Raw genomic sequence first — 288,358 nt, forward strand, 5'->3', positions numbered from 1 at the left:
GTGCCCCCCCCCCTCTTTGCCCCGGGAACGCAGAGTTGGGCATCAGCCGTCACCCCTGCCCACCCCAGGGGGACAAATCCCGGGTGCACAGTGGTTTCAGCAACATCTTGACCCTCAGCCCCCATGTCCGGGTGGTGGTTCTCGTTGGTCCCAAGGAAGGGCAACACACACACAGGGTGCCTGGTGCCATGGTGACACCAGCAGCAGAGGATTTTGGCTCTTCCACAACAGAAGCCTCTTATGGTTCGCTCCAGGTGAATGAACTGCAAAACTTAACCAGTGCGGAAGTCCTTTTGCCATGAGACCAAACCGCGGACGAGAACGAGGAGGTCATCATTAAAATCATTGGGCATTTCTTTGCCAGTCAGGTACGGTTTGGCCATGGCTTTACCCCATATTCCCCAGCCGCTTTCGTCCACTGAGGAAAGGCGCGGGGTGGCTGAGCCCAGCACCACCCGAGTGTCCTGCTGCTCTTCTTGGGGGCACAGGGACCACCCAAAAGAGGCACTGAAGGTGTTTCATCAGCTCCCCCTGGCTGTGCGAGCGCTGAAATTGAAGATTGACTTGACTGATCTAAAAATGGGTGTTTTGGATGCTGTGCAGAGCAGCACCCAGGGTGTGAATGGCCTCCTTGGTGCGGGCAAAGCCACGCGCATCCCACCTGGGTGCATCTTCCATAACCTTGTCTCTTGTCAACTCGAGAGGGAGGGCGGCCCCCCAAAAAAATTCAGGTGCTCTTGAGGAGCGATGGAGGAAGCACAAGTTAAAAAAAAAAAAAGGCAAAAACAAAACAAACCAAAAAAACAAACTTGAAATTAGTTACAGCTTGTCTGGAGTGAGAAGTTGGGAGCATTGAGATGCTCGGTGGCAGCTCGGGTGTGGGTGGTGGGGGGAGAAGCGGTGTCCTGACCCCCACCTCTTGCTTTTCCCTTCTCCTCCCCAAGACTGCACAGCGCAAGATGAGGGAAATGCTCCAGCAGGTGAAGCAGCAGGAGCAGAAACACGCTCCGGGAGCCCCGGCCTCGCAGCACAGCAAGGGAGGCTCCCGCCGTGCCGCCCAGCACCGCCCGATGAATGTAACCCCACTGCCGGACATCCCCCCCCTCCCAAACCCTCCTCCCCCACCCCCAGCAGGTCAGGGGAGCAAACCAAAGACCCCCCCAAACACACAGCCCCCCATTCCCCGCGGCGCTGCGAGGATGCACAGCCGAGGGGTACGGGGAGGGCTCTCTCCATCCCACAGCCTCCCCCTTCCTCCTCCCTCGCCTCCCGACGCTATCCCTTTTGCTGGACTAACGTGGGCAGGTTTGGGTACCTCAGCACCTCGCGCTTGTGTCTCCCTTTTAGAGATTTTGTGTGCCTTGGAAACCTGAGAGTTGGAGGGTTTTTTTATTAATTTTCTAATAAAAAAAGAAACGAGTTGGACAAAACGATGGGGATAGGCAGCACTCTGGTCATTCTCTCCGGGGCGTTGTGGAGGAAGGCTGCCAGTCTTCCTCCCAGTGTACTTTTCCCCGTTGGCTCCAGACTGCTGCTGGGGCTGAGCTCTGAGCCGCCAGAGCGGTTCTCAGCAGACGGTCACTCGGCGCAGACAATGAGGCCCTGAATAGCCCTTCCGGTGCTCTGGATGGCTCCGGACGGCTCTGCTCCTCTGCTGCTTCTAAGGTGGGGCTGCCCCAGTGCCCTCACTCAGGAGCCCTTTGTCTGTGCAGGTCTCACTTGTGACAGGGGGTGGGGGTGTTGCCAAACTAACTGCTGTGCTGCGATGTGTGAGTGGGTGTTCCTGCCCGTGTCAGTGCCAGAGCTCTTCCGTAGGCTCCTTCTGCCAGCGGAGAGCCAGGGGCCGCTCCTTCGGGAGAGAGCTTGTTTAAAAAGAGGAAAACAAAAGGGGGGTGGGGGGCGGGAAAGGAAAAAAAAAGTTGAAAAAAAAAGGGGGGGAAAAGAAAAAAAAAGAGAAAAGTGAAAACGGGGGAAAAGTGGGAAACAGAAAAAAGGGGGAAAAGGAAAAAAAAAGGGAAAAAGAACAGAGGGAAAAAGAGGAAAAAAGTAAAAAAAGAGAAAAAGTAACACGGGGGGAACGGGAAACAGAAAAAAGGGGGAAAAAGAAAAAAAAAAAAAAAACAAAAAGGGAAAAAGAAAAATGGGGAAAAAGAGAAAAAGGGGAAAGAAGTGAAAAAAGAAAAAGAAAAATGGGGGGAAAGGGGAAACAGAAAAAAGGGGGAAAAAGCAAAAAAAAGGGAAAAAGAAAAAAGGGGAAAAAGAGAAAAAAGGAGGGGGAAGAGAAAATATTAAAAAAGAAAGGTAGAAAAGAAAAAAAAAAAAAACAAACAAACCAACCAAGGAAGGAAAGTGGGAACAGCCGCCGGGCAGGAGGAGGGACAGGAGCCGGGGGAGGATGGGGGGCCGTGGGGGGAGGTGGCGGTGCCAGCGCCGGCCCCGGGGGCTGCGACACCACGTTTTTGTCCTCTACTGCAAAGTGTTCTGTGAAAAACAAACAACCAAATCCCACCCACCGACAACATCAAAACCCAAAGAGAAATCTCTGCAGCTCACACGAGCCTGAGCTCGCTCTCCGTTGCTCTCTTTCCAGTGTCTCGGGGGGGTCACGGCCGAGCTGAGATTGGGGGGTGGTGGTGGTGGGAGTTTGCCCCATGGCTGTGATGGGGGGAAAAGGGGTGGGCGGGGAGTGGGGGATGTGGTGTGGGTTTTTTTTGGGGTGGTGGTGGTTTTTTGCCAGGCGTCACTTTACCCAGTGGCTCGGGGAGGCGTTGGCATCACAAAGCCTGTGCTAAAGCGGGGTGGGGGCCTCGCCGCAGTTGGTTAGCAGAGCCAAAGTGGTTACTAATGGTTATTAACAGCACAGTAATTAGGCCCGTGTAATGGGGAAGCTCAGATGCCCCCTAAGCACCCCCCCGGTGCTTCGCTAGCCAGGCGAGCGCTGGGCGTCCCCCCCGCAGGAGAGGAGCGCACCTCCGGGGTGGGTGGAAGGGCATCACCCAACGGGGAGAGGACCAAGATGGGGCTTGGGTGTCCCTTGGGGTGGCCGGGTGGCGGAGTAGGGCTGCCACGATGAGGGACACCCCCACGCCTTTCTCCATGGCTCCCAGAGCTCTGCTCCCTCCCTCCCTCCCTCCCTCCCACCCATCCAGTGCCACCGGAGAGGTGGTGTCCCCCCTCCCGGGGCGGGCAGGGGCTGTGCCACCCCATCTAACACCTCAACGCACCAAAGCACCTCACTGGGGGAGGGACTCTGCACCTGGTAGCCCCGTGCTCCCCAGCACTGTAAGGATGGGGCTGAGCCCCCACCACGGCCACCCTGTGCAAACCAAAGAGAGGTTTTATTATTCTTCTTTTTTTTTTAATTTTTTATTTCCTAAAAGCCACTGGTTTTCATCCCAGGCATGGCCAGAGGAGCTCGCCCAGCGTTGAGGGGGGGAGGTTGGGCTGCGGCGCACAGCGCAGCGGCTCATCAGCTTTTAGAATTAATGTAACAATAAGGAAACTAACGGCTATTTTTAAGTTTTGTAAGGATTTTATTTTATTTTTTTATTTATTTCATTTCAGAGGGGGTGGGGGCGGGAGGGGGATGTTTGTTTTTTAGCACAAGCCGGCTTTTCTAGAGGTTAAAGGAAAGGCCGTGCTCGGCCGTAAACGCTTTGCGGAAAGATCCCGGTTGCAAGGAGAGAAGGGGGGAAAGAGGGGCGGGGGGGGAAAAACAGATTTCCAAGAGGTTGTCAGCCCAGGGCCGGGGGGAAAAAAAAACCAACACTAGCAAAAATATTAATTTTTTCTTTAGTTTCAAAAGTAACACACACACAACCCACAACCCCAAATGACACACACACATCCACACACAAAAACTACCTCAGGCTTTCATACCTCAGCACATTGCGCTTCTGTTTCCCTTTTAGAGATTTTGTGTGCCTTACAAAACTGATAGCTGGAGCATTATTTTTGTTTATTTTCTTAATAAAAAAAAAGAGTTGGAAAACACGCTCTCTACTGAGTGCGAGGCGGGAGAAGGAAAGCAATCCCACGGGTGCCAGAGCTCTTCCATAGTCTCCTTCTGCTGGCTGAGAGCCAGGGGCCGTTCCTTCGGAGAAAGCTTGAGAGATGTTTAAAAAGAGAAAAAGAAAAAAAAAAAAAAAAGAAAAAAATGGGGGGAGAAAAGAAAAGAGGGGAAAGAAGAACAAAGAGAAAAAGAGATAAAGGGGGGGAAGAAAAAAGGGGGAAGCGGAAAAAAAGGGAAAAGGAAAAAAAGGGGGGGGGAAGAGAAAAAAAAAGGAAAAGGAAACAAAACCCCCAAATATAAAAAAAGAAAGGTAGAAAGGAAAAAACAAACAACCAAACCAAGCAAGGAACGGGGTGAAAGCCATCGGGAAGAGGAGGGACAAGAGCCGGGGGTGAGGTGGCGCTGCCAGCGCCGGCCACGGGGGCTGTGACACCACACGGCAAAGTGTTCTGTGAAAAAAAACAACCAAAACCCACCCAACGACAACAACGTCAAAAACCAAAGAGAAATCTCTCCAGCTCACACGAGCCTGAGCTCGCTCTCCGTTGCTCTCTTTCCAGTGTCTCGGGGGGGTCACGGCCGAGCTGGAATTGGGGGTGGTGGTGGTGGGAGTTTGCCCCATGGCTGTGATGGGGGGAGAAGGGGTGGGTGGGCAGTGGAGGATGTGGTGTGGGTTTTTTTTGGGGTGGTGGTGTTTTTTTTGCCAGGTGTTCCTTAACCCAGTGGCTCGGGGAGTGTGACGAAACGGGAAAAAGGGCTTCACTGAGAGGTTCAAATTAACAATTTCTTTGGACTTCGCTCACGGGCCCAATACATCACTATTGCAAGTTCTGTGTGTGCGATGGCAATTACACTATTGCAATTTAGAAGAAATTAGTGGGATCCACTATTGCGAGCTACAAATGCCCCCGACAAGTAGCAACGCAAACCACAAGGGCGCTCGATATTAATACCATTAAGAGTGCACCAGTCACAAACTCAATCGCATGCCCTATACCGTACGGATGTTTCTTAGTCACTTACCCTCTCTCTCTCAGGTGAGGTCGCTCCATCCCGGGGAAGTTACCCTGTACAGCGTCCTGGATGGGGGGGACGGATCTCCTAGGGGCCAGCTGTATCCTTGGAGGATTCCCCATTTGTCTCCCCAGACCCTGCGGTTTATATTTCCTGACTCGGTGAGGGTGCAGGATTATGCCCGAGTGGATTACACTGTCTGGGATATTTCCCTCTGGTGGTGCCATAGCGAAGTCTCTGTTGCCAGTTTGTGATGTCCGGCGCTCAACGTCACGGGAAGAGTGGTGGGATGGGACTCGGGGCATTTTGTTTGTTAAGGGCCATTTGGTTTTGGTTGTTCTGTGCCATCTGGAGATAAGCCCGGGCTGAGCTGTTTTGCAGCTCCCCCAAGTTCTCTCTGCACAGCCAAGGCACGGCGGGGATGGAGCTGAGTGGGATGGCAGCTCCCTGCCTCTCACCTCTTGTGCTCTGAAACCGGCTTGGCTGGCTGCTCCCACACAGTGTATTACTGGCTTGCCCCGCAGGTAAAGAACCCAGATTTGGGATGCCACTGGGGTGTCCGTAAGGGGTCCTGGGCAGCCCTTATGGGGTCCTGGGGGGGACTCTTGCAGGCCAGAGGGAGTCTGGGGCAGCCCTTCAAGGATCTGGGGGTCCCCTCTGGTGCCTCTGGGGAGGGTTTTGTGGCTGGAGAGGGCCCAGCTGGTTTCAAGAGGTGCTTCCTCCCTTTCTCCAGCCCACCCAGCTCCCCCAACACCACCCCCCCCCAGGTTGGTGGGTGCCCGCAGTGCCAGCCTGTCCCACTGGGTCGGGCACTGAGGGGGGCACAGCCCCAGCCGCGGGATGGGAGGAGGAACCACAGCACCAGGGATAGAGACCAACATTTTATTTCTTTAACATTTCCCATGGGGGGGACCCCAGGGTTGCGTGGCTGCACCGCAGCTGGTGCCAGGAGGGACTCCAACGTCCCCCCCACAGCTCACCCGGCTCCGCTCGTGATGCTTTTGATGGGGCTCAGCGCGGTCTCTTCTGTGCTACGGACCAAGCGGCTCCCAGGTAGGCGACTGCTGCACCGCACTGTGCCACAGCGTGGGGTGGGGTGGGGGGCTGCGGCGCAGGGCTGGGAGCTGCTCCCGTCTCGCCCAGCTCCCGGGGTCCTGCAGAGGGACTGGAAGAAGCCAAAGCAAGGGACGACGGACGCGAGAGCCCGCCCAGAGGAGCAGAGCAGTGAGTGGCCCTGGCACCGAGCACCATGCAAACAGCCCACACCCCACGGCAGCCCTGAGCCGGGGCTGTGCCGGGGGCTGCCGGCTGCTCACTCTGTCCCCTCCCTCAGCAGCTTCTCGGCTAGCGGATGAAGGATGGGAGCTCAAGTCGACACAGGAGAAGCAGGGAGTGTGTGGGAGACCCCCAGATCCTGCCCCAGACCCTCAGCCCGTGCCCTGCCCTGCCTGCGCTGGGCAGCCCTGCCCGCCTGCTGAGGAGGGGGTGCTGCCCGCGGGCCCCGACGGAGGAGACAGGGTGCAGCGGGTCTCTTCTCTCTCCTCCTCTGCAGGGCAACCGAGGAGGGAGCACCGGGCCCCGCAGGACCCACTGGGCTCCCTGCCAACCATATTCATCTGAGCAGTGATGCCTCTCTCTACCCCCTGCCCCCCCCCTCCCCAAGCCCCCAGGTCCCCCTGCCCTCCTCTGCCGCCTATAGGTCCTATCAGTGGGGACAGCTCCTTCTGGTCCAGGTAACCCCCCCGGGCTCCTGGGCCCCCCAAGGGCCACCACAAGAGCCCCTGCAGCCTGTGCTCGCTGGCCAACTCGGAGGACTGCAGCAGCCTGTTGAGGAGCAGCTCCTCTTCCCAGAGCTCCCTCTACCACTTCCTGGAGCCCTGGCCCAGTGCAGCAACAGAGCCAGTGGTGCTCACACACTCAGGACACACCCGCTCTCCCATGGCTGCTGGTGGGGCAGTGGGGAAACTGGGGCCGGTCCTCGGCCAGGAGCCTCCACAGGAGCTGCCAGCAGGGACCGAGAAAGAGTGGGTTCCCAGGCAGGGGACGCAACTGAGTGTGGAAGCATACGCTGTGGGGCTCTGAGCTGCTGTGTGATGCCAGGTCTATCCAATGTCAGGCAGTACGTTCCCAGGAGACGTCACTGCTAACCACTCTTCCGAAGAAGTGGGGCCGTTTCTGCAGTCGTAGCCTGCCTGGAGAAAGAGCCCCACGGAGCCAATAGTCTGCTGAGCAGCAAGGGAGCAGAGTTGCTGACTCTCAACCAAGGACTGAAACACAGCAACCCACTCTATTGCTTTCCCTCTTCGCCCGCTGCCTCCCACAGTTTGGAAGAAACCAACCAGGGAGCTCCAAAGGAGGGGACCCCTCCCCCACTCCCCCAAATCTGCCCAACACCCCCAAAGCTCCCCAAAGACACGGGACTCCTCCCACACAGCTCCACTCCCCACACCGACAACCCTCCCCCTCCCCCAACGCTCCAAAAAGCAGCAGTCCTTAGGGCAGACTCCTTAAGCTGACTCCACAGCTACGGCTCCCCGTCGGCTCTGGGGGAGACAAGGGGGCCCCGGGGGGTCTCCGTGGGCTTTGAGGGGGTCCCAGGGCTGCCCACGGGCTCCCAGCAATGCCCGTGCCCACCACCCACCCCCGCTTCAGGGGGCCCAGCGCTGACACCCCCCGACCCATCTCGGGGGTACCTGGGGGGACTCGGCCGTGGGCTGGAGGCGGACGAAGGGGGCACGGCCGGGCTGACCTGCCGGGGGGGGCTGAGAGCGGAGCCCAGAGCGGAGCCAAGCGCCCGGCCAGGCCGGCCCCGGGCACCCTGCGCTGCGGCCGGGGCTGCCGCCACCTGCGGGGAGCGAGCGGGGGCTGAGGGGGCGGCAGCGGGGGACGGGGGGCCTGAATCGGCCCTGTTCCCTCCGGGGACCCCCCACTCGGCTCTGCCCCCCCCAAACAGGCCCAGACCGCGCCCCGCGCCCCCCAGCCCGGTCCCGCCACCCCACAAACACCCCGAACTGGCCCCGGAGACCTCCGCACCGCTCCTGCCGCCGCCGCCGCCCCACCCCCACCCCGCTCCCGCCCCCCTCGGCCCCGGTCCCCCCGTCTCTCCCGGTACCAAACGCCGCAGCTCCCGACCACCGCCGCACACCGGAAACGTTCTCCTTCGCGTCCGCCCAACCGCGCATGCGCTGAGGGGCAGATCCGGGCCACGCCCCCCAACGTCGCCGCGGCGAAAGCGGGCGAGAGGGGCGGGGCCGTGCCGAGGACGACGAGGCCCCCTCAGCCCCGCACCACCGCTTCTTTCCGCCCCGGGCACTGCGAGGCCGAAACCAGCGCAGCCCTCCCCAAAATGCGCCGGGACCCCCCTAAACCAGCCCAATCCTCCGCAAAATGAGCCAGGACTCCCTGAAATCAGCTCAGCCCTCACCAAAATGAGCCACACATCCGCCTGCAGAGCTCCGCCAGCCCCCCCGGCGGACATCACGGGGATGGGGGGAAAGAAAACAACCAGAAAGGTACTGAAAACAACGTGGAGACTGTGCTTAGAGATCCTTCTGAGAGGCAAAACACGGCCTTTGTTCTCATTTTTGAACACGGGGTTTCGCAGTGCTTCGCGGGCAGTGGTTATCCAGGGGCATCAGCTATCCCGGGAAGCGAACGTTCCCATCCCGTGTGGCAAAAGTCCACTCGCATGAATAACTTAGACAGAACCCGCCCACAAAAGGACAAGAGGCACCTTTGGTCACCCTTTGCTTGAAGCTTCGCTAAAACCGTATACTCAGATTGGCCCTGTCCTGCAGTTTCTTTCCCCGAGTTTTGCCCCAAACCCACGCTTCTAGCCCCGCTCCCCAAGCCCTCCCTCGGGGCCCACCGCCTTTCCCCAGCCCAGCCTGTCCTTAAAGCTTTTCTTTCCACACACAGCCCTTTCCACTCACCTCCCTCCGGGGCCTCCTCTCTCACAGACACCTCACAGCCCTGCAAACCTCCTCTCCTTCGCCTCTCCCACTCACGAAAACCCATTCCCCCCTCACAAACACCCATTCCCCTCACTCCCCCCTCACACGCTCACTCCCACACCCCCAACCCTTCCCCCCACCATTCTCCCCTCCCCCCTCGACCCACCTCTTCTCTTCTCTTCTCTTCTCTTCTCTTCTCTTCTCTTCTCTTCTCTTCTCTTCTCTTCTCTTCTCTTCTCTTCTCTTCTCTTCTCTTCTCTTCTCTTCTCTTCTCTTCTCTTCTCTTCTCTTCTCTTCTCTTCTCTTCTCCTACCCCTCTCTCTGCCCGTGGGCAGCCCTGGGACCCCTTTAAAGCCCACGGAGAGCCCCGGGGCCCCCTTGTCTCCCCCAGAGCCCACCGGGAGCCGTAGCTGTGGAGTCAGCTTAAGGAGTCTGCCCTAAGGACTGCTGCTTTTTGGAGCGTTGGGGGAGGGGGAGGGTTGTCGGTGTGGGGAGTGGCGGTGTGTGGGTCCCTTCTGCCAAAGTTCAGTGAGAACCACGTTCACTGAACCCCCATTCTACATGGACAGGGTCAGTTGGATGTATAGGACCAAGTTGTTGGAATAACCTCAGCTCTTTTATTAGCAATTCCAAGGCATTGGTATGTTGGTCAGTCCATTCCCAGGTTTTTCCCTTCCTGAGCAAATCATCAAGGGGCGAGCAATGATGGAAAAGCCAGGGGTGTGTTTACGCCAACAGCTTAAAGTTCCTAGAACTTGCTGTAACTCCTTCACACTGGGTGGATTCTGCCCCTGTTCTGTTTTTTTTAGGGTATCTTGAGGGACCGAAGCAGCTCCTTCAATCCACCAGAGCCCCAGGAATTGCACTTCCTGCGCCGGTCTTTGACACTTGGTGGGGAACGGCCCCAGTTTCAGATCTGACCTTGGGGGATGAAACCAGGCTTGGGTCTAGTGGGAGGTGTCCCTGCCCATGGTGGGGGGGTGGAACTCCATGATCTTCAAGGTCCCTTCCAGCCCAAACGGTTCCGTGAGTCTGTGATGGTGTCTGTCCAGCTGATGAGCTCCCACCCGAGTTTCACTCGGCGAAAAGCAGCAGCCGGTGCTTGGGTACCCAAAGGCTTCTTTTACATTTTTCCTCTTCTTTGTTTCTTAACTTTTTCAACTCAAACCAAAGGTGTTGGAAAGGGTGGCCCCGTGGGCAGAGAAATCATTCCTCCCTGCGAGATGGGCTGTGGCTCCACGGGGCCATCTCACCTGAAAGGAGGAAACCCACAGGTCACTCCTTTGGTCCAAAGAGTGGAAAAAAATACAAAAGAGAAACAGCAACAACACCACACACACAAAAAAACCCCGAACCCAACCACCAAACCAGCCCCTCGCTGAAGGCCTAAGGTGGGAAATACTGCAACAACTGTATTTTTTGCAACAGCCCCACTTAAAAAACGCTGTAATGATTCATAACGACCCATCCGACTAAAACCAGGAGTAGCGGTGACCTACCCGTCAGCTTTTAGCATCCTGCTAACCAGCTTAAAGGCACGGGTGAGGAGAAGAGTTCAGCCACAACCAGCTCGAAGGAGGAAAAGAGGATCTTGCTTTTAGGGGAACGGCTGTCTTTGCAGAAGGTAAGTGCCCCCGCGGCTCGACCGCCCCGTCAAACTTCGATTTCTCTGGCTCAGTTTTCTCTGTAACTGCTCCCACAGCACCGCGGATCCTGCAGCTTTCCCTAAATCATAATAAAACCTTCCCTAAATCCGGCTGCCGGTTTCTGACGTCTCCAACGCCTCCGAGCATCGCATGGGGATCCCGCACGCCACCGGTCCCCCGGGATTTCCAGGCTCTGACCCCTGGCTTGGCTCAGGTGCCCTCTTTTTTCACTCAGTTCCTCAAGTTTTAGGTAAAAGGGCACTGGGGATGCACCTGCCTGACCCCACAGACCTGTGCCAGAGGGGGGTTTGAAAGAAATGAATAAAAAAAATACTATATGAAAGATAACTAGAATCTCTTTGGATTTAATGTAATGCTAATTAACTATTGCAAATGGGCAAAAATATACCCCCAAGAATGTAGGGAGGAAGAAATGCTCAATTTCTGTTGTGCGCCGGCCCCTCCCTCCCCCCAGTCCCCTTTCTGAGCTCCCTGAGCACCCCACGGTCTGGCAGAGGGGACACGTGTGACACTGCTGTCCCCTCCCTCCTGCAACACAGAGCTCATTGCAATTACTTGCACAGAGAAACAACAAAAATTATATAAAAAAAAAAAATATAAAAACCCAAATTAAAGAAAACAACAAAATTTAAACCGCCCAAATTTAATAACCCAAATTAAAAAAAAAAACAACAAAATTTAAAAACCAAAACATAGTTAAGTCATTAAATTTTTCAAACCCCCAAACCCACTAATTTCAGCCCTTTCCCCAGTCAGCTGGTTCCCGACCCCCACCCCAGGCAAATGGGCTTTCCCCCAAAAAACAGTGCTGCCCACTCCCCCGCGCCCCCAAAAAAAGCTCCACAGCCCCCTCCGCCTCCTCCCCACCCTCCCAAAGACACGGCAGCGGCGCAGTGAGACAAACGAGAGGTTTATTCCATTCTTTTTCCCATTACGTTCAATGGGCAACAAGAGAAAAAGGGCCGACAGTCCCAGCTCCGGCGGGGGGAACCCCTCAGTCCACAGTGACGCTCCACCGACGGGACCCACGCGACAGCGACAGGGATTTGTGTCATTTGTGTTCCACAGAATGAACCCAAAATAAATTAAAAAACCCCAATGAAACAAAAAAACTAAAACCAAACACAAAACCACACAAAGATTCAAAGTGATAAATAACACAGATTCGCTTGGGGGATTCCCCCACCCCCAGTTTTATTTACAACATGGAGTGTTTCCAAACTAGATCATCTCTTACAATAAAATAAATATATTTCAGCATCTCAACAACAAAAATAATTGCTGTATTTCGACATGTAGTGCACTGGGGGTGGAGGGAATTAAAATAATTTTAAAAAACCCACCCTTTTTTATTACCTTTTTACATTACCCCCCCCTCCCCCCAGCTTAAGGATCTCTATTATGCGCATCATTTTAGGAAACTTCTTTCGAGGGGCCCCCGGGGGACGTGAGGAGCTGTTTGAAGGCACCAAAGCGCACAGCAGCCCCCGTCCCGCCTCGCTGGGAAGGGGCTTTGCTGCCAACTAAAGCATTGCGGGTCACTGCAGGGATATCTCTTTTGATTCCTAAAGCGACTCCAGCAGCAGCTTTGAGAGGGATTCCTCCTCCCGCCTCCTCCCCGTAAAATTCTCCTCTGCACAGGGAAATATTAAATCCTCCCAAAATACGGAGCCGGCTGTGGGATCACGGGGCACGAAGGGGGGGACAGGCGCAGCACTGTGTCCCACAGTCAGCCCGGGGGGTTACAGCTGCCTTTTAGGTGGCTCAGTCACGTTGTTAACCAAGACCTCAGCTTTCATTTAATTAAAAATAAATACATAAATAAATAAAAAATCTCACCCTGTAAGCAGCAAAAACCCCCGAGCTTCGAATGCAGAATAGGGCCATGCCGGGGAAATTTGCTTTACTTTTTAAGTAAGGAATTTTGGAGGCAGCGGCCAAGGTTTTGTGGCCCCTGGGGAGGGGGGAGATGCAGAGCCGGACTCAGCCCGTTCTGCCCCAAAACCGTCCGCGTTTTCCCTCCAGGGTGATTTTCTTCCTTTCTGTCTCTGCTGGAGTGATGCCCGGCACGTGCCGAAAACAATCCCAGGCTCTGGCCCCGGTCCCGGCCAGGAGGGAGTGAAGCTCAGCCCCACTCCCTCCTTTTACAGGGAGCAAAACAAAATGAAAAAAAAAAAAACCAAATTGTCCTATATTAGAAGTGTATAATTCCATTTTAAGGGCAGGGCAGCAATAGGGCTGGTACCACAGCCCCCCAGACCCACAGCCACTGTGAGTCACCAGCGTAACGATTAAATTAAAGTTTCTTTTGGGAAGGGGGGAGAGACGGGGACTCTCCTGCTCTGGGACCTTTCCCCTCCAGGGAGGCAGAGCCGGAGCAGCGAGCACGGTCCTGCCCGGAGGGCAGCGTGGAGGGGACGCGCACGGGCATCCCGGAGGAACAGCAGCAAGGAAACCCCGGTGCTGCACCTTTCCCTTCCTCCGAGCCTTTTTCTTTTCCTCTTTTTAAGGGCTCAACCAGTTTCTTCCTCCTCCGACCGTCACCATGGGGCACTGGCACCAGCAGCTTTGCAAAACCCCATCCCGTAAAAGCCGCCTGATTTTGGCCCTGTTTGGGGATGCGCCGCTTCCATCCTTACAGAGCAAACTGATAGATTTGTTTTTCTCCCCCCTCCCCATTTAGCAAGAAGCACCAACGTGCCGTTGTCGCTTTGGGTCAGTTTGCTGCAGAAAAAGGCTCCCACAGGGGACGGGATAAGCCGATGGCAGGAGGGTCCCTGCACCCATCCCACCGCTGCTGGTGGAGGGCGGCAAGGGGACCTTTTCTTCGGGGTTGTCCTCTCCTCCCGGGCTCCGCGGCCCCACGCCGCAGCCCAACGACCCCCCCGAGACGGGAAGAGAGCCCGAGAACCATCTCTGCTCAACAGCTTCTTCCTGCAAAGGGGCAGGAAAAAGGAGGAGGAAAAGGCACCTTCCCACTTGCCTCCGGGCTCATCCCACCCTGCGAGAGAGACGCGGTTTTGCGAGGAGAGGGGAGGAGAAAAAAACACCACAGAGAGAGAGCCAGGGAGGGAAAAGGAAGGAAAGCGGAGGGACAGCGGAGGGGCAGCCCGGGGACACAGAGCCCCAGGTCTCGCCTGGCCGCTCCCGCCACCACCCGGCGGATTGGAGGGGTTTGATCTGAAGCGCTGACTTATATTAATTTAACAGCCAGGGGAGGAGAAGGCGCCATTTCTGCCTTTTGCAGCTTCCAGGCTGACGGCAGAGCCGAAACAAGAAAAATAATTATCATAAAAACAAACAAACAAACCAACAAACAAAAATTCCAAAAACACTCCAGTGTAAAACTGGAGCGCAGGGAGCAAATGCTTTTCCTTCGCCTCGGCCCAACCGCTCGGGCACTCCGCGCTGCCCCCCCACAGAGGGCATATCCCTCTCCTGCCAGGGAGAGACAGAAGGGCGAACTGAAGGCAGGACCCCAAACCAGACCCGAGAACCTGGTCGTGATGAAGAAGAAAGTGGAGAAAGCGTCACATACAACAGAAACATTCAGAGTTTATTTTTGGGGAATAAAAAAAAAAGAGAAACAGAAGAGGAGTGAGATATTAAAAAAATAGCACTGAACGATGAAGCAGCAGCAGTCCCTCTACCGCTACAAAGCGGCAACAACCCACACATGAACACGCGGAGGCGGAACACCACCGAACTCCCACTGACTGTCATGTGCACCTCAGTTTGCTGCTCTGGAGAGAGGGAATGCCTGAAGCACACCAAGGACAGCTGAAACCATCGCCGTGGCTTAAAGGGGAATCCTCCAACTGGAAAACAAAATAAAAGCGGTTTCTGCCCATGTCTGCGTGGGCACATCCCCGAGTCACGTTCTCACGCCTCTCCTTCAAAGTCAAGATTCCTAAACATGAAAACTGGAGTTGGGGGGGAGGAGGAGAGAGAAAAAGAGGGAGAGCGTCATCAGTGGGGCTGTTGTCCCGCTCATGGGACCGTGCCGGCAGAGAGTAGCTGGTTCGTGTGCCGCAGCCCTCGCCGCTTGCTCGGCATTGCCGGCAAAAAAAAAAAAAAGCCGTATTCATGTGCCACCGCTCGCAAAGGAGCACGGCCACATTCCCACGAGATCCTTTACCTCTTTTCTCCCCAGATTCAGACTGTTTCCATGCTCATAGTGAGAGCCTTCCACACGGGTGTTTTAGATATCTCTTCCGAGATATTAATCTCCGAAGGATCAGTCCTGCAATAAATATTTGAGACAGCAATCCGTGACTGCAGGAACTGACGCCACCCAGTGCATCAGCACCAGCAAGAGGAACGGGGGGGAGGAGAACCAAAGCTGCGCATAAGCACAGCGGGTTGGGCGGGATGAGGAGGTTTGGAAGGCGAGCCGGAGAGCCGCAGAGCTACAGCTCTGTGCAAAGGCTCTGCACAGAATCCCAGACTGGTCAGGGCTGGAAGGGCCCTCTGGAGCTCACCCAGTCCCACCCCCGCCAGAGCAGGGGCACCTACAGCAGTGGCACAGGACACATCCAGGCAGGTTTGGAATGGCTCCTGAGTGGGAGACTCCCCCGCCTCTCTGGGCAGCCTGTGCCAGCGCTCTGCCGCCCGCCCTGCCCATAAATTTGCTCTTCCCACCAAGCTGAGTGCATGGCGCTGGGATGCTCAGCAAAGATAAACGTGGAGAAAATTCTGCCAACCCCCTTCAGGCTAATCTTGCCGGGGGTCCTGCTGCTTGGTGGGGCTTTACCTGTCGCTGCTTGGCTTTGGGATATCCGCGCTGCTGGTCTTGCCCAGCTGCAGCCGAACAGAGTTTGCAGCAGCAGCTTCCATCATCTCCTGGGACTCCTGACATAAAAAGGGACAAATCAAAGTTCTCTGTCTATGATCGAAGTGGAGATAAACTAAACACCCAGCAAAACCCACGTGCTGCCCTCTCCTTCTGACCTTCTGTTAGCGCAGCCAGGGAAAGACCTTTCACTCCAAACATTTTGGGAGGGGGTTAAAACCACCCTTATGAGCAAATCTTTTCATCATAATTATAATGTTTATTATAAATGGCACCTTTAAAAATTATACCGCTATTCAAGTGTTAAGCTCACTGCTAATTTAAAAACAAGGTTATGATGCGGGATCCAGGCTGTCAGGATCTATTTCTATTGAGTTTGGATCTTCCCCCAACATTTCAAGAGAAGCTGTGACAGAAAGAGGCAATCTCAGAGCCCGTGGGAGACACCCACCCCCGAGCACCCAGCAAGCATCACCTCTTCTTCTTTGGCTTCATTTTTGGCATCGGCCAACTTCTTCCTGCTTTCTGGCATAAGGTCATCCAAAAAGCTGAGCTCCCGCTTTGAGAAGCAGAAGTCCATCACTTTCCGGACAAACACGAGAGCCAAAACCTTCACAAAATAAGAGGGAAGAGGGGGTTGAGGTGTGAGATGATGCTACGTCTCACTCTGACGCTGCAAACGTCCCGCTGCCGAGCGGCACCGGCTCTTACCATCATGGGAAAGATGATGGCAGCACGGGACACCTTGATGGCCCAGAGCAGGACGAGGCAGATGAGCTGGATCACGGTGAAGAAATGCACCTTCCGCAAGGGAACGTGCCGCAGGTAGATGAAATCCGGCTGGTGTTTTGCCGGCATCCAAAAGAGCTTCAAGCGGTCGAAGAACTGCAAAATAAAAGCGGAAAAGTTACCCCTTGGGGCTGCGGAAAGTTTCCGGCCCTGTTGGGACGTGGAATGAGTTTTCAGGATCTCGCGTGCAGTGAGAAATCCTGGATCCCACTTTGTTCCTCCCGGGAGCAGCACCCGTTTTCCCTTTGCTCCATCTATAAACCAGTGTGTCCATGAGAGCTGCCCACCAAATTGCAATTATTCCACGTCCTTCTATTATAGAATCACAGAAGGGTTTAGGTTGGAAGGGACCTCGAAGATCATCCAGTCCCACCCCCTGCCTTGGGCAGGGACACCTCCCACCAGCCCAGTTTGCTCCAAGCCCCGTCCAACCTGGCCTTGAACACCTCCAGGGATGGGGCAGCCACAGATTCTCAGGGCAACCTGCGCTGGTGCCTCACCACCCTCACAGGGAAAAATTTCTCCCTGATATCTCATCTCAATCTGCCCTCTGTCAGTGTCAAACCATCCACCCTCGTCCCATCGCTCCCCTCCCTCATCCAGAGTCCCTCCCCAGCTCTCCTGGAGCCCCTTTAGGCACTGGAAGGGGCTCTGAGGGCTCCCCAGAGCCTTCTCTTCTCCGGGCTGAACATCCCCAACTCTCCCAGCCTGTCCTCCCAGCAGAGGGGCTCCAGCCCTCCCAGCAGCTCCGGGGCCTCCTCTGCCCCCGCTCCACCAGGTCCATGGCTCTCCTGTGCTGCAGCCCCTGAGCTGGAGGCAGCACTGCAGGGGGTCTCCCCAGAGCAGAGCACAGCAGAGGGCACAATCCCCCCTCGCCCTGCCGGACACACTGCTGATGCAGCCCAGGATGCAGTCGGCCTTCTGGGCTGCGATTGTGCATTGCCGGCTCATGGTGAACTTCTCATCAGTCCGCACCCCAGGTCCTCCTCAGACCATCTCACCCCCCCCTCCCTGTTCTTCTATAAAAATATATTTTTAATATATTCTATTCTTCTGTTTGCTATTTGGCATTTCTCAGCCCACTGAATCCCCCAGCGAGGATTCCCACCGGCAGTAGAAATCGCCTTCGCTTTGCACTGAATTCCCCCATTTTCACCACACCAAACACTGCCCTGTCCCAAACCGTGACGCAGAGCGCGCTGAACTTGCCTGGTCCTCCCGCCCTACGTACCTCCTGTGCCCCCACCAATCTTCTCCTTATACAAAATACTTTCACTGCCTGCTTTTGGGGAGGTTTTCTCCCACACCACTGCTTTTTTCCTGCCTCTCTGGAGATGACACAGCAGGGAGCTGCACGCTGTAAGAGTCCGTACCTGAATCCCTCTGAGCGATGACACACCCATGTAGAGAAAGACACCGTAAAGCACAGGCATGGGTATAAACTGGGAAATTAAAAAAAAAAGAATGCAATAATTTATTTTTTTAATTGCTTTTTCAGTATTACTGCTCTCTTCTAGAGGCACTGCCTAAAATTGCCTAAAACTTTCCAGTTTCCACAGGGTTAGAGATGTGTCACCTCTTAACCCGTAGAGGTTTTGTGTGTGCGAGTGAGTGAGTGAATGCTCTGCTTTAGGCTGAGCTTCTGAGTTACGTTTCATTAGAATAATCCTATTTTCCTGAAAGGTTGGAGGAAAATAGGTCATTTCACCAATGAAACTGTACGCCACGTTCTGTGACGGCAGAAGAACATTTCTACACATTTTTGTGGCAACACGCAAAAGCGAAGTGCCTCCTTTTGCCTAGAGCTGTGGTGACTTTGTGGGAGGAACACACAAGGAAGCCCACGGGGATGATTTTGGTATGTTTAGCTACTGGGAACGGCTGTTGGGAGGCATTTGGGGGAGCCAATTGCATCCCATAAGGTGCTGCCTGCTTGAAAGAGAGCAGTGTACTGGTCTGAATCCGCTTCATCGTAACCCATAAACACAGGTGGGCCTGAGAGACACCTGGGAATTAAAGCAGTTGTCCTGCTCGCTTGCCTCGAGGACACCAAACTGGGGTGTGAAGGGCTGGAAAGTATAACTGAGGCTGCTTCCCACCGTGGGCCAAGCCTCAAGGTTTGGGATTGCCTCCTCCTCTGCTCCACACCTACTCAGGCCTGGATGGAGGGGATGTTTTTTGTATAACCTCCAAAAAGTTCACGCTTGTTGGGCGTTTTGCATTTTCCTCTTACCTTTAACACCGAAGTGAAGAAGACAGAGCAGCCCATGAGCACAAAGATCATCAAGCCGGTGACTCTCTGCTCTCGTATCCCCAGAAACTTGGGTTGTTCTCCTGGAGCTGAGCAGCCAGACTCCACTTTGAGGCTATTCACGTGGGTGATGGACAGGACAGTCGCAGCCACAAACCAGGGCAGCCCCATCACGGAGCACACCCCGAGCATCACGGCCACCATGAAAAGGTCCAGGTGGTACCCGCATCCTTTCTGTGGGCAGCAAAACAAGGAACAGAGCATCTCACAGCACAAGAGCGAGGACAACGTCGCGACTCAGACTCAAACCCTACTTGGGCGCAAGTCACCCTCTTGAAAATTTAAGAGAAGAATTGGCAAAAATAAGGATGGATCCGGTCTGCGCAAGCACCTTGCGTGAAAATCTGGCAGGAGTTCAGACCAAGTGGATTTGGGAGGTTTGTGCAATAGCTACTTCTCAAAAAAAAAAACCAAACAAAATAGACTATTTTCATTCATAAAGAAAGTTCTACCACTGGCAAGCAAGGCGTGACCCCGAGTTATCCCTGGCAGCGCATCAAAACAGTTCGTTCCCCCAGCTCCTGCTGGCGTTTTGAAACAAAAACACGCTTCTATAGTGCTTGAAAATTAATTTGTTCCTCCAAAAGATTGCTCATCTGAACTGCCCTCGTTTGCTCCCTGTGACATCACTAATCCAGCAGAGCATCCTGCCACACAGCCTGACATTGTCCCAAACCAACGCCTTCACAAAGCACTTGGCATAGGAGCTTCTCCCCACACCTGCAGCCCAGAGTGGGGTGGGGATGGGGTCAGCTCTTGCAGCCCCTTACCTTCAGCTTGTGCTCTTTCCTGTTGACAATGACAGCCGTGATCTGCTGGTCCATGAATATCAAGATGGTGCAGAGCAGAGCTGGGATGGGCGCGGCCAACACCGTCCACCAAGGGTTGGGCCCTATGGGGTTGACCAACCACCCGCGGTCGTCTCTGGTAGGCTGCAACAAAGCCAAAACACACATCAGGATCAACTCCCAGCCCAGCCACTTCACTGGCTTTGATTTTCCTCTCCATCGCTGTGCCGCCTCATCTCCTGGCCCTGCCTTCGTGTCACCCTCTCCTACGGGGTTCAGCAGTGCCAGCGTCCTCGTCGCAAGCACCTATAGATACTTCTGTAGGTATCAAGTTTTGGGGCTGGCGTCTTCTTTCCAGAAGGAAACAATGCATTTGGAGGTGGAAGAGGAGATGGTAACACCACCAGCATCTCCAGACTCAGCCCTGTCCTGTCCCAGCATCACCTTGTGGCATCCCCAAGAGCTGAAAGTGGCTCCACACCAAAACACCCCATTACCTTGAACATGTGGGGGACGTGGAGCTTCGGCGACGGGATCCCAACCAGGAAGTCAATGAGGACCATGACGACGATGGTGAGGAAGACACCAAAGTCACTTACTGTGGACCGTACCTGGGGCAAGAAAGCAGAGCTGAAAGGGACAGCACAAACGGGGCCATATTGTGAGATGGAAAAGTTAAAGACATCAACAGCATTAAGGCTGGTTAACAAATTCCCACCACTCTGAGAAGATGCAGCCAAATCCCTCAGTTAGATACTGTTGCTGTGTTTGTACCTGCGAGATCTGGTGTCAGGCAATAAAAAAAGTTTAATTAGGTGGAAAAGGGTCGTTTAAATTCAAACCCTAAAAAAAAGCCAATAACTTAAAAAATAAGGAAACAGACATCTGCCACTACAGCTGCACTCACAGCTACAATGGGAATAAGGCACTGAGGCATCATTTACTCCTCAAAAGGAAGAAACAGTGTCTTTTGTGTCTTTTTCTATGGCAGTTCCTCATTTGAATCAACTTTCCCCTTGGGCACACCAGGTGAAAAAAAAACACAAACAAAAAAACAACAGACAACCAACTTTGGAAGACCCGATTTCCCACTGCCTGGGCAAAAAACTGCTCCGGGGCAGGTCACGAGGCAGGTGGGAAACGCTACGATCGTTTTGCACTCCTGGAAATGAGTGAGGGACATCCAAGTTTGGCCTTCAAGGTCCAATATTTCCCAGTTTGACCAAGTGGTGGCAAACACTGCTTAGTGCTCCAGGAAAGCCATTTTGGGAAATGAGTGTGGAGACTGCTGCTGGCCACCGTCTTCTACCTACTCTGGTCGGGAAGTAACGGCTGGTCTTAAACTTCTTCAATAAGCCCGACAGGACAAAGGTGGAGAAGAAGAGGATGCAGCACCAGAAGAGGACATCGGGCGTGTAGGGGCCATCGTGTCCACAGGCAGGTCCACGAAACTCTCCATGCAAATACCGACATTCCTGGGGAAACAGAGCATCAGGACACAAAGGTAGTGCACATGCGGCAAGGAAACCTCGGATAACTAGGGAGTTTGGAGGATCTTGCTCCAAGATCTGTGACCTCGGGATGGCTGCAGCTAGCGGAGATTTATATTTAACGATCAACAGCAGCTGAATAAGTGACACATGGAACTACACAGACAGCGGAGAGAGGAGATGTGATGGGACACCGTACCACAGACCTATGGCACATCCTCTGCTTGAACAGCAGGTAACCGTGGCTGAAGAAGACACCAGAGGGGAAGGAAACACTGGAAACTCTTGGGGACGGGGAAGGAGGGAACGGGGAAGGAGGGCTAAGACAACAGCGACAGGAAAGGAGAAGAGACAAATTGTCCCTTCCCAGGGGCGGGCTCACAGGACACGGCCAAGGGGGGTGAAGATGTCCATAAGAGCGTCCCACCCTGTGCCTGAGCTCTGATTCCAGCAACAATGGCCCAAGGGGCTGCTCAGACATGCAAGTTTATGCACGTACCTTCAGACAGCGCTGAGTAAGAAAGCAAGGCCTGGAGTTACTAGGAACCAATTAAGGAAGCTAATTACAGCCTTCAAGCATGAACTTAAGTCCTCCAACTTCTCCAATAACCAAAGCACCCACTGAACCTTGCTCCCAGACAGAACCGCTGTCCTGAGGATAACAGTTATTGCCCACCATGTCAGGGATGAGGTGAACTCTCCTTCCCAGGCCCAAGGAGGTTAAACACACTGAAGTAATGACTTTTCAGAGCAGCACTGGCACAAGTTGAAGCCCACCATCACCTGAAGGGCTCTGAGCTTTGCACCAGGCCAGTGCCCCTGGACCCCGCGGCCGCAGCACGAGGAAGCAGTGACTCGGGGCACTTACAGTCACCGTGAGGTTCTCCCAGGTGATGCCAGACACATTGATCTTGTTGCTCTCCCAGAACTGCAGGGTTTCGTTGCTGGGATGGGTCGGTGCCTCACACTTACAGCTGGGAGGAGAGAAGCCAAGACAGGGGTGAGGGGAAGGCGATGGAGGTGCAGCCCTGAGCTCCTGCCAAGGGGCAGCGGTGTTTTAGGAGGAAGAAACCCACTAGGAGACGGTGAGGAAGTCCAGCTTGCTGTGCGTGTGCACAGGGTAGGTCACTCGCAGGTGACTCAGCTTCTCCAGAGCCTCGTAGATGAAGATGATGCAGATGAGGGAGGCGAAGGCTTCTTCGGTGAAGCGGGTGATGTAGCACACCAAAGAGCTAGCATCAGTGGCCACCAGCACTATGCAGAAGAAGGCGGTCCACAGACCAATGCATGCCCGGAGAGAGAGATAGGAGAGCGCGTAGTCCCTGGGAAAGCAAAAGAAAACGCAGGGTGGAGAGGGCAGCAAGAGGCTCCGAGCCGTGCCTTCCTTCGGGGAAAGTCGGCAGCAATTCAGGAGCGTGTCAAGGCTGCGGATGGTAAATGCAGTTTCCACGTCCTACAACAGACAGCCTCAGGGCTGCGGCACAGGGTGTGGGCCCTCAGGAGGAGAGGCTAATTATTTAATTATCCTTATTTAACAATGACCTTGTGTTAACGCCTCGGAGCCTAACTGAGGTCAGGTCCCTGTTGTGGAAGGTGGTGTTCTCCCACATCACCCCGATGCCCTAACAGCAAAACCGGCTGGGTTTGCACCCAGTTACCTGCTGCCAGCAAGTTGGGGCTTCATAATAAATTTAATTGCAATAAGGGGGTTAATCTCCCATCACAGTTGCCACAACAAAAAGACTGTCATGGAAAATATCCATTTTGCCTGAAAAGCTCCTGCTTTCTCAAAAATCATCAAAACATTTGACCAGAAAACTCTTTGGATATGTGGGTAAAATATATTTCCACTTCCAGCAAAAATCATGCAAAAAAGTGCCCGAGTTTGTACTGAGAGGAAAGCAAATCTTCCCTCATTCCCAAACCAGAGTCATTTGTCTCATCTTCCCTGTGCAGCCCATCTCGGGCATCCACATCCTTGTGGTTTCTCCTCCTCCTGCTCTTTCACTTTAACCCTAAAAAACCCGAACCACCCATCCATCCTTCAGAGACCGAGGGCTCCTGCACCGTCACATACTAAAGCAGCAGCGCGTGATGTCTGTGACACAGAAGACAACTTCAATCTACCAACTACCACTAAGAAAAACATCTTTTCTCCATCCCTGCCTTCCAAAGGCGCTCGCAGCACCTGGCCGCAGCAGCCAGCCTTACTTGCAGAATTTGTAGAGGATCTTCTCGAACACGAGGACGGGGCCGGTGCTGCCGAGGATGGTGAGAGGTTGGCCAGCAAAGAGGGAATACACCACGCCGGTCATGGATGCGCCCAGCAGCGACTCCATGGCACTCTGTCCGGGGAAGAGAGGCAGCAGTGAGTAATTAAGTCATTAGAGGGAAAAACACAAGTGCAAATTCACTGCAGCAAGGACTTTTGCATGAGTTTTGTCCTCCCCCATGCCACCCAACAGAGAGAGGTGCTCACTATGTGGCCGTTGGTCGCCTCCCCCAGCAGTCCCCCGAAGGTGATGATGGGGGACATGCAGGCACAGTAGAGGAACAGGAAGGACGCCAGACACTGCAGGCTCAGACCATCCCGAAAGTCACTCCAGAACCAGGGGGCTTTTCGCTTCACATCCCGGATCAAACCTCCAAAGAGCCTGGAGGAAGGAAAAAAAAAAAAACCACAACATTTTCGTGGAAGACCGCGTTAAGTTTTCTTGGCTGAGGAAGGACAATCACAAGCACAGAGTAACTTCCGTTGCTAAAAAGAAGTCTCCTTCTCCCATTTTAGCCCCAGTAGAAACTGAGGCATACAAAAAACCCCTCCAACAAAAAGAGACCAAACCTGAGAGCCCGTCCCCTCTTATTGCAACAGTCCCTCACTTTGAGAAGCAGCAGAGCTCTACCTGGAGGTACTTACACATCTGCTTCCACCCCAAAGCAAGAAAACCTGTGTGCAACCACGCTGCGGCTCAGCCCAGCTGCCCAAATGTCCCACCCACCCAGCCCAGGGGACCAAGCTGGGAACCTGGAGCCCCTTCACTGACCCAGTTCACCCCAAAACTCTGCTAGAAGGGAGGTGCACACTCAGATTTTAGGGGCAAACAGAAAAACACCCCACCAAACTATTTCAGTTCACACCTTCCTGTCCGCTCCAGTTCAGGACCGCTGTGCTTCTCCGGCTTGCTGTGAGAAGCGCTGTCATCGAGAGCTTCTGGCACCTTCCTTTTTTCCTGTTAAAATGGAAATAAGATAAAGATATGTCTTTGCAGCCACTGGCTTGTTTTGCTTTTTGGGCTGGGTACGTGACCTGTGAATTTGGGCCCCTGAGCAGCACCCCCAGCCGTGCTGCCCTCCTGCCCGTCCCCCTCGTGCCTCCTTCTGCTGCAGCACCCACCTGCGAAGGGACGTTTTTCGGGGGCTCAATTCGGATGGAGGGATCCCACTCTCCTGGCGGCAAAACCATGACCTGATCCAGAACCTCATCGATGCCAGCCACCAGGTCAGCCCGGTTCTTGGCTTTATAGGCAACATCGTGGAAAACCTGCCGTAGGAGACAACCTGGTGAGAGCATGACCCATCTCGGATGTCCTAACCAGTGCAATAAGCTCTTGGCTAAATGCAAGGTCATTTCCCCCAAATCGCCTGTTGGAAGTGGCAGGAAATATTCCCCCCAAAGCAAAAATCTGTGCATCACAGTATTTGTAACCATCTCCACCAGGCTCCCGTCCCCCATGGCACACCACAGCCTTCTGCTTCAAGCAGAGAAGTTTCACTGGCCCTGGCAATGCCACCACTGGGGGCAGCACGCTGGGGACCCTGGGGAGAAGGATGAGGCATGGGCTGCAGCCCAGGTGGGATTTTAGCCTCCTGCAGGCAGCTAACAGGGACAGCAAACCCTCTTCCTCACTACTACAGAGACAGGGAGAGGTGAAGAAAGCCCCAAAAAATGACCCGGAGATATCTCTTATCTCGTCACACCTCATCCGTCATGATAGTAGCCATGGACCTGCCGATCTCATGGTACTGATGGGCTTTTCCTCCTGGTCCAAGCAAAACAAACAGGAACCTAGGCAAGAAAACCAAAATGAGAGAGAAGAACATGGCCTCACTCAAAGGGCGCCCAAGGAAATCCCTGGGAGCTCCCAGCCCAGAGCGTGGCTCCAGGGGGGACGTGTAGGCTCACCGACTCCGGTGATGAATTTGAAACGCATCAAAACCAAATGCAAATTTGAGGTTTGGGCCAACTTTCATTAAAATTGGCCAATGGGTTTAAAAGCTCCAGCAGGGAAGGGAGGAATGAAAGCACGGAGATGTGGGTGGGAGAAACGTGCTTGCTCCCACTGGCTGTGTTCCCCTGGGACGCCCAACTGATGCATGAATTTGGTGTTTTGTTGTGGTGTTTTTTTTTTTAAATAAAAACTTTGCGCTTCTCATTCAGACCTCATTGGGATGGGAACTTCCATCATGCCCGAGAGGAGGACAGCTGGGGTCAGGCGGACAAATGCCACGATGGGCTGGCGAAGGAAATCCAGCTCTCCTACGAGCACGCTGCACGCTTCAGCCCCGGTGGGAATTTTCTTCATGAAGCGCAGCTCCGCCTGGGCATGACAAAGGATTTTCAGGCCATTACCCCAAAAGTAAAGCCCACCGCACTCTGCAGAACACTCTGCAGCCAAGTTTGCAAGAGCAAATCTGGCCTAAAAGCGTAAGAAAGCTACGAGTGTCTCACCTTGCTTAGATCCATCGCATGGCTGTCATGGTTCACCCCATTTTTAGCTTCTGCAGTGGTGGGAGATAGGTGAGGAGTGAGTGTTTGGGTTGGGAGGAGAAAGAAAGACACTGAGAAAGACAGGCAAGGAGCAATCGGGACACTTCTCCTTTGCCAGGAGAAGTCTAATGGGGCCAAAGCCCTGCAGAAACCTTCACCTGGTGCCAAAGCCTGGCAGAAACCCTCACCGGGTACCAAACCCTGCAGGAACCCTCACCTGGCTTGTCGAGGGGATGCAGGTCTAACTGCTTCTTGCTCATGTCAGCAAATGAGCAGACGATGGGGAGAAGGTTGTTTCTTTTCTTCTCGTTCTGATGGTGATGCTTCTTCAAAAGCACTTCTCGAACTTTCGCCCGCATGCGCTCATCAAACCCCGCGGACTGCTCTTGCTGGCCCAGGATCATATCTGGAGATGGCAACAGGAAACGAAGCCGTCAGAGCAGAAAGTCCCCAAGTCCCGACCCCTCAAGCCCCCGGCGAAGGCTGCGCCACGCAGGATACCCTAACGCGGGCTCAGCCTTGCTTAGCAAGACGTTTTAATGCAGTTCAGCCTTTGCAGCGAAAGGAAGAATTCTCTTTTGCTAAAAGCCATCATCAAAGTGCTTATTCATCACTCCGCTCAGATAATTATTCCCCATCCTAGATAATGACATTTTTTTGCCCAATCTGGCGTTTCTAGACAGACTCTCTAGACTCGACACATTTCAACAAATTATAAGCAATCTCTAGCACAGACTTTCCCAGAGTTTCCTTTGCCCATCAACTGCAATTTGCCAAACACAGGGAGAAACGTGCTAATAACGGCTCCGATTTCTCCAGCTCTTGCAAGGGCTGAATGGAGACCTGCCAGTCAAAGATAATTTCTCCAAAGCCGCTTTTTCAATTAACTTCAATTATCTTCCCCACAGAAATATGCTGCTTGGTCACCTGCCAAATAAACTCTGCCTTTAAAGCTCTTAAATCCTGGATGTTAAGGCAAGAGGAAAAAAAAAAAAACAAAGAACGGGAGGAAACAGCTTGTAGTAAGCAGTTTATTTAAGGAGGTTCAGCTCTTAGGCAGACTCTGTGTTCCTGAGAGCAGCCTGCCAAGCCCTGACACTCCTTTCTGGCAAGAGAATATTCTCTAATCGCCTCTCTGACCCCACAAATTGCTTTCAAAAGGCTCCCATACTGGGAGAAAAAGCTGATGTGACTGTTGTACACCCAGTCTACATCCAAAAAGCAACCCACCATTTAAAAACACAGTGCGACTTCTGGAAAAGGACATGCCATTGGGGCAGGGTTTGATACGGGAGTGAAGGGCACCGCGGCAAATTGAGCTCGGCCGTTCCCAGCAGGACGCAGCGTGCTCAGTACCTGCGATCTCTTCAATGCTGTTGGCACAAACGTCCAGCAGCACCATCCCGTTGCTGATGCAGCTCCGCAGCTCAAAGAGGCTGTGCAAGGACAGCGTGGCCACGTAGGGCTTGCTCCAGCGCTCGCCGCCATCTTCCACGTCCTCCTCAAACTTCAGCCACCTGCGGACATTGGGCACGATCAGCCCCGTTGCAAGAAAACAGCCTCAGCTCTGCAACCCCTTTGGTGCAGCTACGGGGCGGCAAGAGGAGAAGGCTCCGCGCATCGGCACCTGCAGCTGCAAAAGCTTCGCGTCCCGGAGAGCGGAAGGCAGAGCCCACGGCCGCCACCGCAGCCGGCGGCAGGGATTTACCTTGCCGTTTCCTTCCACTCGGCATCTTCACCCTCCTTCAGGAAGATCTCATCCAGCTCAGTGAACAAGTGGTGGGGAACGTGCTGCTCATCCTCCTCGGTGCTGAGGATGAACTGCACCCGCTGGGATGGGGTGTCTGGGGGCAGAAGATAAATCCCGTTACCACACCTGCATTCGACCCGTCACGCTCACACGCAAAGTGGCCATCGATCGGCACCAGTTCAGCCCTAAATATTGGGCTGGCCCCTCTCCCCCAGGTCTGGCCGGGCTTGCACAGAGCCACGGAGAAGGAGAAGCATCTATTGCACCTCTGCATAAGGACGGGCCACTTTCCTTCCCCACGTTTCCATTTTTAATGGCAGGATCCCTCTAAGGAAGACCAGCCTCAATCCATTATGCCTTCAACTGCCTCCCAAATAATGCCACTTTCCCTCAGAAGAACAGCAAACCACACAAATCAGCCACACAGACCTGCTTGCAGAGGACCCCGGCACCCACGCAGCCCCGAGAAGGCTCGTGAATGCTGCGGCGGGACTTACAGTGGTAGCCCTGCTCCATCGGGGCACAGTCCTTCTCCCGTTCCTTCTTCCGATGCTTCTGGCGGTGGGGTCGGTGGTGCCGGTGGCACCGGTGGCTTTGCCTCACCAGTGGCATCTGCACGCCCACGGACAGGGTGCGGTGGCCTGCGAAAAAAGCAGTGTTCGCATCACTCTCGATATTGCGGAGATGGTTGACACCGCTGCCACGATTAAACCAGCGCATCCATCCCAGGAGGAAACACCAACTTCTCTTCATTTTAGTTTCACTGCATCCCCGAATGTCAGAGACATCCTTTTTTCCAAGCCTGTTTTACTCTAACTTTGCAACAACAGAGCAACAACAAGCGATGGCTCCGGGTCACCTAAAAGTGCCCTGAAAATATCAACCCTTGTCTAAAATTCCAGCTTTGGCTGGACAACACTCAGACCTGCTCATTAAGCAGCCACAGAAGGTAATTATTTTTAAAATCTTTGTATGGCACAAGGCAACAAGAGGAGATCCAATCAGTCCTGTGATAATGAAGTCTGGAACAAAAAAAAAAAAGAAAATCACAGCCCCGTGTCTGCAGCCATCAAATTATTCTCCTGACCTCTCCAAGCCAAGAGCAGCCTCTGAGAAAACAAGCTGGGAACTACCAAGCTCTGTGGCCAACGCTCACACCGCAGATGCCATGGGGGCTTTTTCCCCTCTGTCTAAAAGCCATAATATTAAAACAATGTGAAAATAACTGTGATTGCTTATTTAGAAGCATGCCACGTTTCGCTGCAGGTGATGCATACGCTGAGCACAGGACGCGGCAGGGACTTAGCGCGACGGAAAACGGAAAAACGCGTGGGGCTGGTGGCACCTCTCCCGACTCACCTTCCAGCTCCTCCTTCTCATAGTGAATAGTGACAGCGGTGCTCGTTCTTCCCTGGTCAATCACCGCCTCCTCGTCGTGTCTCTGTTTAGTGAGGAGAAGAAGATACAAGTTGGGACCAGGTGAGGAGAGCTCCCTTACGTCTTCCCAGTCATCACCCATCCCTGCGGCCACGTGAGCCCAAGAGCATCACACCTCTGCGTGTCTCCTCCTCCAGGCACAGCCCAAAAAACACGGACTTGGAGGTTTTTATTCCCATACCCAAATAAAACCACCTGTAATGTCACCTGTATTGTATATACCGTGAGTCTGGAAGGATTTACTAAAAGGGGAGAGAGTTGAGTGTTTCAAACCAAAACCAAACCTCCTGCTTCGTTCTTGTGGTTCCTTTCGAAAAATTAAAAATTAAAAAAGGGATTTCCAAACTGGGGGTGGAGTGGGGTGGGGGAACCCAACTCCACACTTTTGAGCACAGCCAGTTTCATTCTCCAAAAGTGATACCTGCAGATACTCACTAGATGGCACTTGGCCACAGGACATGGCCACCATCAACCTCCAAAGGCCCTCAAGAACCTGCAAGGGTGAAGCTTCGACTTCAACCCAACCAGGCTCGGGCTTCTCTTGCTGCAAGCCCGCTTTCCACACAAAACTGCGTTTTTCTCCTCAAAAGAAAAGCCAAAGGCTAACAGCTAATGCCCTCCTTGGCTGAAATACCACTGCCAGCGCTGCACAAAGAGCATCTGTGCCTTAAAAGCCAAAGGAGAACTACAGGAGTTCTCTTCTCCCCTTGCCCCTGGGCTGGGGAAGGGCATCACCGGGATCACCGCGCTCAAAGAAATAAAAACCCAGCCACGTCTCACACTCAAGTCACAACTGCAGCTTTGAAAGGGCCTCCAGGAAACCCTTCTCTTTAGAGAAGAGCAAAAGACCGGAAATCTGCTTTTTATCCCCCAAATCCCTGCTTCAACCGAATGGCATCACCTGCCGCCGCGCAGCAGCGACGCTCGGGAAGCTCACACCTCCCGCTCACCAGCCAATTTAACGAGCAAAAGGAACAAACGTTCTCATCTGGGAATGAGCTTTTTCTGGCCCCCGAGTACTAATTTCAAAGCTGACTTGTTGCGACCTCCCCGCCAGCTCCTGGCACTCGCCCGCGTCACCCGGCAGCCGGATTATGACACGCCTGTGGCTTTCCTGTCCTCTCTCCCACGCCGACCTCCGCCACCCTCCGTCCCTTCTTAGCAATGTGTCTGCTCCCCTCCAGATTTACCAGAAAAACAATACAAAAACCCAAACCCCATCCTCAGAAAAGGCAGGGGACAAAAGGGGCTTAATCAAATCGCTTTAAATGGCAATTTTAGTAACATCGTTACTTAAATAAAACATCAATTTGAATTAAATCGCAATGTAAGTAAAATTGCCACCGAAATAAAACCCCAATTTGAATTAAATCGCTATTTAAATTAAATCGCAACTTAGATACAATCACAATTGAAATAAAATCGCAATTTAAATACAACGGCGAGCTTGAGTGTGTTACAGGGGTGTCAGAGTGGGAATAAACGGAGCGATTTGGGCATCACAGCTCCCCAAATCCCCCCCGAGCGACGTGGGGAAAGTCTGCTTCTTTCTCAAAAACCATTTTGGCTCCGTGCTCCCACCCACGATGCTAAACCTGCCCCCAGCAGGGCACAAAGCATCGTTCCCCCGCATCCTTCCCTGCTCTGGCGACATGCCAGTGGGATTTTGGGAAGTCTCCCCCCCTTTTTGGGGGATGCGCAGACCCTCGGCACAGCCCTCCCACCTGTAACTCTTCCAGAAGTGTCATTTTGGGACCCTCCTCCTGCTTCATCCTCAAGTCGGTCACCGGTTTTGGGGGATAACTGAACCTCCAGATCAATCGGGGGACCAAACCCTCCGACTGCAGCCCAGTGACTCCCAGTCTGCACCATCTCCAGCACATAAACAGCGACCGTTGCTGGGATCGGAATGTTCAGGGTGACCCCGGCAGTTATTTAAAGCCATACACCCCAATACTGCTCCTGCTTGGAAAACTTAGCGGATGGGGAGAAACCAGCTCTGTTTTGAGGAAAACCTCTCCAGAATAGAGAAAAGGGGTGGAAATGCTGCATCTTGGCAGGGCAAAAGGTGTTTGGGTGTATTTGAAAGCCCAAACTGCCAAAAGACCACATGAGGCACAAACCGTTGGGGAAATGCCCGTTATGGGGCAGCCCTGATTTTCATCAACATTTCCTGCATCAAATCAGGGTGTTTCAGGGAGGTCTCCCTTCGGCACAGCCTCCGTCCCTTCGCGGCTTCCATAAACCCTCGTTAGCCAGACCAAGTCCTACGCCGTACGGAAATGTCCAGGGAAGCCCCATGTTTTACTCTCCTCGCTTCCGCCAGCTATCTCCAGCCCTACTTTATGTTCCGAGCGGAGCTAATCCCTCATTTCCAGCCTACAGATTCATTTGCTGTCATGAACTTCCTCCCCGGCGCTGCTCCAGCACAAAGGTTAACGGCCCCGGCTCGCCCTGAAAGGCAACACGGGGTGTAAAAGAACACAGCGAAGGAGGGTGACACCGAGGGCTAATCCGTTAAAATCCCATCGGGATCCAAGCTCAGATCTCTGCTGCTTTTTTATTATTTAGTATTAAAGCTTCAGGCGCAAAGACAGGAGGAAAGAAGCCAAGTGGGTCCGTGGCAAGATGCTCCGAGAATCCCATCGCCCTTCCCCAGTTGTTGCAGCATCCCCGAAATCGCGGCAAACCTCGCAAAAAGATGCCACCGAAGGAAACGGTGCCACTCAAAACCCTCTTTTTCCCGATTAAGCCACTCAAATGGACTCAGAAAGGTTATTTCATTGAGGAAATCGCTGGAGGATTTAAGGATTTAATAAGTCTATGGGATCTGTGGATGCGTGGGCTTGGGATGGGACGGAGCAGGACGGAGAGATGCCTCCAGAAAGCAAATTATCCCATCCCAGGATGGGTACCAGCACTCACAGACGCTTTGCCTTTCCTCTTTGTCCTTCGCCACCGCTGCCAGGCGCTTGGAAAACATCAAATCATCGAAACTGGGCTGGGAAAGGGGATGGCGAGCTCACTTTTGAGTTTCGGAGCAGAGAGTGTTGTTCCATCTCAAGAAAACTTCTCCAAATTATTATTTTGCTGCAGCGTTTTTTTTGTCCCAGCAGGAGAGAGAGGGATTTTTGACTGTCCTGCCTCAGTTTACCTGTCTCAGTGCAACTCCTCCAGTTAGAAAGAAAAATCTTTCCCTGGGGAAGCGTTGGTGTAATTGAGGATGAGGAAAAGTACAAAGCAGAGGTTCACGTCCGGCTTTGAGTCCTCCCGGTGCCGGGGGAGGCCAAAAGCATCGCACGAGCAGGCAAACCTCCCACCTCAGCCCCCTCGGCCCGTCACACGCAAGCTGGACTGGCCACCAGCAGCAGGAGGGAGGATTAATGTAATTAATCTCGCGCAAAGTGTAATTAATAACACTGATCCCAGTGTTATAAGGGGATGAGGGGCCAAACTGGGGGAGCTGCTCTGGTGGCGGAGCAGGAGACCCCCCTCCTCACCCCTCTCCATCTCCATCCTACCCAGATGAAGCCACCGGCCCTGTGGCTCCCTCCTTTGCTATCAGCACCCTCCTTTGCTGGGTCAGCACCATCCCCTGCAGGGACCCCTCCGGCTCCTGAGCCAGGATTTGGGCTGTGACGGGGACTGGACCCGGGAGAGGACACATCTCCAGAGCCCCAAAGTGGGGCTGTGAGGGGGAGGACACACGCAGGTCACAGATGAGCATCACCAGGACGTGACCATCATCCCTTGCTGGCGGAGACGCAAATTCCTCTCAGTCTTTCACCCGAAAGACTACACGTCACTAAAGAAAGACCGAAAATCTACACGTCACTATCACCTAAGGGGGAAACACTATTAAATACAATACCTTATTCTCTGCTGTTCTTATCTTCTGGGTCTTTCTGGAGCGGGGGTGACCTCGTGGTGGTGGACCCTCCGCAGAGCTCAGGCGCTGCTGAAGGCGAGAGATGGTGGGTGGGGTTTTCTTAGTGGTGGAAAGGGACCTGGTTGCTGGGCTGCACCGGCAGTTGCCCAGTTGCCAACGGGAGGAGGTCACCCTCTGGGCTTCTGCCGGCTTCGCTGCCCTTTGAAGACGTCCCCAGGGCCTTCCGATCCTGCCGTGGGCGATGGTATTTCACATGCGCGTTCCTCCCGTTGACTGTCCCAAACACCCTGGAAGGGAAAAAACAAACGGGGATTTTTAACTCCTTTTTTAAGAAAAAAAAATTTGTTAGATGACATTTCATTATTTCTAGTTTTGTGAGTTTCTGGTCTGTTTTGCTGCGTGGTGCCACACAGTCTCTGCCAGTACCCCGGGTGGGACCTCGGTGGTTAAACATGGCAGATCATTAGGGATTAAAATAGTAGAATTAATGGCGCGACGGCTTAAAATCGGGTCGCACTGAAACTTGAGTGGCTCTGCGTGGCATGAGTGATGTCGCTTGGCACGAGCGACTGCAGCGCAGGAGCCCTCAGGCTGCAAACCGCAAGAAGGAACTTCAGTGGAACTTTTTTCTCAGCCAAACAAAGGAGAAACGCTGGGATTCTCACCCAAGGAGATGAACCGCCCTGAGCCTGTAATGGAAGGAAAGGGCCTTCAAAGAGAGAGAGAGAAACCGTTGTGGCTGCAGTCAGCAGGAGACGGAGGAGCCCCGAGTGCAGGGGAGATGGGAGGAGGATGGAACAATCCCGACGGGTTCGTTGCTCCAACGGGCGCAGAGGAAAAGCGGCTGTTAAACAAATGGTGGTGACAACACATGGCCACGTGCGGCATGGGACAGGTGCCCCAACACCTCAGGGAAGAGACCGTGAGGCCTTCAAAGGCACAGGAAAATACAGCGGTTTCAGCTAAAAGTCCAACAAAAGCAGCAGGTGGCGGCGGGACAGGGGGAATCCTCCAGCTGCCCTTAGTTCTGCTCCCCCCCGGCCATCTCGGAGAGTTTCCATCTGTTTGAGCCCAAAGCAGTGAGTTTCAAGAAGAAAAAGCAAGCAGCTCACCTTCCACACTGCCCGCAGGGAAACCCAGCCACATCGCCTGCGCCTCCAGCCCCGCACGGAGCGTCCCCGGGATGGCGGGAGGGACTGCCTGTGCCACGGGGCGTCTTCTCGCTGCTCTTCTGCTTCTTGGTGGGCCCAAGCCGGCGCCTCTTCTTTGGGCTGCAACCAGCCTGTAAACCAGACAGCTTGTGCTCATTTCTCCTGCTCCTCAGCAAGGGGGACAGCTAAAGCGAAAAACTGGCTGGAAACATCCCCAAACAGCCCAGGCAGTGAGGGGTTTATTTGTGTGCCGGGTGGAACGCGTTCTATCAGCCCCAGCCTGCCCCGGTGAACTCCTCCGAACGCTAAAACAGCCAAAACAATGCCGAAATTCAACGGGGAGGATGGGGTGCAAAGACAGATGGTGAAAGAAAAAACATATTATTTCTACTGTCCTCAGCAGAACAGTAGAATTACAGAGAACTGAAGTGACATGCTTACCCAGTGTCTGCCATCAAAAAAAACCCTAAATAATATGTATTTCTGTGAGCCACATTTCTGCTTCCTGGCAAGGAACATTTTGGCAACACCCACACAGAGGCGGGTCACCGGCAGTTCCTTTGACGGAGCACTGGGACGTCACGAAACATCCCCGAAAATCATCAGAAGCAAGTTTAATGCGAAGGGGATCGTTTCCCAGAGCCCGGGACAATGCGTCCATGGGGCATCTCGCACCCACCCCGGCAGTTTTCCTACCTTCTCTTCAGCTGCCTCCACCTCATCCGTGCCTCGCTGGAGCCTTTTGGCTGTCCGTCCTGGTCGGGTGGCGCCAAACCTGACGTGTTTTTTCCAGGTGTAGTAATATTCCACACACTGGGCCACGGTCTTCGTCTGAATCTGTCAGGAGAAAACCAGAAGCGATCGATGAGGGAAATACTGCAGGAAAACACTGAAGGCACAGACCCGCAACAAATCTATCCAGCCCTCTTTGTCTGTCCCCCCCTCTGTCTGCAGTCCCCACAGCACAATGCACAGGTGAGATCAGGCCGAAAACAAGCCCCCTTCTTCTGAAAGGGCCGTAAAGAAGCCTTGGGAGGGCAGAACTGTACATTATACGCCGATGGTCAACGGAATGTGTCATTATTCTTTTAATATTTCCCATATTTTGTACCGGAGAGATTAAATTTCTTTGGTAATTACACATTAGGAAAATTATGTTTCGTACCGGTGTCTTTTCAGCATGAAGCTGCATCCCAAGGACAGGATTCCGACACGCCGTTCAAAAGACGACTTTTCTGGGTTAAAACTCCCCTCCACGCTACCAACCCGCAACCCACCTCGGTCTAACAGCTTTACCTTCTTCTGGATCAGGTGGAAATTCTTCTTATGCACATAAAAAGCCTCTTTAAACAACTGCTCCTCCAGGGGTGTCCAAGTGTCTGAGCCTGGGAAGAAACAGCCACGTGCAAATGATTAGACCACTCGCAGCCTACCTGAAATCCGCACAAGTTATTCATCACACATCCACATCTCTCCTCCTGTGGAAAGTGATTAGCCAATGCCGCAGGGAGTTCGTTAGCACGAGCAGTTATGGCTGCCAGCAGAGCTGCCGTGAAGCCGGCATGCAAAAGGAGGAGAGTACAGCAGCGTGGGGCATCACTGTACAGGACAGCAGTGGGCTGGAACACAGGGACAAGGCACTCCCCACGCCAAAAGACCCCCGGAACAGATTAAAACGACTGTTTTCCCTGCCCCGAAGAACATGAACCGTTGCTCGCACGTTTCTAAAAATCACTTTCAATCAGAACAAAGGGAACGGCAGTACCTGCTCGCATTCCCGGAGAAGCAACAAGCTCTGCTTCCACTTTACCTGCGTAATGATAATCAGCCAGGGGATGGGAGTCAGGTCGCTGGGGTGCCCCAGACTGCAGCATCTCCAGACCCTCCTGCAGGAGTTCAGAGAACAAGACTTAGGTTCCCCCTCAGGAGGGACCTCAACTCTTCAGCCCACTGTAGGAAGACGGTGCTCAGTCGATGCTCAGCAACAGTGCGTCAGGGTCACCTCCGCCCACGGCACTTGATGGGAATATTTCCTCAATCCACACTGATGTGTTTTAAGAAACCAGAACCTGCGCAGATCTCCGGGGACCAAGCTGTGGCACCCCAACGGCCACTGCTCGCTGCTGGAGTCCTTCTGGGTTCATCCCAGAAGGAGCAGGAGGACTTCTATTCTCCAAATTGTCAGAATTGACAAGACACAAAACAAGCTCTTATTCATACACAGGGTCTGTCATCCCACAAGACGTTAATGCAGACAGCGGCCAACAGGAAGCACGCAAGAACTCTGCCCCTTTAGCAAAGGGATTCGAGCCTGCAGAACAGAAAACTCGGGAGCGACTCCCAGTTCACTCCAGTACCAAAGGCTGTCCTAGTCTGGTAGGAATTCGAAAATAGCTGCTTCTTACCAGAGCTTCATGCAGGTGGTGCAAGGCGTGCTCCAGGTTGCCTCTTCCCCCCGGCACCACATTGGAGCAGGTGAAATTGAGCAGATTTGTCACTAGAAATGCAACAAAAACCAACAGAAAGTCAGTTTCCATAAAGAAGGAGGAAAAGGTACGATACAAGGCCGACGGCAAACAGAGCAGACAGACTGGAGACTCAGAAAAGGCACTGAAAAAAAGGCAGGTTATCCGCTATCGCTCTCTCTCCCTTCAGAGCAGCTTTGGGACCAGAAGCTCCAGAGACAGATCTCCCCTCTCCCGAGGTCGCTGCAGTTGAGGTGGGACAGCTACAAATACCCCTGACCGTCTCTCCCAGAGGACACGACTGAGAGCACCACCGGTTATCTGTTCACTGTCCTATCAGATCTGAGCACCCTCGGGTGCTACCAGCCACGAAGGCAGTCAAGGAAAGGAGGGAGAGGGTCTCAACGGACAAACAGCTGCTGTGAAAACGTGCAGTTTTCGACCCTTAGTATCTCGGGGGGGACCTGGGAAGAAAAGCGTTAAGAGAAACCTCTGTCCTGTGTTTCCGGGTTTGTTGCGATGTCTCCCCAGGGCTTCCACACTAGCGACGCTCCCTCCTCCTCCTCCTCCTCCAACCGGGATCTGTCCTGCAGGTCTGGGATCTCGGCCTGAAATTCACTGCCGACGTTGACGTGTCTGAAATTGTTAAGGCAGAGGAGGTGAGGAAGCAGAGCTGGGAACAGCACGATAGCACGCACCCGCTTCGAAGGAGGGGACGTGTCAGGTACGGCAGTTATTTCCCAGCACAGCATCACCAACTGCCCTCTAACAACTCCCACAGCCCCTTCTCGCCACCAACAGCATTACCGTTCCACCACGTGAGCCCTTTTGCGCCCCATCGGGCAAGAAAATTGCCGCTTCCTTCCTCAAACCCTGAGCAAACTGGTGAGGTTCACTCCGGGACCCACAGCCAGCAGCAGAAGAGCTGCGACCGGGGGCCAAGACCACCGTCGGAATGCTGTGTAGAAGGTGGGAGGCCGGCAACCGGCATCATGAGGTCAGCCTGAGTGGCAAGCCCAGCCTGGGCTAGCACTGGCCATTTCTGGCCAGCACAGGGGTATACTCCAGCCAAAAATAACCCTCCATTACCCTCCGCAGTGCTATGGGGCAGTGGGAGAAGTGGCCGAGCCACGGGGAGAAGGTCAACGGCAACAGCGAGGGCTGGCAGAGCCCTGGTGCCGAACTAACCACGCACCCGCTCCTCAGCCCCCTTTCCCCAGGGTTTGCGGTTATTCTGACCGCTGGGCCGGAGCTCACGGCCCAATGCGGATTTTAGAGTTAACCTTCATTGGCCAAAACACAAAGTCCCCGTCCATTCTGCCCAAAAGATATATGAAAAAACCCGCTCACGGTAAAAATCATCGAGACCATCCTTTAGCCTTCCTCGCCGCCCTCATCACTGCACACCGCTCCCCATTCTCCCAGAATTTCCCTCCTTTCGGGGAAATCTCTCACTGGACATGGAAGGTGTGGAGATGGACCCTCCGGATCTCCTGGCACAGCTGCCCCTAACCTGGGTCACAGTCAGCCCCGCAGGGATTGAGCCGTTTGGGGCTTTTTCCAAGCCAAAGCCAGGAGCGGAGCAAAACCCCGGTGGGCTGTTTCCATCCCCTCTGCCACAACAGCAATCCCAAAGGAGAAAGGCATATCCTTTTTCACTTTTCCAGACTTTCTTTGCAAGGCACAAGTCTTTTAACAATATAGTTTAATCACCATCAACGTTAGATCCACGCTCGCATTCCCTCCGTAGAGCTCACTGCCTGTCTAGCTGGGAAATCTCTGCTGCTCAATTAGCCGCAAAAGATGGGAACTGGAGAAAAATCCCCAGCGGGACATCAATCCCCGGCATTATCACGATACAGCCTAAAATCAGAAATGCGGTTAAGATCCATTCTCCTTCCAGCGGCTACGTGAATTGCACCCATTGACAAATACGTACAAATATTTGTTTCAAAGTTACAGACGTCACTTTTTAATTGCGACACCAAAAAGGAATGACCTGCATTAAAAGTTCCAGGAGCGTTTTCTTCCCATACCGTGCTGGAATTTCTGAAAAATCCCGTTTCCTGCACAGAAAATCGCATCATTTGTGGATAACAAATGGCGAACTCAGCGTTTGGGGAAGGTGAGCTCCAAAGTGCTGCGGATCCATCTTTCCATCCGCAGGAGGAAGACAGCAAAGCCAGTCAAAGCTTCCCAGCACAGCATCCTTACTGCCTGCCTGTTCCTATAGCCCGGGAGATCCTCGGAGCCTTCCCACAAGGAAAGGGAGGAAGGGGCTGACCACCAAGGCCGGCTGGACCGGGTAACGATTGTCACCATATTCATTTCTTGCCAAAGAACGATAAAATTCATCCATCTAATGATATAGCAGGTCCCTTCCCTGCCATGGTTCCAGCGCTGGAGGAAAGGTGCCTCTCCCACGGCCACATTGGGACAGCACTGCTACACAGAAGGACAGAGATTTTTAAATCTCTTTTTCCTTCCAGGGAAAAACTTGTTTTCTCTCTCAGTAAAGGACAAGCTCCCCAGGCCAGGCAGGAAGGAGACACAGCCACGATTTACTTACAGAGAAAGGACCAGAGGGGTGTGCGGTCCCTGCACCCAAGGAAAGCGGCCACTGCCAAAGCAGAGGGAAGGACGTGTCTCATATTCAGCAGAGACAACAGAGTCACAGACTAACTCTAAAAAAAAAAAGCATTAACCAGTAATTAATGCAGTAACGGTCTTAACAGGCAGGCAGCTCACCAGGAATGAGATGGAGAGTGACCCCCATATTCCCCTGGAAACCCTTTGATGAGGCAAATCCCTGAACGCCCTCCCAGATTGTCGGTTCTTTACCTCCATGAGGAACTTGTGGATTTTTATTGTCATATTGGGTGACCAGAACAAGCCCCGCCATTCCTTATTCCATCCTTGACAGCCTTCAGCGTTTCACTCCGGTCACCTCCCTGTCCCACTTCCATCCCTGCACAATTTTTGGGATGGCGACTCAGAAATTAGGTCTTGAGGTTCCCATTGAAACACCCATTAATTCATACAACCAAAAGATAGGCAAATGAAAAGGCGATGTTAAACCTCAGCCCCCAGGGAAAAGAAATGTGCCCGACGAGGTGCTAAAAGGCGCTCTGGCAAAACACCCCCCTCTCCAAACTGCAGTTTGCTCCAGGAAACTGACAAGTTTTCTTCCTCTGCGACCTTAGCGAGGCTGTAGATTTTCCCACCCTGCAGGGAAAGAAACAATCCTCAAAAGCAGATGTCATTCTGCCTGCAAGGAAAGCTTTAAAATAGGCATTCTGCCTTTAAAAAAAGAAAAATAAACGGAACATCTGAGCTGGTTTCTCCATGAAAATAACACTTTGCACTTGCACAGCAAAGCAACGCTCATAAACCAATCTTGTAAAGCTTCACAGGCATTGAGAAACACTCCCAGTGACACACCTGCATGCACCCTGTAAGCACACGTGCAAAGAGGAATCCCCATTTACACACCCCGGCTATATCAAACCGCACTATTTCCTCTAAGTCCTCTCACCCCGCCCCAGAAGTGCCCGTTAGTCGTCTGGCAGTCATTCTCCATGAAGTCATCCACACCTACCTACCTACCGACTCGCCAGAAAGGAGTCAGACCGCACCAGAATTGACACTGCCTGACCTGCACTAGACCTGCAGCAGGCCAGAAATGACGGCTTCAAGAAAGAAAACACAACCCAATTGAAGAGAGCAGCAAAAAATCAACCAGAAGAAACATTGGACAAATTATACAAAAATCCAAACCCTAAACAGACAAACAAGCTAAAAAAAGGATCCCCCACAAAAAAAAGACCACACAGAACACAAGATAAGGTAAAAACAACCTAACCCCAGGAAACCAGGACCAACAAACCCAGATTCTGTCCATAACAATAACACACTTTAATCCTAACTCGCTTCAACTCTGGCATAGCATAGCCCTTGCCACCCCGTAACCCGAGCAAACTGCAACCCTACCAGTCCATCGCCCGCGTACATTGTAGCCCAAAGATAACAACAAACTGAACACAAACTCTCTGGAAATCTATGCCAGGGCCTTCAGGCTTCAGCCCCAGACTTCAGACATCAAATTTTCAAGTGGGAGTGGGACAAAGCTGCTGGGATGTCACCAGCATCCATCTTCACGTCATCCGTCATACCCTGAAAAAGTGCCCAGGTTAAACACTCCTGTGGAGAATGGCTGAGGCACTCGGTGACTTTGAACCAGCCAGCCATAGTCATGGCGCTTCGCCTCATCATTTCTATGTCGGAGCAATCAGGCCGTACCCAGCGCTGGGTGGCTGGATACGGCCTTTGCTCTACGGAGAGGCACTTCCTGGGAGCAGGATCTCTCATTGCGGCACTGGGAAGCCCTCCTCGGGCCTGGATGCCTGACAAACAGCTCTGCGCTGCTCCATAGCTCACCAAAGTGAGAGGGGTGGAGGAAGGCTGCTTTGGTGGCCTCAAGAGAATCAGCTCACCTGGGCTGCTCTGCAGCCACCGGGCACTTTTGCTGTCAGGTGGGTCTCAGCGTTGCTCTGCAATCGGCCGTCACCTCCCTGCAGAATGCTCTCCAGCACAAGGTACATCTCTGCTTAATCTCCCTTTGGACAGAGATCGAAAGGGAGGGATGGGGTTTGCTTGGCCCCGTTCCCAGGGTGCTGCAAGAGAGACCTGCCGCCCCCAAATCACCGGTGTGTTGTGGACAACACATATGAACTGCAGACAAGGGTCAGGACAGCTTTGGGGAGCAGACAAGCCGTTCTGCGGTGCCCCCGCTGCTGGCAGAAAGCAGAGCTGGAGACAACATGGGGAAGTCCAGGGCAGCCAGTGGTGGTGGTGGGGCCCCGCAGGGTGCAGCACCCGCAGGAATGCCCGGCTCCTTAAGCCTCGGCCTCGCGGCTGCAGCGCGGGACCGGCACCGGTTGGGGCTTCGCTGGGAAAAAACAGGCGAGGGTGACCCTGACACTCAGCACGCGTACCTGGTCCCACTAACCTGTCGCTCTGCCTGTCACCACCACGGGATGCAGAAAGCAGTTCTGCTGGTCCTGGCGTGGTCCTGAGCCACGTCTCAACAGATGAGTCTTTAACCAGAGGGCCTAAAAAGAGGAAAAGGTGCCCAGAATTAGCCTGTGATTAAGTTTTTGCAGGCACTATGGGCTTTTGAGCTACACGGTGGTGCTGCTCCTGGGGAGCACTCAAGAACGAGGCGGCTGCCTCTTCCTGCAGGCAGGCAGTGGGGTGTGTGCAACAGAAGCCAGTGCCGGTGTGTGCGGCTGTTGAAGGGGGTTGGTTTTCAACTGTGCCCACCCTGGTACGACGGGTTCCTTTTCCCAGGAGGTTCCGCTCCGGGGCCTGGCCCTGGGCCGGGGCAGCCCCGAGGAGGAGGCCGGGTGGCTGCGGGGGCCCGAGGGCAGGAAGGGGTGCCGCGGGGCATGCTGGGAGCAGGCGCGCCCCGGGGCATGCTGGGAGCTGTAGTCCCGGGTCACGGGGCTGCCCGGCAGCCATGTTCCTGCCCGGGGCACGCCGGCAGCTCTCATGGCCCCACAGGCCGCTGCCGGGCTGCCCTGGCGGTCTCGGGTAAAGGTATAGGTGACGAAAAATTCAGGGCGCAGACTCAAGGAGGAGTGGTCGCACCTTGGAGGCGGGGAGCTTTTGGGATGGAGGTGTGTTTTGGTATTATAATGGCTGCCCTGGCGGTCTCGGGAGGCGCAGTCCCTGCTCCAGCTGCTGCTGGGCTGAGGGGAGGGCTGTGGTCACCCAAGGGCGGCGGGGGAGCCCCAAACCGCCCGCAGCCATGGGGTCCCAGTCAGCATGAGCCGGGACTGGCTGGGGCAGCCCCGGGAGGGACCCGGGAGCCGGGGAGGGGGAGGGGGAGGGGATGGAGAGAGACCCCCCTGGGCACAGGCAGCACGCACCCCGACTCCCAGAGCCCCCTCAACTGCCCTGGCCCCAGCGCCAGTGATGTATGATCTGAGAGAGACAGAGACAGAAGCGCCTGAACTGTCAAATTCTGCCGGCAGCACCGAGAGCAGGAACTGCCTTGAGTCCTGTGCCCTTGGGGCTGTGTCGCCCCTGTGCTGCATCTGGATCCCTCCCTGTGCCTGTGCTCCCCCAGCCTTTCCCTCGCTGGTTCCCTCTTTTGCTTCCCTGTACCTCTCTTCATCTGGCCACTCTTGTATCCTGCTCCCTGCCCCTGCTCTAGTCTCCAGCCCCTCTCTTTCTCTGGCATGCTACCTGTCCCTTTGTTGTTCTTGCTCTTCCTCTGTCCTGCTCCGTTTTCCTCTTTTTCTCTTCCTCTCTCTCTGTCCTGAAGCACACTGCTGTTTTCTCATTCTCTGCCTCTTTGTCCCGCTCTGCATCCCTCTCTTGTTAACAGTCTCTCTGGCCTCTTCCCGCTCCTGCTTTTTCTCTTTCTGCCTGTATGTCTCACTCCCCGTACCCGTCCTCCTCGTGGTCTCTCTCCTTCCTCATCATCATAGAATCATAGAGGAATCATAGCTTGGAAGGAACTTTAAAGATTGTCTCCTTCCAACCCCCCCACCCTGGGCAGGGACACCTCCCACTAGACCAAGTTGCTCTAAGCCCCATCCGGCCTGGTCTTGAACACCTCCAGGATGGAGCTTCCACAGCTTCTCTGGGCAACCTCTTCCAGTGTCTTACCACCCTCAGAGTGAAACATTTCTTCCTAATAGCTAATCTAAATCTACCCTCTTCCAGCATGAAGACATTACCCCTTGCCCTATGACTACGTGCCATCGTAAAAAGTCCCTCCCCAGCTTTCTTGTAGGTGCCCTTCAGATATTGGAAGGCTGCTATAAGGTCTCCCCAGAGCCTTCTCTCCTCCCGGCTGAACAACCCCAACTCTCTCAGCCTGTCCTCATAGGAGAGGTGCTCCAGCCCTCTGATCATCCTTGGGACCTCCTCTGCACCCGCTCCAACAGGTGCATGTCTTTCCAGTGTTGGGGGCTCCAGAGCTGGACGCAGTACTAATGCAGTGGGAGAAGTCAAGGGAATAGTTTCAGCAGACTCCGGGGAAAAAAGAGCTACACGCAGAAGATGTGTGTAGATTGAAACCTCACTTCAGTTAATCGGTCCTTCTCTCCACGTTTAGGAAAGCACACGCAACATTACTGTATTGAGAACGACAGAGTTCCTGAAAACGTGCCTTTGGAGAGGAACACCCAGACCTGGAAGAAGAGAAATTCTCTTCATTGCCATTGCGAGCCTTACTGGAAGATTCAAGCTTCCTTCTTCTCAGAACATTTTGTGCCTAGTTCTGTGGAAAAACAGGCCCATGTTCTCTCATGGCAGGCACAGCCTCTCTCCTTTTTTTGTGGTTCTTCAGGCACCAAGCAGACATTAGGAAAGCTCTCGACTGGAGTATTCTACAGGAATACCGAAGTATTGCCTCCAATCAGTCAAGGGGAAACAATATATCCATGACACTTGTGTTGCGTTAAGGGGAAAAGTAGTTTTGGCAGAAAATAAACCCCCTCGCGTTCTAACACTCCTCACCGAGGTGGGAGGCGAGGTGTGGCTAGGTTTACATTCTGAGTGATGCCCACTTCACCCCTATCAGTCCAGGCGCGTTTCATATATTACACTGTTACGCTTCTGAATACACTAACAGAGGACTGCACCTTCAGCCCAGCTGTGCTCATGAACTAACACGGCCACGCTTCGGTCGCGTTCAATGAGAAACCCAAACGACGAGCTGCCTACACAGTACAGTTTATTTAAACAACAGCTACACAAGTTCTTTTGGATTGCCGGTGATAGTGACTGTCTGCAAAGCACGTGCGAATACGAAAGATGCTAGCAATAGAGCTCGCTTACAAAAGCGCTGAGGTATAAAACCACTCTGTACAGAGATTTCTAAGTTTCCGCGGGAAGCACTTGGTATAGCCAAGTGTTCGAATCTTACCCACAAGCGTCCTTATTGCGGGGGAAGAGAGGCTCAGCCCGTCGACTGGTGCCAGAAGTCCACGATGGTGTCTTCACTCACATCCCTCCCTTTTTGGGCGAGTTTTATACTATTTTTTGTCTTCAAGGTGGAGTTTGAGTGACTCTAGTCATAAATCCTTTCATTCTGATAGGTGTAAAATTTTCTCGCCTCGCATTTAAAGGTATAGTTGACGAAAAATTCAGGGCGCAGACTCAAGGAGGAGTGGTCGCACCTTGGAGGCGGGGAGCTTTTGGGATGGAGGTGTGTTTTGGTATTATAATGACACTCTAATGAGCAAAGTTCACTAAAGGACGGCATTTCATCAAAACAATGACAGATTGTTGGCTCAGGGTAACAAGTGGCCCGTTTATGAGTTCCATAAGACCTTCGAGGGCTCCTTGTGGTCCCCAGGTTCCCAGTTTATCCCAAAGTTTCAGCCGCAGTGTCTCCACTCTGCTCCATCCTTCCCACTGTTTTCCTTCCGTGGTACCATCTCGTTCCCATGCTTTCCGGATTATCACAGGGTTTGGCCTTGGAGTCTCCAGCCCCCTCCACTCCCCGCGTTGCTTTGTAAGCAATATGGGACAGGCAATCACAGATGTAGCGGATTCTTCACCTACCAGCTGCGGCTGTGTTTTACCCTAGAAGCCTTTTGAGTTTATACCTTTCCTTAGTGCGTGAACAATGCTGTATTGTTGACCATTTTTAGTAATCATTCCACAACTTGTATACAACCCTAGGGTAATAAGGCAGAAGAATTGAAAAAATACCCAACAAAACAAACCCCACTGAAAAAAAAAAAAAAGCCAACCCCAAAATCCAGAATCGACAGTCAATGTATTAACCGCCATTTCAAACAGAAGCCTAAACAGAAAGTGACATAAAGTAAAGGGGCAGAAAGTAGGAGGGAAAGGATAATGTCACTGCTGAAGTGCTACATTTACATTACGTTGGTTTCCTAAAACCCAACAGCTCGGTGAAACTGAAGACTGAGCACAAAGACCAACTAGGGATCCTTGCAGTTACTGACATAGTAATACTAAACCAAATACAAATACATAGTAATACTAAACCAAATACACAGTAACGCTAAACAAAATACACTAAGCCAAATACTAAAACATAATAATACTAAAGCAAAACGCTTTCAGGAAAATCCATCTGAAACAGATCCTAAGTGCTTCTTCTTTGTTTCTTGAAGGGAGAGTCTGCTGTAACTGGCTCTCTTGCTTTTCTGGCAACTTCTAACACCTCAGCCTTGCGAAATCCTTCCTTCTCATCCCCTCTTTTTCTCTTCCGGTGTTTGTTCTGTATATCTCCTGGTCTTGACGTGGAGTATGTATACGAACTGGAGTAAAAAGAAGCACTAGAGGGAGACTTGGACCTTTAAAAAAACACAACACAAAAGCAATAAATGAAAGTATTCTTTTTCCTCCCAGGTTTGATTTGCTTCGGGTTTTCTTCCTCTCCATATGCTTATGTGCAAACTTCTTTCAGCTGCTGACAGCGCTACTGCAAATTGAAGAACTTGATGGCATATAAATGTTTCTGCTTCCAAGACAGAACAGCTGCTGCTTTGTTAGTGTAAAAGCATATGGGAAGGGTAAGTCTGTTTCCACTCACTTCTAGCACACGAGCTACCATAGCTGTTGATTGATTTAAGGTGCTGTGCACTGGCCTCTACTCGTATGTCAACGCACACGTTTCACTACTGGGCAACGACGTGCAGTGCAAACCCTTTTGGTTGCAGTAAGAGGCAAAAGGAGAAATCTTAATGTGTACAGCGCATTATCAAACATCAAGAAAACACGATTCAGCCTGAAGACAGTCAACCGCAAGTTTAAAATGCCAGCTTAGGCTATTGAGCTTCACTGAATATTTGGCAATTTGTACAGGTGGCAAAATACTTGTACTGCAATCCTACACGCAGGACTATTTAACCAACACTTCTAGCCAGCTGTTCTAGCAAACTTTAGCACATAATCGCTCACACCAAGGACAGTGACGGCATTGAAGGAAACGTCCTATCTAAAGGCATCTCTAAACTCAGCCTCTAGTACTATGACTCAATGCCGTTTCTCCAGGAAAGATACTGGCAGCATTACTAATAGAGAGCGATTCAGACTCCTGCCCAAGGGATTTTGGGGGATAGAAACATCAGCTACCCTGAGATATGTCTTCACAAGTGTTTCTTGCGTTATGTGGAGGAGGAGGCACGGGCACAGAGACCGGTGGTGATGCTGGCAGTGTTGGGGCTTGGGTCCCGCTGCCTAATTGGGAAATCAATTTCTTCAGCTCTACTCAGCAGTAATCAAAAGGGTGACTTTCCATCTGATCCTTTCCTTAGGTTTAGTTTTCATGTGTAATTATGGTTTCCTCAAAAAGCACTCCATTTTCAGAGTCCTCTTTGCAGTGGGGTTTTATTTGAAGTAATTTTACTGCATGCACAGATCCCCTCTGTTAAAGCCAATTGATATTAAGCCGTTGAAAAATCAATTACCACTTGTATTCTCCACAACTATCCGTGCATGCTTTTTTCATTATAAATCAGCTGCTGTGTGAGTGACACCTTATGGCCTCACTTAACAGGTTACAAGTAGGAACATACGGAATTTCGGTAGAATACTTACAGTTGGCAGCCCGGTCTGCCACCTGCTGAGCGAGGTGTACTGGCTCTCCCTGGGTGACCTTCTGAAGTGGGGAGAGGAAAAAGAATAAAAATGCCATTGAGTTGATCTGCAGCTAATTTGTTTAAAGACGTTCGGAAGGGGCAGGTACTTACCAGTTGGGGGTACTGATTGTCCTTGGGGGCACCTCTGTGACACCGACACCAGATGTCTCGTCACCAGAACAGCAGGAGGTAGAACACTAGTGGCACCACTACAACAAAAACAATACAAAACAGAACAAATTTCTATAATTCAAAGCGTGTTTTGGAGTGCTACGTGAAAGATAAAGCTACTTCAGAGGATGCCCGAGAGGTTCTTTTGAATTGCGACAATTGTTAGGGCAACTTAGTTGATTAAGGGCTTGGAGCATCTGCCTTATGAGGAAAGGCTGAGAGAGCTGGGACTCTTTAGCCTGGAGAAGAGAAGGCTGAGGGGAGACCTTATTATGGCATACAAGTATCTAAAGGGTGGGTTGAAGGAGGATGGAGCCAGGCTCTTTTCAATGGTTCCAAGTGACAGGACGAGGGGTACCAAACACAAATTAGTACACAGGAAGTTCCGTTCCAATACACGGAAAAACTTCTTTACGGTGAGGGTGACAGAGCACTGGAACAGGCTGCCCAGGAGGTTGTGGAGTCCCCTTCTCTGGAGATTTTCAAGACCCACCTGGATGCAGTCCTGAGTGATGTGCTCTGGGCAATCCTGCTTTGGCAGGGGAGTTGGACTAGATGATCTCTAGAGGTCCCTTCCAACTCTGAAAATTCTGTGATTCTGTGACCCTTTGTGTTCAACGGTAGGGCTGAGCCTGACCGTCTGCTTGGCAGAGTGGCTGTTTGCATTCAAGGCGTAAAGTCAAAAGGGTATAAGCCCTAAGGGATCATGCCGATTTTTCCTGTAGTTTCATGTGACTGCACTGGGTTGCACACTTAGACTGTCAGGTTTGTAAATTCCTCAAATGTACAGTGTTCCAATGTTTATTATCCAATGTCTATTCGTCCCTGACTACACTGACTGCACTTACAATCAAAGGGCTCCTGGGGAAAAAACGTTCCTCTCTTCAGCAGATGTACAAACAAAAGCCTCCCCAGAGTAACATTACTTGTCTGTTCCTGCAAGTGCTACCAATCCTAAAATTTCAGAGACCACTTGGCCAAGCTTGACATTTACAAGTCCATGGGCCCTGATGGCATGCATCCGTGAGTGCTGAGAGAGCTGGCGGATGTTATTGCTAGACCACTCTCCATCGTCTTTGAACGGTCATGGAGAACAGGAGAGGTGCCTGAGGACTGGAGGAAGGCTGACATCACTCCAATCTTCAAAAAAGGCAAGAAGGAGGATCCAGGGAACTACAGACCAGTTAGTGTCACCTCTCACCCTGGGAAGGTAATGGAGCGACTCATTCTGGATGTCATCTCCAAACACGTTGAGGAACAGGAAGTTATTGGAAGTGGTCAACATGGACTTACCAAGGGTAAATCATGCTTGACCAATCTGATAGCTTTCTGTGATGTTATAACTGGTTGGCTGGATGAGGGGAAAGTCGTGGATGTCATCTACCTTGACTTTAGCAAGGCTTTTGACACTGTCTCCCATGACATCCTCATTAGGAAGCTGAGGAAGTATGGGCTAGATGAGGTGACAGCGAGGTGGATTGAGAGTTGGCTGCGGGACAGAACTCAGAGGGTTGTGATCAGTGGCACAGAGTCTAGTTGGAGGCCTGTAACCAGTGGTGTCCCCCAGGGGTCAATACTCGGTCCAATTTTGTTTAACATATTCATTAATGACCTGGATCAGAGGGCAGAGTGTATCCTCAGCAAGTTTGCTGATGATACCAAACTGGGTGGGGTGGCTGACAGCCCAGAGGGCCGTGCTGCCATCCAGCGTGACCTGGACAGGCTGGAGAGCTGGGCAGAGAAGAACCTAATGAGGTTCAACAAAAGCAAGTGCAAGGTCCTGCACCTGGGAAGGAAGAATGCTAGGCACCAGTACAGGTTAGGGGCGGACCTGCTGGGACGTAGCTTGGAGGAGAAGGATCTGGGGGTTGTGGTAGACAGTAAATTATCCATGGCCCAGCAATGTGCCCTTGTTGCCAAAAAGGCCAATGGAATCCTGGGCTGCATAGGGAAGAGTGTGGCCAGTAGGTCGAGGGAGGTCATTCTCCCCCTCTACTCTGCACTGGTGAGGCCACAGCTGGAATACTGTGTCCAATTTTGGGCTCCCCAGTTCAAGAGGGACAGGGAACTGCTGGAGCGAGTCCAGTGAAGGGCAACTAAGATGATTAAGGGCTTGGAGCATCTGCCTTATGAGGAAAGGCTGAGAGAGCTGGGACTCTTTAGCCTGGAGAAGAGAAGGCTGAGGGGAGACCTTATTATGGCATACAAGTATCGAAAGGGTGGGTTGAAGGAGGATGGAGCCAGGCTCTTTTCAATGGTTCCAAGTGACAGGACGAGGGGTACCAAACACAAGTTAGTACACAGGAAGTTCCGTTCCAATATACGAAAAACTTCTTTATGGTGAGGGTGACAGAGCACTGGAACAGGCTGCCCGGGGAGGTTGTGGAGTCCCCTTCCCTGGAGATTTTCAAGACCCGCCTGGATGCAGTCCTGAGTAATGTGCTCTGGGCAATCCTGCTTTAGCAGGGGAGTTGGACTAGATGATCTCTAGAGGTCCCTTCCAACTCTGATAATTCTGTGATTCTGTGATTCTGTGAAATGAATCAACATACCCATGTACGAGCACGCGGCATTGACTACACTGACTACCAATTTTTCCTAGGATTGTACTTTCACACTTTCCATGAAAATATTATTCCCCCAGTACTAAAGAGAAATTAATGCACCCAGGAAGGTTTGACATAACTGAATGGCTTCTTTAGGAATTGCTAGCCACTTCCAATCAAAGGGCTCCTGGGGAAAAAACGTTCCTCTCTCAGGGTAAACCTGTACTGAGCGACTGATAAGGGAACCAAACGGGAAATGCTTTGGAGAAAATTCGTGCAGGAGGCACCCTTCCAACTTACCAAAGTGTCCTCGTTCAAAGTAAAAACGAAAAAGAGAGCTTCCACACTTATGTGGAACTCTCACTAATGATATCTATAAATCGCTAGCACAGAAGCTCAAGAAGAAGAATCCCACTCCAGCATTTTGGTGTCTCTTATATTCATGTTGATCTACAGATTGCCTACCAAAAAGGTCCAGGAGGTGTAACAGGCATGAGCGGTGGTGGAGGTGGTGGCGCTGGCGGCTGCTGCTGCTGCTGCTGCTGAATCCGCTCAGGGAGCCTTTTTGTGTAGCCAATCCCGTTGCTGAAGTTGTTCACGGCCTGGAGGCAGAAAAACAGTTACAGAAAGGGAATATGAAACTTCAGCAGATGTACAAACAAAAGCCTCCCCAGAGTAACATTACTTGTCTGTTCCTGCAAGTGCTACCAATCCTAAAATGAATCCAACATACCCATGTACGAGCACGCGGCATCAAACGCTGATGTTAATGACGCGTAACTCAGAGGATCTGAACTTAAAGTACTTCAGTGTTAACACTGAATTTGACAACAAAAGTGGGACCTGAATTGGCCTGATTGTCTCTGAAGAGTTGTACGCTTCTGTGACGAGAGATAATGTGTTTGAGAAGTACATGTAGCCCTATTCAGTCTAGCCTTGCTTAAGGAGATGTAAATTATTATTGTCTTCCCTTTCAGCTTTTTACTAAGACCCTCTTCTTACAAACAGTTTACGTAGAAGTCATCACGTTACCTTGCGTAGGAAGTGGTTGGCAACTAAAGCATCAGGGGAAACGTCTGTCTGATGACACGCTGGGCATTTGTGTTCCTCTGAGTCCAGTAATGCCGTTCTAATACCTGTGTATCGTCAGAGTCATCAAAGGAGGTTTAGCCAAAGTAAAGCAGTTTCGGGGATTCTCATCAAGTTTAAAAAAAAATTATATGTTTGATGGGTGAAGATGGTCTTGAACTGAGAGCATGAAGCTATAGATGTTCAACAGTGTCAAAAATTTCTCGGATGCAGCAAATAACTATACAGTTTTGGTATTTCACTAGTGTAACACTTGAAGCTGTCTGTGTCTTGATGTTCTGACTGGTCTGTTTTCCACTGTGTAGTACAGTGAGAAGTCACCAGTCTCAAGGTTCATGGATAAAACACACCTCAACAAAACATTAATAGGTTTGAGTTCTGAAGGGTTTAACTGACTGTCCCGTGTGGAAGAATGCAGATTACATGCCCAACGACCCGTTTGTTGCAGACCACAGTAAGTCACCAGAGTTGGCTGTGTAATTTTGTGTGAGAGGGCTGTGAAAAAACTAAACGCGTTCGATATCTAATACTGTAATCCCTGGTGCAGTTATGCACTCTTCTCATACTCGTCCTTCCGCATGTAAAGAGGATTTAACTAGATACCTAAAAAGGAAAATAAAGCTTTCTGCCTTTTTTTTCCCTTTTACGAGAAGCGTCCTTCCCTATTCAGGGGATACTTAAGTATGAAATAGAACAGGTGACAAAGTAATTTCCTCAGCTCCGATTTCTGCTTTCAGAAAATCAGATGTGATGTTTGGAATGAACAAAGACGGGAATAACACGTACATTCGTCACAGTAACTGTTTCCACAGCAGGGAATAACAGCGGCATCAGTCATGATCTCATTACAAAGGAGACACAACAACTCTTCTGGAATAGGGTCTTCTGAGGAGGAGGAGCAAGAGGAGGAGGACGGCTCCTCTGGTAAAAAGGGAGGCTTCTCCTTCTTTCCTCGAGCATAAGCTTCCCTGGAGGGTGGGGTGGGGAAGGAAAAAGCAAAACGTTAAAGCTGGGTAAAGGAAAACTGTTCCAAGCTTTGCATGTTATCAGAGGAAGCAAACAGATGGCATTCTCACTCTGCGTTAGCCTTCGGAGAGGTGGGCATGCAGTTTAAACTGCTTTGCAATAGCCACAGCGCTAGCAGAGGGAGGGGGAACCAATTTTCCTTCTGCAGAACTCTCCCATTCATTGGATCAACATCATTTTTTGACAGCTATGAATCAAGTGACCTGAATCCCACCTCTCCTTTGCCAGAGGGTAAATTGCGGGCTCAGGATCAACTTTGTCTCCGAGTCATTACATTTTACACATGGAAGAGCTCTATGGTACAGCTTCTACAGAAGGAGATGCGTGACAGAAGAACGGAATGCTACCAAGTGCATTTTCAAACAGCCACTGCTGTCAGCACACAGCAGTATTTTCTTAGTTGATAGTAACAGGAAAACCTCAGTCAGTTTCCCACATGGCATTTGATAGAAGTCGGGAGTGGTGGGGGGGTGTTGGGGGGAGGAAATCTCAGTCCAAGACGTATTTGTTAAACTTTTCAAGAAGCCTTTGAAACATCAATCAGAAGCCAAATGACCTTTCCAAGAGAACGACTCCACTGTAAATACTACGGAAACGTTTGGCAGAAAGCCGGATTCTCAGCACATCGCAAGTCTGACCAAGTTCCCGGGGCAGGAACCGTAGGACCACCCCGTTTTAATACGAGCGAGTATCACAGTTTAGAAGGTTACGATACAGCGACAGTGCTTCCTCCCCCGTCACTACAGATGCTGGCCAACTCGGTTGCAGTGCCACTCAGGCATTTGCCCATGGTTTCTCTCCTTCCCTTTGTGCTCAGTCCAGCTCATTCCATACGTACGCATTAATGATTGGTATTGCGTATTGCCCGGTGTTTGTCAGCATGGCACCCTTCGTATTGGGATCCTCCACCTCCATCATGAAACTCCTTGGAATTCCTGAGCTCTTTTTAATTCTGGGAAGAGGCTTGAAATTTTTGTCCTGTTAAGAAAAGAAATGCAGACATCTCTCATCTGAAGACCCACACTTAAAATTATATTTCAACGGTGATTTTAAGCAGCAAAAGCCCTTAATCCTCCCCTTTTACCTTGCCTAAGGGTTTCTCTTATTGTCCCAAACTAATACAACCAGGATGCTGCAAAGACTTGAGCAGCGTTTTGCGCTCAAGCGACATTCTTTTGCTTCACTCCAGGTTCCGTAAGGGTTACATATTGCTTGGCTCACCACCCACCCCGAGAAGAGACACAAACCCGCTCCTCCTCCAAGGCGCTATTCAGAGGGAGAGCTCGTCTTACTTCCCTTCACCGTCTCTAGAGAGGAAGGCTGCATATACATCCAGCGAGTAACGTTACAGGGCATGAATACTCAGCCAGAGACGTGTGTTATTAAAACACGCACATATTCAATAGGCGGGAGCGACAGAAATGCCTTGTTTTACTATGGAATACTAAAAACTGTGAACTGCCGTTAAAAAGCATTAAAAGTCGAAAAATTTTCAGTAGTATTGAAATATATAAAAATATGCATGAAAGTTCACAGAGAAAGACCTAGGGACGTATTTAATGCTTATGACCTAGAAAAAAGAACATTTTACAATTTTAATTGCAGGTTTCCCTTGAAGTTTGAAGGGGTTTGCAACATTGCCATATAGCCTCTGTATTTCACCCCAAGAGAAACACTTCTTAATACGAGTGTTCGCGTGTTCGTTACCTAACTGCCAAGGTAGAACATTAAACGCTAAGTAACACCAGCGGTCCCCCGCAATCTTACCCCATTGGTTGGGCAGTGCTTCCTATAGTGGCCAGGTATTCCGCAACGAAAGCAAATATAGGATGGTGGAGGTGGAGCCAAGGGTTTCTTCCCGTAACTAAAATTTTGGGGGGAAAAGAAGAAAAAGGTATGCATGTGTCTCTCTTGTTCAAACAAACACCTCTACAACTTTTCCATAATCTTCGAAGAAGAGACGTGACATTATCAACACTTACTTCATTGGATCGTATTCACGGCACGACTGGACCATCGTAGCTTTCGTTATATCCTCTTCGGAAGCACCGGCCAGATTGTCAGTCTGTGTAACAGGGAAGGATTTGACACACACACCTTAGAAACATGTTTAAGCCCACACAGCCCAAGACAGCACCGCTCACCCCATCCTGTAAAGAGCAGCACAACGCTAGCTGAGGTTGCGTGAAAACAGCTGCTTCGATCAAATACAGTTGTCCCGAAGATGTTCTGGGGAGTCCTTATGCCATCGCGTGATGTTTATGTGCCCGTTCACCCACTTGCAAAGAGCATTCTCGGGCACTCGGGACCTCCGGCTCTGTTTGTACCTCACAGAAAGACTGCTGTAACCAATCCAATTTTCTCCCAAGTGGACTGAAGCTACGTGTAGAAAAAATTATACTATCCAGTATTTTCAATCGGATTTTTAAGCTCTGGCCTGCTGGAAGGAGAAGCTATCCACTGTGCATTTAATGGGGAAAGATGCATGCAACTCTCATTCTTTACATTTTGCAGCATTAAAAGGACACTCAGGGGTCGGGGATGTTGTTTCTGCTTGCTGAACTTCAGCTTCAGACACAGAAGCCTGAAAAGGAATCACGCTTTTCAGAATCCCTCGGCATCACAAAAGATTCTTTGCAGTAGAAATTTGACAATCATGTGCTCGAGGCTGTCCAACCTGCATGTTCTCCCCCCCAGTCTAACTTCTTGGTGGCTGCCTTCCAAACCTTTCCTTTTTTTCCCCCAAATGTACACATTGTGAAATGTGTCTCTCACTGCAGTGAGAGAGGGAAGAAGTTACCAGGGGGAAGAGACCGCTCTTTCTTGGAAATGAACTCCCGCCTTTATTTTCAGAAGGAAGAACTAGCTCCTCTGCACTAGGCGCTGCCTTCTCTCCTCTCTGTAACTGCTATTTTTATGGACTCGCACTACGCCTTTTCACAAGGTGCAATCACCAACGCTTTGCCAGGCAAAGTTACGCATTGTTGAGCAAAAAACGCAAGCAGTTGTGTAGCGAGACATGGTGTTACAACAGTTTCAGAAGGTCACGCCTGCGAATACGCCACACAGACACGTTGGTATATTCCGATAAACAAGGAGGTACATTTACAGCATTTACAGAGTCTGCATTCAAACCCATGAGTTTGTGTTGTCCGCTGTATATGCAGAGCAGAATTTACGAAGTTGTGCAGCATTCAGAGAATGGATCTGTACCTCTAACGACTAGAAATTCAGAAATAGCCATGCAATTGTCCGTGTTACAGAAATGCTTCTGGTTTGGCTGTGGCAAAGCCTCCTGAAATGTCCATAACTTGCAGCCAATTAGACTCTTCTGTAAAAATTGTGGTAGTTTCCAATGCAACAATAACAAGACGCATGAAAAACGCTAAACAGCATGTGAAGGGCTTCTTTGTGCCTTGGAGATGAATGATACTGCTCCAGTACGCTGAGGCTGATAAGGTACTCCCCTTCTATCTCCCCAAACCGGGAGCTGCTCTTTACAGGATAGTATGACTTTTACAAACAAAAAGCATCCAACAACCCATACAAACCTACGCATTCCTAGCTCCAGACAGACAGATGTAGAACATGGCACCGAGTTCACCTCTGCAAGCCTTGAACCTGCATGATCTAAAAACGGTCCTACACTATCTGAACAACACAAAGTCATACAGGAAATAGTCCGGCACAGTCACTGTGAAATACAATGCCTGGCTAGGCACAAATACCAATATTCACATGAGAACTGTGCAAAGGATGGCATTCCTCACTTTCTACTAGGCTGAATCAAATACATTGCATTTGCAACATATACTACATTTTACTGGAAAATAGGTCAAGTTAACGTTTGGAAAATTACTACAAGGCTCCATTGTTTAGGATTAAGTGCAGTGTGTAGAAAAAAGTGTGAGATTGTGTTTTTACATACTGCTTTAACTCCTCCAGCGGGGACTCTTCTGACAATTACTGACGAATTCTTAGGAATCAGGGCATTGTCGTCTGTGTACTCTGAAAACATCATGAATGCAGAAAAAATATCAGTCAATTTGTGAGAAGGTCTGTTACTACGTAGTTACATCGCACTTCAGAGAATCCTTTTACAGATATGAAAGCAAAACTTTATATGCAACATTGCGCTGTTACCATCTCAACACTCTAACGCCATGTTCCAAGAGATCTTCAGGTTTCATAATCAAACACAAGCAGCAAAATCATCTTTTTTTTATATATAGTTTGAATGCCAACAGCAAAGTTATCTCAAAGGTCACAAAAAGAGAGTCTGCTAAGGCATGAGGCTCTTTCCGGATCTAGCTTGAGCTGCTTTTGCTTCGCTTGAGGCTACAAACCCAAGAGATCTTTTGAGAAAAACAAACCACAGCAGTCTCCCCTGCATAAAGCAGATACTAAGGTCTGACACGCTTGCCCTGCAGCAAAACAGGCCCTTGGCTAAAGCATGGAAACTCTGCGCCACGGCTTTCATAGCTGTTACCTAAAAACCATTCACCTAACGCCGCCGGTGCTCAAGACTGACAGAACACAGAAGAGAGCCCGCCATCTCGCTCTATTTCTTGGAGCATCAACAACCAAACTGACCAAACTGCTCAGTTTCTGTTTCTGTTACCTTTAAACAGAAACAAAGCTGGCAGTGCTAGCATGTGGACCCCAGAAATTTGGGGGGATTTCGAGCTTGCTTTCACAAGTAGGGCAGAATTGGCTCCAACGAAAATGGTAGCTCCCCTCTTAAGCTGATCATCCAGTTTGAATTAACCACAGGGACGTGAATTCCTTCCATTCATTTTTTACAGAGCAGACAGACTTGAACAGAATTACTGATGAAAACAGCCTGGAAATGCCTTTCAAAACCAGCACGTGCCAGAAGCTCTCCATGCTTTGCCTTGTCTTACACATCCTTAGTCTTTTGCAGAGACAAAACCAAAACAAATCTGGTTAGAAATGAATGATGAAATGATGCTCAGTAGCATCTGAATGACAATGTCTTTGGTGTAGAAAAGAAGTTATATTAAAAAGAAATTCCAGAGTAGAATTCAGATACGGAGAACACTCCTGTGCAAGATGGCTTTCAAGGGTCTGCATAGATTACAACTCACAGAGACACTCTGGATCCAAAATGTTGCTGGTGAGCAGTTTCTGCAACACCCAGAAAACCAGTTTCCCGACGCAGTGCATTAAAACACGTTGAAACAAAAGGAAGTCACCCAAACAACTTCTTTGCTTCAGACTATGCATCTGTTCTAGCACTTTCACATTTCTCCACAAGCTTTCAAAGAAATCTGGCAAGTGTGTTACCATAAGGTATCCTCCCACTTTTCCCCGCGCCCGCCCTCCCCCGCACCTTCTTCCGTCTGGGCGTTGCTGATCCTCAGGTCGCAGTGGGCCGCCTTCAGCTTCTCGCGGCCCATGATCTGGCGCCTGAGGTCCCTCAGGGAGATGTCTTGGCCCTGGAAGATGACCCTGTCATGCCGCAGCCTGGAGGCGAACTTGTAGTGGATGCAGGACATTGCCAGAGGCGGGCAGTGCCTGCTCCACGACAGCGTCTCCTGCGGCAGAGGCTGTGGCGGCCCCTGTGCCGGGCTGGGGCCCGCGGCGGCGCGGGGAAGGGTCCAAACAGGGGCTGGGGCAAGCGGTGCGGGCTGAGCCCAGAGCGGCCGCTGCTCCTTCTCTGGCACGCAGCGCGGCCAGGCCTGACCGGTCACTATGGCCACGGGGACACGGCACGCCGCCCCCCCACGCCTCACGCCCATTGTGACCAAAGGCCTGTCACCGCCCCGGGCTGCTGCTGTCCCTGCTGTCCCCCGGCCTGCCCCCACCCGCTCTCCTGGCGCCCCCCAAGGCTCTGGGGTCCCTCCTGTCCCCCAGGGGCCTTCACCACCCGGAGTCACCTCCCCGCAGCCCCTGGGCCAGTGCTGGCTCTCCCCACAGCCCTGGGCCCATCCTGCCACCCCCCATGCCTCTCACCGCCTGCTGGCCCTCCTGTCACCCCCCGGGCTGTCGCCCCCGCTCTCCCCTCCTCTCCGCAGCCAGCCAAGGCCACACAGCCCGGGGCAGACGCAGCGGGCTTTGCCCTGGGGCGCCTGGCTGCCCACGACGCAGGGCCAGCCAAGGCAGGGGACATCTCGGGGACTCTGAGTGGACCTTGGGGCAGGGACGGAGAGTGCAGCCAAAGAGGCCAACGGCCACCTACGCCCATTGCCGTAAAGCAATGCACTTCCCAACCGTGGCGCACCCACACTTGCTTCGACTCTGCAGAGGAGGACGAAGGAGTCAGGAATGAACCGTGAGCGTTAGGAGGTGCCCCAGGACAACACGACACTTGCCAAGTGGCTACTCCTTTCTGGTCATGTGAATGCAATATGAACACCTTGTTGTGGTCTGGCAGGGCTAACGAGGGACTTCCCACCACTGCTGGGTTTAGGTCTTTCAATGCCTTTTGCCTTTTCGGAGGGAGGAAACCCTTTTGATTTCAGGGCTGACCTCTGTGTCCGAGGGCAAGTTATTTTTGCAGGGCTGTCCTCTCTATCCGAGGGTGAGTTATTTTTGCTACGGGCGTCTGGTTGTTTTTCCTCTTCATCGGGATTCGGAAGCCTAGGTTTTCATACGGTAGCCTTGCTCATATACCGGGGGGGGACTGTGGATTTTACGTATTCATTGCATAATTCGCCCATGGCCACAGTCCAAACTACAGCAGCAGAGGCCAACAAGCCTGACCGATGGATATGCACTAAAAACCCGTCCTCTACCAGAAAAAACTCACCGGGGAAGCTGTCCCGTCGAATGTTCAGTGGCACAGGGACGGGCATCTGCGGTACGAATTTTCACTGAAGAAAGGAAGGATACATCCCTTCCGCCGAGAAGGGTCTGTCACTAGTCTGAAAGGAGACCCCTGGCTATGCTTGGAGAGCAAGCCTATTGACAAGCTGACTCACTCTGTAGGGGCTGAGAACCGGAGATGCCAGTAGAGCCTTAAGATTAATAGAATGGATGGAAATGGACAACTCAGATCTAGGGGCCACACAGATGAACAGGGGAGTCTTATGCAGGGAGCATTCCACACAGTTGTTCCTATGCCTAAAGGCAATTGGTTTTCCTTTACAGATTACTCCAAATCCTTACTACATTACCACCTCCACTGACCTTGAAAGGCAGATTCTCCAGAACCCCTTACATCAAACCTATTGTAATGAGCCATCACGCCGTGGATTTCTGCCTAGATGGAGTTTATCATACCCGGCGGACTCTGAGACCATGGGGATATTCGCAGACAGATTAAATGGGTATTCTGCAGGAATCAATAATCATGCTGAAGATCAGGTTAAAAGTTTGGTTCCCACTATGGGCCTATAGGATCCTGATTGCTCTCAGTCATCTCCTCTGGGTCCCAACCTTACTGGTTTAGCTAAACAACCAAATCCGGCACGTGCTGACTCTTGACAGGAAATCATTTACACGATTCAGACTTATGTGCACATTATACTACCCGTTGACACAACTTCCCGGGCAATATTAGATAGGTGGGGAAAGGGCAGTCGAGGATTTACCCTCAACCTGAGCTGAAACGGGTATTCTGAGTGCATTAAGAGCATCCACACAGGTTAGAACCAGGATCTCTTCTGTCTCTGTAGCTCCTAGTTACCCTGGCAGAACGTGGCACCGAGTTCCACCTGCCTGTCACAGCTTGTAGCCCACAGCTAGGGCTTGCAAAACTAGAAAGAGCTACTGCAAATGTGTCAAGAGAATCAGAAAAAGCCATTCATCAAAGCACAGGCACTATTACACCCTCACCGGAAGAAATCAAATTATTACCAAAAATGGTAATATCGAATCAATTAGCTCTCGAGCCACTGTTAGAAGTACACGACAGAGTATGTCAGTTATTGAGTAAGAGCTGCTAGGGTTTTTATGTAGATCCAGAGCAGAAAAGCAAACGCGAGAGAAACAAGATTTGAACAACATTTAAAGTATTACCTGAAGTAAGGCGGGGATCTCCCCTACATCTCTTTGGGTGGCTAACCTCTTGGCTCCCAGACTTAGGGACAGGACTGTGAACTACAAGGATTTGGGTTGTTGTATTCACTCTCTTCTTTTCCTTTGTAATGACATGTGTATGTTTACAGGGCGGTATTAGGAACTCAACTTACAACATAAATAATGAAGAGTATAGTGTGACCCTGATGGTGAAAAGAAAGGCTGGGACTGTGGGGAAAAGCTCATTCCCTAACTATTGTCCTAATTAGTCCTTAGAGTCTGAAATGGAATGAACTTTCTCAAGGTATACTGAGCTTACATTGTACCCTGCATAGCCATGGTTCAGTCAGCATGACCAAAGGACCCAGCTCGTTGCAGGCAGGAGAAAGACAGCCCCCACCCCGAAGAAGAAAGGATACTCCGGGACTACGCAGATGACGCCAGCCTCCCAGCCCCTCCGACACCCCTCTGAAACCCTCCCCTCATCTGGCATCAGAGAGAAGGAACTGCAGCAAGACCCACTGCAGGGACATCTAGATCAGGAAAGACGCAGGTGGATGATGATTCCACACAGGCAGAGTTGCTTCGCAAAACAGCAGTCTATGTGTGCGTGCTATGAGCGATCAGTCAAATTGCATTGTACCTGAACGCTTGAAAGGCGTAAGAACCATGCGTAAAACCGCATTCGGGGCACCCCAATTTGACTGGGACACCTCGTGCGCATGAATAGAGAATCACTCTTGTCACCCTATACTTTGTGTCCTGGCCTCTCTCCTCGGACGGCATGGGCCAGTTGCAGAATCTTCATGAAAATACCCCTCTCCCCAGTCTGAAAGTTACCCTCCAAGACCGAGAATTGCCCCCAGGGCTGGCCCAGAAGCCGCTTTACTGCTTTTATCGCGCTGTCCTCCCAGGCAATGACCGTTCAAGAAGGACTCTCCCTGAAACCATAACTCGAATCGCACTGCCTCAAGAGTAGGTGAGCGGTGCGCCATCCTCTCCTGCGCATGATGCTCCCCCTTCCCACCTCGGTCATACTTTAGGAGTACCGTTTACAGACAGAAACGCCCACTTGAAAAATGCTGTTTGGTTTGGTAAATCCACAGCCTTTTCTGCAGACAGGAACGCAGAGTGAACGGAGGAAATCAAAGGGCCCCCCCAACGAGCTGAGTCCCTGGCCACCAGCCCAGCCTTTGAAGCTGGAGCCAGCACAGCTTCTGCCGAATCCCATGCTGCATGGGCTGGAGCCACGCAGTGCCTTGGCCCTGGGCAAGAGCTGCTGCGCTCCCTTCAGAGAAGCTGCAGGCAGGGATCCACCTCCGCCGGTGCTTTGCCTGGGAGAATCAGGACAACAGCAGCGGCCTCGAGCCCCACCTGCTATTTGGGCCCTGCACTGCTGCCATGCCTGTACTTCAAAAAGGCAAAGAAAAATTGCCTTTCTTAAGAAAAAGGTATGAAAAATAGGACCCCTGGTCGGTCATATGGGTGGCAGAACAAACACCATTTTATCAGACAAACGGACATGCTCTGTGAGCGAGCTGGTTACGTGTCAGTCCCCTTTCTCCTCCTCATCAGGCCCTGGAGGTCCTGTGTACCAGGCAGACTTCTTCTCCCCCTCCCCATAAGCCTGAAGGTTCCTGGGCGCCAGGCAGACTCCTTCCCTCCTTACGGGCCTTGAAGCTCCCGGGCACCCCAACAGCCAGGTTGGGATCACCCCGTCACAGAGCAGGGAAGCGCAGCAGCACACCCAGCAGCCTCTAGAAAATCAAGCAGCACTCTTCCCCTCTTCTCCTCCATTTACGGCCTCATTGATGGAGGCAATGACAAACGGCACCGTCCCCTCTGGCGGTGAAGAGGTTTCCTACCTTGATACCACACATAAAATTGTACAGGAAAGGTGTGAACCTCACAGTCGCCTGCATCTTCCACCTGCCCTATAGACCACAAACTAACAGCACTTAATTAACAACACATTAAGAACGGGCAGGTACCCACCAGATGGCATGTGGAATGCGCTCATTCTCCTGCTCTCTGCAACCCACAAACACTTTAAACCCCGCCACTGGCAGCCCGTGGTGGTTCTCACGGTGACACGTGAAAAGGGCACGTGGAAAGCGAGAGCCCAGAGAGGCGGTGGAGTCTCCTTCACTGGAGACGTTCAAAACGCGCCTGGACGCCATCCTGTGCAACCTGCTGTAGATGAACACGAGGAATAGGAACACAGGACTAGGAGCAGGAGGAAAAGTAGGAAGAGAAGAAGGGTGAGCAGGAGGAGGAATAGAAGACAGAGGAACAAGACACATAAGAAGAGGAGGACAAACACGAAAAAGAGAAAAAAGAGGGAGAAGAGTGGGATGAGGAGGAGGAGCTAGAAGGGTAGGAGGAGGAGAAGGAGGAAGGAAAAAGAAGAGGAGAATGAAGAGGCATGGGAATATGTAGAGGAGGAAGATGAAGAGAAAGAAGAGAGGAAGTCATACAGGATGTCGTACGGGATGAAGAGGAACAGAACAAAGAGGAGGCGCTGGAGGAGGCGCGGGAGGAAAAGGAGAAGAAGGAGGAGGAGAATCAAGGAGAGGATGAGCGAGAGGATGTACAGGAAAATCAGGATGACTAACAGGAGAAGAAGGATGAAGCTGTGGAGGAAGAGTGTAGAGGATGAAGCTGTGGAGGAGGAGTGAGAGGAAGGGGGAGGGAGAGGAAGGGGATATGGATGACTACGGCAGTGACAAACAGGAGGAAAGACAGAAGGAGGAGAAGAAGGGTAAAAGGACCGCAACAAAGAGCAGTAGGAACAGACGGTGGAGGAAGATGATCAGGATGGGTGAGGATGATCTGCTTTACCCCTGTAATTTTGAGACTTCAGTAAGAGCACTGCAAGATTCCGAGAAGACGACAGCTCTGAAATCAAAGGGTAAGTGACCAAGAAGGCTCCAACCACACATTTCCCCTCGATTGCCTTCAACAAAGCAGACTTTGGATCCTGATTGCTCACTTCTGCCTGCAACAGTCCCATTTCTCATCGGAAAGTGCCTGCGTGCCTGACTGAGGACAGACACAGTCCACACAGACAGTAATCAGAGCTCAACCCTTCACCTTCATTGGTCACGTCTCCTCGGAAAACTTCTTTGCTGGCTTTTTTGAAAACCTGGAAGTGCAAGAACCAGGAAGAAATCCTCCCTGATTGGTTGACTGGAACTTCTGTCCTCGGTACCCCCATCTCCCAAGAGCCGGCAGCACAGCTTGGGTGGTGGGCAAAGGCACGCCTCAGACCTGGGGGACCAGCGACGAGCACAAGCATCTGCCAAGCGAGCTGCACCTAACCAGCAGTGCTCACCGCTTGCTTCTCTGACAACAAAGCCCCAGTGCGTTCTCCCACAGGAGGGGAGAAACAACTTCCACTTCTCAGAATCCCTGTTTATGAAAGACTGTCAACAGAGATTGACTGATTTGCACAGCTCACAGGACAGAAGTGCCTGTCACCACCACGTGCTCTTTACTTTGCCTTCCAAGATCAAGCCAAGCTGTGATACAAGAGCTTTGGCCCTCCCCCTCTCCCATGGAAACTTTGAAATCCTGTGGGATAGGAAGAAACTTGCCAGGCAGCAGCTGCATCTTGCTGCATAGGGTTTGAACTAGCCCTGGGGAAAAAGCTGACCAGCCGACTGCGGTACGTCAGTGTGCAACTTGGATAATGAGGTGAAGTCTCAGTGCTCAAAGATCAATTAAGCCTGGCCTTGATGACTCGGGGGAGCAGAGACTGCCCTGGCTGTAACGGGATGCAGATAAGGAGGGAGCCCTGTGTAGGCAGGACAGCCCTGCCTTTCATCAGCTAAGACAACCAGATAACAGGAACCCGTGTACTTCTCTGTTTCTTCAAAAGGCTGTCATGCCCGATCGCTGACCTCTGCCTCATCACCTGTGAAATGCATATCAAAGCTGACATCCCTGCATATGCTAATGAAGATTATAGAGATCATGCTAAACATTCATGACTATAGCACTCGTCTCTCCACCCAAATCATACTACACGCCACCTGGGGGAAGGAAACCTCGTCAGTTTGGGGATAAAAAGATGGGACGGTTCAATCGGGAGAGAAGAACCTCGATACCTGACAGACCAGTTGCGTTCTCTTCCTCCAGCCCAGGCAGGGACGCCTTTCTGGGTAAGCGCTGTGCCTTTCACCCTCGGGTGAATGGCACCCGCGGGCCATGGTACTATTATTATTATTACTTTTGCTAGCAATACTAACCTTAATTAGTATCACTATTGTAGCCGGTGAATTTATACACGGCAATCTTGAATCTGTTTGGTCACTCTCAATAAAATAACTCACTTGGATTGTTGTGAATCTGACTCAGTGAAAGTCCTTTGCTGAGACTCTGACAGATAAATCAGGGAAAGTCCTGGGACTCTGACAGACAAAGATTGAAACTACATTCCTTTTGACGCAACAATAAGAAAAAGCTCCAAAGATAAGTGCAAGAGAACTTGACTGACTGTGACCTTGCCCATCTAAGTGAGTCTATTGTTAAAAGAAACCAGATGGAAACGAGCTGAAAGTGGCAAATTTCCAACAAAACAGTGCCAACTCAGCTCATAAATATGCATTAAGTGTGCTTGCACAGGGGGGCACGTGAACAAAGACTCAAAAGTCAACGGTAGAAGGCAACCTCCTGGCCAAAGCAGTAGGTTTTTCAAACTGTAACCATCAATATGTGAGTAGCCTTAAGATGGCGCATAAGGAACGAAGAATTGTAACAGGGGGTCCTTCTCAGGCTCCCAGCTGAGAGGCACCTTTATGGCCAGAAATAAAAAGGGGGTTTAGCTCGTGTGTACGTCTGCTGCCTTCTTTCCTGTACCCACGGATGGACTAGAAGAGAAGTGCCAGCAAATCCGTTTTGGTACAAGTTCAGGTCAACAGTTAAACAGCCAAAATTCTGAATACTTACGCTGACCCTTACTTAGATACTGATTTTATCTGCCTTTGATGTGTAACTAAGCACATTCCCTCCTCCCCACAGTCTTTCCTCCCAGCCTCACAGCTCTCCTACGCAACAAAAACTGCACACCAAAACACCTGTGACTTTCTCAAACTCTTCACTGCCCCATCTGAGTCAAGGGACAGGATCTCCTAAAGGTTCTTTCACAGGCACTGCCCTCAAAAACCCCCGCTGCTTCTCTACTAGTGCACAAAGACATTAGGAAGAGTTGCATTTCTACGTCAACGGACACAGTTTCTGAAATGAGACAAATAGTTTTAAATGAGGATAAGCCCTTTGCCTTGCATCTGGCAACCAACAGGGATGCAGACCTGGCACATCAGACCAGGGCCAGCACAAAACAACACCCGAGGCACAGGGAAAGCACAACACGTCAGATGTGGTAGTCAAGAACGACAACAAACGGCTCTTCCTATCACTTCTCTCTATGATCAGCTGAGTTCTTGTAGTCAGACACAGAAATTGGAAGTGATTTCTTCTTCTTTTGCTGAAGTAGACTTTAGAGTAGATATTGCCAAAGAATGCACAAACAACCCCAAAAAGTTAAAGCAGCTACTTTCACCCTCAAGAGACCCACTTACTGAAGTGGTTCTCACGTTCTCTTCTCTACTCTAAAGGGGGCCCACTTAAGATCCGTTTGAGTTACACTACCGCTAAGCATACACCGCTACCAGACATTTCTCTAGTCTGAAGGCTGACAGCAGGGTACAAGCACAGCTCTTTCTGGACATCTCACTCCTGGCTAGAAATCTTAGAGGCTTAGAAATCAGGAGCTAAGGACTGCGTGATGGCACCACCACGAGCAGACGTTCAAACCCAAAGCATCTGGAACACACAGAGAAACCTCCACCATTTGTTCAGCAATGTTTCAAGTCACGCCATACTCAGGCCAGGACTTTACAAAATGGCACCAAACATAATGATAGTAGCCTCTTTGCTCCAAAGCAAAGAAACAAAGAGCCACCTAGGCTTGGAGAAACCCTTGTCCTTCCGTGTGGCTGGTGTCTTCACAGGGCTCTTCCTCAAAACAGGAGAAATGACCATGAATTTGGCATTCAGAAGTACACTTAGTCCTCTGGCGGATGTTGCTTACAAGCCAGAAGTCCTCTCACCCCGCCCCAGAAGCACCCGTTAGTCGTCTAGCAGTCATTCTCCATGAACCCCAAGTCCTCCACACCTACCTACCTACTGACTCGCCAGAAAGGAGTCGGACCGCACCAGAATTGACACTGCCTGACCTGCACTAGACCTGCAGCAGGCCAGAAATGATGGCTTCAAGAAAGAAAACACAACCCAATTGAAGAGAGCAGCAAAAAATCAACCAGAAGAAACATTGGACAAATTATACAAAAATCCAAACCCTAAACAGACAAACAAGCTAAAAAAAGGATCCCCCCCCCCCAAAAAAAAGACCACACAGAACACAAGATAAGGTAAAAACAACCTAACCCCAGGAACCCAGGACCAACAAACCCAGATTCTGTCCATAACAATAACACACTTTAGTCCTAACTCGCTTCAACTCTGGCATAGCATAGCCCTTGCCACCCCGTAACCCGAGCAAACTGCAACCCTACCAGTCCATAACCCGCATCCCTGCAGGACGCTCTCCAGCACAAGGTACATCTCTGCTTAATCTCCCTTTGGACAAAGATCGAAAGGGAGGGATGGGGTTTGCTTGGCCCCGTTCCCAGGGTGCCGCAAGAGAGACCTGCTGCCCCCAAGTCACCGGTGTGTTGTGGACACCACATATGAACTGCAGACAAGGGTCAGGACAGCTTTGGGGAGCAGACAAGCCGTTTTGCGGTGCCCCCGCTGCTGGCAGAAAGCAGAGCTGGAGACAACATGGGGAAGTCCAGGGCAGCCAGTGGTGGTGGTGGGGCCCTGCAGGGGCCCTCAGGAATGACCGGCTCCTTAAGCCTCGGCCATGCGACTGCAGCTCGGGACTGGCACCGGTTGGGGCTTCGCTGGGAAAAAACAGGCGAGGGTGACCCTGACACTCAGCACGCGTACCTGGTCCCACTAACCTGTCGCTCTGCCTGTCACCACCACGGGATGCAGAAAGCAGTTCTGCTGGTCCTGGCGTGGTCCTGAGCCACGTCTCAACAGATGAGTCTTTAACCAGAGGGCCTAAAAAGAGGAAAAGGTGCCCAGAATTAGCCTGTGCTTAAGTTTTTGCAGGCACTATGGGCTTTTGAGCTACACGGTGGTGCTGCTCCTGAGGAGCGCTCAAGAACGAGGCGGCTGCCTCTTCCTGCAGGCGGGCAGTGGTGTGTGTGCAACAGAAGCCAGTGCCGGTGTGGGCGGCTGTTGAAGGGGTTTGGTTTTCAACTGTGCCCACCCTGATACGCCGGGTTCCTTTTCCCAGGAGGTTCCGCTCCTCCTGCCGGCCCTGGGCCGGGGCAGCCCCGAGGAGGAGGCCGGGGTGGCTGCCGGGGGCGGAGGGGGCCCGAGGGCAGGAAGGGGTGCCGCGGGGCATGCTGGGAGCAGGCGCGCCCCGGGGCATGCTGGGAGCTGTAGTCCCGGGGCACGGGCTGCCCGGCAGCCATGTTCCTGCCCGGGGCACGCCGGCAGCTCTCATGGCCCCACAGGCCGCTGCCGGGCTGCCCTGGCGGTCTCGGGAGGCGCAGTCCCTGCTCCAGCTGTCGCAGGGCTGAGGGGAGGGCTGTGGCCACCCGAGGGTGGCGGGGGAGCCCCAAACCGCCCGCAGCCATGGGGTCCCAGTCAGCATGAGCCGGGACTGGCTGGGGCAGCCACGGGAGGGACCTGGGAGCCGGGGAGGGGGAGGGGGAGGGGATGGAGAGAGACCCCCCTGGGCACAGGCAGCACGCACCCCGACTCCCAGAGCCCCCTCAACTGCCCTGGCCCCAGCGCCAGTGATGTATGATCTGAGAGAGACAGAGACAGAAGCGCCTGAACTGTCAAATTCTGCCGGCAGCACCGAGAGCAGGAACTGCCTTGAGTCCTGTGCCCTTGGGGCTGTGTCGCCCCTGTGCTGCATCTGGATCCCTCCCTGTGCCTGTGCTCCCCCAGCCTTTCCCTCACTGGTGTCCTCTTTTGCTTCCCTGTACCTCTCTTCATCTGGCCATTCTTGTATCCTGCTCCCTGCCCCTGCTCTAGTCTCCAGCCCCTCTCTTTCTCTGGCATGCTGCCTGTCCCTTTGTTGTTCTCGCTCTTCCTCTGTCCTGCTCCGTTTTCCTCTTTTTCTCTTCCTCTCTCTCTGTCCTGAAGCACACTGCTGTTTTCTCATTCTCTGCCTCTTTGTCCCGCTCTGCATCCCTCTCTTGTTAACAGTCTCTCTGGCCTCTTCCCGCTCCTGCTTTTTCTCTTTCTGCCTGTATGTCTCACTCCCCTTCCCCTCCTCCTTGTGGTCTCTCTCCTTCCTCATCATCATAGAATCATAGAGGAATCATAGCTTGGAAGGAACTTTAAAGATTGTCTCCTTCCAACCCCCCTGCCCTGGGCAGGGACACCTCCCACTAGACCAAGTTGCTCTAAGCCCCATCCGGCCTGGCCTTGAACACCTCCAGGATGGAGCTTCCACAGCTTCTCTGGGCAACCTCTTCCAGTGTCTTACCATCCTCAGAGTGAAACATTTCTTCCTAATAGCTAATCTAAATCTACCCTCTTCCAGCATGAAGACATTACCCCTTGCCCTATGACTACGTGCCATCGTAAAAAGTCCCTCCCCAGCTTTCTTGTAGGTGCCCTTCAGATATTGGAAGGCTGCTATAAGGTCTCCCCAGAGCCTTCTCTCCTCCCGGCTGAACAACCCCAACTCTCTCAGCCTGTCCTCATAGGAGAGGTGCTCCAGCCCTCTGATCATCCTTGGGACCTCCTCTGCACCCGCTCCAACAGGTGCATGTCTTTCCAGTGTTGGGGGCTCCAGAGCTGGACGCAGTACTAATGCAGTGGGAGAATTCAAGGGAATAGTTTCAGCAGACTCCGGGGAAAAAAGAGTTACACGCAGAAGATGTGTGTAGATTGAAACCTCACTTCAGTTAATCGGTCCTTCTCTCCACGTTTAGGAAAGCACACGCAACATTACTGTATTGAGAACGACAGAGTTCCTGAAAACGTGCCTTTGGAGAGGAACACCCAGACCTGGAAGAAGAGAAATTCTCTTCATTGCCAGTGCGAGCCTTACTGGAAGATTCAAGCTTCCTTCTTCTCAGAACATTTTGTGCCTAGTTCTGTGGAAAAACAGGCCCATGTTCTCTCATGGCAGGCACAGCCTCTCTCCTTTTTTTGTGGTTCTTCAGGCACCAAGCAGACATTAGGAAAGCTCTCGACTGGAGTATTCTACAGGAATACCGAAGTAGTGCCTCCAATCAGTCAAGGGGAAACAATATATCCATGACACTTGTGTTGCGTTAAGGGGAAAAGTAGTTTTGGCAGAAAATAAACTCCCTCGCGTTCTAACACTCCTCACCGAGGTGGGAGGCGAGGTGTGGCTAGGTTTACATTCTGAGTGATGCCCACTTCACCCCTATCAGTCCAGGCGCGTTTCATATATTACACTGTTACGCTTCTGAATACACTAACAGAGGACTGCACCTTCAGCCCAGCTGTGCTCATGAACTAACACGGCCACGCTTCGGTCGCGTTCAATGAGAAACCCAAACGACGAGCTGCCTACACAGTACAGTTTATTTAAACAACAGCTACACAAGTTCTTTTGGATTGCCGGTGATAGTGACTGTCTGCAAAGCACGTGCGAATACGAAAGATGCTAGCAATAGAGCTCGCTTACAAAAGCGCTGAGGTATAAACCCACTCTGTACAGAGCTTTCTAAGTTTCCGCGGGAAGCACTTGGTATAGCCAAGTGTTCGAATCTTACCCACAAGCGTCCTTATTGCGGGGGAAGAGAGGCTCAGCCCGTCGACTGGTGCCAGAAGTCCACGATGGTGTCTTCACTCACATCCCCCTTTTCTTGGGTGATTTTTATACTATTTTTTGTCTTCAAGGTGGAGTTTGAGTGACTCTAGTCATAAAAACCTTTCATTCTGATAGGTGTAAAATTTTCTCGCCTCGCATTTAAAGGTATAGTTGACGAAAAATTCAGGGCGCAGACTCAAGGAGGAGTGGTCGCACCTTGGAGGCGCGGAGCTTTTGGGATGGAGGTGTGTTTTGGTATTATAATGACACTCTAATGAGCAAAGTTCACTAAAGGACAGCATTTCATCAAAACAATGACAGACTGTTGGCTCAGGGTAACAAGTAGGCCGTTTATCAGTTCCATAAGACCTTCGAGGGCTCCTTTTGGTCCCCAGGTTCCCAGTTTATCCCAAAGTTTTAGCCGCAGTGTCTCCACTCTGCTCCATCCTTCGCACTGTTCTCCTTCCGTGGTACCATCTCGTTCCCATGCTTTCCGGATTATCACAGGGTTTGGCCTTGGAGTCTCCAGCCCCCTCCACTCCCCGCGTTGCTTTGTAAGCAATATGGGACAGGCAATCACAGATGTAGTGGATTCTTCACCTACCAGCTGCGGCTGCATTTTACCCTAGAAGCCTTTTGAGTTTATACTTTTCCTTAATGTGTGAACAATGCTGTATTGTTGATCAGTTTTAGTAATCATTCCACAACTTGTATACAACCCTAGGTTAATACTGCAGAAGAATTGAAAAAATACCCAACAAAACAAACCCCACTGAAAAAAAAAAAAAAGCCAACCACAAAATCCAGAATCGACAGTCAATGTATTAACCGCCATTTCAAACAGAAGCCTAAACAGAAAGTGACATAAAGTAAAGGGGCAGAAAGTAGGAGGGAAAGGGTAATGTCACTGCTGAAGTGCTACATTTACATTACGTTGGTTTCCTAAAACCCAACAGCTCGGTGAAACTGAAGACTGAGCACAAAGACCAACTAGGGATCCTTGCAGTTACTGACATAGTAATACTAAACCAAATACAAATACATAGTAATACTAAACCAAATACACAGTAACGCTAAACAAAATACACTAAGCCAAATACTAAAACATAGTAATACTAAAGCAAAACGCTTTCAGGAAAATCCATCTGAAACAGATCCTAAGTGCTTCTTCTTTGTTTCTTGAAGGGAGAGTCTGCTGTAACTGGCTCTCTTGGTTTTCTCGCACCTTCTAACACCTCAGCCTTGCGAAATCCTTCCTTCTCATCCTCTCTTCTTCTCTTCCGGTGTTTGTTCTGCATATCTCCTGGTCTTGACGTGGAGTATGTATATGAACTGGAGTAAAATGAAGCACTAGAGGGAGACTTGGACCTTTAAAAAAACACAACACAAAAGCAAGAAATGAAAGTATTCTTTTTCCTCCCAGGTTTGGTTTGCTTTGGGTTTTCTTCCTCTCCATATGCTTCTTGTGCAAACTTCTTTCAGCTGCGCACAGCGCTACTGCAAATTGAAGAACTTGATGGCACGTAAATGTTTCTGCTTCCAAGACAGAACAGCTGCTGCTTTGTTAGTGTAAAAGCATACGGGAAGGGTAAGTCTGTTTCCACTCACTTCTAGCACACGAGCTACCATAGCTGTTGATTGATTTAAGATGCTGTGCACTGGCCTCTACTCGTATGTCAACGCACACGTTTCACGTGACGGCATTGAAGGAAACGTCCTTTCTAAAGGCATCATTAAACTCAGCCTCTAGTACTATGACTCAATGCCGTTTCTCGAGGAAAGATACTGGCAGCATTACTAATAGAGAGCGATTCAGACTCCTGCCCAAGGGATTTTGGGGGATAGAAACATCAGCTACCCTGAGATATGTCTTCACAAGTGTTTCTTGCGTTATTTGGAGGAGGAGGCACGGGCACAGAGACCGGTGGTGATGCTGGCAGTGTTGGGGCTCGGGTCCCGCTGCCTAATTGGGAAATCAATTTCTTCAGCTCTACTCAGCAGTAATCAAAAGGGTGACTTTCCATCTGATCCTTTCCTTAGGTTTAGTTTTCATGTGTAATTATGGTTTCCTCAAAAAGCACTCCATTTTCAGAGTCCTCTTTGCAGTCCTGCACTGGAGTTTTATTTGAAGTAATTTTACTGCATGCACAGATCCCCTCTGTTAAAGCCAATTGATATTAAGCCGTTGAAAAATCAATTACCACTTGTATTCTCCACAACTATCCGTGCATGCTTTTTTCATTATAAATCAGCTGCTGTGTGAGTGACACCTTATGGCCTCACTTAACAGGTTACAAGTAGGAACATACGGAATTTCGGTAGAATACTTACAGTTGGCAGCCCGGTCTGCCACCTGCTGAGCGAGGTGTACTGGCTCTCCCTGGGTGACCTTCTGAAGTGGGGAGAGGAAAAAGAATAAAAATGCCATTCAGTTGATCTGCAGGTAATTTGTTTAAAGACGTTCGGAAGGTGCAGGTACTTACCAGTTGTGGGTAGTGATTGTCCTTGGGGGCACCTCTGTGACACCGACAGCAGATGTGCCGTCACCAGAGCAGCAGGAGGTAGAACACTAGTGGCACCACTACAACAAAAACAAAACAAAACAGAACAAATTTCTATAATTCAAAGCGTGTCTTGGAGTGCTACGTGAAAGGTAAAGCTACTTCAGAGGATGCCCGAGAGGTTCTTTTGAATTGTGACAATTGTTAGGGCAACTAAGATGATTAAGGGCTTGGAGCATCTGCCTTATGAGGAAAGGCTGAGAGAGCTGGGACTCTTTAGCCTGGAGAAGAGAAGGCTGAGGGGAGACCTTATTATGGCATACAAGTATCTAAAGGGTGGGTTGAAGGAGGATGGAGCCAGGCTCTTTTCAATGGTTCCAAGTGACAGGACGAGGGGTAACGGGCACAAGTTAGTACACAGGAAGTTCCCTTCCAATACACGGAAAAACTTCTTTACGGTGAGGGTGACAGAGCACTGGAACAGGCTGCCCAGGGAGGTTGTGGAGTCCCCTTCTCTGGAGCTTTTCAAGACCCGCCTGGATGCAGTCCTGAGTGATGTGCTCTGGGCAATCCTGCTTTGGCAGGGGAGTTGGACTAGATGATCTCTAGAGGTCCCTTCCAACTCTGAAAATTCTGTGATTCTGTGACCCTTTGTGTTCAACGGTACGGCTGAGCCTGACCGTCTGCTGGGCAGAGTGGCTGTTTGCATTCAAGGCGTAAAGTCAAAAGGGTATAAGCCCTAAGGGATCATCCCAATTTTTCCTGTAGTTTCATGTGACTGCACTGGGTTGCACACTTAGACTGTCAGGTTTGTAAATTCCTCAAAATTACAGTGTTCCAATGTTTATTATCCAATCTCTATTCGTCACTGACTACGTTGACTACCAATTTTTCCTAGGATTGTACTTTCCATAAAAATATTATTTCCCCAGTACTAAAGAGAAATTAATGCACCCAGGAAGGTTTGACATAACTGAATGGCTTCTTTAGGAATTGCTAGCCACTTACAATCAAAGGGCTCCTGGGGAAAAAACGTTCCTCTCTCAGGGTAAACCTGTACTGAGCGACTGATAAGGGAACCAAACGGGAAATGCTTTGGAGAAAATTCGTGCAGGAGGCACCCTTCCAACTTACCAAAGTGTCTTCGTTCAAAGTAAAAACGAAAAAGAGAGCTTCCACACTTACGTGGAACTCTCACTAATGATATCTATAAATCGCTAGCAGAGAAGCTCAAGAAGAAGAATCCCACTCCAGCATTTTGGTGTCTCTTATATTCATGTTGATCTACAGATTGCCTACCAAAAAGGTCCAGGAGGTGTAACAGGCATGAGCGGTGGTGGAGGTGGTGGCGCTGGCGGCTGCTGCTGCTGCTGCTGAATCCGCTCAGGGAGCCTTTTTGTGTAGCCAATCCCGTTGCTGAAGTTGTTCACGGCCTGGAGGCAGAAAAACAGTTACAGAAAGGGAATATGAAACTTCAGCAGATGTACAAACAAAAGCCTCCCCAGAGTAACATTACTTCTCTGTTCCTGCAAGTGCTACCAATCCTAAAATGAATCAACATACCCATGTACGAGCACGCGGCATCAAACGCTGATGTTAATGACGCGTAACTCAGAGGATCTGAACTTAAAGTACTTCAGTGTTAACACCGAATTTGACAACAAAAGTGGGACCTGAATTGGCCTGATTGTCTCTGAAGAGTTGTACGCTTCTGTGACGAGAGATAATGTGTTTGAGAAGTACATGTAGCCCTATTCAGTCTAGCCTTGCTTAAGGAGATGTAAATTATTATTGTCTTCCCTTTCAGCTTTTTACTAAGACCCTCTTCTTACAAACAGTTTACGTAGAAGTCATCACGTTACCTTGCGTAGGAAGTGGTTGGCAACTAAAGCATCAGGGGAAACGTCTGCCTGATGACACGCTGGGCATGTGTGTTCCTCCGAGTCCAGTAATGCCGTTCTAATACCTGTGTATCGTTAGAGTCATCAAAGGAGGTTTAGCCAAAGTAAAGCAGTTTCGGGGATTCTCATCAAGTTTAAAAAAAAATTATATGTTTGATGGGTGAAGATGGTCTTGAACTGAGAGCATGAAGCTATAGATGTTCAACAGTGTCAAAAATTTCTCGGATGCAGCAAATAACTATACAGTTTTGCTATTTCACTAGTGTAACACTTGAAGGTGTCTGTGTCTTGATGTTCCGACTGGTCTGTTTTCCACTGTCTAGTACAGTGAGAAGTCACCAGCCTCAAGGTTCATGGATAAAACACACCTCAACAAAACATTAAGAGGTTTGAGTTCTGAAGGGTTTAACCGACTGCCCCATGCGGAAGAATGCCGATTACATGCCCAACGACCCGTTTGTTGCAGACCACAGTAAGTCACCAGAGTTGGCTGCGTAATTTTGTGTGAGAGAGAGGGCTGTGAAAAAACTAAACGCGTTCGATATCTAATACTGTAAACCCCGGTGCAGTTATGCACCCTTCTCATACTCGTCCTTCCGCATGTAAAGAGGATTTAACTAGATACCTAAAAAAGAAAATAAAGCTTTCTGCCTTTTTTTTCCCTTTTATGAGAGGCGTCCTTCCCTATTCAGGGGATACTTAAGTATGAAATAGAACAGGTGACAAAGTAATTTCCTCAGCTCCGATTTCTGCTTTCAGAAAATCAGATGTGATGTTTGGAATGAACAAAGACGGGAATAACACGTACATTCGTCACAGTAACTGTTTCCACAGCAGGGAATAACAGCGGCATCAGTCATGATCTCATTACAAAGGAGACACAACAACTCCTCTGGAATAGGGTCTTCTGAGGAGGAGGAGCAAGAGGAGGAGGACGGCTCCTCTGGTAAAAAGGGAGGCTTCTCCTTCTTTCCTCGAGCATAAGCTTCCCTGGAGGGCGGGGTGGGGAAGGAAAAAGCAAAACGTTAAAGCTGGGTAAAGGAAAACTGTTCCAAGCTTTGCATGTTATCAGAGGAAGCAAACAGATGGCATTCTCACTCTGCATTAGCCTTCGGAGAGGTGGGCATACAGTTTAAACTGCTTTGCAATAGCCACAGCGCTAGCAGAGGGAGGGGGAACCAATTTTCCCTCTGCAGAACTCTCCCATTCATTGGATCAACATCATTTTTTGACAGCTATGAATCAAGTGACCTGAATCCCACCTCTCCTTTGCCAGACGGTAAATTGCGGGCTCAGGATCAACTTTGTCTCCGAGTCATTACATTTTACACATGGAAGAGCTCTATGGTACAGCTTCTACAGAAGGAGATGCGTGACAGAAGAACGGAATGCTACCAAGTGCATTTTCAAACAGCCACTGCTGTCAGCACACAGCAGTATTTTCTTAGTTGATAGCAACAGGAAAACCTCAGTCAGTTTCCCACATGGCATTGGATAGAAGTCGGGAGTGGTGGGGGGGTGTTGGGGGGAGGAAATCTCAGTCCAAGACGTATTTGTTAAACTTTTCAAGAAGCCTTTGAAACATCAATCAGAAGCCAAATGACCTTTCCAAGAGAACGACTCCACTGTAAATACTACGGAAACGTTTGGCAGAAAGCCGGATTCTCAGCACATCGCAAGTCTAACCAAGTGCCCGGGGCAGGAACAGTAGGACCACCCCGTTTTAATACGAGCGAGTATCACAGTTTAGAAGGTTACGATACAGCGACAGTGCTTCCTCCCCCATCACTACAGACGCTGGCCAACTCGGTTGCAGTGCCACTCGGGCATTTGCCCATGGTTTCTCTCCTTCCCTTTGTGCTCAGTCCAGTTCATTCCATACGTACGCATTAATGATTGGTATTGCGTATTGCCCGGTGTTTGTCAGCATGGCACCCTTCGTATTGGGATCTTCCACCTCCATCATGAAACTCCTTGGAATTCCTGAGCTCTTTTTAATTCTGGGAAGAGGCTTGAAATTTTTGTCCTGTTAAGAAAAGAAATGCAGACATCTCTCATCTGAAGACCCACACTTAAAATGATATTTCAACGGTGATTTTAAGCAGCAAAAGCCCTTAATCCTCTCCTTTTACCTAGCCTAAGGGTTTCTCTTATTGTCCCAAACTAATACAACCAGGATGCTGCAAAGACTTGAGCAGCGTTTTGCGCTCAAGCGACATTCTTTTGCTTCACTCCAGGTTCCGTAAGGGTTACATATTGCTTGGCTCACCACCCACCCCGAGAAGAGACACAGACCCGCTCCTCCTCCAAGGCGCAATTCAGAGGGAGAGCTCGTCTTACTTCCCTTCACCGTCTCTAGAGAGGAAGGCTGCATATACATCCAGCGAGTAACGTTACAGGGCACGAATACTCAGCCAGAGACATGTGTCATTAAAACACGCACATATTCAATAGGCGGGAGCGACAGAAACGCCTTGTTTTACTATGGAATACTAAAAACTGTGAACTGCCATTAAAACTCAAAAAATTTTCAGTAGTATTGAAATATATAAAAATATGCATGAAAGTTCACAGAGAAAGACCTAGGGACGTATTTAATGCTTATGACCTAGAAAAAAGAACATTTTACAATTTTAATTGCAGGTTTCCCTTGAAGTTTGAAGGGGTTTGCAACATTGCCATATAGCCTCTGTATTTCACCCCAAGAGAAACACTTCTTAATACGAGTGTTCGCGTGTTCGTTACCTAACTGCCAAGGTAGAACATTAAACGCTAAGTAACACCAGCAGTCCCCCGCAATCTTACCCCATTGGTTGGGCAGTGCTTCCTATAGTGGCCAGGTATTCCGCAACGAAAGCAAATATACGATGGTGGAGGTGGAGCCAAGGGTTTCTTCCCGTAACTAAAATTTTGGGGGGAAAAGAAGAAAAAGGTATGCATGTGTCTCTCTTGTTCAAACAAACACCTCTACAACTTTTCCATAATCTTCAAAGAAGAGACGTGACATTATCAACACTTACTTCATTGGATCGTATTCACGGCACGTCTGGACCATCGTAGCTTTCGTTATATCCTCTTCGGAAGCACTGGCCAGATTGTCAGTCTGTGTAACAGGGAAGGATTTGACACACACACCTTAGAAACATGTTTAAGCCCACACAGCCCAAGACAGCACCGCTCACCCCATCCTGTAAAGAGCAGCACAACGCTAGCTGAGGTTGCGTGAAAACAGCTGCTTCGATCAAATACAGTCGTCCCGAAGATGTTCTGGGGAGTCCTTATGCCATCGCGTGATGTTTATGTGCCCGTTCACCCACTTGCAAAGAGCATTCTCGGGCACTCGGAACCTCCGGCTCTGTTTGTACCTCACAGAAAGACTGCTGTAACCAATCCAATTTCCTCCCAAGTGGACTGAAGCTACGTGTAGAAAAAATTATACTATCCAGTATTTTCAATCGGATTTTTAAGCTCTGGCCTGCTGGAAGGAGAAGCTATCCACCGTGCATTTAATGGGGAAAGATGCATGCAACTCTCATGCTTTACATTTTGCAGCATTAAAAGGACACTCAGGGGTCGGGGATGTTGTTTCTGCTTGCTGAACTTCAGCTTCAGACACAGAAGCCTGAAAAGGAATCACGCTTCTCAGAATCCCTCGGCATCACAAAAGATTCTTTGCAGTAGAAATTTGACAATCATGTGCTCGAGGCTGTCCAACCTGCATGTTCTCCCCCCCAGTCTAACTTCTTGGTGGCTGCCTTCCAAACCTTTCCTTTTTTTCCCCCAAATGTACACATTGTGAAATGTGTCTCTCACTGCAGTGAGAGAGGGAAGACGTTACCAGGGGAAGAGACCGCTCTTTCTTGGAAATGAACTCCCGCCTTTATTTTCAGAAGGAAGAACTAGCTCCTCTGCACTAGGCGCTGCCTTCTCTCCTCTCTGTAACTGCTATTTTTATGGACTCGCACTACGCCTTTTCACAAAGTGCAATCACCAACGCTTTGCCAGGCAAAGTTACGCATTGTTGAGCAAAAAACGCAAGCAGTTCTGTAGCGAGACATGGTGTTACAACAGTTTCAGAAGGTCACGCCTGCGAATACGCCACACAGACACGTTGGTATATTCCGATAAACAAGGAGGTACATTTACAGCATTTACAGAGTCTGCGTTCAAACCCATGAGTTTGTGTTGTCCGCTGTATATGCAGAGCAGAATTTACGAAGTTGGGCAGCATTCAGAGAATGGATCTGTACCTCTAACGACTAGAAATTCAGAAATAGCCATGCAATTGTCCGTGTTACAGAAATGCTTCTGGTTTGGCTGTGGCAAAGCCTCCTGAAATGTCCATAACTTGCAGCCAATTAGACTCTTCTGTAAAAATTGTGGTAGTTTCCAATGCAACAATAACAAGACGCATGAAAAACGCTAAACAGCATGTGAAGGGCTTCTTTGTGCCTTGGAGATGAATGATACTGCTCCAGTACGCTGAGGCTGATAAGGTACTCCCCTTCTATCTCCCCAAACCGGGAGCTGCTCTTTACAGGATAGTATGACTTTTACAAACAAAAAGCATCCAACAACCCATACAAACCTACGCATTCCTAGCTCCAGACAGACAGATGTAGAACATGGCACCGAGTTCACCTCTGCAAGCCTTGAACCTGCATGATCTAAAAACGGTCCTACACTATCTGAACAACACAAAGTCATACAGGAAATAGTCCGGCACAGTCACTGTGAAATACAATGCCTGGCTAGGCACAAATACCAATATTCACATGAGAACTGTGCAAATGAAGGCATTCCTCACTTTCTACTAGGCTGAATCAAATACATTGCATTTGCAACATATACTACATTTTACTGGAAAATAGGTCAAGTTAACGTTTGGAAAATTACTACAAGGCTCCATTGTTTAGGATTAAGTGCAGTGTGTAGAAAAAAGTGCGAGATTGTGTTTTTACATACTGCTTTAACTCCTCCAGCGGGGACTCTTCTGACAATTACTGACGAATTCTTAGGAATCAGGGCATTGTCGTCTGTGTACTCTGAAAACATCACGAATGCAGAAAAAATATCAGTCACTTTGTGAGAAGGTCTGTTACTACGTAGTTACATCGCACTTCAGAGAATCCTTTTACAGATATGAAAGCAAAACTTTATATGTAACATTGTGCTGTTACCATCTCAACACTCTAACGCCACGTTCCAAGAGATCTTCAGGTTTCATAATCAAACACAAGCAGCAAAATCATCTTTTTTTTATATATAGTTTGAATGCCAACAGCAAAGTTATCTCAAAGGTCACAACAAGAGAGTCTGCTAAGGCATGAGGCTCTTTCCGGATCTAGCTTGAGCTGCTTTTGCTTCGCTTGAGGCTACAAACCCAAGAGATCTTTTGAGAAAAACAAACCACAGCAGTCTCCCCTGCATAAAGCAGATACTAAGGTCTGACACGCTTGCCCTGCAGCAAAACACGCCCTTGGCTAAAGCATGGAAACTCTGCGCCACGGCTTTCATAGCTGTTACCTAAAAACCATTCACCTAATGCCGCCGGTGCTCAAGACTGACAGAACACAGAAGAGAGCCCACCATCTCGCTCTATTTCTTGGAGCATCAACAACCAAACTGACCAAACTGCTCAGTTTCTGTTTCTGTTACCTTTAAACAGAAACAAAGCTGGCAGTGCTAGCATGTGGACCCCAGACATTTGGGGGGATTTCGAGCTTGCTTTCACAAGTAGGGCAGAATTGGCTACAATGAAAATGGTATCTCCCCTCTTAAGCTGATCATCCAGTTTGAATTAACCCCAGGGACGTGAATTCCTTCCATTCATTTTTTACAGAGCAGACAGACTTGAACAGGATTACTGATGAAAACAGCCTGGAAATGCCTTTCAAAACCAGCACGTGCCAGAAGCTCTCCATGCTTTGCCTTGTCTTACACATCCTTAGTCTTTTGCAGAGACAAAACCAAAACAAATCTGGTTAGAAATGAATGATGAAATGATGCTCAGTAGCATCTGAATGACAATGTCTTTGGTGTAGAAAAGAAGTTATATTAAAAAGAAATTCCAGAGTAGAATTCAGATACGGAGAACACTCCTGTGCAAGATGGCTTTCAAGGGTCTGCATAGATTACAACTCACAGAGACACTCTGGATCCAAAATGTTGCTGGTGAGCAGTTTCTGCAACAGCCACAAAACCAGTTTCCCGACGCAGTGCATTAAAACACGTTGAAACAAAAGGAAGTCACCCAAACAACTTCTTTGCTTCAGACTATGCATCTGTTCTAGCACTTTCACATTTCTCCACCAGCTTTCAAAGAAATCTGGCAAGTGTGTTACCATAAGGTATCCTCCCACATTTCCCCGCGCCCGCCCCCCCACGCACCTTCTTCCGTCTGGGCGTTGCTGATCCTCAGGTCGCAGTGGGCCGCCTTCAGCTTCTCGCGGCCCATGATCTGGCGCCTGAGGTCCCTCAGGGAGATGTCTTGGCCCTGGAAGATGACCCTGTCATGCCGCAGCCTGGAGGCGAACTTGTAGTGGATGCAGGACATTGCCAGAGGCGGGCAGTGCCTGCTCCACGACAGCGTCTCCTGCGGCAGAGGCTGTGGCGGCCCCTGTGCCGGGCTGGGGCCCGCGGCGGCGCGGGGAAGGGTCCAAACAGGGGCTGGGGCAAGCGGTGCGGGCTGAGCCCAGAGCGGCCGCTGCTCCTTCTCTGGCACGCAGCGCTGCCAGGCCTGACCGGTCACTATGGCCACGGGGACACGGCACGCCGCCCCCCCACGCCTCACGCCCATTGTGACCAAAGGCCTGTCACCGCCCCGGGCTGCTGCTGTCCCTGCTGTCCCCCGGCCTGCCCCCACCCGCTCTCCTGGCGCCCCCCAAGGCTCTGGGGTCCCTCCTGTCCCCCAGGGGCCTTCACCACCCAGAGTCACCTCCCGGCAGCCCCTGGGACAGTGCTGGCTCTCCCCACAGCCCTGGGCCCATCCTGCCACCCCCCATGCCTCTCACCGCCTGCTGGCCCTCCTGTCACCCCACGGGCTGTCGCCCCCGCTCTCCCCTCCTCTCCGCAGCCAGCCAAGGCCACACAGCCCGGGGCAGACGCAGCGGGCTTTGCCCTGGGGCGCCTGGCTGCCCACGACGCAGGGCCAGCCAAGGCAGGGGACATCTCGGGGACTCTGAGTGGACCTTGGGGCAGGGACGGAGAGTGCAGCCAAAGAGGCCAACGGCCACCTACGCCCAGTGCCGTAAAGCAATGCACTTCCCAACCGTGGCGCACCCACACTTGCTTCAACTCTGCAGAGGAGGACGAAGGAGTCAGGAATGAACCGTGAGCATTAGGAGGTGCCCCAGGACAACACGACACTTGCCAAGTGGCTACTCCTTTCTGGTCATGTGAATGCAATATGAACGCCTTGCTGTGGTCTGGCAGGGCTAACGAGGGACTTCCCACCACTGCTGGGTTTAGGTCTTTCATTGCCTTTTGCCTTTTTGGAGGGAGGAAACCCTTTTGATTTCAGGGCTGTCCTCTGTGTCCGAGGGCGAGTTATTTTTGCAGGGCTGTCCTCTCTATCCGAGGGCGAGTTATTTTTTCTACGGGCGTCTGGTTGTTTTTCCTCTTCATCGGGATTTGGAAGCCTAGGTTTTCATACGGTAGCCTTGCTCGTAAGCCTGGGGGGGACTATGGATTTTACGTATTCATTGCATAATTCGCCCACGGCCACAGTCCAAACTACAGCAGCAGAGGCCAACAAGACTGACCGATGGATATGCACTAAAAACCCGTCCTCTACCAGAAACACCTCGCCGGGGAAGCTGTCCCGCCGAATGCTCAGTGGCACAGGGACGGGCATCTGCGGTACGAATTTTCACTGAAGAAAGGAAGGATACATCCCTTCCGCCAAGAAGGGTCTGTCACTAGTCTGAAAGGAGACCCCTGGCTATGCTTGGAGAGCAAGCCTATTGACAAGCTGACTCACTCTGTAGGGGCTGAGAACCGGAGATGCCAGTAGAGCCTTAAGATTAATAGAATGGATGGAAATGGACAACTCAGATCTAGGGGCCACACAGATGAACAGGGGAGTCTTATGCAGGGAGCATTCCACACAGTTGTTCCTATGCCTAAAGGCAATTGGTTTTCCTTTACAGATTACTCCAAATCCTTACTACATTACCACCTCCACTGACCTTGAAAGGCAGATTCTCCAGAACCCCTTACATCAAACCTGTTGTAATGAGCCATCACGCCGTGGATTTCTGCCTAGATGGAGTTTATCATACCCAACGGACTCTGAGACCGTGTGGATATTTGCAGACAGATTAAATGGGTATTCTGCAGGAATCAATAATCATGCTGAAGATCAGGTTAAAAGTTTGGTTCCCACTATGGGCCTATAGGATCCTGATTGCTCTCAGTCATCTCCTCTGGGTCCCAACCTTACTGGTTTACCTAAACAACCAAATCCGGCACGTGCTGACCCTTGACAGGAAGTCATTTACACGATTCAGACTTATGTGCACATTATACTACCCGTTGACACAACTACCCGGGCAATATTAGATAGGTGGGGAAAGGGCAGTCGAGGATTTACACTCAACCTGAGCTGAAACGGGTATTCTGAGTGCATTAAGAGCATCCACACAGGTTAGAACCAGGATCTCTTCTGTCTCTGTAGCTCCTAGTTACTTTGACAGAACGTGGCACCGAGTTCCACCTGCCTGTCACAGCTTGTAGCCCACAGCTAGGGGTTGCAAAACTAGAAAGAGCTACTGCAAATGTGTCAAGAGAATCAGAAAAAGCCATTCATCAAAGCACAGGCACTATTACACCCTTACAGGAAGAAATCAAATTATTACCAAAAATGGTAATATCGAATCAATTAGCTCTAGAGCCACTGTTAGAAGTACACGACATAGTATGTCAGTTATTGAGTAAGAGCTGCTGGGGTTTTTATGTAGATCCAGAGCAGAAAAGCAAACGCGAGAGAAACAAGATTTAAACAACATTTAAAGTATTACCTGAAGTAAGGTGGGGATCTCCCCTACATCTCTTTGGGTGGCTAACCTCTTGGCTCCCAGACTTAGGGACAGGACTGTGAACTACAAGGATTTGGGTTGTTGTATTCACTCTCTTCTTTTCCTTTCTAATGACATGTGTGTGTTTAGAGGGCGGTATTACCTTAGGAACTCAACTTACGACTTAAATAATCAAGAGTATAGTGTGACCCTGATGGTGAAAAGAAAGGCTGGGACTGTGGGGAAAAGCTCATTCCCTAACTATTGTCCTAATTAGTCCTTAGAGTCTGAAATGGAATGAACTTTCTCAAGGTATACCGAGCTTACATTGTACCCTGCATAGCCATGGTTCAGTCAGCATGACCAAAGGACCCAGCTCGTTGCAGGCAGGAGAAAGACAGCCCCCACCCCGAAGAAGAAAGGATACTCCGGGACTACGCAGATGACGCCAGCCTCCCAGCCCCTCCGACACCCCTGTGAAACCCTCCCCTCATCTGGCATCAGAGAGAAGGAACTGCAGCAAGACCCACTGCAGGGACATCTAGATCAGGAAAGACGCAGGTGGATGATGATTCCACACACGCAGAGTTGCTTCGCAAAACAGCAGTCTATGTGTGCGTGCTATGAGCGGTCAGTCAAATTGCATTGTACCTGAACGCTTGAAAGGCGTAAGAACCATGCGTAAAACCGCATTCGGGGCACCCCAATTTGACTGGGACACCTCGTGCGCATGAATAGAGAATCACTCTTGTCACCCTATACTTTGTGTCCTGGCCTCTCTCCTCGGACGGCATGGGCCAGTTGCAGAATCTTCATGAAAATACCCCTCTCCCCAGTCTGAAAGTTACCCTCCAAGACCGAGAATTGCCCCCAGGGCTGGCCCAGAAGCCGCTTTACTGCTTTTATCGCGCTGTGCTTTTATATGCCCCGTCACAGAGCAGGGAAGCGCAGCAGCACACCCAGCAGCCTCTAGAAAATCAAGCAGCACTCTTCCCCTCTTCTCCTCCATTTACGGCCTCGTTGATGGAGGCAATGACAAATGGCACCGTCCCCTCTGGCGGTGAAGAGGTTTCCTACCTTGATACCACAACTAAAATTGTACAGGAAAGGTGTGAACCTCACAGTCGCCTGTGTCTTCCACCTGCCCTACAGACCACAAACTAACAGCACTTAATTAACAACACATTAAGAACGGGCAGGTACCCACCAGATGGCATGTGGAATGCGCTCATTCTCCTGCTCTCTGCAACCCACAAACACTTTAAACCCCCCCACTGGCAGCCCGTGGTGGTTCTCACGGTGACACGTGAAAAGGGCACGTGGAAATCGAGAGCCCAGAGAGGCGGTGGAGTCTCCTTCACTGGAGACGTTCAAAACGCGCCTGGACGCCATCCTGTGCAACCTGCTGTAGATGAACACGAGGAATAGGAACACAGGACTAGGAGCAGGAGGAAAAGTAGGAAGAGAAGAAGGGTGAGCAGGAGGAGGAATAGAAGACAGAGGAACAAGACACATAAGAAGAGGAGGACAAACACGAAAAAGAGAAAAAAGAGGGAGAAGAGTGGGATGAAGAGGAGGAGGTAGAAGGGCAGGAGGAGGAGAAGGAGGAAGGAAAAAGAAGAGGAGAGTGAAGAGGCATGGGAATATGAAGAGGAGGAAGATGAAGAGAAAGAAGAGAGGAAGTCATACAGGATGTCATACCGGATGAAGAGGAACAAAACAAAGAGGAAGTGCTGGAGGAGGTGCGGGAGGAAGAGGAAAAGAAGGAGGAGGAGAATCAAGAAGAGGATGAGCAAGAGGATGTACAGGAAAATCAGGATGACTAACAGGAGAAGAAGGATGAAGCTGTGGAGGAGGAGTGTAGAGGATGAAGCTGCGGAGGAGGAGTGAGAGGAAGGGGGAGGAAGAGGAAGGGGATATGGACGACTACGGCAGTGACAAACAGGAGGAAAGACAGAAGGAGGAGAAGAAGGGTAAAAGGACCGCAACAAAGAGCAGTAGGAACAGAAGGTGGAGGAAGATGATCAGGATGGGTGAGGATGATCTGCTTTATCCCTGTAATTTTGAGACTTCAGTAAGAGCACTGCAAGATTCCGAGAAGACGACAGCTCTGAAATCAAAGGGTAAGCGACCAAGAAGTCTCCAACCACACATTTCCCCTCGATTGCCTTCAACAAAGCAGACTTTGGATCCTGATTGCTCACTTCTGCCTGGAACCGTCCCATTTCTCATCGGAAAGTGCCTGCGTGCCTGACTGAGGACAGACACAATCCACACAGACAGTAATCAGAGCTCAACCCTTCACCTACCTTGGTCACGTCTCCTCGGAAAACTTCTTTGCTGGCTTTTTTGAAAACCTGGAAGTGCAAGAACCAGGAAGAAATCCTCCCTGATTGGTTGACTGGAACTTCTGTCCTCGGTACCCCCATCTCCCAAGAGCCGGTAGCACAGCTTGGGTGGTGGGCAAAGGCACGCCTCAGACCTGGGGGCCCAGAGACGAGCACAAGCATCTGCCAAGCGAGCTGCACCTAGCCAGCAGCGCTCACCGCTTGCTTCTCTGACAACAAAGCCCCAGTGCGTTCTCCCACAGGAGGGGAGAAACAACTTCCACTTCTCAGAATCCCTGTTTATGAAAGACTGTCAACAGAGATTGACTGATTTGCACAGCTCACAGGACAGAAGTGCCTGTCACCACCACGTGCTCTTTACTTTGCCTTCCAAGATCAAGCCAAGCTGTGATACAAGAGATTTGGCCCTCCCCCTCTCCCATGGAAAGACTGAAATCCTGTGGGATAGGAAGAAACTGCCAGGCAGCAGCTGCGTCTTGCTGCATAGGCTTTGAACTAGCCCTGGGGAAAAAGCTGACCAGCCGACTGCGGTACGTCAGTGTGCAACTTGGATAATGAGGTGAAGTCTCAGTGCTCAAAGATCAATTAAGCCTGGCCTTGATGACTCGGGGGAGCAGAGACTGCCCTGGCTGTAACGGGATGCAGATAAGGAGGGAGCCCTGTGTAGGCAGGACGGCCCTGCCTTTCATCAGCTAAGACAACCAGATAACAGGAACCCGTGTACTTCTCTGTTTCTTCAAAAGGCTGTCATGCCCGATCACTGACCTCTGCCTCATCACCTGTGAAATGCATATCAAAGCTGACATCCCTGCATATGCTAATGAAGATTATAGAGATCATGCTAAACATTCATGACTATAGCACTCGTCTCTCCACCCAAATCATACTACACGCCACCTGGGGGAAGGAAACCTCGTCAGTTTGGGGATAAAAAGATGGGACGGTTCAATCGGGAGAGAAGAACCTCGATACCTGACAGACCAGTTGCGTTCTCTTCCTCCAGCCCAGGCAGGGACGCCTTTCTGGGTAAGCGCTGTGCCTTTCACCCTCGGGTGAATGGCACCCGCGGGCCATGGTACTATTATTATTATTACTTTTGCTAGCAATACTAACCTTAATTAGTAGCACTATTGTAGTCGGTGAATTTATACACGGCAATCTTGAATCTGTTTGGTCACTCTCAATAAAATAACTCACTTGGATTGTTGTGAATCTGACTCAGTGAAAGTCCTTTGCTGAGACTCTGACAGATAAATCAGGGAAAGTCCTGGGACTCTGACAGACAAAGATTGAAACTACATTCCTTTTGACGCAACAATAAGAAAAAGCTCCAAAGATATGTGCAAGAGAACTTGACTGACTGTGACCTTGCCCATCTAAGTGAGTCTATTGTTAAAAGAAACCAGATGGAAACGAGCTGAAAGTGGCAAATTTCCAACAAAACAGTGCCAACTCAGCTCATAAATATGCATTAAGTGTGCTTGCACAGGGGGGCACGTGAACAAATACTCAAAAGTCAATGGTAGAAGGCAACCTCCTGGCCAAAGCAGTAGGTTTTTCAAACTGTAACCATCAATATGTGAGTAGCATTAAGATGGCGCATAAGGAACGAAGAATTGTAACAGGGGGTCCTTCTCAGGCTCCCAGCTGAGAGGCACCTTTATGGCCAGAAATAAAAAGGGGGTTTAGCTCGTGTGTACGTCTGCTGCCTTCTTTCCTGTACCCACGGATGGACTAGAAGAGAAGTGCCAGCAAATCCGTTTTGGTACAAGTTCAGGTCAACAGTTAAACAGCCAAAATTCTGAATACTTACGCTGACCCTTACTTAGATACTGATTTTATCTGCCTTTGATGTGTAACTAAGCACATTCCCTCCTCCCCACAGTCTTTCCTCCCAGCCTCACAGCTCTCCTACGCAACAAAAACTGCACACCAAAACACCTGTGACTTTCTCAAACTCTTCACTGCCCCATCTGAGTCAAGGGACAGGATCTCCTAAAGGTTCTTTCACAGGCACTGCCCTCAAAAACCCCCGCTGCTTCTCTACTAGTGCACAAAGACATTAGGAAGAGTTGCATTTCTACGTCAACGGACACAGTTTCTGAAATGAGACAAATAGTTTTAAATGAGGATAAGCCCTTTGCCTTGCATCTGGCAACCAACAGGGATGCAGACCTGGCACATCAGACCAGGGCCAGCACAAAACAACACCCGAGGCACAGGGAAAGCACAACACGTCAGATGTGGTAGTCAAGAACGACAACAAACGGCTCTTCCTATCACTTCTCTCTATGATCAGCTGAGTTCTTGTAGTCAGACACAGAAATTGGAAGTGATTTCTTCTTCTTTTGCTGAAGTAGACTTTAGAGTAGATATTGCCAAAGAATGCACAAACAACCCCAAAAAGTTAAAGCAGCTACTTTCACCCTCAAGAGACCCACTTACTGAAGTGGTTCTCACGTTCTCTTCTCTACTCTAAAGGGGGCCCACTTAAGATCCGTTTGACTTACACTACCGCTAAGCATACACGGCTACCAGACATTTCTCTAGTCTGAAGGCTGACAGCAGGGTACAAGCACAGCCCTTTCTGGACATCTCACTCCTGGCTAGAAATCTTAGAGGCTTAGAAATCAGGAGCTAAGGACTGCGTGATGGCACCACCACGAGCAGACGTTCAAACCCAAAGCATCTGGAACACACAGAGAAACCTCCACCATTTGTTCAGCAATGTTTCAAGTCACGCCATACTCAGGCCAGGACTTTACAAAATGTCACCAAACATAATGATAGTAGCCTCTTTGCTCCAAAGCAAAGAAACAAAGAGCCACCTAGCCTTGGAGAAACCCTTGTCCTTCCGTGTGGCTGGTGTCTTCACAGGGCTCTTCCTCAAAACAGGAGAAATGACCATGAATTTGGCATTCAGAAGGACACTTAGTCCTCTGGCGGATGTTGCTTACAAGCCAGAAGTCCTCTCACCCCGCCCCAGAAGTGCCCGTTAGTCGTCTGGCAGTCATTCTCCATGAACCCCAAGTCCTCCACACCTACCTACCTACCGACTCGCCAGAAAGGAGTCGGACCGCACCAGAATTGACACTGCCTGACCTGCACTAGACCTGCAGCAGGCCAGAAATGATGGCTTCAAGAAAGAAAACACAACCCAATTGAACAGAGCAGCAAAAAATCAACCAGAAGAAACATGGGACAAATTATACAAAAATCCAAACCCTAAACAGACAAACAAGCTAAAAAAAGGATCCCCCCCCCAAAAAAAAAGACCACACAGAACACAAGATAAGGTAAAAACAACCTAACCCCAGGAACCCAGGACCAACAAACCCAGATTCTGTCCATAACAATAACACACTTTAGTCCTAACTCGCTTCAACTCTGGCATAGCATAGCCCTTGCCACCCCGTAACCCGAGCAAACTGCAACCCTACCAGTCCATAACCCGCATCCCTGCAGGACGCTCTCCAGCACTAGGTACATCTCTGCTTAATCTCCCTTTGGACAAAGATCGAAAGGGAGGGATGGGGTTTGCTTGGCCCCGTTCCCAGGGTGCCGCAAGAGAGACCTGCCGCCCCCAAATCACCGGTGTGTTGTGGACACCACATATGAACTGCAGACAAGGGTCAGGACAGCTTTGGGGAGCAGACAAGCCGTTCTGCGGTGCCCCTGCTGCTGGCAGAAAGCAGAGCTGGAGACAACATGAGGAAGACCAGGGCAGCCAGTGGTGGTGGTGGGGCCCTGTAGGGTGCAGCACCCGCAGGAATGCCCGGCTCCTTAAGCCTCGGCCCCGCGGCTGCAGCGCGGGACCGGCACCGGTTGGGGCTTCGCTGGGAAAAAACAGGCGAGGGTGACCCTGACACTCAGCACGCGTACCTGGTCCCACTAACCTGTCGCTCTGCCTGTCACCACCACGGGATGCAGAAAGCAGTTCTGCTGGTCCTGGCGTGGTCCTGAGCCACGTCTCAACAGATGAGTCTTTAACCAGAGGGCCTAAAAAGAGGAAAAGGTGCCCAGAATTAGCCTGTGATTAAGTTTTTGCAGGCACTATGGGCTTTTGAGCTACACGGTGGTGCCGCTCCTGGGGAGCGCTCAAGAACGAGGCGGCTGCCTCTTCCTGCAGGCAGGCAGTGGGGTGTGTGCAACAGAAGCGAGTGCCGGTGTGTGCGGCTGTTGAAGGGGTTTGGTTTTCGACTGTGCCCACCCTGGTACGACGGGTTCCTTTTCCCAGGAGGTTCCGCTCCTCCTGCCGGCCCCGCCGGGGCTCCGGGGCCTGGCCCTGGGCCGGGGCAGCCCCGAGGAGGAGGCCGGGGTGGCTGCGGGGGGTGGAGGAGGCCCGAGGGCAGGAAGGGGTGCCGCGGGGCATGCTGGGAGCAGGCGCGCCCCGGGGCATGCTGGGAGCTGTAGTCCCGGGGCACGGGGCTGCCCGGCAGCCATGTTCCTGCCCGGGGCACGCTGGCAGCTCTCATGGGCCCACAGGCCGCTGCCGGGCTGCCCTGGCGGTCTCGGGAGGCGCAGTCCCTGCTCCAGCTGCCGCTGGGCTGAGGGGAGGGCTGTGGCCACCCGAGGGTGGCGGGGGAGCCCCAAACCGCCCGCAGCCATGGGGTACCAGTCAGCATGAGCCAGGCCTGGTAGGGGCAGCCCCGGGATGGACCCGGGAGGATGGAGAGAGACCCCCCCGGGCACAGGCAGCACGCACCCCGACTCCCAGAGCCCCCTCAACTGCCCTGGCCCCAGCGCCAGTGATGTATGATCTGAGAGAGACAGAGACAGAAGCGCCTGAACTGTCAAATTCTGCCGGCAGCACCGAGAGCAGGAACTGCCTTGAGTCCTGTGCCCTTGGGGCTGTGTCGCCCCTGTGCTGCATCTGGATCCCTCCCTGTGCCTGTGCTCCCCCAGCCTTTCCCTCGCTGGTTCCCTCTTTTGCTTCCCTGTACCTCTCTTAATCTGGCGATTCTTGTATCCTGCTCCCTGCCCCTGCTCTAGTCTCCAGCCCCTCTCTTTCTCTGACATGCTGCCTGTCCCTTTGTTGTTCTCGCTCTTCCTCTGTCCTGCTCCGTTTTCCTCTTTTTCTCTTCCTCTCTCTCTGTCCTGAAGCACACTGCTGTTTTCTCATTCTCTGCCTCTTTGTCCCGCTCTGCATCCCTCTCTTGTTAACAGTCTCTCTGGCCTCTTCCCGCTCCTGCTTTTTCTCTTTCTGCCTGTATGTCTCACTCCCCGTACCCGTCCTCCCTGTGGTCTCTCTCCTTCCTCATCATCATAGAATCATAGAGGAAGGAATCATAGAGGAATCATAGCTTGGAAGGAACTTTAAAGACTGTCTCCTTCCAATCCCCCTGCCCTGGGCAGGGACACCTCCCACTAGACCAAGTTGCTCAAAGCCCCATCCGGCCTGGCCTTGAACACCTCCAGGATGGAGCTTCCACAGCTTCTCTGGGCAACCTCTTCCAGTGTCTTACCACCCTCAGAGTGAAACATTTCTTCCTAATAGTTAATCTAAATCTACCCTCTTCCAGCATGAAGACATTACCCCTTGCCCTATGACTACGTGCCATCGTAAAAAGTCCCTCCCCAGCTTTCTTGTAGGTGCCCTTCAGATATTGGAAGGCTGCTATAAGGTCTCCCCAGAGCCTTCTCTCCTCCCGGCTGAACAACCCCAACTCTTTCAGCCTGTCCTCATAGGAGAGGTGCTCCAGCCCTCTGATCATCCTTGGGACCTCCTCTGGACCCGCTCCAACAGGTCCAGGTCTTTCCAGTGTTGGGGGTTCCAGAGCTGGACGCAGTACTAATGCAGTGGGAGAATTCAAGGGAATAGTTTCAGCTGACTCCGGGGAAAAAAGAGTTACACGCAGAAGATGTGTGTAGATTGCAACCTCACTTCAGTTAATCGGTCCTTCTCTCCAGGTTTAGGAAAGCACACGCAACATTACTGTATTGAGAACGACAGAGTTCCTGAAAATGTGCCTTTGGAGAGGAACACCCAGACCTGGAAGAAGAGAACTTCTCTTTATTGCCATTGCGAGCCTTACCAGAAGATTCAAGCTTCCTTCTTCTCAGAATATTTTGTGCCTAGTTCTGTGGAAAAACAGGCCTATGTTCTCTCATGGCAGGCACAGCCTCTCTCCTTTTGTGGTTCTTCAGGCACTCATGAACTAACACGGCCACGCTTCGGTCGCGTTCAATGAGAAACCCAAACGACGAGCTGCCTACACAGTACAGTTTATTTAAACAACAGCTACACAAGTTCTTTTGGATTGCCGGTGATAGTGACTGTCTGCAAAGCACGTGCGAATACGAAAGATGCTAGCAATAGAGCTCGCTTACAAAAGCGCTGAGGTATAAAACCACTCTGTACAGAGATTTCTAAGTTTCCGCGGGAAGCACTTGGTATAGCCAAGTGTTCGAATCTTACCCACAAGCGTCCTTATTGCGGGGGAAGAGAGGCTCAGCCCGTCGACCGGTCCCGGAAGTCCACGATGGTGTCTTCACTCACATCCCCCCCTTTTTGGGCGAGTTTTATACTATTTTTTGTCTTCAAGGTGGAGTTTGAGTGACTCTAGTCATAAATCCTTTCATTCTGATAGGTGTAAAATTTTCTCGCCTCGCATTTAAAGGTATAGTTGACGAAAAATTCAGGGCGCAGACTCAAGGAGGAGTGGTCGCACCTTGGAGGCGGGGAGCTTTTGGGATGGAGGTGTGTTTTGGTATTATAATGACACTCTAATGAGCAAAGTTCACTAAAGGACAGCATTTCATCAAAACAATGACAGATTGTTGGCTCAGGGTAACAAGTGGGCCGTTTATCAGTTCCATAAGACCTTCGAGGGCTCCTTTTGGTCCCCAGGTTCCCAGTTTATCCCAAAGTTTTAGCCGCAGTGTCTCCACTCTGCTCCATCCTTCACACTGTTCTCCTTCCGTGGTACCATCTCGCTCCCATGCTTTCCGGATTATCACAGGGTTTGGCCTTGGAGTCTCCAGCCCCCTCCACTCCCCGCGTTGCTTTGTAAGCAATATGGGACAGGCAATCACAGATGTAGTGGATTCTTCACCTACGAGCTGCGGCTGCATTTTACCCTAGAAGCCTTTTGAGTTTATACCTTTCCTTAGTGCGTGAACAATGCTGTATTGTTGACCATTTTTAGTAATCATTCCACAACTTGTATACAACCCTAGGGTAATACTGCAGAAGAATTGAAAAAATACCCAACAAAACAAACCCCACTGAAAAAAAAAAAAAAACCCAACCACAAAATCCAGAATCGACAGTCAATGTATTAACCGCCATTTCAAACAGAAGCCTAAACAGAAAGTGACATAAAGTAAAGGGGCAGAAAGTAGGAGGGAAAGGGTAATGTCACTGCTGGAGTGCTACATTTACATTACGTTGGTTTCCTAAAACGCAACAGCTCGGTGAAACTGAAGACTGAGCACAAAGACCAAGTAGGGATCCTTGCAGTTACTGACATAGTAATACTAAACCAAATACAAATACATAGTAATACTAAACCAAATACACAGCAACGCTAAACAAAATACACTAAGCCAAATACTAAAACATAGTAATACTAAAGCAAAACGCTTTCAGGAAAATCCATCTGAAACAGATCCTAAGTGCTTCTTCGTTTCTTGAAGGGAGAGTCTGCTGTAACTGGCTCTCTTGCTTTTCTCGCACCTTCTAACACCTCAGCCTTGCGAAATCCTTCCTTCTCATCCTCTCTTCTTCTCTTCCGGTGTTTGTTCTGCATATCTCCTTGTCTTGACGTGGAGTATGTATACGAACTGGAGTAAAATGAAGCACTAGAGGGAGACTTGGACCTTTAAAAAAACACAACACAAAAGCAATAAATGAAAGTATTCTTTTCCCTCCCAGGTTTGGTTTGCTTTGGGTTTTCTTCCTCTCCATATGCTTCTGTGCAAACTTCTTTCAGCTGCTGACAGCGCTACTGCAAATTGAAGAACTTGATGGCATGTAAATGTTTCTGCTTCCAAGACAGAACAGCTGCTGCTTTGTTAGTGTAAAAGCATACGGGAAGGGTCTGTTTCCACTCACTTCTAGCACACGAGCTACCATAGCTGTTGATTGATTTAAGGTGCTGTGCACTGGCCTCTACTCGTATGTCAACGCACATGTTTCACTACTGGGCAACGACGTGCAGTGCAAACCCTTTTGGTTGCAGTAAGAGGCAAAAGGAGAAATCTTAATGTGTACAGCGCATTATCAAACATCAAGAAAACACGATTCAGCCTGAAGACAGTCAACCGCAAGTTTAAAATGCCAGCTTAGGCTATTGAGCTTCACTAAATATTTGGCAATTTGTACAGGTGGCAAAATACTTGTACTGCAATCCTACGCGCAGGACTATTTAACCAACACTTCTAGCCAGCTGTCCTAGCAAACTTTAGCACATAATCGCTCACACCAAGGACAGTGACGGCATTGAAGGAAACGTCCTATCTAAAGGCATCTCTAAACTCAGCCTCTAGTACTATGACTCAATGCCGTTTCTCGAGCAAAGATACTGGCAGCATTACTAATAGAGAGCGATTCAGACTCCTGCCCAAGGGATTTTGGGGGATAGAAACATCAGCTACCCTGAGATATGTCTTCACAAGTGTTTCTTGCGTTATGTGGAGGAGGAGGCACGGGCACAGAGACCGGTGGTGATGCTGGCAATGTTGGGGCTCGGGTCCCACTGCCTAATTGGGAAATCAATTTCTTCAGCTCTACTCAGCAGTAATCAAAAGGGTGACTTTCCATCTGATCCTGTCCTTAGGTTTAGTTTTCATGTGTAATTATGGTTTCCTCAAAAAGCACTCCATTTTCAGAGTCCTCTTTGCAGTCCTGCACTGGAGTTTTATTTGAAGTAATTTTACTGCATGCACAGATCCCCTCTGTTAAAGCCAATTGATATTAAGCCGTTGAAAAATCAATTACCACTTGTATTCTCCACAACTATCCGTGCATGCTTTTTTCATTATAAATCAGCTGCTGTGTGTGTGACACCTTATGGCCTCACTTAACAGGTTACAAGTAGGAACATACGGAATTTCGGTAGAATACTTACAGTTGGCAGCCCGGTCTGCCACCTGCTGAGCGAGGTGTACTGGCTCTCACTGGGTGACCTTCTGAAGTGGGGAGAGGAAAAAGAATAAAAATGCCATTCAGTTGATCTGCAGGTAATTTGTTTAAAGACGTTCGGAAGGTGCAGGTACTTACCAGTTGTGGGTAGTGATTGTCCTTGGGGGCACCTCTGTGACACCGACAGCAGATGTGCCGTCACCAGAGCAGCAGGAGGAAGAACACTAGTGGCACCACTACAACAAAAACAAAACAAAACAGAACAAATTTCTATAATTCAAAGCGTGTTTTGGAGTGCTACGTGAAAGTAGTGAAGTGCTACTTCAGAGGATGCCCGAGAGGTTCTTTTGAATTGTGACAATTGTTAGGGCAACTAAGATGATTAAGGGCTTGGAGCATCTGCCTTATGAGGAAAGGCTGAGAGAGCTGGCACTCTTTAGCCTGGAGAAGAGAAGGCTGAGGGGAGACCTTATTATGGCATACAAGTATCTAAAGGGTGGGTTGAAGGAGGATGGAGCCAGGCTCTTTTCAATGGTTCCAAGTGACAGGACGAGGGGTAACGGGCACAAGTTAGTACACAGGAAGTTCCGTTCCAATACACGGAAAAACTTCTTTACGGTGAGGGTGACAGAGCACTGGAACAGGCTGCCCAGGGAGGTTGTGGAGTCCCCTTCTCTGGAGCTTTTCAAGACCCGCCTGGATGCAGTCCTGAGTGATGTGCTCTGGGCAATCCTGCTTTGGCAGGGGAGTTGGACTAGATGATCTCTAGAGGTCCTTTCCAACTCTGAAAATTCTGTGATTCTGTGACCCTTTGTGTTCAACGGTACGGCTGAGCCTGAGCGTCTGCTGGGCAGAGTGGCTGTTTGCATTCAAGGCGTAAAGTCAAAAGGGTATAAGCCCTAAGGGATCATCCCGATTTTTCCTGTAGTTTCATGTGACTGCACTGGGTTGCACACTTAGACTGTTAGGTTTGTAAATTCCTCAAATGTACAGTGTTGCAATGTTTATTATCCAATCTCTATTTGTCACTGACTACATGACTAACAATTTTTCCTAGGATTGTACTTTCACACTTTCCATGAAAATATTATTCCCCCAGTACTAAAGAGAAATTAATGCACCCAGGAAGGTTTGACATAACTGAATGGCTTCGTTAGGAATTGCTAGCCACTTACAATCAAAGGGCTCCTGGGGAAAAAACGTTCCTCTCTCAGGGTAAACCTGTACTGAGCGACTGATAAGGGAACCAAACGGGAAATGCTTTGGAGAAAATTCGTGCAGGAGGCACCCTTCCAACTTACCAAAGTGTCCTCGTTCAAAGTAAAAATGAAAAAGAGAGCTTCCACACTTATGTGGAACTCTCACTAATGATATCTATAAATCGCTAGCAGAGAAGCTCAAGAAGAAGAATCCCACTCCAGCATTTTGGTGTCTCTTATATTCATGTTGATCTACAGATTGCCTACCAAAAAGGTCCAGGAGGTGTAACAGGCATGAGCGGTGGTGGAGGTGGTGGCGCTGGCGGCTGCTGCTGCTGCTGCTGCTGAATCCGCTCAGGGAGCCTTTTTGTGTAGCCAATCCCGTTGCTGAAGTTGTTCACAGCCTGGAGGCAGAAAAACAGTTACAGAAAGGGAATATGAAACTTCAGCAGATGTACAAACAAAAGCCTCCCCAGAGTAACATTACTTGTCTGTTCCTGCAAGTGCTACCAATCCTAAAATGAATCAACATACCCGTGTACGAGCACGCGGCATCAAACGCTGATGTTAATGACGCGTAACTCAGAGGATCTGAACTTAAAGTACTTCAGTGTTAACACTGAATTTGAAAACAAAAGTGGGACCTGAATTGGCCTGATTGTCTCTGAAGAGGTGTACGCTTCTGTGACGAGAGATAATGTGTTTGAGAAGTACACGTAGCCCTATTCAGTCTAGCCTTGCTTAAGGAGATGTAAATTATTATTGTCTTCCCTTTCAGCTTTTTACTAAGACCCTCTTCTTACAAACAGTTTACGCAGAAGTCATCATGTTACCTTGCGTAGGAAGTGGTTGGCAACTAAAGCATCAGGGGAAACGTCTGCCTGATGACACGCTGGGCATGTGTGTTCCTCCGAGTCCAGTAATGCCGTTCTAATACCTGTGTATCGTTAGAGTCATCAAAGGAGGTTTAGCCAAAGTAAAGCAGTTTCGGGGATTCTCATCAAGTTTAAAAAAAAATTATATGTTTGATGGGTGAAGATGGTCTTGAACTGAGAGCATGAAGCTATAGATGTTCAACAGTGTCAAAACAGTTTTGGTATTTCACTAGTGTAACACTTGAAGGTGTCTGTGTCTTGATGTTCCGACTGGTCTGTTTTCCACTGTCTAGGACAGTGAGAAGTCACCAGCCTCAAGGTTCATGGATAAAACACACCTCAACAAAACATTAATAGGTTTGAGTTCTGAAGGGTTTAACCGACTGTCCTGTGCGGAAGAATGTGGATTACATGCCCAACGACCCGTTTGCTGCAGACCACAGTAAGTCACCAGAGTTGGCTGCGTAATTTTGTGTGAGAGAGAGGGCTGTGAAAAAACTAAACGCGTTCGATATCTAATACTGTAATCCCCGGTGCAGTTATGCACTCTTCTCGTACTCGTCCTTCCGCATGTAAAGAGGATTTAACTAGATACCTAAAAAGGAAAATAAAGCTTTCTGCCTTTTTTTTCCCTTTTACGAGAAGCGTCCTTCCCTATTCAGGGGATACTTAAGTATGAAATAGAACAGGTGACAAAGTAATTTCCTCAGCTCCTATTTCTGCTTTCAGAAAATCAGATGTGATGTTTGGAATGAACAAAGACGGGAATAACACGTACATTCGTCACAGTAACTGTTTCCACAGCAGGGAATAACAGCGGCATCAGTCATGATCTCATTACAAAGGAGACACAACAACTCCTCTGGAATAGGGTCTTCTGAGGAGGAGGAGCAAGAGGAGGAGGACGGCTCCTCTGGTAAAAAGGGAGGCTTCTCCTTCTTTCCTCGAGCATAAGCTTCCCTGGAGGGCGGGGTGGGGAAGGAAAAAGCAAAACGTTAAAGCTGGGTAAAGGAAAACTGTTCCAAGCTTTGCATGTTATCAGAGGAAGCAAACAGATGGAATTCTCACTCTGCGTTAGCCTTCGGAGAGGTGGGCATACAGTTTAAACTGCTTTGCAATAGCCACAGCGCTAGCAGAGGGAGGGGGAACCAATTTTCCCTCTGCAGAACTCTCCCATTCATTGGATCAACATCATTTTTTGACAGCTATGAATCAAGTGACCTGAATCCCACCTCTCCTTTGCCAGACGGTAAATTGCGGGCTCAGGATCAACTTTGTCTCCGAGTCATTACAGTTTACACATGGAAGAGCTCTATGGTACAGCTTCTACAGAAGGAGATGCGTGACAGAAGAACGGAATGCTACCAAGTGCATTTTCAAACAGCCACTGCTGTCAGCACACAGTAGTATTTTCTTAGTTGATAGCAACAGGTAAACCTCAGTCAGTTTCCCACATGGCATTGGATAGAAGTCGGGAGTGGTGGGGGGGTGTTGGGGGGAGGAAATCTCAGTCCAAGACGTATTTGTTAAACTTTTCAAGAAGCCTTTGAAACATCAATCAGAAGCCAAATGACCTTTCCAAGAGAACGACTCCACTGTAAATACTACGGAAATGTTTGGCAGAAAGCCGGATTCTCAGCACATCGCAAGTCTAACCAAGTTCCCGGGGCAGGAACCGTAGGACCACCCCGTTTTAATACGAGCGAGTATCACAGTTTAGAAGGTTACGATACAGCGACAGTGCTTCCTCCCCCATCACTACAGACGCTGGCCAACTCGGTTGCAGTGCCACTCGGGCATTTGCCCATGGTTTCTCTCCTTCTCTTTGTGCTCAGTCCAGTTCATTCCATACGTACGCATTAATGATTGGTATTGCGTATTGCCCGGTGTTTGTCAGCATGGCACCCTTCGTATTGGGATCCTCCACCTCCATCATGAAACTCCTTGGAATTCCTGAGCTCTTTTTAATTCTGGGAAGAGGCTTGAAATTTTTGTCCTGTTAAGAAAAGAAATGCAGACATCTCTCATCTGAAGACCCACACTTAAAATGATATTTCAACGGTGATTTTAAGCAGCAAAAGCCCTTAATCTTCTCCTTTTACCTAGCCTAAGGGTTTCTCTTATTGTCCCAAACTAATACAACCAGGATGCTGCAAAGACTTGAGCAGCGATTTGCGCTCAAGCGACATTCTTTTGCTTCACTCCAGGTTCCGTAAGGGTTACATATTGCTTGGCTCACCACCCACCCCGAGAAGAGACACAGACCCGCTCCTCCTCCGAGGTGCAATTCAGAGGGAGAGCTCGTCTTACTTCCCTTCACCGTCTCTAGAGAGGAAGGCTGCATATACATCCAGCGAGTAACGTTACAGGGCACGAATACTCAGCCAGAGACATGTGTCACTAAAACACGCACATATTCAATAGGCGGGAGCGACAGAAACGCCTTGTTTTACTATGGAATACTAAAAACTGTGAACTGCCATTAAAAAGCACTAAAACTCGAAAAATTTTCAGTAGTATTGAAATATATAAAAATATGCATGAAAGTTCACAGAGAAAGACCTAGGGACGTATTTAATGCTTATGACCTAGAAAAAAGAACATTTTACAATTTTAATTGCAGGTTTCCCTTGAAGTTTGAAGGGGTTTGCAACATTGCCATATAGCCTCTGTATTTCACCCCAAGAGAAACACTTCTTAATACGAGTGTTCGCGTGTTCGTTACCTAACTGCCAAGGTAGAACATTAAACGCTAAGTAACACCAGCGGTCCCCCGAAATCTTACCGCATTGGTTGGGCAGTGCTTCCTATAGTGGCCAGGTATTCCGCAACGAAAGCAAATATACGATGGTGGAGGTGGAGCCAAGGGTTTCTTCCCGTAACTAAAATTTTGGGGGGAAAAGAAGAAAAAGGTATGCATGTGTCTCTCTTGTTCAAACAAACACCTCTACAACTTTTCCATAATCTTCAAAGAAGAGACGTGACATTATCAACACTTACTTCATTGGATCGTATTCACGGCACGTCTGGACCATCGTAGCTTTCGTTATATCCTCTTCAGAAGCACCGGCCAGATTGTCAGTCTGTGTAACAGGGAAGGATTTGACACACACACCTTAGAAACATGTTTAAGCCCACACAGCCCAAGACAGCACCGCTCACCCCATCCTGTAAAGAGCAGCACAACGCTAGCTGAGGTTGCGTGAAAACAGCTGCTTCGATCAAATACAGTCGTCCCGAAGATGTTCTGGGGAGTCCTTATGCCATCGTGTGATGTTTATGTGCCCGTTCACCCACTTGCAGAGAGCATTCTCGGGCACTCGGGACCTCCGGCTCTGTTTGTACCTCACAGAAAGACTGCTGTAACCAATCCAATTTTCTCCCAAGTGGACTGAAGCTACGTGTAGAAAAAATTATACTATCCAGTATTTTCAAACGGATTTTTAAGCTCTGGCCTGCTGGAAGGAGAAGCTATCCACCGTGCATTTAATGGGGAAAGATGCATGCAACTCTCATTCTTTACATTTTGCAGCATTAAAAGGACACTCAGGGGTCGGGGATGTTGTTTCTGCTTGCTGAACTTCAGCTTCAGACACAGAAGCCTGAAAAGGAATCACGCTTCTCAGAATCCCTCGGCATCACAAAAGATTCTTTGCAGTAGAAATTTGACAATCATGTGCTCGAGGCTGTCCAACCTGCATGTTCTCCCCCCCAGTCTAACTTCTTCGTATTAGGTGATGTAACCAAGGTAAGCAAAACCTGCAGTTTTTTTCCAGTTGGCTCTGTCCATCTAACAGGCAAATGGTATTAAAAACCTTATGCAGAGCTACATCTTCCAATGATGGAAGCCAGCTGATTGGGTTAAGCAGGATTTCTTAAAACATTTTTATTATACACTAGTCCAGGTACAAGCAGGGTCCAAGGGAGTGGCTGTCAATGACTTGGACCTTCAAGTACCCATCATTCACATCAACCCCTTCTTGGTTTTGGTTTTACATGCGCTCATTCACAAAAGAAACAAACTAGTTTCACAATTTTATTAATTGCTTGTTTCATAGGCAGGATTTTTTCAACAGTAACATAATCCAGATCGACAGCTATGAAATAATTTCCATGAACATTTAGAGGAACCTTTACCAATGCTTGACTAATTTGTCGGAATCCAAACGGTTTAGAAAACTCATCCAAACCCCACAAAACATTACTCGGGATAGACCCAAATGCAAATACGGCAGTCAATACGCAGCAATAACAGACCCGAAGACTGTTAGCACCTTGCCTCCAGGCTAAGCCAGTCTGCACTAAAGAGGTCAGAGAAAGTAACAGTTTTGAGCTGCTTTCTGTCACATTCCTGGATTTCTCTGGAATACCGACATTTTCTCAAAAGCTTAAACGTGTACAGAGTTTTTCACATTTCAGAGTAAAACTTCACATGAGTTTCCCGAACCAAGGACACGATAAGGGACAGCACTAATACAGACCAATGCCTTTTGGTGGCTGCCTTCCAAACCTTTCCTTTTTTCCCCCCAAATGTACACATTGTGAAATGTGTCTCTCACTGCAGTGAGAGAGGGAAGAAGTTACCAGGGGAAGAGACAGCTCTTTCTTGGAAATGAACTCCCGCCTTTATTTTCAGAAGGAAGAACTAGCTCCTCTGCACTAGGCGCTGCCTTCTCTCCTCTCTGTAACTCCTATTTTTATGGACTCGCACTACGCCTTTTCACAAGGTGCCATCACCAACACTTTGCCAGGCAAAGTTACGCATTGTTGAGCAAAAAACGCAAGCAGTTGTGTAGCGAGACATGGTGTTACAACAGTTTCAGAAGGTCACGCCTGCGAATACGCCACACAGACACGTTGGTATATTCCGATAAACAAGGAGGTACATTTACAGCATTTACAGAGTCTGCGTTCAAACCCATGAGTTTGTGTTGTCCGCTGTATATGCAGAGCACAATTTACGAAGTTGTGCAGCATTCAGAGAATGGATCTGTACCTCTAACGACTAGAAATTCAGAAATAGCCATGCAATTGTCTGTGTTACAGAAATGCTTCTGGTTTGGCTGTGGCAAAGCCTCCTGAAATGTCCATAACTTGCAGCCAATTAGACTCTTCTGTAAAAATTGTGGTAGTTTCCAATGCAACAATAACAAGACGCATGAAAAACGCTAAACAGCATGTGAAGGGCTTCTTTGTGCCTTGGAGATGAATGATACTGCTCCAGTACGCTGAGGCTGATAAGGTACTCCCCTTCTATCTCCCCAAACCGGGAGCTGCTCTTTACAGGATAGTATGACTTTTACAAACAAAAAGCATCCAACAACCCATACAAACCTACGCATTCCTAGCTCCAGACAGACAGATGTAGAACATGGCACCGAGTTCACCTCTGCAAGCCTTGAACCTGCATGATCTAAAAACGGTCCTACACTATCTGAACAACACAAAGTCATACAGGAAATAGTCCGGCACAGTCACTGTGAAATACAATGCCTGGCTAGGCACAAATACCAATATTCACATGAGAACTGTGCAAAGGATGGCATTCCTCACTTTCTACTAGGCTGAATCAAATACATTGCATTTGCAACATATACTACATTTTACTGGAAAATAGGTCAAGTTAACGTTTGGAAAATTACTACAAGGCTCCATTGTTTACGATTAAGTGCAGTGTGTAGAAAAAAGTGTGAGATTGTGTTTTTACATACTGCTTTAACTCCTCCAGCGGGGACTCTTCTGACAATTACTGACGAATTCTTAGGAATCAGGGCATTGTCGTCTGTGTACTCTGAAAACATCATGAATGCAGAAAAAATATCAGTCAATTTGTGAGAAGGTCTGTTACTACGTAGTTACATCGCACTTCAGAGAATCCTTTTAGAGATATGAAAGCAAAACTTTATATGTAACATTGCGCTGTTACCATCTCAACACTCTAACGCCACGTTCCAAGAGATCTTCAGGTTTCATAATCAAACACAAGCAGCAAAATCATCTTTTTCTTAAATATAGTTTGAATGCCCACAGCAAAGTTATCTCAAAGGTCACAACAAGAGAGTCTGCTAAGGCATGAGGCCCTTTCCGGATCTAGCTTGAGCTGCTTTTGCTTCGCTTGAGGCTACAAACCCAAAAGATCTTTTGAGAAATACAAACCACAGCAGTCTCCCCTGCATAAAGCAGATACTAAGGTCTGACACGCTTGCCCTGCAGCAAAACACGCCCTTGGCTAAAGCATGGAAACTCTGTGCCACGCCTTTCATAGCTGTTACCTAAAAACCATTCACCTAACGCTGCCGGTGCTCAAGACTGACAGAACACAGAAGAGAGCCCGCCATCTCGCTCTATTTCTTGGTGCATCAACAACCAAACTGACCAAACTGCTCAGTTTCTGTTTCTGTTACCTTTAAACAGAAACAAAGCTGGCAGTGCTAGCATGTGGACCCCAGAAATTTTGGGGGGATTTTGAGCTTGCTTTCACAACTGGGGCAGAATTGGCCAAAACAAATCAGGTTAGAAATGAATGATGAAATGATGCTCAGTAGCATCTGAATGACAATGTCTTTGGTGTAGAAAAGAAGTTATATTAAAAAGAAATTCCAGAGTAGAATTCAGATACGGAGAACACTCCTGTGCAAGATGGCTTTCAAGGGTCTGCATAGATTATAACTCACAGAGACACTCTGGGTCCAAAATGTTGCTGGTGAGCAGTTTCTGCAACAGCCACAAAACAAAAGGAAGTCACCCAAACAACTTCTTTGCTTCAGACTATGCATCTGTTGTTATGTATCACTTTCACATTTCTCCACCAGCTTTCAAAGAAATCTGGCAAGTGTGTTACCAGAAGGTATCCTCCCACATTTCCCCGCGCCCGCCCCCCCACGCACCTTCTTCCGTCTGGGCGTTGCTGATCCTCAGGTCGCAGTGGGCCGCCTTCAGCTTCTCGCGGCCCATGATCTGGCGCCTGAGGTCCCTCAGGGAGATGTCTTGGCCCTGGAAGATGACCCTGTCATGCCGCAGCCTGGAGGCGAACTTGTAGTGGATGCAGGACATTGCCAGAGGCGGGCAGTGCCTGCTCCACGACAGCGCCTCCTGCGGCAGAGGCTGTGGCGGCCCCTGTGCCGGGCTGGGGCCCGCGGCGGCGCGGGGAAGGGTCCAAACAGGGGCTGGGGCAAGCGGTGCGGGCTGAGCCCAGAGCGGCCGCTGCTCCTTCTCTGGCACGCAGCGCTGCCAGGCCTGACCGGTCACTATGGCCACGGGGACACGGCACGCCGCCCCCCCACGCCTCACGCCCATTGTGACCAAAGGCCTGTCACCGCCCCGGGCTGCTGCTGTCCCTGCTGTCCCCCGGCCTGCCCCCACCCGCTCTCCTGGCGCCCCCCAAGGCTCTGGGGTCCCTCCTGTCCCCCAGGGGCCTTCACCACCCAGAGTCACCTCCCGGCAGCCCCTGGGACAGTGCTGGCTCTCCCCACAGCCCTGGGCCCATCCTGCCACCCCCCATGCCTCTCACCGCCTGCTGGCCCTCCTGTCACCCCCCGGGCTGTCGCCCCCGCTCTCCCCTCCTCTCCGCAGCCAGCCAAGGCCACACAGCCCGGGGCAGACGCAGCGGGCTTTGCCCTGGGGCGCCCGGCTGCCCACGACGCAGGGCCAGCCAAGGCAGGGGACATCTCGGGGACTCTGAGTGGACCTTGGGGCAGGGACAGAGAGTGCAGCCAAAGAGGCCAATGGCCACCTACTCCCATTGCCGTAAAGCAATGCACTTCCCAACCGTGGCGCACCCACACTTGCTTCGACTCTGCAGAGGAGGACGAAGGAGTCAGGAATGAACCGTGAGCGTTAGGAGGTGCCCCAGGACAACACGACACTTGCCAGGTGGCTACTCCTTTCTGGTCATGTGAATGCAATATGAACACCTTGTTGTGGTCTGGCAGGGCTAACGAGGGACTCCCCACCACTGCTGGGTTTAGGTCTTTCAATGCCTTTTGCCTTTTTGGAGGGAGGAAACCCTTTTGATTTCAGGGCTGTCCTCTGTGTCCGAGGGCGAGTTATTTTTGCAGGGCTGTTCTTTCTATCCGAGGGTGAGTTATTTTTGCTACGGGCATCTGGTTGTTTTTCCTCTTCATCGGGATTCGGAAGCCTAGGTTTTCATACAGTAGCCTTGCTCATAAGCCGGGGGGGGACTATGGATTTTACGTATTCATTGCATAATTCGCCCATGGCCACAGTCCAAACTATAGCAGCAGAGGCCAACAAGCCTGACCGATGGATATGCACTAAAAGCCCGTCCTCTACCAGAAACAACTCGCCGGGGAAGCTGTCCCGTCGAATGTTCAGTGGCACAGGGACGGGCATCTGCGGTACGAATTTTCACTGAAGAAAGGAAGGATACATCCCTTCCGCCGAGAAGGGTCTGTCACTAGTCTGAAAGGAGACCCCTGGCTATGCTTGGAGAGCAAGCCTATTGACAAGCTGACTCACTCTGTAGGAGCTGAGAACCGGAGATGCCAGTAGAGCCTTAAGATTAATAGAATGGATGGAAATGGACAACTCAGATCTAGGGGCCACACAGATGAACAGGGGAGTCTTATGCAGGGAGCATTCCACACAGTTGTTCCTATGCCTAAAGGCAATTGGTTTTCCTTTACAGATTACTCCAAATCCTTACTACATTACCACCTCCACTGACCTTGAAAGGCAGATTCTCCAGAACCCCTTACATCAAACCTATTGTAATGAGCCATCACGCCGTGGATTTCTGCCTAGATGGAGTTTATCATACCCGGCGGACTCTGAGACCGTGTGGATATTCGCAGACAGATTAAATGAGTATTCTGCAGGAATCAATAATCATGCTGAAGACCAGGTTAAAAGTTTGGTTCCCACTATGGGCCTATAGGATCCTGATTGCTCTCAGTCATCTCCTCTGGGTCCCAACCTTACTGGTTTACCTAAACAACCAAATCCGGCACGTGCTGACCCTTGACAGGAAGTCATTTACACGATTCAGACTTATGTGCACATTATACTACCCGTTGACACAACTACCCGGGCAATATTAGATAGGTGGGGAAAGGGCAGTCGAGGATTTACACTCAACCTGAGCTGAAACGGGTATTCTGAGTGCATTAAGAGCATCCACACAGGTTAGAACCAGGATCTCTTCTGTCTCTGTAGCTCCTAGTTACTTTGACAGAACGTGGCACCGAGTTCCACCTGCCTGTCACAGCTTGTAGCCCACAGCTAGGGGTTGCAAAACTAGAAAGAGCTACTGCAAATGTGTCAAGAGAATCAGAAAAAGCCATTCATCAAAGCACAGGCACTATTACACCCTTACCGGAAGAAATCAAATTATTACCAAAAATGGTAATATTGAATCAATTAGCTCTAGAGCCACTGTTAGAAGTACACGACAGAGTATGTCAGTTATTGAGTAAGAGCTGCTGGGGTTTTTATGTAGATCCAGAGCAGAAAAGCAAACGCGAGAGAAACAAGATTTAAACAACATTTAAAGTATTACCTGAAGTAAGGCGGGGATCTCCCCTACATCTCTTTGGGTGGCTAACCTCTTGGCTCCCAGACTTAGGGACAGGACTGTGAACTACAAGGATTTGGGTTGTTGTATTCACTCTCTTCTTTTCCTTTGTAATGACATGTGTGTGTTTACAGGGCGGTATTACCTTAGGAACTCAACTTACGACTTAAATAATCAAGAGTATAGTGTGACCCTGATGGTGAAAAGAAAGGCTGGGACTGTGGGGAAAAGCTCATTCCCTAACTATTGTCCTAATTAGTCCTTAGAGTCTGAAATGGAATGAACTTTCTCAAGGTATACCGAGCTTACATTGTACCCTGCATAGCCATGGTTCAGTCAGCATGACCAAAGGACCCAGCTCGTTGCAGGCAGGAGAAGGACAGCCCCCACCCCGAAGAAGAAAGGATACTCTGGGACTACGCAGGTGACGCCAGCCTCCCAGCCCCTCCGACACCCCTGTGAAACCCTCCCCTCATCTGGCATCAGAGAGAAGGAACTGCAGCAAGACCCACTGCAGGGACATCTAGATCAGGAAAGACGCAGGTGGATGATGATTCCACACACGCAGAGTTGCTTCGCAAAACAGCAGTCTATGTGTGCGTGGTATGAGCGATCAGTCAAATTGCATTGTACCTGAAAGCTTGAAAGGCGTAAGAACCATGCGTAAAACCGCATTCGGGGCACCCCAATTTGACTGGGACACCTCGTGCGCATGAATAGAGAATCACTCTTGTCACTCTATACTTTGTGTCCTGGCCTCTCTCCTCGGACGGCATGGGCCAGTTGCAGAATCTTCATGAAAATACCCCTCTCCCCAGTCTGAAAGTTACCCTCCAAGACCGAGAATTGCCCCCAGGGCTGGCCCAGAAGCCGCTTTACTGCTTTTATCGCGCTGTCCTCCCAGGCAATGACCGTTCAAGAGGGCCTCTCCCTGAAACCATAACTCGAATCGCACTGCCTCAAGAGTAGGTGAGCGGTGCGCCATCCTCTCCTGCGCACGATGCTCCCCCTTCCCACCTTGGTCATACTTTAGGAGTACCGTTTACAGACAGAAACGCCCACTTGAAAAATGCTGTTTGGTTTGGTAAATCCACAGACTTTTCTGCAGACAGGAACGCAGAGTGAACGGAGGAAATCAAAGGGCCCCCCCAACGAGCTGAGTCCCTGGCCACCAGCCCAGCCTTTGAAGCTGGAGCCAGCACAGCTTCTGCCGACTCCCATGCTGCATGGGCTGGAGCCACGCAGTGCCTTGGCCCTGGGCAAGAGCTGCTGCGCTCCCTTCAGAGAAGCTGCAGGCAAGGATCCACCTCCGCCGGTGCTTTGCCTGGGAGAATCAGGACAACAGCAGCGGCCTCGAGCCCCACCTGCTATTTGGGCCCTGCACTGCTGCCATGCCCATACTTCAAAAAGGCAAAGAAAAATTGCCTTTCTTAAGAAAAAGGTATGAAAAATAGGACCCCTGGTCGGTCATATGGGTGGCAGAACAAACACCATTTTATCAGACAAACGGACATGCTCTGTGAGCGAGCTGGTTACGTGTCAGTCCCCTTTCTCCTCCTCATCAGGCCCTGGAGGTCCTGTGTACCAGGCAGAATTCTTCTCCCCCTCCCCATAAGCCTGAAGGTTCCTGGGTGCCAGGCAGACTCCTTCCCTCCTTATGGGCCTTGAAGCTCCCGGGCACCCCAACAGCCAGGTTTGGATCACCCCGTCACAGAGCAGGGAAGCGCAGCAGCACACCCAGCAGCCTCTAGAAAATCAAGCAGCACTCTTCCCCTCTTCTCCTCCATTTACAGCCTCGTTGATGGAGGCAATGACAAACGGCACCGTCCCCTCTGGTGGTGAAGAGGTTTCCTACCTTGATACCACACATAAAATTGTACAGGAAAGGTGTGAACCTCACAGTCGCCTGCGTCTTCCACCTGCCCTACAGAACACAAACTAACAGCACTTAATTAACAACACATTAAGAACGGGCAGGTACCCACCAGATGGCATGTGGAATGCGCTCATTCTCCTGCTCTCTGCAACCCACAAACACTTTAAACCCCCCCACTGGCAGCCCGTGGTGGTTCTCACGGTGACACGTGAAAAGGGCACGTGGAAACCGAGAGCCCAGAGAGGCGGTGGAGTCTCCTTCACTGGAGACGTTCAAAACGCGCCTGGACGCCATCCTGTGCAACCTGCTGTAGATGAACACGAGGAATAGGAACACAGGACTAGGAGCAGGAGGAAAAGTAGGAAGAGAAGAAGGGTGAGCAGGAGGAGGAATAGAAGACAGAGGAACAAGACACATAAGAAGAGGAGGACAAACACGAAAAAGAGAAAAAAGAGGGAGAAGAGTGGGATGAAGAGGAGGAGGTAGAAGGGCAGGAGGAGGAGAAGGAGGAAGGAAAAAGAAGAGGAGAATGAAGAGGCATGGGAATATGAAGAGGATGAAGATGAAGAGAAAGAAGAGAGGAAGTCATACAGGATGTCATACGGGATGAAGAGGAACAAAACAAAGAGGAGGCGCTGGAGGAGGTGCAGGAGGAAGAGGAGAAGAAGGAGGAGGAGAATCAAGAAGAGGATGAGCGAGAGGATGTACAGGAAAATCAGGATGACTAACAGGAGAAGAAGGATGAAGCTGTGGAGGAGGAGTGTAGAGGATGAAGCTGCGGAGGAGGAGTGAGAGGAAGGGGGAGGAAGAGGAAGGGGATATGGACGACTACAGCAGTGACAAACAGGAGGAAAGACAGAAGGAGGAGAAGAAGGGTAAAAGGACCGCAACAAAGAGCAGTAGGAACAGAAGGTGGAGGAAGATGATCAGGATAGGTGAGGATGATCTGCTTTATCCCTGTAATTTTGAGACTTCAGTAAGAGCACTGCAAGATTCGGAGAAGACGACAGCTCTGAAATCAAAGGGTAAGCGACCAAGAAGGCTCCACCCACACATTTCCCCTCGATTGCCTTCAACAAAGCAGACTTTGGATCCTGATTGCTCACTTCTGCCTGGAACCGTCCCATTTCTCATCGGAAAGTGCCTGCGTGCCTGACTGAGGACAGACACAGTCCACACAGACAGTAATCAGAGCTCAACGCTTCACCTTCCTTGGTCACGTCTCCTCGGAAAACTTCTTTGCTGGCTTTTTTGAAAACCTGGAAGTGCAAGAACCAGGAAGAAATCCTCCCTGATTGGTTGACTGGAACTTCTGTCCTCGGTACCCCCATCTCCCAAGAGCCGGCAGCACAGCTTGGGTGGTGGGCAAAGGCACGCCTCAGACCTGGGGGACCAGCGACGAGCACAAGCATCTGCCAAGCGAGCTGCACCTCACCAGCAGCGCTCACCGCTTGCTTCTCTAACAACAAAGCCCCAGTGCGTTCTCCCACAGGAGAGGAGAAACAACTTCCACTTCTCAGAATCCCTGTTTATGAAAGACTGTCAACAGAGATTGACTGATTTGCACAGCTCACAGGACAGAAGTGCCTGTCACCACCACGTGCTCTTTACTTTGCCTTCCAAGATCAAGCCAAGCTGTGATACAAGAGCTTTGGCCCTCCCCCTCTCCCATGGAAACTTTGAAATCCTGTGGGATAGGAAGAAACTTGCCAGGCAGCAGCTGCATCTTGCTGCATAGGGTTTGAACTAGCCCTGGGGAAAAAGCTGACCAGCTGACTGCGGTACGTCAGTGTGCAACTTGGATAATGAGGTGAAGTCTCAGTGCTCAAAGATCAATTAAGCCTGGCCTTGATGACTCGGGGGAGCAGAGACTGCCCTGGCTGTAACGGGATGCAGATAAGGAGGGAGCCCTGTGTAGGCAGGACGGCCTTGCCTTTCATCAGCTAAGACAACCAGATAACAGGAACCCGTGTACTTCTCTGTTTCTTCAAAAGGCTGTCATGCCCGATCGCTGACCTCTGCCTCATCACCTGTGAAATGCATATCAAAGCTGACACCCCTGCATATGCTAACGAAGATTATAGAGATCATGCTAAACATTCATGACTATAGCACTCGTCTCTCCACCCAAATCATACTACACGCCACCTGGGGGAAGGAAACCTCGTCAGTTTGGGGATAAAAAGATGGGACGGTTCAATCGGGAGAGAAGAACCTCGATACCTGACAGACCAGTTACGTTCTCTTCCTCCAGCCCAGGCAGGGACGCCTTTCTGGGTAAGCGCTGTGCCTTTCACCCTCGGGTGAATGGCACCCCTGGGCCGTGGTAGTAGTATTATTATTACTTTTGCTAGCAATACTAAGCTTAATTAGTAGCACTATTGTAGTCGGTGAATTTATACACGGCAATCTTGAATCTGTTTGGTCACTCTCAATAAAATAACTCACTTGGATTGTTGTGAATCTGACTCAGTGAAAGTCCTTTGCTGAGACTCTGACAGATAAATCAGGGAAAGTCCTGGGACTCTGACAGACAAAGATTGAAACTACATTCCTTTTGACGCAACAATAAGAAAAAGCTCCAAAGATATGTGCAAGAGAACTTGACTGACTGTGACCTTGCCCATCTAAGTGAGTCTATTGTTAAAAGAAACCAGATGGAAACGAGCTGAAAGTGGCAAATTTCCAACAAAACAGTGCCAACTCAGCTCATAAATATGCATTAAGTGTGCTTGCACAGGGGGGCACGTGAACAAAGACTCAAAAGTCAATGGTAGAAGGCAACCTCCTGGCCAAAGCAGTAGGTTTTTCACACTGTAACCATCAATATGTGAGTAGCCTTAAGATGGCGCATAAGGAACGAAGAATTGTAACAGGGGGTCCTTCTCAGGCTCCCAGCTGAGAGGCACCTTTATGGCCAGAAATAAAAAGGGGGTTTAGCTCGTGTGTACGTCTGCTGCCTTCTTTCCTGTACCCATGCATGAACTAGAAGAGAAGTGCCAGCAAATCCGTTTTGGTACAAGTTCAGGTCAACAGTTAAACAGCCAAAATTCTGAATACTTACGCTGACCCTTACTTAGATACTGATTTTATCTGCCTTTGATGTGTAACTAAGGACATTCCCTCCTCCCCACAGTCTTTCCTCCCAGCCTCACAGCTCTCCTACGCAACAAAAACTGCACACCAAAACACCCGTGACTTTCTCAAACTCTTCACGGCCCCATCTGAGTCAAGGGACAGGATCTCCTAAAGGCTCTTTCACAGGCACTGCCCTCAAAAACCCCCGCTGCTTCTCTACTAGTGCACAAAGACATTAGGAAGAGTTGCATTTCTACGTCAACGGACACAGTTTCTGAAATGAGACAAATAGTTTTAAATGAGGATAAGCCCTTTGCCTTGCATCTGGCAACCAACAGGGATGCAGACCCGGCACATCAGACCAGGGCCAGGCACAAAACAACACCCGAGGCACAGGGAAAGCACAACACGTCAGATGTGGTAGTCAAGAACGACAAGAAACGGCTCTTCCTATCACTTCTCTCTATGATCAGCTTAGTTCTTGTAGTCAGACACAGAAATTGGAAGTGATTTCTTCTTCTTTTGCTGAAGTAGACTCTAGAGTAGATAGTGCCAAAGAATGCACAAACAACCCCCAAAAGTTAAAGCAGCTACTTTCACCCTCAAGAGACCCACTTACTGAAGTGGTTCTCACGTTCTCTTCTCTACTCTAAAGGGGGCCCACTTAAGATCTGTTTGAGTTACACTACCGCTAAGCATACACGGCTACCAGACATTTCTCTAGTCTGAAGGCTGACAGCAGGGTACAAGCACAGCTCTTTCTGGACATCTCACTCCTGGCTAGAAATCTTAGAGGCTTAGAAATCAGGAGCTAAGGACTGCGTGATGGCACCACCACGAGCAGACGTTCAAACCCAAAGCATCTGGAACACACAGAGAAACCTCCACCATTTGTTCAGCAATGTTTCAAGTCACGCCATACTCAGGCCAGGACTTTACAAAATGTCACCAAACATAATGATAGTAGCCTCTTTGCTCCAAAGCAAAGAAACAAAGAGCCACCTAGCCTTGGAGAAACCCTTGTCCTTCCGTGTGGCTGGTGTCTTCACAGGGCTCTTCCTCAAAACAGGAGAAATGACCATGAATTTGGCATTCAGAAGGACACTTAGTCCTCTGGCGGATGTTGCTTACAAGCCAGAAGTCCTCTCACCCCGCCCCAGAAGTGCCCGTTAGTCGTCTGGCAGTCATTCTCCATGAACCCCAAGTCCTCCACACCTACCTACCTACCGACTCGCCAGAAAGGAGTCGGACCGCACCAGAATTGACACTGCCTGACCTGCACTAGACCTGCAGCAGGCCAGAAATGATGGCTTCAAGAAAGAAAACACAACCCAATTGAACAGAGCAGCAAAAAATCAACCAGAAGAAACATGGGACAAATTATACAAAAATCCAAACCCTAAACAGACAAACAAGCTAAAAAAAGGATCCCACCCGTTCCCCCCCCAAAAAAAAAGACCACACAGAACACAAGATAAGGTAAAAACAACTTAACCCCAGGAACCCAGGACCAACAAACCCAGATTCTGTCCATAACAATAACACACTTTAATCCTAACTCGCTTCCACTCTGGCATAGCATAGCCCTTGCCACCCCGTAACCCGAGCAAACTGCAACCCTACCAGTCCATAACCCGCATCCCTGCAGGACGCTCTCCAGCACGAGGTACATCTCTGCTTAATCTCCCTTTGGACAAGGATCGAAAGGGAGGGATGGGGTTTGCTTGGCCCCGTTCCCAGGGTGCCGCAAGAGAGACCTGCCGCCCCCAAATCACCGGTGTGTTGTGGACACCACATATGAACTGCAGACAAGGGTCAGGACAGCTTTGGGGAGCAGACAAGCCGTTCTGCGGTGCCCCTGCTGCTGGCAGAAAGCAGAGCTGGAGACAACATGAGGAAGTCCAGGGCAGCCAGTGGTGGTGGTGGGGCCCTGTAGGGTGCAGCACCCGCAGGAATGCCCGGCTCCTTAAGCCTCGGCCCCGCGGCTGCAGCGCGGGACCGGCACCGGTTGGGGCTTCGCTGGGAAAAAACAGGCGAGGGTGACCCTGACACTCAGCACGCGTACCTGGTCCCACTAACCTGTCGCTCTGCCTGTCACCACCACGGGATGCAGAAAGCAGTTCTGCTGGTCCTGGCGTGGTCCTGAGCCACGTCTCAACAGATGAGTCTTTAACCAGAGGGCCTAAAAAGAGGAAAAGGTGCCCAGAATTAGCCTGTGATTAAGTTTTTGCAGGCACTATGGGCTTTTGAGCTACACGGTGGTGCCGCTCCTGGGGAGCGCTCAAGAACGAGGCGGCTGCCTCTTCCTGCAGGCAGGCAGTGGGGTGTGTGCAACAGAAGCCAGTGCCGGTGTGTGAGGCTGTTGAAGGGGGTTGGTTTTCGACTGTGCCCACCCTGGTACGCCGGGTTCCTTTTCCCAGGAGGTTCCGCTCCTCCTGCCGGCCCCGCCGGGGCTCCGGGGCCTGGCCCTGGGCCGGGGCAGCCCCGAGGAGGAGGCCGGGGTGGCTGCGGGGGGCGGAGGAGGCCCGAGGGCAGGAAGGGGTGCCGCGGGGCATGCTGGGAGCAGGCGCGCCCCGGGGCATGCTGGGAGCTGTAGTCCCGGGGCACGGGGCTGCCCGGCAGCCATGTTCCTGCCCGGGGCACGCTGGCAGCTCTCATGGCCCCACAGGCCGCTGCCGGGCTGCCCTGGCGGTCTCGGGAGGCGCAGTCCCTGCTCCAGCTGCCGCAGGGCTGAGGGGAGGGCTGTGGCCACCCGAGGGTGGCGGGGGAGCCCCAAACCGCCCGCAGCCATGGGGTCCCAGTCAGCATGAGCCAGGCCTGGTAGGGGCAGCCCCGGGATGGACCCGGGAGGATGGAGAGAGACCCCCCCGGGCACAGGCAGCACGCACCCCGACTCCCAGAGCCCCCTCAACTGCCCTGGCCCCAGCGCCAGTGATGTATGATCTGAGAGAGACAGAGACAGAAGCGCCTGAACTGTCAAATTCTGCCGGCAGCACCGAGAGCAGGAACTGCCTTGAGTCCTGTGCCCTTGGGGCTGTGTCGCCCCTGTGCTGCATCTGGATCCCTCCCTGTGCCTGTGCTCCCCCAGCCTTTCCCTCGCTGGTTCCCTCTTTTGCTTCCCTGTACCTCTCTTAATCTGGCGATTCTTGTATCCTGCTCCCTGCCCCTGCTCTAGTCTCCAGCCCCTCTCTTTCTCTGACATGCTGCCTGTCCCTTTGTTGTTCTCGCTCTTCCTCTGTCCTGCTCCGTTTTCCTCTTTTTCTCTTCCTCTCTCTCTGTCCTGAAGCACACTGCTGTTTTCTCATTCTCTGCCTCTTTGTCCCGCTCTGCATCCCTCTCTTGTTAACAGTCTCTCTGGCCTCTTCCCGCTCCTGCTTTTTCTCTTTCTGCCTGTATGTCTCACTCCCCGTACCCGTCCTCCCTGTGGTCTCTCTCCTTCCTCATCATCATAGAATCATAGAGGAAGGAATCATAGAGGAATCATAGCTTGGAAGGAACTTTAAAGACTGTCTCCTTCCAATCCCCCTGCCCTGGGCAGGGACACCTCCCACTAGACCAAGTTGCTCAAAGCCCCATCCGGCCTGGCCTTGAACACCTCCAGGATGGAGCTTCCACAGCTTCTCTGGGCAACCTCTTCCAGTGTCTTACCACCCTCAGAGTGAAACATTTCTTCCTAATAGTTAATCTAAATCTACCCTCTTCCAGCATGAAGACATTACCCCTTGCCCTATGACTACGTGCCATCGTAAAAAGTCCCTCCCCAGCTTTCTTGTAGGTGCCCTTCAGATATTGGAAGGCTGCTATAAGGTCTCCCCAGAGCCTTCTCTCCTCCCGGCTGAACAACCCCAACTCTTTCAGCCTGTCCTCATAGGAGAGGTGCTCCAGCCCTCTGATCATCCTTGGGACCTCCTCTGGACCCGCTCCAACAGGTCCAGGTCTTTCCAGTGTTGGGGGTTCCAGAGCTGGACGCAGTACTAATGCAGTGGGAGAATTCAAGGGAATAGTTTCAGCTGACTCCGGGGAAAAAAGAGTTACACGCAGAAGATGTGTGTAGATTGCAACCTCACTTCAGTTAATCGGTCCTTCTCTCCAGGTTTAGGAAAGCACACGCAACATTACTGTATTGAGAACGACAGAGTTCCTGAAAATGTGCCTTTGGAGAGGAACACCCAGACCTGGAAGAAGAGAACTTCTCTTTATTGCCATTGCGAGCCTTACCAGAAGATTCAAGCTTCCTTCTTCTCAGAATATTTTGTGCCTAGTTCTGTGGAAAAACAGGCCTATGTTCTCTCATGGCAGGCACAGCCTCTCTCCTTTTGTGGTTCTTCAGGCACTCATGAACTAACACGGCCACGCTTCGGTCGCGTTCAATGAGAAACCCAAACGACGAGCTGCCTACACAGTACAGTTTATTTAAACAACAGCTACACAAGTTCTTTTGGATTGCCGGTGATAGTGACTGTCTGCAAAGCACGTGCGAATACGAAAGATGCTAGCAATAGAGCTCGCTTACAAAAGCGCTGAGGTATAAAACCACTCTGTACAGAGATTTCTAAGTTTCCGCGGGAAGCACTTGGTATAGCCAAGTGTTCGAATCTTACCCACAAGCGTCCTTATTGCGGGGGAAGAGAGGCTCAGCCCGTCGACCGGTCCCGGAAGTCCACGATGGTGTCTTCACTCACATCCCCCCCTTTTTGGGCGAGTTTTATACTATTTTTTGTCTTCAAGGTGGAGTTTGAGTGACTCTAGTCATAAATCCTTTCATTCTGATAGGTGTAAAATTTTCTCGCCTCGCATTTAAAGGTATAGTTGACGAAAAATTCAGGGCGCAGACTCAAGGAGGAGTGGTCGCACCTTGGAGGCGGGGAGCTTTTGGGATGGAGGTGTGTTTTGGTATTATAATGACACTCTAATGAGCAAAGTTCACTAAAGGACAGCATTTCATCAAAACAATGACAGATTGTTGGCTCAGGGTAACAAGTGGGCCGTTTATCAGTTCCATAAGACCTTCGAGGGCTCCTTTTGGTCCCCAGGTTCCCAGTTTATCCCAAAGTTTTAGCCGCAGTGTCTCCACTCTGCTCCATCCTTCACACTGTTCTCCTTCCGTGGTACCATCTCGCTCCCATGCTTTCCGGATTATCACAGGGTTTGGCCTTGGAGTCTCCAGCCCCCTCCACTCCCCGCGTTGCTTTGTAAGCAATATGGGACAGGCAATCACAGATGTAGTGGATTCTTCACCTACGAGCTGCGGCTGCATTTTACCCTAGAAGCCTTTTGAGTTTATACCTTTCCTTAGTGCGTGAACAATGCTGTATTGTTGACCATTTTTAGTAATCATTCCACAACTTGTATACAACCCTAGGGTAATACTGCAGAAGAATTGAAAAAATACCCAACAAAACAAACCCCACTGAAAAAAAAAAAAAAGCCAACCACAAAATCCAGAATCGACAGTCAATGTATTAACCGCCATTTCAAACAGAAGCCTAAACAGAAAGTGACATAAAGTAAAGGGGCAGAAAGTAGGAGGGAAAGGGTAATGTCACTGCTGGAGTGCTACATTTACATTACGTTGGTTTCCTAAAACGCAACAGCTCGGTGAAACTGAAGACTGAGCACAAAGACCAAGTAGGGATCCTTGCAGTTACTGACATAGTAATACTAAACCAAATACAAATACATAGTAATACTAAACCAAATACACAGCAACGCTAAACAAAATACACTAAGCCAAATACTAAAACATAGTAATACTAAAGCAAAACGCTTTCAGGAAAATCCATCTGAAACAGATCCTAAGTGCTTCTTCGTTTCTTGAAGGGAGAGTCTGCTGTAACTGGCTCTCTTGCTTTTCTCGCACCTTCTAACACCTCAGCCTTGCGAAATCCTTCCTTCTCATCCTCTCTTCTTCTCTTCCGGTGTTTGTTCTGCATATCTCCTTGTCTTGACGTGGAGTATGTATACGAACTGGAGTAAAATGAAGCACTAGAGGGAGACTTGGACCTTTAAAAAAACACAACACAAAAGCAATAAATGAAAGTATTCTTTTCCCTCCCAGGTTTGGTTTGCTTTGGGTTTTCTTCCTCTCCATATGCTTCTGTGCAAACTTCTTTCAGCTGCTGACAGCGCTACTGCAAATTGAAGAACTTGATGGCATGTAAATGTTTCTGCTTCCAAGACAGAACAGCTGCTGCTTTGTTAGTGTAAAAGCATACGGGAAGGGTCTGTTTCCACTCACTTCTAGCACACGAGCTACCATAGCTGTTGATTGATTTAAGGTGCTGTGCACTGGCCTCTACTCGTATGTCAACGCACATGTTTCACTACTGGGCAACGACGTGCAGTGCAAACCCTTTTGGTTGCAGTAAGAGGCAAAAGGAGAAATCTTAATGTGTACAGCGCATTATCAAACATCAAGAAAACACGATTCAGCCTGAAGACAGTCAACCGCAAGTTTAAAATGCCAGCTTAGGCTATTGAGCTTCACTGAATATTTGGCAATTTATACAGGTGGCAAAATACTTGTACTGCAATCCTACGCGCAGGACTATTTAACCAACACTTCTAGCCAGCTGTCCTAGCAAACTTTAGCACATAATCGCTCACACCAAGGACAGTGACGGCATTGAAGGAAACGTCCTATCTAAAGGCATCTCTAAACTCAGCCTCTAGTACTATGACTCAATGTCGTTTCTCGAGCAAAGATACTGGCAGCATTACTAATAGAGAGCGATTCAGACTCCTGCCCAAGGGATTTTGGGGGATAGAAACATCAGCTACCCTGAGATATGTCTTCACAAGTGTTTCTTGCGTTATGTGGAGGAGGAGGCACGGGCACAGAGACCGGTGGTGATGCTGGCAATGTTGGGGCTCGGGTCCCACTGCCTAATTGGGAAATCAATTTCTTCAGCTCTACTCAGCAGTAATCAAAAGGGTGACTTTCCATCTGATCCTGTCCTTAGGTTTAGTTTTCATGTGTAATTATGGTTTCCTCAAAAAGCACTCCATTTTCAGAGTCCTCTTTGCAGTCCTGCACTGGAGTTTTATTTGAAGTAATTTTACTGCATGCACAGATCCCCTCTGTTAAAGCCAATTGATATTAAGCCGTTGAAAAATCAATTACCACTTGTATTCTCCACAACTATCCGTGCATGCTTTTTTCATTATAAATCAGCTGCTGTGTGTGTGACACCTTATGGCCTCACTTAACAGGTTACAAGTAGGAACATACGGAATTTCGGTAGAATACTTACAGTTGGCAGCCCGGTCTGCCACCTGCTGAGCGAGGTGTACTGGCTCTCACTGGGTGACCTTCTGAAGTGGGGAGAGGAAAAAGAATAAAAATGCCATTCAGTTGATCTGCAGGTAATTTGTTTAAAGACGTTCGGAAGGTGCAGGTACTTACCAGTTGTGGGTAGTGATTGTCCTTGGGGGCACCTCTGTGACACCGACAGCAGATGTGCCGTCACCAGAGCAGCAGGAGGAAGAACACTAGTGGCACCACTACAACAAAAACAAAACAAAACAGAACAAATTTCTATAATTCAAAGCGTGTTTTGGAGTGCTACGTGAAAGTAGTGAAGTGCTACTTCAGAGGATGCCCGAGAGGTTCTTTTGAATTGTGACAATTGTTAGGGCAACTAAGATGATTAAGGGCTTGGAGCATCTGCCTTATGAGGAAAGGCTGAGAGAGCTGGCACTCTTTAGCCTGGAGAAGAGAAGGCTGAGGGGAGACCTTATTATGGCATACAAGTATCTAAAGGGTGGGTTGAAGGAGGATGGAGCCAGGCTCTTTTCAATGGTTCCAAGTGACAGGACGAGGGGTAACGGGCACAAGTTAGTACACAGGAAGTTCCGTTCCAATACACGGAAAAACTTCTTTACGGTGAGGGTGACAGAGCACTGGAACAGGCTGCCCAGGGAGGTTGTGGAGTCCCCTTCTCTGGAGCTTTTCAAGACCCGCCTGGATGCAGTCCTGAGTGATGTGCTCTGGGCAATCCTGCTTTGGCAGGGGAGTTGGACTAGATGATCTCTAGAGGTCCCTTCCAACTCTGAAAATTCTGTGATTCTGTGACCCTTTGTGTTCAACGGTACGGCTGAGCCTGAGCGTCTGCTGGGCAGAGTGGCTGTTTGCATTCAAGGCGTAAAGTCAAAAGGGTATAAGCCCTAAGGGATCATCCCGATTTTTCCTGTAGTTTCATGTGACTGCACTGGGTTGCACACTTAGACTGTTAGGTTTGTAAATTCCTCAAATGTACAGTGTTGCAATGTTTATTATCCAATCTCTATTTGTCACTGACTACATGACTAACAATTTTTCCTAGGATTGTACTTTCACACTTTCCATGAAAATATTATTCCCCCAGTACTAAAGAGAAATTAATGCACCCAGGAAGGTTTGACATAACTGAATGGCTTCGTTAGGAATTGCTAGCCACTTACAATCAAAGGGCTCCTGGGGAAAAAACGTTCCTCTCTCAGGGTAAACCTGTACTGAGCGACTGATAAGGGAACCAAACGGGAAATGCTTTGGAGAAAATTCGTGCAGGAGGCACCCTTCCAACTTACCAAAGTGTCCTCGTTCAAAGTAAAAATGAAAAAGAGAGCTTCCACACTTATGTGGAACTCTCACTAATGATATCTATAAATCGCTAGCAGAGAAGCTCAAGAAGAAGAATCCCACTCCAGCATTTTGGTGTCTCTTATATTCATGTTGATCTACAGATTGCCTACCAAAAAGGTCCAGGAGGTGTAACAGGCATGAGCGGTGGTGGAGGTGGTGGCGCTGGCGGCTGCTGCTGCTGCTGCTGCTGAATCCGCTCAGGGAGCCTTTTTGTGTAGCCAATCCCGTTGCTGAAGTTGTTCACAGCCTGGAGGCAGAAAAACAGTTACAGAAAGGGAATATGAAACTTCAGCAGATGTACAAACAAAAGCCTCCCCAGAGTAACATTACTTGTCTGTTCCTGCAAGTGCTACCAATCCTAAAATGAATCAACATACCCGTGTACGAGCACGCGGCATCAAACGCTGATGTTAATGACGCGTAACTCAGAGGATCTGAACTTAAAGTACTTCAGTGTTAACACTGAATTTGAAAACAAAAGTGGGACCTGAATTGGCCTGATTGTCTCTGAAGAGGTGTACGCTTCTGTGACGAGAGATAATGTGTTTGAGAAGTACACGTAGCCCTATTCAGTCTAGCCTTGCTTAAGGAGATGTAAATTATTATTGTCTTCCCTTTCAGCTTTTTACTAAGACCCTCTTCTTACAAACAGTTTACGCAGAAGTCATCATGTTACCTTGCGTAGGAAGTGGTTGGCAACTAAAGCATCAGGGGAAACGTCTGCCTGATGACACGCTGGGCATGTGTGTTCCTCCGAGTCCAGTAATGCCGTTCTAATACCTGTGTATCGTTAGAGTCATCAAAGGAGGTTTAGCCAAAGTAAAGCAGTTTCGGGGATTCTCATCAAGTTTAAAAAAAAATTATATGTTTGATGGGTGAAGATGGTCTTGAACTGAGAGCATGAAGCTATAGATGTTCAACAGTGTCAAAACAGTTTTGGTATTTCACTAGTGTAACACTTGAAGGTGTCTGTGTCTTGATGTTCCGACTGGTCTGTTTTCCACTGTCTAGGACAGTGAGAAGTCACCAGCCTCAAGGTTCATGGATAAAACACACCTCAACAAAACATTAATAGGTTTGAGTTCTGAAGGGTTTAACCGACTGTCCTGTGCGGAAGAATGTGGATTACATGCCCAACGACCCGTTTGCTGCAGACCACAGTAAGTCACCAGAGTTGGCTGCGTAATTTTGTGTGAGAGAGAGGGCTGTGAAAAAACTAAACGCGTTCGATATCTAATACTGTAATCCCCGGTGCAGTTATGCACTCTTCTCGTACTCGTCCTTCCGCATGTAAAGAGGATTTAACTAGATACCTAAAAAGGAAAATAAAGCTTTCTGCCTTTTTTTTCCCTTTTACGAGAAGCGTCCTTCCCTATTCAGGGGATACTTAAGTATGAAATAGAACAGGTGACAAAGTAATTTCCTCAGCTCCTATTTCTGCTTTCAGAAAATCAGATGTGATGTTTGGAATGAACAAAGACGGGAATAACACGTACATTCGTCACAGTAACTGTTTCCACAGCAGGGAATAACAGCGGCATCAGTCATGATCTCATTACAAAGGAGACACAACAACTCCTCTGGAATAGGGTCTTCTGAGGAGGAGGAGCAAGAGGAGGAGGACGGCTCCTCTGGTAAAAAGGGAGGCTTCTCCTTCTTTCCTCGAGCATAAGCTTCCCTGGAGACGGGGTGGGGAAGGAAAAAGCAAAACGTTAAAGCTGGGTAAAGGAAAACTGTTCCAAGCTTTGCATGTTATCAGAGGAAGCAAACAGATGGAATTCTCACTCTGCGTTAGCCTTCGGAGAGGTGGGCATACAGTTTAAACTGCTTTGCAATAGCCACAGCGCTAGCAGAGGGAGGGGGAACCAATTTTCCCTCTGCAGAACTCTCCCATTCATTGGATCAACATCATTTTTTGACAGCTATGAATCAAGTGACCTGAATCCCACCTCTCCTTTGCCAGACGGTAAATTGCGGGCTCAGGATCAACTTTGTCTCCGAGTCATTACAGTTTACACATGGAAGAGCTCTATGGTACAGCTTCTACAGAAGGAGATGCGTGACAGAAGAACGGAATGCTACCAAGTGCATTTTCAAACAGCCACTGCTGTCAGCACACAGTAGTATTTTCTTAGTTGATAGCAACAGGTAAACCTCAGTCAGTTTCCCACATGGCATTGGATAGAAGTCGGGAGTGGTGGGGGGGTGTTGGGGGGAGGAAATCTCAGTCCAAGACGTATTTGTTAAACTTTTCAAGAAGCCTTTGAAACATCAATCAGAAGCCAAATGACCTTTCCAAGAGAACGACTCCACTGTAAATACTACGGAAATGTTTGGCAGAAAGCCGGATTCTCAGCACATCGCAAGTCTAACCAAGTTCCCGGGGCAGGAACCGTAGGACCACCCCGTTTTAATACGAGCGAGTATCACAGTTTAGAAGGTTACGATACAGCGACAGTGCTTCCTCCCCCATCACTACAGACGCTGGCCAACTCGGTTGCAGTGCCACTCAGGCATTTGCCCATGGTTTCTCTCCTTCTCTTTGTGCTCAGTCCAGTTCATTCCATACGTACGCATTAATGATTGGTATTGCGTATTGCCCGGTGTTTGTCAGCATGGCACCCTTCGTATTGGGATCCTCCACCTCCATCATGAAACTCCTTGGAATTCCTGAGCTCTTTTTAATTCTGGGAAGAGGCTTGAAATTTTTGTCCTGTTAAGAAAAGAAATGCAGACATCTCTCATCTGAAGACCCACACTTAAAATGATATTTCAACGGTGATTTTAAGCAGCAAAAGCCCTTAATCTTCTCCTTTTACCTAGCCTAAGGGTTTCTCTTATTGTCCCAAACTAATACAACCAGGATGCTGCAAAGACTTGAGCAGCGATTTGCGCTCAAGCGACATTCTTTTGCTTCACTCCAGGTTCCGTAAGGGTTACATATTGCTTGGCTCACCACCCACCCCGAGAAGAGACACAGACCCGCTCCTCCTCCGAGGTGCAATTCAGAGGGAGAGCTCGTCTTACTTCCCTTCACCGTCTCTAGAGAGGAAGGCTGCATATACATCCAGCGAGTAACGTTACAGGGCACGAATACTCAGCCAGAGACATGTGTCACTAAAACACGCACATATTCAATAGGCGGGAGCGACAGAAACGCCTTGTTTTACTATGGAATACTAAAAACTGTGAACTGCCATTAAAAAGCACTAAAACTCGAAAAATTTTCAGTAGTATTGAAATATATAAAAATATGCATGAAAGTTCACAGAGAAAGACCTAGGGACGTATTTAATGCTTATGACCTAGAAAAAAGAACATTTTACAATTTTAATTGCAGGTTTCCCTTGAAGTTTGAAGGGGTTTGCAACATTGCCATATAGCCTCTGTATTTCACCCCAAGAGAAACACTTCTTAATACGAGTGTTCGCGTGTTCGTTACCTAACTGCCAAGGTAGAACATTAAACGCTAAGTAACACCAGCGGTCCCCCGAAATCTTACCGCATTGGTTGGGCAGTGCTTCCTATAGTGGCCAGGTATTCCGCAACGAAAGCAAATATACGATGGTGGAGGTGGAGCCAAGGGTTTCTTCCCGTAACTAAAATTTTGGGGGGAAAAGAAGAAAAAGGTATGCATGTGTCTCTCTTGTTCAAACAAACACCTCTACAACTTTTCCATAATCTTCAAAGAAGAGACGTGACATTATCAACACTTACTTCATTGGATCGTATTCACGGCACGACTGGACCATCGTAGCTTTCGTTATATCCTCTTCAGAAGCACCGGCCAGATTGTCAGTCTGTGTAACAGGGAAGGATTTGACACACACACCTTAGAAACATGTTTAAGCCCACACAGCCCAAGACAGCACCGCTCACCCCATCCTGTAAAGAGCAGCACAACGCTAGCTGAGGTTGCGTGAAAACAGCTGCTTCGATCAAATACAGTCGTCCCGAAGATGTTCTGGGGAGTCCTTATGCCATCGTGTGATGTTTATGTGCCCGTTCACCCACTTGCAGAGAGCATTCTCGGGCACTCGGGACCTCCGGCTCTGTTTGTACCTCACAGAAAGACTGCTGTAACCAATCCAATTTTCTCCCAAGTGGACTGAAGCTACGTGTAGAAAAAATTATACTATCCAGTATTTTCAAACGGATTTTTAAGCTCTGGCCTGCTGGAAGGAGAAGCTATCCACCGTGCATTTAATGGGGAAAGATGCATGCAACTCTCATTCTTTACATTTTGCAGCATTAAAAGGACACTCAGGGGTCGGGGATGTTGTTTCTGCTTGCTGAACTTCAGCTTCAGACACAGAAGCCTGAAAAGGAATCACGCTTCTCAGAATCCCTCGGCATCACAAAAGATTCTTTGCAGTAGAAATTTGACAATCATGTGCTCGAGGCTGTCCAACCTGCATGTTCTCCCCCCCAGTCTAACTTCTTCGTATTAGGTGATGTAACCAAGGTAAGCAAAACCTGCAGTTTTTTTCCAGTTGGCTCTGTCCATCTAACAGGCAAATGGTATTAAAAACCTTATGCAGAGCTACATCTTCCAATGATGGAAGCCAGCTGATTGGGTTAAGCAGGATTTCTTAAAACATTTTTATTATACACTAGTCCAGGTACAAGCAGGGTCCAAGGGAGTGGCTGTCAATGACTTGGACCTTCAAGTACCCATCATTCACATCAACCCCTTCTTGGTTTTGGTTTTACATGCGCTCATTCACAAAAGAAACAAACTAGTTTCACAATTTTATTAATTGCTTGTTTCATAGGCAGGATTTTTTCAACAGTAACATAATCCAGATCGACAGCTATGAAATAATTTCCATGAACATTTAGAGGAACCTTTACCAATGCTTGACTAATTTGTCGGAATCCAAACGGTTTAGAAAACTCATCCAAACCCCACAAAACATTACTCGGGATAGACCCAAATGCAAATACGGCAGTCAATACGCAGCAATAACAGACCCGAAGACTGTTAGCACCTTGCCTCCAGGCTAAGCCAGTCTGCACTAAAGAGGTCAGAGAAAGTAACAGTTTTGAGCTGCTTTCTGTCACATTCCTGGATTTCTCTGGAATACCGACATTTTCTCAAAAGCTTAAACGTGTACAGAGTTTTTCACATTTCAGAGTAAAACTTCACATGAGTTTCCCGAACCAAGGACACGATAAGGGACAGCACTAATACAGACCAATGCCTTTTGGTGGCTGCCTTCCAAACCTTTCCTTTTTTCCCCCCAAATGTACACATTGTGAAATGTGTCTCTCACTGCAGTGAGAGAGGGAAGAAGTTACCAGGGGAAGAGACAGCTCTTTCTTGGAAATGAACTCCCGCCTTTATTTTCAGAAGGAAGAACTAGCTCCTCTGCACTAGGCGCTGCCTTCTCTCCTCTCTGTAACTCCTATTTTTATGGACTCGCACTACGCCTTTTCACAAGGTGCCATCACCAACACTTTGCCAGGCAAAGTTACGCATTGTTGAGCAAAAAACGCAAGCAGTTGTGTAGCGAGACATGGTGTTACAACAGTTTCAGAAGGTCACGCCTGCGAATACGCCACACAGACACGTTGGTATATTCCGATAAACAAGGAGGTACATTTACAGCATTTACAGAGTCTGCGTTCAAACCCATGAGTTTGTGTTGTCCGCTGTATATGCAGAGCAGAATTTACGAAGTTGTGCAGCATTCAGAGAATGGATCTGTACCTCTAACGACTAGAAATTCAGAAATAGCCATGCAATTGTCTGTGTTACAGAAATGCTTCTGGTTTGGCTGTGGCAAAGCCTCCTGAAATGTCCATAACTTGCAGCCAATTAGACTCTTCTGTAAAAATTGTGGTAGTTTCCAATGCAACAATAACAAGACGCATGAAAAACGCTAAACAGCATGTGAAGGGCTTCTTTGTGCCTTGGAGATGAATGATACTGCTCCAGTACGCTGAGGCTGATAAGGTACTCCCCTTCTATCTCCCCAAACCGGGAGCTGCTCTTTACAGGATAGTATGACTTTTACAAGCAAAAAGCATCCAACAACCCATACAAACCTACGCATTCCTAGCTCCAGACAGACAGATGTAGAACATGGCACCGAGTTCACCTCTGCAAGCCTTGAACCTGCATGATCTAAAAACGGTCCTACACTATCTGAACAACACAAAGTCATACAGGAAATAGTCCGGCACAGTCACTGTGAAATACAATGCCTGGCTAGGCACAAATACCAATATTCACATGAGAACTGTGCAAATGAAGGCATTCCTCACTTTCTACTAGGCTGAATCAAATACATTGCATTTGCAACATATACTACATTTTACTGGAAAATAGGTCAAGTTAATGTTTGGAAAATTGCTGCAAGGCTCCATTGTTTAGGATTAAGTGCAGTGTGTAGAAAAAAGTGTGAGATTGTGTTTTTACATACTGCTTTAACTCCTCCAGCGGGGACTCTTCTGACAATTACTGACGAATTCTTAGGAATCAGGGCATTGTCCTCTGTGTACTCTGAAAACATCATGAATGCAGAAAAAATATCAGTCAATTTGTGAGAAGGTCTGTTACTATGTAGTTACATCGCACTTCAGAGAATCCTTTTACAGATATGAAAGCAAAACTTTATATGTAACATTGCGCTGTTACCATCTCAACACTCTAACGCCACGTTCCAAGAGATCTTCAGGTTTCATAATCAAACACAAGCAGCAAAATCATCTTTTTTTTATATATAGTTTGAATGCCAACAGCAAAGTTATCTCAAAGGTCACAACAAGAGAGTCTGCTAAGGCATGAGGCTCTTTCCGGATCTAGCTTGAGCTGCTTTTGCTTCGCTTGAGGCTACAAACCCAAGAGATCTTTTGAGAAAAACAAACCACAGCAGTCTCCCCTGCATAAAGCAGATACTAAGGTCTGACACGCTTGCCCTGCAGCAAAACACGCCCTTGGCTAAAGCATGGAAACTCTGCGCCACGGCTTTCATAGCTGTTACCTAAAAACCATTCACCTAACGCTGCCGGTGCTCAAGACTGACAGAACACAGAAGAGAGCCCGCCATCTCGCTCTATTTCTTGGAGCATCAACAACCAAACTGACCAAACTGCTCAGTTTCTGTTTCTGTTACCTTTAAACAGAAACAAAGCTGGCAGTGCTAGCATGTGGACCCCAGAAATTTGGGGGGATTTCGAGCTTGCTTTCACAAGTAGGGCAGAATTGGCTCCAACGAAAATGGTATCTCCCCTCTTAAGCTGATCATCCAGTTTGAATTAACCACAGGGACGTGAATTCCTTCCATTCATTTTTTACAGAGCAGACAGACTTGAACAGAATTACTGATGAAAACAGCCTGGAAATGCCTTTCAAAACCAGCACGTGCCAGAAGCTCTCCATGCTTTGCCTTGTCTTACACATCCTTAGTCTTTTGCAGAGACAAAACCAAAACAAATCTGGTTAGAAATGAATGATGAAATGATGCTCAGTAGCATCTGAATGACAATGTCTTTGGTGTAGAAAAGAAGTTATATTAAAAAGAAATTCCAGAGTAGAATTCAGATACGGAGAACACTCCTGTGCAAGATGGCTTTCAAGGGTCTGCATAGATTACAACTCACAGAGACACTCTGGATCCAAAATGTTGCTAGTGAGCAGTTTCTGCAACAGCCACAAAACCAGTTTCCCGACGCAGTGCATTAAAACACGTTGAAACAAAAGGAAGTCACCCAAACAACTTCTTTGCTTCAGACTATGCATCTGTTCTAGCACTTTCACATTTCTCCACCAGCTTTCAAAGAAATCTGGCAAGTGTGTTACCATAAGGTATCCTCCCACATTTCCCCGCGCCCGCCCCCCCACGCACCTTCTTCCGTCTGGGCGTTGCTGATCCTCAGGTCGCAGTGGGCCGCCTTCAGCTTCTCGCGGCCCATGATCTGGCGCCTGAGGTCCCTCAGGGAGATGTCTTGGCCCTGGAAGATGACCCTGTCATGCCGCAGCCTGGAGGCGAACTTGTAGTGGATGCAGGACATTGCCAGAGGCGGGCAGTGCCTGCTCCACGACAGCGTCTCCTGCGGCAGAGGCTGTGGCGGCCCCTGTGCCGGGCTGGGGCCCGCGGCGGCGCGGGGAAGGGTCCAAACAGGGGCTGGGGCAAGCGGTGCGGGCTGAGCCCAGAGCGGCCGCTGCTCCTTCTCTGGCACGCAGCGCGGCCAGGCCTGACCGGTCACTATGGCCACGGGGACACGGCACGCCGCCCCCCCACGCCTCACGCCCATTGTGACCAAAGGCCTGTCACCGCCCCGGGCTGCTGCTGTCCCTGCTGTCCCCCGGCCTGCCCCCACCCGCTCTCCTGGCGCCCCCCAAGGCTCTGGGGTCCCTCCTGTCCCCCAGGGGCCTTCACCACCCAGAGTCACCTCCCGGCAGCCCCTGGGACAGTGCTGGCTCTCCCCACAGCCCTGGGCCCATCCTGCCACCCCCCATGCCTCTCACCGCCTGCTGGCCCTCCTGTCACCCCCCGGGCTGTCGCCCCCGCTCTCCCCTCCTCTCCGCAGCCAGCCAAGGCCACACAGCCCGGGGCAGACGCAGCGGGCTTTGCCCTGGGGCGCCCGGCTGCCCACGACGCAGGGCCAGCCAAGGCAGGGGACATCTCGGGGACTCTGAGTGGACCTTGGGGCAGGGACGGAGAGTGCAGCCAAAGAGGCCAACGGCCACCTACGCCCAGTGCCGTAAAGCAATGCACTTCCCAACCGTGGCGCACCCACACTTGCTTCAACTCTGCAGAGGAGGACGAAGGAGTCAGGAATGAACCGTGAGCGTTAGGAGGTGCCCCAGGACAACACGACACTTGCCAAGTGGCTACTCCTTTCTGGTCATGTGAATGCAATATGAACACCTTGTTGTGGTCTGGCAGGGCTAACGAGGGACTCCCCACCACTGCTGGGTTTAGGTCTTTCAATGCCTTTTGCCTTTTCGGAGGGAGGAAACCCTTTTGATTTCAGGGCTGTCCTCTCTATCGAGGGCGAGTTATTTTTGCTACGGGCGTCTGGTTTTTTTTCCTCTTCATCGGGATTCGGAAGCCTAGGTTTTCATACGGTAGCCTTGCTCGTAAGCCTGGGGGAGACTATGGATTTTACGTATTCATTGCATAATTCGCCCACGGCCACAGTCCAAACTACAGCAGCAGAGGCCAACAAGCCTGACCGATGGATATGCACTGAAAACCCGTCCTCTACCAGAAACACCTCGCCGGGGAAGCTGTCCCGCCAAATGCTCAGTGGCACAGGGACGGGCATCTGCGGTACGAATTTTCACTGAAGAAAGGAAGGATACATCCCTTCCGCCGAGAAAGGTCTGTCACTAGTCTGAAAGGAGACCCCTGGCTATGCTTGGAGAGCAAGCCTATTGACAAGCTGACTCACTCTGTAGGGGCTGAGAACCGGAGATGCCAGTAGAGCCTTAAGATTAATAGAATGGATGGAAATGGACAACTCAGATCTAGGGGCCACACAGATGAACAGGGGAGTCTTATGCAGGGAGCATTCCACACAGTTGTTCCTATGCCTAAAGGCAATTGGTTTTCCTTTACAGATTACTCCAAATCCTTACTACATTACCACCTCCACTGACCTTGAAAGGCAGATTCTCCAGAACCCCTTACATCAAACCTATTGTAACGAGCCATCACGCCGTGGATTTCTGCCTAGATGGAGTTTATCATACCCGGTGGACTCTGAGACCATGTGGATATTCGCAGACAGATTAAATGGGTATTCTGCAGGAATCAATAATCATGCTGAAGATCAGGTTAAAAGTTTGGTTCCCACTATGGGCCTATAGGATCCTGATTGCTCTCAGTCATCTCCTCTGGGTCCCAACCTTACTGGTTTACCTAAACAACCAAATCCGGCACGTGCTGAACCTTGACAGGAAGTCATTTACACGATTCAGACTTATGTGCACATTATACTACCCGTTGACACAACTACTCGGGCAATATTAGATATGTGGGGAAAGGGCAGTCTTTCCTGTTCCCACGCATGAACTAGAAGAGAAGTGCCAGCAAATCCGTTTTGTTACAAGTTCAGGTCAACAGTTAAACAGCCAAAATTTTGAATAGTTACGCTGACCCTTACTTAGATACTGATTTATCTGCCTTTGATGTGTAACTAAGCACATTCCCTCCTCCCCACAGTCTTTCCTCCCAGCCTCACAGCTCTCCTACGCAACAAAAACTGCACACCAAAACACCCGTGACTTCCTCAAACTCTTCACGGCCCCATCTGAGTCAAGGGACAGGATCTCCTAAAGGCTCTTTCACAGGCACTGCCCTCAAAAACCCCCGCTGCTTCTCTACTAGTGCACAAAGACATTAGGAAGAGTTGCATTTCTACGTCAACGGACACAGTTTCTGAAATGAGACAAATAGTTTTAAATGAGGATAAGCCCTTTGCCTTGCATCTGGCAACCAACAGGGATGCAGACCCGGCACATCAGACCAGGGCCAGGCACAAAACAACACCCGAGGCACAGGGAAAGCACAACACGTCAGATGTGGTAGTCAAGAACGACAACAAACGGCTCTTCCTATCACTTCTCTCTATGATCAGCTGAGTTCCTGTAGTCAGACACAGAAATTGGAAGTGATTTCTTCTTCTTTTGCTGAAGGAGACTTTAGAGTAGATATTGCCAAAGAATGCACAAACAACCCCAAAAAGTTAAAGCAGCTACTTTCACCCTCAAGAGACGCGTCTCACTGAAGTGGTTCTCACATTCTCTTCTCTACTCTAAAGGGGGCCCACTTAAGATCCGTTTGACTTACACTACCGCTAAGCATACACCGCTACCAGACATTTCTCTAGTCTGAAGGCTGACAGCAGGGTACAAGCACAGCCCTTTCTGGACATCTCACTCCTGGCTAGAAATCTTAGAGGCTTAGAAATCAGGAGCTAAGGACTGCGTGATGGCACCACCACGAGCAGACGTTCAAACCCAAAGCATCTGGAACACACAGAGAAACCTCCACCATTTGTTCAGCAATGTTTCAAGTCACGCCATACTCAGGCCAGGACTTTACAAAATGTCACCAAACATAATGATAGTAGCCTCTTTGCTCCAAAGCAAAGAAACAAAGAGCCACCTAGCCTTGGAGAAACCCTTGTCCTTCCGTGTGGCTGGTGTCTTCACAGGGCTCTTCCTCAAAACAGGAGAAATGACCATGAATTTGGCATTCAGAAGGACACTTAGTCCTCTGGCGGATGTTGCTTACAAGCCAGAAGTCCTCTCACCCCGCCCCAGAAGTGCCCGTTAGTCGTCTGGCAGTCATTCTCCGTGAACCCCAAGTCCTCCACACCTACCTACCTACCGACTCGCCAGAAAGGAGTTGGACCGCACCAGAATTGACACTGCCTGACCTGCACTAGACCTGCAGCAGGCCAGAAATGACGGCTTCAAGAAAGAAAACACAACCCAATTGAAGAGAGCAGCAAAAAATCAACTAGAAGAAACATTGGACAAATTATACAAAAATCCAAACCCTAAACAGACAAACAAGCTAAAAAAAGGATCCCCCACAAAAAAAAAACCACAACACAGAACACTTCGCTTCAACTCTGGCATAGCATAGCCTTTGCCACCCCGTAACCCGAGCAAACTGCAACCCTACCAGTCCATCGCCCGCGTACATTGTAGCCCAAAGATAACAACAAACTGAACACAAACTCTCTGGAAATCTCTGCCAGGGCCTTCAGGCTTCAGCCCCAGACTTCAGACATCAAATTTTCAAGTGGGAGTGGGACAAAGCTGCTGGGATGTCACCAGCATGCATCTTCACGTCACCTGTCATACCCTGAAAAAGTGCCCAGGTTAAAAACTCCTGTGGAGAATGGCTGAGGCACTCGGAGACTTTGAACCAGCCAGCCATAGCCATGGCGCTTCGCCTCATCATTTCTGTGTCGGAGCAATCAGGCCGTACCCAGGGCTGGGTGGCTGGATACGGCCTTTGCTCTACGGAGACGCACTTCCCGGGAGCAGGATCTCTCATTGCGGCACTGGGAAGCCCTCCTCGGGTCTGGATGCCTGACAAACAGCTCTGCGCTGCTCCATAGCTCACCAAAGTGAGAGGGGTGGAGGAAGGCTGCTTTGGTGGCCTCAAGAGAATCAGCTCACCTGGGCTGCTCTGCGGCCACCGGGCACTTTTGCTGTCAGGTGGGTCTCAGCGTTGCTCTGCAATCGGCCGTCACCTCCCTGCAGGACGCTCTCCAGCACAAGGTACATCTCTGCTTAATCTCCCTTTGGACAAAGATCGAAAGGGAGGGATGGGGTTTGCTTGGCCCCGTTCCCAGGGTGCCGCAAGAGAGACCTGCCGCCCCCAAATCACCGGTGTGTTGTGGACACCACATATGAACTGCAGACAAGGGTCAGGACAGCTTTGGGGAGCAGATAAGCCGTTTTGCGGTGCCCCCGCTGCTGGCAGAAAGCAGAGCTGGAGACAACATGGGGAAGTCCAGGGCAGCCAGTGGTGGTGGTGGGGCCCCGCAGGGTGCAGCACCCGCAGGAATGCCCGGCTCCTTAAGCCTCGGCCCCGCGGCTGCAGCTCGGGACTGGCACCGGTTGGGGCTTCGCTGGGAAAAAACAGGTGAGGGTGACCCTGACACTCAGCACTCGTACCTGGTCCCACTAACCTGTCGCTCTGCCTGTCACCACCACGGGATGCAGAAAGCAGTTCTGCTGGTCCTGGCGTGGTCCTGAGCCACGTCTCAACAGATGAGTCTTTAACCAGAGGGCCTAAAAAGAGGAAAAGGTGCCCAGAATTAGCCTGTGCTTAAGTTTTTGCAGGCACTATGGGCTTTTGAGCTACACAGTGGTGCTGCTCCTGGGGAGCGCTCAAGAACGAGGCGGCTGCCTCTTCCTGCAGGCAGGCAGTGGGGTGTGTGCAACAGAAGCCAGTGCCGGTGTGTGCGGCTGTTGAAGGGGGTTGGTTTTCGACTGTGCCCACCCTGGTACGACGGGTTCCTTTTCCCAGGAGGTTCCGCTCCTCCTGCCGGCCCCGCTGGGCTCCGGGGCCTGGCCCGGGGCCGGGGCAGCCCCGAGGAGGAGGCCGGGGTGGCTGCGGGGGGCTGCGGGGGCCCGAGGGCAGGAAGGGGTGCCGCGGGGCATGCTGGGAGCAGGCGCGCCCCGGGGCATGCTGGGAGCTGTAGTCCCGGGGCACGGGGCTGCCCGGCAGCCATGTTCCTGCCCGGGGCACGCTGGCAGCTCTCATGGCCCCACAGGCCGCTGCAGGGCTGCCCTGGCGGTCTCGGGAGGCGCAGTCCCTGCTCCAGCTGCCGCTGGGCTGAGGGGAGGGCTGTGGCCACCCAAGGGCGGTGGCGGAGCCCCAAACCGCCCGCAGCCATGGGGTCCCAGTCAGCATGAGCCAGGCCTGGTAGGGGCAGCCCTGGGAGGGACCCGGGAGCCGGTGAGGGGAAGGGGAAGGGGATGGAGAGAGACACCCCGGGCACAGGCAGCGTGCACCCTGACACCCCGTACACCCCAGAGCCCCCTCAGCTGCCCCGGCCCCAGCGCCTCCCCTGAGGGCTGTCCCGCAGCCCCAGGCCACCCCACAGCCTGTCCTGGCAGCAGCCAGCTGGGGCTCGGGCGCGCTCCATCCCTGGTAACGCAGTGCTGTCAGCGCCCGTGTGGGGAAGGAGCGGTATCTGCAGCAGCTGCTGCAGCAGGAGGGGCTCCAGCCCGGGGCCGGCAGAGGGAATCACGGTTCTTTCCCTCTCCCCAAGGCCGCGCTCAGGGCTCAGTTGTCTGCCCCTCCCCCAGGGGTGCTGTTGCCTGCATCTGGCTCAGGCTGAAGTTGAAGGGATCGGAAGAAGGTGAAGCTGCTGGAGGACACAAAGGTGATCGAGCTGGAAGCTGTCCCCAGCTGCAGACAAGAGACAGCCAGCCGTTCCCTGGGAAACTGATGGAACAGCTTATCCTTGGTGCCCTCTCAAGGCATATCAAGGATAAGAGGGTTATTAGGGGCAGTCAGCATGGCTTTTCCAAGGGGAAGTCATGCTTGACCAACCTCATAGCCTTTTATGAGGAAATAACGAGGTGGATGGATGATGGCAGAGCGGTAGATGTGGTCTACCTTGACTTCAGTAAAGCATTTGACACAGTCTCCCACAGCATCCTCATGGCTAAACTGAGGAAGTGTGGACTGCGAACTGGCTGAAGGAGAGAAGCCAGAGAGTCGTAGTCAATGGGGCAGAGTCCAGTTGGAGGCCGGTAACCAGTGGAGTGCCTCAAGTGTCGGTACTGGGGCCCATATTATTCAATATATTCATCAATGATTTAGATGAGGGAATTGAGTGTACTATCAGCAAGTTTGCTGATGACACTAAGCTAGGAGGAGTGGCTGACATGCCAGAGGGCTGTGCTGCCATCCAGAGAGACTTGGACAGGCTGGAGATTTGGGCAGGGAATAACTTAATGAAATACAACAAGGGAAAGTGTAGGGTCCTACATCTGGGCAGAAACAACCCCAGGTTCCAGTATAGGATGGGGAGCTACCTGTTAGAGAGCAGTGTAGAGGAAAGGGACCTGGGGGTCCTGGTGGACAGCAGGATGACCATGAGCCAGCACTGTGCCCTTGTGGCCAAGAAGGCCAATGGCATCCTGGGCTGTATTAGAAGGGGGGTGGTTAGCAGATCGAGAGAGGTCCTCCTTCCCCTCTACTCTGCCCTGGTGAGACCGCATCTGGAATATTGTGTCCAGTTCTGGGCCCCTCAGTTCAAGAAGGACAGAGAGCTGCTGGAGAGAGTCCAGCGTAGGGCAACTAAGATGATTAAGGGAGTGGAGCATCTCCCTTATGAGGAAAGACTGAGGGAGCTGGGTCTCTTTAGTTGGAGAAGAGGAGACAGAGGGGTGATCTTATTAGCGTTTATAAATATATAAAGGGGGAATGTCATGAGGACGGAGCCAGGCTCTTCTCAGTAGCAACCAATGATAGGACAAGGGGTAATGGATTCAAGCTGGAACACAAGAGGTTCCACTTAAATTTGAGAAGAAACTTCTTCTCAGTGAGGGTGACAGAGCACTGCCCAGGGAGGTTGTGGAGTCTCCTTCTCTGGAGACATTCAAAACTCGCCTGGACGCCTTCCTGTGCAACCTCATCTAGGTGTTCCTGCTCCGACAGGGGGATTGGACTAGATGATCTTTTGATGTCCCTTCCAATCCCTAGCATACTGTGATACTGTGATACTGTGATACTGTGAGGCAGGCTACTTGGTCAGCAGACCAGATCGCAACATGCACTGCGGGGTCTGTATGTCTAACCAAAACTAGGGTACGTCCATGTAGCGTGTGTGTGCGCATGTGCGAGGCTGTGTCTCTCGGAAGCTTCGTGTTGTACGAGCTGAGAGAGACAGAGACAGAAGCGCCTGAACTGTCAAATTCTGCCGGCAGTACCGAGAGCAGGAACTGTGTTGAGTCCTGTGCCCTTGGGGCTGTGTCGCCCCTGTGCTGCGTCTGGATCCCTCCCTGTGCCTGTGCTCCCCCAGCCTTTCCCTCGCTGGTGTCCTCTTTTGCTTCCCTGTACCTCTCTTCATCTGGCCATTCTTGTATCCTGCTCCCTGCCCCTGCTCTAGTCTCCAGCCCCTCTCTTTCTCTGGCATGCTGCCTGTCCCTTTGTTGTTCTTGCTCTTCCTCTGTCCTGCTCCGTTTTCCTTTTTCTCTTCCTCTCTCTCTGTCCTGAAGCACACTGCTGTTTTCTCATTCTCTGCCTCTTTAAAGAACTTTAAAGATTGTCTCCTTCCAACGCCCCCGCCCAACACCTCCCACTAGACCAAGTTGCTCAAAGCCCCATCCGGCCTGGCCTTGAACACCTCCAGGATGGAGCTTCCACAGCTTCTCTGGGCAACCTCTTACCACCCTCAGAGTGAAACATTTCTTCCTAATAGCTAATCTAAATCTACCCTCTTCCAGCATGAAGACATTACCCCTTGCCCTATGACTACGTGCTATCGTAAAAAGTCCCTCCCCAGCTTTCTTGTAGGTGCCCTTCAGACATCAGAAGGCTGCTATAAGGTCTCCCCAGAGCCTTCTCTCCTCCCGGCTGAACAACCCCAACTCTCTCAGCCTGTCCTCATAGGAGAGGTGCTCCAGCCCTCTGATCATCCTTGGGACCTCCTCTGGACCCGCTCCAACAGGTCTATGAGTTTCCAGTGTTGGGGGCTCCAGAGCTGGACGCAGTACTAATGCAGTGGGAGAAGTCAAGGGAATAGTTTCAGCTGACTCCAGGGAAAAAAGAGCTACACGCAGAAGATGTGTGTAGATTGCAACCTCACTTCAGTTAATCGGTCCTTCTCTTCACGTTTAGGAAAGCACACGCAACATTACTGTATTGAGAACGACAGAGTTCCTGAAAATGTGCCTTTGGAGAGGAACACCCAGACCTGGAAGAAGAGAACTTCTCTTCATTGCCATTGCGAGCCTTACTGGAAGATTCAAGCTTCCTTCTTCTCAGAACATTTTGTGCCTAGTTCTGTGGAAAAACAGGCCCATGTTCTCTCATGGCAGGCACAGCCTCTCTCCTTTTGTGGTTCTTCAGGCACCAAGCAGACATTAGGAAAGCTCTCGACTGGAGTATTCTACAGGAATACCGAAGTATTGCCTCCAATCAGTCAAGGGGAAACAATATATCCATGACACTTGTGTAGCGTTAAGGGGCAAAGTAGTTTTGGCAGAAAATAAACCCCCTCGCGTTCTAACACTCCTCACCGAGGTGGGAGGCAAGGTGCGGCTAGGTTTACATTCTGAGTGATGCCCACTTCACCCCTATCAGTCCAGGCGCGTTTCATATATTACACTGTTACGCTTCTGAATACACTAACAGAGGACTGCACCTTCAGCCCAGCTGTGCTCATGAACTAACACGGCCACGCTTCGGTCGCGTTCAATGAGAAACCCAAACGACGAGCTGCCTACACAGTACAGTTTATTTAAACAACAGCTACACAAGTTCTTTTGGATTGCCGGTGATAGTGACTGTCTGCAAAGCACGTGCGAATACGAAAGATGCTAGCAATAGAGCTCGCTTACAAAAGCGCTGAGGTATAAACCCACTCTGTACAGAGATTTCTAAGTTTCCGTGGGAAGCACTTGGTATAGCCAAGTGTTCGAATCTTACCCACAAGCGTCCTTATTGCGGGGGAAGAGAGGCTCAGCCCGTCGACTGGTGCCAGAAGTCCACGATGGTGTCTTCACTCACATCCCCCTTTTCTTGGGTGATTTTTATACTATTTTTTGTCTTCAAGGTGGAGTTTGAGTGACTCTAGTCATAAATCCTTTCATTCTGATAGGTGTAAAATTTTCTCGCCTCACATTTAAAGGTATAGTTGACGAAAAATTCAGGGCGCAGACTCAAGGAGGAGTGGTCGCACCTTGGAGGCGGGGAGCTTTTGGGATGGAGGTGTGTTTTGGTATTATAATGACACTCTAATGAGCAAAGTTCACTAAAGGACAGCATTTCATCAAAACAATGACAGATTGTTGGCTCAGGGTAACAAGTGGGCCGTTTATCAGTTCCATAAGACCTTCGAGGGCTCCTTTTGGTCCCCAGGTTCCCAGTTTATCCCAAAGTTTTAGCCATACTGTCTCCACTCTGCTCCATCCTTCCCACTGTTTTCCTTCCGTGGTACCATCTCGTTCCCATGCTTTCCGGATTATCACAGGGTTTGGCCTTGGAGTCTCCAGCCCCCTCCACTCCCCGCGTTGCTTTGTAAGCAATATGGGACAGGCAATCACAGATGTAGCGGATTCTTCACCTACCAGCTGCGGCTGGATTTTACCCTAGAAGCCTTTTGAGTTTATACCTTTCCTTAGTGCGTGAACAATGCTGTATTGTTGACCATTTTTAGTAATCATTCCACAACTTGTATACAACCCTAGGGTAATACTGCAGAAGAATTGAAAAAATACCCAACAAAACAAACCCCACTGAAAAAAAAAAAAAAAGCCAACCACAAAATCCAGAATCGACAGTCAATGTATTAACCGCCATTTCAAACAGAAGCCTAAACAGAAAGTGACATAAAGTAAAGGGGCAGAAAGTAGGAGGGAAAGGGTAATGTCACTGCTGGAGTGCTACATTTACATTACGTTGGTTTCTTAAAACGCAACAGCTCGGTGAAACTGAAGACTGAGCCAGGAAAGATCACAGTTGTGCTTGAAAGCACTGAACCAATGGGCACGGCTCTCTGCATTTCTGCAGCCTCTAAGGACAAAGACCAACTAGGGATCCTTGCAGTTACTGACATAGTAATACTAAACCAAATACAAATACATAGTAATACTAAACCAAATACACAGTAACGCTAAACAAAATACACTAAGCCAAATACTAAAACATAATAATACTAAAGCAAAACACATCAGCTTTCAGGACAATCCATCTGAAACAGATCCTAAGTGCTTCTTCTTCATTTCTTGAAGGGAGAGTCTGCTGTAACTGGCTCTCTTGGTTTTCTCGCACCTTCTAACACCTCAGCCTTGCGAAATCCTTCCTTCTCATGCCCTCTTCTTCTCTTCCAGTGTTTGTTCTGCATATCTCCTGGTCTTGACGTGGAGTATTTATAAGAACTGGAGTAAAATGAAGCACTAGAGGGAGACTTGGACCTTTAAAAAAACACAACACAAAAGCAATAAATGAAAGTATTCTTTTTCCTCCCAAGTTTGGTTTGCTTTGGGTTTTCTTCCTCTCCATATGCTTCTGTGCAAACTTCTTTCAGCTGCTGACAGCGCTACTGCAAATTGAAGAACTTGATGGCATGTAAATGTTTCTGCTTCCAAGACAGAACAGCTGCTGCTTTGTTAATGTAAAAGCATACGGGAAGGGTAAGTCTGTTTCCACTCACTTCTAGCACACGAGCTACCATAGCTGTTGATTGATTTAAGGTGCTGTGCACTGGCCTCTACTCGTATGTCAACACATGTGGAGAAGGAATTAGCAAATGTAAAGGCTGAACTAGAGATCCCCACAAGAAGAAAACAATAGAGCACTCACAGCAATGCTGAAAAACCTGGTGGAACAGTGGAATAGCCAGTTAGGCAAAAAAGAGAAGCAGCAGAAAGTTAGTCAACAAAAATTAATCACTATGTCACATAAACGTTTCACGTTGCTTAATGCTTCAGACTCCGTGTATAGTACAGCAGGGTGTAGAATATAATTGCATAATATAAGAGAGTAAAATATAATTGGCTTTTCTTGTTTTGTAATGTTCATATTAGCAGCTTCTTCACTTAATAGAACGTGAATTTCTTATTTTCAGGCTTTGAGTAAAGCACTTCTGGACCTCCGAGCAGAAACGACTGCTGATGCTGAACAGCAGACTATTTCTGCTGCAACACAAATAGAACGTCCAGGAGACTGTTGACAAACAAAGGGCTGACAGTGAGTACTGGGTAACATATCATTGTATTGCATTGTTGTATTGTTGATAGTCCTGATGTCGGGGGGTTGCTGGTTGGTTGGCTGGTTGGTTTGTTGTCTTCTAGACACAGGTAGAGAAATTAAAATATCCGATTACAAAATTTACAGATAACCTTAAAATAAGGAAAAGCAGGGAAAGTGCTTTGTCAGATGAAAGGGCTGAGCTGAACCAAGAACTGCAGAGAAAACAAAAAGCGTTTGCTAAATTGCTGAGAGAAAAACATGAAGTGGAAAAATAAGATGAACAACTGAGGAAAGGAGTCAGGAGGCTGAGCAGCAGCATTGAGGTAGAAGTGATTTTTAAAATCATGTTTGATGTTGGTCAAGTTTCTGCATCGATGTGCGGGGTTTGGGGGTAAAGATTAAGTACTCTTGGCAAGCGTTGAGACTTACACTTGATTTTAAAATTTACGTTTGCTCATCAGCTGGGTTACCTGTGAGCTGTTATCTTTGCTGTTGGAAGATGCCTTAAACAACATGAAGAGCCTGAAAAAATACTTGCTCCTTGAAATAAGTTTGAAGGAGTGTGAGGAGTTGAATTACCACTTTTAAGGCTTCTTTGGAAAATGGAACTTGGTGATCTTCCTGGCTGTTCCTTTTTTCTCCTTTCAGAAGAAAAAAAGGATTTACAGTGGTATCGTCTATTTATTTATTTTTTAAGTCAGCTACTTGCTGCTTGTTATTCACTTTAGAATGTAAACTAATTCTGCCAATAGGAAGTCTTTATTTTTTGAGTGGAGAAAAACACTTAGGTAGTGGTCATTAAACTTTATGTTTGTGAAAGCGTGTAATTTTTCAGAGCAAAGCTGATGAGCAAAATCTGATAGCTGCACTTCAGAAAAAAATTAAATAGTTGGAAAACAAACTTGAGAAGAAATGTGAAGAAACAAACAAACAAACAAAGATATAAGAGAAGACAAGGAATGTGTTACTTAGACCGTGGCTTTGAAAGACATCATCAGCCTCCGTGCAGGCAGGCCAACTCTCCCTATTGCCTCTAAAAAAACCCGCCCACCCAACCAAACCTGACCAGAAGAAAAGCAGTTTCGTCACTGTAACTTCTTCACGTTCCCTGTGCTCTTTGTTACTGCTCCTGTTGCTCAGTACTGCTATATTAATGCTTCCTGACCTTTTTGTACAATTAAAGATCCCTTACCAATCATAAAGTATACGGGGATATTATAGCATGCTTGTATAATGACATTCAGACTATTTAGGACATTAAATATTACTCTAGGCCTGCACTTACGCTTCCGATTAATTTGAGGCTTTTAAAATACCTGTTGCTTAATGTCTAGAGATATTTTTCTCAAATTGTGCTTGTTTTTTCCTTTTTCCGTGATTTTGCTTTCTGTCTGCCCCTTAGTAGCAGCAGTTGTTTTGAATGAAGGCAGAAAAGAAAGTACAGGGCCAAACCGGAGAAGTCCAATTAAAAAGACCCAAAATTGCTTACAGGAATATTGACTGTGATTTTTTCAGTAGCCATTCATGATCACATAGGTGTCTTAAAGACATATGTGCAAACCCTCTGCAAATGTTCCGTTTGCTTCAGTACCGTAATGGCAGGGTTTGACTGCTAAAAGATGCAGAAGAGAAAGGAAATGGTGACGGTGGTTGTAGCTGTTGTTAGATTGTGGTCTGAAACGGCTGCAAAATGGCATTTATTCTTAGCAAGTCTCTCATGAATTTCATGTAGAACACAGCCATGATCGTCATGTGGTTTATGACATGTGTGATACTGTTCATTGTTTTTTCCAGGTTTGGGGTGGTTTTGTTTTTTTGTTTTTGTTTTTGGTAAAGCTATACTGTCTATAAGGTAACCTTATTAAAGATAAAAGGGGGTGTGATTCAGTAAGCAAATAATTTGCAAATGTGGATTCTTTAAGACAGAAAATATTTTCTCCTAAAGGAAGAAAGTTAGCAAATGAAGTTTTCAATGTAAATTTACTGGATGTTGCGGGCCTGAGAAAGAGAAAATTACTCTACAGCAAAAACTGAGAAGTACCAGTGTCGCTGTTGACTGTGCTGTTGGAGTAAGAGCCTCCAAGACTGAAAAAGAACTGGAAGAACTAAGAAAACAGAATCTAGATTTTGAAAATGGTTGCTCACATGAGGTGAGAGGCATTCCAAACGAATCTGTAAAAACTAAAAAAATCTAAATGAGACAAAAAATCTGTGGAAAGAGATAGATAGTCTCTGTTAGGTCAACTGATGCAGTAAGGACAGGGCAAGACTCTTTTCAGCGGTGCCCAGTGACAGGACAAGGGGCGACGGGCACAAACTGGAACATGGGAAACTCCATCTCAACATGAGGAGGAACTTCTTTACTTTGAGGGAGCCAGAGCGCTGGAACAGGTTGTCCAGAGAGGTTGTGGAGTCTCCCTTTCTGGAGAGATTCAAAACCCACCTGGATGCATTCCTGTTCAACCTGCTGTAGGTGACCCTGCTCTGGCAGGGGGGTTGGACAAGAGGATCTCCAGAGTCCCTTCCAACCCCTGCCAGCCCGTGATTCTGTGAAAAAAAAAGATGGGAATTTCAAAAACCCGTGGAGCCTGTCATGAGCAAACTTAAAGCTGCTTGAGGTATTTTGAGAAAACAGTTGGCTTATTCATTTTCATTGACTAAACTGTTAGATGATTTAGCGCTACCTAGTTAACTTCTGTTCCCGGGGTCAAACATGGTCAGTCCATGTTTGGACTGGGCTATCAACAAAGAACATTTATTTAATCTTGTCTTCCAGCCTCCAGTCTCCTGCAATATGTCAAATTTTGAGTAATAGCCCAACATTATTGTTTAAGTTTGTTTTTTCACGTTTAGGAATTCACACTTCAGACCCCAAAGTAAAACCACGTCACCAACAAAGGGTCAACGTAAGGATGGTGAAAGTGCTGCTTCTACACCTTATGTGAGAGAAACTGGAAGAAAGACATTTCAGTTCTTCAGAACCTCGAAGTGCAGCATTTGTAGTCCACTGTACTGTCACTGTCACCCAAGAATCAAAGCTCAATGGATCTACAGGTGGGTTCCTGCTTACACAAGGTTCTTAAAATGCCTCAAATATACCCGTCTGTATTATGCTGCTTTTGGTTTTGTCCCTGCGGGTGACTATTAAGTTATTTCTGCCTAAATATGGGCAAGAGTAAATTTGATCCAGCATAATTTTCAGAAGTAGTTTGCAGTGGTATGCATAGGGATAAATGTAAAGCTTTGTAAAGCTTTACAATTAGTCAGACAGAATATTAACGAAGAGTAATTTAGCTGCCTTCATAGCAGGAATTAATTTCTCTGCCAACAAAGAGGGATGAATGCGATAATGTGCTGATGTGCAGTAACATACGCATCCCCACTTTTTACACCCTCTTTTATGTGATTAATTCTTTTGAAATATGTAATAAACTGTGGGTTAGTCCACCTTTGACTTCTCATTTTCATTGATATCTAAATATTGATAGCAATAGTATCAGTTTTGCAGTAAAATTTCAGTTTTCTCTCAAGAAGAGTTTCTTGTTCAGATGTTTCCTCCCAGCAGGGGATGAAAGAATGACCTTGCTTTGCATGGTGTTTTTCCACAACTAGGATTTCACTGGAGGTTTATGATGGATTTATGACTTTTTTCATTATTTAGGATTATTTTTCATGTTGGATAAACATGGGCTTGGGTCTTGTTCAGATTTCTGTTATTGATTTAAATGTACTCTAACTTTTTGTAATTTATATTGTTATTTTTTGCATGTGATTTATGTGGGACAGATGACTGAATTCACTCTTCCTGCCATTTGTGCAGGATGATATTTTCCTTCATCTTTTTTCCGTCTTTGAAATACGCTACTGTCGCCTTCATAGCACATACTGTGTCATAAATTTGACAAGAAGCCTGCAGGTGGGATTCTGAGTCTTGCATCGTTCTTTTTAGCTATCTGTTTCAGATGTAACAATCATTTTACATCTTTCACTTTATTTTTACCTTGCCAATAAAGCCGCATGCAATCTAGTACCATACATCATTGGCATTTTGTTTGCCAATGGTAGTACTTACATGTTGCGTATAAACTGCAAATTTGGGGATTATTGTGCAATTAGTAATTGGAATGAACGGAATTAGTCTGCAATGCCCAGAAAACCAGGGTATTAATAATAAAGATTTTTAACCAAGTGTTACAGAATGTGGTCAGTCATTAGGCAGCGTGCTCTGATGCAAAATCCCTGCCCAGCACAAAACCGTAATACTGCCCAGCCGCTCGTGCCTTCGCAAGCAGAGATAAAGGAGGAGACTGCATTATGGAGTCATCAGATCCAAAAGCAGTTGATGCCTTTGGGAAGGTTTTCAGCACAGGAACGTTCCCTTTGTTCAGGTCAAGGGTGTCCGTGGCAGAATCGCTTCATTTGGAAGATCCTGTGAGGCTGACGCAAACGCTGTGAGTTACAAATGGTCTTTAAAGTGCCAGAGAGAAAGTCTGTATTTAACAGCAGCTTGTAGGGCAGAGACAGTGTACGATTCACCTGATGCCTTCACTGACACTTCAGCTGATGTAACATTCAATTCACTGCTCTGACTGAGAGAGTCTTTCCTGAAATTGTAGCTGGAATTAGGAAACAATGTCTGTGTTTTTTCTATAGACAAATATCTTTCAGGATCTTCTAATGCACCAACTTGGGGGAAAAGAAGTCCACATGCGAAACCATCATCTAAGTATAAAACAACCATTCAGGTCACTGCTTGATATAAATTGTTACAGTTCAGTCTTTTTGGTAAAAGCAACGTGTCTCTCCCCACCTTGGAAATGTAAAAGAGCACTTCAAACTTCCCCAACCGAAATCCCGCAGGAATCTAAGTGACACTGAGCAGTTTTGTTTATGTGCAGACATGTAATTCTGCCTGTACGACTAACCCCTGATTTCTGATTTTTCACAATATCACTGATGCAAATGCAAAACGCGTCCTTGCCTCTCAAGTGAGGAGCCAGAAGCAGTGGGTTTGGCTCGTAGCACTGGCCACAGCATGGCAGAGGCTCCATGAGTGTGATCTGTTTGTCTCTGTCCGATCGCTCGTGACGCATCTGCAACTGCAGACTCAGGCTACAAAACAATCCAAAGAACCGTGGATACATTTTACAGTTGTCTCGAAAGCAGAGGTTAGAACCTCTATCTCATGTCTTGTGTTGAAAGTTCAATTCTTAAAGTTTTTCTGAAAGAGCACGTAGTTTTACTCCAATACATCATGCACAAAACGTTCTGTGTCTCTATTTTGTCAGCAGAGCCAAGAAGAGACGGAAGTGAATAGAAAAGGAGAACGGTACATGGAGAGGAGAAAGAGATGAAGTGAGTGCTTCAATTTACAAGAAAAACCTAAATTGAAAGAAGGAAGTTTTCAACTGGAAAAACTCGGTCCAATGGAAAAAGAGAATTAAGCAGCAAAATCCAAAAATAAGATGCAGGAACTACACCGCAAAGTTTCAAAACTGGTTACAAATTTGAAAAGTATGCTCTGTATGCTCACACGTAAATGTCGTCGATATATTCACGTTGTTGAGTCGGATCTGAACAGCTGACAGTTGAAACGATTTTTACAGACTATGTCTGAATGCATAGTGACTAATCTGAATAAATACGATTAGTTTTATTCAGCAGTTTCAGAGGACTTTCAATGTAAACAGAAATAGCGATGCATTCTAGGAAGTAGCTGTTTGGGTGAGAAAGCCGGATTCTGAGCTGGTTCAGCTGTTTGCCAGATGTTTGGGGGCTCAGTCTCAGTTTGATCTTGAGATTTTGCCCTTTCAGGAGGGCAGCAGAACTGTTATGGACTGAATGAACTTCACAAGAAAACTTTCAGAATGAACCCAAATATGCTTTTACACATATTTTAAAGTACAAAGGACTGGGTAAAGACTGAGAGGCAGAATTGACAAAGGTGTGGAGGGAGCGGTGTTGTTGGAATGCCGTGCTCCCCTCGGCGTGCCTCTTCCAGCCCCACCGTCCCTGGAGCTGGCGGCGTTGTGGCTCCCCGGACCCGAACCCTGACAAGAGCTGAAACTTGGGGCTGAGGCTGAGCTCCTGAGGACCGTGGTGTGGTGGTGCAACACCCCCATACACCCTTTGGCCACTCGGTGCTTGGTGCAATTCCCCATCCCTGAGCCACAAACCAACCCAGGAGGTGTCAGGCACGAACTGCAAAAGATAAAGGACCAGAGCGTTAAGGCACCCCCGTAATGTGCCTGGCTCCTGCCTCCCCTGTCGCTGGGGACTGTCGCTCCCTGACAGCCCACCACGTCTGTACCTGGGCCATGGCCCAGCGGGGGGTGGGTGATACCAGAACGTGCACATCTGGCAAGGTCTCGGCTGGCACAACTGGTGGAAAGTACTGGGAAAGTACTCTCCTTCATCCATATCTCTGTACACACATCAGCTCTTACAAGTGTGGGTGTTCTTACACTTTACTGGATCCAAACATTTGTCCGTGCGTGTGTAAACGGGGCACCCGTCGGCGCATCGGAGTCGCCTGTTGTGAAGAGACCTTTGGTTATAGTATTTAAAACTCGAGTGTCAGTGTGTGCCACCCCTCGAGTGTTGTGTGCAGGTATGTTTGTGCTTATGTGTATGTATTGTTTTAGGATCCCTTACAGTAAGGTAGGGTGAATCTTGCCATCTTCGAATCTGTAACTAAGTCACTGTTCAATTAGTTTGCTAAATCACTTTGTAAGTCCTTAAATAGGTTATAGATGAAGTGCTGCTAAAGGTTAAAACTTGATCTACCTTAAATCATTAATGAATTTTGAATTGCTACTACATCATAATCGTGTCAAATATTTTAAATTGTGAACCATTTACCACGAAGGAATGCAGACAAATTCATGTGGTGCTTCTCTTAATCCTGCAAACAAAAAGTTTCTGAGCATTCCTGTTTTCTTGAAAACAATTTCTTTTACTTCAAAACAGAAATATTCTTTCTGTATTCACAGTTCCATTTAGCCAGTGACTATGGCAAATGAGATAACTTTTACTATTGGTTACCTTGAGATTTAAATCTGTTACTGTCAAAACTCTGTCATTATCTGCTTTTCAGGCTCCGTCACCAGAGGTCACCATTTCTTTGTATGAAGATGATGAAAATGTAGTTCTTGTGAAACTGATAGAAATGGGACTTGCAGCTTTGGGTGAGTGATGTGTGCATACAGTGAATGGGAACTACAAATTCACACCTGTGCAAAGGCAGGATTCCAAAAGTTTCAAGCAAAGTCTTAACTGTCACCAATGCTGAGTTTATTTCTTTAAGAATAACATAGAGCTTCATTTTTTTTAAACAAATCCCTTCTGTCCCCCCTTCCACTCTTCCCATCCCAGCAAGACTTCAACCTGCTGCCTCCTGTTCTGCGGGTCATGAGCCATCCATTGCAGAACGGCCTCGAGCACGGCCTCTTCTTTCCCACGGAGCTCTTCCTTCTGCAGGATGCGTTGGAGCTCGTTAACGGACAGCTCCAGAAACTCTCTCGACATCCTGGTCACCCCCTCCAAGTGATGGAGGATGAACGCATGGGCTGCTTCTCGCAGGTCAGGGCAGTAGTAATACTCGGTGAATCTCCAGATGCCGATGCAGTTCTCCAAGCACAGCTGGGACTTTAAGAAGTCGCAGCACAGTCTGACAATGCCCATGACGTTGAACTGGTCGGCCGCTATCAGCAAACATTCAGCATTTTCAGCCGTGACCGGCACTGTGCCGGTGTAGGCGTACTCGATAATGAGACGCATCATTTCAGGTGAAGTGCCGGGGATTTTATAGACGACCTTCCCGGCGTCGCTCCAGCTGGTGGAAAACAAAGCCCTGGAAAAAGCAAAGCATCGCTGGGGGAAAAGCAGCTTTGTGGCCTTAAACCCGGACCCCGTTATCCCCTGTGCCTCCTTCCCGGGGCACCAATTTGGGCACATGCAGTAGCTACGCTGGGAGGCCGTGGGGTTTATTAATTCATGTGTTACAAGCCGGTTGTATAACAAGGAGTCACCGCCTCCGGCTGTGCACAGAGAGCCACAGGGCCAGTGCCCCCCTTGCTTCAACAAAACCACCAGAGAAAGGCGGGGTGTGGGGAAGGAACACCTCCTGCCCTGTGGCAGACAAGCCCGGCTGGCCCCGCTCCAGCCCTGCACCGCATCTGGGGGTGGATGGAAATAGTCGACACAGTTATGACTCTGCGGCAACTCAAAATTTATTGATGATTCAAGGCAGATCAAGAGGTTGAATTTTAGCAGCATGTAATCATTAACAACTTTAAGGATTTACAAGATGATTTAAGAAAATAATTGAGCAGCGACTTAATGACAGACAAAAATGACAAGACTCCCACTAACTCACTGTGAGGTATCCCAAACCAATAGATGGGCACATGAGCACAGACAGATAAATACACACCACTCAAGGGGTTGTACACACACCTACACCTGAGTTTTTAACTGCTTGGACCAAAGGTCCCTTTGCAACAGGCAACTCCAATGAGCCCACGGGTGCCCCTTTTTATGCGTGCACAGAGAAATGGACAGAAAATATTGGATCCAAAAAAGTGTAAGAACACCCCCACTCATAAGAGTGAATTCGTATATTAGAGACACACGGATAGAGAAGTGGATGAAAGAGGGGCTCGTCTAGAGTTAAAATTTCCCTCTGAGTTTAGAGCAAATTCCTCAGCAGGTGATAACTGGGACTTGAGGGGGGTTGACTTGCCCCGGCCTTCCAGTCCTCAAGGTGTCTGTCGTAGCGGTGTCCCGACTCAGGGGAGGTACTGGTCGCAGCCCACTGCCACTCAGGAGAGCTCCAGGGTCTCACTAGAATTGCTATTTATACAGTCCGAGATAATTGATTTTCATCAGGTACTTTTCCACTCTGGCCCAACTTGGACAGTGGGATATTCTGAGAAATCAGAAACAGGAGAGACCCTGTCACAGCTCCGCTCCAACACTGCAGAGCAGGAAGGGCTTCTTACAGCGGTACATGACATAGTCCGCTTATAACACCAGGTAGAAAAGGAGAGTCACGCTGAGGGACAGCCAGCTTCCGTCCCCTGCCCTGGAGGACCAAAGGCAGGCAGCAAAGGCTGGGACCCCCAACTCAGTGCAGCAGCACATCACTAGCCGGGCTCTGTGGCTGACAACTCTCAGGTTGGGCAGCTCAGGTCCCCCCTCCCTAAATATGGCCATTGAGATGATTTTCTCTCTGGTCCTGAGCAGGAGATTTCTTCCCAGGAAGGGATGGGTTTGGGGAAACCGCATGGAGAAATGCCTGTTGGCATCAAGGGCAAAGGCACCCCCAAAATGCTCAAGAAAACATCTGAGCCATTTGTCTGACCACACTGTCTCTTCTGGGTGTGGAGGGCTCAGGCACAGAGGGAGACAGTCCCTGGCGCTGGAGACAAGGTCCTGCTCTCCGACATCAGTGGGGGAATTCCCAGACTGCCCTCTGCTGCTGGAAATGCCCTGGGGAGGTGGCACTGGTGACCCTCTCTCTCCAAGGCATGCCTCCCCAGGTGGCTGGGGGGCACGGGATGGGCAGGGCTGGGGAGTGAGAGCAGATGAATACTTTGCTTCCCCTTCCCTGCCCCGGGTGCCAGGCAGGGACTGGAGGGGGAACATGGCTGACCAAGGCGGGGAAGTGCCCGCTCTCCTCACCCAGCGTTTGGAGAAGCTGCCCAGGCACAACCCTGCGAGCTCACAGGATGGACCCGGCAATCCCTAGCAAGAGGCCCCAGCAGCCCCACCAAAGAGCCCAAGTGCTTCCAGATGCATTGTCTCCGCAGGGATAAGGGCCAGGAAGAGGATCACTGACAGCCCCAGTGCAAGCGCTGCCCTCGAGCAGTGACCAGGCAGAGGGGTTTGCCCTGTCATCCTGGAGACCACTCAGACATGCAGGGCTCCCTTTGGGGGCTGTGGCCAGCAGGAAGGGGACATGTGGCACACAGGGGTGCTTGAGCCTGATTAGCTCCTCAGGAATGTCCAGTGCAGATGAAATGTGCAATGTGCAGACCCGCAGGGCCCTCTCCCGCTCCCACACTTTGGGCGAGCTGAGCCAGCAATGCAGGACCTGGTGGAGGGTGCGTCTGTCTCATGATGGGTGCCTTTCTCTCCTCAAGGCCCTCTCCATCTCCTTGCTTCCCTGAAGGCTCTCCTGTAGCTCTGCACAACCCTCAGCCCCACTGAGCACTGACCCCAACTCTCCACCCCAGCTCTTGACAGGCCAATGCCTTCCCTTCGCCCGAGGGCTACTCACATCGACCACAGTGTTGGAGCAGGCAGAGGTAACCTCTGTCTCGGGAAGGGCTGTCATGATCTGGCCCAGATCTTCAACATACGAGATGAGCTTAGCCCGAAAGCAGAAGGGGACGGAGGTTTGGCATCATGGGGGCTGCCAGGGCGCACTGGGACCCAAACCCAGAGGTGGGCAGGGATGGGCTGATAGGTGCCTGCACATGCTGAGATGTTTCCTTTGTCTCCCATTGTATTTCCATCTCCTCAACAGAAGAAAAGGACAAGACATACAGGCAGCACTCGATCAGCACGTTCAAACTTTCCACACTGCTAAGAGCTTGCTTCAGCGACCTGCCCAGAAAAAAAAAAAAAAAAAAAAAAAAAGGAAGAGGAAACAGAAAGGGCATTTACGAGCCCTCTCCAGAGCAGCTCACATGACACCTGCCTTTCAGAAGCCCCAAATCCAACACTTGCCGGCGAGCACTGCCTTCAACTCCTGCCATTCCTGCCTCCTCCAAGGCAGCAGGCAACCCCGCACTCAAAGGTGATGCTGACCCAAAGCTGTGTTCCCCTACTCCTTCCCACCAGCCTGCTGCAGAGGAGGAACTGACTGCCACCCAGAGCCGCTCTCCTCCCCACAGCTCCTGGGGGACCACAAACCAGCCCCATCTTGTGTTGACACAGCTCCTTATCCTCAACCCCCCAGGCCGTCAGGAGACACCAAAACCATGGAACACTCTCCCACTCCACAGGCCCACCAGCTCACAGCCCCACGCTCAGGGCCACTGGGGTGGCACCAGCGAGCTGGGCTGGGACACACCATGAGTCCCTGGCCAGGGGCACAGCCCTCCCCTTAACTCCTCCAGGCTCCCATGCACCGGCAGCACTGGGAAGTCCGGGGGATCCTCTGCCATCTGCTCCTGCACGTGCCAGAGACAGGCGCAAAGTGGGCAGCAGCCCAGGGCACAGGACAGACCTCCCACATCCCCCGGGACAGGCCCAGCTGCCAAACGGGCACCGACACTGCCACGCCACCCCCATGGCTCCCCAAAGCTGCCGCAGGAGGGACCATGCTCCCCAGCCACGGCCACCCAGCGCCAGCACCCAAGGGCCCCGCCAGAGCCTGGAGGGGGGCTGAGGCCATCGGAGGAGACGTGGGGCCACCCAGGAGGGAAAAGGCTGTAGGCACCTTCTCCTGCTCCTCTCCAGCCAGAGCTGAGCCTGCAGCTGATGCAGAGCCAAACAGGCAGAGCGGAGAGGCTGCAGGGTGGCTGCAGGACCCCCACTGCCGCTCTGCTGGGGAAAGGAGATCCTGGCATCCCGCAGGGTGCGCTCGCTGGCCCCAGCCCTGCTAAGCCTGGCAGGGACCCTCACTCACCCGTCTGACGCAGCTCGACCTCAGAGGGCGCCGGTGGTGAAAGGGGTCATAAAATGGTATGCCTAAGGACAGGAATTGTGCAGGAAATGAAGTTAACCAAAGGACATATGAAATTTTCCCAATTACAGGTGCCTATAAATGCAGATCCATTAGTGTTACAACCACCTTTTTAGATGCACAGGCCTTCACGGAGGGAACACCAACAGAAAACGGTTGGTTCAATCAGCAAAAAGGATAAACGGTAAATGGCACTATAAGGCCACTGCATTAAACATCAGCACTGGCAGACAAATAATAAAAGGAGGCAAGGGCAGTGCACAAGTGGCAGAATTAGAAGCAGTTGTTTGAGCAGCACAGAACGGAGCAAAAATGATCTATGTAGGCTTCTACACTGCATGGGCTGGTGTCACCCAACACCTCCGTCAATGGGTAACCCTGAACTGGGCAGGAAACAGATCTCCAGTTTGGAGAACTCAGGATTGGCAAGTCTCACTCAATGTAGCCAGGAAAACACCATTCAGTATGGGATGGGTGAAAGCTCATGCCAAGAACAGTAAACCAGACACAAAGGGGAATGTCAAGGTGCATGAGTTGACCAGAATAAGGAAAATAAAAGTAGGGATCACCTTAAATCCTGAGTCGTATTGGTTGGGGAATGGATACATCAAAAATTAGGTCGCTCAGGTAAAGAAGCGCGTTGCTTTGCCGCACAGAGCACGGGTTGGGTCTAAACAGAAAACTTGTGAAGTTATTCTTACAGAATGTCCCCAGTGAAAATTAAAATTAAAAGCCAATGCCTCTCTGTCTTCTCCCCTCCCTCTCTCCCTCTACCTTCCACCTCTCCCTCTACCTTCCCTCTCTCCCTCTCCCCTCCATGCCTCTTCCCTCCTTCTATCCCTGTCCTGTCCTGTCCTGTCCTGTCCTGTCCTGTCCCTCTCTCTCCCCCTCCCTCTATCACTCTCCTGTCCCTCTCCACTCCCTGTCCCCCTCCTCTCTCTCTGTCCCTCTCCCCTATGTATTCTCCCCTCCCTCTCTAATCTCCCGCCCCTCTCGGACCACCCCACCGCCCCCTCCCACCCCTCTCTCCCCACCGGGGCTCCGGGGCCTGGCCCTGGGCCGGGGCAGCCCCGGGGAGGCGGCCATAGCTGCTGCGGGGGGCGGGGGCAGTGTCCCGCAGGGCCCGAGGGCGGGAAGGTGTGCGCGGGGCATGCTGGGAGCAGGCGCGCCCCGGGGCATGCCGGGAGCTGTAGTCCCGGGGCACGGGGCTGCCCGGCGGCCATGTTCCTTCCCGGGGCACGCCGGCAGCTGCCATGGCCCCGCAGGCTGAGGGGAGGGCTGGGGCCGCCCCGAACTGCCCGCAGTGATGGGGTCCAGCTCAGTCGGAGCCAGGCAGAGGCAGCGGGCCCCCCGACCCCCTGAGCCCCCCTCAGCCGCCCCGGCCCCGCTCATCCCCCTGCAGCTGCCCCGGCCCCAGCGCCTCCCCTGAGGGCTCTCCCGCAGCCCCAGGCTGCCCCACGGCCTGTCCTGGCAGCAGCCAGCTGGGCCTCGGGTGCGCTCCATCCCTGGTAAGGCAGTGCTGTCAGCGCCCGCGCGGGAACGAGCGGTGTCTGCAGCAGCTCCTGCAGCAGGAGGGGCTCCAGCCCGGGGCCGGCTGAGGGGATCGCCGTTCTCTCCCTCTCCCAGAGGCCGCGCTCAGGGCTCAGTTGTCCGTCCCTCCCCCTGGGATGTTGGTGGCTGCCTCTGGCTCCAGCTGAAGTTGATCAGAAAAGGTGAAGCTGCTGGAGAAGGACACAAAGGGGATGGAGCTGGAAGCTGCCCCCAGCTGCAGACAAGAGACAGCCGCCCTCTCCAGGTGAGGAAGGGTCCCTGTGAGTGGTCCTCAGCAGACCTGATCGCAACATGCACCGTGGGGTTCATATCCATAACCAAAAGTGTGGTACGGCCATATAGTGTGAGTGTGCATGTGCGAGGCTGTGTCTCTGGGAAGCTTCATATTGTAAGAGCTGAGAGAGGCAGAGACAGAAGCGCCTGAACTGTCAAATTCTGCTGGTAGCACCGAGAGCAGGAACTGTGTTGAGTCCTGTGCCCCTGGGGCTGTGTCGCCCCTCTGCCGCGTCTGGGTCCCTCCCTGTGGCTGTGCCTCCCGGCCTTTCCCTCGCTGGTGTCACTCTTTTGCTTTCCTGTACCTCTCTTCATCTGGCGATTCTTGTATCCTGCAGCCTGCCCCTGCTCTAGTCTCTGGCCCCTCTCTTTCTCTTCCATTCTACCTGTCCCTTTTTCTTTTTTCTTGTTCCTTCTCTGTCCTGCTCCCTGCTCCTCTTTTTCTCTTTCTTTGTCTCTGTCCTGAAGCACATTGATGTTTCTTTCATTCTCTGCCTCTTTGTCCCGCTCTGCATCCGTCTGTTTTTCACAGTCTCTCTGGCCTCTTCCCTGTCCTGCTTTTTCTCTCTCATCCTGTATGTCTCACTCCCTGTACCCATCCTCCTTTTTGTCATGCTCCTTCCTTATCATCAGAAAATCACAGACCGGTTTAGGTCAGAAGGGACCTTGAAGATCATCCAGTTCCACCCCCCCGTGCCCTGGGCAGAGACACCTCCCACCAGACCAGGTTGCTCCACCTGTCCAACCTGGCCTTGAACACCTCTGGGGATGGGGCCTCCACAACTTCCCTGGGCAGCCTCATCACCCTCAGAGTGAAAAACTTCTTCCTAATATCTAATCTAAATCTACCCTCTTCCGGCTTGAAACTGTTCCCCCTCATCCTATCACTACATGCCCTTGTAAAAAGTCCCTCCCAGCTCTCCTGTAGGGTCCCTTTAGGGACTGGAACGGGCTGTAAGGTCTCCCTGGAGCCCATCAGATCCCATGGACTTGTGCACCTTCAGGTGGTCTCAGACTTGATCTTCACCTACAGTGGGTAGTTCTTCATTTTCCCAGTCCTTGCCTTTGCCTTCTGCCTCACGGGTAGTGTGGCTGCAGTCTTTGCCAGTGAAGACTGAGGCAAAAGTCCAGTGGAGCAGGTTGCTCACGCGCAGCCCGCTGTGACTTTCAGTGCTGCTGGGCCTGTGGGGATGGTTCGGGGGACAAAAGATCAAACCTGAATGACCTCCCTGAAATCCAGCTGTTGCTAGCCTTGGTTCACATGGAGCCGGGAGGTGGTCCTGCAAACCACCAATCCAGGACACAGAAAGCTTTTAGCAACTGTGGCTACTCGGGAATAGATTGTGCTAAAGCTGAAAAGGAATTTGAGCTGTTGCTCATGGCCAAAGGAGGATGGTGGCCTCAGATGGTGGCTGAGGCTTGGGGCTTGCATTGCCTATGATCAGCCATCCCCACAGCATGACAGAGGAAAGACTTTCCCAGGGAAGAGGCACCTGTGAGTTGTTGAGATGGAGGAAAACGTCAGCACGGTTTTGTGTGTAGGTGGAAGGTTGTGGATGAGGGAGGAATTCTGCATCTTCCATAGCATAGCAGGGGTAACTGCCTGTGCCACAAGTTTTTTTCTTTGTTTACTTTTTCCTGGAAGAGTCTTACGTTGGTACCCAGCAGGCAAAGTGGCTCATTGAATGGGAATGATACGGAGAAAATTACTTGGCTATTAGAAGCCCCATTGCTCTGGAAGTTGTTGTTTTTTTTTTTTTTCTAGTGCTTTGGGTTTTTTGGAAGGGGGTGAGGGGAAGGGCTAGAATAATCCTAAAACATGCATTGTGGCAGTCCAGGTAGAACACGCCTTTCTCATGTACCTTTTCTTTTTCTGAATGTGGCAAATTCAATCTGCTGATCAAAAGCCCACTGAGTTCATTGGAGCCCTTGGATTTTTATCCTTTGGCTCAGGTGCTAAATGCAACCTCCTGCCACTGCTGTTAGCACAACTAATGCAGGTAATCTGCTACCTACTATCGAATAATCTCGGCTACCTACTGTCTAACGATCTATGCAAGAATACAACCGGATCTGATATTCCACGTAACATCAGAACTATGAAGAGACGTGATGTTCAAATGAAAAATGAGACAGTTTGAACACCTTTTAATAGCTTGAATGAATAAAAAGGGGAAGCACTGTATAGATAATAAAAAAAATCACATGGATTTTTCCCCTAAATTTCTGAACCTTCTGTGAGAAGTCATGCCACATCAAGGTGCATGCCTGCAACCCCCTGCGCTGCACGATGTGGGTCCTGTTGGCATTCAGTGATGTGGAGGATGGGGCAGCGCCCCCTCAGACAGCTTGCAGGTGGCACAAAACCGGGAGGAGAGGCTCATGCACTGGAGGGTGGTGCTGCCAAGCAGAGGGGGCTTGACAGGCTGGAGAAAGGGGCTGGCAGGAACCTGGTACAGTTCAACAAGAGGAAGAGCCAAGTCCTGCACCCGGGGAGGAACGAGCCCTTGCACCGGTATATGCTTGGGGAAACCCAGCTGGACACCTGGGCTCACAGCAGACCCCGTGCTGACCAATATTGAGCCCACAAAGTGTCCTCGGGGCCAGGAAGGTGAACTGCGTCCTGGGCTGCAACAGGCAAAGCCGTAGCAGCAGGTGGAGGGAGGTGATGCTTACCTTCTGCTGCGTCCACCCCTGGGCTCCCCAGTGCCAGACAGACATGGCCCTACTGGAGAGAACCCCCAGCCCAGCTCCGTCCCCAGCTCCCCCCCGAGTTTCCGTTGGGGTCGGAACGTTGGTCTGTTGGAGCCAACAGCCACCAGTGCGGCAGGACGGAGCTGTGCTGGTGCAGAGCGGCGTTTGGAGGAGGCAGGGTCTGGCCGAGCAGCGCTGCTCGGGCACCACCACTGGCACCGGCTTCCCAGCCACGCCCCTGCAGACTGGCCCACGTCCTTGGTGTCAGCCAGCGCTGCACACCGTGACGGTCCTCCTGGCCTGGGCGGGATGGGCCAGGCCAACTGCTGCTGCAGGCCCAGGTGGGCTCCCCCCACAGAGGAGAGACACGGGGGCACAGCGGGGCCCCTCAGCGCTCATGCCCCCCACTCTCTACTCTGCAGGGAGGCTCTCACTGACGTTGAGCCGGTGCTGAGCACGGGTGTGCAGCTGACCCGGGGCCACAAGAGGAGTGAGAGGCGCCTGCTCCTCCTGCAGGAGGAACTGGTGATCGCCAAGCGGCAGTAAGCCCCTGAGACCCCGGCTGCCTTTGCCCCATCCCCGGCCCTGGGACCAGGGCACGGACACCCTGCCACCAGCCCCAGGCCCTGTGGTGTCCAACCCAAGGGCAGATGGAGACAGGGCTTTGGCCAGGGGCTGAGGAGGCCACCTCCAGCTCACTGCCTGCCTCTCCTCTCAGCAGACATGGCACCAGCGTGCGCCCACAGCGCCGCCTGGCCCTGGACCAGCTGTGGGTGCTGAGCAGGAGGATGGACGCAGCAGGGGAGGAAGAAGAAGACGAGGATGGCAGCAGCGAGGGCAGCAACTCCCTCATCCTTGTCTGGCCCACAGGCTACTGCCTTGCCACTTTCAAGTAAGTCATGATGCCACATCCCACGGGCTGGGCGGTGCAGGGCGTTGCTGGCCCCCATCGTCTCTGGGGTCTGGCAGCTGCAGTCAGGGCTGGCAAGAAGCAGGAGAGGATCCCTACCATGCCCACGCCATCCTTTGAAGGGCCTCTGGCCGCCGTGCAGACCCTGGGCAGGGAGCAGGCAGTACACCGGCAGGGAAGGAGGGAGGCCGGGTTGGCTGGGTGGGGGCTGAGGGGTGGGCCTGCAGGCAGCTGGAAGGAGAGGGGTGGGGGCGTTTCTGTGTCCTGCATCCCCTGGTCACCTTTTGGTCACCTTTTGGTCACCAGAAGGGAAGGCCAAAAGCAGCTGCTCTGGCATGACAGAGGGAGCCAGGGCTTTGGCAGCACCTCTGTCCTGCCCCACGGGGCTTCATCCTGCCGCTGTGTCCCTCCCCACAGGGCAGGGCTGTGCAGGCGCCCACTCTGCCCACGGGCTGGGGGTCAGTGGGGCCTGACGCTGTTTCTCCTCTCTTTCTGCAGCTCATGCATGGTGAAGGAGCTGTGGGTAGACATGCTGCTGGGGTAAGCCGAGGGGATGCTCCAGGTGCATCCGTACGGGCGAACACAGCTCTGCATGGCTGTGGGCAGCTCTTGGGCAGACGAGGGATGAGCGGGAACAGAAAGCCTCTTCTTCTTCTGTTTACAGCAAGGAGGAGAAGAGGGAGAAGTAGGGTGGAGTGCTTGGCAGGCAGGAGCTCTGCAGGCAGCTCTGTTCTCTGCTTGGCGCTGGGGTGGTACCCAAGGAGGGTCAGGATCCCTTTCACTGGAGAGAGAAGAGGCGGCTTGGGGCTCAGTCTTTCTCTTCTGCTGCATAGGCCACCAGGTGGAGTGAAGAGAGCCCGGGTGACGCGACTGCCCTCCCTCAAACTCCTAGAGAAGAAGCTGAGCAACCGCCATGCTGTGAGTGTCTCTCTCATCTCAGCTCTGTCCCCTGAGCACTGCTCCTCCAGCCGAGCAGCAGAGGCATCGCTTCTCACCTTCTTCCACTCCTTCTCTCTTGCCCAGCGGAGGACATTAAGCACCAGGAGCCTGGAGACCCTGATCGAGGGCCAGGCAAAGGTGAGAGTGACTGCCTTTCACCCGCCTCTCGCTGTGCTGGAGTGCCAGGCATCTCTGGCGAGTGGGGTGAGCTTCTGTGGGAGGGTCCCAAGGTGCCACCTGGGGAGCTGAGAGGGTTGGCGAGACACCAGGAACACTGGCACGTCCTTGCTGGCGACACTGGGAGGAAACCTGCTGCACGGGGCAGAGAGTCTGGCAGCGCTTACGGTCCCAGCTCTGCCACGCTCAGGTTGCTGGTGCCAGGTGGCAGCTCACTGGTGGCCCTTTCTGCTGCAGGGCTGGTCTCTAAGCACAGCCTGCTTCTTGCAGGATGATCTCAAGCAAGGGCCTCTGCCAGTCCCTTCTGGCAAAGAAGGGGGATGTTGCCACTCGGAAGGTGAGTTTTTGAAAAAAAGGTGAGGAAAGGCACCTTTGCTTCTGCAACCAGCACTTCTGCAGAAGACGGGATGCTGCTGCAGCTGCCCTTCGCCTTGAGCAAGTCGGTCCCCATCGCTGTAGAGCAGGAGAGAGCTGAGCCCTTGAGGTCCCTTTGCTCCCACCTGACATTTGTCCCTTGCGTGCAGGGCAGCGCGCTCGAGGTGATGCCTGCCTCTGCTCCATCCCGAGAGCCAGGCAGATGGGTCTCTGCCTCTCGGCTGGAGTCAGCGGGAGCTCTGCTCACTTGTCCCCTGAGTGTCGCCATGCAGGTTTGGCCCCCCAAGGAAGGATGTCACCTGGATGAGGAAGGACACTCGCTGGGCAGCGGCTGCTGAATGTGGTTCTCCGAGGAGACGGAGCCTCTGCTGCTGCGCAGAGCTTGGTGGAGGGCAGGGCGAGGGCTGGGCCAGGCTGTCCCGGTGGCACGCTGGCTGTCAGGAGCCTCCGAGCTGGAGCCGCTGAGCAGCAGAGGCGGTTCCAGCTGTTGGCTCCCTGCCCGTCCTGCTGCACCACTCATCACTGCGCTGCAGGCAGGGCAGGGCAGGGCAGGGCAGGGCAGGGCAGGCTCCAAGAGTGCTGCTCCGGTGGTCTCCACTGAGGGGGTCTTGCTGTGTTTTCCTTTGTAGCAGGAGGGACCGGGAGGAGGAGGAGGAGAGGGCTGCCCTGGCCCTTTGCTTTGCGTCGGACCCCGCTTGCTGCCCAGGCTCCCGGGCAGGCAGACTGCCGCAGGGCGCTCTTTGGACAGCCCCTTGCAGCCCTCTGCGGGGATGATGGCACGCTGCCCCAGCCCATCCAGGTAAGCCAGTCTGGACAGGGGGCCCCAGCCCTCCCTCCGGCTGCTCCGGAGGGGCAGTGTCCCGAGGAGAGCCGAGGACGGGGCATTGGGCTCTTCACCCCTGGCTCATGCTTCTGGCCCCAGCCCCTTTGCGGGGCAGGCAGCCGGGTCTGGGGCAGAGCTCTGGCCGCAGCCACTGCTGTCAGAAGGCAGCTCTTCAGCCAAGCAACTGTTCTGCTGCATCTTCTGCAGGAGCTCCTGAATATCCTGCACCAACAAGGACCATCGACGGAGGGAATATTCCGGAGAGCTGCCAGCGGGACAGCAGTTCGGGAGCTGAAGGAGGCCCTCGACAGCAGCACAGATGTCGACCTGGGCAGCCAGCCTGTGCTCCTGCTGGCCGTCATCTTGAAGGTGAGCGCTTCTGACCTGCAGCTGGAAGAGCTCCTGGCTGGCCTGGAGTGTTCAAAGGCTCACCTGGAGCTCTTGGCACTGCAGGACTTCCTCCGAAGCATCCCTGCCAAGCTCCTCGTCGTTGACCTCTATGGGGACTGGATGCAAGCCATGGAGAAGCCAAGCAAGAAGGTGGAAGAGCTGAAAGCGTAAGTGTGGCCAGCAGCTTGCCTTTTGAGCAGCAACTGGTAGAGGCCTGGGACTTGCCTGCAAAGGGACAGGCTCCTTAAAAAGCCGTGTTTCCTGGCAGCCCAGTGTTGCTGGGGTGGAGTTGGGTTTTGAGGAAAAGCACACAGACAGGGAGCCTTCCCTTGCACGGGCTTGGGGGAAATCAGGAGCTGGGGAGCAACGCCGTGCTTCCTTCCTGAAGCGCAGGAGCACTGACCGCTGGCTGAGAGCACCTGGAAAGCTGCAGAGCACAGCCACTGGCTCCCACCTGCCTTGTGCAAGTTTCGGGGACGGCTGTGGGCAACATTGACTTTTTTAACGTTGTATTCCTGTTCCCTCAGGGTGGCCGGCAAGTTGCCTGCAGCAAATCTCCTCCTTCTCGAGCGGCTGCTGTCCCTTCTCCAGCATATCGGCCACAACGCGTCCACCAGCAGGATGAGCTGCAGCAATCTGGCCATCTGCGTTGGGCCAAACCTGCTGAGCCCGCCCAACGAGGACCTGCTCCCATTGGAGGCCATGCTGGAGGTGTCTGAGAAGGTACGCTGTGTTGACCAGCCAGCTGCAGCCTTCTTGGCCCATCAGAGCTTGGCTGTGCAGAGGTCCCTGTTTGCCCCCTTTCTCCAACAAGCGCTGGTGGGTTGGCTACCTGGAAGAGCAGCCCCGCAGCGACAGCCTTCTGCGCAGAGGCAAGGGTCAGGAGTAGGAAAGGCTGCTTGACGCGTTTTCAGGCACCTGCGCTGAAACCAAGGCTGTCATGTGTACAGGTGAAGACGCTGGTGGAGTTTCTGACTGAAAACTGCCATGAAATCTTTGGGAAGAAGATGGCTGGCCTTTCCAGTCCCTCAGCTGAGGAGGTGCCAGCACCCGTGGGCAGACCCACAGGTATGAGGAGGCCCAGAGGGTTGTCACAGCCTGAGCAGGCAGCTGGTGTAGGGCTTCGGGTGGGTTTTGCTTTAGCTGTTGCTCACTTCCAACAAGTCACTTTGCTGCACCTGCTTTTGCTCTCCAGAGCTGCCTTTGGAAGAGCAACATGGCCGTGGAGGCAAAGCAGATGTGGAGCACCAGGCAAAAGCCTTCCTGGACACACCGCCCTCTCTGCTCGTCCTCCAGAAAGCAGCAGGGGCAGACACAGCGGTGGGATCAGAAACAGCAGAGGTATGGCAGCTCCGCAACCACTGAGACAACCTGTCTCGTGTGGAAGGTAGTTCCTGAGGAGTCCAAGTAGCTGCTGTGCCTCTTCCTGGCATTCCATCTCACGTGGCTTTGTGTGGGTTTATTTATCCCCCAGAATGATACACTGTAATTAAAAGAGGAAAGGTTGTTTCTCAAATGGGTTAGGCATCAAAGGAAACATCTACAGGAAGACACATTTCCAAAGCAAGGCCTCCCACCAGGAGGTGGGATTGCACCAAAGGGATATCTGCAGAGCTCTCTCTTGGGAGGGCAGAAGAAACCCCGGCAGAATGACGTGGGCACGCCTTTTCTTGGCGCGAGGGGGACCGCGGGCTCCCCGCTGAGTGGCCCCCACAAACAAACTGAGTGTCACACACCCGCGTGAACACTGTGTTCCAAAGTGAGGCCCTTGGAAGAAAGGGCTGATGCAAACCAGCCGAAGGGATCTTCTCTGCAGGGCCAAGGGAGCCATTTGCCAAACAGTCACCTGCTACTCCAGGCCGTCCCATGCCACCTGCTAACACTGACATTCCTGTTTTAGGCACCTGTTGCTTTGCCTCCAATTACCCCAGAGACCACAGTAGACTCCCCGGTACATGCAAAAGAACTAAAGAGCTTTTCAGAGGAAAAAAGGTAAAATGAGTCAGCTTTGGTTAAACCAGGAACTGGTTCCGGTTGATCCTGGCTTTACCTGTCTAATCACACTGGGATGGAAAGGTTTGCAGGCTCCTGCCAGGAAACTGAAAACCAAAGAAAAAGAAAGAGAAAGGAGGCCTGGGCAGAGGCGAGGGAATGCCAACAAGACAAGAAAAGAAGGAAGATAGGAAAAGATGGGGACTGGAAAAAAATCAGGCAGGTCTAGAAGGTGAAGAAGCACAGGTGCGTACCAGGCTCTGCTGCCCATCTTTCACCACTCGGACACTGCTCTTGGTCAGTCGAACTCACGGGCGAGGGACGGTGAGGGATAGTGCTGCGCAGGGCTTGGAAGTAACTCCCCAGGGGCTGCCCATGGAGCACTGCTGTGTGGCACAGGGCCACGGCGCATCTCTGTACACTCGCGGGGCGCTCAGGGTGTTACCCATGGGGATAAGGCACCAGAGCCCTCCCACAGTCACTGCCAGCAGTCGCTCTCTCTTCTGGGCTATAAACCATTCCTGGCCAGCTGTGTTCCCCAAGGAAAGGGGAACCGCGTCATGCCTCTTCTTCTTTCGTGGGTTTATCGGTGCTTCTGACTGTCGTTGTAGGTGCCGATTTCCTGTTACTGCCTGAACCCCTGTGACTCCCAGGCTCCCGCACTTGATACCCACAATAAAAGGATATTTTCTCTCTCCTGACTGTGTCTGCCGTACGATGTTCTGGACTAGGCAGATGTTTTGTGATGAATGGTATTGGAGGAGTTTGGGATCATCCCAGATGGAATCGTCCCAGAATCCTTTCCAGGGGGCATCAGGGCTTAGTTCAAAGGCTTTAGGAGTCTCACCAAAGCAGAGAATCACACAGAGTGGCTGAGTTTGGGAGGGACTTGTGGAGACTGGCCCTACCCCTCTGCTCAAGGAGCATCACCTAGATCCAGTAAAATATATCACCCCAAGATTAAAATACTGGTTTCTCATGTGCAGCTGGAATATCCTGTCTTGTAATTGGTGCCCCTTTCCTCTGGTCCTCTCAGTGCACACTCTTAAGCAGAGCCTGGCTCCCTCTTCTTGTTTCCTTCTCAGCAGGTGTTTATACACATTGATAAGACACCCCACCCACCCCCACCCCCAGTCTTCTCTTCTCCCAGCTGAGGAGTGCCAGCTCTCGTAGCCTCTCCTCACGTGGCAACGAGAAGGAGAATTTCCGCGGGTCCCCTTTTGGAAACTTTTGGAAGTCCTTCCTCTCCAGTATGAAATTTGAGACATTAGTTTTCATCTCAGATTCTTCATGAGCTGTGTGGTTTCAGTTTGGTGTAGAAGTGCCAGAGCACATCATTAACGGGGTGTTAATTGGGCAGTTCTGGCCATGAAGCTCCTTGGAGCACTAAGCTGGACACCTGGAGACTGCACCTGCGTGTCAGCCAGGCTGGATGCTCAGGGTGCAGCACAGCAGCGTGACAGCCACTGCTCGAGCACGTGTGCACTGGCGACTTGCCCCTGAGCATCCTCGTGCCCTGAGGGTTTGGACCTCTCGGGTTGTCCTGACAAAAAGTTATTGACAAAGGTATGAAGGTGGTGCAAGGAAGAGCTGTTGGGAGAATCTGCCACCATCCTTCTCCTGGTGGGAAGGTGTTGGCAGTGAGAGCTCTATAATGGGGGACATTGCTTATCGCTAGCGCAGCAACCGAGTGAGGAAGGTGCTCCCATTTACCACCTGTAGGATTTTGGTCCAAGGCATTACAAGGCTGCACTCTACATTACACCCCAACTTCTCCTCTTATTTGACATCACTTGTTCATATCAGATTCTCAAGTTCTTGTATTTCAGGTATCTTCGACAAATACCTGCATCTTACCCAGAGGAGACGGCACTGGAACAGTGTTGCAAACACAACATCCCATTGAAGTTCCATCTGAAAAAGTGCATGCCACAGCTCTCCAGTCTGTGTGGGCAATTACCCCACATCAGGGTATCAAACCCGGAGTAATATTGCTGAAGGAGCTGGAGCAACGCTCCAGTAGATGACACTGCTGCTTTTCTCCCCTGTCACAGGTTGGCTCCTCGGGCTTTGTAGTCTTGTGCTACGAGCGCATGCCCTGGGTACAGCTCTGACACACCAACACGCAAATACTGAGATTTGGTCAGCCTCGACTGTCACTAACTCATCTGTTTTTTGTATCAAGGGAAGATGAGCAGCTGCAGGTCTTTTGGTAACTTGTTTCCATGGCATACCAACCCCAGCAGCTGTACTATAGAACTATACTGTGCTACGTGATTTTGGTGATAATGTCTCTCATTGCTCTCTCTCCTGAGTAGGTAATGGCTGTTATCTGCCAATGAATATCACAAACCCAACTGATGGTGGACCGTTTCCTCCCTCGATGTCAGAAACGCTGCTTCGACTTTGAAAACATGTGTTGTTCCAACATAACCGATGAAGCAGCCAGCATGAAGCAAGACATTAAAAATTCTCCAGGACATAATGCATCAAGTGAAACAACCCACTGGCGGTGCCCGGCTGGCTGAGGGGTTTAATTTCTTGACAGGAGGAATGGGACAGCTGATTCAAAGCATTACTGTAGAGAGATGTTTATTCCTTTTGCTACGTGTGTTTATTTCATGCCGCTGTAAATTACTCTGTATTACACCCCGCAAGTTTGAATGGACATTTCCAACTTTGTCAGCTCCAGGAGAAGTGGTCTCTTGAGCGAGGGGGTAGAATGTGGGAAAGTAACGGAAGATTGGAGAGGAGGACTGTAAACACGCTCAAGTGACTTGCACCTGGGGTGAGGACAACACATCTATCACACTAATTGTTGTTCAGCCCTGTGTGCTCACAAGTGGAACATCCACACTTAGATAACGTGAGCCTGGGATGGGCTCAGGGACACCTTATTGTCCTGGTTTGAGCCACACAGGACTAATTTCTCCTCTAACACTTGGGAAAACTGCACTTTTAGAAGACTCCAGTGTCTGAATTTGTGAAAATATTGACTTTACAGCCAGCTGTGGTGTGTGGGTCTCAAGGTCTCAGTGTTTTCGAGCTCGCCAGGTGCAGGGATGAGGAGGAGCGAGACCCGGGCACTTGACCCAAGCTGCCAACAGGGTTAGTTCATACCATCAGCGTCACATTCACTATAAATTAGAAAGTTTGCTGCAAAGCTCTCTCTCACTTGGTGGCTGCCATCCTGAGAACTTCGTGCCCTGCTGCCAGAGCCCTGAGCCCTTCCCTTCCTCCTGAAGCCGCAGCGCTCGCAGTGTCCCACATTTGTTGTCCGCTGCTGGGAGCACACAGCTTCCTATGGATAGAATGGGCTGAGTATAATCTTTGCATATTCCGTATTGGTGTCGGGATCAATATCGGTTCTTTACTGCTGTTAATGTTAATTATCTAATCTTATTCTATTAAATCTGTTTATACTTCAGCTCTCGGGTTTTCTTGTTTTTCCCGATTTCCCTTTCCCGGGTGGGGAGGGGTCATCGGGTGATAGAATGATTGTCTAAATGACAACAGATTGTTATGGGTCTCTCAAACTACAACAAATTTGGTGCCCAATGTGGTATTGTAATGGGTTTGGCACTCAATGTGATATTTTGCACTTAATTTAAATAGTGCTGGGAGAACCGTAGGTTTCAATTGGAGAAGTCTGAAGGGTTGAAATTTTAAACAGATTTGATTGGATTCCTCGAAAAGTGACTATGACTCTGTTGGAATGGCTTTGAAGGAACCTGGTCAGAGTTCTCTGCTATCTTTGTATAAACTTAGGTCAGGAGCTATGGGAGCTGTGGGGGAGGTCATTGCTGTTTCTCTCTCCTTTAGGGCAGCTTATCGTTTCTCAATGTGGACTCAAAAACATTGCCTTGTTATTTTGTGTGGCGGTATTTTGCTATGTTATCAGGTCATTTGTAATCTTTCCGTTTTTTGTCACTTATATAATAGCACCTCGAGAATCGCAGTGCTCAAACCCATCTTGGGACAGTGGGAGTCCTTTGCTGACCATTGTGCATTGGGTTATGTTACGGGTCATTTAGCAAAGGAGAGGATGTCTCTTGAGAATTTAGATGTACTGATGTCATCAATAGTAACAGTTTTTGAGAGTTTGGAATACCCTTGGAAACTTTTGATTGTTGTGCTCGGGTTAAGTTTTGAGGGTTTGATCTTTTTCATTGGCTGGATCTGCGGCAGAGGGAAACATCCGGCAAAGACCCCACCGGCTCCTACCGCTCACAGCCGCTGGCGGCCTCTATGGCAGGTGGTGATCCCATCCAGACTCTGCCGGCTCCTGCAACAGCCCCCACCGCCCTCCTGCTGTACACCGTACCGGCACAGCCCCCGCCAGCCCCCCTGACGGACATCCTGCCTGCACAGCCCCTGCCAGCCCCCCTGATGGGCATCATGCCTGTGATGAAACAGGAAAAAAGGACTTCACTGAGAGGTTCAAATTAACAATTTCTTTGGACTTCGCTCACAGGTCCAATACATCACTGTTGCAAGTTCTGTGTGTGTGATGGCGATTACACTATTGCAGTTTAGAAGCAATTAGTGGGATCCACTATTGCGAGCTACAAATGCCCCCGACAAGTAGCAACACAAACCACAAGGGCGCTAGATATTAATGCCTTAGAAGAGTGCACCAGTCACAAACTCAATCGCATGCCCTATACCGTACGGATGTTTCTTAGTCACTTACCCTCTCTCTCTCAGGTGAGGTCGCTCCATCCTGGGGAAGTTACCCTGTACAGCGTCCTGGATGTGGGGGACGGATCTCCGAGGGGCCAGCTGTATCCTTGGAGGATTCCCCATTTGTCTCCCCAGACCCTGCGGTTTATATTTCCTGACTCGGTGAGGGTGCAGGATTATGCCCGAGTGGATTACACTGTCTGGGATATTTCCCTCTGGTGGTGCCATAGCGAAGTCTCTGTTGCCAATTTGTGATGTCCAGCGCTCAGCGTCACGGGAATAGTGGTGGGATGGGACTCGGGGTATTTTGTTTGTTAAGGGCCATTTGGTTTTGGTTGTTCTGTGCCATCTTGAGATAAGCCTGGGCTGAGCTGTTTTGCAGCTCCCCCCAAGTTCTCTCTGCACAGCCAAGGCACGGCGGAGATGGAGCTGAGTGGGATGGCAGCTCCCTGCCTCTCACCTCTTGTGCTCTGAAACCGGCTTGGCTGGCTGCTTCTATACAGAGAGAAGGGGCTGAGTGGGGCTGGGAGGGCAGGAGGTGGTGGCGGGGGGAGCGGGCCAGCAGCCTCAGGGAGGTGGTTGTGCAGGTGCCGCGAGGGTATGGAGAATGAGCCTGGTACTTGTACAGGAGGCAGAGCCCTGCTCAGCAGTCGTGACACTTCTTCCCTGTGCACAGGGCTCCCCACTCGGGCAGGGTCCTAGCCATCCCACAGGGGTCACCCAAGGGCTGTCGGGCTACCAGGACGTGCTTTGTGTACTGCTCCCAAGGAAGGCACTGCAGGCTCCCTACCTATGGAGCCACCCAGAGAGCTGTGGAGGGGGACAAGTGATTGCCATTGCCCCAGCGCAGGAGCAGAGACAGGTGGCAGCCTTAGCTCCAGAATCAGTGAAAGCAGAGCCACCGCATCAGCTCTTCAGCAAAACGCTCTGCCACTCTGGGGCAGCCAAGCGCTCAGCACTTCCCCCCAAAACCGATGCCCACACATGCACAGACGCACGTCTGTGTGTGAAACAAATTATTTACTGACATCTATGTACAGGGTAAAGCTCCTCAAGGGACAGGGTGGTGGCTGGGCCCATGGTAACAGGAGTCTCTGTCGCAAGGCTCCTTGCAAGGGCGACTCCAGCCGCATCGCGTCCCACTCCCCAGAGTGCGGTTCTGCTGCAGAGGAAAGATGTGGCAGCAGTTCCCAGAGCCGACTGAGTAGCGTGTTGTGCGTGCCCAGCGTGCTCAGTTCCGCAGCACCAGCTCCCAGGGGAGTATCTAGGGGACACTAAGAGAGCTCCGTGCGTGAGGAGCTCTTTCGGTGTCCGTAGAAGAGCAGGCTTGTGAGCCGATCTTGCAGCTTATCGGCCTCACGCATTGCCTTGGCGTGGGCGGCTGGATCGTGCAGCAGGCACTGGAAGAGGTTGAGTGGCTCTGCTGTTTGGAGGGCTGGGGGCAAGACGATGTCCTCGGGCATGTTCTCATTAGCAAAGAAGAAGTGGTCGAGGCGTCTGTCGTGCAGGCAGCCGCGCAGGTACCACAGGATATCCTGCAGCCGCATGAGGAATTCCCTCCTGCTCCAGCTCGACACTGGTAAGGTGTTGAGGAGGTGCATGGCAACCGTCTTGAAGATAGCGGTGGAAAAGCTGGTGCCCAGCAGGATAGCAGCAAAGAGCTGGAGGCATTTGAGGTGGGAGGTGTCGTGTGGGGCCTGCCTGGCCACATGCCTGAAGAACTTCACCTCTGCCACCGCGTAGCTCTCTACCCACGTTGTGCTGGGGGTGAGGATGGCCTCTGTAGTCTCCTGGCTGCTCAGGAAGATGTCTGAGTCACCTCGCCGCACCCCAAACATGATGTCAATGAGGATGCTTTTCCCGGAGGCGTTCGTCAGCTGCAGCTTGCAGGAGCGGCTGGAAGGCAGCACCTTCATGCTGTAGCGCCGCGCCTGAGGCATCTCTTCCCAGGCTGAGCTCACCAGGTTCTGCAACCACTGGGCTGTTTTGTGCACATCCAGGTAGGAGCCGGTGCAGAGGGTGCTGAGGAGGCCGGCCGACGGATTTTTCCTCAGCTCCTCCTCCTGGGGGTGGTGGAGGTAGAACGGCGTGTTCTCCACCAGCTGATCCCTGCTGCAGGTACACGCCAGCTCCACGCGGACGCGGGAGTTCTTTGCTGGCATCTCCGCTGCAGTGCCCAGCTCCAGGTGGAAAACGTGCCCACGGGGGGGCTTAAGGGGCACAAGCAGGCGGTACACAGCATCACGCCCACGGGGACTCCAACCTTCGAAGGCGCTGCCCACCCCGATGGCTGGCTGCAGGACCGGGAAGAAAGTATTGGACATGCGCTCTTGCAAGACAGCCAGGAGGTCGCCCACCAGCTCCTCCACCACGCGGCTCCTGTAGGCCAGGCGCTGCACTGACGAACGGATGCGCTTTGCAAACCTCCCAAACACACGCTTCTCATAGTCGCCAGAACCTTCTCCTGCGCATTGTTCGTTGCTGCACTCTGTGCTGCTGCCTGAGCTCTCCTCTGCAGCGCTGCTGTCTGGCTGGGGGCTCCTTTTGCTGAGGCACCAGCAGAGCCTGAAGATGAGGACGAGGACTGCAGCGAGCGCCCAGACCTGCCAGTGCTGCAAGGCAGCGAAGAACAGGTCTCCCCAGGCTGAGGCATTCTGCTCCGTGTCCTGCAGCAGCCGAGTCTTGGGCTGGCTCAGCTGCTGCGCGTGCTGCCGCATGTGCCCGCAGGTGGCCTCACCCAGCTCCTGGCAGACCATGTGCAGGAGCTGGAGGATGCTCTGCACGAGCAAGGTGAGGAAGGTTGTGTCAGCCATGGCCTGTGGGAGGAGGGAGAGAAGGGGTTGAGTGGGGCTGGGAAGGCAGGAGGTGGTGGTGGGGGGAGCGGGGCCGGCAGCCGCAGGGAGCTGGGGGCAGGCAGGAGAGGGGGCGAGGCAGCTGGGGGACAGCAAGGCCTGCGCCCAGCCCCGGTGGCGGCGGTGGCAGCGTGCCCGGCCCCAGGCGCTCCCGCCAGCAGCTGGGCCCTTGATGCAGGATGAGAACCCACCCCCCGGGGGCCCGCCGTTCTGCCCGGGCCCCGCTCCGGCTCAGTCTCCCGCCGCCTGCGCACTCACCTCTGGCTCAGGCTGTGCTGGGGCAGCGCTGCCTGTGGGCGCCTTTTATAGCTGCCCCCATTGTGACGCGGCCCCTCTGATGTCACAGGCGCCAGAGCGCATCACTGGCATGGCCGCCATCCAGCCCCCCCGCCTCAGCGCCTCACAGCTGCCCCCGGCAACCAGAGCCCCGACAGACACAGAGTACAGGCCCAGCCGGCAGGACAGGGCTGCCAGTTGCTCTGCTTCCACTGCTTTAGCCGCCCCCACGGAGCATTTGCCACTGTCCTGGAGTCAGGAGAGAGAGAGAGTCTTGGCCACTTTTCTCCTTCAGCAACAGCTAACGCCAGCTGGACGGCTTTTCCCTCTGCAGATTGACTCCGCTCACCTTGTCCTTCAGCAGCTTCTGCCACTCGTCCTGTAGGACTCCACACCGCAGCATTCCACCTTCGATGCTTTCCTACAGTACGACAAGGCCCATCAGTAACCAGAGCATGCTGGTTCTCATTAGCTGAGGGAATGAGAGTTCATGATATGGTGGAGCTTCCTCAGCACATGTCACCACCTCCTCTGGTGGCACCCCAAAGGCCTTGCCTTTGGGCATATTTGTGATCACTTCTACCATTCCTGGGCAATTAGGGTTTCCTGTTTGAGCTCACTGTGTCATTAAGGCAACCCACTTACTCCAGGTAGTATCGGTGGTATGGTGAGTAGAAGGAACTTTACCCTTGAACATCCAGCTCAGGCTGTCTTTAGCAGCACAGACTAAGGATGGGCTCTGAGTTTAGGAGCTGACATCCTATCTGATGGATGGGAGGACAGAGATCTCAGGACAAAATAAGAGTCTGCACATATCTGACTGACACAAAAATCGTTTAAAACCAGTGTGCCAAGTTTTCTGCCTTAAACTTGCCTGAGGGATGGGGAGGGAACTGATCCTACTCAGAGGGGAACTTTGAGGGGAGTGTCTTTCCTCCAGTTGGGAAGAAAATCTGCAGGATTTGTGTCACTGTCCTTGTTTACCTTTGGATGTTGCAGGAAAGACACTTTGGTGCAACTACTTACTCTGCACTAGTTCTGTGCTTGAAATCTTAAAGCGCTGTCATGCGTGTATGGCATTTTTGATGAAATGGTACACGTAAAGCTAGATGAAGAAATGTATAACTAATATCTTGGATTTTATTTGCTGGATAAGGCAAGTTTGAAGCTGCCGGGACTGGAGTTTACGCTTGATTTGATGCACATGAGTAAGACAATTGAATTCAAAGTTCAGCATCTGTGCAAGGCTTCAAGACTGGGGACTTGCTTGGTAAAGAGGATGGTGTTTTCCTGTCACATTGCTGGGAATTAGAGAAGACTTTGCTTTTGTTGTCTTTTCTTATTCTAGTCTGAAAGAGAAACAGCTGTGAGAGAAATCTTAGGATGTGACCTGTTTCAAGACCCTCTCAAACAATTTATGTTTGTAAGAGACGTGCGAACTGAAAACCATCTTACCTTCTAACATAAATATTTGGAAATATTATTAATACATTATAGTAATGGGATAATTATTAAATGCTTTGGTACGTAGTGTCACATTATGATGAAAATCACTTGATAACAAATTAAAGCACTTTTATTGTAATTGCTATGGTTCTAGAGGATACACATGGTTATGCAGTATGGATTTTAAAGACTTACATGAATTTTTAAGCTTAGCAGATACAAACCTTTGGAGAATAGCCAGTATTCTTGAATGTGCTATATACACTCTAAGGAGTATTTAACTAAATCTTTTGGACCTTGGTTGGAAGTAACTAACATTCTAAACTTTCTAAACTTTCTTCTAAACTTTCAATAATTCATACTTTTTTTTCAGTTACAGCTGCAGATTTGTTTAAAATAAACTCAAATGCTCTGTAGGTACACGTGGCAGGGGGGAACATATAAAAACGATATGCTTCAGAAAGCTGTGACATCTGATAGTTAATAATCTATATGAATAACCAAGCAATTGTGGATTGCACTAACTGACTACTAGGAGCACATTTGCCACTGAACCCAGTAAAAGTCTGGTTTCTAAATCACCTTCCAGGAAAATGCTCCTTCATGTTATTGCATCTGTCCATTAAGAAGAGCAACTGGTGCCATGGAAGCTAGCTGGCATAGCTCTAAGGACATTTGGAGGGGCCTTGGTGATCCTCCACATAACTGGCTTGTGTCTGCTGCATTCACAGGTTGTCCCTTAGGACTTCAGTGACCTATTTCCCAGACTTGCCCTAAGTCGGTCTCATACACAATGGCTTTTATCAGCTAGTTTAGTCTCTAATGTCTCTATAGACCTAAAATTGTTGAATTTGGATGCTCCTGATGAGGCAGGAATGGAAAAGTGAGAGCCTGGATTATTTTAAGATGACGGTGAGCTCTAGCCCTGTGCTGACCTGTGGCTGTACGTTGATAGCTCTGGACTTGTGGTGCACGTGAAGAACCGATTCATCAGGCTCACCTCACATGTGTGATCAGCTGTGATGTGGCAGTTGTCTGCCTCCCTGCCACCTTTAATCTGAGGCCTAGACCTCCGGCTCTATTGCCTAAGGAAGAGGAATACAGCATGGGGGTTCAGAAACCTGGAAAAGCAGTTCGAAGATCTTGCCCATAGAGAGTACATTTAGATTCACGTTTGTTCTGTGATAGGGAGCACTAAACCAGCCTGTGCTGCTCAGGGCAGCTGCTGACCCTTCCTGTGGCTACTGAGAGCCTTTAAACAAAGTGTGTGAACTAGCTTTTATCCCTGTGGCACAGGGTGACTGGCCATGGGAGAGGCGGCTGGAGCCTCTGCAGCACTAATCAATCAGGTGGTGCTGGCCTCAGGTGAAGTGGCTGGTGGGTGGGGGTGACCTGAAGAGAAATCATCTCTGGAAAGTTTGGCAGGGACTCTGTGCTGGGGTGTCTGGAGCAGGGAAGTGCTGTGGGGGATGTGATGGCCAGGCCGAGGGCTCCTGGGGGAGGCAGTAGCAGGGTACTCAGGGCATTGAGGGTACATCAGGAGTGAAAAGTGCAGCAAGCTAAAAGAGGCACTGGGAATCTGAAGTTCAGGGAGAAAACTCCAAAAAGAGGCAGAAGAGGGGGAGGAAAATTCTTTGGGAGCTGTAGTCCAGGTTTAGCTTTGGTATTAACCCCAAGTTTCCTGTTTCCTCAAAGATGTGCCCTGAGGTGAGGGCCTAAAATAGACTTGGGCATGTTCCAGGCTCTCTATAGTGTGGTGAGTATGTATCACCCTATTTCCCTTCAGGAACATTACTGTTAAAACAAAGCCAAAAGTCTATTATGTTCCTTGATTCCCTGACAGTCAAAGTCTGTATTTCAGGAACAAACTCTTGGGGGTATAATCAAACAGCAACACTAATCTGCCCTGTTAGATGTGCATAATTGATTGTACTAAGTAATTTTTTGCGGTCTGTTTTAAGGAAAACATGTGGCCCGGTCTTCAGTGGGTGGAACTGCTTTCTCTTACACTAGCTGACCATCTCATGTATCTTATCATCTTTTTTTTTTGCTTCTTTAAAGCAAAACCCCAAGGTAGTGACAGAGAAATTGTTGTCTTCATTTGTGATGTCATGTCCAAATTTTGACTACAAATGCTTCATCTAGAAGGTTATCAGAAATTATGTTTCAGTAAATAAGTGTTGTGAGGTCCACGACTTCTGTAGTTCTGTTAGTTCATTGGGGAAATACAGCTGAGAGACGGTGACAAATGTGTCTGCAGATGCTTTGCTGCTCTTGCTGTATCTCTAGTGCTGGTTAACACTGGATGAGCCAAAGAGCAGAATCATTGTCCATTTCTGTTCTGGTACGTAGCTTAGTTGTGCAGTCGTGTACTTAAACTGTGTTCAGCTTTGTTTTCTTTAAAGAGGCTTTAATAATGTAAGGCACCTTCAGAAAATGTATAATTGTGTGCAATTTGCTGCTTAAGAGTACACAGTGCTTCCCATTTGAACTACTGTTCGCTCCTGAAAGCAGGAGCGGAGAACACGTCTTCTTTGAATTTGAAAGTGTTTTTCTCCTATGTGCGGAGTGACAGAATGCATAAAACTGGTCTTTGGGATGTGTGTATGCAAAGTGAGATGATGGTGAAGCCTATTTTGAAGTCAATTTATTACGGCTATTCTGTATATGGCTATTACTTCCTGTTGTAGAACAGTCTCTTCAGCTTCCTCAATAGCTGTTTCTTTGCAGGCAGGTCCTCCCCTTGCTCTCCTTTGGTTCTGTCAGTGTGAAGCTGGGCTTTTGCTCTTATTTCGATTGTTCTGGAGAGGTGTTTTATATCATGATCTCATGGGATAATCAAGGAAGGTGAGAAAAGTACTGAATCAATCTGTTTTTAGCTTGAAATTCTCCCAGTATCCAATCTTCTTTTAAAGGTGCCACAAGATCAAAACTCTTAGCAATGTGCTGCAGATCATAGAGACTGTTTCATGTCCTGCTGTATGCAGCCTGCTATACCTATAGAGTAGCTGTGATTCCTTGGTCTGCTGGTTCTGAGTTTTGCTTGCTCCTGAAGTTCCCAGCTGTCTGCAGAAATAAGTACATTAGATGCTCTGAAAGCTGCAACGGCCTCCTTAATCTTCTAGGCAGGTTGAACGCTGTTCTCCTGAATGTCTAAACTGTGTTTCTATTACCTTTACTTTTTCCATGGATGCCAGGTTATTGCCATGCATTTGACAAGAGCTGCAATTTAACCCAGGAAGTCAGGCTGCTGCAGGAATCACAGCCTGTTAATTAAGGGGTGTATTTTGCTGTGGGCTTGTGTTGCCTTCAAGGCAGTTACTTTAATTTTCAGGATATCAAATGGTCCAGGCATCCTGATCTGCAAGATTTTTCCCTCTTTTCGCTTATGCTCTAAGCCACAGAGAACTACCATCTGTTCCCAACTCTGGGTCTCATGGAGAAACATACCACGTTCAGAACATGCCTGTGCTGGGGTACCAAACCTGGGACAGCCTTTTTTAACGAGACAATGATCTCCCAGATAGTACTACCCAATATAGTGCCACTTGAAATGTGCCTGTAATGCAGATACTCAGTGGGAGAAGATGCTGGGTTCAAAGAAGCTTGTTTGTAAAAGATACTTTGACTTTCAAATGCTACCTTTTCCCTTCTGTGAAATGGGAATGATGATATATTATGTTATAACTGGTTGGCTGGATGAGGGGAGGGTCGTAGATGTCATCTACCTTGACTTTAGCAAGGCTTTTGACACTGTCTCCCATAACATCCTCATTAGGAAGCTGAGGAAGTATGGGCTAGATGAGGTGACAGTGAGGTGGATTGAGAGTTGGCTGCGGGACAGAACTTAGAGGGTTGTGATCAGCAGCACAGAGTCTAGTTGGAGGCCTGTAAACAGTAGTGTCCCCCAGGGGTCAATACTCAGTCTTATTTAATATCTTATTTAATATATTCATTGATGACCTGGATGAGGGGACAGAGTGTATCCTCAGCAAGTTTGCTGATGATACCAAAGTGGGTGGGGTGGCTGACACCCCAGAGGGCCGTGCTGCCATCCAGTGCGACCTGGACAGGCTGGAGAGCTGGGCAGAGAAGAACATAATGAGGTTCAACAAAAGCAAGTGCAGGGTCCTGCACCTGGGGAGGAAGAATGCTAGGCACCAGTATAGGTTAGGGGCAGACCTGCTGGGAAGTAGCTCTGAGGAGAAGGATCTGGGGGTCGTGGTAGGCAGTAAATTATCCATGGCCCAGCAATATGACCTTGTTGCCAAAAAGGCCAATGGAATCCTGGGCTGCATAGGGAAGAGAGTGGCCAGTAGGTCGAGGGAGGTCATTCTCCCCCTCTGCACTGGTGAGGCTGCAACTGGAATACTGTGTCCAGTTTTGGGCTCCCCAGCTCAAGAGGGACAGGGAACTGCTGGAGCGAGTCCAGCGAAGGGCAACTAAGATGATTAAGGGATTGGAGCATCTCCCTTATGAGGAAAGGCCGAGAGAGCTGGGACTCTTTAGCCTGGAGAAGAGAAGGCTGAGGGGAGACCTTATTATGGCATACAAGTATCTAAAGGGTGGGTTGAAGGATGGAGCCAGGCTCTTTTCACTGGTTCCAAGTGACAGGACGAGGGGTAATGGGCACAAGTTAGAACACAGGAAGTTCCGTTCAAATACGTGGAAACACTTCTTTACGGTGAGGGTGACGGAGCACTGGAACAGGCTGCCCAGGGAGGTTGTGGAGTCCCCTTCTCTGGAGATTTTCAAGACCCGCCTGGATGCAGTCCTGAGTGATGTGCTCTAGGCAATCCTGCTTTAGCAGGGGAGTTGGACTAGATGATCTCTAGAGTTCCCTTCCAACTCTGAAAATTCCAGGATTCCGTGATTCAGTGATATTTCCTGACCTTTCATTACCCTCAAGGTCAGATCTAATCTTAGAAAAAGCTTGAGGACAATAGTGTTTGCTTTTTTTTTCCAGCACGCACAGTTCAGGAGACCATTGATCTGGACTCCTGGGTTGAGGACAGGACTTTGAGGTGTCTGCCTTTCCGTGATGATACGCACAATTTCAAGCTTCCTTGCTCAAGGGTGCCAATTGAAATCAAACAGCATCTCCTGCCTGGCCTCAGATACACGTGCTCTTCCAAATGGAGACAATGGCTTTTCTGCTAATGGATGGCTGCAGCCAATTTGTGTGATGAGGAAAAACTGCAGAGACCCTGGTCATTGTGATCTTTTGGGTTTTATTTTTTTTTATACTGCTTTCTCCTCAAGTCTAAATGTTCTTAGCTAATTTGCCACATCAAGGTGCAAAACTTCTGCCTGGCAATTTTTCAGTTTTGAAGACCACTAAAAACATTCTGGTCAACAAACATTAAATTTCCAGTAAAACCTGAGTACCCTCCTGAAGTAGCAACCCTTATGGTGAAAAACCACAAACCCATTTGGCCTGGCCAGATGCTTTCATCTCCTTAGTTCAGCTGAGTAAAGGATTCCTATGGTTCACCCCCACCCCCTCCCACTGCTTTATTTACTAACACAGTAGTAGGATCCAAGATAAAGGGGTTAAAAGCTGGTTTCTCACTGTTCCTTTTCCCCTTTCTTTTTCCTTTCTTTTAAGGACATGACCCTTTCACGTTAATGCTTTTTGCTTTCCCAATTTCTAGTCCCATTGTGGAGTGTATGAAAGCAGCAAATAAATGATACTTGAAAATGTCATAATTACATTTTCAGTAAATATGAAATTATCTTATTCATGTTGTAGTGAAAAGACTGTCCACCCACTTCCAGGAGAAAAGGCAAACCAACAGTGGATCAAATACTGACAAAACCTAATAGTAAACAGTGTGAGTAATTAATGCTTTTGGCATCTGCTGAGGCAGTAAAACCTTACATTGGCTTCATAGAGAGTGCCTGTACTAGAAATCTGTGCCTGGATCCTTTTGGATTTTGGCATTCTAAATTCTTGCAGCAACGCAACTGTTTTGCATCAAAGGTGACCAGACTTGTCTACCAAAGGAAGGAGGAGGGCCACTACAAACTGGATCCAGATCTATATTAACTGCTCTTGACAAGAAAGTAATGAGCATGGGGAAGAGATGGTTCTGGGGATGGCTGGGAGGGAGGAGTGGTCAAGTGCCTGGAGGAGTTGCTGCCTTACATTTTCTCTGGATGTACAGACGCTTGACACTCCTCAGTTGAGGTGGGACAGAGTATTGGAAAATATAGAGAATAGCCCAGCTTTGAGGGCTGTGGCATGGATGGCAAAATGCATTTATTTGGTCTCATTCATGTCTCTTGTGAATGGTGATAGCTAGTGAGCAGCAGGACAAGGAGCGGAGCAGCTACCCTGGGTTTCCGCACCTTGAAGGGGGACTCTGACTCACCTTTTCATAGTGATGCTTACTGCCAGGAGCTCTCCTTTCCTTGCTCTTCTGTGGAGTTTTGCTATCCCTTAGCTGTACCTGAGACAAGAAGGGGCTTTTATTATGAGTGAATTGGCTGTTGTCTGTGGACCTCCAGCTGAAGGTCTGTCCCTAGCTGTAAGGCTTCTGGATGGCTGGACTGGATGACCTTAGAGGTTCCTTCCAACTTAGATGATTATCTGATTCTGGAAAACAGAATCTGCTCCCAGGACAAGCACTTGGCAGAGTGGCAGGGTCACACTTGGGGTGTCCATTGGCATTGTGCCATGCCTGTTTACTTTACAGCAACAAAACTAAACCTAGAAAGAAGGACAATTTTCATGGATGTGTGAACAAGTAGGAAAATGCTAGTTTTGTATGGATGGAGGGAATACCAGCTAGTTAAAAAAAGGCCCACAGTTGAGGACTTACGTAGAACAAAAAGATCCATGCGCAGTAACGTCAAAGCAGCAAGAATGCAATTTCAATACAAGCTATTGCCAGTATGATGTGAAATTAAATTTTTTTGTTGTTATATTAGGTGCCAAAGAATCCAAGGTCTCATCAAGAGCACAGCCTGTTTGGTTTATATTTTTTCTTTTACAGAATTTGAAAAGAAAAAGTTGTTCTGTTGGCATTAGAACAACGCAGGAAAATAGTAATAAGTGATTTAAGATTCTCTATAGGCCAGTCCTCGGCATTTCTCACTTACATGGACTGACATGTTTGCTCTTAAATTTCTGAGTAATTGTAACCATATTAGAGTTGCATTCCATATCTGTCAGAAACAATAGTAAGCTATCAAAGGGAACACGTGTCTATACACAGACATTTCACTGCTATTAGTATCAGAGCACTTAAACTTATCATGCTATGGGCTTACACTCTCAACAGTGCGGAAAGGCAGGGGTGTAATCGTTAGCATTGTAGAGGTCCAACAGCTAGGACTGGCAGTCCCTGAGGAGATGAGGCGCTTGGCTCACATGGAACAAAAACTTGTATTAAACGAAAAATGAAGTCGTAAGAGCTTTTGTGCCGTTGAATGTGGTGCTATGCAGTGGTGTAGAAGACAGGGAGACTGAATAAACGGGCAACTTTCTCATGATGCAAGAGCTTTCTGCAGCCTCTCCGTTATGTTCTTCCTCCGGTTCTGGCTTGAAAGGAGAAATGCTGTTTTCTCTTTCCTGTGCCCACTGGAAATAATGCAGTGCATTAGTAGTCCTGGGACATGGCAATGGTGGAGGTAGAAGTTTCCTCTGGGCTGAGGTGCTGAAGACATTGTGCTAGCACAAACAGATGACATGAAGAGGAGTGAGCCTCTTCAGAGAAGAGTCCTAGCAGACTTCCATGCCTCTTAAATGCGTGCCTGGTAGTGATTGTGCTGCAGAGGAGACTTGAGCATCTGGTCACTTCACTCTAGTATTTTTTAGTTTATAAGGATATGAAAATTTGAACACGATATTTGAGATAAAGTTACCAATCTGATAAGACTGTCCTTCCCCGTGAGTGAGCATTGTTCTTGTAAGTATGGGATGGAACTATTACTGTATCAGCTGTGTCTGTAGCTCATTAGAAACGTACATTTCTGAGGTGGAAATCTACTTCATTTATGACTTTAAACTTGGTGTATGAGTGTCCCAAACTCTCTGCTGCTGCCTCTCTCAGAAAACTGCAAAAGTGCTACATATCCAGGAAAGACTGTTCTCCAAAAATGTTCTGCGTTTGCAGTTTGAAGAGCAGCCGACTTCTTTTAAGAGCCAAAACCTTTGGCAGACAAACTGTTTCATGTGTTGCATGGCTGGTGTGTGAATGTACTTTCGGGGGTGCTATTTCTCTGGGAGGGCACAGTTGGAAAAAGGGAAGGCCATCTCCAGGATGGTCAGTACCAACTTGCAACTCAGCTGGGAAAACTTATCAAAGTCTTGATAGAACCTGAAAACAAATAAGGCTGATGCAAGAATAAATGCCTAGTTTTAATGACTTTTCTCACGGGAAGAGGATGACCCTGTTAATGAACATTAGAAGCACTAACTTCTGGCAGTCCTGACTGAGGAAACAACATCCACCCAATATCCATTTTTATTTTTCTTTGTCTCTAAAGCAGACCAAATGTTCGGTATTCCTGCTTTTGTTTAAAACTGCCTCCCTGCCCGTCTGTCAGCTGAGATGTAGGCTGTGGCTTCTGTAAGGTGAAGTTCTTGTGTGATGCCAGCACCCTAACGATGGCCAAAGGCAGTGTGAATCTGTCTGTGGGATGCTGGCAGACGCCCTAGGGAGATGCTGTGTTTTCAGACAGCTGAGGATGCTTGAGATACTTGCCATGACTTGCCCTGTTGCAAAGTAGAGGTCCCAAAGCAGTGCTGAGATGAATATCTTACCACACTCTGTCCACTGTGTGCTGGTGACATGTCTCTCCAGCTCCTGATTAGTGGGGATGGCAGCAATGGCCTAAGACAAGCTCTTTGGCCTCCTGTTCTTCCTTGCTCTGTCTTCCAGAAGACTTCATTGTGAGATATCTTGTTACCTAGATAAGCATGTGGGTTTGGCTCACAAAAAATCTCTCACTGTCTGTGGGCCATCATCTTCCTGTTGGGGCTCTGGCCAGCTCTCCATCATGGCCAGCAGCAGCTCCTTTGCACCTGGCAGCAAGGCTGAAGTGGGGACACCGTGCTGGTACCCCTGGGATGGCAAGGTGAACCGTGAGTGCTTTGAAGGGAGAAGGACTTAAATGCACAAAGGATTAAAAAGTTAACCATATGATTCTGTGGGGGCCTGAAGAGACAGCAAGCCTGAAACCACTCCTTAAGCTGCTGCTTTCAGATATCTATAATTTTTTTCTGTGAAACACGGAGAAATAGAGCTAAGATTTACTGTGACAGTTTGGAGTCAGGATGAGTGCTATCATCCTGGGACACAACCAAGCTTTTGGCCCACATTTCTGCAATTATTACCCCAAAGAACACAGTGCTTGATTTCTCCCCCCGCCCCCTCCTTTTTTTTTTTTTTTCTGTCAACTAAAGCGTTGTTCATTAATGCTTACCAAACTTTGAGAGTTTTTGAAGAAAAGTCTTTTGGAAAGTGTCACATTATATAATGTCTTTTTTTTTTTTTTTTTTTTTCTTTAAGTTACCTCTTAGTGCTGCGCTTGCTCGAGTACTGTCCAGCCAGCCAGGAATGCCAGCCAGGGGAGGAGCCTTTGGATCAGTAAATTTGGCCTGAAGAACAGCTACTGTTTTCAGGACAGAAAAGCATGTTCTTCCTCCATCTTTGCCCTGTAACCAAATTACAACAAACTAGAAAAGAGAATTCTGTTAATCAGAATAGTCAAGTGGGGAATCATAAGCTCTGATTTTAAACACTATTTGTAATTTGCTTTAGGGTCTGTAGCCTAATTCTTTCATTTGAGTTAATTAAAATATGTTTGAAAGTGACAGATATTTCCAAATCTTCCTGCAATCCAGGAGGAAGGGTAGGGTTTTTGTCATCCTCCATCAAGTACAGAGGCTCTGAGCACAGAATAATTTCACTACAATGCTGCAAGGTTGTTTACTTTGGCTCCTTCACAAAAGATAATCCAACAAATTACATTAATTATAAACCAATGTGTTCTGTTCAATTCCCACATGAGCCAAACCTGGGTATGAGCATCTGCTCTTATTTTCTGAGCTGGGTTTAGAGGACAAGACTCACAACGATGCTCAACCCATAATTAACAGAAAAATTGAAGATGTAACATTCCTCGCATCCTGCTTTTTGAAGCAGCATGTTTAAAAATATACATGCACTGTCCTGGCAGTTCTTATTCAACATAAGAAAAACAATACTCTATTGTTAGCCCTGGTGTGTTTTTGTTTGTTTAAAATTTTAACATTTATGTTAGGCTTAATATAAACATGTAAGTACTTTCCATTAAAAAAAAAAAAGAGATTCAGAATTCCCTCTTGTGCTACATTTTTTCTTTTCAATTGTTTCTCTCCCTCCCCTCAAAGATGACCTCCTTTCATAAAATGGGGTTTATTCTGCATTAAGCATATTGCTTTCTTTATGAAAAAAAGGACTGGTTGGGCTTCTTCTTATTGTGTTTTTTTAAGTGGCATATTTTTTTGGTTTCATTTCATAATAGGAAACAAAAGACAACATGATTGTTTGCCCTCATTACCAAAGAAATATTTGACTCATAAAAATCCCATTAGCATGATGCCAAGTTCTGCTAGTTGTTTATGGTAAGCATGCCTATACAAATATACTCCATTTGCATGTCGAAGGAGTGGAGGAAAGAGCGCTTTTGCAGCAGCTGACTTTGAACAGGCAGCAAATTTCCATGACTGACTTTTGCAGAAGGGATTAAAAACACTTCTTTTCTCCCATCTTCCATCTTGTTTCTGTAGAAATTGAGCTCACGAAGGCTGCTTGCCCTGGCATGCAGCACTGGGCCTGTTGTGGGCCTCTGCCCCTTGTCCAAGGGAGACAGCTGCATTGTCTGTACCTCAGAATCCCGCTGCACTGGGACTAAATTCATAACTTACTCCAGGGGATTTATTAATTGGTGCTCACTAGAGGTCAGGCAACACAAATGGTATAAAAGATTATGTGGTTGCGACTATCCATTCCTGTTTCAGGAAGGAGGAACAGAATTTCTTGGTAATGAAGGTCTTTCCTTTGTGCCTCCCATTCCTTGGGCTTGCCCACGGCCGCATCTGACGGTGCTGACAGCTCCACAGCCGCTAGCTGCAGCGGAGAAGCCTGTTGGCCTGCCCTGGCCCTGGTCTTGCCCATCCTGCCCAGAGATGTCCTCCATGCTGGGGACCCCCATCTTGCTGTTGGAGATGACAGTATGGTTGCTGTCCTGTTGTAGTCACGCTTCTCATACTGCCGTGCTGTGTGACAGCCTCTGTAGGCTTGCTGGGTTTCCTGCATTTCATGCAAGCCTTGTTTTAATGAATGAGTAATTGATGCAAAAACAATAGACATTCATTAACTACGGGGGGAAAAGAATAACACGGAAAAGCTTAACATGTTGGGAAGCATTTCTTCTGGAAAGAGAGAGAGACACCATTTCTTTGAAAGTCAAGACATGCAGCCCCTAGAAGTTCAGAGATGTTGCCTCTGTTCCCCAAGCCTTTTCGTTCCCCTGGGACTTGCAGCATGGATTCAGCTGTGAACACGCTGCAGAGAGCAGGATGTGGTGAACCAGAGGCTCTGTGGGCTCCCTGCTTGGCAGCACAGTCAGAGCTGGTGGGGCAGTCCAAGGAAGAACTGCGGAAGCTTTTCTGCAGTGACTGGTTGGTGCAGAGGGTTTTTCTTGTTTAGCTTTGCTTGTAGGAAGGGCCCTGAGCCTGGGTGCAATGGTCAGGAACACCAGCTCCTGCTGAACACTCAGATCCTCCAAGCTTGTTATTCTGCTGTTCTGCTGGTGTGGGGCAGAGCCCCTTGCATCTGGGACAGCTGCTCCCGTGTGGCCCATGCCACCTGCAGAGGTAGGGCTTGCTCAAGCTGCTCCTGCCCCTAATGGGTAAGTGGTGGCCCTGGGGTTGGGTCTTCAGGCACGATTTCCTTTAGGCCACGTCTGTATCTTCCTGGGCTGGAAATAGGTAACGATAACGTCCTCGGTAGGAAAAACTTTCAGACAAAGGCACATTTGAACCCTCCTCCAAATTTAAAAAATAAACAACAGGCAGCTTTCAGTCTCTCTCACATCTTTGATTGCTTCTCCTCCCACTTCAAGTGTGCTCCTTGAATTCTGGGACACACACATGCCAAAACCTCTTCCTTTGCTGAGAGCTTGAAGTTTTCAGCTGCACAGTTTGCAGCGCGCACTTAAGGAAAAAGCCTTCTGCCTTCAGTATTGCTCTTGCAGAGAAAGATGTGTGTTCACGACACAGCTAAGGCATGTGCTGTGCAGCAGCTCTTGCTTGGTAGGGTTCCAAAAATTACTTCAAAATGGCACAGTGTGAACACTGCGTGCCCAGCATCTGATATTCAAACACTTAGAACTGGATCAAATCAAACCCAGTTTTCACCACAAATGGGCAGAGGCTGTTCTTGTTTGAAGACTCTTTTCTTGCCAAATTTCATCTTTCCACACTGAGCTGCTTTAAAAAAAAAAAAAAAAAGCCTTGTGTATGTATTCAGCCTTATGTAGCTGAATGTTTTTTTGATCACATTTTATACCAAAATATTGCCTTTTGGCAGGGAGTCAGCTAGTAGGTGTTGGATTCAGAATGTATCGTAAAGTTACGAGTGACTGCAAATGACATTTACACCCTATAAATCTGGTAAGGAAGTGTTAAGGTCAAAAAATGAAGGCCTTCAAGGCTGGGAAATGACAGAATTAATAACTGGATTGATCTCTCTGTCTATGCATATATGTGTATTTATAATCATAGTTACATGACTGATTTCTTTTTTTTTTATGCCACGGGACCTGTCTCTTCTGGTGTGTAGGTGGTTATTCAGTCTTACTCACACCATGTGTCAGTTTTCACCACCAAAGCCCTGTGGAGTTATCTGTACGTGTCTGTGCTGGGTGTGGGTCGTGGCCATGAGAGTCTGAAGCCAGGAGCACCCTGACAAGGAGACTCAAGCACGAAGCCCTGTGAAATGGGTGGCTGCCCCTCACGTGACAGCTTGTGTGGCATCCCAGGTGTGATGCCATAGCCTGATGCTTTTTCTACCCCACAGCCCCAGGAGATGCAGCAGCTGTAGCTGGTGAACGTGTACCTGTGAAGCCCCAGGCTCCTGGAGCTGCAAAAGAGACTGAGAGCGCAGCGTGGTGATGGGGAAGCACGGATATAGCTGGGCAGCACGGTGTGAATGTGTGCAAGTTGTGTTCCTCTGGGACCTGCAGGAGTTTCTGAAAAGCCTGCAGCTTGGATAAATAAGTTTGACTGGATTTCCCATGAATGCATGTGCCCCAGGACAGAATGCACTAGTGTTTCTCAGACGAAGGCTGCAAGAATCACCCAAGTTTAAGGAAAAGGTAGAGTATGGGGGTGCACCCGCTCTAAGGTCATGCCAAGAGTCCCCAGCCTATCTTTGAAGGAAGTTTTTCTTTTTGTTAAGTAACATCCAAAGAAAGAGGTCCCGTAACATCCCGTAGAGGCCGATGTACCGAGCTACCTTTACATTTTTTTCTTTCCTAATTATAATCAAAGCAGTGTTTGCTGTGAATCTTTCTGTGCTATTCCTAAAATTGCTGAAGAGCAATTGTTCGATGTCTTTTTCATAACCTCTTTTGGAAGAGCATTATTGTGTAATCTGTTGTTTCTAAACACAAGTTTACAATGAAAGCTGTCACTTGGAGCAAAGCATCAAAAAGCAAAGGCACGTCTGTGTGTTATTTTGTTGGCTCTGCATTGCAGAACCTTTTGGAACCCACCACAACTTGAAAGGAAAACCTTATAAAGTATTTTTATATTATTGGATTTTGGAGTTATTTTCAGTTTGGGGGATATTAGGTTTCTACGTATTATATTTGGCTTAAGCTTTCTTGTTTGCTTGAGGTTTTCTCCTCTTGGGATATTTTTTTTTTAATGGAATTCCTCTTTTTTTAAAAAATTCTATTTTAAAGCAATGTGTTCATGACACTTGGTTCCTTATTTTGGAGTCACTACACTTACTGGAGGACTAAATGGCCTTTCTAGCTGTGTAAGGAGTTTAACAAAATTGAGTGGCATTTATTGGATGATCTCGTTTTTATTTCTTCACAAAGTGCAGCAGGATATTACTCACTAAGTTTCAAGTCTGATTTTTATCTGAGGTCCTGGCCTGAGCATGAGACAAAAATAAGGGTAAATTCAACAAGAACCTCAGTAACAACTCTTTAAAATAAGCTTTTAAAGTAAAGTAAAACTGTGAGTGATGTGGAAGAGAACTAAAAGAGAATGAGGAAAACCAAGTCATCTCACAAATTGGTAAGAGGGAAGTCAGCGATGGTGCGATTGAGGGTAGAATTAGCCCCATCTGCCAAGTGCCTCTGAGCAGTAGATGTCACCTGCCACCGCTCCTCAGGAAGCTTTGGGCCAGACTTTGACCTGATTTTCACCCTCTGAATGCTGACTGCAGTCTGTCTGCACAGATACAGGTCAGAGAAGAATTTGACTGGGTGGGTTTCTAAACATAAGTAAACAAAGGAGTACTGTTTCTGGTGTATGTAAGTTCTGAAATGATGTCTGCCTCCTGTGACGGTAACTTCCTTGCCGTGCTTTGGAGAGGTGCCAGGCTGACAGCCCAGGGCGATGCATCCCTCGCGGTGGCTGTGCCAGCTTTACCAGACTTTCGCAAGAAACACTCCTCCCCTCCAGCCAGTTAGTTCAGTCCCTGGGGTCTCTGCTGAGACTGCCGTGAACTGGGACCAAATGCATTAATCTAAACGAAGTAGATGCGCAACACTGCAGCCTGGCAATGCAAAGCTAGCTGTCCACAAAGGAGTGGCTTCTCCTGATAATTCTCTAAAGGGATACAGGTACCTCTCCGTGACGGCTGTGCTGCCTCATAATCTGCAGCTTGTGGAAATCGCTATGGGGCTATTAAACCCCATGTACGTCAGAGCAGCACAGAGTTTGTTCTGGGTTATGTCTCTCGGCTTACGAGGGTTTCAAATGCGACGCAAATCATACTCCATTCAGGTACCCGCACTGAACGGCTCAGAAGACGGAGAAGGGTTTGACTTGTGTGAAGACATTTGTAAGGTCTGAGGCATCTAAATTAGCTGCTCCAGCTCAGCTACTGACACAGTGGAGAGCTTCCTTTTTGCTACTAGCTTCTCCTGGAGAAGCTGAACTGCCTGGGTTTGACCGCACAGGGAGGCTGGCTCTTCTGGTACCAATGACTTCAGGAAAGTGTCGTGAACTTCGCCCCAAGCTCAAAACTGCTCACCGAGGTCCTTGTTAGATATGAGCACTCTGATGCTCTGTGGGGCTGCTTTGCCATTGCTGACGTGTTTCTGGAAACCAGTGGCTGCTTCAGTCAGACTTGAGCTTTTTATCACTGTAAAATATACTGTGTCCCTTTTATTGCATTTTGAGAAATTTGTCTGTTCTAAACCAGCTGGCTGCTTTGAGGGCGTGCAAGTCTGTATATGACAGCGCGTGCTTTACTTTTTAACGAACTATTTCCCCTGGCTTCATCTTACTTCCACAGTCCATTTTTGTTGTTCTAACGACACTGGTCAGTGAAGCTCAGAGGAAATCAGTCATCAGGATGCACGGTGCCGAAGCAGTATTTCTGCTGTGGTGGGGATTGCATTAATGCCTTTGGAGATTTCTTGCTGTTGTCACTGCTGCATCCACACCATAATGCAGAACTAACTACATTGAACCAAGAGGTGAAATTTGGAGCTATGTAACTAAGTTACCTAAGAAAAATTTCTTGGGACATTAATTTTAACTCATGCTAGAACAGTCAAAGTGACCCCTAATAAGTGCTGCTGGGATGCCTGGCGTCTGTTATCTTACTCTAATGCACAGGATTTTCTTGCTCCATTTCCTCACTAGTGAAACTGGCCTGGAATCTGTGAAACTTTAACATTTTGAAAATATAGGACAACACCAAAACGACAAGGTTTTGGAAATTAAGGTTCTTTTAATTGGTCACATATGGTTAGACCAGGGTTTAGATAAAGAGTCCACCCATATTGACCATCTAGGACTTTTTTTTGAGCAGCTATTTCGTAACTTCTCTCTTTTACTTTCCTTCTCCTGCAGGTACCCCTTTTCCACACTGTTTTGCACGGTGTTCTGGTATATGTAAACTTGGTCTATGAACTGTAGCTCTGCAATATATGGTCACAGAATCACACAGAATCACAGAATCACAGAATTATCAGAGTTGGAAGGGACCTCTAGAGATCATCTAGTCCAACTCTCTCTCTCTCTCTTTATATGGTCAGATCATATAAAAAAAATTGAGTTTCTTAAACCCTACAGAAACACTCATGGTTATCTTCCAGCAAGCTCCCCCGGATCCTCCATCTCTGTGGTGTTTCTAGGATTTTCCTCTTGCTTCTGCCGCCTTTGCTCGCTTCATCTCTTATCCCTGCTTGGTTCCTTTGCATCTTTTCAGAAAGACCTGAATACAAGCTCAGCCTGCAGGGGTAAAATAAGAACCAGCCCAGATAAAGTGAAATGCTGTAACCTTTTTCCTCAGCAGCCTAGGTGGCGTGGAGAGACAGATGTCTTTGATTCCTGCCTCTGCTGTAGTGCTTTTCTGCATGTGGATGGTTCAGTGTTTATGCCTCTGTATGCATAGCCCTAAATGTAATAAATCTAGTTGTTTTTAATTTTTTCCTTTGGAGGTTCTGTATCAATTAGCTAGGATCTGTACAGATACAAGCAAAACCCAGTTTTCCAGTTCTTTAGAATAATATTCTCTACTGCTTATTCATAATTGGGTTTTTTTATGAGTAATGCAGTGGATATATTCAGATGGCAGTGTAATAAAAGACCAGGTACCTGGCCTGAAGGCCTATTGAGATGGACACCATGAATGCAACTAGTCTTTAATAACTCTCATGAAATAAAAATGATATTCAAAAATGACATCTTTAACAGAGAGAACTGGCTCTTTCCTTCCTTTCTTCCTTCCTTCCTTTTAAAGAAATAACAGCGAGAACCTGTGATAATTGGACTGCAAGTTGGAAGTCCTACCCATCTTGTTTGCTTTCTCATTTTTTTTAAAGCTGATTATATTTTTACCTGAAACAAAATTTGTCAGCTTCAGATGCCTTGTTAACATAAAATTAAGACAACAACAACTTGTAAATTGTAAAATTTATGAAAATATAAAACTGGATTAATATTTGATGAAGCATCCATAAAAAGACTTAATTGTTCGTATATTATTTATGAACTTTGGGGAACAACTTCTCTTGATTTTTCCCTTGTAGAACAGCCCCTGATAGCTGTGGTGCAGAGCCACCTCTCGGAGTAGGAAGGGCTAGTCTTTCTTCTTCCTAGGGGCTCGTTTTCTCCTCAGCCGACCACAGGCAGGGAACGAGCCCTCCCGCACTGTCAGGCCGCAGACCCCCCTTCCCACTGCAAACCTGCTTTTGCTGTACTTGTTGTGGGCTCAGGTCACCGGTCAGACCACAGCTCAGAGGACCTGTGTCAGAGGACCCAAGTACATTTTCAGTGGGGTAGCATTCACTGCGACACACAATTATCCTGCCTTCACGTGCAAACTGTTGTGTGTCCCTTTGCCACTCCTTACTGAGGATGGAGAGGGAGTCAGATGGAAGAACGTTGTGTTGCAGATGATGTAAATAGCAAAATTCACCAGAAAACTTTTGATTATAATCAATAAGAAGAGATTCTTTGAGTATATCAATAGAAAAAGGAAGACTAGGGAAAATGTAGGCCCACTGGTGAATGAGACAGGTGCCCTGGTGGTGGAAGACACAGAGAAGGCAGAGTTACCCAATGCCTTCTTTTCTTCGGTCTTCACTGCTAAAGCTGTCCCTCACAAATCCCATACTCTGAAGGCAAAGGAGAAGGTCTGGAGAAAGGAATATTTTCCCTCAGTTGAGGAGGACCGTGTCAGAGACCACTTGGCCAAGCTGGACATTCATAAGTCCATGGGCCCTGACGAGATGCACCCGCGAGTGCTGAGAGAGCTGGCAGATGTTATTGCTAGACCACTCTCCATCGTCTTTGAACAGTCATGGAGAACAGGAGAGGTGCCTGAGGACTGGAGGAAGGCTGACATCACTCCAATCTTCAGAAAAGGCAAGAAGGAGGACCCAGGGAACTACAGACCAGTTAGTCTAACCTCTGTCCCTGGGAAGGTAATGGAGCAACTCATTCTGGATGTCATCTCCAAACACGTTGAGGAACAGGAAGTTATTGGAAATGGTCAACATGGATTTACCAAGGGTAAATCATGCTTGACCAATCTGATAGCTTTCTATGATGTTATAACTGGTTGGCTGGGTGAGGGGAGAGTCGTAGATGTCATCTACCTTGACTTTAGCAAGGCTTTTGATACTGTCTCCCATGACATCCTCATTAGGAAGCTGAGGAAGTATGGGCTAGATGAGGTGACAGTGAGGTGCATTGAGAGTTGGCTGCGGGACAGAACTCAGAGGGTTGTGATCAGCGGCACAGAGTCTAGTTGGAGGCCTGTAACCAGTGGTGTCCCCCAGGGGTCAATACTTGGTCCAATCTTGTTTAATATATTCATTAATGACCTGGATGAGGGGACAGAGTGTATCCTCAGCAAGTTTGCTGATGATACCAAACTGTGTGGGGTGGCTGACACCCCAGAGGGCCGTGCTGCCATCCAGCGTGACCTGGACAGACTGGAGAGCTGGGCAGAGAAGAACCTAATGAGATTCAACAAAAGCAAGTGCAAGGTCCTGCACCTGGGGAGGAAGAATGTAAAGCACCAGTATAGGTTAGGTAACTGCTGGAGAGATTCCAGCGAAGGGCAACTAAGATGATTAAGGGATTGGAGCATCTCCCTTATGAGGAAAGGCTGAGAGAGCTGGGACTCTTTAGCCTGGAGAAGAGAAGGCTGAGGGGAGACCTTATTATGGCATACAAGTATCTAAAGGGTGGGTTGAAGGAGGATGGAGCCAGGCTCTTTTCAATGGTTCCAAGTGACAGGACGAGGGGTAATGGGCACAAGTTAGAACATAGGAAGTTCCATTTGAATACAAGGAAAAACTTCTTTAACTGTGAAGAAGGGTGCCAGAGCACTGGCACAGGCTGCCCAGGGAGGTTGTGGAGTCCCCTTCTCTGGAGATTTTCAAGACCCGCCTGGATGCAGTCCTGAGTGACGTGCTCTAGGCAATCCTGCTTTAGCAGGGGAGTTGGACTAGATGATCTCTAGAGGTCCCTTCCAACTCTGAAAACTCCGTGATTCCGTGATTCCGTGGTTTGTTGGGTTTATGTCTTGGTGTGTGTATGTATATGCACTCTACAGTATAAGTAATGTATAAGAATGGGTTGCACTGAGTATGTTCCTTCTCTTCTTAAGGGCAGATAAAAGCTGTTTTCTCCCTTCAGCTGCCCTGGTAATATTTTTTTCTTTTTTCTTTTTTTTCTTTTTTTTTTTTTTTTTTCTGTTGCCTCCCATAGTCTATACATGCAGAAGAGACTTGGGTAGAAATAGTAGATGAAACCTCTCCTTTTCCTCAGGAAATCAGGAAAGAGAACTTGGCAATATCAATACAATAGAAAGCATTTCCATGCTCCACCAGCAGACAAGTAAAGGGGCTTCTCATTAGCGAGTGTTGTTGCAGGCAATAACGTGAGGTGTAAAAGTCACTTTGCCAGAGATCAACTTTTGATAAATAGATCTTAATTTCTTTATTGAGTTTTAAAGTATAACAACCATTGTTGAATAGGTGCAACTGAAAACATGTTAAATACCCTTCAACTCTTCACATTTGTATTGAACATCACCTCCAGGAGTGACATTTCATGTTACCATGGAAACAAATTTGACATTTCAAAAATACATTTATTGCTGGGTCACCAAGATAGGAATATGTCCTGGTTCCAGCAAGGATGGGATTAATTTCCCCGAAGAGCCGGCAGGGGAGGCAAGTATTCTATACCGAGTGACCCATGCCCAGTTATAAGAGGAGCTAGCTGGGGAGGAGGGACAGTCGCCACTCGGGGGCGGGCTGCGGCAGTGCGGGTCTGGTTGGTGTGCTGCATGGTGGTACTGTAATCGTGTCCTTATACTCCTTTATCAGTGTTATTGTTTTTCTTTCTTCTTCCCTTTGGCTGTTCTGTTAAATTACACTATTTCAACCCACGAGTTTTGCCTTTTTCTGCCGATTTTTCCACCGATTTTTCCCACAGCTGTGGGAGTCAAGCGAGCGGCTACGTGGTTCTTTGTTGCTGGCTGAGGCCAAACCACAACAGTCCTTTGTGGCACCCAACGTGGGGCTCGAAGGGTTGCAATAACAACAGATCTGACCAGAGCTTGTTAAAACGGATTTCTTATATGCATTTGCCCTATTAGTTAAATAGTCGCCGGTTAAAATGTTGCTTCATTTTTTTGCATGGCTGTGTTAGGCAAATTCTTATACACTGTATGTACTCCCTGTGATGCTGTTTGTTACCTCAGGGAGAGGGATCAGGACTATCATTTTGCTGTCCTGTGCAATATCAGCTTATGATATGGTAACATCACTATTCAAGTGGCTTTGTTGGGGTCTCTATGCAGTATTGCTGTCCTGTCCATACCTTGGTTACTGTCTCTCAGAAGTTATCAATAATCACACCCAATCTATGGGAGGAACAGGGGGAGATACTTTCCTCAGCTCTTTTGCCTCCCTTTTCTCCTTTGGACCAGGTATGACACCTCTTGAGAATTCTGAATATCCTTGGGATGCTCAAACCAGCATGTTCCTGTTGCTATGCCTCCTGAATGTTTTTCAAATCTTGTTTAGGGTTAAACAACTGTTTAAGACTACCACTCAGAGATCTGTCCCAAGGCCAGGTTGTCAGGGGTGGCATGGGATGTGGGAGAACATGGGCAGGTATCTAGAGACCTTCTCACCTCCAATGGTTTGGGACTTCAGCCCCGAACAACTACAGCACCCTGATAAAGTGATAGAATATTTGAAAGGAAGATGCAGAGGCTACTCCAGAGAGGCACAACTTACGGCACTGTGTTGGGCCCTGGCCAGTATCTACCAAACACTGCTCAGTACTATGCAGGACCCTCAGGGGAAAGAGGGGAAAACCAGACCAGCAGACAATGAGGTTACTCCAACCCCGATGGCAGGCACTGTGGCTACTCTAACCCCAGTGGCAGGCACTGTGGCCACTCCAACCCTGGTGACAGGCAATGCGGCCACTCCAACCCCAACGGCAGGCACTGCAGCTGAACCGGACAACCAACCTGTGCCAGTATCAGTTGCTCCTATACAGAAGAAATACACCAAGAAATCAGTTTGCATAGTAAGGGATGATGATGAACCAGGGCTATCAAAGGAACAGGAGGAAGACACAGAACCAGAGATAATCACCCAATCCCTATTCCTGAGGGAGCTGCGAGATATGCAAAAAGATTTCAGTCAACTTCCTGGTGAGCACATTGTCACCTGGCTGCTCCGATGCTCGGATAACGGGGACAGTAGCTTGGAATTAGAGGGCAGGGAACGTAAGCAGCTGGGATCCCTGTCTAGGGAAGCAGGCATTGACAAGGCGATTGGGAAAAAGACACAAGCCCTCAGCCTCTGGAGGCAACGCCTGTCAGGTGTGAGGGAAAGGTATATTTTCAGTGAAGATGTTGTATGTCGTCCAAGCAAGTGGACCACCATGGAAAAAGGTATCCAGTACCTGAGGGGATTAGCCATATGAGAGATGATTTACTTCAACCCAGATAATGTGCAGTTACCCACAGATCCTGATGAAGTCCAGTGCACAAGGCCCATATGGCGGAAGTTTGTACGGAGCACACCATCATCACATGCCAACTCCTTGGCAGTGATGGAATGGAGAGGTGAAGAGGAACCAACGGTGGATGAGGTGGCTGGATGACTCCATCAATATGAAGAAAGCCTATCTTCCCCCATCGTCTCAGCTGTGGAGAAACTGTCCCAGAAGGTCCAGCAAATTGAAGAGAGTATGTCCTACTCCCCACCTGTACAGGCCAGCATCTCAGCTATTAGGAGCAGGCGTTTCCCTACTCAAGAGGGAGAGTATAGGGGGTACACACCATGAGGCACCCTGTGGTTTTACCTGTGTGACCACAGAGAGGACATGAGGAGGTGGGATGGACAACCTACTTCAACCCTATGGGCACGGGTACGTGAGCTGCAAGGAAGAACAAACACAAAAGGGGATCCCTCCAGGAAAAGTGCTGTTTCCTTTTCCAGCAGACAGCTCCCCAGACAGAGTGGAAGGCCTGATCTCACCTCCGATCCTCTTGAAGGGACTTCCAAGTCATTTCTGCAACAAGTGAGTAACGTATACTATGATCAGGATTAGAGGGGCCCTGCCCCCAGCCTGGTGGGGGAAAGGGACAACCGGGTTTATTGGACAATGTGGATTAGATGGCCTGGCACATCTGAGCCACAGGAGTATAAGGCTCTGGTGGACACTGGTGCCCAATGCACCTTAATAGCATCAAATTACAGAGGGGCAGAACCCATTTGTATTTCTGGAGTGACAGGGGGATCCCAAGAGTTGACTGTACTGGACGCTGAAGTAAGCCTAACTGGAAATGAGTGGCAAAAGCATCCCATTGTGACTGGCCCAGAGGCTCCATGCATCCTTGGCATAGACTATCTCAGGAGAGGATACTTCAAGGACCCAAAAGGATACTGGTGGGATTTTGGCATAGCTGCCTTGGAGACAGAAGAGATTAAACAGCTATCCACCTTGCCTGGTCTCTCGGAGGACCCCTCTGGTAGGGTTGTTGAGGGTCAAAGAACAACAGGTGCTGATTGCCACCGCAACGGTGCATCGGCGGCAATATTGCACTAACTGAGACTCTCTGATTTCCATCCATAAGCTTATTCGTCAACTGGAGACTCAAGGAGTGATTAGCAAGACTCGCTCACTCTTTAATAGTCCCATATGGCCAGTGCGAAAATCCAATGGAGAGTGGAGGCTAACAGTGGATTATCGTGGCCTGAATGAAGTCACACCACCGCTGAGCGCTGCTGTGCTGGACATGCTAGAGCTTCAATACGAACTGGAGTCGAAGGCAGCCAAGTGGTATGCAACGATTGATATCGCCAATGCATTCTTCTCAATCCTTTTGGCAGCAGCGTGCAGGCCACAGTTTGCTTTCACTTGGAAGGGCATCCAGTACACTTGGAATCGACTGCCCCAGGGGTGGAAACACAGCCCCACCATTGGTCATGGACTGATCCAGACCACACTGGAACAAGGTGAAGCTCCGGAACATCTGCAGTACATTGATGACATCATTGTATAGGGCGACACAGCAGAAGTTGTTTTTGAGAAAGGGAATAAAATAGTTCAAATCCTTCTGAAAGCTGGCTTTACCATAAAACAAAGTAAGGTCAAGGGACCTGCACAGACGATTCAGTTTTTAGGAATAAAATGGCAAGATGAACGCCGTCAGGTCGCAATGGATGTGATCAACAGCATAGCAGCTATGTCCCCACTGACTAGTAAAAAGGAAATACAAGCTTTCTTTGGTGTTGTGGGTTTTTGGAGGATGCATATTCCAAATTACACTATATCAAGTGATGTGGGAAAAGAATGATTTTAAGTGGGGTCCTGATCAACGACAAGCTTTCAAAAAAATTAAGCAGGAAATAGTTCATGGGGGCCAGTCCAGGCGGGACAAGACATTAAAAATGTGCTCTACACTGCAGCCGGGGACAATGGCCCTACCTGGAGCCTCTGGCAGAAAGCACCAGGGGAGACTCAAGGTTGACTCCTGGGGTTCTGGAGTCGGGGATACAGAGGACGCGAAGCCTGCTACACTCCAACTGAAAAAGAGATATTAGCAGCATACAAGGGGGCCCGAGCTGTTTCGGAAGTGGTTGGTACTGAAGCACAGCTCCTATTAGCACCTCAACTGCCGGAGCTGGGCTGGATGTTCAAAGAAAGGGTCCCTGCCATACATCATGCAACTGATGCTACGTGGAGTAAGTGGATTGCACTGATCACACAGCGAACTCGAATGGGAAACCCCAATCGCCTAGGAATACTGGAAGTGATTATGGACTGGCCAGAAGACAAAGATTTTGGAATATCACTAGAGGAACAGGTGACACGCAAGGAAGAGGCCCCACCGTATAATGAACTGCCAGAAAATGAGAAGAAACATGCCCTGTTCACTGATGAGTCCTGCCGTATTGTGGGAAAGCATCGGAAGTGGAAGGCTGCTGTGTGGAGTCCCACATGACGAGTTGCAGAAGCCACTGAAGGACAAGGTGAGTCGAGTCAGTTTGCAGAGGTGAAAACCTCTCAGATGGCTTTGAACATTGCTGAGCGAGAGAAATGGCCAGTACTTTACCTCTATACTGATTCATGGGTGGTGGCAAATGCTCTGTGGGGGTGGTTACAGCAGTGGAAGCAGAGCAACTGGCGGCGCAGAGGTAAGCCCATCTGGCCTTCTGAACTGTGGCAAGATATTGCTGCCCGGATTGAGAATCTGGTTGTGAAAGTACGTCACGTAGATGCCCACGTCCCCAAGAATCGGGCCACTGAGGAACGTCAAAACAACCAGCAGGTAGATCAGGCTGCTAAAATTGAAGTGGCTGAGGTGGATCTGGACTGGCAACGTAAGGGTGAACTCTTCATAGCTCGGTGGGCCCACGATGCCTCAGGCCATCAAGGAAGAGATGCGACATATAGATGGGCTCATGACCGAGGGGTGGACTTGACCATGGACACTATTGCACAGGTTATCCATGAATGTGAAATGTGTGCTGCCATTAAGAAAGCCAAGTGGTTAAAGCCCCTTTGGTATGGAGGACAATGGCTAAAATATAAATATGGGGAGGCCTGGCAGATTGATTATATCACACTCCCACAAACAACCCGCCAAGGCAAGCGCCACGTGCTCACAATGGTGGAAGCAACCACTAGATGGCTGGAGACGTACCCTGTGCCCCATGCCACCACCCAAAACACTATCCTGGGCCTTGAAAAGCAAGTTTTATGGTGACATGGCACCCCAGAAAGAATTGAGACAATGGGACTCATGTCCGAAACAGCCTCATAGACACCTAGGTCAAAGAGCATGGCATTGAGTGGGTATATCACATTCCTTATCATACACCAGCCTCGGGTAAGATAGAACGATACAATGGACTGCTGAAGACTACACTGAGAGCCATGGGGGGTGGGACCTTCAAACATTGGGATACACATTTAGCAAAAGCCATCTGGTTAGTCAACACCAGGGGATCTGCCAGTCGAGCTGGCCCTGCCCAATCAAAACTTCCACGTACAGTAGAAGGGGATAAAGTCCCTGTAGTGCATATGAAGACTATGTTCAGGAAGACAGTGTGGGTTAGCTCTGCCTCAGGCAAAGGCCTACCCATTTGTGGGATTGCTTTTGCACAAGGACCTGGGTGCACTTGGTGGGTGATGCGAGAGGATGGGGATGTCCGATGCGTACGTCATGGGGATCTGATTTTGGGTGAGAATAGCCAATGAATAAAATTTTATGATGTGAAGTGCTAAATAACCCTGCCACTGTATGTCACCATTACTATGATTGCTATCAATGGTACTACAGTAAGAATCACCCATACCAATGATAGATGGACTTTGATGAGACTGAGTAAAGTGCAGTGATGATGTAATAAGAACTGAGCTCAGCAGCTGGCGCCAAGCAACTTCCTTGAGACCGACATCTTCAACCCGCGGACTGTGGGCATGGGCTGCACCAGGTACACCAGCCATGAGCTCTGAATTCAGCATGTAACAGACCAGCACCACACACCATCTCGCCTGCCCTGAGGGACTGTTCTCACAGATGGAGCCCACAGTAATGGACATTTTAGAAGGATGGCCCATAGACTATGGGAATTAAATCTGTATGTGTATATTTGTACATATACATATATAAAAGATAGGGGAAAGTGGGGGTAATTCATTGGGAACTGTAAGATCTGGGCATGGTGTAGATGGTATGGAATAAGGGGTGGATAATGTCCTGGTTCCAATAGGGATGGGGTTAATTTTCCCAAGGAACCGGCAGGGAACAGAGGTATTCTATCCCATGTGACCCATGCCCAGGATATAGGGGGCAGCTAACCAGGGGAGGGGGCAGGAAGTCGCGGCTTGGAGCGGGCTGCGGCAGTCTGGGTCTGGTCGGTGAGTGGCAGCACTGTAATCGCGTTCATATATTCCTTTACCAGTGCTATTGTTATTGTTTTCTCTTCCCTTTGCTGTTCTGTTAAACTGCCTTTATCTCAACCCACGAGTTTTGCCTTTTTCTTCCCATTTTGCCCATGGCTGTGGGAGTTGAGCGAGCGGCCGCGTGGTTCTTTGTTGCTGGCTGAGGCCAAACCATGACGCATATGAAAACAAAGCAACACATTTTGTAAAAGTGATATTATGTCTATTAGAGTAACACCTGATGGGGTAATATCTTTACGAGCATCAAGTTTCCTTCAAAAACATTCCTTTCTGTTCCTCACCTGCTATAATAGAATCCCCATGTTTGGTCTATTTCAGATCATTTTTTCTCCTGGTGATAATAACTGGGCCCATCACAGATTATTTCCATCCAACATTCTGCTTTGAAGGCTCTGTTTTACACAGACCCAACTATTACAGCAGTGACATCAGCCAGTTGGCCACTCAGCCTGCTAGCGCTTGTGAAGCTGAAAGTACATCAGCAACTGAAGACAAAATGCAGAGACCCTTCTGCAGCAAAGCCCTTAATGACAATTCAGCATTTTTCAAAAGGTCCTGACAATTTTATTCAATACTACCAGAAAAACTCAAGACTTCTGAAACAGCTCTACCTACATGTCACACAATCTCATGGCATCCCTAGGACCCCTCACTTTGAGCTGTTAAGACTTGTCAGATGTTCTTCTGAAAACAGTAGAAATACCTGGAGATAAACAGTGATCTTTACGTCCAACGTACATAGATCTTTACGTCTAAAGGTTTGGCCTGAAGTTACAGTTACTGCAGTGTATGTATTATTCTGTTTAAGCTTTAATACATGAAAAAGAGAAAAACACCCACGAGTACCCATTTTAAAGAAAAGACTGTTGTAAGAGTGTCACAGAACCACCGGCAGGAGGGGCAGGGGTGGGGGGAATGTAACGTTTAAGGAATGAAAATACGTTACAGGTCTTTCTGTTTCGGAGAAGTCCCATCCCCAAGTCTTTAAGCACATTCAAACTTACCAAAATGGCAGATTACCGAACTGAAATATCATACTGGGTAATATGAAACCATTATGATCTCTGAGAAACAAGCACCATTTACTAGATTTAAAAGAATTGATGACTTCTCTAAGAACACTGATTATGTATATTCACCATAAATGTTCTACCGTAACACTTCAGTACTGCCCTGATATGGTTAACTCGTAGTACCAGGGAAAAAGATACGGTCAGAAATTAATGATGAAATGATGCTCAGTAGCACCTGAATGACAATTTCTTTGGTGTAGAAAAGAAGTCACATTAAAAAGAAATTCCAAAGTGTAATTTAGATATGGAGAACACTCCTGTGCAAGATGGCTTTCAAGGGCATGTGTAGATTGTAACTCACAGATACACTCTGGATCCAAAATGTTGCTGGTGAGCAGTTTCTGCAACCGCCACAAAACCAGTTCTCGAATGCAGTGGAGTAAAATAAGTTGAAGACAACATTAAGTTGCCCAAACCACTTTTTCCTCAAACTCCCCATCCATTCTATTTCTGTCCCTTTCAGCGCTCTCCACCAGCTTTCAAAGAAATCTGGCAAGTTTGTTCTTCTAAGGTATCCTCCGATATTTCACATCATCTTACCTTGCTGAGCCCAGCACGGCCTCTGCTCCCTCGCTGGCACGCAGCGCTGCCAGGCCTGACCGGTCACTATGGCCATGGGGACACGGCACGCCGCCCCCGCCCCCCCACTCCTCACGCCCATTGTGACCAAAGGCCTGTCACCGCCCCGGGCCGCTGCTGTCCCCCCAGCCTGTCCCCGCTGGGTCTCCTGTTCCCCCAAGTCTCTGGTGTCCCTCCTGTCCCCCAGGGGCCTTCACCACCCAGAGTCACCTCCCGGCAGCCCCTGGGCCAGTGCTGGCTCTCCCCACAGCCCTGGGCCCATCCTGCCACCCCCCATGCCTCTCACTGCCTGCTGGCCCTCCTGTCACCCCCCGGGCTGTCACCCCTCAGGCTGTCCCCTCCTCTCCGCAGCCAGTCAAGGCCACACAGCCCGGGGCAGATGCAGAGGGCTTTGCCCTGGGGCGCATGGCTGCCCACGCCACAGGGCCAGCCAAGGCAGGGGACATCTCGGGGACTCTGAGTGGACCTTGGGGCAGGGACGGAGAGTTCAGCCAAAGAGGCCAACCACCATCTCTATTTTTTTCCATAAACCAATGCACTTCAGTGCACTTCCCAATTGGGGCACACCCACAGTCGCTTGAACTCTGCAGAGGAGGACGAAGGAGGCAGGAATGAACCGTGAGCGTCAGGAGGTTCCCCAGGACCACATTTCTTGCTCTCTCAGTCACTACAGCTGCTGCTGCAACAGCCCTAGCACATGAAATCCTGCCTTGAATGACGAGGTCTAGCTCTGCTGGCTGACACGCTGCAGCTTGCAGACACTTCTGGGCACACTACTGATCTCTCAGCCTTCCTTCCTAGGAAAGATGCTGCCGCCCCTTAAATCAGCTTTGAGGCCCTTTGCTGGAATTTCTTCAGGAGGTCAAGAGCTTCCTTGCACTGCGGAGCCCAGCACCAGACACAGCACTGCAGATGTGGCCTCACCAGTGCTGAGCAGAAGAGGAGGATCACCTCCCTCCAGCTGGAGACAATGCTTTTCCTAATGCAGCCCAGGAAGCTGTTGGCCTTTGCCGCAGCAGTGCATTGATTTCAGATGCTTGTGCAATGCCTCACACAACTGTGGCCTGGGCACTCATAGGAAATAGATACCTGATCATTTCCATATAGTCAGTGTCAGTATGTGTGCCTTCTTGAAACCATGCAAGTGCCGACAATCAATTGGATTTGGTTGAGTGACGTGTACGTACAGTGAATATGAACTACAAATTCACACCTGTGCGAAGGCAGGATTTCAAAAGTTTCAAGCAAAGTCTTAACTGTCACCAATGCTGAGTTTATTTATTTTAAACTAAGAATAACCTAGAGTTTCCTTGTTTTAAATAAATCCCTTCTGTTCCCCCTTTCACTCTTCCCATCCCAGCAAGACTGCAACCTGCTGCCTCCTGTTGTGCGGGTCATGAGCCATCCATTGCTGAATGGCCTCAAACACGGCCTCTTCTTTCCCACGGAGCTCCTCCTTCTGCAGGATGCGCTGGAGATCGTTGACAGAGAGCTGCAGAAACTCCCTCGACACCCTGGTCACCCCCTCCAAGTGGTGGAGGATGAACGCATGGGCTGCTTCTCGCAGGTCAGGGCAGTAGTAATACTCGGTGAATCTCCAGATGCTGACGCAGTTCTCCAAGCACAGCTGGGACTTTAAGAAGTCACAGCACAGTCTGACGACGCCCATGATGTTGAACTGGTCGGCCGCTATCAGCAAACGTTCAACATTGTCAGCCGTGACGGGTACTGTGCCGGTGTAGGCGTACTTGATAAGGAGCCGCATCATTTCAGGTGAAGTGCCGGGGATTTTATAGACGACCATCCCGGCGTTGCTCCAGCTGGTGGAAAACAAAGCCCTGGAAAAAGCAAAGCATCGCTGGGGGAAAAGCAGCTTTGTGGCCTTAAACCCGGACTCCGTTATCCCCTGTGCCTCCTTCCCAGGGCACCAATTTGGGCACGTGCAGTAGCCACACTGGGAGGCTGTGGGGTTTATTAATTCATGTGTTACGAGCTGGTTGTTTTAACAAGGAGTCACCGCCTCCGGCTGTGCACAGAGAGCCACAGGGCCAGTGTCCCCCTTGCTTCAACAAGACCACCAGAGAACGACGGTGTGTGGGGAAGGAACACCTCCTGCCCCATGGCAGACAAGCCCGGCTGGCCACACTCCAGCCCTGCACCGCATCTAGGGGTTCATCAGACACCACTTCCAGTGCTGCTGTGAGATCTTGGGTTGGGAACGAATTCCAGTGTCCAGGGAGGCACCAGCACTATGGGGAAGTGCTGGAGGAGAGTTTTCGTGCTGAGGGAAGTGCTGGAGAGACACTAAGGCAGCATGACACAGCCTGGGAAATGCTGTGTGTCCCCATCCCCTCTTGTTCCAAGCACTGACCTGAAGTATTGACTGCAGCTACAGAGGATGTTCTTGTGAGCATTGAACTCAATGCCACCCAGACTGATAACCACATCGCAGAGTCTCTCCTCCAGGCAAAGCTCACTGAAGACGGTGCAAAGCACAGCACTCATCTTCCTCTCCCTGGGTGAGGATGAGTGTTGCCGAGAGCCAAGCTATCGCCCACGTCACAGCCTGTGGAAGGTGCTTCTCCCGGAAGTGCTACAGCGCTTTGTCCATGCCCTCCCTCCAACAGCGTCTCTCAACCCCTGCCTGTCTGGTGGCTCTGGAACGTGCACATGAAAAGTGGCTCTGGAAAGTGACATCACAGATGCAGGGGTGACCTGGCACCGGCTGTGAACCCCCTCACAGCGAAGGGGGTCCTGGTCCTCCCTGGTCCCTTGCTCCACCGCTGCCCTCAACCTTCACTTCGCCACAGCTCAGAGTCTGCCAGACCCTGTACCTACACACTGTTGGTGGCTGCTCTGAGAAAAACAGCCTCGTGATTCCCCTGTAACTTTTTAGTGTTATTTAGCCAGGTTACAAAGCTCCCCAAATGTAGGCACCGACTGCTGCTCAAGTGCCCCCGTACCAGCTCCCACAGGAGCACTACTACTAAGCACAAAATGTAGACTTTAAGAAAGAATATGAAGTTCATGAAAATAATTTACACTTAATTAGAAGAAAATCAGAAAAGATACTCTTTTCCTTAGGAATTTATATCTACCCATAATATTTACAGCAAAACTATTACAGTACAGGGACAGCATTTTCTGAGAGCCAGGAAACAGAACAGACTGAAACTAAAAATGATGAAAAATAGTGAGTCTATTTGTATTGTTCAAGCTGACCAATCGATACAACCAAGATTCTGTGTATTATATTAAAAATATCAAAGTACAAACTGGGTCACTTGGGCCCCTCCGAGTAAAGCCTGTGCCACGTCCCAGTAGAAACAGGATGTCCTAATCCCCTTCCAGTACAGACTGGTCCACCTAAGGTACAAAGTGGATGCCCTGATACCCTCCCAGTATTGACTGGTCCTCTTTTAATCACCTTTGGGATACGTATTGCCACTTCATCACCATCCCCATGGCAGGGCAGCAGTGGGTAATAGCCAGAGGGCTGTGCCAGGCTGGGAAGTTTCCTCGTGTGTGGAAACCTGCACAAGGAGACGCAGAAGCCACTGAAGGACAAGGTGAATCGAGCCAGTTTGCAGAGGTGACAGCCATCCAGCTGGCTTTGGACATTGCTGAATGAGAAAAATGGCCAGTACTTGCAGCCACACTGCCTGTGACACAGAAGGCAAAGGCCAGGATTGGGAAAATGGAGAACTGCTCACTGTAAGTGAAGATCAAGTGTGAGACCACCTGAGGAACCTGAAGATGCACAAGTCCATGGGACCTGATGAGATACATCCACGGGTCCTGAGGGTACTGGCAGATGAAATCGCTAAGCCACTAGCTATCATATTTGAGAAGTCGTGGTGGTCTGGCAAGGTTCCTGCAGACTGAAAAAGAGGAAACATAACCGTCCAGAGGGACTTGGACAGGCTGGAGAGTTGGGCAGAGAGAAACCTAATGAAATTCAACAAGGGTAAATGTAGGGTACTGCATCTGGGGAGGAATAACCCCACGCATCAGTACAGGTTGGGGGCTGACCTCCTGGAGAGCAGCTCTGTGGAAAGGGACGTGGGAGTCCTGGTGGACAACAGGATGACCATGAGCCAGCAATGTGCCCTGGCGACCAAGAGGGCCAATGGCATCCTGGGGTGCATCAAAAAGAGTGTGGCCAGCAGGTGGAGGGAGGTCATCCTCCCCCTCTACTCTGCCCTGGTGAGGCCGCATCTGGAGTACTGCGTCCAGTTCTGGGCTCCCCAGTTCAAGAAAGACAGGGAACTGCTGGAGAGGGTCCAGCAAAGGGCTACGAAGATGATTAGGGGATTAGAACATCTTTCATATGAGGAAAGGCTGAGGAACTTGGGTCTCTTTAGTCTAGAAAAAGAAGACTGAGGGGGGATCTTATTAATGCTTTCAAATACTTAAAGGGAGGATGCCAGAGGGATGGGAGGAGTCTTTTTTCAGTGGTGCCCATTGATAGGACGAGGGGTAATGGGCACAAGCTTGAACATAGGAAGTTCCATCTTAACACGAGGAGGAACTTCTTCACTTTGAGGGTAGTGGAGCACTGGAACAGGCTGCCCAGAGAGGTTGTGGAGTCTCCCACTCTGGAGACATTCAAAACCCGCCTGGATGCTTTCCTGTGCAACCTGTTGTAGGTGACCCTGCTCTGGCAGGGGGGTTGGACTAGATGATCTCCAGAGGTCCCTTCCAACCCTGACTATTCTGTGATTCTGTGATCTGGGTCAGGGCAATCCCAAGCACAAATACAGGCTTGGCGGGGAATGGCTGGAGAGCAGCCCTGAGGAGAAGGACCTGGGGGTGCTGATTGACGAGAAGCTCAACATGAGCCAGCAGTGTGCGATCGCAGCCCAGAAGGCCAACCGTATCCTGGACTGCATCAAAAGAGCGTGGCCATGAGGTCAAAGGAGGTGATTCTGCCCCTCGACTCCACTCTCGTGAGACCCCACCTGGAGTACTGCATCCAGCTCTGGAGTCCACAACATAAGAAGGACATGGACCTGCTGGAGCGTGTCCAGAGGAGAGCCACAAAGATGATCCGAGAGCTGGAGCACCTCTCCTATGAGGAGAGGCTGAAAGAGTTGGGGTTGTTCAGCCTTGAGAAGAGAAGACTCTGAGGAGATCTTATTGTGGCCTTCCAGTCCCTATAGGGAGCCAACAGGAGAGGTAGGGAAGGACTTTTTACTGGGGCATGTAGCGATAGGCCGAGGGGGAACGGCTTTAAACTGGAAGAGGGCAGGTTCAGATTAAACATTAGGAAGAAATTTTTCACTTTGGGGGTGGTAAGGCACTGGAACAGGTTGCCCAGAGAGGTTGTTGAGGCCCCATCCCTTGGAGGTGTTCAAGGCCAGGCTGGATGTGGCCTTGGTCAACCTGGTCTACTGAGAGGTGTCCCTGCCTATGGCAGAGGGGTTGGAACTCGATGATCTTCAAGGTCCTTTCCAACCTAAACCATTCTATGATTCTATGAAGATACTGATCTCTAGGGGATTTTGTGTACTGTCTCTGTTTGCAAAGGCAAATGACAACAGAATTGGGATGGGATGCAGTAGGAGGGACACGGGCACATGGTGCCAGTGAAGGTGCCTAGGACCATCTGCCCAGGCTCCAGCTGCAGCTTCCCAGGGGCTCCGGTATCCAGCAGCTCCTCTGGGACAGCGGTCAGGCCCAGGCATGTCCTTCAGAGACACGGGTTCCTCTGGAGGTACCACTGGGTACTGATGGTCAGACAGTGGAGCACTGCCTGGAAGCCTGAGACATTCTGACACGTGTATGAGTACGACCTCATCAGCTGAAACAAGTGAATACTTCTAATAAAATGTCAGAGTTTTGCCATGAGATGAAAAATAAGGAGTTTTCAGGATGTGCATTGATAGCAAGGGGGAGAGGTTTTGTCCTTCCCCTCTGTTTGCATTGTCAGAACTCTCTCAGGCTCTGCATTTAATCTCCCTCATCTTTCACATGGTTCCACTTCTCTGAACTAAACTGAAAATGTCCAAAGGCACCTTTCCAGCAGCACATCTGCACAGAAGCACTTGCGATTGTTCTTGTGATTTCTCTTCTCCTTCCTCTTTTATCTTTCGGTCACCTCTCAACAATGCTGTTTCTACTTTGAGCTTCAGACACTTAATAGCCTGCCTGTCTTTAATTAGACTGTGGATTTCTGTCTTTAGACAACACTTTAATTTTGTTGATTTTATAATTTGATTTCTGCCTAAAACATTTCTTGCATGGATATGCCTTGTGGAACATGAACCTCATTGGTGGCAGCTTCTAGTTGGTGTACAGTTGAGGAGTGTGTTTTAGTTTAATTTTGAATCTTATCAGTTTTATTTTGTTTGTTCAAGGTAAAGTCCCTCTGTGCCATGGTGCTGCCAGGTCTCTAAGGAAAGCAGTGGGTGCTGGTGCAAAGGAGCTGTAACCTCCAGCTGCAGAGTGTGGTGAAGTGTGATGTGAGGCAAAGGGAGGCCTGTCCCAGGTGGCTGAGGAGAGACATGGTGGGGTTGGGGAGGTGTGGAGCAAGGGTGTCCATGCTGTGTCAGACCTCAAGGGACAGCTTCTCTGACCGGTCCAGATCTCCTCAAGAGAGACCCTGGATCGACATCAGAGAGTGCTGCAATCACTGCTCCTCTACACTGAAAAATTATAAGCTACACCATTGAAAATAAGAGGTATTAGAAGCAGAGGAAAAATTACAGGAAGAGACATGGTTTGTTAGGGCTTTCTTTACTGCAATGAGCCCCATGGTGTACTTGCTGCCGAGTCCTTGAACCTCAGGTACTGAGATGAGATTGCACAAACCTCTCATGAAGAAGTCACAGTCAGCAGAGAAAAAGTACCTTGAAGTCTTTCTGAGCCCCACTGAGGGTGGTTACTGACAAAGCCTCCCCAGGGACTCGTTAGAGCGGACAACTGGAGGCCATGATTGCAGGTAGGCAAAGGCCCCGTGGGGGCAGCTGTGCGGCTGAGAAAACCCTGCCTTCGCTTTCTGAAGCAGAAAGGCCGAGCCCTGAGCCCCAGGCCCAGGGAAGGCAGATGCTGTCCCTCATGCATGGCTTGGGGCTCTTGCTGGGGTAGTGGGATGTGGGGGGCATGACGCTGAGTGAAGGACACCGGTGTGACAGTTTCCCCTCAGGGAAACCTAACACAGCTACAAACCTGATCCAGGCCTAAAAAGGTATTCAGAAGGAGATGACTTCACAAACAGATCCCAGTCATGAGCCTGCTGCTGGCCAATCCATTGCCCAAGCAGCAGTGACCTCACAAGCAACCTCTAGCTGCTGACATGTTCCAAACATGCTGGCATGTCACGTGTTGTATGTTACATACACACTCCTGCTGCTGGCATGTTCCATACTTGGGACCTCACAAGTACCAAGCCAGGTCAAAAACCCTGTGCTGCCTTAAGAGGTGCTCTGAAACACATGACTTGGAACCCCTCTGAGTTTGCTCATGGTCTCTCATGTTGTCCGGCAGCAGTGCCCTCACAATTATCGTTCAGGCCATACGCCTGCTGCTGGGCTATTGGGTTCTCAGGCAGAAGGGACCTCACAAGCATCTATCCTAGACATAAAGCCTTTTGCTGGACTTTCATGTCCTCACAGAATCATGTAGATTTGCAAGGGATCTTCGGAGATTGTCTCCTTCAACCCCCCTGCCTAAAGGATGTCAGACAGCTCTGATTGCTTAAGACCATGTCCAGTTTGGTTTTGAATATCTCCATGAATGGACACTCCACAGCCTCTCAGGGAAGACTGGGACAGTGTCACGTGCCCTTGATGCAGAAATCTGTTTTATTGAGTTCAGGCGGAATTTCATTTTTTTGAGGTCTGGGTCCTAAAGCATGTGGCCTGTGTCAGGATGGTGAGGGACGTGGACTTCTTCAACCTGGTGAAACTCCTCCAGTGAGAGTCAACATCCGAAAGGGATAACCTCACAAGAAATATTGGAGAGACATAGATGGGAAAGGATAGGTAGAGATACACTGAAGCATTTGGCTGAAGAAATGGTTAGACTGCTGAAAGACAAGGGCGGGCTTCTAACTCCCTGGAGCTAAAAGCAGCACCTGGGTAGCTGAGAGGGATCTGAGTGAGTAAGGAGTAAGGGGAAAGGGAAACTGGAGAGCAATGGGAAGGGCATAGGTCCAGATGGCCTGCTGAGAAGGTGCCTTTAGACCTGGTCATTTTGTCAGGACAGGTGGAAAGAGTCAGGAGATTAAATACACAGGATCATGGGCAAAGTCCTGCAACGCAAGTACAGGGGGAGGCCAAGATTTCTTCTCCTTCGATTAATACACTTCCTGGAAATTCCCATTCCTGCACTGTGGGAAAGCATTGCCATTTTATAAAAAAATATACCGTCATCTTGGCTGATGAAAAGGTGCTCATGTGTTTTGAGAAGTTGCAAGCAGTTCCAGACAGAGTTCAGCTCTCTCACCACAGACATCCAGGGCCACCTGTAGAGGCCCCGGCGTAGCTGAGGTGTTGGTCTGGGACAGGCCACTGTCACATGGGACCTGCAGGAGACCAGAGCCCCTTGGGAGCTGCTGATAGAGGCCGGGCAGAGGGTGCCAGGACACCTGCATGGGCACCAGGCGTCTGCGTCCCTGTGACTGAAGACATCTGTATTTGTGCAGCTGCGCTCACCCAGGCTCTGAAGATCACTATCCTCATCAAAAGAGGGACAGAAAATATTCGTGACACCCCTCACAGACTGGTATATCAAACAAATCAAGCTAAACTAAGAGTAAAAGAACACAAGACATTTTTAAAAGCTGAAAAGTGTATTAAAGCTTATACTTCATTTAAATATTTCCTGATTTTTTCATTGTTTCATTTTTATTAAAATTTTCTAAACATTTCTATTGTATTGAGGCCTGCAGCATAAAAAAGAAACAACCCATTATTTGTATGTCTCACAGGGAGCCCTGTGCCCTTAAAATCCTCCCCGACCAGGCATGTTCATGCCCACCTCACTCTTTGCACAGTCAGCCTCCTACTAAGGTGCTGAGCTCTCTCACCACATGCTGGTGAGCAGGGCACCAGCTCCAGGGAAAGAACAACTTCAGGGAAACATCCTGTTCCTGCATGGCCAAATTTGCCCTCGTGTGAACACATCAGTGTTCCAGTGTCTACTTAAAGGGGTCTCTAGATCATCTATGCACACTCCCCCTTTGTGCCTTCCATAGTAAATGCAGAGGGACTCCATTTGAGGTGAAGAAAGGCAGCACACTGCTCTCCCACAACATCCGACACCTCAGTGCAGATGTTTGTGTGGAATCCAGGTGTCTAGACTTGCCTTTCTTGTCAATGGAGAGAAAGAAGTTGTCTCAAGTGAGGTGTCTGGAGAGAGGAGGCCTCCATGGAGCCCTGTGAGCTGCCCCTGTGACCTGAAAACACGGCAAGAATCATCCGCAGGCTTGCTTTGGCAGCTCAACCTTCCCAGGAAGAGCTTGTGATGTATTTCAACCAGCACAGAGGATTTGCCTAGCATGCTGCAAAGGAGTTCAGAGTGTGTGTGGTAATGTACAGCCTCCAATCGACCCTTTGAACTTCAGCTTGGAAGAGGGTTCACTCGGAAAGATCACAGGAGGGAGCTAATAGCCAGGCGGTGTGGGGGCCGAGCAGGTTCCTGGAGGACAAGGCAAAGAAGGACCCAAGGGATTGAAAAGTGCTGGGAGGAGGAACTACACTGGAGGTGGGTGAAAACGCTCTGTCATATGAAGACTGGACAGACATCTGAACAGCAGTTATCTGAAACAAGAGGATACAAATTCCCGGTCAAGAGTCCATGGGACATGAGAATGCACCAGAAGGAGAAATTCCTCGCTGCCCATGAACACCAGGAATGTATTTCATAGTCACAGGTGTCATTCAGCTCCCTGACGCCCAAACCTATAAGTAGGAGGGTCAGAGTCTAGAGCACAGCCTTTGAGGAGGTTGAAGCTGGATGCAGTGAGCTTCATGGGTAACGTAGAGCTGTCTGAGGCAGTGCCTCCCAGGCTCACCTTGTAGCCAACAGAGTGGAGGAGATGTTCCCCCGACTTGTTTTAGGTGGTCACACAGAAGAGAGGAGGATTCAAACACAGGCCCCTGTCAGCACCCTGTCCCTGCGCTGGCCCAGCCCCGCTGCCCCGCACATGGTCCAATGGCCCCCACCGTGCTGAGCTCTGGGCAAGGGCAAAGGGCAGGCAGGGCTGGATGCTCCTATGACACTGGCACCAAGATGAGCAGGAGACAGCTGCAGAGCAAACCTCATCCATGAACTGGGATGAGTGGCCAGTGCTGGAAGGAGCCAAGGGGAGAGGCTGGGGGTGATGAATGCCCTGGACACCTTCTCAGTCTGTCCATGCCACCAAGGGCACAGACCGGACTCCTCTCTCTCATACTGGTTCACGTGGCTTGCTCCTGCCTCCAGCCACAGGGATGCCACTGTAGAGACAATGGGACTGTAACAAGTTACACGAGATCCTAGGGGTAACACAACGGCCAGGGCACAGAAGACAGTGTGGAGTGAGGAGACACCAGCACTGAAAAGCCACGTTCTGCTGCCGTCCTTGGCCATGGCTGCAGGGAAGCAGCAGCCCCGACTCGCAGGCGGCAGACACAGAGTGCCCAGCGAGGCAGCCAGGGGCAGCCCCAGTGGCCCCGGGGCTGATTGTCCATGGGACAGCTGGGCATTTGCCTCCTGAGCCCCTCCTGCGTGCTGGGGCTGCTCACCAAGCCGCTGAGGAGATGTGAAGTGACAGGATCCAAGACGAAAAAAAAAAATTAAGCAAGAGGCCAAGAAAACCATATCAGATGTCAAGAAAAAAGCACAAAAAACCAACCAAACAAAATGAAAAGTAAAAGACCACAAAGGAAAGAGATAGACACATATGAAGAAAAGTTAGTCCATGTCTTTGTGAAATACCGTGGGAACCCTAGTGGATTAATGGTCACCTTATAAATCTGAAGTAGAGTATATTCACATAGTTTCCGCAATGCATCCTTGATTTCCTTGTTCCTCATGCTGTAGATGAGGGGGTTCAATGCTGGAGGCATCACAGAGTACAACAAAGCCACCACCAGATCCAGAGATTTGGAGGAGATGGAGGGGGGCTTCAGGTAGGCAAATACGGCAGTGCTGAAAACCAGGGAGACCACGGCCAGGTGAGGGAGGCACGTGGAAAAGGCTTTGTGCCGTCCCTGCTCAGAAGGGATCCTCAGCACAGCCCTGATGATCTCCAAATAGGACAGTATAATGAAAATAAAACATCCAAAAGCAGAAAAACAACTTAATATAAGAAGCCCAACTTCCCTGAGGTAGGAGTGTGAGCAGGAGAGCTTGAGGATGTGGGGGATTTCACAGAAGAACTGGTGTAGGACATTGCCCTGGCAGAGGGGCAGTGAAAACGTATTGGCTGTGTGCAGCACAGCATTGAGAAACCCACTGCCCCAGGCAGCTGCTGCCATGCGGACACACGCTCTGCTGCCCAGGAGGGTCCCGTAGTGCAGGGGTTGGCAGATGGCAATGTAGCGGTCATAGGACATGATGGTGAGCAGGGCACACTCTGCTCCAAGCAAGAAGAGAAACATAAAGACCTGTGCCGCACATCCTGCATAGGAGATGGCCCTGGTGTACCTCAGAGAATTGGCCATGGCTTTGGGCACAGTGGTGGAGATGGAGCCTAGGTCAAGAAGAGAGAGGTTGAGGAGGAAGAAGTACATGGGGGTGTGGAGGCGGCGGTCGCAGGCGATGGCAGTGATGATGAGGCTGTTTCCCAGGAGGGCAGCCAGGTAAATGCCCAGGAAGAGCCAGAAGTGCAAAAGCTGCAGGTCCCTCTTGTTTGCGAATGCCAGGAGGAGGAACTCTGTGATGGAGCTGCTATTGGGCATTGGCTGTTTCTTGGCATGGAGGCTCTGTTAAAAGAAAGAAAGAAAAAAAAAGAATAAAATAAAAAAATTATGACAGACTTCTGTGAGCCAGGCCACTGAATTTTCCACAGAAATCACCCCAGTTGAAATGCATTTCCGATCTCTGGTTGGTGCTGGCTGAGTGTGGTGTGAGGAGCAGGACCTCTGCCTGTGTGCTGCTGAGGACTCAGCCCTGCTCTGCTGCAGTGGGTACAAGGGACCTGCTGTGTGACAGCTCCCACGGTCACAAGGGGTGTCATTTGTAATCCGCCGTTGATGGAAAAGTTCAGTATGTGCACAAGTGACTCTCCAGAGTGTTGGCTGCAGAGCAGAGGCTTAGCATGTATTCATAACAATTTTGTCTGTGTTTTTTTATTTTCCACCATCACATCTGGTGAGTATTCTTTTGCGGAGTAGAAATCCTCATTTTGATGACTGAAAATGTGAAGTGTCTTGAGACAGGACAAGCAAAAAGGCTCAGCTCCCTGTAGCTTAGAGCAGAGTCAGGAGAGCTGCAGTGTCCATCAGTTTTTTCCCATCTGCCCTACACTCACTTGGGTTGCCTTGAAGATGACTTCACACACAAAGTACTTATTAAAAAAAAAACCAAACAACTGAATATGTGTGGGAGCAGGGAGCACTGTTTCAGAAGGCATATCTGTGCACTCTTCTCTGTCCCAGCCCAGAGATGGAGCTGTGATGGAGAGAGCAGGACACGACCCCTCCCAGAGAGAAGCAAAGCACTCTGAGAGGAGAGTGCCCACCCCCGAGGAAAGGCTCAGCACTCCCCAGGACCCAACGGCAGAGCTGTGCCTCGCTGGGGGCAGCTTGCAAGCCCCGCAGGACCGGCAGAGCAGGCAGTCGGGGTGCCGCAGAGGAGATGATGTGAAGGGAGAGTGCACTCTGGTCCCAGCAGACAGCGCCCAGCAGACACCTCCATGGAGGAGCCCAGGAGAGCTGGCTGAAGGCAGCCTACCCCTGGGCGTGTTGGCAGTTTCCCCCCAGCCTTTGCCCCTGTCTCTGCTGCCTGGAGTGGTCCCTGCCAGGAGCTGTTGCTCTGTCCCCAGGTCTCCCCCACTCAGTGCTCCCAGAGCCCATCCCACCCGCTGTGTGCTCAGCTCTGCCCTGCAGCAGCCAGCTCCCTCTGTGCGGGTCCTAAGGAGTGGAGCAGATCCAGCCTGATGCTGCAAGCAGAGGTGACGCTGGTGCTGTCTGTCGGTAGAGGAGTGGGTGAAGGCACTTGATGAGGTTTGTGGCAGATCTGCTGATCCCTCAGTGTCACAGTGACAGCTCCTTTCCCTTAGGTGAAAGCTGAGGGAACAGAGCCCTGAAAGGTCTTCGCCTTTAAGGTAGCCCCTGCCTTGACTTTCCCCTTGCAGTGCCACCTCTGCCAATGTTCTGGAGGTGATCAGCAACTGTGAGCAGCCCTCACCCACGCAGCACCCTGTGGAGAGCAGAGAGATGCTGCCCTGACAGGGGCCATTCTTCCACCCACAGCTTCTCCCCACAGCAGCTCCGTGGGAGCTCCCCGGGCAGGCGCAGAGCTGACCCTGGCAGGCGGCAGAGTCCCTGCCCTGGCACACAGTCCCCAGGGTGCAGGGACCCTGCTGGCAAGGACAGCCCTGCCCACCCCTGCCTGCACACCCACCTTCAGACATTCACATTTCCTAACAAGAGACCCTCTCCCCCCTTACTAATCCCACAAGCTGTGGGTTATTCCCGTGTTAGGAGATGCCTCCAGCAACTCTACCAGCATTGCCCTGCACCCACAGACTCACCCTCTGCAGCACTGCAAAGATTTCTCCTCCAGTGAGCTCTCGGTCCTCCTCCCAGTCCTGACCACCTCGAAGCTCTCTCTCTGCCTCGCTCGTCTCCCTGAGGTCCCCTGGCACTGCCCTCAGCCCTGCTGCGCTGAGCAGAGGAGCTGCTCCTGCGCAGAGCTGTCTCTCTGCAGCCCTGCCCACTTGTCGCGAGCTCCTTCTGTCCCAGGAGCCTGGCCCAGCTCAGCAACACATCACCTCAGACCTGAGAGGAACCTGCAGAAACCTCTCAAGGACTCCAAGTCAGATGCAAACTCCAAAGTTTCCTGTAGTGTCAATGGGTCCCATGGGCATGAGTGGCAGAGACAGTAGCCATAAGCAGAGACGTGAAGAGGTTGGCTCTGTCAGGGAGCTTCCAGCTTTGCCACATCCCCCTGTCATCTCCACCACAGGCTGTCCTACGGTGTCGCCTCTGCGGTGCCTCTTTCCCTGCAGGCTGTAGCCATCCCCCCGGATGCCCCACCTTGCTTCCTGGACTGCTCTCTCGCTGTCCTCCCTGGCTCTTCCTTGAAACACAAAGCCTTGGGCTCATCCAGACTCCTTCTGGGTGACGTGTTGCACCACAGCACTGCCCTTGGAGGGAAACTTGGTTCTCCTGGTGTCCAGTCTGGACTTTGTGACATTATTTCTTTCTCATGCTGTTTTGCACCAGGAAGAAAAGCTCCACCAGCTCTGAAAACACCCTGCAAACGCTCTCAGACTACTCCTATCCTGTCCTCAGTCTCCACACCAGTGAGCCCAGGGCCCTCAGCCTCTAGATACCGGTCATGTGCTTGAGGCCTCCAAACCCCATGTTGGGCGATCTCGGGGCACTCTCCACAAGGTTTGCAAATGAAAACATAGTGGTCATAGACCAGGAAAGACAGAGTGAGACTTTTTACAAAGGCCTGTAGGAGCAGGACAAGGGGCGATGGCTTTCAACTGAAAGAGGGTAGATTTACATTGGATATGAGGAAGAAATAGTTTACAATGAGGGTGGCAAGACACTAGAAGAGGTTGCTCAGAGAAGTTGTGGATGCCCCATTCCTGGAAGTGTCGAAGGACAGGAATTTTGAGAAACCTGAACGAGTGTAAGATGTCCCTGTCCATGGAAGGGGTGGTTGGACTAGATGATCTTTTAGGTCCCTTCCAACCCAAGTCATCATGTGATTCTTGGATTCCAATATTCCCAACTCCTTCTCCACAAGGCTGCAAATACCTACATACACCATGGAGGCATTTTGAGCTGACCTAGTCCCACACACTTCCATAAAAAAGAAAGAATTGCCATTTCTAGGACATGAATTGCCATATTTTCAGGGGAACTATTCAAAAGTTACCCAGTGCTTCTGGGTAAAAGTGTTAGCAAGGTCTTGCAGCCTGTCCCAGTGATGGTGGGGGATGGTGAATTGTGTGACAGCCAAGACATGAGGGGTAGTGATAATTTGGTAGCTACAGTAGTGTCTGAGTACGATCAGGTGCGAATTAGGGCTTGTCCCCCCAAGAAAGTGGCAGGACAATTAGCCCAGCTGAAGTGCATCTATACTAATGCACGCAGCATGGGAAATAAACAGGAGGAGCTGAAGGCCATTGTACAGCAAGGAAACTATGATATAGTTGCCATCACAGAAACGTGGTGGGAGGACATACACAAGTGGAGTGCAGTAATTGATGGCTACCAACTCTTCAAAAAGGATAGGCGAGGAAGGAGAGGTGGTGGGGTGGCCCTCTATGTTAGGGGCAGTTTTCAATGTCTGGAACTTAACAGTGTGGATGACAACACTGAGTGTGTATGGATAAGAATTAAGGGGAAGGCCAATAAGGCAGATATCGTGATGGGAGTTTGTTATAGACCTCCTAATCAGGATGTAGAAGCCGATGAAGTATTCTATAAGCAGCTGGCAGAGGTCGCACGATCATCTGCCCTTGTTCTTGTGGGGGACTTCAACTTCCCAGACGTCTGCTGGAAATACTACGCAGCAGAGAGGGAACAGTCATGGAGGTTCCTGGAGTGTGTGGAAGACAACTTCCTAACACAGCTGGTGAAGGAACCAACTAGGGGAAGTGCCCTACTGGACCTACTGTTTGTTAACAGAGAAGGTCTTGTGGGGGATGTAAAGGTTGGAGGTCGCCTTGGGCAGAGTGATCACAAAATGATAGAATTTTCAATTCTTGATCAAGTAAGGCGGGGAGCCAGCAGAACTGCCACCTTGGATTTCCGAAGGGCAGACTTTAGCCTGTTTAGGAGCATGGTTGAGAGTGTCCCTTGGGAGGCAGTTTTGAAGAGCAAAAGCGCCCAGGAAGGCTGGACATACTTCAAGCAGGTGCTCTTAAAAGCGCAGGAGAAGGCCATCCCCTTGTCTCGAAAAACGAGCAGACGGGGAAGACGACCAGCCTGGCTAAATAGAGAACTTTGGCTGGACCTCAGAAAAAAAAGGAAAGTTTACATTCTCTGGAAAAGGGGGTTGGCAACTTATGAGGACTATCAAGATATAACAAAGCTATGTAGGGTGAAAATGAGAAGGGCCAAAGCTCAATCAGAACTCAGCTTGGCCACTGCAGTTAAAGACAATAAGAAAAGGTTCTTTGAATATATCAATAGAAAAAGGAAGACTAGGGAAAATGTAGGCCCACTGGTGAATGAGACAGGTGCCCTAGTGGTGGAGGACGCAGAGAAGGCAGAGTTCCTGAATGCCGCCTTTTCTTCGGTCTTCACTGCTAAAGCTGTCCCTCATGAACCCCACACTCTGAAGGCAAAGGGGGAGGTCTGGAGAGTGGAAGATTTTCCCTCAGTTGAGGAGGACCGTGTCAGAGACCGCTTGGCCAAGCTGGACATTCACAAGTCCATGGGCCCTGATGGCATGCACCCGCGAGTGCTGAGAGAGCTGGCGGATGTTATTGCTAGACCACTCTCCATCGTCTTTGAACGGTCATGGAGAACAGGAGAGGTGCCTGAGGACTGGAGGAAGGCCGACATCGCTCTGATCTTCAAAAAAGGCAAGAAGGAGGACCCAGGGAATTACAGACCAGTTAGTCTCACCTCTGTCCCTGGGAAGGTAATGGAGCAACTCATTCTGGATGTCATCTCCAAACACGTTGAGGAACAGGAAGTTATTGGAAGTGGTCAACATGGATTTACCCAGGGTAAATCATGCTTGACCAATCTGACAGCTTTCTATGATGTTATAACTGGTTGGCTGGATGAGGGGAAAGTCGTGGATGTCATCTACCTTGACTTTAGCAAGGCTTTTGACACTGTCTCCCATGACATCCTCATTAGGAAGCTGAGGAAGTATGGGCTAGATGAGGTGACAGTGAGGTGGACTGAGAGTTGGCTGCGGGACAGATCTCAGAGGGTTGTGATCAGCGGCACAGAGTCTAGTTGGAGGCCTGTAACCAGTGGTGTCCCCCAGGGGTCAATACTCGGTCCAATTTTGTTTAATATATTCATTAATGACCTGGATGAGGGGACAGAGTGTATCCTCAGCAAGTTTGCTGATGATACCAAACTGTGTGGGGTGGCTGACACCCCAGAGGGCCGTGCTGCCATCCAGCGTGACCTGGACAGACTGGAGAGCTGGGCAGAGAAGAACCTAATGAGGTTCAACAAAAACAATTGCAAGGTCCTGCACCTGGGGAGGAAGAATGCTAGGCACCAGTACAGGTTAGGGGCGGACCTGCTGGGAAGTAGCTTGTAGGAGAAGGCTCTGGGGGTTGTGGTAGACAGTAAATTATCCATGGCCCAGCAATATGACCTTGTTGCCAAAAAGGCCAATGGAATCCTGGGCTGCATAGGGAAGAGTGTGGCCAGTAGGTGGAGGGAGGTCATTCTCCCCCTCTACTCTGCACTGGTGAGGCCACAACTGGAATACTGTGTCCAGTTTTGGGCTCCCCAGTTCAAGAGGGACAGGGAACTGCTGGAGCGAGTCCAGCGAAGAGCAACTAAGATGATTAAGGGATTGGAGCATCTCCCTTATGAGGAAAGGCTGAGAGAGCTGGGACTCTTTAGCCTGGAGAAGAGAAGGCTGAGGGGAGACCTTATTATGGCATACAAGTATCTAAAGGGTGGGTTGAAGGAGGATGGAGCCAGGCTCTTTTCAATGGTTCCAAGTAACAGGACGAGGGGCAATGGGCACAAGTTAGAACACAGGAAGTTCCGTTCCAATACACGGAAACAGTTCTTTACGGTGAGGGTGACAGAGCACTGGAACAGGCTGCCCAGGGAGTTTGTGGAGTCCCCTTCCCTGGAGATTTTCAAGACCCGCCTGGATGCAGTCCTGAGTAATGTGTTCTAGGCAATCCTGCTTTAGCAGGGGAGTTGGACTAGATGATCTCTAGAGGTCCCTTCCAACTCTGATGATTCTGTGATTCTGTGATTCTGTGAAAACCCCAACAGGTAAAACATTAAATCAGTCGCCGAGGAGACCAGCTTCAGTGAAGGTAAGGCCTCACTGGGGAAGGGGATCGCCGCGGATAAGGCCGGTAAAGAGCTCTTTTGAGGGCTCTCGTAGCCGGGAAATGCGGCTAGCTCGTGTTGGAACCGGCAGCTCGGGGGCGGGCTGCTGACGAGGCAGGGGAGGAGACAACGTCAGGCGCGGCAGTTCTAAACAGGAGGCCCCGGAGCGCAGCGGCCGGCCGCTGCGCACCCAGCACGCGGGCAGCCAGTGGGCGTCACCCAGGGTGTCACTGCGGCACCGCAGACGGAGGGGGCGAACAGGGCGCAGCATTTCGCATGTAGGTCACTGAAAGCCCTGCGTCTGAGCTGAGCGCAAGCCGGGCAAGTGCAAGCAGAGGAACATCGGTGTGCAGGGGCACGGGCTCAGGGCTTGCGGGAAGCTGACAGCAGAGATTCAGCACCTCCCGCCACAAGAGAAGAACATGCCCCCAAAACGGTCAAGAGCTGCTGCGAGAAAGAATGTGGGAACTCTGAGCTCCCACGACAGCATGTGGCTGTGCAGGTTTCGGGCTGCAACGAATGCCTGAGCCTGACACTGCTCTCACAGGGAGCCAGTGACACCGCCTGCATACGGTGTGATCAAGTAAATGATCTGCTCAGGCAGGTGGTCGAACTGAAGGAAGAGGTAGAAAGGTTAAGAACTATCAGAGACTGTGAAAATGAAATAGATTGGTGGAGCCATACCCTGAGGCAAAGGCAGCAGGAAGAGGCTCCATCGGAAGTGGATGATCCCCTTCCCTCCTCACCAGGCAGAAGGAGAGAACTTAAGGGATAAGGGGGAGTGTAGTCAGATCCCTCCTTGGAGAGGCAAGTGAAACCCCTCGCAGCCCCCCTCACCATCCCAATTGCCCTTGCAGAATAGGTATGGGGCTTTGGAAATCGAAGACCAGGCAACTGAGGATGGAAAGGATGATCCATCCAGTAGGGTGCCCAGTGCTGGGCACTCACCCCACTGCCTCAGGACTTCCTCAACCAAGAAAGAAAGGAAGGTAATTGTGGTAGGTGACTCCCTTCTGAGGGGAACAGAGGGCCCTATCTGTAGACCAGACCCATCCCATAGGGAAGTCAGCTGCCTCCTGGGGCCAGAATCAAGGACATAAGGAGAAAACTCCCTTCCCTGGCTAAGACATCAGATTACTACCCACTACTGATATTTCAGGTAGGTGGTGATGAGGTAGGTACCAGAAGTCTAAGGGCAATGAAGAATGACTTCAGGGCCCTGGGACGGCTGGTTAAGGGATCGGGAGCACAAATAGTGTTCTCCTCTATCCCACCATTTGCAGGGGTTGATGAGGGGATAAATAGGAGGAGTCAGGAAATTAACTCCTGGCTCCGAGACTGGTGTATCCGGCAGAACTTGGGCTTTTTTGATCATGGGCTCATCTACAGGAAACCAGACATGCTGGCAACAGGTGGGGGAAGCCTAACCCGAAGGGGAAGAAAGATCCTGGGACAAGAGCTAGCAGGGCTCATCTATAGGGCTTTAAACTAGGTTTGAAGGGGGATGGGGATGAAACCAGGATTACAAAAGTGGCGCCTGGGAGAAGTGTACGAGTGCTTCTGGGTAAAAGTGTTAGCAAGGTCTTGCAGCCTGTCCCAGTGATGGTGGGGGATGATGTGTGGCAGCAAAGCCATGAGGGGTAGTGATAATTTGGTAACTACAGTAGTGTCTGAGCATGATCCAGTGCGAATTAGGGCTTGTCCCCCCAAGAAAGTGGCAGGACAATTAGCCCAGCTGAAGTGCATCTATACTAATGCACGCAGCATGGGAAATAAACAGGAGGAGCTGAAGGCCATTGTACAGCAAGGAAACTTTGATATAGTTGCCATCACAGAAATGTGGTGGGAGGACATACACAGGTGGAGTGCAGTAATTGATGGCTACCAACTCTTCAAAAAGGATAGGCGAGGAAGGAGAGGTGGTGGGGTGGCCCTCTATGTTAGGGGCAGTTTTCAATGTCTGGAACTTAACAGTGTGGATGACAGTGTTGAGTGTGTATGGATAAGGAGAAGGCCAATAAGGCAGACATCGTGATGGGAGTTTGTTATAGACCTCCCAATCAGGATGTAGAAGCCGATGAAGTATTCTATAAGCAGCTGGCAGAGGACTCACCATCATCTGCCCTTGTTCTTGTGGGGGACTTCAACTTCCCAGACGTCTGCTGGAAATACTACGCAGCAGAGAGGGAACAGTCATGGAGGTTCCTGGAGTGTGTGGAAGACAACTTCCTAACACAGCTGGTGAAGGAACCAACTAGGGGAAGTGCCCTACTGGACCTACTGTTTGTTAACAGAGAAGGTCTTGTGGGGGATGTAAAGGTTGGAGGTCGCCTTGGGCAGAGTGATCACAAAATGATAGAATTTTCAATTCTTGATCAAGTAAGGCGGGGAGCCAGCAGAACTGCCACCTTGGATTTCCGAAGGGCAAACTTTAGCCTGTTTAGGAGCATGGTTGAGAGTGTCCCTTGGGAGGCAGTTTTGAAGAGCAAAGGTGCCCAGGAAGGCTGGGCATACTTCAAGCAGGTGCTCTTAGAAGCACAGGAGAAGGCCATCCCCTTGTCTCAAAAAACGAGCAGACGGGGAAGACGACCAGCCTGGCTAAATAGAGAACTTTGGCTGGACCTCAGGAAAAAAAGGAAAGTTTACATTCTCTGGAAAAGGGGGTTGGCAACTTATGAGGACTATCAAGATATAACAAAGCTATGTAGGGTGAAAATGAGAAGGGCCAAAGCTCAATCAGAACTCAGCTTGGCCACTGCAGTTAAAGACAATAAGAAGAGATTCTCTGAGTATATCAATAGAAAAAGGAAGACTAGGGAAAATGTAGGCCCACTGGTGAATGAGACAGGTGCCCTAGTGGTGGAAGACACAGAGAAGGCAGAGTTCCTGAATGCCGCCTTTTCTTCGGTCTTCACTGCTAAAGCTGTCCCTCACAAATCCCATACTCTGAAGGCAAAGGGGGAGGTCTGGAGAGTGGAAGATTCTCCCTCAGTTGAGGAGGACCGTGTCAGAGACCACTTGGCCAAGCTGGACATTCACAAGTCCATGGGCCCTGATGGCATGCACCCGCGAGTGCTGAGAGAGCTGGCAAATGTTATTGCTAGACCACTCTCCATCGTCTTTGAAAGGTCATGGAGAACAGGAGAGGTGCCTGAGGACTGGAGGAAGGCTGACATCACTCTGATCTTCAGAAAAGGCAAGAAGGAGGACCCAGGGAACTACAGACCAGTTAGTCTAACCTCTGTCCCTGGGAGAGTAATGGAGCAACTCATTCTGGATGTCATCTCCAAACACGTTGAGGAACAGGAAGTTATTGGAAGTGGTCAACATGGATTTACCAAGGGTAAATCATGCTTGACCAATCTGATAGCTTTCTATGATGTTATAACTGGTTGGCTGGATGAGGGGAGAGTCATAGATGTCATCTACCTTGACTTTAGCAAGGCTTTTGACACTATCTCCCATGACATCCTCATTAGGAAGCTGAGGAAGTATGGGCTAGATGAGGTGACAGCGAGGTGGATTGAGAGTTGGCTGCGGGACAGATCTCAGAGGGTTGTGATCAGCGGCACAGAGTCTAGTTGGAGGCCTGTAACCAGTGGTGTCCCCCAGGGGTCAATACTCGGTCCAATTTTGTTTAATATATTCATTAATGACCTGGATGAGGGGACAGAGTGTATCCTCAGCAAGTTTGCTGATGATACCAAACTGTGTGGGGTGGCTGACACCCCAGAGGGCCGTGCTGCCATCCAGCGTGACCTGGACAGGCTGGAGAGCTGGACAGAGAAGAACCTAATGAGATTCAACAAAAGCAAGTGCAAGATCCTGCACCTGGGGAGGAAGAATGCTAGGCACCAGTATAGGTTAGGGGCGGACCTGCTGGGAAGTAGCTTGTAGGAGAAGGCTCTGGGGGTTGTGGTAGACAGTAAATTATCCATGGCCCAGCAATATGACCTTGTTGCCAAAAAGGCCAATGGAATCCTGGGCTGCATAGGGAAGAGTGTGGCCAGTAGGTGGAGGGAGGTCATTCTCCCCCTCTACTCTGCACTGGTGAGGCCACAACTGGAATACTGTGTCCAGTTTTGGGCTCCCCAGTTCAAGAGGGACAGGGAACTGCTGGAGCGAGTCCAGCGAAGGGCAGCTAAGATGATTAAGGGATTGGAGCATCTCCCTTATGAGGAAAGGCCGAGAGAGCTGGGACTCTTTAGCCTGGAGAAGAGAAGGCTGAGGCGTGACCTTATTATGGCATACAAGTATCTAAAGGGTGGGTTGAAGGAGGATGGAGCCAGGCTCTTTTCAATGGTTCCAAGTGACAGGACGAGGGGTAATGGGCACAAGTTAGAACATAGGAAGTTCCATTCAAATACACGGAAAAACTTCTTTACAGTGAGGGTGACAGAGCACTGGAACAGGCTGCCCAGGGAGGTTGTGGAGTCCCCTTCTCTGGACATTTTCAAGACCCACCTGGATGCAGTCCTGAGTAATGTGTTCTAGGCAATCCTGCTTTAGCAGGGGAGTTGGACTAGATGATCTCTAGAGGTCCCTTCCAACTCTGAAAATTCCGTGATTCTGTGACTCCATGAAGAAAATGTTCAGGAAAACTGTGAGCTGAGCAGAGAGCCCACTGTAGTGGTGGACCAGGAGGAAGAAATCACTTCTGGTCCTCTTCTAAAGTGGCTCTGAGGACCTGGACAGGCACGTTTGTGTCCTGGGCTCTCCTCTGGAAGTGTGGGATACTGAGAAAGCTTTTGGTGCCCAGGAGATGGAGAAGGCTGGCCAGTGTCCTTGTGAGACCTCTGTCAAACACCTTGGACATGCCAGAGCCATCAGAGAGGTTCCTGGGGACTTGCAAAAAGCAGACATGGAACCAGTCTTCCAAAAGGCAGTAAGGAGGATGGGGAGAATAGCTGACTGGTTGGCCTCACCGGGGAAGGGGATATGGCAAGTCCTCCTGCAGCCATCTCCAGGCACATGAAGGAGAAGAAAGGCATTGCAGAACACATGTGGGAGGGAAAGGAAGGGGCTGTTGTGTACCCAGACTTCAGCCAGACCTTTGATGCAGTCTCCTGTAGTCTCCTTCTAGCCAACTTTGACAGCTGGGCTGATGACTTGGATTGAAGTAAAACGGAATCAATTTTTTTGTCATACACTTACTTTTCAGCTAAGCCTCTTCTAACTAACTGCACTCTCTGAAACTAACGGCAAATTCTTCAGGGAGTGACTGCTTCTAGCCAAGAAGGGCTGATGTTTGTAGTCGATGCCAAGGCATGGTGCGCAGAGAGGCTCTTGGTACACTTATTGCTATAACAGCCAAGGGCAGCTCACTTTGTTATGTGCCCTCTTGGAGGGTTGGAAGCAGAAAAGCGTAGAGGGGTCACACCTGCAGGGAGTAGTGGACAGGATGGGTGACCCAAAACTGACCAGCAGGATATTCCATCCTATCTGCCTCATGCTCAGTATAAAAGCTGAGGAGTCAAAGGGTCAGCCCTCTTTCTGCAATGGCTGTTGTCTGAGGAAAACTCTGTTCACCTGCCTTTGATCCTGATCTGTGTGTTCCTGAATCCTGCTGCTGAATCCAGTTCCTTTCCATCGTAGAGTCCAGTCTGGGAGGTTCCCAGTGTGTCCCAGTGACATGATTGCTATCCTGGGAGCTCGATGCTTGTTTTATATATATGGCATATATTTAAATATTTTCTTATTGAAATTGTTATCTTTCATCTTTGTTATTAATATGCCCTTAAATTAGTTTTAGTTTTCCTTAAAACTCATAAACCTCTCCTTATTGTTCTCTCTCCTTTCTCTTCTGGGAAGGGAGAGGTTAAAGACAGCATCTGTCAATAGCTGAGTGTCCAGCCCAGCCTAAACCATGACAACTGCTTTCCTCCATCAAGCAAGAGTGGTCAACACCTCTGAGAGGGACTCACTCTGTTCCCAGAGTGAGAAGTGGCATGGAAAGTCCAGGGCAGGGAGGTATTTTTTGGAGGTCTTGAGCTCAGTGCCAAAAACAAAGATTAGCTTTCTCAATGTTGTAGGCTCCTCTATGATGGAGATGATGAGAACATTTTAATAAGATGAAGCAACCAAGAAATAGATTGAAAGATGTACAGTGAAGGAAATGTCCTCTTGACTCTATAAGTGTCCAGCATTGTTTGTGGTGTTATCCTCCTTGCTTGGTTTAGTCCTGTTTTAAGATACTGTTCTCTGAGGGATTTTGTGTGCTGCCTCTGTTTGCAAAGGCAAATGCTGACAAAATTGGAGTGGGATGCAGTGGTAGGGACACGGACGCGTGGTGCCAGTGTAGGTGCCTGGGACCCTCTGCCCAGGCTCTAGCTGCAGCTTCCCAGGGCCTCTGGTCCCCAGCAGCTCCTCTGGGATAGCGGCCAGGCCCAGGCATGTCCTTCAGAGACAGCGGGGCCTCTGGAAGTGCCACTGGGTACTTATGGTCAGACAGCGGGGCGCTGCCTGGAAGCCTGAGACATTTTGACACGTGTAAGAGCACCACCTCATCGCCTGAAACAAGTGAATACTTTTAATAAAATGTCAGTGTTTTCCCATGAGATGAAGATGAGGAGTTTTCAGGATGTGCATTGATAACAAGAGGAGAGGTTTTGTCCTTCCTCTCTATTTGCATTGTCAGGACTCTCTCTCTCAGGCTTTGCATTTAATCTCCCTCATCTTTCACGTATTTGCACTTCTCCAAACTAACCTGACCATGTCCGAAAGCACCTTTCCAGCAGCACATCTGCACAGAAGCACTTGTGATTGGTCTCTAGGTTTCCCTTCCCCTTCCTCTTTCACCATTCAGACACCTCTCGACAATGCCATTTCTACTTTGAGCTTCAGGCAGTTAATAGCCTGCCTATCTTTAATTAGACTGTGGTATTCTGTAATTAGGCAATTAATTTTGTTGACTTTAGAATTTGATTTATGCCTAAAACATTTATTGCAGGGTTATGCCTTGTGGAATGTGAACCTCATTGGTGGCAGCTTCTACTTGGCGCACAGTTGAGGAGTGTGTTTCACTTTAATGGTGAATCTTATCAGTGTTATTGTGTTTGTTCAAAACTCAGAAGCATCCCTCTATGCCTGTGTGCAGCCAGGTCTCTAAGGAAAGCAGCGGGCGCTGGTGCAAAGGAGCTGTAACCTCCAGCTGCAGAGTGTGGTGGAGAAGTGTGATGTGAGGCAAAGGGAGGTGAGTCCCAGGTGGCTGAGGAGAGACATGGTGGGGTTGGGGAGGTGTGGAGCAAGGGTGTCCATGTTGTGTCAGACCTCAAGGGACAGCTTCTCTGACCAGTCCAGATCAGCTCAGGAGAGACCCTGGTTCAATATCAGTCAGAGAATGCAGCTATCACTTCTTCTCTGCACTGAAAAATTATAACCTCCAACACTGAACATAAACAACTCGTTTTTAGAAGCTCTTTGAAATCTGTCTCCATAAGCACACTGGGAAACTTGTAACAAACTGTACAATAGTAGAAGAAAATTGCAGGAAGAGACATGTTTTTTCACGGCTTTCTTCACTCTAACAATCCCCATGGCATATTTCCTACGGAGCCCTTGAACCTCAGGTACTGAGAGGAGATTGCACAAACCTCTCATGAAGAAGTCACAGTCAGTAGAGAAAAAGCACCTTGAAGTATTACTGAGCCCCACTGAGGGTGGTTACTGACAAAGCCCCCCGAGGGACTCGTTAGAGCAGACAACTGGAGGCCATGATTGCAGGTAGGCAAAGGCCCTGTGGGTGCAGCGGCGAGGCTGAGAAAACCCTGCCTTGGCTTTCTGAAGCAGAAAGGCCGAGCCCTGAGCCCCAGGCCCGGAGAAGGCAGATGCTGTCCCTCATGCATGGCTTGGGGCTCTTGCTGGGGCAGTGGGATGTAGGGGGTGTGATGCTGAGTGAAGAAGGACACCGGTGTGACAGTTCCCAGCCTTGCTGGGGCTGTGCAAGGAGGCAATGAGTCCCCACCAGTGCCCGAGAACAACATGGCTCCTCATTGGCCTTGGTGGCAGAGGCCATTGCTGTATGCAAGGGGACAAAGACTTGAGGTCTCTTGGTGACTTCCAGCCTTGCCAGCGCCCTTTGCCATCTTCACCACAGGTTGTCCTATGCTGTCCCACAGAAGATTCTTTTTCCCTGAAGGCTGGAGATACCCGTCTCACTTCCCCACCTTGCTCTCACCCTGCCATTGCTATCCATCCACCTGTGATGTCTGCCCACCGTCACCCTCTGCTCCTTGAAACACAGAGATGGACTGATCTCAGACGCCTTCTGGATGACTTCTTGTACCACAGTACTACCCTTGGAGTGACATTTCCTCCTCCTCATCCCAGTGTCCCCCTCCCAAGATGCTCTGTGTGGCAGTGTCTCTCCCTCCTGCTGTTTCCTCCCTCCAAGGAAAGCTCCAGAATCTGGGAAACAACCCTTCCAGCAGGCATGCCAACCCATCAGCCTTCTTGTGGCCTTTCACCTGACCAGACAGAAGCAGCCTCACCATGGTCTCCCAAGGCTGCTGGCCTTTTAGCTTCTCGGATAGACATGACCAAGCTGTGCCCCTGCTGCTGTCCCATCATGTCCTCAGGCAGAAGAGACATAGCAACCAAAATGTAAGCCCTTTCCTAGAGTGAGCCCAAGTGCTAAGGCAGACGGGGTCTCGTAGTCAATGTGCCAACCAGGTGTCTGCTGGAGTGTCCGAGATGTTGGCAGATAGAATCATAGAGTAGTTTATGATGAATAAGACCCTTGAGATCATCGAGTCCAACCATTACCGTAACACTGCCAAGTCTACCACTAAACCCTGTTCTTAAGCACCACACTTACAGGTCTTTTAAATAACTCCAGGGATTGTGACTCAACCCTGGGCAGCTTCTTCCAATGCTTGACAACCCTTTTGGTAAAGAAATTTTTGCTCATATCCAATCTAAACCTGCCCTGACACAACTTGATGCTCTTTCTTCTTGTCCCATCACTCTTTATATGGGAGAAGAGACTGACTCCCACCTCACTACAGCCTCACTACAGACAGTTGTAGAGAGCGATAATGTCCCTCCTGAGCCTCCTTGTCTCCAGGCTAAACAACCCCAGTCCCTCAGCCGCTCCTCATAAGGCTTGTTCTCTAGAGCCTTCAGCAGTTTTGTTGCCTTTCTCTGGACATGCTCCAGCACCTCAATGTCTTTCTCATAGTGAGGGGCCCAAAACTGGACACAGTATTCAAGGTGCAGCCTCACCAGCGCCAAGTACAGCAGGACAATTTCTTCCCCAGTCCTGCTGGCCACACTTTCTGATACAAGCCAGGATGCTCTCAGCCTTCTTGGCCACCTGGACACACTGCGGACTTGTATTCAGCCAGCTGTCATCCAACAGCCCCAGGTCCTTTTCTGCCCAGCAGCTTTCCAGCCACCCTCCCCCAAGCCAGTAGTGCTGCATGGGGTTGTTGTGACCCAAGTGCAGACCTGGCACTTGGCCCCGTTGAACCTCATACCATTGGCCTTGGCCCATCGATCAGGCATGTCCAGATCCCTCTGTAGAGCCTTCCTACCCTCCAGCAGATCCACATTCCCACCCTATTTGCTGTTGCCTGAGAACTTACTGAGGGTGCACTCGATCCCCTCGTCCAGGTCATTGATAAAGATATTGAACAGAACTGACACCAGTACTGAGCCCTGGGGAACACCACTTGTGACCAGACACTACCTGGGTTGAACTCCATTCACCACCTCTCTTTTGGCCAAGCCATCCAGCCAGTGTTTCTCCCAGCGAAGCGTATGCCTGTCCAAGCCATGAGCAGTTTGTCCCAGTACCTGATGCTGACCTCACCGCCAAGCAGAGAGCTTGATACAGTTTATATATATTGTATCTATATACAGTTTTCTCTTTTTTTATTATATCATTAATATTTTAATTATAGTAGTTTATTTTTTGACCTCAAGGCCTCAGGCAGGAGATGGCCGCAGAGCAAACCTCCCCCATGCACTGAGGCGAGTGGCCAGTGCTGGAAGCAGCCCATGGGAGAGGCTGGGGGTGACGAATGCCCTGGGCACCTTCCCAGTCTGCCCATGGCACCAAGGGCACAGACCAGCCTCCTCTCTCCCGCACCCACATGTCTCAGCTCCCTGCCACGAGACCGGGCTCTGCACCACACACCCACTGGAGTGTGTCCTGAGAGCGCATGGTCACAGAGCTCACCAACACTGGTGGTGTCCTCTCCCAGGCGCTTCCAAGGCCTGCCCAGCCCCTCCCACGCTCTCCCCAACTCCCCTGCCCTCTCCCCAGCCCATCCCCGCAAAGCAGCCCCCTCTGGGCTGGCCCCATGGCCATGCCCGCCACAGGGTGCTGCAGAGCTCTGGCTGCTCCCTCCACAGCCACAGCCCCTCTGAAGGGCACAGCAGCTGCTGGGGAACAGAGAGGGCTCTCAGCCTCCCCATCAGCCCCGGGGCTGGAGAATGCATATGGCAGGAGGATATGGAGGTCCGTGAAACTGCAGGACCCCTGGTCTCGGGCCCAGGAGGTGCCCACCACTGACTCCTTCTGCCCCCTCAGTGCCTGGCAGGAACAGAAATGCTCCCTTGCTCTTCCCCCTGGACACCCCTTCTCCCCACAGCACCTTTCCCCAGGTGGACATTCCTGGTTCCCACCCTGTGCTCCCTGCACGGCCCTGAGCTGGTGGTGCTGCTGTGCAGAGGGAGGGGGCTGTGGTGCCCTGGGACCATGGGGTGACCCTGCACTGGCTATACTGGTTGGGGTGGGGAGCAGAGCCAGCCAGAAGGGATGACTGCTGCTGAGCCCATTTCCATCTCCCCTCCCGGCTCAGGAAGAGAGGACAGAGCTGGGCAGGACCGAGGGGTGTCCCCAATGGCACAAAGGCAGGGCAGGGCTGCACTAGATCCAGCCTGTGGGGCTTTCAGAAGGGGTGTCCTGAACCAGTCTCCAGGCTTACGCCCTTTTGCCTGCTGGCTCCTCAGAGCCTCTCATTGCTTTCAAGTTTTCTTCTGATCCCATGGGCTCTGCAGGTTCACCTTTTCCACCTCAGATGGTCACTCATCTTGTGAGCTGCCACTCACTGCCCACCCAGACCCACACACTGTCCATACAGACCCCCTGAGCTCTCCGTGCACCTCCCAATTCCTCATTTTTCATCAGCCCCACTGCTGGTGGGGCAGTGCCAGGCAGATAAGTCCAAGATCAGTTGCTGTCTGAGTGGACATGTGCAAAGATGAAGGTAGGTCTTCACCCAGCCTGTGGTCCCTCACAGATCCCCCTGGCACTCTGAGCCTATCCCCCTAAATCCATCAAGAACCTGAGGAGAGAAACAATTCTTTGAGGGAGCAGCTCCCTGGGTGCATTCCTGACACCAGCATTGGAAGAAGCATCCAGCCTTCAGGCCCTGCCCTGAGAAACCATTTCAGTTGTGTGGTGCTTGCACAGAGACCAAATCTGACAAACTGGTTCACATGGCCTGCTCCTGCCCACAGCCACAGGGATGCCACTGTAGAGACAACAGGACTGTCACAAGTTCCACAAGACCTGTCCCGATCCAGTGTCGGGGAGGTTTCGTTATCATCCCAAGGACGAGATTAAGACACTGAAGTCGGTCAAATGTCGTACAACCTTTTACTTAGTTTTCTTAACAAAAACCGAGAAAGAATGGTGAAAAGGGAAGGGAAGGCAAAGGGGAAAGGAAAGGGGGGTAAGGAAGGAAACGAAGAAAGAGGGAGAGAGTTCGCTACTGCCACCCTGAGTCCAACGGTTTTCGGCTGAGTCTGGGGTCCAGAGATGCGCGCAGCAGGGAGGCGAGGAGAACAAAGAGCGCCGAGAAGCCCGTCAAAAGCCTTATATATGGCTTGCTATCGACCGGAAGTGCTGGTCCCATACAAGCCTCTTCCTGCTCTTTTCGCACCTTTAGTCCTTGCGCAGGCACACAGAGTCGTCCACTTCCAAGACTGTGACAAAGATGATCCTTCCAGAAGACGGCAGCATGGCAGCCATGTCGAGACAAAATCGCATCTGGTATTGGTTCTTTACAAGACCTTATGGGTAACACAAAGGCAAGAGCACAGCAGAACAGTGTGGATGTGAGGGTACATCAGCACTGAAAAGGTGACCTCCTGCTGCTGTCCATGGCCATGGTTCCAGAAAAGCAGCAACCCCGACTCACCGACGGCAGGACAGAGTGCCCAGCGAGGCAGCCAGGGGCAGCCCCAAGGGAGCCTGAAGCTGATCCTCCATGGGGCAGCTGGGCATTTGCCTCCTGAACCCCTCCTGCGTGCTGGGGCTGCTCGCCCAGCTCCAGGGGAGATGTGAGGAGATTTCAGCTGATACAACTAATTTTCTGCTGGCTTCTTTATTAAGTTTATCTAAACAGGGAGCTTCAATCTAACTCGGGTCCAGTCCTGTTCAATATATTCATCAGTGACCTGGATGAAGGGATAAGAGTGTACCATCAGTAAGTTCGCTGACGATACAAAACTGGAAGAGGTGGCTGACACGCCACAAGGCTGTGCTGCCATACAGCGTGACCTGCACAGGCTGGAGAGTTCGGCAGAGAGAGACCTTATGAAGATCAACAAGGGCAAGTGTAGGGTACTGAGCCTGGGGAGGAATAACCTCCTGCACCAGTAGAGACTGGGGGCTGACCTGCTGGAGAGCAGCTCTGTGGAAAGGGAAATGGGAGTCCTGGTGGACAACAGGATGACCATGAGCCAGCAATGTGCCCTTGTGGCCAAGAAGGCCAATGGCATCCTGGGGTGCATCAAGAAGAGTGTGGCCAGCAGGTGGAGGGAGGTCATCCTTCTCCTCTACTCTGCCCTGGTGAGGCCACATCTGGAGTATTGTGTCCAGTTTGGGGCTCCCCAGTTCAAGAAAGACAAGGATTTGCTGGAGAGGGTCCAGCAAAAGGGCTACAAAGATGATGAGGGGACTGGAGCATCTTTCATATGAGGAAAGGCTGAGGGACTTGGGGCTTTTTAGTCTAGAGAAAAGAAGACTGAAGGGGGATCTTATCAATACTTATAAATAGTTAAAGGGAGGGTGTCAGGGGGATGGGAACAGTCTTTGTTCTGTGGTGCTCAGTGAAAGGACAAAAGGTAACGGGCACAAACATGAACGTAGGAAGCTCCATTTTAATATGAGGAGGAACTTCTTTACTTTGAAGGTGGCAGAACACTGGCAGAGGCTGCCCAGAGAGGTGGGGGAGTCTCCCACTCTGGAGACATTCCAGGCCCACCTGGATGCCATCCTGTGCAACTGCTGTAGGTGACCCTGCTCTGACAGGGGGGTTGGACTAGATGATTTCCAGAGGTCCCTTCCAACCCTGACCATTCTGTGATTCTGTGATTCTGTGATCCATACGCACATGAAGTCTTTGGGTCCCCCCAAAAAAAACAAGCAGGAGAACAAGAACGATAATATCATAGGTATATAACAAAACACAGAATGGAAAAAAACGTAACCAAACAACTAAACAACAACAGCAAAAAAAACCCCAAACCCAAAACAGTAAGGTAAAATAAATGCAAAACTGAAGAGAAGTTAGTCATGGTCTTTCCTGAGATACTGTATGAGTCCTTATGGGATAATGGGCACCTTAATAAACGTGAGTAGATTGTATTGCAATAATTCGCACATGGCATCCTCGATTTCCTTGTTCCTCATGCTGTAGACGAGGGGGTTCACTGCTGGTGGTACCACCAAGTACAGCACAGCCACCATGAGATCCAGGGGTGGGGAGGACATGGAGTGGGGCTTCAGGTGAGCAAATACAGCAGTAATGATAAACAAGTAGACTACAGCCAGGTGAAGGAGGCACGTGGAAAAGGCTTTGTGCCGTCCTTGCTCCCCAGGGATCCTCAGCACGGCACTGAAGATCTGTGCATAAGACAGCATGATGAAAACAAAGCATACAAAAACTAAAAACCAACTCATATAAGAAGACCAACTTCCCTGAGGTAGTCTGAATGAGAGCAGGAGAGCTTGAGGATGTGGGGGATTTCACAGAAGAACTGGTGCAGGGTATTGCCCTGGCAGAGGGGCAGTGAAAATGTATTGGCTGTGTGCGGCACAGCGTTGAGGAACCCACTGCCCCAGGCAGCTGCTGACATGCGGACACAAGCTCTGCTGCCCAGGAGGGTCCCATAGTGCAGGGGATGGCAGATGGCAACGTAGCGGTCGTAGGCCATGACAGTGAGAAGAAAAAACTGCTCCAAGCAAGAAGAAAAGCATAAAGACCTGTGCAGCACATCCTGCATAAGGGATGACCCTGGTGTCCCAAAGGGAATTGGCCATGGCTTTGGGGAGAGTGGTGGAGATGGATCCCAGGTCGCGGAGGGAGAGGCTGAGGAGGAAGAAGTACATGGGGGTGTGGAGGCAGTTGTCGCAGGCGATGATGGTGATGATGAGGCCGTTTCCCAGGAGGGCAGCCAGGTAGATGCCCAGGAAGAGCCAAAAGGTCAAGAGCTGCAGGTCCCATGTGTCTGCAATCTCCAGGAGGAGGAACTGGGTGATGTAGCTGTTGTTGGACATTTGATGTTTCTTGGAATGGGGGCTCTGTTGACAGGAGGAAAAGACAGGAGAAAAATAGGACTGGCTTCTTTAATCCAGGCCACTTTATTTCTCATAGAAATCACTCCCAGTTTAAATATATTTCCTATCTCTGGCTGGTGCTGAGTGTGGTGTGAGAAGCAGCACCTCTGCCCGTGTGCTGCTGATGAATCAGCCCTGCTCTGCTGCAGTGGGTATGTGGGAGGTACTGTGTGACATCTCCCAAAGTTACAAGGGCTGTCAGATATAATCCACTGTTGATGGAAAAGTTCACTATGTGCACACGTGACTCTCCAGAGTATTGGATGCAGAGCAGAGTTTGAGCATGTATTTATAATAATTTTGTCTGTGCTTTTTTTTTTTTTTTTTAATTTTCCACCATCAAATCTAGTGTGTGTTTCTTTGTGGGGTACAAATCCTCATTTTGATGACTGAAAATGTGAAGAGTCTTAAGACGGGATAGGCCAAAAGGCTCAGCACTCTGTGGCTTAGTGCAGAGTCAGGAGAGCTGCAGTGTCTATCAGGCTTTTGCCCATCTGCCCTCTGCTTTCACTTGTGCTGCCTTCAAGATGACTTCACACACAAGCTATTTATTAAATAAAATGCGAACAACCAAACGTGTGTGATCAGGGGAGCAATGTTTGAGAGGGCAGATATGTGCAGTCTCCTCTGTCCCAGCCCAGAGATGGAGCTGTGATGGAGAGAGCAGGACATGACCCCTACCCAAGAGAAGCAAAGCACTCTGAGAGGAGAGTGCCCACCCCCGAGGAAAGGCTCAGCACTACCTGGGACACTGGCCAGGCCCAGGCATGTGCTTCAGAAACACTGGGACCTCTGGAGGTACCACAGGGTACTGATGGTCAGACAGTGGAGCGCTGCCTGAAAGCCTGAGACATTTTGACATGTGTATAAGCACGTCATAACCTGACACACATGAATACTTCTAATAAAAAATTGGTGTTCTCCCATGAGATGAAAATGAGGAGTTTTCAGGATGTGCATTGATAGCAAGAGGAGAGCTATTGACCTTCCCCTCTGCATTGTCAGGACTCTTTCTCTCAGGCTCTGCATTTAATCTCCCTCATCTTCTATGTATTTCCACCTCTCCAAACAAACCTGACCATGTCTGAAGGCACATTTCCAGCAGTGTACATGTACAGAAGCTCTTGTGATTACTCTTTACATTTCCCTTCCCCTCCTCCTTCATCATTCATAAACCTCTCCACAATCCCGTTGCTGCTTTGAGCTTCGGGCAGTTAGAACTTGCCTGTCTTTCACTAGTCTATGGAATTCTGTCTTCAGGCAGCTCTTTATTTGTGCTTATTATCATAAGCACAGGTTCAACAGTGTTTCAGGTTCAACATGGTTTCAGGTTCAACAAGGCCAATGGCCAGGTCCTGAACTTGGGGCACAACAACCCCATGGACGCTACAGGATTGGGGCAGAGTGGCTGGAAAGCTGCCTGGCAGAAAAGGACCTGGGGGTGTTGGTGGACAGCTGGCTGAACATGAGCCCGCAGTGTGCCCAGGTGGCCAAACAGGCCAACAGCACCCTGGCCTGTATCAGGAATGGTGTGGTGAGTAGGACTGGGGAAGTGATCATCCCCCTGTACTCGGCACTCGTGAGGCCCCACCTTGAGTACTGCGTTCAGTTTTGGGCCCCTCACTACAAGAAGGATCTTGAGGTGTTGGAGCGTGTCCAGAGAAGGGCTACAAAGCTGGTGAGGGGTCTGAAGGATAAGTCTTATGAGGAACAGCTTAGGGACCTGGGGTTGTTTAGCCTGGAGAAGAGGACACTGAGGGGAGACCTCACTCTCTACAACTATCTGAAAGGTGGTTGTAGAGAGGTGGGGGCTGACCTCTTTTCCCTGGTGACAAGTGCTAGGATGAGAGGAAATGGGTTCAAGCTATGCCAGGTGAGATTTAGATTGGATATTAGGATTTTTTTTTTTTTTTCACTGAAAGGTTTATCAAGCATAGGAATAGGCTGCCCAGGGAGGGGGTGTATTCACTATCTCTGGAGGTGTTTAAAAAAAGGATAGATGTGGTACCTGGGGACATGGTTTAGAAGTGGTTTTGTCAGGTTAGGTTAATGGTTGGACTTGATGATCTTAAAGGTCCTTTCCAACCTCAACAATTCTATGATTCTATGATTCTCTTCTATGAAATCCATGCTGATGGTTCTTGGACACGTTCTTCTGTTGGTGGTGCCCAGAAATGTCACCAGGGAGGACTGACTGATGTCAAATCACTGCTCCCCAAAGTGAGCTTGTACAGCCAGTGGCTCCCTGGGTTGCACATTGGGACTCTTTCAAAGACAGGTGCCACACTTGCTTGTTCTCTCTCACCAGAGACCTCCGCCAATCCCATGACGTTTCAAAAGCGATATTTGAAAGAAATATTATCTTCCCCCATAACCTCATTACCACTTTTCTCCCTGTTACACAGTGTGCGTACTTTCTCTAATCTTTCATATGTTTACACTTCTCCTGAGACAATGATCATTGCTAAAGTCATCTTTGCAGATGCAGACTCTCTGGGCAAAGGCCATTCTTCGCCAGTGTTCTCCTCCCCTTACTCTTTCTTCATTCAGATACCTCTCGCCTACGCTGCTGCTTTGACATTCAGGGAGTTAAAAGCTTGCCTGTCTTTCAACAGGCTAATTGTCTCCTCAGCCAGCTCTTTAATTATGTTTATATCTGTCTTTTCTATCTACCTTCCTAAACTATTTCTCCTAAGAACTCCCTTGTAGAAAGGCAGCCTCATGAGAGGTAGCTTGTCCTGAGCATGTGATTGCGGAGGGTGTGTTCTTGTTTAGGAAAACTGATTATGCTTTACTTTACTTTTCTTACAACCAGGAAAAGTTCTCCTGTGCCTGGGTGCAGCCAGGGCTCTGAGGAGCGCAGGCGGGAGATGGGGCAATGGGGCTGTGACATCCAGCTGCAGACTTCAGTGGAGAAGTCTGATGCAAGGACCAGTGGTGTCAGTCCCAGGTGGCCAATGTCGGAAATGGAGAGGGTGGGGAAGGGGAGGAGCAAAGCTGTCCTACAGTGTCAGACCTCCAGGGACTGCTTTTCCTCCCTGTCCAGACCTCCTGAAGGGACACACTGTATCCATAACAATCAGAGAATGCTTCTATCACAATCATAAGTGATAATCAGGAGTAATGCATTCTATCCTTTAAAATGAAAAAGACATTTTTATTAGGTGCACTTTGAAATCTCCTCCTTGACTACACTCTGAAACTTCTCTAATTGGCTGTAAAAGTCTTGAAGGTTGGAAGAAATTACAAGAAAGATGAACACCTCGTTAGGGTTTTCTGTCTTTTAATGAGCCCCATGGTGTATTTGGTCGAGTCCATCAACCTCAGACACTGAGAGGAGACTGAACAAACTGCTCAAGAAGTCCAAGTCAGAAGCAAACTACCTTAAGGCCTTGATTGGCCCCACTGAGGGTTGTTACTGTCAAAGCCTCCCCATGGACTCGTTAGAGGAGATAACTGGAGGCTGTGGTTGCAGGTAGGCAGAGGCACTGTGCAGGTGGCTGTAATGCTGAGGAACCCCTTGGCTTGGTTGATGCAGCAGAAAGGCCAAACCCTGACCCCCAGGCCCTGGGAGGGCAGGTCCTGCCCCTCACTGGTGGCTCAGGGCTCTTCCTGGGTGTGGTGGGGTGTGAGGGTGAGCGAGGCCAAAAGTAGGAAAATTCTGTGACACCTCCTGGCTTCCCAAAAAGGGGAGAGGATGAAACAAAGTCCAGAGTCCCAAAAGAATCATAGGATCATAGAATCATTTAGAATTGCAAAAGACTTTTACCGTAAATCGGCAGAAACAAACTTTGTAAGCCTTAATTTAAGTTTAGAAAGCAGGCGCTTCTTTATTACGGCGCCAGACGCACAGGGGATCACTCCACCTAGTGTGCATACCGAGTTGCTCCACTACAGAACTTCTATACAATCAAAATATACATATTCATCACATTTCTGAGAAATAATTAACATATTCATACAATTTCTGAGAACTCATTAATATATGTAAATGTCCGTGACACATGCGCCTTCAGGTACACTGGTGGTTGTCCGGGGTCCTCTGGTGGTCATCCATTGTCTTCCTCACTGTGTGCACTGGTTGAACTTGATCCTTGCGCATTCTCAGCTTGGTCACAGAGTTCCACCCCCACTTTTATCTTGGAAACTCCAGAAGATTTTCTCGGTTTACTAACCAGGCCTACAACTCGTCACTTTCTTGACAGGTACTTCAAAGCTTCCTTGTTCAACAGTTAGTTTAGGTCATACCTAGTTCCCAAATGCATATTATGGGTTTGATTTTCATTGATTGGTCCCTTGATTATATATTAGTATTGATACCCATATCCAAATAATCAATGGTTATTTCTTTATAATTATTAAGAACTATTAATGTGGGTCTTGCTATTTAAATCAAGATGGGAAGGGTAAGGGGTTTTCTCAGCAACATCACTGCTGCATAACAGGTTTCTATAATTACTAGCCTCAAACAAAACTTCTCTATTCTGTTCTTCATTGTTTCACCTGGGTTCTACTTGTTCCTTGCTACAAAACAATGATTACCTAGTGAGGGCTCTATGCTTGCGAGTTTCAGAACACACAGGGCTCTAACTTTCTACATCTACTATAACCAAAATCTGGCGATTTTACAACATTTCCCCCCTTTGGAAGTCTTGAAAATCGTGAACGCCAGGCTCGGCGTTCTCTTGTATTTTGAAGGGTTTACTTATGGATCGGCAGCAGCCGGAGATTTTTAGCAGCTGTGTATTGGTGGCAGAATCAGTGTCATGAAAAGATCTTTGGGGTAAAGAGGTGAATAGGTGGTTTGTTTTTTTTTGCACCTCAAAACTGATTTTTATAGCCTTGTACCTGTAAAAAGATGTTCAAATCGATAAGGCTGAAGAAGACGGTAACAATCAGAACACCTATGTTTCACAGGAATTTCACTTCTGTCCTATTTTCATAAAATTACACCCTAGACAGGAATATGTTCTGTGGTTGGCTTTGTTTTGTTTTGTTTTGTTTTGTTTTGTTTTTTTTATGAGTCCTTGCAACCTGCTCTCCAGCTGGAAATGGGAAATGCAAAGGCATTACAATGATAGATTTGCTAAATATGTTGCCAAGGTTTATATTACTGGCTTTCCCTGAAGCGGGGAAAAGATGTTCTGTTTAATTTTTTTTTGCATTTCAAATTCTCTGTGAAATGGATTAAGCAGAATGGCTTCTTTTTGTGGGTCTGCCCTTGGAAGCTGAGCACTTTTAGGAAAAGGCTTTTCTGGAGGGGACGGAGAACTTAATTGCTGATAGCTATAAAAGTGCGCCCTATTTGGGTGGCCTGAAAACAAAACCCGTGAAAATCCATGACTGAAAAATGGGACTTTCTCCTAATAATTGGGGCTGGTGTTTCTACTGATTTGCCAATTAGTAAAGGCTCGTTCCTTACTCGTTGCTGGGGAACCTTGCATTGTTTCCCAAAGCCTAATCCAGCGGGAAGTGCTGGGGTTGTCAAAAACCTGGTCAAATCACTGCAGATCAAATAAAACAGAGCAGTTTGGAGGTGTCTCATTCCCTCCCTCTTTTCCCAAGAAAGAGGGGTGGAAAAATGGTAAAATTTGTTACATTGAAGGTCTGTGATAATCTAAAACTGCGGAGCGAGCTGGGTGCCCGCGGAAGGGGAACTGCGCTCTGAAGTGGAAATACTTGGTGTCTCATTGCCTGTGGGAGGGAAAGGGACGTCAAGAGTCAACCTAAACGAATTTCTCGCCTTCAGAGATGGGGCTCTGGAGGTCATGGTTAATTGAGGGTAGTCGTGGAAGCATGCCTTTCCGAGCAATGTGCTGAGGCTGGCTTAGAACTTCATCCCTGGAAAGATGATGGAACGGCTTGTGCTGGGTATCATCTCAAAGCATCTGGAAGAAGGTTATCAGAAGTAGTGAATACGGATTCACCAAGGGGAAGTCATGTCTGACAGATCTGATAGCCTTCTATAATGGGGTGACTGGATGGGTGGATGAGGGGAGGGCAGTGGAAGTTGTCTACCTTGCCTTTGGCAAGGCTTTCAACACTGTCTCCCCATCATCCTCATAGGCAAGCTTAGGAAGTGTGGGTTAGATGAATGGAAAGTGGGGTGGATTGAGAACTGGCTGGCAGATAGAGCTCAGAGGGTTGTGGTTACTGGTGCAGAGTCTGGTTGGAGGTCAGTAACGAGTGGGGTCTCTCAGGGGTCAGTACTGGGTCAAGTCCTCTTCAATATCTTCATCAATGACCTCTATGAAGGGATAGAGTATACCATCAGCAAATTTGCTGATGACACAAAACTGGGAGGAGTGGCTGACAGGCCAGAAGGCTGTGCCGCCATACAGCATGACATGGACAGGCTGGAGAGTTGGGTGGAGAGGAACCTAATGAAATTCAACAAGGGCAAGTACAAGGTACTGCACCTGGGGAGGAATAACCTCCTGCAACAGTACAGGTTAGGGACTGACCTGCTGGAGAGCAACTCAGTGGAAAGGGAAATGGGAGTCCTGGTGGACAACAGGATGACCATGAGCCAGCAATGTGCCCTTGTGGCCAAGAAGGCCAATGGCATCCTGGGGTGCATCAAGAAGAGTGTGGCCAGCAGGTGGAGGGAGGTCATCCTTCCCCTCTGCTCAGCCTTGGTGAGGCCACATCTGGAGTATTGTGTCCAGTTTGGGGCTCCCCAGTTCAAGAAAGACAAGGATTTGCTGGAGAGGGTCAAGCAAAGGGCTACAAAGATGATTAGGGGATTGGAACATCTCTATTATGAAGAAAAAATGAGGCACTTGGGACTTTTTAGTCTGGAGAAAGGAAGACTGAGGGGGGATCTTATTGATAGTTATAAATAGTTAAAGGGAGGGTGCCAGGGGGATGCAAACAGTCTTCTTTTTCAGTGGTGCCCAATGACAGGACAAGAGGGAACGGGCACAAACTTGAACATAGGAAGTTCCATCTTAACATGAGGAGGAACTTCTTTACTTTGAAGGTGGCAGAACACTGGCAGAGGCTGCCCAGAGAGGTGGGGGAGTCTCCCACCCTGGAGACATTCCAGATCCGCCTGGACACTGTCCTGTACAACTGCTGTAGGTGACCCTGCTCTGGCAGGGGAGTTGAACTAGATGATCTCCAGAGGTCCCTTCCAACCCTGACCATTCTGTGATTCTGGGATCTGTAAGGACATTAGGTCTTTGGGTCCAGAAAACAAACAAACAAACAAACAAACAAACCACAAAAAAACAAGCAGGAGAACACAAACAAAAATATCATAGCTATATAAAAAAAAAAAAAAAAGGAAAAACCAACCAACCAACCACCACCAACAACAACAAAACCAGTAAGATAAAATAAATGCACAACTGAAGAAAAGTTAGTCCTGGTCCTTCCTGAGATACTGTGGGAGCCCTTGTGGGATAATGGGCACCTTATTAATTGTGAGTAGATTGTATTGCAGTAATTTGCACAGGGCGTCCTTGATTTCCTTGTTCCTCAAGCTGTAGATGAGAGTGTTCACTGCTAGAGGCACCACCGAGTACAGCACAGCCACCACAACATCCAGAGATAGGGAGGAGATGGAGGGGGGCTTCAGGTGTGCAAATACATCAGTGGTTATGAAAAGGAAGACCACAGCCAGGTGAGGGAGGCACGTGGAAAAGGCTTTGTGCCCTCCCTGCTCCGAGGGGATCCACAGCACGGCCCTGAAGATCTGAAGGTAGGACAGCATAATGAAAACAAAACACCCAAGCCCTAACAAAGAACCTAATATAAGGGGACCAGCTTCCCTGAGATACTCCGAGTGTGAGCAGGAGAGCTTGAGGATGTGGGGATCTCACAGAAGAACTAGTGCAGGGCATTGCCCTGGCAGAGGGGCAGTGAAAATGTATTGGCTGTGTTCAGCACAGCATAGAGAAACCCACTGCCCCAGACAGCTGCTGCCATGCGGACACAAGCTCTGCTGCCCAGGAGGGTCCCATAGTGCAGGGGATGGCAGATGGCAACGTAGCGGTCGTAGGCCATGACAGTGAGAAGGGCACACTCTGTTCCAAGTAAGAAGAAAAGCATAAAGACCTGTGCAGCAAATACTGCATAAGGGATGGCCCTGGTGTCCCACAGAGAATTGGCCATTGCACTGCGGATAGTGCTTGGCATTACTCCATCCTAGGTGCAGGATCCGGCATTTAGATGTGCTAAATGGCATTGCAGTAATTATTGGCCAATGCTCTGCATTTGCAAGGCATCTTGTCCCTCAAGAGAATCAACAGCACCGCCCAGTTTGGGATCACCAGCAAACTGTCTCATGGTACCTTCAACTCCTCCATCCAGATCATTGATAAATATATGGAACAGAACTGGCCCTAGAATTGAACCCTGAGGAACACCGCTGGTGACCAAATCCAGCCAGATGTAGCCCCGTTCACTCCAGCCCTTGGAGCTCTGCCCTTCAGCCAGTTCTTCACCCAGTGCACCGTGAACTCAGGGATGGAAATCTTGCCTGCTCCTTCCCTTCACTGTCTCTCCAGTGACAGCACTCAGTGGGGTCTGCTAACACGCTCAGAAACTTGGAGCTTTGCTGCTGTTACTTCTCCAGAGGCTTGGTCAGTCTTTCAGGAGCTGCAGTTCAGGAACTGGGCACCAGAGGGCTCATGAACATGCAAAACGCCCGAACAAACCAAGGCTCTGGGCAGAGTTTCCCTGAATTCCTCACTTCTTACATGGTTTATGAGAGAGATTTCAAATGGGAAAATATTCCAATACTAAACAAGAATAACAAACAATTTCTTCTTCTTCAATTATTTTCTATACTTTTTTCTTACACATGAAGTGACATCAGCAATCTCCAGTCAGTATTGATCCCGACTGTCTCCTCATGTAGTCTGAATATACTAGGCAAGACCCTTTCCCTCAGACCATGCACGGGCAGTCTTCGTTCCTGTCCCTACAACCCCACCATTCCTCTCACCAGGTACCTGGGATTTACAGCAGCCCTCTTCAAAGCTGAGATTTCCTCAGTGGAGTTTGTAGCTGCATGTTTCAGCTCGCTGGCACCATTTCCCACCTGCTTTACTTGGAGAACAAGCTGCACCCAGACACAGGGGGATGTTTCTTAATTGCCCACAAAGAAAAACAAAGGAAGGCAGAGTTCAATCAACAACCAAAGACATTCTTCAGCTGTATATTAAGTCCACATGAACTCCACTGAAATCCACATTCCACAGTGGATAGATTTAGACCAACAGAGAACGTATTTTCCTGTCAAGCACAGATCACAAGATGTCCCCAAATACTCCCTGCTCCAGACTGTTTTTGATTGTTTGTCCGTTTTCACTCTGTGCACACATTGAGTCACATGCTGAAGTCACAAGCTGCCTCACTTCACAGAGGGAAGCAGGGACAGAGTGAATTAAACGTGTCTTTGGAATAGCCAAAACTTCTCTAACCCCAGTGCATTGGGGTTACTGGAGCATCTTCAGGCACACTCTGCAGCATCTTGACCCACTCGCTCTTCATTCCCTGCAGGGTGAATTACAAGTGGCTCCATTTGAAGTGACGCCAGAGATGAGAATGATCTCCTGCAACATTAACACCTTGGTGCATTTGTCCAGGCTTTCCTTTATAGATAAAGGAGAGAAATCCTTTGTCTCAGCTGAGATCCCTCGACCTGCCCTGCCTATCACCTAGGTCCTGCTCCAGAAAGGCCCCTGTCAATCCAGGGTCACATTTCCCAGTGCCACCTGGAGGCTTCAGCTACTCCCATGCATCTTGGAGGAAGCAGTACTCGCCTGTGGGGGAAACTGCATTAACACACAAAAGAAGATGTCAAACCTTTATTGGGTGTAGAATGGCATAACTCCATGGGCCTCCAAGTGCTAGACGCAACTGATCTACATATTCCCTGAGTCCATACAGTCAACTTCTCTTTCAGGCACCCAGAATTGCCATCCAAGAGGACATGCTCTGGGACATGTTCCTCATCTAAATTGAAGCTAAGCAGCCTCAGCTCCCCCACTCATCTTCTGGACCATTTGGAAAGATGCACGCAACATTCACTTTTGGCAGTTGTCAGGGAGTGTCCCCAGCCTCCAGGGCCTCTCCAAGATGATAGTGGCCTCACTGTGACCTTCTCTTCCTTTCTCAGCACCCTTGCATGCTGCCTGTTTTCCCATGTACTGGTAATGGTTGACTTTGCTCAAAGCTGAGTTCTAGAAGGGCTGATCTGATACATTGTGGAATGTCATCATGACCGGAGAAAGCAAAAAGCAAACCTTGCATACCCCTTCTAAAAGGACCTTAGGACTGATCAGGGGAATTCCAGGCTGCAGAGACAGAGGCAGGGGCTGCGTGGATGGGCAGCAGCTCCATGGGAGTGGCCTGGGGGGTCCTTGACTTTCATCAGGCAAAACAGGAGCCAGCAGCAAAGGCGGCCAACAGCCCCCGAGGCTGTAGGAGCAGGACCACAGCCAGAAGAAGGGATGATCCTCCTCCGCTCAGCACCTTTTTCACCACAGCCTGCACAGGGACACTCAGACATTGGCAAACAGGAACCAGCTCACTGCAGGGCCATGGAGGTGGTAATGCCTCCATTGCCCTTCAAGTGTTTGTGTCATTTCCCTAAGAATGTCAGTATCTACACCAGCAACAACAAAAGCATTCATCTGCCTAAACATAATGATCTGCAGCAGAGCACTTTGCATCTGTGGTGGCCCCTCTGGGCAATGCGGAGGGAATCAGTATGTGCCATATACAGCATGATACCCAATCCACAAGTGCAGACCTGAAGAGGGTCAGATGAAGGGTCGTCTTGCAAAAGTCACCCTTTGTATCCCCAGGTGGCATGGACACTGCCGGTTTCCCTCTGTGGAGAGTGGCAGAGGCTGGATCCCCTTCTCAGGACAGTCTCCTTGCCAGGAAGCCACAGGCATTGGGGGAGCTCACCTGGTTCTCATTGGCATTTCCCTCGGCTTTTTGTTTGGTGCTTTTCTGTGACTCCTCCTTCTGCACCAATGATCATAAAAAGACCACCATTTCCAGTGCCCTGCACTGGGCGTCACACACCCCCACATCTCACTGTGCCCAGGACGAGCCCTGTGTGTCCTATGAGGGCAAGGATCCCCATTGCTAGGGGATGAGGCTCAGGGCTTGAACATCCAGCTTGATGAAACACATCCAGGGCTTTCACAGTCATATACACAGTGGATTGTCACCCTGTAATCAGCGCCTTTGACTTCCTGCTTCACCAGCCCCCAGGGATGGTCCCTTTCCTGGTCATTCCCTCCCTGGTCTCTCCAGTGATGGCCCTCAGTGGGGCTCACTAACACCCTCAGAAACTTGCAGCTTTGCTGCTGACTTTTACTTCTCCAGAGGCTTGGTCAGTCTGTCAGGACGTGCAGTTCAGGAACGTGGCACCAGAGGGCTCATTCACACTAAACACTCACAAGCCAAGTCTCTGGCCATGATTTTCTTAATTCCTCAGTTCTTCTCTGCTTAATCAGAGAGATGTCAACAGTGACAATATTTAAATAATAAAAAAGCTATAAGGAAGGATTTCTTTTTCTTCCCCTTGTCTTCATTTGTCTTCTTACACATTAAGTGATATCGGCAATCTCCAAATGCTGCTAAAAGCAAACATCTCCAAATGGAGGCTGAATGTGTATGGAAGTCATGACCCTTTGTGTCAGACACTCTGTGGGCAGTCTTTGTCCCATCCCCCAACCCACATGTCTCTCTTCAGCCACCTGGGACTACAGCAGCCTCGTTCACAGTGGAGCTTCCTCCACTGCAGTCTGTGGCTGCACGTTTCAGCCCACTGGCACCAGTTTCCACTTGTTTTACTCAGAGAACAAACTGCACCCAGGCACAGAAGGACATTTCTTAGATGTCACAAAAACAAAGGAGGAGATGGTTCAATAAAAAATAAAATATCCTCTTCTGCTTTAAATTAAGTCCACATTACCTCCTCTCAAGTCCACTGTTCACAGTGGATGGTCTTAGAGAAAACACATTTGTCTGCCAAGCCCAGATCTGAAGACCTCCAAAGCCCTCTCTGTAACGATTTCTTTTTATCCATATTCAATTTTTGCTCACAGTGAGGCACACATTGATGTCATGAGCTCCCTCAATCCACAGAGGGAAGATGAGGGACAAAGTGAACAAAATGCTCTTTTGAATAGCCAAATCTGCACTAATCCCAGTGTATCTGGGTTACAGGAGCACTTATGAGGAGACTCTGCAGTTTCTCACTTGTTTCTCATTCCCTTCCAGCGCTGGACAGCTTGGGTGCAATGGTCCAGAATTCCCTTTCTACTCAAAGGAGAGAAGTGAGTTTTCTCAGTTGAGATGCTTTGGCCTACCCTGCCTGTCCACCAGCTCCTGCTCCAGAAAGTCTCCCAGCAGCCCAGAGTCACATTTCCCAGTGCCATGTGGGCACATCACCTACCTCCGTGTATCTCAGAGGCAGTGGCCACCTCTGTGCGAGCAACTGCATCAACCCCTGAAGGAAGATGTTAGGCACAAGCTGAAACAGATGCAGAAAACGACTCGGTGTTAGAAGTGTGTAAGAAGTCTTCATATTCTCAACTTTGATGCTGGTTTGTAAAATGGTCATTATTGGTTCATAGACCATGGACACGGCCCAGCAAGCTGATGGCACTTTCTCTCCCTCTCTGGAAGTACAGTTTTATGCATCTTCTCCCTTCTGACTGGTAACATTTGACTTTGCTCAAGTAGCCCCTGGTTTGATTCCTGGCTGTTTTCCTCTAGAGTCCTGCCTTGAGGCACAAAAGCCTAGGAGACCTTGCTGGTGATAACGCAGTCAGAGAGCACACAACATATCTCAGATCTATCTATGTCCACTTTTTAGCAGTGATACCATATTATCTGTGCTTCTTTTTCCACTGTCCCTGAAGTAGTAACAGGTCGTTATGTTGCCCTTGAATTTCCTTTGAAGTTTCAGCTGAGTTTTGATGTAGCCCATTTCTGTGCTTGGAACATGTTGTCCTTGAAGGACAGCTGTACTGAGCTCTGCTGCCTTTGATTGCTGCCAACCATGAGACTCCCACCCAAACTCCCAGGAACAGGCTGAAGTCTGCTCCTCTAATGTCTGGCATTTGCCTTTCCTTCCTCATTCTCCTTGGCAGCTAGGTCCCAACTATTTCAGTGTCACAAGAGCCAAGGTTTACAATGATCTTCAAGTCCCTTAGCAGCTCTTCAATGCTGGCAAGAATCACATCTAGGCTTGCATTATTACCCTTGTTGGCCCATAGAGTCATAGAATCACAGAATCATAGAATTGCTGAGGTTGGAAAGGACCTTTAAGATCATCAAGTCCAACCATTAACCTAACCTGACAAAACCACTTCTAAACCATGTCCCCAGGTACCACATCTATCCTTTTTTTAAACACCTCCAGAGATAGCGAATCACCACCTCCCTGGGCAGCCTATTCCAACATTTAATAACCCATTCAGTGAAAAAAGTTTTCCTAATATCCAATCTAAACCTCGTCTGACATAACTTGAACCCATTTCCTCTCATCCTAGCACTTGTCGCCAGGGAAAAGAGGTCAGCCCCCACCTCTCTACACCCTCTTTTCAGGTAGTTGTAGAGGGTAATAAGGTCTCCCCTCAGCCTCCTTTTCTCCAGGCTAAACAACCCCAGGTCCCTCAGTTGTTCCTCATAAGATTTGTCCTCCAGACTCTTCACCAGCTTCATTGCCTTTCTCTGGACATGCTCCAACACCTCAATGTCCTTCTTGTAGTGAGGGGCCCAAAACTGAACACAGTCCTCAAGGTGGGGCCTCACCAGTGCCGAGTACAGGGGTATGGTCGGTTCCCTAGTCCTTCTGGCCACACTATTTCTGATACAAGCCAGGATGCTGTTGGCCTTCTTGGCCACCTGGGCACACTGCGGGCTCATGTTCAGCCAGCTGTCCACCAACACCCCCAGGTCCTTTTCTACTGGGCAGCTTTCCATCCACTGTCCCAATCCTGTAGCGTCCATGGGGTTGTTGTTCCCCAAGTGCGGGACCCAGACCTTGGCTTTGTTGAACCTCAAACCATGTTGAACCTTAAACATTGTTGAACCTGTGCTTATGATAATAAGCACAAATAAAGAGCTGCCTGAAGACAGAATTCCATAGACTAGTGAAAGACAGGCAAGTTTGAACTGCCCGAAGCTCAAAGCAGCAAAAGGATTGTGGAGAGGTTCTGCAGAGCCATCGTACCCTCTGCAGAGCCATCCTACCCTCAAGGAGATCAACATGCCCGCCTAGCTTAGAGTCAACTGCGAACTCACTGAGGGGGCATTCGATTCCCTCATGCAGATAATTGATAAAGCTATTAAAGAGAACAGGCCTCAGCCCCAAGCCCTCAGAGACACCACTTGTGACTGGATGTGGCACAAGGATTGCAAGGTGATTTGGAAAGAGAAGGGTTAAAGAGCAAACCCCCCCAAGCTCTACACATCTGATAAGCGGAGATCTGCTGGAGCTTGTGGGTCATAGACCTTGCTAAAAGGTTGAGAGGTTGCAGGAAGGCACCACCTGATGAATAGGTCTTAATTGGGACAGGCACCTGCGGGGGTGATAACAATGGGCTGTGAGAAGTGCCAGGAAAGCCCCTAACAACGGCCTTCTGATGTTATCTTTAACCAATTAGAAGTAGTAGGGTTAGCTGTACATGTTTGAAAGAACCAACCAGATTGTAACACAATCTCTGTATAACCCCTGAAAGTTTTCGAATAAACGACTTTCTGCTTGCATCAAGCTGCATCCCGTCTCTCAGTCGCGGCAAATTGGTGACCCCGACGTGATGGGTTTATGAATCGCCTAGCTGAGCGACTTGCTGCGAGTCCCACAGAATTTTGAATGAGCCGCTGAAAGGAAGAAGGAGCCGGCCGGCCTGAAATCCCTCCAGAGTAGAGAGGTGAGCTGTGGGAAACATGGGGAATCAAGCGTCTTCCGCGGGAAGAGATGTATATGAAGTTATGAACGTTCTTCTTAAAAAGCATGGAAAAAATATTTCTGAGCATGACCTCAAGGCAATGATTAAATGGGTACAGGTGGAAATGCCCACTGTAACTGCATGTAGCATTTTTACGCAGGAACTCTGGGATGACGTGGGAGTGAAATTATGGGATGCGGCAACAACGGGAAATGGTGAGGCTCAGCGTATGCTCCCATGGTGGAGAAGCATTTTTGAGACTCTAAAAGCCCAGGAAGGGGGAATAGAAGCCAAAGAAGGGCGAGAGGCAGAAACCCCAACGGCACCTCCTTTGCCACTGCGTCTCAGACCTTTAAGTGCATATGCAGCTGGTTACCCCCCAGAGGGAGACCCTTTCGATCCAAATCCGGTCGGTCTGGACAAGGAACTGAACTTATACCCTCCCGATCCATACGATGTGTGGGCTAATATAAGACGGCAAGCCCTGAAAGAGGGGGATCTGGAAGTTGCTAAAACAATAGTGGCTCCGGTAATTTATCAGGGCCGGAGGGCGCAATGGGAAGCCCTATCTTTTTTGGTTATTAAGGAACTGCGCCGTACCGTCACCGAGCATGGGCTTTCTTCTCCTTATTTTGCAAGTCTGTTGTCTCCCGTGTTGGACACATATGTTATGACTCCTCATGAATTAAAGTCTCTCGCGCAGTTGTTATTGACTCTGACTCAATACTCGCTATGGGAGTCACACTGGAGAAGGGGACTTCAGGCACTTCTCCTTACAAATGTGGGTCATAATAACTCTGCATTAGCTGCGCTGACCATGGAGCACCTTACCGGTACAGGTAGCTCAAGCAGTTTATCAAGAGACTGAAACAGGCTTTGGAACGTCAAATAGACAACACGGAGGCTCGGGAAATACTGTTGTTGAAGCTGGCTGTTGAAAATGCTAATGTTGATCGTAAAAAGTAATTGAAATCTCTTCCTAATCCGAATCCCACATTGATTGAAATGGTGGAAGCTTGTAATAGGATTGGCACTGTAGATCATAAATTCAAGGCTATGGCTGCCGTTTTTGCAGCCATGAAAGGACCATCAGGTGTGGGGAATTGTTATGGTTGTGGTAAGCCAGGCCATTTGAAAAAGAATTGCCTGGTAACGAATGGGGGGGCGAAGACTCAAGCCCCTGGAATTTGCCCTAAATGCCGAAAAGGACGTCATTATGCTAATCAATGTCGGTCTAAGTACGATTTTCAGGGTGAACCGATACAGGGAAACCGATCGCGGAGCATGAGGCAGCGACGCGCGCAGACACAAGTGCCGCAGCCAACATTCCAACCCCCACGCAGGGAAGCAGCAGTGCCTCAAGTCCTTGTCCAGCAACAGCCGGTAGCGCCGGATTGGACCTGGCAACCTCCCACACAGTAACGTTACTCGATTCCTCAGTTCACCTATTGTCAACAAATGTCTCAGGACCTTTACCTCCTAGAACACAAGCGCTATTGTTAGGGAGATCATCTACAACATTGTCAGGCCTTTTTGTACTACCAGGAGTCGTTGACTCTGATAGCACTGACAAAATTAAGATTATGGCATGGACCCCATTTCCTCCCTGCACAATACCTAAAGGTAGCTGTATAGCACAATTAATATTGATTCCAGCAGGGATGAACTTCCCCGTTCCTAGTCAACCTCATCAAAGGAGGGGAGGATTTGGATCTACGGGGAACCCACAAATTCTATGGGTACAATCTATTTCCCAAAAACGACCTGTGTGTCAGTGTACCCTTATCCGCGGAGAATCATAGGGTTGGAAGGGACCTCTGGAGATCATCTAGTCCAACCCCCCTGCCAGAGAAGGAACACCTCACAGCAGGTTGCACAGGAATGCGTCCAGGCGGGTTTTGAATGTCTCCAGAGATGGAGACTCCACCACCTCCCTGGGCAGCCTGTTCCAGTGCTCTACCACCCTCAAGGTAAAGAAGTTCCTCCTCATGTTTAGGTGGAACTTCCTATATTCAAGTTTGTGCCCGTTACCTCTTGTCCTGTCACTGGGCACCACCGAAAAGAGCCTCCCCCATCCTCCTGGCACCCACCCTTTAAGTATTTATAAGCATGGATCAGGTCTCCCCTCAGGTGTCTTTTTTCCAGACTAAATAGACCCAATTCCCTCATTCTTTCTTCATAAGAGAGGTGTTCCAGTCCCCTCATCATCTTGGTAGCCCTATGCTGCACCCTTTCCAGCAGTTCCCCTTTCCTTCTTGAGCTGGGGAGCCCAGAACTGGACACAGTACTCCAGGTGCGGCCTCACCAAGGCAGAGTAGAGGGGGAGGATGACCTCCCTCGACCACACTCTTCTTGATACACCCCAGGATGCCATTGGCCTTCTTGGCACATTGCTGGCTCATGGTCATCCTGTTGTCCACCAGGACTCCCAGGTCTCTTTCTGCAGAGCTGCTCTCCAGCAGGTCAGCCCCCAACCTGTACTGCTGCATGGGGTTATTCCTCCCCAGGCTCAGCACCCTACACTTGCCCTTACTGAATTTCATAAGATTCCTCTCTGCCCAACTCTCCAGCCTGTCCAGGTCTCTCTGTATGGCAGCACAGCCTTCTGGTGTGTCAGCCACCCCTCACAGCTTTGTATCATCAGCAAACTTGCTGAGGGTGCACTCTATCCCCTCATCCAAGTCGTTGATGAATATATTGAACAGGACTGGACCCAGTACTGACCCTGCGGAACACCACTTGTCACTGACCTCCAACTAGACTCTGTGCCCCTAACCACAACCCTCTGAGCTCTGTCTTGCAACCAGTTTTCTATCCACCTTACTGTCCATTCATCTAACCCACTCTTCCTAAGCTTTCCTATGAGGATGCTGTGGGAGACCGTGTCGAACGCCTTGCTGAAGTCAAGGTAGACCACATCCACGGCTCTTCCCTTATTTATCCATCCAGTCACACCATCCTAGAAGGCTATCAGATTAGTCAGGCATGATTCCCCCTTGGTGAATCCATGCTGAGTACTTCTGATAGCCTTCTCTTCCTCCATGTGCCTTGAGATGATGCCCAGAACAAGCTGTTCCATCATCTTTCCAGGGATGGATGGAATTATTGATACTGGAGCTGATGTTACAGTAATCTCCCAGGCCAAGTGGCCCCGTCACTGGCCTCTCACCAACGTTTCTCAGGTGTTGGCGGGGATTGGAGGAACTGGCAATAGCCACCAGAGCGTGGATTTAATTCAAATTCAAAGCCCTGAAGGGCACTTGGCCTCTGTCAAACCCTTTGTGTTACCCGTTCCTATGATTCTGTGGGGCCGTGATGTGCTATCACAGTGGGGAATGTCCATTTGGACCCATTTTTAGATGGGGCCATTGAAGCACGCAACATCCTAAAGTTAACATGGAAGACCGATACCCCTATTTGGGTAGATCAATGGCCCCTACCACTGGAAAAGCTTCGCGCCCTCCAAGAGTTAGTTATGGAGCAGTTAACGAAAGGGCATATTGTGCCTTCCACTAGTCTTTGGAATTCACCTGTTTTTGTTATTAAGAAACAAACCGGCAAGTGGCGCTTGCTCCATGGCCTCAGAAAAATTAATGAGGCAATGGAAGACATGGGAGCCCTCCAACCAGGACTCCCATCCCCCACTATGATTCCTCGACATTGGCATTTGACTGTTATTGACCTTAAAGACTGCTTTTTTAATATCCCATTACACCCAAATGATGCTCCTAAATTTGCTTTTTCAGTACCAAGTGTCAACATGCAAGCTCGGTTGCAAAGATATCAGTGGGTTGTGCTGCCACAAGGGATGAAGAACAGCCCTACAATCTGTCAGTGGTATGTAGTTAAGGTACTTAGTCCTGTTAGGGCCACAATGTCTAGTGTCTTGCTGTACCATTATATGGATGACATCCTAGTGGCCACACATCATGAGGTCATGGAGAAAGCTGTAGCCCTTGTCACAACTGCTGTCAATCAAGCAGGCCTCCGTATTGCGCCAGAGAAGGTTCAAAAAATACCACCATGGAAATACTTAGGTTGGTGCATCAGGGCCCAGACTATAGTTCCTCAACCTTTACAAATAGACAGACATAAAAAATTTGCATGATGTACAGAAATTGTTGGGAACAATTAATTGGGTCCGACCGCTGTTGGGAATTTCTAATGTGGATTTAAGTCCTTTATTCGAACTGCTTAAAGGGGATACTGACTTGCGTTCCCCCCGCAGTCTTGACCCTGAAGCCATTGACTCTTTGCAAAAGGTTGCTACAGCAATCACTCTCAGACAAGTACACCGGTGGGCCCCCGAATTACCTTTTTATCTATTTTAAACCCCACTCGACAACCTCATGCATTAATATTTCAATGGGACCCTCAGAAATCAGACCCACTGCTAATCATTGAATGGGTTTTTCTGTCAAATCAATCTACAAAAACCATTTCGACGCAGCATGAGATGTTTGCTTCTTTGATAATTAAAGCCAGACAATGTTTATTGACATTATCAGGAGTAGACTTTACCTGTATTTGCTTACCTGTGACAAATATATACCTGCAGTGGCTTTATCAGCAGTCAGACGCCTTTATTATGGCATTGGCAGACTATACAGGTCAACTTACATCCCACCCACCTTCGCATAAGCTGCTTAATGTTGACTTTCGCTTGATATCCAGGCCGAAAAAGAGCGATCAGCCATTACAAGCCCTTACTGTATTTACAGACGGGTCTGGAAAATTGCACAAATCAGTCATCTTATGGTGGGACGACCAGAATAGATGATGGGACTTGGACATCGAGACTGTCCCAGGTTCTCCCCAGATAGTAGACCTGACTGCAGTTGTTCGAGTTTTTGGAAGGTGGTCCACACTGCTTAACCTTATCACTGGTTCAGCCTATGTTGCAGGAATTGTTGAGCGAGCTGAAGCATCTGTATTACGTAATGTTTCACATTCCGAACTATTTGCTTCATACAGGAACTTATCTTTCTCTTGGACTCTCGCCCTCACCCCTATTTTGTTATGCATGTCAGGTCACACACTTCTCTACCTGGCTTTATCACAGAAGGGAACCGACGAGCTGATTTGCTGACATTACCACTACAAGTATTGGCAGATCGCGTAGCACAAGCTAAACTCAGCCATTCCTTTTTTCACCAGAATGCTGGAGGTATCAAACGGCAGTTTGAGCTCACCTTCCAACAAGCATCTAGTATCATCGCCGTATGTCCTGACTGCCAAAGGCATTCTTTCCCGTCGATAGCAGGAGGGGTCAATCCCAGAGGACTGCAAAGCTTACAGCTATGGCAAACGGATGTTACGCACTATCCTGAGTTTGGTAAATTGAAATATGTACATTCCTCTATTGACACTTTTTCAGGTACTTTATTTGCTTCTTGCCACACAGGGGAAAAGGCACGTGACATCCGCAAACATTTGATGCATGCTTTTGCCACTTTGGGCATACCCTCTCAAATAAAGACGGATAACGGCCCTGCATATGTCTCAACCACGACAAAAGCCTTTCTTGACTCCTGGAATGTCACCCACATTACTGGCATCCCTCATTCCCCTACGGGTCAATTTCTGATTGAACGCTCCCACCAATCTTTGAAGCGCTTACTGCAACAACAGAAAGGGGGAATAGGGACTGCCACTCCTAAGGAACGACTACAGAAAGCTTTACATGTTTTTAACTTTTTGAATTGTTCTTTAATAGATAACAATCCTCCGATAGTTCGACATTTCAATGCAAACACCTCACTTGAAGCACGAATTAAAGCCCCAGTGTTGGTTCGTGATCCAGAAACAGGTAAGATCATGGGACTGTATCCTCTCATTACATGGGGAAGAGGTTATGCTTGTGTTTCCACAGAAAAAGGCCCCAGGTGGATTCCGGCAAAGAATGTACGACCTTTCTGTGAATCCCTACCACAATCATCCAGTGACGACTCCGATCATCTCCTTGATCAACAAACTCCTGAACCCTCTGAGACTGCAGACGACTAAGACGCTGACGACTAAAACACTGAGGGAGCCTCGGAGCGCCTGGATAGGACCAGACTTTGACTCTTGTTACTTTGAAAGAACTTGAGACCATGATTGAGTGTCTAGTTTTGTTAACAATAGGTATAGGACCCTTACCTCTTTGGGGCAGTCTTTTTCCCCCTCCTCTTCCTAAAATAAATGTGTGGGTCACATTGGCAAACTTGACTGGACAAGACACTTTGTGTCTTGCTACTGCCTCTCCTAATAACCCCTTTTCTACGTGCCTTGTGGGTTTGCCACTGGAGAAGTGGCCAATACCTACGGGACTCCAATCCATCTTTCCATCCAGAAACATGTCCCAAAATGTAGCAGACCATTGGGACGTGTGGACCCCTCGCCTCTCATTCGCTACCCTAGAACCACAAGAGATCGAGCTCCTTGGATCAGTAAAAATGGACTTTTGTGTTAAGTTTAACTATACGGGAAAAAATCAGTCTAGAGCATGGGATGTCTCTCCTGCCCATCCTGCTTTTAAAAACGCAAGCGCTTGGTGTAATTACACAGCAACGAACTTGTCTAAGTCTAGCAATGCTCCCCTTCTGTTACCATCGGGGATATTTTTCATTTGTGGGGATAGGGCGTGGCCCATTATCCCTTCTCACATAAAAGGAGGTCCATGTAGCCTCGGACACCTCTCTGTCCTGACTCCTAATACATCTATGATTTTACAACACCGTCTGTCTCATAGAGCGAAGCATGGCATCCATGCATATACCCCCAATTGTAATGATAACGTGGAGTTTTGGTCTTTTAGTCAATGCTTTGCTGCCTCTCTTTTGTTACCTGGAGCTGCCGCTGCGAAAGCATTAGTGACTTTAGATAAGCTTGGTTGCTGGCTTGCTAAACAAAGTAACACTACTAGTAATGCATTGTCTAACCTTTTATTAGATGTTGATAGTGTTCGCCATGCTACATTGCAAAATAGAGATGCTATAGATTTTTTGCTTTTAGCACAAGGCCATGGCTGTGAAGATTTTGAAGGCATGTGTTGTATGAATCTCTCCGACCACTCGGAATCGATTCATGCCAGCATTCAGCAGCTCAAGGACGGGATCTCTAAACTCTGACAAGACTATAGTTGGGATTGGTTAGACAGACTTTTTGGAGGATGGGGACTGTCGGGATGGTTAAGAAGTTTGGTAAAGACGATCGTATATTATTCAACAGTTAAGTATAGGTCATACCTAGTTACCAAATGCATATTATAGGTTTGATTTTCATTGATTGGTCCCTTGATTATATATTAGTATTGATACCCATATCCAAATAATCAATGGTTATTCCTATTAATATCTATTAATGTGGGTCTTGATATTTAAATCAAGATGGGAAGGGTAAGGGGGTTTCTAAGCAGCATCACTGCTGCATAACAGGTTTCTATGATTACTAGCCTCAAACAAACCTTCTCTATTCTACTCTTCATTGTTTCACCTGGGTTCTACTTGTTCCTTGCTACAAAACAATGATTACCTAGTGAGGGCTCTATGCTTGTGAGTTTCAGAACACGCAGTGCTCTCACATTCTACTTTGACTATAACCAAAACCTGATGATTTTACAACAAGACCTTTAAGATCATAGAGTCCAACTGTAAACCTAACACTGCCAAGTCCACCACTAAACCATGTCCCCATGAGCCACATCTACTTGTCTTTTAAATACCTTCAGGGATGGTGACTCAACCACTTCCCTGGGCCGCCTGTTCCAGTGCTCAAAAGCCCTTTAGCTGAAGAAATTTTTCCTAACATGCAATCTAAATCTCCCCTGGAGAAACTTGAGGCCATTTCCTCCAGTCCTCTCACTCATCACTTGGGAGAAGAGACCAATCCTCACTTCACTACAACATCCTTTCAGGGGGCTGTAGAGAGCGATAAGGTCTCCCCTCAGCCTCCTTTTCTCCAGGCTAAAGAGCACCAGTTCCCTCAGCTTCTCCTCACCAGATGTGTGCTCCAGACCCCTCACCAGCTCCGGTGTCCTTCTCTGGACACACTCCAGCACCTCAATGTCTTTCTTGTAGTGAGGGGCCAAAACCTGAACACAGTGTTCAAGGTGGGGCCTCACCAGTGCCGAGTACAGGGGGATGATCACTTTCCTAGTCCTGCTCACCACACTATTCCTGGTACAAGCCTGGATGTGGTTGTCCTTCTTGGCTACCTGGGCACACTTCTGGCCACCAACACCCCCAGGAACAGGCTGCCCAGGGAAGTGGTTGAGTCACCATCCCTGAAGGTAAAGACAAGTAAAAGTGGCTCATGGGGACGTGGTTTAGTGGTGGACTTGGCAGTGTTAGGTTTACAGTTGGACTCTATGATCTTAAAGGTCTTGTAAAATACAGCCACTCTGCCCCAAGCCTGTTGCACTGCATGGGGTTGGTGTGACCCAAGGACAGGACCCAGCACTTGTCCCTGGTGAACCTCACACCATTGGCCTTGGCCCATGGATCCAGCTTGTCCAGATCCTTCTGTAGAGCCTTCCTATGCTCAAGCAGACCAACACTCCCACCTTAATTGGTGTCACCTGCAAACTTACTGAGGGGGCACTCCATCCCCTTGTCTAGATGGTTGATAAAGATATTAAAGAGAACCGGCCCCAGTACTGAGCCCCGCAGAATGTCGCTTGTGACCGACCGCCAACTGGATTGAACTCGATTCATCACCACCCTTTGGTCCCGGCCATCCAGCCAGTGATTTACCCAGTGAAATGCACGCCTGTCCAAGTCATGAGCAGCCAGTTTCCCTAGGAGAATGCTGTGGGAAACAGTGTCAAAGGCTTTACTAAAGTCCAGGTAAACAACATCCACAGCCTTTCCCTCATCCACTAAGTGGGTCACCTGTCATAGAAGGAGATCAGGTTTCTCAAGCAGGACCTGCCTTTCATCAACCCATGCTGGCTGGGTCTGATCAGCTTGTTGTCCTGTACGTGCCACATGATGGAACTCAGGATGATCTCCTCTGTAACCTTCCCCAGCACCGAGGTCAGACTGATAGGCCTGTAATTCCCCAGGTCCTCCTTCTGGTCCTTCTTGTAGATGGGTGCCACATTTGTTATCTTCCAGTCAACTGGGACCACCCCAGTTAGCCAGGAATGCTGATAAATGATGGAAAGTGGCTTGGCGAGCATTCCTGCCAGCTCCCTTAGTACCCTTGGGTGGATCCCATGAGGCCCCATAGACTTGTGTATTTCTAAGTGATGTAGCAGGTACCTCACCATTTCCCCCTGGATTGTGGGGGCTTCATTCTTCTCCCCAACCCTGTCTTCCAGCTCAGGGAGCTGGGTCCCCAGAGAGCAACTAGTCTTGATCTTAAAGACTGAGCATAGAAGGCATTAAGTATGTCAGCCTTTTCCTCATCCTGGTCAGTATGTTTCCCTCTGCATCCAATAAGGGATGGAGATTCTTCTTAGCCCTCCTTTTGTTGGTGATGTATTTACAGAAACATTTCTCATTGTCTTTTACGGCAGCGGCCAGATTACTTTCTAGTTGGGCTTTAGTTCTTCTAATTTTCTCCCTGCATAACCTCATGACATCCTTGCAGTCCAACTGAGTTGCCTGCCACTTCTTCCAACTGTCATAAACTCCTTTTTTCCCCTCAGTTCCAGCCAAAGCTCTCTGTTCAGCCAGGTCTTCTTCCCAGATGTTCTCCGGGGTTCAGTAGCGGGGCTGGTCCAGGACACGGTTGGTCTTCCGGCAGCGAGTGCACATTGCTGCCTCATGTTGAGCCTCTTTTTCCTCTTTCCCTCAGCGCCACCATGAGCCCCGGGGCTGATGGGCAGGATGACCTCCTTGTCTGACCCCCAGGAGCTGCTGTGCCCTTGGGAGGAGCTGGGGGTGTGTGGTGAGTGCCCAGAGCTCTGCACCACCCTGCGGTGGGCAGTGCTGTGGGGCCAGCCCAGACTGGGCTGCTGGGCTGGGCTGTCCTGGGGAGAGGGCAAGGGAGGTGGGCAGAGCTGGAGAGGGCTGGGAAGGGCTGGGAAATGCCTGGGAGAGGACAACACCAGTACTAGAGCCCTTTCCAGGGAAGACTAAGGCAAAGAAGTCGTTGAGTATCTCTGCCTTCTCCATGTCCCGGGTGACCAGGGAGGGCCCACATGTTCCCTAGTCTTCCTTTTGTCACCCACATACCTATAGAAGGCTTTCTTGTTGCCCCTGATGCCCCTGGCCAGCTTTAACTGTAGCTGGGCTTTAGCTTTCCTAACCTGATCTCTGGCTGCTCGGAAAATTTCTCTGTATTCCTTCCAGGCTACCTGTCCTTGCTTCCACCCTCTGTAGGCTTCATTTTTCGCTTTGAGATTGACCAGGAGCTCCTTGGTCATCCGTGCAGGCCTCCTGGAGTCTTAGCCTTACTTCCTCTTTGTCGGGATGCATCGCTCCTAGCTTGGCAGAGGTAGCCCTTGGATATGAGCCAACTTTCTTGGGCCCCTCTTCCTTCCAGGGCTTTGTCCCACTGTACTCCAGCAAGCAGATCCCTGAAGAGGCCAAAGTCTGCTCTCCTAAAGTCCAGGGTAGTGAGCTTACTGTGCACCCTCCTTGCTACCTTAAAGATCTCAAACTCTGCCATCTCAAGGTCACTGCAGCAAGTGGTGTGGGCTGAGCCCAGCACGGCCTCTGCTCCCTCTCTGGCACATAGCGCTGCCAGGCCTGACCGGTCACTATGGCCACAGGGACACGGCATGCTGCCCCCACCCCCCACGCCTCACACGCAATGTGACAAAAGGCCTGTCACCGCCCCAGGCCAGTGTTACAGTGGTGCCAGGGTTTGACCACCTTCCAAGTCTACTCACTGGGAACTCCTGAAGTACAGTTGGCTCCCTTGCCTTCATTCCGTCCCATCAGGCATTTAGACACCTTCATAAGATCTCCCTGAGCCATTTTTTCTCCAGACTGAACGGCCCCCGATCTCTCAGCCTTCCTTCCTAGGAAAGATGCTGCAGCCCCTTAAATCAGCTTTGGGGCCCTTTGCTGGAATTCCTTTAGGAGGTCCAGAGCTTCCTTGTACTGGGGACCCCAGCACTAGACACAGCACTGCAGATGTGGCCTCACCAGTGCTGAGGAGAAGAGAAGGATCACCTCCCTCCAGCTGGAGACAACGCTTTTCCTAATGCAGCCCAGGAAGCTGTTGGCCTTTGCTGCAGCGGTACATTGCTGGCTCATGCTCAGCTGTGCTCCCTCTGAGACCTTATGGTCCTTCTCTGAAGAGCCACTATCTAGTTGGTCAGCCCCAAACATGATGTGCAAAGCATGGTTGGATCACAGGCTGTCCTCCCCCAGGGACATTCTCAGCACCAGCTTATCCTTCTTGGAGATTGGCTTCACCTCTGTCACAGGCCCCACAGTGCTGCAGAGTCAGCTGGCACAGCAAAGCCCTCTCCTGCCAGGGCTGCACGGCTCAGCTCTCTTTCTCCTTGGCCTCAGAGACTACAGCTTTTGCTCTCTTGGTGGGAACTACATTCCTCATTATGTTTCCATCTGTGGTGGGATGACCCTGGCTGGATGCCAGGTGCCCACCAAGGCGCTCTGTCATTCCCCCTCCTCAGCTGGACAGGGGAGAGAAAATATAATGAAAAGCTCCTGGGTCGAGATATGGAAATAGAGACGTCATTCACCAAATTAACGAGATGATTGGTGACTGCCAACAGGGATTCACTAAAGGCAAACCATGTCTGACCTATCTGGGGGCCTTGTACGATGAGGTTACAGCATTGGTGGATAAGGGAAGAGCAACTGACGTCATCTACCTGGACTTGTGCAAAGCATTTGACACTGTCCACAAGACATCCCTTGACCTGCTGGCCACACTTCTTCTGATGCAGCCCAGGATACGGTTGGCCTTCCGGCAGCGAACGCACATTGCTGCCTCATTTTGAGCTTCTCATCAATCAGCACCCCCAGGTCCTTCTCCTCAGGGCTGCTCTCCAGCCATTCTCCGCCCAGCCTGGATCTGTGCTTGGGATTTCCCCCACCCAGATGCAGGACCCTGCAGTTGGCCTTGTTAAACTGCATGAGGTTTGCACAGGTCCACCTCTCCAGCCTGTCCAGGTCCCTCTGGGTGGCATCCCTCCTCTTCATAAAGAATGAATTCACCTTAAAAGTCAGTCAGCACACATTTAAATGCATCAACTGAAGATTGGCAATACCTTGGTGAAGCCTTTTTCAGTATAGGACACTTATCACGGCACATCTTTGTATTTGGTACCTGAAGTATCCCACTAGCTTGGTCACCGTGTCAGAGAATGGAAAGCTTCAATAAATATCTGTGTCACTAATATACCATGTTTAAAATTTTACACTGATTTTACAAAGGTCAAAGTGCGACACAACCTAGCTAGAGGAAGATCTTTCATACTTTAAAGTATGAAAAATATTCCTTCTTTAACGACACCTTTAGGCAACACCTAAAGACAGCCAAACACCTTAACAGAACCTGGTGAAGCAGATATTCCTCACTGAATTGTGATGACATATGAAAACAAAGCAACACACTTTGTAAAAACGGTATTATGCCTATGTCCTGGTTTGAGGTAAAACAGAACCAATTTTGTTCAATAACTTCGCTTCTTAGCTGGGCCTCTTCTAACAACTGAAATTAACTGCATATTGTGCAGACAGTGTTCACTCTCTCAGAGTGATAAGGCCAATTGTTTATAGCTGATGCCCAGGCATGGTATGCAGAGAGGCTCTTGCTTATACTTATTGCCATAACAGTCAAGGCCAACCAACTTTGTTATTTGCCACGTTGGAGGGTCGGAAGCGGAAAAGCATAGTGGGGTCCCACCTGCAGGGAGGAGCAGACAGGACAGGTGACCCAAAACTGACCAACAGGGTATTCCATCCCATCTGCCTCATGCTCAGTATAAAAGCTGAGGGACCAAAGGGTCACGGGCTCTTCCTTCAATGGCCGATGTCTGAGGAGGACTCTCTCTGCCTGTGATCCCAATCCTGACTCCAGATCCGGAATCCAGTTCCCGTCCGCCACTGAGTCCAGCCTGGGACTGCCCCAGTGCCAGCCGGTGACGTGATTGTCATCTCGGGAGCTTGATACGGTTTTGTATATATTTTTTTCATTATTTCTTTTTATTTTATTATTAATATTTCATTAAAGTAGTTTAGTTTCTTCTAAACTCTTAAGTCTCTTTTTTCCTCCTCTGCCTCTCTCTTTGTAGAGGGGTAGAGGGGAGCATCTGTCGGTCCCGTCTGGGGTCCCTCGGGTCCCCAGTGGTGGATTTGGCCTAAACCACGACAGATTTATTGGCGCCCAACGTGGGGCTCGAACAGTGCTCCACCAGAGCTGTGATAAATTGTCCAAATAGTTTGAATTCCAACTTGCTCAGAGATTAGAACAGACAGCTTGCATTATGTCGTTCTTAGACGAAATCATGTATCATGCCTTTAAACAGCTTTGTTGGACCTTAATGCAGTCAGCTTGGTCTAACCTGTCAAATGTGTTGCAAACTTCATTTATTCTTTGTCTTTTTATGCGAAGGTTTAAAGGTGCTGTTTTGGTGTGGTTCGCAATTCAGATGTATAACACGATGAGTTGGGTAACGGCTCTACCTGTATATCTCGGGCATCAGGTGATGGATTCTGTTATTAATTATACTGTCGGTTCTACCTGGGGAATGTTTACTTCGCCCTTTGATACTTATGCTGATGTGACACCCTCAGAGCTGGGGCATGGAAACCTTCTGGGCTCTGAGGATAAGGACTGGTACCTTGTTAAGATCGTGATTTTGTTGTTGGTGCTTCTGAATGTGGTGCAGGGGTGGTTTATTGTGAAACATCTGTGCAGGGGTAGCTGTAGGGTACCGTGCGCTGCCGCCACTCAGACCCGCGCAGCCGCTCGGCGATCTGCAGCGGCACAAACCGCGGCCCCGCCCGGCCCGGCCGCAGCTGCCCCCCCCGGAGCAACGGCACCACCGGCAGCCGCCCCCCCCACTGCAACGGCACAGGCGCCTCCTCCGCCGCCGCCGCCTGCAACGGCACAGGCGCCTCCGCCGCCGCCGCCGCCTGCAACGGCACCGGCACCACCGCCGCCTGCACCGGCACCACCGGCAGCCGCCCCCCCAACCACCACGGCACAGGCGCCTCCGCCGCCGCCGCCGCCGCCTGCAACGGCACCGGCACCACCGGCAGCCGCCCCCCCCACCGCAACAACACCGGCCCCTCCGCCGCCCGTCCCGGCACAAGCTACTGCAGCCACTACAACCAGTACCAAACCTACTCAAACTCCATCAAAATCGGTACAAGCTGCCCCGGTAACCAGGAGGAAGAAGAAGAGGTCAACTCCTTCCCCTACCCCTTACGACAAAGACCACCTCAAGTCAGATAGCTTGGGGGAGGGTTCTGAAGAAGATCCAGGGGAGGGTCCTTCAAGACCACAGAAGGGAAAGAGACCTTTGAAAACAGACAAAGGCGAGAGTTCTTCTAGAGCAGATGCTGGAGAGGCCCCTTCTAGGGCAGCCTCACCATAGGAGGACTCAGATGTAGAGGTAGTTGTTAAATCCTTCTCTATGAAAGATCTGAGAAATATCAGGAAGGACTTTAGTCGTCATGAAGGTGAAACACTTGTCTCCTGGTTGCTCCGATGCTGGGATAATGGGGCAGATACCCTAGATTTAGATGGCAGAGAAGCTAGGCAATTGGGAAACCTGGCCAAGGATGGAGGTATTGATAAAGAGATTGGGAGAAAGACAAGCACTCTCAGTCTCTGGAGGCGACTGGTGTCAGCCATAAAGCGCAGGTATCCCTTTAAGGACGATATCGAATGCCGTCCAAGTAAATGGACCAACATGGAAAAAGGTATTAAGTACCTGAGAGAAATGGCTGTGCGAGAGGTGATTTATAGTGATGGGCAAGTGATTGTAGACCCTGATGAAATGCCATGCAAACAATCTATGCTAAAAAAGTTTGTACAAAGTGCACCATCAACATATTCCCACACATTGTCAACAATGGTCTGGGGAGGATCTGATACTGACACCCCAACTGTAAATGAAGTGGTTAATAAGGTACGACAGTATGAAGACAGTCTCTCTCGTCCCTTTTCTGTGGCAGCCATAGAAAAGCTGACTGTGACCACCGAGAAAATGACTGAGAAGCTGACTGTGACCACCGAGAAAATGACTGAGAAAATGACTGAGAAGCTGACTGTGACCACCGAGAAAATGACTGAGAAGCTGACTGAGAAAATAGAGCAAATGACCCAGAAATTAGTTGAGCAAACCGATAAACTGTTTGATAAACTAACCAAGGTGGAGGAAAAACTCCATTCTTTCCCTGTACAGACTCATGTTGCAGCTGCTAAGAGGAAACGCCCTCCTACTCAAGAGAAAAAACACCTTCCGACTCAAGACAAATCAAACCCGATGCGAGATATCCTGTGGTTTTGCCTCTGTGAATATGGAGAAGACATGAAGAAGTGGGATGGAGAACCTACCTCAGCCCTACAGGCACGGGTGCTTGAGTTGCAAAATGAAGCAGGTAGGAGAAAGGATTCTGACAGGAAGAAGGCTGCTCCAACCTACGGTAGGCGATCCTACGGACCAGGTAGGAACCAATCTGATAATCGTAGGTACTACGGTCAACATTAGAGGTGCCCTGCCTCCAGCCAGGAGGAGGAGAGGGACAACCGAGTTTATTGGACTGTGTGGATTCGATGGCCTGGCACATTAGAGCCACAAAAGTATAAAGCCCTAGTGGACACTGGTGCACAGTGTACCCTATTGCCATCGAATCATAAAGGGGCAGAAACTGTCACCATTTCTGGAGTGACAGGCGGATCTCAAGAACTGACTGTATTAGAGGCTGAAGTGAGCCTAACTGGGAATAAATGGGAGAAACACCCCATTGTTACTGGTCCAGATGCTCCGTGCATCCTTGGCATAGACTATCTCAAGAGAGGGTATTTTAAAGACCCAAAAGGGTATCGGTGGGCTTTTGGTATAGCAGCTGTAGAGACTGAGGATGTTACACAGCTGTCTACCTTACCCGGCCTTTCAGATGACCCTTCTGTTGTGGGACTGCTGAGGGTTGAAGATCAGCAGGTGCCAATTGCTACTGCCATGGTGCATCGACGACAGTATCGCACCAACCGAGACTCCCTGATTCCCATCCATAACCTGATTCGCCGGCTAGAGAGCCAAGGAGTGATCAGCAAAACTCGCTCACCCTTTAACAGCCCTATATGGCCAGTGCGAAAGTCTGATGGGGACTGGAGATTAACAGTAGACTATCGTGGCCTGAATGAAGTCACACCACCACTGAGTGCTGCTGTGCCAGATATGCTACAACTTCAGTATGAACTGGAGTCAAAGGCAGCCCAATGGTATGCTACAATTGACATTGCTAATGCCTTTTTCTCTATTCCTTTAGCAGCAGAGTGCAGGCCACAGTTTGCTTTCACCTGGAGGGGTGTCCAGTACACCTGGAATCGACTGCCCCAGGGGTGGAAACACAGCCCTACTGTTTGCCATGGACTGATCCAGACTGCACTGGAGAAGGGTGGAGCTCCAGAACACCTACAATACATGCATGACATCGTTGTGTGGGGTAATTCAGCAGCAGAAGTTTTCCACAAAGGTAGGGAAATAATTAAGATTCTTCTGAAAGCAGGTTTTGCTATTAAAAGAGGCAAGGTCAAGGGACCTGCACAAGAAATCCAGTTTTTGGGAATTAAGTGGCAAGATGGCCGTCGCCAGATCCCAATGCATAGGATTAACAAAATAACAGCGATGTCCCCACCTCCTAACAAAAAGGAAACACAAGCCTTCTTAGGTGGTGTGGGTCTCTGGAGAACGCATCTTGCAGGTTACGGTCAGCTTGTGAAACCTCTCTATGAAGCAACTCAAAAGAAAAAGGAGTTTGTGTGGGGCCCTGAGCAACGACAAGCCTTTGAGCAAATTAAAGAAGAGATTGTGCATGCAGTAGCCCTTGGACCAGTCCGAACTGGACGGGATGTTACAAATGTGCTCTCCACCGCAGCCGGGGACAATGGCCCTACCTGGAGCCTCTGGCAGAAAGCACCAGGGGAGACTCGAGGCCGACCCCTGGGATTCTGGGGTTGAGGATATAAAGGCTCCGAGGCCAACTATACTCCAACTGAGAAAGAAATCTTGGCAGCATACGAAGGAGTTAGAGCTGCTTCAGAAGTAATTGGTCCTGAGGCACAGCTCCTCCTGGCGCCCCCAATACCAGGACTGAGCTGGATGTTCAAGGGTAAAGTTCCCTCTACTCATCACACCACCGATGCTACCCTGGAGTAAGTGGGTTGCCTTAATCACGCAGCGAGCACAAACAGGAAACCCTAATTGCCCAGGAATGGTAGAAGTGATCACAAATTGGCCCGAAGGCAAGGCCTTTGGGGTGCCACCAGAGGAGGTGGTGACACGTGCTGAGGAAGCTCCACCATATCATGAACTCTCATTCTCTCAGCTAATGAGAACCAGCATGTTCTGGTTACTGATGGGCCTTGTCGTACTGTAGGAGAGCATCGAAGGTGGAATGCTGCGATGTGGAGTCCTACAGGACGAGTGGCAGAAGCTGCTGAAGGACAAGGTGAGCGGAGTCAATCTGCAGAGGGAAAAGCCGTCCAGCTGGCGTTAGCTGTTGCTGAAGGAGAAAAGTGGCCAAGACTATCTCTCTCTCTCCTGACTCCGGGACAGTGGCAAATGCTCTGTGGGGGCGGCTAAAGCAGTGGAAGCAGAGCAACTGGCAGCCCTGTCCTGCCGGCTGGGCCTGTACTCTGTGTCTGTCGGGGCTCTGGTTGCCGGGGGCAGCTGTGAGGCGCTGAGGCGGGGGGGCTGGATGGCGGCCATGCCAGTGATGCGCTCTGGCGCCTGTGACATCAGAGGGGCCGCGTCACAATGGGGGCAGCTATAAAAGGCGCCCACAGGCAGCGCTGCCCCAGCACAGCCTGAGCCAGAGGTGAGTGCGCAGGCGGCGGGAGGCTGGGCCGGAGCGGGGCCCGGGCAGAACGGCGGGCCCCCGGGGGGTGGGTTCTCATCCTGCATCAAGGGCCCAGCCGCTGGCAGGAGCGCCTGGGGCTGGGCACGCTGCCACCGCCACCGCCGGGGCTGGGCGCAGGCCTTGCTGCCCCCCAGCTGTCTCGCCCCCTCTCCTGCCTGCCCCCAGCTCCCTGCGGCTGCCGGCCCCGCTCCCCCCACCACCACCTCCTGCCTTCCCAGCCCCACTCAACCCCTTCTCTCCCTCCTCCCACAGGCCATGGCTGACACAACCTTCCTCACCTTGCTCGTGCAGAGCATCCTCCAGCTCCTGCACATGGTCTGCCAGGAGCTGGGTGAGGCCACCTGCGAGCACATGCAGCAGCACGCGCAGCAGCTGAGCCAGCCCAAGACTCGGCTGCTGCAGGACATGGAGCAGAACGCCTCGGCCTGGGGAGACCTGCTCTTCGCTGCCTTGCAGCACTGGCAGGTCTGGGCGCTCGCTGCAGTCCTCATCCTGATCTTCAGGCTCTGCCGGCGCCTCAGCAAAAGGAGCCCCCAGCCAGACAGCAGCGCTGCAGAGGAGGAGAGCTCCAGCAGCAGCACAGAGTGCGGCAACGAACAATGTGCAGGAGAAGGTTCTGGCAACTATGAGAAGCGTGTGTTTGGGAGGTTTGCAAAGCGCATCCGGTCGTCAGTGCAGCGCCTGGCCTACAGGAGCCGCGTGGTGGAGGAGCTGGTGGGCGACCTCCTGGCTGTCCTGCAAGAGCGCTTGTCCAACAGTTTCTTCCCGGTCCTGCAGCCAGCCATCGGGGTGGGCAGCGCCTTCGAAGGTTGGAGTCCCCGTGGGCGTGATGCTGTGTACCGCCTGCTTGTGCCCCTTAAGCCCCCCCGTGGGCACGTTTTCCACCTGGAGCTGGGCACTGCAGCGGAGATGCCGGCAAAGGACTCCCGCGTCCGCGTGGAGCTGGCGTGTACCTGCAGCAGGGATCAGCTGGTGGAGAACACGCCGTTCTACCTCCACCACCCCCAGGAGGAGGAGCTGAGGAAAAATCCGTCGGCCGGCCTCCTCGGCACCCTCTGCACCGGCTCCTACCTGGATGTGCACAAAACCGCCCAGTGGTTGCAGAACCTGGTGAGCTCAGCCTGGGAAGAGATGCCTCAGGCGCAGCACTACAGCATGAAGGTGCTGCCTTCCAGCCGCTCCTGCAAGCTGCAGCTGACGAACGCCTCCGGGAAAAGCATCCTCATTGACATCACGTTTGGGGTGCGGCAAGGTGACTCAGACATCTTCCTGAGCAGCCAGGAGACTACAGAGGCCATCCTTACCCCCAGCACAACGTGGGTAGAGAGCTACGCGGTGGCAGAGGTGAAGTTCTTCAGGCATGTGGCCAGGCAGGCCCCACACGACACCTCCCACCTCAAATGCCTCCAGCTCTTTGCCGCTATCCTGCTGGGCACCAGCTTTTCCACCGCTATCTTCAAGACGGTTGCCATGCACCTCCTCAACACCTTACCCGTGTCGAGCTGGAGCAGGAGGGAGTTCCTCATGCGGCTGCAGGATATCCTGTGGTACCTGCGCGGCTGCCTGCACGACAAACGCCTCGACCACTTCTTCTTTGCTAATGAGAACATGCCCGAGGACATCGTCTTGCCCCCAGCCCTCCAAACAGCGGAGCCACTCAACCTCTTCCAGCGCCTGCTGCACGACCCAGCCGCCCACGCCAAGGCAATGCGTGAGGCCGATGAGCTGCAAGATCGGCTCACAAGCCTGCTCTTCTACGGACACTGAAAGAGCTCCTCACGCACAGAGCTCTCTTAGTGTCCCCTAGATACTCCCCTGGTGCTGCGGAACTGAGCACGCTGGGCACGCACAACACGCTACTCAGTCGTCTCTGGGAACTGCTGCCACACCTTTCCTCTGCAGCAGAACCGCACTCTGGGGAGTGGGACGCGATGCGGCTGGAGTCGCCCTTGCAAGGAGCCTTGCGACAGAGACTCCTGTTACCATGGGCCCAGCCACCACCCTGTCCCTCGCGGAGCTTTACTCTGTACATAGATGTCAATAAATCATTTGTTTCACACCCAAACGTGCGTCTGTGCGTGTGTGGGCATCGGTTTTGGGGGGAAGGCGGGCATAGGTGCTGAGCGCTCAGCTGCCCCAGAGTGGCAGAGCGTTTTGCTGAAGAGCTGATGCGGTGGCTCTGCTTTCACTGATTGTGGAGCTAAGGCTGCCACCTGTCTCTGCTCCAGCGCTGGGGCAATGGCAATCACTTGTCCCCCTCCACAGCTCTCTGGGTGGCTCCATAGGTAGGGAGCCTGCAGTGCCTTCCTTGGGAGCCGTACACAAAGCACGCCCTGGTAGCCCGACAGCCCTTGGATGACCCCCGTGGGGTGGCTAGGACCCTGCCCAAGTGGGGAGCCCTGTGCACAGGGAAGAAGTGTCACGACTGCTGAGCAGGGCTCTGCCTCCTGTACGAGTACCAGGTTCATTCTCCATACCCTCGCGGCACCTGCACAACCACCTCCCTGTGGCTGCTGGCCCGCTCCCCCCGCCACCACCTCCTGCCCTCCCAGCCCCACTCAGCCCCTTCTCTCTGTGTGGGAGCAGCCAGCCAAGCCGGTTTCAGAGCACCAGAGGTGAGAGGCAGGGAGCTGCCATCCCACTCAGCTCCATCCCCGCCGTGCCTTGGCTGTGCAGAGAGAACTTGGGGGGAGCTGCAAAACAGCTCAGCCCGGGCTTATCTCCAGATGGCACAGAACAACCAAAACCAAATGGCCCTTAACAAACAAAATGCCCCGAGTCCCATCCCACCACCCTTCCCGTGACGTTGAGCGCCGGACATCACAAATTGGCAACAGAGACTTCGCTATGGCACCACCAGAGGGAAATATCCCAGACAGTGTAATGCACTCGGGCATAATCCTGCAACCTCACCGAGTCAGGAAATATAAACCGCAGGGTCTGGGGAGACAAATGGGGAATCCTCCAAGGATACAGCTGGCCCCTAGGAGATCTGTCCCCCCCATCCAGGACGCTGTACAGGGTAACTTCCCCGGGATGGAGCGACCTCACCTGAGAGAGAGAGGGTAAGTGACTAAGAAACATCCGTACGGTATAGGGCATGCGATTGAGTTTGTGACTGGTGCACTCTTCTAAGGCATTAATATCTAGCGCCCTTGTGGTTTGTGTTGTCACTTGTCCGGATCATTAGCAATAGTGGATCCCACTAATGTCTTTTAAACCGCAATAGTGTAATCGCCATCGCACACACACAACTTGCAATAGTGACGTATTGGACCTGTGAGTGAAGTCCAAATACATTGTTAATTTGAACCTCTCAGTGAAGTCCTTTTTTCCTGTTTCATCACAGGCATGATGCCCATCAGGAGGGCTGGCAGGGGCTGTGCAGGCAGGATGTCCGTCGGGGGGGCTGGCGGGGGCTGTGCCGGTACGGTGTACAGCAGGAGGGCGGCGGGAGCTGTCGTAGGAGCCAGCGGAGTCTGGATGGGATCACCGCCTGCCATAGAGGCCGCCAGCGGCTGTGAGCGGTAGGAGCCGGTGGGGTCTTTGCCGGACGTTTCCCTCTGCCGCAGATCCAGCCAATGAAAAAGATCAAACCCTCAAAACTTAACCCGAGTACAACAATCAAAAGTTTCCAAGGGTATTCCAAACTCTCAAAAACTGTTACTATTGATGACATCGGTACATCTAAATTCTCAAGAGACATCCTCTCCTTTGCTAAATGACCCGTAACATAACCCAATGCACAATGGTCAGCAAAGGACTCCCACTGTCCCAAGATGGGTCTGACCACTGCAATTCTCGAGATGCTATTATATAAGTGACAAATAACGGAAAGATTACAAACGACCCGATAACATAGCAAAATACCGCCACACAAAATAACAAGGCAATGTTTTTGAGTCCACACTGAGAAACGATAAGCTGCCCTAAAGGAGAGAGAAACAGCAATGACCTCCCCCACAGCTCCCATAGCTCCTGACCTAAGTTTATACAAAGATAGCGGAGAACTCTGACCAGGTTCCTTCAAAACCGTTCCAACAGAGTCATAGTGACTTTTCGAGGAATCCAATCAAATCTTTTTAAAACTTCAACCCTTCAGAATTTTCCAATTAAAACCTACAGTTCTCCCAGCACTATTTAAATTAAGTGCAAAATATCACATTGAGTGCCAAACCCATTACAATACCACATTGGGCACCAAATTTGTTATAGTTTGAGAGACCCATAACAATCTGTTGTCATTTAGACAATCATTCTATCACCTGATGACCCCTCCCCACCTGGGAAAGGGAAATCGGGAAAAACAAGGAAACCCGAGAGCTGAAGTATAAACAGATTTAATAGAATAAGATTAGATAATTAACATTAACAGCAGTAAAGAACCGATATTGATCCCAACACCAATACAGAATATGCAAAGATTATACTCAGCCAATTCTATCAGTAGGAAGCTGTGCACTCCCAGCAGTGGACAGCAAATGTGGGACACTGCGAGCGCTACGGCTTCAGGAGGAAGGGAAGGGCTCAGGGCTCCGGCACCAGGGCACGAAGTTCTCAGGATGGCAGCCATCAAGGGAGAGAGAGAACTTCGTAGCAAACTTTCTAATTTATAATGAGTGTGACGTTGATGTTATGAACTAACCCTGTCGGCCAGCTTGGGTCAAGTGCCCGGGTCTCGCTCCTCCTCATCCCTGCACCTGGCTAGCTCGAAAACACTGAGACCTTGAGACCCACACACCACAGCTGGCTGTAAAGTCACTATTTTCACAAATTCAGACACTGGAGCTTTCTAAAAGTGCAGTTTTCCCAAGTGTTTGAGGAGAAATTAGTCCTGTGTGGCTCAAACCAGGACAATAAGGTGTCCCTGAGCCCATCCCAGGCTCACGTTATCTAAGTGCAGATATTCCACTAGTGAGCACAGAGGGTTGAACAACAATTAGTGTTCAATAGATGTGTTGTCCTCACCCCAAGTGCGAGTCACTTGGGCGAGTTTACAGTCTTCCTCTCCAATCTTCCGTTACTTTCCCATATTCCACCCCCTCACTCAAGAGAGCGCTTCTCCTGGGGCTGACAAAGTTGGAAATGTCCATTCAAATTTGCGGGGTGTAATACAGAGTAATTTACAGAGGCATGAAATAAACACACATAAAAAAAGAAATAAACAACTCTCTAAAGTAAAGCTTTGAATCAGGTGTCCCATTCCTCCTGTCAAGAAATTAAACCCCTCAGCCAGCCGGGCACCGCCAGTACGTTGTTTCACTGGATGCATTAAGTCCTGGAGGATTTTGAATGTCTTGCTTCATGCTGACTGCTTCCTCAGTTATGTTGGAACAACACGTGTTTTCAAAGTCGAAGCAGCATTTCTGACGTCGAGGGAGGAAACAGTCCACCATCAGTTGGGGTTGTGATATTCGTTGGCGGATAACAGCCATTACCTACTCAGGAGAGAGAGCAATGAGAGACATTAACACCAAAATCACGTAGCACAGTATAGTTCTATAGTACAGCTGCTGGGGTTGGTATGCCACGGAAACAAGGTACCAAAAGATCTGCAGCTGCTAATCTTCCCTTGATACAAAAGGCAGATGAGTTAGTGACAGTCGAGGCTGACCAAATCTCAGTATTTGCGTGTTGGTGTGTCAGAGCTGTACCCAGGGCATGCGCTCGTAGCACAAGACTACAAAGCCCGAGGAGCCAACCTGTGACAGGGGAGAAAAGCAGCAGTGTCATCTCCTTCCAGTGATACATCACGTTGCTCCTGCTCCTTCAGCCAACATTACTCTGGGTTTGATAACCCAATGTGGGGTAATTGCCCACACAGACTGGAGACCGGAGGAAAGGGACCTGGGGGTCCTGGTGGACAGCAGGATGACCATGAGCCAGCACTGTGCCCTTGTGGCCAAGAAGGCCAATGGCATCCTGGGCTGTATTAGAAGGGGGGTGGTTAGCAGATCGAGAGAGGTCCTCCTTCCCCTCTACTCTGCCCTGGTGAGACCGCATCTGGAATATTGTGTCCAGTTCTGGGCCCCTCAGTTCAAGAAGGACAGAGAGCTGCTGGAGAGAGTCCAGCGTAGGGCAACTAAGATGATTAAGGGAGTGGAGCATCTCCCTTATGAGGAAAGACTGAGGGAACTGGGTCTCTTTAGTTCGGAGGAGACTGAGGGGTGATCTTATTAGCGTTTATAAATATATAAAGGGGGAATGTCATGAGGATGGAGCCAGGCTCTTCTCAGTAGCAACCAATGATAGGACAAGGGGTAATGGATTCAAGCTGGAACACAAGAGGTTCCACTTAAATTTGAGAAGAAACTTCTTCTCAGTGAGGGTGACAGAGCACTGGAACAGGCTGCCCAGGGAGGTTGTGGAGTCTCCTTCTCTGGAGACATTCAAAACTCGCCTGGACGCCTTCCTGTGCAACCTCATCTAGGTGTTCCTGCTCCGACAGGGGGATTGGACTAGATGATCTTTTGAGGTCCCTTCCAATCCCTAGCACACTGTGATACTGTGATACTGTGACCTGTGGCGTGCAATTTTTCAGATGGAACTGAATGTGATGTTGTGCGGTGGGATTCAGACGCAGACCAATATGATCGTGCTGAAGCCGTTTTATTACAATACTTGAAGTGTTATATACTTTTACTACAACGTGGGTTACCATCGTGTCTTGTGCTCATTGGCCTTTAACCTTATACACACAAACTATTATTGGTTAAATACAGCTGTAGCAATACACATTCAGCATCTATTTAGGGGTCGCAGCAGTTTCAGTATCAGCGTGTGAATTCCTCCTGTGAATTCCTCCTTCATGTCAACCTTCAGACTGTACCAGCTTGTCTCTTATCTCTTCTGTTGCACAAAGTTCACAAGCTCATTATTTCAACGTTTCCGTTGTTTTCCAAAAAGCTTCCCACAATTCCCCCTTTTTGTTTTAGTTCAGCGGCCCAAACTCCTTCTAAAGATTTCTGTATTGATCGCTTTAGACAAGATATTATACATAGCACAAATATCAAAATTATCAACACTATAAGGATAACTAATAGTCCTTGTTTTAAGATTCCTTTCAACCATCCTGTTAACCCCCATCCTTCAAACGATTCATCAAGCCACGAGTGATCAACGGTTAACTTGTGCATATTAGCTCTCAGCTGGCTTAATTACTTATGAATCAAAGTTGAGTGGTCAGAAAGATTCATGCAACACATACCGTCAAATTCCTCACAGCCATGACCCTGCACTAAAAGCACAAAATCAATAGCAGCGTGATTTTGCAATACAGCATGCCTAACACTATCTACATCTGTCAATAATGCGCTAATGATATCAGAGTTATAATAAAGGCTATAACAAGTATGATTAGCGTGAGCAGTACCCACTAAACTCTCATTTAATAAGCTACTACTGCTAACATATCCTTCAAAATCTTTTAAGCATATATGTGGAAAACTGATCAAACATGTTCGAAAAGGATCAGAAGGCGTAGCCATTAACAGGCAAAAGGCCTCTTGGCCTGTTTGATTGGCCCAAGTTACCCATATATTCTGTCTCGGTGAAATGTCAAAGATACTTTCTACTCCTTCATAAAGAAGGCCCAAACACAAGATTAATGTCCAAAAGGCCATGTTCCACGGTTGGCTAGCCATTCCTTGTCTTGCTCCTGGACGACCGGGTCTTCAGCCAGACCCTTCCAGGGCCTGATGCATCTGGCTGGAATCCAGCGAGGGCCTCTTTCTGTAATGATACGAACATACCCTCGGCCAATATATCGCAGTTCAGCAGGACCTTTCCATACTCCAGTTTCAGGGTCCCTATATTGGACCAAAATACCTTGGTTCTGTTCTTTACGTCCCGAGCCCAAAGCTTGACTGTGAATCACTGCGGGGGGCTCAGTGCCAGTTCCCACTAACCGTAAAAAATTCATCACATATATTACCTTCTGTATTCGTGCTACAGGAGACAAATTCTCCTCCTCTCCCCCTTTTTGTTTTAACAGTAACTGTTTGATTACTTGATGCACACGTTCTACAATCACCTGTCCTGTGGGGGAATGAGGAATACCTGTAACATGTTTAACTCCCCAGAGGTTCATAAATCGTTGCAGGTCCTGCGAAGTATAAGCAGGACCATTGTCTGTTTTAGTTTCAAGAGGAACTCCTAGCACGACAAAACATCCGCGTAAATGTAGTTTTACATGTCGAGCTGTTTCCCCAGACAAAGGGGTAGCCCAAATAGCGTCAGAAAAGGTGTCTACTGTAACATGTACATATTTAAAATGACCAAAATTTGGTACATGGGTAACATCCATTTGCCAAAGCTGTAATGGCCGTAGGCCTCGGGGGTTGACTCCTAAGCCCACCCCCAACATTTGTCCTTGACAGTCAGGGCAAGCCTGACCAATTCCTTTAGCGTCCGATAATGGGATGTCAAACTGTGGAATTAACATTTTTGGAGCCTGATGGAAAAACATATGTGAGTTTCGAGCCTGCTGGAATGCATTAGGAGGCGGACCATTCCATGCAGCGGCCACTAACTGATCGGCGCGTTCATTACCTTCCACTAAGCTACCAGGAAGGCCAGAATGGCTACGAATGTGGACAATAAAACAGTCATGCTTACGGCAATTTAGCAGTTGCCATAGCTCGGTTAAAAGTTGACTAAGTCGGCAATTATTCACTTCTTTCAAGATAGCGTGTTCTAATCGTTGCACTATACCAACAACATACAGAGAGTCACAAACAACATTGACAGGTTCTGCTGACCAATTTCTAAATACTTCAAGAACGGCATATAACTCCAACGTTTGAAGGGAATCAGTAACGTCACCCATTAAGCGTTGTGAATGCCATTGCCCACTGTGATGCCACACATACCCGGCCTGATGACTGTTCTTACTAGCATCTGTAAAGATGGTCAGTCCGTTAACCGGTCTCCTAGAGAACTTTGGAATAACTTCAAAACCGTAACGGAGGTTTTTTTGGTGAGCTGGGTAATTAATGGTAAGATCTCCAATGAAAGCATTCAAGGCTAGGGCTAACACAAAATCGTTTTGCAATACCCAATTAATGTATTCCGCTATAATAGAGACATAGATAATAGCAGGGTCAAACCCAGCTATTTGTCAACATCGTTTTCTTACACGAATGATCACTTGGGCAACAGCTTCCACTTTAGTCACAATGGGTTTTGATAATCGATATGGCAAAAATATCCATTCCATGATACATAAAGGATGAACCTGTTTTTCATCCCATTGTGCCAAGATAGCAAACGGCTGAATACCACCATTAAAAATAAAGGCTTGAACTGGTAGCTCGGGATTCCACTGGCTGGCTTTGGACATAGAGATTTTATTGACAATATTTTGTCATGCCTTCTTCTGCATTTGAGACAACTGTCGAGGTTCTCTCACATCGGGAGACCCCTTTAGCAAAGGCATAAGTGGTGCAAGGTCATCATTAGTGATACCACATATTGCACGTACCCATTGGATATCACCGATCAATTTTTGGATATCAGATAGTGTTTCTATTTTCTCATTTAGAGTTACTTTTTGTGGAGTAACTGTAGTTCCAGATATGATCCAACCTAAATATTTCCATGGTGATTGCTGCTGCACCTTTTCTGGAGCGATAACCAATCCAGCCTTTGCTTACTCCTGCTGAAAAATAGGCACAACAATGTTAGGATTTAACTCTTTTTCTGCAATTAAAATGTCATCAATATAATGATAAATCACAAAGGTACTAAATCGTTCCCGGAGTGTCTGCAGAGCCCAAGAGACATATAGTTGAAAAAAAAAAATTTTTTTTTTTTTCTTTTGTATCATGACCGGCCTAGGTAGTCCTGGCTGCAAGGTTACCTTGCCGACATTGTCGCTGCAGGTGCCCCATCTTACCACAATTATAACAGCGTACATAAGAGGAGGATCCTTTGGCTCCTCTCCCATGATTAAGCAGCGGCTTAACAGCAGCGGCAAATGCATTGGCAAGATACCCAGCCTTCTCTTCAGCGGTTCCTACTTTTGCACACGCATCCATCATGTCTTGCAATCCTGCCGATTTCGGTAAAGCCTGCAAAATACGCTTACAAATTGAGCTAGCATTTTCTACTGCAAGTGACATCAACACTGACTCCTTTGCTCCAGGAGCCAAATCCATATTCCTTTCAATAGCTGCAGTAAGCCTATCAATAAATTGCATATACAATTCATTCGGTTCTTGCTTAACTGAAACATAAGATGGAATAGGTTTTCCATCTTCAGGAACTGCTTTAAAAGCTGCCAAAGCAAGCTCCTGAGATTGCTGCAAAACTTCAACAGCCATGTGCATTCGTGCATTTTCTGAGCTAAACCGACCCCGACCCACCAACATATCAAAGGTAACTCCAGATAACGGATTGTTTACCCCACGGTTTGCGTTGTTATCTGCAGCGCGATCCGCCAAAGTTTCAAAGGCACTTTTAAAATGTAACGCTTGGGATGGAGTAAGCAGAATATTAGCCAAACGATAGTAACCATTAGGCACCAAAACCGTACTAGAAAACATTGCACTGAGCATTTGCTGTGTATAATTAGATGTCAACCCATATTGTGCAATAGCACTTTTTATTTCCTTTAAAGTTTTCCAGTCGAAAGACTGCCATGCCCTTTCCCCGTGAGCATTAGCTACTACTGGAAAAGCATGAGGCAAATCAAGAGGCAGAATAGCCCCATCTAGCATTGCTTCTTTTATAACGCCTTTCCAACGCCGGGCAGCTGTATCATCTGCCGACGGTTTTCCCTGTGGTGGAAGAGGTAAGTCATCAACATTTAACGTTCTTTTGTTGCGGCATCGACAGTCGTTCTAAGCATCGCTTCAGATCAGTTAATTGTCTATCTACGTCCTCCTTTGAAACCGGAGTATGCCACTTTTCTTCCCACAAGTCTATAGAGGAGACGCCAGTTTTCTTCCCACAAGTCTACAGAGGAGGGCGGCGGGGGATTTACCGCCGGAGTATCGTCAGGAAAACCCTCCAACGGAGGTGCCGATGGTTCTGGCAGAGGACTGGGCAGCTGCATAGGCGGCTCTTTTCCTTGTACAAGAGGAGCCTGAGGCAGTGGCGGCGGCGCAGGCACAGGCGCGGGGGGGTCACTCACCCCGCACGGTGGAGACACCCAGCGAGGGTGGAAGGAGTGGGGGGAGGGGGGGTATCAAACATGCGGACCTCACGGCGCACTACTTTTTGTGCATCTCTCCCCCTGTCCTGGTCTGGCCCGGTATCTGAAAAAGCCGCACACGCTTGTAAAGTCACATTTTTCTCTGCTCGCATACTTGCTACTGTATCTTTAAGCAATTTCCATAATGTTGCTAGAGGTAATAAATCTTTTTTCCCAGATGAGATATCTTTCCATAATTCTTGCCCAAGGCTATCCCATATTGCTGTCTGGAAAATGTCCTGGGCATCCTTTACTATGCCCGTTTCTTTTGCCCATAAAAGCAATTTCTTTAAAATAACGGGGTCATACTTAAGTCCTCTTGTAGAGAGGAAATGTTGCAAAAGCTTTAAGATAGCTTGCTCCTCATAACTTAAATTATTTCCCATTATAACGTATGACCCAAAACACGTTTGGCTGCTCACCTTCTCTCGTGGCCATGATTAACAAAAACTTCTCGTCTCTCAGCCGGTTTCTTTTTCTTTTTCTTTTTCTTTTTCTTTTTCTTTTTCTTTTTCTTTTTCTTTTTCTTTTTCTTTTTCTTTTTCTTTTTCTTTTTCTTTTTCTTTTTCTTTTTCTTTTTCTTTTTCTTTTTCTTTTTCTTTTTCTCTTTCTTTTTCTCTTTCTTTTTCTTTTTCTTTTTCTTTTTCTTTTTCTTTTTCTTTTTCTTTTTCTTTTCTTTTTCTTTTTCTTTTTCTTTTTCTTTTTCTATTTCTTCTTCTTTTTCTTTTTCTTCTTCTTTTTCTTTTATCGCAAACTGTCAATTTCAGTAAGAAATTGCCAGGGGCCCCACGTTGGGCGCCAATTGCGGTGGGATTCAGACGCAGACCAATATGATCGTGCTGAAGCTGTTTTATTACAATACTTGAAGTGTTATATACTTTTACTACAACGTGGGTTAGCATCGTGTCTTGTGCTCATTGGCCTTTAACCTTATACACACAAACTATTATTGGTTAAATACAGCCGTAGCAATACACATTCAGCATCTATTTAGGGGTCGCAGCAGCTTCAGTATCAGCGTGTGAATTCCTCCTGTGAATTCCTCCTTCATGCCGACCTTCAGACTGTACCAGCTTGTCTCTTATCTCTTCTGTTGCACAAAGTTCACAAGCTCATTATTTCAACGTTTCCGTTGTTTTCCAAAAAGCTTCCAACAGGTGCCCCCTGTCTCTTTGCCCCGGGGACGCAGAGTTGGGCATCAACTGTCACCCCTGCCCACCCCAGGGGGACAAATCCCGGGTGCTCAGTGGTTTCAGCGACGTCTTGACCCTCAGCCCCCATGTCCTGGTGGTGGTTCTCGTTGGTCCCAAGGAAGGGGGAGACACACAGGGTGCCTGGTGCCGTGGTGACACCGGCAGCGGAGGATTTTGGCTCTTCCATGTTATAGGTTAGTCCCACAAATTGATGCGAGGAGACGGAGCCAATTAAGACTGAAGTATTTATTTAGCAAGCGGCAGCAAGCAAAACAGCGCGGGGCGGCCCGGGAGTCTCACTCCGCCGACGGCTCGCGCCCGGTTCCCGAAAGTCCCTGGTTTTATACTCTTCTTTTTCTGGTAGAGAGGTACTCTGCATCTGCACGACACGACTTGTTGCTAGGGGGTCGTTTTCTGCTTTCCTTTTCCTCCGGTGGTCGCAGGGATGACAGATTCATGTCTTCCTCACATCATGTACTCTTCGTCTCCATGAGCCCCCCTCCCCTCCTCCAAGTCTTTTTCACATCCTACTTTGTTTGCATAACCTGACCTTTGCAGTTTTAGCCTTGCCCGCTCAACAGGATGCTGTGCTGGCTATCTTGCAACATCCGGTTCAGCAATTGCCTTTTTGTAAAACAATGTAACAATGCGAGTTTCTAGGTTTGGTGAACAAACAGCGCTGAGCTTATCACAATTCCCCCCTTTTACTTTTCACTATTTTGTTCATCGAACCGCTTAAGCGCTTGTGCTTGAGCTTTTATTGTGCTTGAGATAACCTCCTGTCCAGATGGTCCTTGAGCGACTGGTTGGATCAGCAAATGATCTTCTGTTACTTATTACATTCCACAAAAAAACCCTCTTGTGGTTCGCTCCAGGTGGACGAACTGCAAAACGTAACCAGTGCAGAAGTCATTGTGCCACGAGACAAAACGCCGGACAAGAACAAGGAGGTCATCGTTAAAATCATTGGGCATTTCTTTGCCAGTCAGGTACGGTTTGGCCGTGGCGTTACCCGATATTCCCCGGCCGCTTTCATCCACCGAGGAAAGGTGCGGGGTGGCTGAGCCCAGCACCACCTGAGCTCCTGCCCCTCTTCTTTTGGGTGGTCCCTGTGCCCCCAAGAGGCACTGAAGGTGTTTCGTCAGCTCCCCCCGGGCTGTGCGAGCGCTGAAATTGAAGATTGGCTCGATTGAGCTAAAAATGGGTGTTTTGGATGCCGTGCAGAGCAGCACCCAGGGTGTGAATGGACTCCTTGGTGTGGGCAGAGCCACCCACATCCCACCTGGGTGCATCTTCCATAACCTTGTCTCCTGTCCACTTCGGTGGGATGATGACCCCCCCAAAAATTTCAGGCTCTTTCGAGGAGTGAAGCACAAGTTAAAAAAAAAAAAAACAAAACAACAACCTGAAATTAATTACAGCTTGTCCAGAGTGACAAGTTGGAAGCAGCGAGATGCTCGGTGGGGGCTTGGGAGTGGGTGGTGGGGGGAGAAGCGGTGCCCTGACCCCCACCTCTTGCTTTTCCCCTCTCCTCCCCAGGACTGCACAGCGCGAGATGAGGGAAATGCTCCAGCAGGTGAAGCAGCAGGAGCAGAAACACGCTCCGGGAGCCCCGGCCTCGCAGCACAGCAAGGGAGGCTCCCGCCGTGCCGCACAGCACCGCCCGATGACTGTAACCCCGCCGCCAGACATCCCCCCCCCCCCTCCCCCACCCCCAGCAGGTCAGGGGAGCAAACCAAAGACCCCCCCAAACACACAGCCCCCCATTCCCCGCGGCGCTGCGAGGATGCACAGCCGAGGGGTACGGGGAGGGCTCTCTCCATCCCACAGCCTCCCCCTTCCTCCTCCCTCGCCTCCCGACGCTATCCCTTTCGTTGGACTAACGTGGGCAGGTTTGGGTACCTCAGCACCTCACGCTTGTGTCTCCCTTTTAGAGATTCTGTGTGCCTTGGAAACCTGAGAGTTGGAGGGTTTTTTTATTAATTTTCTAATAAAAAAAGAAACGAGTTGGAAAAGCGATGGGGATAGGCAGCACTCTGGTCATTCTCTCCGGGGCGTTGTGGAGGAAGGCTGCCAGTCTTCCTCCCAGTGTACTTTTCCCCGTTGGCTCCAGACTGCTGCTGGGGCTGAGCTCTGAGCCGCCAGAGCGGTTCTCAGCAGACGGTCACTCGGCGCAGACAATGAGGCCCTGAATAGCCCTTCCTGTGCTCTTGATGGCTCCGGACGGCTCTGCTCCTCTGCTGCTTCTAAGGTGGGGCTGCCCCAGTGCCCTCACTCAGGAGCCTTTTGTCTGTGCAGGTCTCACTTGTGACAGGGGGTGGGGGTGTTGCCAAACTAACTGCTGTGCTGCGATGTGGGAGTGGGTGTTCCTGCCCGTGTCAGTGCCAGAGCTCTTCCGTAGGCTCCTTCTGCCAGCGGAGAGCCAGGGGCCGCTCCTTCAGGAGAGAGCTTGTTTAAAAAGAGGAAAAAAAAAAGGGGGGGGGGGGGGGGGGAGAGAGAAAAAAAAAGAGTGGGAAAAGAAAAAAGGGGAAAAAGAAAAAAAGGGGGAAAAATGAAAAAGAAAAACAGGGGGAAAGGGGGGGGGGAGAAAAAAAAACAGGGGGGGAAGGGGAAACAGAAAAAAGGGGGAAAAAGCAAAAAGGGGAAAAATAGGAAAAAGGAGGGGGAAGCAAAAAACAAAAGGGAGAAAAAAGAAAAAGGGAAAACGGAAAAAACCCCACATATTAAAAAACAAAGGTAGAAAAGAAAAAAAACCCAAACAAACCAAGGAAGGAAAGTGGGAACAGCCGCGGGGCAGGAGGAGGGACAGGAGCCGGGGGAGGGGGGGGCGTGGGGGGAGGTGGCGGTGCCAGCGCCGGCCCAGGGGGCTGCGACACCACGTTTTTGTCCTCTACTGCAAAGTGTTCTGTGAAAAACAACCAACCAAATCCCACCCACCGACAACATCAAAATCCAAAGAGAAATCTCTCCAGCTCACAGGAGCCTGAGCTCGCTCTCCATTGCTCTCTTTCCAGTGTCTCGGGGGGGTCACGGCCGAGCTGAGATTGGGGGGTGGTGGTGGTGGGAGTTTGCCCCATGGCTGTGATGGGGGGAGAAGGGGTGGGTGGGGAGTGGGGGATGTGCTGTGGGGCTTTTTTGGGGGGTGGTGTTTTTTTGCCAGGCACAGCTTTACCCAGTGGCTCAGGGAGGTGTTGGCATCAGGAAGCCTGTGCTAAAGCGGGGTGGGGGCCTCGCCGCAGTTGGTTAGCAGAGCCAAAGTGGTTACTAATGGTTATTAACAGCACAGTAATTAGGCCCATGTAATGGGGAAGCTCAGATGCCCCCAAACCAACCCCCCCGGTGCTTCTCTAGCCAGGTGAGCGCTGGGCGTCCCCCCGGCAGGAGAGGAGCGCACCTCCGGGGTGGGTGGAAGGGCGTCACCCAAGGGGGAGAGGACCAAGATGGGGCTTGGGTATCCCTTGGGGTGGCCGGGTGGTGGGGTAGGGCTGCCACGATGAGGGACACCCCCACGCCTTTCTCCATGGCTCCCACAGCTCTGCTCCCTCCCTCCCTCCCTCCCACCCATCCAGTGCCACCGGAGAGGTGGTGTCCCCCCTCCCGGGGCGGGCAGGGGCTGGTGCCACCCCATCTAACACCTCAACGCACCAAACCACCTCACTGGGGGAGGGACCCTGTGCCTGGTAGCCCCGTGCGCCCCAGCACTGTAAGGATGGGGCTGAGCCCCCAGCACGGCCACCCTGTGCAAACCAAAGACCCCCCAAACACACCCCACCCCCCCCATTCCCCGCGGCGCTGTGAGGATGCACAGCCGAGGGGTACGGGGAGGGCTCTCTCCATCCCACAGCCTCCCCCTCCCTCCTCCCTCGCCTCCTGACGCTATCCCTTTCGTTGGACTAACATAGGTAGAGAGACAGAGAAAGAAAGTTTTTATTATTCTTTTTTTTTTTAATTTTTTAATTCCTAAAAGCCACCCGTTTTTCATCCCAGGCATGGCCAGAGGAGCTCGCCCAGCATTGAGGGGGTGAGGTTGGGCTGTGTCGCGCAGCACAGCGGCTCATCAGTTTTTAAAATTAATGTAACGCTAACGAAACTAACGGCGATTTTTAAGTTTTGTAAGGAATTTATTTATTTATTTATTTATTTCATTTCAGAGGGGGTGGGGGCAGGGGCGGAGGGGGTGTTTGTTTTTTAGCACAAGCCGGCTTTTCTAGAGGTTAAAGGAATGGCCGTGCTTGGATATAAATGCTTTGGGGAAAGATCCCGGTTGCAAAGAGAGAAGGGGGGAAGAGCCAGATTTCCAACAGGTTGTCAGCCCAGGGCTGGGGGAAAAAAAAAAAACAACCCCAGATGACACACACACATCCACACACAAAAACTACCTCAGGTTTTCATACCTCAGCACATTGCGCTTCTGTTTCCCTTTTAGAGATTTTCTATGCCTTGTAAAACTGATAGCTGGAGCATTATTTTTGTTTATTTTCTTAATAAAAAAAAAAAAAAAGAGTTGGAAAACACGCTCGGTACTGAGTGCGAGGCGGGAGAAGGAAAGCAATCCCACGGGTGCCAGAGCTCTTCCATAGTCTCCTTCTGCTGGCTGAGAACCAGGGGCCGTTCCGTCGGAGAAAGCTTGAGAGATGTTTCAAAAGAGAAAAAGAAAAAAAACAAAAGAAAAAATGGGGGGAGAAAAAAAAAGAGGGGAAAGAAGAACAAAGAGAAAAAGAGATAAAAGGGGGGGAAGAAAAAAGGGGGAAATGGAAAAAAAGGGAAAATGAAAAAAGGGGGGAGGAAGAGAAAAAAAAAAGGAAAAGGAAACAAAAAGCCCAAATATAAAAAAAGAAAGGTAGAAAGGAAAAAAACAAACAACCAAACCAAGCAAGGAAAGGGGTGAAAGCCATCGGGCAAGAGGAGGGACGAGAGCTGGGGGTGAGGGGGCCAGCGCCGGCCCCGGGGGCTGTGACACCACACTGCAAATTGTTCTGTGAAAAAACCCAACCAAAACCCACCCAACGACAACAACATCAAAAACCAAAGAGAAATCTCTCCAGCTCACAAGAGCCTGAGCTTGCTCTCCGTTGCTCTCTTTCCAGTGTTTCGGGGGGGTCACGGCCAAGCTGGGATTGGGGGGTGGTGGGGGTGGTGGGAGTTTGTCCCATGGCTGTGATGGGGGAAGAAGGGGTGGGTGGGGAGTGGGGGATGTGCTGTGGGGTTTTTTTGGGGTTGTGGAGGGTGTTTTGCCAGGTGTTGCTTTACGCAGTGGCTCAGGGACTGTGAGAAAACGGGAAAAAGGGCTTCACTGAGAGGTTCAAATTAACAATTTCTTTGGACTTCTCTCACAGGTCCAATACGTCACTATTGCAAGTTCTGTGTGTGCAATGGCGATTACACTATTGCGGTTTAGAAGCAATTAGCGGGATCCACTATTGCGAGCTACAAATGCCCCCGACAAGTAGCAACACAAACCACAAGGGCGCTAGATATTAATGCCTTAGAAGAGCGCACCAGTCACAAACTCAATCGCATGCCCTATACCGTACGGATGTTTCTTAGTCACTTACCCTCTCTCTCTCAGGTGAGGTCGCTCCATCCCGGGGAAGTTACCCTGTACAGCGTCCTGGATGGGGGGGACGGATCTCCGAGGGGCCAGCTGTATCCTTGGAGGATTCCCCATTTGTCTCCCCAGACCCTGCGGTTTATATTTCCTGACTCGGTGAGGGTGCAGGATTATGCCTGAGTGGATTACACTGTCTGGGATATTTCCCTCTGGTGGTGCCATAGCGAAGTCTCTGTTGCCAGTTTGTGATGTCCGGCGCTCAACGTCACAGGAATAGTGGTGGGATGGGACTCGGGGTATTTTGTTTGTTAAGGGCCATTTGGTTTTGGTTGTTCTGTGCCATCTGGAGATAAGCCCGGGCTGAGCTGTTTTGCAGCTCCCCCCAAGTTCTCTCTGCACAGCCAAGGCACGGCGGGGATGGAGCTGAGTGGGATGGCAGCTCCCTGCCTCTCACCTCTGGTGCTCTGAAACCGGCTTGGCTGGCTGCTCCCACACAGTGTGTTACTGGCTTGCCCAGCAGGTAAAGAACCCAGATTTGGGACACCACTGGGGTGTCCGTAAGAGGTCCTGGGCGTCCCTTATGGGGTCCTGGGGGGGACTCTTGCAGGCCAGAGGGAGTCTGGGGCAGCCCTTCAAGGATCTGGGGGTCCCCTCTGGTGCCTCTGGGGAGGCTTTTGTGGCTGGAGAGGGCCGAGCTGGTTTCAAGAGGTGCTTCCTCCCTTTCTCCAGCCCACCCAGCTCCCCCGACACCACCACCCCCCCAGGTTGGTGGGTGCCCGCAGTGCCAGCCTGTCCCACTGGGTCGGGCACTGAGGGGGGCACAGCCCCAGCCGCGGGATGGGAGGAGGAACCACAGCACCAGGGATAGAGACCAACATTTTATTTCTTTAACATTTCCCATGGGGGGCACCCCAGGGTTGCGCGGCTGCACCGCAGCTGGTGCCAGGAGGGAGTCCAACATCCCTCCCTGTCGTGGTTTGGCCTCAGGCAGCAACAAAGAACCACGCAGGCGCTCGCTCGACTCCCACAGCTGTGGAAAAATCCGCAGAAAAGGGGCAAAACTCGTGGGTTGAAATATTATAATTTAACAGAACAGACAAAGGGAAGAAGAACGAAAAACAATAACACCGGTAAAGGAATATAAGAACGCAATTACAGTACTGACGCACAGCGCACGGACCACACCCACACCACCGCAGCCCACCCCCGAGTGGCGACTGACTCCCTCTCCCCGGCTAGCGCCTCTTATAGCTGGGCATGGGTCACGTGGTATGGAATACTTGCCTCCTCTGCCGGCTCCTTGGGCAAATTAACCCCATCCTTGCCGGAACCAGGACACTCCCACAGCTCACCTGGCTCCGCGCGTGATGCTTTTGATGGGGCTCAGCGCGGTCTCTTCTGTGCTACGGACCAAGCGGCTCCAGGTAGGCGACTGCTGCACCGCACTGTGCCGCAGCGTGGGGTGAGGTAGGGGGCTGCGGCGCGGGGCTGGGAGCTGCTCCCATCTCACCCAGCTCCCGGGGTCCTGCAGAGGGACTTGAAGAAGCCAAAGCAAGGGACGACGGACGCGAGAGCCCGCCCAGAGGAGCAGAGCAGTGAGTGGCCCCGGCACCGAGCACCATGCAAACAGCCCACACCCCACGGCAGCCCTGAGCCGGGGCTGTGCCGGGGGCTGCCAGCCGCTCACTCCGTCCCCTCCCTCAGCAGCTTCTCGGCTAGCGGATGAAGGATGGGAGCTCAAGTCGACACAGGAGAAGCAGAGAGTGTGGGGGAGACCCCCAGATCCTGCCCCAGACCCTCAGCCCGTGCCCTGCCCTGCCTGCACTGGGCAGCCCTGCCCGCCTGCTGAGGAGGGGGTGCTGCCCGTGGGCCCCGACGGAGGAGACAGGGTGCAGCGGGCTCTCTTCTCTCTCCTCCTCTGCAGGGCAACCGAGGAGGCAGCAAGGAGGCAGCACCGGGCCCCACAGGACCCACTGGGCTCCCTGCCAACCATATACCATCTGAGCAGTGATGCTTCTCTCTACCCCCTGCCCCCCCCAAGCCCCCAGGTCCCCCTGCCCTCCTCTGCCGCCTATAGGTCCTATCAGTGGGGACAGCTCCTTCTGGTCCAGGCACCCCCCGGGCTCCTGGGCCCCCCGAGGGCCACCCCAAGAGCCCCTGCAGCCTGTGCTCGCTGGCCAACTCGGAGGACTGCAGCAGCCTGTTGAGGAGCAGCTCTTCTTCCCAGAACTCCCTCTACCACTTCCTGGAGCCCTGGCCCAGTGCAGCAACAGAGCCAGTGGTGCTCACACACTCAGGACACCCCTGCTCTCCTATGGCTGCTGGTGGGGCAGTGGGGAAACTGGGGCCGGTCCTCGGCCAGGAGCCTCCACAGGAGCTGCCAGCAGGGACCGAGAAAGAGTGGGTTCCCAGGTAGGGGATGGAACTGAGTGTGGAAGCACACGCTGTGGGGCTCTGAGCTGCTGCGTGGTGCCAGATCTATCCAACGTCAGGCAGTACGTTCCCAGGAGATGTCACCGATAACTCTTCCGAGGAAGTGGGGCCATTTCTGTAGTCGTAGCCTGCCTGGAGAAAGAGCCCCACGGAGCTAATAGTCTGCTGAGCAGCAAGGGAGCAGAGTCGCTGACTCTCAACCAAGGACTGAAGTACAGCAACACACTCTATTGCCTTCCCCCTTCGCCCGCTGCCTCCCACAGTTTGGAAGAAAAGAACCAGGGAGCTCCAAAGGAGGGGACCCCTCCACCACTCCCCCAAATCTGCCCAACATCCCCAAAGCTCCCCAAAGATACGGGACTCCTCCCACACACCTCCACTCCCCACACCGACAACCCTCCCCCTCCCCCAACGCTCCAAAAAGCAGCAGTCCTTAGGGCAGACTCCTTAAGCTGACTCCACAGCTACGGCTCCCCGTCGGCTCTGGGGGAGACAAGGGGGCCCCGGGGCTCTCCGTGGGCTTTAAGGGGGTCCCAGGGCTGCCCACGGGCTCCCAACAATGCCCGTGCCCACCACCCACCCCCGCTTCAGGGGGCCCAGCGCTGACACCCCCCGACCCATCTCGGGGGTACCTGGGGGGACTCGGCCGTGGGCTGGAGGCGGGCGAAGGGGGCACGGCCGGGCTGACCTGCCGGGGGGGGCTGAGAGCGGAGCCCAGAGCTGAGCCAAGCGCCCGGACAGGCCGGCCCCGGGCACCCTGCGCTGCGGCCGGGGCTGCCGCCACCTGCGGGGAGCGAGTGGGGGGTGAGGGGGCGGCAACGAGGGTGGGGGCCTGAATCGGCCCTGTTCTCCCCGGGGACCCCCCACTCGGCTCTGCCCCCCCAAACAGGCCCAGGATGCCCCCCGAGCCCGGTCCCGCCACCCTACAAAGCCCCCAAACTGGCCTTGGACACCTCCGCACCACCGCTCCTGCCGCCAAGCCACGCCCACGCCCACGCCCACGCTCCCGCTCCCGCTCCCGCTCCCGCTCCCGCCCTCCTCGGCCCCGGTCCCGGTCCCCCCGTCTCCCCCGGTACCGACGTCCACAACTCCCACCCCCCTCCGTACACCGGAAGTGCTCCCCTTCGCGTCCGCCCAACCGCGCATGCGCCGAGGGGCAAACCCGGGCCACGCCCCCCAGCTTCTCCTCGGCAAAAGCGGGCGAGAAGGGAGTGACCGCACCGAGGAGAACCAGGGGCCGGCTTCCCTCTGCACCGGGCACTGCGAGGCTGAAACCAGCCCAGCTATCCCCAAAATGAACCGGGACCCCCCGAAGCCAGCACAGCCCTCCCCAAAATGAGCCGGACATCCGCCTGCAGAGCTCCGCCAGCCCCCCCGACGGACATCACGGGGATGGGGGGAAAGAAAACAACCAGAAAGGTACTGAAAATAGTTTGGAGAGGGTGCTTAGAGATCCTTCTGAGAGGCAAAACCCGGCCTTTGTTCTCATTTTTGAACACGGGGTTTCGCAGTGCTTCGCGGGCAGTGGTTATCCAGGGGCATCAGCTATCCCGGGAAGCGAACGTTCCCATCCCGTGTGGCAAAAGTCCACTCGCATGAATAACTTAGACAAAACCAGCCCACAAAAGGACAAGAGGCACCTTTGGTCACCCTTTGCTTGAAGCTTCGCTAAAACTGTATACTCAGATTGGCCCTGTCCTGCAGTTTCTTTCCCAGAGTTTTGCCCCAAACCCACGCTTCTAGCCCCGCTCCCCAAGCCCTCCCTCGGGGCCCACCACCTTTCCCCAGCCCAGCCTGTCCTTAAAGCTTTTCTTTCCACACACAGCCCTTTCCACTCACCTCCCTCCGGGGCCTCCTCTCTCACAGGCACCTCACAGCCCTGCAAACCTCCCTCTCCCGAAAAGCCATTCACCCCTCACACAACACCTATTCCCCTCACACACTCGCTCCCACACCCCCCACCATCCTCTCTTCCTCTCTTCTCCCGCCGCATCTGTGATCAGGCATGGTTGTGAAAGGGCCAGTTGTAGTGGTTAGGCTTTGGTGGGTGAGTAACAGCAAATCTTATTTAACTTTTCCTTTTTTTTAGATTTTGTGTAGGAAAAGGCTTTTCTGGAGGGGACGGAGAACTTAATTGCTGATGGCTATAAAAGCGCACCCTATTTGGGTGGACGGAAAACAAAACCCGTGAAAATCCATGACTGAAAAATGAGACGTTCTCCTAATGATTGGGGCTGGTGTTTCTACTGATTCGCCAGTTAGTAACGGCTCGTTCCTTACTCGTGGCTGGGGACCCTTGAATTGTTTCCCAAAGCCTAATCCAGCGGGAAGTGCTGGGGTTGTCAGATTGCTGCAGATCAAATAAAAGAGAGCGGTTTGGAGTTGTCTCGTTCCCTCTGTCTTTTCCCAAGAAAGAGGGGTGGAAAAATGGTAAAATGTTTTGCAGCAAAGTTCAAAATGGCAAAGGATGTACTGGGGGGGGTGGGGTGGCACGTGGGTTTAGGTGTTGGTGGGGACGCCAGCAATAAACCGTAAGAGGTAGAGCCGCTTCATGGGACTTCTGGGGCTTGTTTTTGTGTGGATATTTGCTCGTTGCAGACCACGGGCCGGAGCCCTCCAACAGAGGCGTTAGAAAAAGAAGTCTTTTTATTAGTACTAATGCTTTGAATTTTCCAGTGTGGGAAAAGCCACAGAAGTGTGTATTTCTGTCCAGCTGCAGAGAAATGGGTAATACTGAGCCCTACAATAGCTTGGTGGTTTTTTTTCCCCTGTGTGATGACTGGTGTGGAGGGAGTTTGTACCAAAGAGTCAACTTCTGATTGTGGGCGGCCCCTGTTTTAGGAACTGTTGCACAGATTGCTTATCGATGCAACTGCTGCCGCGACTCCCGCACTCCCTGCTGCTGTCAAGCTTTTATTACTTGTTCTGAAAAGCTCTCGAAATACGTGCTGAGCTGCGCGGCTCCCCCGAGCCAGGTGGCCACGGCCACTGCCTCCTCGGCTCCTGTTGGCCATGGCTGACTATTTTCAGCAGGATTCAAGTATGTCTACGTGCTCCTCCTTCCTTTTTGGCCATCTGTTATTTGAGTTTGGGACTCGGAGGCCTTACTGTCTTCCTGCACTTCCTGTGGGAAGGCTCTGAGGATCTCCCGGGCTATAGGAACAGGGAGGCAGTAAGGATGCTCTGCTGGGAAGCTTTGACTGCCTTTGCTGTCAGAGCTCACCTTCCCTAAACGCTGAGTTTGCCATTTCTTATCCACAAATGATGAGTTTTTCTGTGCAGGAAACAGGATTTTTCAGAAATTCCAGCACGGTGTGGGAACAAAATGCTCCTGGAACTTTTAATGCAGGTTATTCCTTTTTGGTGTCGCAATTAAAAAGCAATGTCTGTAACTTTGAAACAAATATTTATACGTATTTGTCAATGGGTGCAATTCATGTAGCCGCTGGAAGGAGAAGGGATCTTAACCGCATCTCTTATTTCAGGCTGTATCCTGATAATGCCGGGGATTGATGTCCGGCTGGGTTTTTTTCTCCAGTTCCCATCTTTTGCCGCTAATTGAGCGGCAGAGATTTCCCAGCTAGACAGGCAGTGAGCTCTACGCAGGAAATGCGAGTGCAGATCTAACGTTGACAGTGATTAAACTATATTGTTAAAAGACTCCTGCCTTCCAAAGAAAGTCTGGAAAAGTGAAAAAGGATGTGCCTTTCTCCTTTGGGATTGCTGTTATGGCAGCGGGGATTGAAACAGCCCACCGGGGTTTTGCTCCGCTCCTGGCTTTGGCTTGGAAAAAGCCCCGAATGGCTCCATCCCTGCGGGGCCGACTGTGACCCAGGTGAGGGGCAGCTGTGCCAGGAGATCCGGAGGGTCCATCTCCACACCTTCTGTGTCCAGTGAGAGATTTCCCCGAAAGGAGGGAAATTCTGGGAGAATGGGGAGTGGTGTGCAATGACGAGGGTGGCGAGGAAGGCTAAAGGATGGTCTCAATGATTTTTACCGTGAGCGGGTTTTTTCATGTATCTTTTGGGCAGAATGGCCGGGGACGTTGTGTTTAGGCCGATGAAGGTTAACTCTAAAATCCGCATTGGGCCGTGAGCTCCGGCCCAGCGGTCAGAATAACCGCAAACCCTGGGGAAAGGGGGCTGAGGAGTGGGTGCATGGTTGGTTCGGCGCCGGGGCTCTGCCAGCCCTAGCTGTTGCCATTGACCTTCTCCCCGTGGCTCGGCCACTTCTCCCACTGCCCCACAGCACTGCGGAGGGTAATGGAGGGTTATTTTTGCTTGGAGTATACCCCTGTGCTGCCCAGAAATGGCCAGTGCTAGCCCAGGCTGGGCTTGCCACTCAG

The 288,358-nt window shown here is 50.0% G+C and overlaps 3 protein-coding genes across 3 annotated transcripts; 2 read left to right on the forward strand and 1 right to left on the reverse strand.

Annotated features, from left to right (window-relative positions):
• Positions 1-84,888: 84,888 nt before the first annotated feature.
• On the forward strand, positions 84,889-160,238 carry LOC309685608 (T-cell activation Rho GTPase-activating protein-like; the record flags this gene model as incomplete). Its single annotated transcript, XM_082501346.1, has 6 exons — positions 84,889-84,994; positions 158,749-158,852; positions 158,937-159,040; positions 159,401-159,596; positions 159,824-159,941; positions 160,069-160,238. 6 exons carry the CDS (start codon positions 84,889-84,891, stop codon positions 160,236-160,238), a joined length of 798 nt encoding a protein of 265 aa, XP_082357472.1.
• Positions 160,239-165,006: 4,768 nt separating this feature from the next.
• LOC309685609 (inositol 1,4,5-trisphosphate receptor-interacting protein-like 1) lies at positions 165,007-224,706 on the reverse strand (the record flags this gene model as incomplete). The annotated part of the gene is made up of 3 exons (XM_082501347.1): positions 165,007-165,044; positions 166,909-168,012; positions 224,628-224,706. 3 exons carry the CDS (start codon positions 224,704-224,706, stop codon positions 165,007-165,009), a joined length of 1,221 nt encoding a protein of 406 aa, XP_082357473.1.
• Positions 224,707-263,993: 39,287 nt separating this feature from the next.
• Positions 263,994-265,409, forward strand: LOC309685610 (inositol 1,4,5-trisphosphate receptor-interacting protein-like 1; the record flags this gene model as incomplete). The annotated part of the gene is made up of 1 exon (XM_082501348.1): positions 263,994-265,409. The coding sequence occupies one exon, from the start codon at positions 263,994-263,996 to the stop codon at positions 265,407-265,409; it is 1,416 nt and encodes a 471-aa protein (XP_082357474.1).
• Positions 265,410-288,358: the final 22,949 nt, after the last annotated feature.

This window comes from Vanellus vanellus (assembly GCF_965231255.1).
Source record: "Vanellus vanellus genome assembly, contig: HAP1_SCAFFOLD_39, whole genome shotgun sequence".
In the NCBI taxonomy this organism is placed as follows: domain Eukaryota; kingdom Metazoa; phylum Chordata; class Aves; order Charadriiformes; family Charadriidae; genus Vanellus; species Vanellus vanellus.